Consider the following 288358-nt stretch of genomic DNA (forward strand, 5'->3'; position numbering starts at 1 on the left):
GTAAGCATCTTTTAATTTCATGGCTGCAATCACCATCTGCAGTGATTTTGGAGCCCAGAAAAATAAAGTCCGACACTGTTTCCACTGTTTCCCCATCTATTTGCCATGAAGTGATGGGACCAGATGCCATGATCTTCATTTTCTGAATGTTGAGCTTTAAGCCAACTTTTCACTCTCCACTTTCACTTTCATCAAGAGGCTTTTGAGTTCTCTTCACTTTCTGCTATAAGGGTGGTGTCATCTGCATATCTGAGGTTATTGATATTTCTCCCAGCAATCTTGATTCCAGCTTGTGCTTCTTCCAGCCTAGCATTTCTCATGATATACTCTGCATATAAGTTAAATAAGTAGGGTGACAATATACAGCCTTGACGTACTCCTTTTCCTATTTGGAACCAGTCTGTTGTTCCATGTCCAGTTCTAACTGTTGCTTCCTGACTTGCATACAGATTTCTCAAGAGGCAGGTCAAGTGGTTTGTTATTCCCGTCTCTTTCAGAATTTTCCACAGTTTTTTTGTGATCCATACAGTCAAAGGCTTTGACATAGTCAATAACTGTTTCCCCCAATCCTGTGGAATTCCTATAATCAAATCTCACAGGCCTTCAAGGTCAGATTCCCTGAGGATTCCCAGTCCCTTTGTCTAATCCCCAGGCTGGGAAGCTTGACATGTAGTTCAGAACCTTCACAACAGTGGGAGAACTTCTTTGATATTATTGTTCTCTAGTTTGTGCGTCACCTACCTGACAGGTATGGGATTTGATTTTATCATGGTTACACTCCTCCTGCAGTCTCGTTGTGGCTTGGGATATCTTTGGGCGTGGGATATCTTTTTTTGGTGGGTTCCAGTGTCCTCCTGTTGATGGTTGTTCAACAGTTAGTTGCAATTTTGGTGCTCTTGAAGGAAGAGATGAGCACACATCATTCTACTCCTCCATCTTGAACTAGAAGCTCCAGTGTATGTTCTGCCTCCTTTGTCATAGACTAATTAGCCATAAGTGCATGAATGTATTGCTGGGCTGGGCTCTCTATTCAGTTCCACTGGCCTATGTGTCTGTTTTTGTACTGGTTCCATACTGTTTGGATGACTGTAGCTTTGTAGTATCAACTGAAGTCAGGGAGCTTGACTCTGTTCTTATTCCTCAAGATTTTTTGGCTCTCTGAGGTCTTTAATGTTTCCATACAAGGTATTATAATTTAATTATCTAATTAAATAATAGTATGGTTTTCACTCCTCTAATGAAAAAAAAATGATTTTTGTTCTTTTATCCCATAAACTGGAGCTTCCCTGGTGGCTCAGATGGTAAATAATCTGCCTGTGATGTGGGAGACCTGGGTTCAATCCCTGGGTCAGGAAGATCCCCTGGAGTAAGAAATGGCAACCCACTCCAGTATTCTTGCCTGGAGAATTCCACGGACAGAGAAGCCTGGCAGTCTATAGTCCATGGGGTTGCAAAGAGTCAGACACAACTAAGAGATTTTCACTTCACTTCCTTCACCCCATAAATTTATGGAGAAGTGTATTTTTCTGTTTTACTTATACACTCCTTGGCAGATTTTGTCTTAAAAACATTCAATAGCATTTTATAGATTTTATGGGGAAAAGTTCAGTGTGCCACAGATCACAATGAAATTTGTTAAAGGAAGATCTAGCTAACGTTGTTTCATAACTGTTTATTATACTTAAGTTACTTTGTGAGGCACAAGAAATATTAGAAAAATAAGATACCATCAGGTCCTCCAAATGCTCATAGTCCATTAGGAAAGACAGGGAAGTAGTTTAAAATAACAAATTAAAATGAGTGCTACTGATGATAAATATAAGAAGAAATGATAAATTCACAGAACATTTAGTTAGGCTTCATTTCACTCTTGCAGTCATGTCCAACTCTTTGCAACCCCTTGGACTGCAGCACGCCAGGCTTCCCTGTCCATCACCAACTCCCAGAGCTTGCTCAAACTCATGTCCATCAAGTTGGTGATGCCATCCAACCATCTCATCCTCTGTCGTCCCCTTCCCTTCCTACTTTCAATCCTTCCCAGCATCAGGATCTTTTCAAATAAGTCAGTTCTTCACATCAGGTGGCCAAAGTATTGGAGTTTCAGCTTCAGCATCAGTCCTTCCAATGAATATTCAGGACTGATTTCCTTTAGGATGGACTGGTTACATCTCCTTGCAGTCCAAAGGACTCTCAAGAGTCTTCTCCAACACCTGTTCAAAAGCATCAATTCTTTGGCACTCAGCCTTCTTTATGGCACAACTCTCACATCCTACATGACTGCTGGAAAAACCAGAGTTTGACTAGATGGACCTTTGTTAGCAAAATAATGTCTCTGCTTTTTAATATGCTGTCTAGGTTGGTCATAGCTTTTCTTCCAAGGAGCGAGCGTCTTTTAATTTCATGGCTGCAGTCACCATCTGCAGTGATTTTGGAGCCCCAAAAATTAAGTCTGTCACTGTTTCCATTGTTTGCCACCTATTTGCCATGACATGATGGGACCAGATGCCATGGTCTTAGTTTTCTGAATGTTGATTTTTAAGCCAAACTTTTTTCACTCTCCTCTTTCACTTTCATCAAGAGACTCTTTAATTCTTCTTCACTTTCTGCCATAAGGGTGGTGTCATCTGCATATCTGAGGTTATTGATGTTTCTCCCAGCAATCTTGACTCCAGCTTGTGCTTCATCCAGCCCAACATTTCTCATATTGTACTCTGCATATAAGTTAAATAAGCAGGGTAACAATATACAGCCTTGATGTACTCCTTTCCCTATTTGGAATCAGTCTGTTCCATGTCCAGTTTTATCTGTTGCTTCTTGACCTGCATACAGATTTCTCAGGAGGCAAGTAAGGTAGTCTGGTATTCCCATTTCTTTCATAATTTTCCAGAGTTTTTTGTGATCCACACAGTCAAAGGCTTTGGCATAATCAATAAAGCAGAAGTAGATGTTTTTCTGGAACTCTCCTGCTTTTTCAACGATCTAATGGATGTTGGCAATTAGATCTCTGCTTCCTCTGCCTTTTCTAAATCCAGCTTGAACATCTGGAAGTTCATGGTTCACATACTGTTGAAGCCTGACTTGGAGAATTTTGAGCATTACTTTGCTAGTGTGTGAGATGACTACAATTGTTCAGTAGTTTGAAGATTCTTTGGCATTGCCTTTCTTTGAGATTGAAATGAAAACTGACCTTTTCCAGTCCTGTGGCCCCTGCTGAGTTTTCCAAATTTGCTGGCATATTGAGTGCAGCGCTTAACAGCATCATCTTTTAGGATTCGAAATAGCTCTCTGGAATTCCATCACCTCCACTAGCTTTGTCCATAGTGATGCTTTCTAAGGCCTACTTGACTTCGCATTCCAGGATGTCTGGCTCTAGGTGAGTGACCACACCATTGTGGTAGTCTGGGTCATGATCTTTTTTGTATATTCTTGTCACCTTTTCTTAATATCTTTTGCTTCTGTTAGGTCCATACCATTTCTTTCCTTTATTGTGCCCATCTTTGCATGAAATCTTCCCTTGGTGTCTCTAATTTTCTTGAAGAGATCTCTAGTCTTTCCCATTCTATTGTTTTCCTCTATTTCTTTACATTAATCACTGAGGAAAGCTTTCTTATCTCTTCTTACTATTCTTTGGAACTCTGCATTCAAATGGGTATATCTTTCCTCTTCTCCTTTGCTTTTCACTGCTCTTCTTTTCTCAACTATTTGTAAGGCCTCCTCAGACAACCATTTCGCCTTTTTGCATTTCTTTTTCTTGGGGATGGTCTTGATCTCTGCCTCCTATACAGTGTAATGAACCTCTGTCCATAGTTCTTCAGGCACTCTATCAAATCTAATCCCTTGAATCTATTTGTCATTTCCACTGTATAATCATAAGGGATTAGATTTAGGTCGTACCTGAATGGTCTAGTGGTTTTCCACTAGAGACCTTGGAGTGATCTGGAAAGTCTACTTAAGAATCAACAATTGTACATAGGTTTGAAAGATGACTAAATTTGCCAGAGAAAAATAACTTAAGAAAAAACATCACAAATCCAGGGCATTGCAAGTACTTTTTCATAACAGAATACAGTAAGGAAGCGGAGAAGTAACAGAAAAATAAGACTAGAAAAGTAGACAGACAAGGAAAAAAGAATGGCCTTATGAATTATACTTGGTATACAAGTATCTGGATTTTATTCTGTGGATTATAGGAAGTTAGTGCAAGGTTTTAAGCAAGAGTGATGATCATATTTGAGTTTTTTAACTGTCATTCTGGCTTCAGATTGGAGAGGGATTATATCAGAAGTCGGCAAACGTTATCTATAGAGAGCCAGATATTAAATATTTTGAGCTTTGTGGGCCATGCAGTCTCTGTCACAACTACTCAGCTGTGCTGCTGTAGCACAAAAACAACAAAGACAACAGGTATCTGATGTGGCTGTGTTCCAATGCAACTCTTTTTTAATGATAACAGACTGGATTTGGCACTTGAGCTACATATAGTTTGCCAACTCCTTCATTACATGATATGTCCCAAGGCAACAAGATCAGCTAGGAAGTGGTTGCCATAAACCACAGAGTGATAATGAAAGCTTGAATTGGATCAGTGGACATGAAATTACAGAAAAGTACACAATTCCAAAAACATTTGGAAGGTAGAACTGTCAGGACTTGATAGCCAACTGGATGTTGTAGCTGAGCGGGCAGAGGTTGGGGTGGACTCTAAAGTTTATTGCTTTACTGATTGGAAAGATCATTTTGCCACCAATAAAAATGGAAAAAAGAAAAATGAAGAGTTGGGAAATTCACTGATGCAAGGATTTCACCAGGTTATGAATTATAGCTTTTGTGAATTGTTGCAATATAATAAGTATTTTAAATCACAAAATGTGAAACAATCATGTTTAATATAAAATTGTATTTTTCCACTTAATCTGTAGACCATGTTTGGTCTTAGAAATTGCTCACTTACGCTGCAAATGAACTAACTCACCAGTCCTGTACTACTTAGGTTCCCTTGATATACGAAAAATTTTAGACTCTCTTAACAGCTAAACAACAGTCAGACATGACTTAGCAACTAAACAACCACCACCCACATGTTACTGGTGAAAGCTCTTGACCTAGCTTTTTCTTTTCATGATGTTTGAGATAAGGAATAGTTCTAGCAGTTTCAAATCTACTAAACACAATGTGAAAACACTTCCTTCTACACCTTGGAGACCCTGTTTAAACAAAAGTCTGAGCTGATGGACCGTAAATCTCAGCCAATGTGCGATTCTGAGTTCCTGTAAAACACACTTGATGTCAATTGCTTTACTATGCATGAGTATCAGATCATGTGAGAGGAGAGTGGGAGTGCATATGGTGTAAAAACACAGAGGGTAAAACTCAGAAAGAAATAAAGCTCTGGAAAATAAATCATTACTCTATATATCCTGTTTATCATGATTGTAATTTACGGAAGTCAGTTGTTAGTTAACTGTAAAGCCAGTTGGTATTATCTCCATCCTCAGTTTTTCTCATGCCTTTCTTTTTTCTGTTCTCTGTTAGTTCCTTTCTTATCTCTCTCTTGCCATATCTTTCTTCACCTTTTCAAATTTTGCTATCTCTCTTTTCATCTTCTCATCATCTTCCTTATTTCTATTCCAATTTTTAGCTCCCCTTCTTCACCCAATCAAATATGTGCTTTTGTGAGTAACTATCACAACTCTTTTGAAGTTAACCTTCATTAACTAAGTATTCCTTTTAAACTGGAGAGACATACAGACACAGAGAGAGTTGTTTTCTGACTTTTTTAACCTAAAGCATGCTAGACCAATATAATGAGAATATACAAAAAAATATTGCTTTTATTTTATAACCAATAAATAAGGGATAGATCCAGGTTTAGTGATGCTGAAAGCTAAATAGTACAAAATTAACATAGTACATAAATCAATTTATGAAAATAACTATTTGTAACCAAAGCAATCAGAACGGATTGAAAGCTGTTTTAAAGATTACAAATGCTATATATATATCTTAAATACCAAAAAATAATATAATATTTTTTGTGAATTAACTACGTGATACATCTCTATGATAACTTTCCCCCATATCCTTTGACTTCATATTCTTTGAATCCTTCTTCATATGGCAATGATTTATACATTATTCAAGTTTGTACCCTGCAAGCAAGAGTATGAAATAAGTCCTATCTTACATAGTTCTTATTAAAAAAGAACAAAATCAGTAGTACATTTGCAACTGCCTCTGCTCCATTATCAAACATATTCCTGACAAGAAAAAAAATCCATTTTAATTGGAGTCAGTGAGAGACAAATCCCATAACTTTTCACATATGATGATTGGAAGAATTTTCTGAAGATTAGTTTTAATCAATACATTTCCAGTGATTTGTCCTCCAGGGGTTTCCCTGGTGACTCAGTGGTAAAGAATCCATCTGCAGTGCAGGAGACACAGGTTCAATTCCTAGGTCAGAAAGATCCCCTGGAGAAGGAAATTACAACCCATTTCAGTATTCTTGCCTGGAGAATTCCATGGGCAGAGGAGACTGCAGGATATAGTCCATGGGGTTGCAGAGAGTCAGACATGACTTAGCAACCAAACAACAACCACCCACATATTATTGGTGGAAGGATTCCATGATAATTCTAAGCAGAGGAATTATTCCAAGCTGGCTTAAAGAGAATGTGCATTGAAGGACTCTGAACAGTGCTTACTCATCTAATTTATATTTCAAAGAAAGTTGATAGCAATAAATCATACTGTCCTGATGATTTACTGAAAATAGTTTACCAGGGAGCAACACACTACTGAGAATCTAATAAATTTTTCAAAAAGCAAACCATTTTCATTCTGAGGAAGGTTTTGTTTTTTTTAATGGTGTCTGGATGTCAGCAAAATTATGGTTAAACAGTCTCCAGTAATTCCAGGCAGTAAGCTTTGCCTATTTCCCACCTTTCCTTTCCCAAAATCCTGCTGACAGGTAACAATTGTCAATTCAGTTCAGTTCAGTTCAGTTCAGCCGCTCAGTCATGTCCAACTCTTTGCGACCCCATGAATCGCAGCACGCCAGGCCTCCCTGTCCATCACCAACTCCTGGAGTTCACCCAAACTCATGTGCATCGAGTCGGTGATGCCATCCAGCCATCTCATCCTCTGTTGTTCCCTTCTCCTCCTGCCCCCAATCCCTCCCAGCATCAGGGTCTTTTCCAATGACTCAACTCTTCGCATGTGGTGGCCAAAGTATTGGAATTTCAGCCTCAGCATCGGTCCTTCCAATGAACACCCAGGACTGGTCTGCAGTCCAAGAGACTCGTAAGAGTCTTCTCCAGCACCACAGTTCAAAAGCATCAATTCTTCGGCACTCAGCTTTCTTCACAGTCCAACTCTCACATCCATATAGTACACACCAAATTCTGAGAAAAGCATTTCTCAGTCAGTTTTCCTTGGAACACTAGTTCCCTGCAGTGTCGGTTGTGTTATATGAAATACTTCATGCTCTCTCCTCTTTGAGTGTCAAAAGGTATATTTGTATGTTAAAGACTGTGAATTTTGCATAAATAAATGTATTCAACATTATCTAACGAAGTATTTCCCATATTTGTATGACCATGGAATCACGGACACACACAGAGTTGTAGGGTGCTGGTGGTGGTGGTGAGTTTTCGCTGAAGCAGTGTTCTGTTATTTGGAAAATGACCTCTCCCGAAGAAATCAAAGCCAAAGCTAAAAGAATATTTCAGAACTAGAATTTTAGGCAAATGAAGACAGTAGACATTTTCATAACTCCTAAAACCACATCAGTTAGCAGTCATTTGTCATTATTCAGTATAAAGACCCTGACCAAGCCTTTTGCTATGTCAATAACTGTAAAAGAATATGTCCAATAATTCAGTCCATCTGATTTCCCAGGCCTTGTGAATATCTGCTTCAATGCGGTACTCAGAAAAGCTATAGCAGATTGGGCATATTTTGAGCCACAGGCAAAATATTCTAAGTTCAAGCATTTATTGAATTTTACTTGCCAGTTTTCATGGCATGTGTGATATTTTTAGCTGACTAGTGATAGTCACTCAATCCAACAGTAGTACACATTTTACATGAGAAATGGATTAGTATATTGACAAAGACCCTCTGCTTGACCAAACCTTAATCAAGTTCCCCTGAACTCTCTTCTTATATTGGTCTAGACCTTTGTTCCTGTCTATATTCATGTCACTCAGTTTTTATCGAAAACCCTGTTTGGTCAGTTTTGGTAGGAATCTCCACCCTCACTATCTGATCAAATTCCTTATTCCCCTGTCTCCCCCCAGGGGGTATCTGATCACCCTGGCCTACTTTCAGCAAGAATCCTATCAAGTCATTTTAGCCCAAATTCTTACCCTTGATGTTTCCTCCAAGTAATTTTCCATCTACTGACCCCTGCTTCTTGGTTATGAATCCCTACATTCCCCCATTGTTTTTAGAATTGAGCCCAGTTCTATATTGAGATCTCTTTCCATATTGCAGTGGCTCCTGAATAAAGTCTGTTTCTACTACTATAAGTACTCTCCATCTCTGGTTTTTGCTTAACAATATGCAAGATTATAATCATTAATTTGCAGCAAAAAGTAAAGGACACTTGCATCAACTTGGAAAGACCTTATTAAAAGTACTTGAGTATATTGAAAAATTAGACTGACAGCTTCGAGACACAAAGCCCTCTGTTTATCCATAAAACATCTATATGCTTGCCACCAGCAATTCAAAGCTTCCTTTATGAGTGAACCTCTGTCTGCCCCTCCAGGGAGTGAGAAAAGTGTTCAGACTCCAGGCCCGTTCAGTTTTTGGCTCCTCTGCTAAGACTGCCAATTAGAGCATTTTGTGATATGGACATCTGTCCACTGGACTGGGACCAGCTCATTTCACAAAGCAGTTGTCAAATAGTACCAACTTTTCTGTGACAACCTGTGTTGGATTCAAACCCATGCCCTGGGAGGTTACCTGCTTCCTGTCCCATCACTAAATCCTTCAAATGCCCAGAACCTAGGCACACTAATTTTCAGAGCTAACTAATTATAAAACCAAAGCCATCCTCATTTCCCTTAATTCATGGAAATTTTACTGATGCTTGCATTTGTGTTGTAGAAAAATGATCTCCTAAGAAAATTTTTATTCTTGAAAATCTTGGCATCTTGGGAGGTTATTTTGAAAGACATGTATACGTTTAACATTGTTTCAGTGAGTGTTTTTTGAGCACCTACCACCTGTTAGACAATGTGAAAATGCCACCAGTCTCCCCTTTTTTCCTGAATATATCTACTGAATAGCTGAGAAATTCATTTTATCTATCTCCTCACTACAACTATTTTTTTTTAGTTTAGTAACTGCAGAATAAGAGAAGCAAAAAGTTTTATAAGGGGAAAGGTAATGTTTGAAATAACATTAGTTTGAATATAGTTTAGTTTCTCAACTGTATATAATTACTTTGAAGAGGAAAAGTCATAAGAATAGCTTTATTGTTATATTTTTGCCAGTGGGTGTAAGAAGTGATTTAACTTACAGGTAATGATTATGTAATTGTATTGATACAGGGCATACAGCCTACCAAGCTTAGTGAGTCACCCAAACTGACAAGAGGAGGCATAAAAATTCTGCCTGCTTCTTTTCTGTTTCATATCCCTGTCTTTACAAAGGAGAGAAGTCTTTCTCACAGGTGGGGGAGGGCGATGGTGAGTGAGGCTTCAAAGCGTCAAGATCACAGATACAAATGCATCAAGACAATGTGTCAATCCCTTGTGGCATAATTTAAAAATTAATTGGGTGGTGGCGAAACTACCCAGCCCAAATGATGGTTGTGCCTTTAAGAGATGTAACGCAAATGGCTGTCAAAAGCTACCTACCGTTCAGAAATGAAGTTCTAAACTTTGCAGAGCTGAACTAAGAGACAAATTAATCTCACTGAACTATTCTGTGTTGTTTGTCCCTGTTTTACCTCTGTAGGACACATTTGTTGCATAAACCCAGCCATTTATTTAGACAGGAAAAAGCAACACAAAATATAAAGGTCTCGTAGTAGCGCTGTATCCAGAGGTAATTAACATTTCTATTTTTGCAGTCAGTGGCCCCTGTAGCCATAGCTGATTAAAAGTACAAAATTTTAGATCTGGAGAATAATCATGCCAAGGACAATGCTTGACCAAATGTAATTAGCTGAATTTAGATAAATTCTTAATCTGGCTTTCTTTAACTTGAATAGAAAAATCACACACTTCATTGAGCATGAATAGATTTGAAAATGAACATTTGGATTATATGTGAGGATATTTTTCCCAGAATAATAGGCCCAAGATTTTTCGATATGCTAAGTGGAACCTATCTGTTGACCCAAAGACTATATCAGCCTTCTGTTTTTACTCTCTAGTTCTATTTGCTGATTTTTGTTAATATTTATCATAACAGAAATAGTAGGTAAGAGAAAGCAGGAGAATAACAGATCCATTTAAGTCCTTACTCTTTGTTTTTTCAGTGCTTCTTGTTCTCTTTCTTAGGGATAATTAGAGATAAATGGTATGGTATTATATTTGCTCAGATAGCAATACAAAAATGCCTATTTCCATCATTTTCAGTAATAGACTTTCAAGCTATATTTTCCTCAAACTTGATCCTCATTATTCCAGTAATATTTAAGCTATTAATTTCTCCAGAGAGTGCTTTTTGAAAATGGTAAATTATAAGACAAATCCCAAAATTACATTTTCTTTAATTTACAGTATTGTTCAAGCTCTACTGTTAGCATAAATGAATAGTCTGAGCTGCAGTCTGAAATAAAGCCTTGCACATTAAACAGTTGGCTTGGAAACAGAAACATTAAGAATATGATTGAAATTTTTTACAGAAGATGAAATAATAGCATTCACAAAAGCTCATTTATGATAATTCTAACATTTCTGCTAGAGTTATATAAAAGTAACAACATTTACCACCCCTCCCCCAAAAAAGGTGAAGGCTTTCACTTTCTAACCAGTTGCAACGATATCAGTTTTGCCCTTAGTGAAAAGTGATTTTCACAGTTATATAGATTTCATTTTTTTCCAAGTTGCAAGTTTACCCTCTTGAAGGAACAAAAACGGCTTTTCAAAACAAAAGTCAATTGAAGCAAAAGTTGTCATGTTTGATGTCTAAAATGCAGTCATATTACAAACAAGCCTACAAGAGCAATAAATACAGTCAAACAGCATGTTACCCTGAAAGACACTGAAGTCTACAAAAGCCTAGAAACATCAGCTCAATTATCTTATTATAAAAATACATTAATTATGCTAATGTGCTGTGGAATCATATAAATTACCCCCAGAATCTAAAGGTATGTTTTAAATCACTTATTTAGGCAATTTCATTTCAACCTAGTCGTTACATCAGTTTGCTTTATTTTTGTTTTTTTCTTTGTTAGAGGTGGGGGTTTGAGAAAGGAAGATAGAAAATACTTGTTATAAAATTGTGAAGAAAGGTAGAGTTCTTAAAGATATTGATAATCTGATGAACTGCCAATGATAACTATCTGAGGTCAGGGTTTTGTAATTCTTCACATGAAAAACTTTAAATTCACTCAGAGACTAAGAAAATCATTTCCTCCATCTAGTGGTAACTGATGGTAATTTCTCCCAAATTCTAAAATACATTTCAGCTTTTTAAAAATGTCATTTTGTTTTTATACCCATGCTTATGTCAGACCGTTGTATTTATGTGGCAAATTAAGCTAAATTTTGTTAGTTTTCTGAAAAACTACTACAGCCTGAAAGAATGTAGCATTACTATCTGCAATAGTTTACTCTTGAGTCAAAATGCATAAAGCCTAGTCCCTGTTTACAATCCAGTCTGGGAGACCTGACATATATGTGAAAGAGGGGGAGGGCTAAAAGAGTTAATTATCAAATGAGTGATAAAGTCAGATACTATAAGAACTCTGAGGAAGATGTGGTTGTTGATGGTTGCCGTTGATTGAAAAAGGCTTCTCATCATGGAATGATGGAGCAAATGGAATTGATATGATCTTTAAAGACATGACAGAATTTACATAACCAGTTAAGGACAAATAGTAAAGGTTTTGAACAGAAAACTGACATATTGAGCTTTGGGAAGATTCTCTGGTATTCGTGTGTAGGATAGTTTGATGTGAGCTGGGAACTTACTATTTATATTTGAGCCCATGTATTCCCTCAGCAGGATTCCCTAGTGACTCAGCAGTAAAGAATCCACCTGCAATGCAGGAGACTCTGGTTCGATCCCTGAGTCAGGAAGATCCATTGGAGAAGGAAATGGCAACCCACTCCAATATTCTTGCCTGGAAAATTCCATGGACAGAAGAGCCTCATGGGCTATAGTCCACAGGGTTGCAAAGAGTCAGACACGACTCAGCAACTAAACAATGACAACAATTCCCCCAGCACAAGCAATAATACCCAGGTTACATGGTACTTTGTTCCCCACCTCTCTGGGCATGTAATACTTTCTTATGAGATGTTATAAGTCTAGAATTTGCTGTATGACAATTTTGATTCATATAAGTGATCCCTTCAAAAAATATCCATGAGCATGTCTAAAATTTAGGTTCAGTAATTATATCTTTCTCAACACTAAAATCCATGCTGACCATATTTATATTTAGGATACAGGCCCTCAAAATGGTAGTAGTAATCATAAAAATTTCCAGTTGTTGAGGATTATATGCCAGGCCCTAAATAAAGGTGCATTTTTTCAGTGAGTACTTACTGAGTGCTTGTCATGTGCCAGATAGGCTGTTAGTCATTCTTAGGATAATCTATGAGTTAGTTATATCCCTCTAATTTTATAGATGAGAAAACTGAAGATTAAGGGGGTAAGTAGTATTTCCATAGTCACCTTGTTGATAGCTAGTACATCGTGAGTTTCAGCCCAGATCTCATTGATTCAGTAAAATGTGTCAGAGGTGAAAGTTAAAAAGTATTTGGCCAGGATGCAAGATTTCTGAATGCCTGTATCTCATATCTTCTACAGCAATATCTTTCCTTTCCCTTCCCTTCCCTCCATCCAGTCTACCCTAGCTTCATTGCAAGGGATACAGGCACAGATCCCAAAGTCAGGCAAATGTGCCTTCTTTATTATTATGGAACTTATGTCCAGAGCCTCAGTGTATGAACTAAGCAGGAGTCAGTAGCCAAGTCCCTTTCCATGGCTTGTTGTTGTTTAGTTATTCAGTCATGACCAACTCTTTTGCAATCCCATGGACTGTAGGCCCGCCAGACTCCTCCATCCATGGGATTTCCCAGGCAAGAATCTTCCTAACCCAGGGATCAAACCCACATCTCCTGCATTGCAGCAGATTGTTTACTTCTGAGCCACCAGGGGAAGTCTTTTCATAGCTTGGTGTTTCTCAAACTCTCTTCCTAAGAAACAGTTTAAAAGATGTTTATTAGAATGCCATATTAAAGTATCCTGTGACCAGAAATATCATGATTACTGCATTGCATATTTTCCTCTTGGTGTTCAAGAATGTACATTAACAGATTAAAAACGGAGAAAAGTCCCACAGGAAAAGAAAGATTGAATAAGTTTGCTAAAGACAGTTTTTCTCAAATTTGTTTAACCAAGAACTGTCTTACCATAAAATTACTAATGCGCTGCGGAATAATGTCCAATGTCCCAGTTGTCACAACGGCAGGCTTAAGCTAAAAATATGCTAAAAATAGACCCCCTCCAATCTTCCATTGGAATTAACATAGCTCCTTCACCATCTACAAAACTGAGTTTCTCTGACCCCAAACATTTTGTTTGCTCACTTTTCCTAAATGCCAGTGGTGCAGCATGGTGCATAAAGAAGATGACTGCAAGCCTCACACTCACAAAATACTACAAAACACAATTAAATTCCAGAATAAATATGACCACTACTTCACCAATTTACAGTGTAAGTATCAATTACTTTTAAATTGCATTCCCCCAACAAAACCAATGCAATCAAATAAAGCAACACTAAAATCTAGAACCACATGATTCTTAGCCAGCTATAAACGACAACAAAGAAAACAGAAGAGAGGAAAAGAGGAAAAGCTTCTTGGTTTCATCTTCAATATGATGCTAGTCAATCCTTGGCAGTTGTCTCAAGTCTCCCATCTGTGAAATTAAATTTCCCTTGGGAGAAAGAGCCCATGAGGTTAACTGTGACCCTAGAATTCCATGTCCCGAGGGGAAGGGGGAGCAGATGGGAAGTCCATCATTTGCACACACTGCTACATTGCCTCTCTCAGAGAGTACTTGAAACACTTCGATTTTCTTTGAAATTTTAGAAATTAGCCTTGGAGCACCTCCACTCATGAGTCTTTTCTGAAGCCCCATTCTCCACCCACCATCTATCCTGTATATCTCAAACCTCAAATCTTCTCTTTCTACCTGTCTTTGGTCCCTGAATTCCTAGCACCCAAGTCTAAGTTGACAGGGATCTCCCTCTTGGAAACAGCTTTCGTGCCTTCCTATGAACAAACACCCATTTATATCACGCAGTTCACACAGTCCTAATCCCCTATACTTTCCCCTGTGTTTCTTCTCCTGGATGAGATACCACAATATTGATGGCCTAGGGCTACCAAGAGGCTGCTGCCCCCGCCTTCACTGAAATTCCTCAGGCCAGTCTTTCCATCTTCCTAGCAGAGGAAGCCCTTTTTGGCCCTCACATTTGCCCCAGCTGATAAGAATCACTCAACAGTTTTCTGAACTGGACTTGCTGGTGGCGATGCAGCTTAAAGAGTCTAATGATATATAATATCCATATGCTTATATTACAACCTAGACCTGATTGCTGTTTTCACCTGAAGTCCGTAACAGAAGTCATGTGGAGAAAGCAGATAGACCCAACTCAAAATGAGAGAAGGGTAAGAAGAGCTTCATGCTTTCAAGCTTATGAAAATATTTGTCAAGTTGCCTGCAGAAAAACCATCTTTATGGTGAGAAACTCTGGATGTAGTTTATCATGAGAGTATTTTTATTTACCATTATTTGGTAACTTAATGAATAATGCTTCGATTCTTGTCTTGCAGAAAATACAAAAAGAGCTGATGAGATTCTCAGCTTTCATAACTTATTTTTGATACTTATATGTGTCCTACAGTATTTGCTGCTACCACTACATAATGAGTGGCAAGCTCAAAGTTACAATAAATTATGCATAATTTAGTCTTTTGAAAGGTCTATAAATACAGTGTGAAGTGTTCAGCTTTCTACTTGGTACAACATCTGAAATCAGATTGCTCTGATGCAAATGTTTGTCTCAATATTATAATTGTGGCATGAATTCTTCTGAATTTATTTTGTTTGTGAAGAGGATTTTATTAATTAGTTACATTAGTCTCAAGGGTATTAGTTTTCTAAAGACATCAGTGTCAAACCTTGTGCAAATATAAAATAATAACTCATTTTTAAAAGAAGAAAAGTTTTAAGTGATTTATTTATTTACTTACTTTAAATAATAAATGCTGGGTCTTCGTTTCTTTGCCCAGGCTTTTGCTAGTTGCAACAAGCAGAGGCTACTCTCTAGTCATGGTGTGCAGGCATCTCACTGCAGTGGCTTCTCTTGCTGCAGAGCACAGAATCTAGAGCACAGGCTCAGTCATCATGGCGCATGGACTTGGTTGCCATGCAGCATGTGGGATCTTCCTGGACCAGGGATCAAACCTATGTCCTGTGCCTTGGCAGGTGGATTCTTAACCACTGGAACACCAGGCAAGTCCTTACTGAGTGATTTTAAAACTAGCATTTGGAGACTATGAGTACTCCTAAGAAGTATACTTTCCAAACATTTCTAGTCATTGAAAAATGTACTAAGCTTACTGTTTATACCCCATCATGGATCACAGCCTTGTCATGGTGAAGGGGCTTGCATAGCTCAAAAAAACTGTGAGCCAGCCATGCAGGACTACCCAAAACAGATGGGTCATAGTGAACAGTTCTGACAAACTGTGGTCTACTGGAGGAGGAAATGGCAACCCACTCCAGTATTCTTTCCACAAGAACCCCATGAACAGTACAAAAAAGGCAAAAAGATATGACACTGGAAGATGAGCCCCTCAGGTCAGAAGGTGTTATATATGCTACTGGGGAAGAGTGGAGGGCAATTACTAATAGCTCCAGAAGGAATGAAACGGCTGGGCCAAAGCAGAAACAACCCTCACTTCTGGATGTGTCTGATGGTGAAAGTAAAATCCAATGCTGTAAAGAACAATGTGGCAGAGGAACCTGGAATGTTAGGTCCACGAATCAAGGTAAACTGGAAATAGTCAAACAGGAAATGGCAACAGTGAACATTGACAACTTAGGGATCAGTGAACTAAAATGGACCAGAATGGGCAAATTTAATTCAGATGACAATTGTATGTACTACTGTGGGCAAGAACCCTTTAGAAGAAATGGAGTAGCCTCATAGACAACAACACAGTCTGAAATGCAATACTTGGGTGCAACCTCAAAAAGGACGGAATGATCTTGGTTCATTTCCACGGCAAACCATTCCACATCACAGTAATCCAAGTCTATGCTCCAAACCACTAATGCTGAAGAAGCTGAAGTTGACTGGTTCTATAAAGACCTACAAGACCTCCTAGAATGCACACCAAAAAAGATATTCTTTTCATGAAAGGGGATTGGAATACAAAAGTAGGGAGTCAAGAGTAACAGGCAAGTTTGGCCTTGGAGTACAAAATGCAGCAGGGCAAAGGCTAACAGAGTTTTGCCATTGAAACATGTTTTTGCCAAGAGAACATGATGGTCAGAGCAAGCATCCCTTTCCAACAACCCATGAGACAGCTCTACATGTGGACAAAACCGAGGGTCAATACCAAAAGCACATCATGTTCTTTGCAGCCAAAGATGGAAAAACACTGTACAGTCTGCAAAAACAAGACCTGGAGCTGACGTGGCTCAGGTCATGAGTTCCTTATTGCAAAATTCAGGCTTAAATTGAAGAAAGTAGGAGAAAACCACTAGGTCACTGAAGCATGACCTAAATAAAATCCCTTACAATTATACAGTGGAGGTGACTAATAGATTCAAGGGATTAGATCTGATAAACGGAGTGCCTAAACAGAGGTTTATAACATTGTGCAGGAGGCAGTGACCAAACCATCCCAGAGAAAAAGAAATGCAAGAAGACAAAGTGGTTGTCTGAGGAGGCTTTATAAATAGCTGATGAAAGAACAGACGTGAAAGGCAAGGAAGAAAGGGAAATATATACTCAACTGAATGCAGAGTTCCAGAGAATAGCAAGGAGAGATAAAAAGGCTTCCATAAATGAAAACTGCAAAGAAATAGAGGGAAAAACTAGAGATCTCTTCAAGAAAATTGGAGATATCAAGGGAACATTTCAAGCAAGGGTGGGCACAGTAAAGGCCAGAAAATAAAGACCTAATGGAAACAGAAAAGATTAAGAAGAGGTGACAAGAATATACAAGAAATATACAACAAGGTTTTAATGACTTGGATTATCATGATGGTGTGGTCCCTGACCTAGAGCCAGACATCATGGAATAAGAAGTCAAATGGGCCTTTGAAAGCATTACTACCACCAAAGCTAGTGGACATGATAGAATCCCAGCTGAGTTATTTCAAATCCTGAAAGATGATGCTGTTAAAGTGCTGCACTCAATATGCCAGCAAATTTGGAAAATTCAGCAATAGCCACAGGATTGGAAAAGGTTAGTTTTCATTCTAATCTGAAAGCAAGGCAATGCCAAAATTGTTCAGACTACCTTACAATTGGAGTCATTCCACATGTTAGCAAAGTAATGCTCAAAGATTCCAGATATACAAGCTAGGTTTCAAAGTGGTGGAGGAGCCACAGATCAAATTGCCAACATATGTTGGATAATGGAGGAAGCAAGGGAATTCCAGAAAAATATCTACTTCTGCTTCACTGACTGTGCTAAAGTCTTTGACTGTGTGGATCACAACAAACTGTGGAAAATTCTGAAAGAGATGGGATTAACAGACCACCTTACCTGTCTCCTGATAAACCTATATGTGGATCAAGAAACAACAATTAGAACAAGACATGGCACAAATGAGTGGTTCAAAATTGGGAAAGGAGCAAAATAAGGCCTGCATATTTAACTTATATGTAGAGTACATCATGGAAATGCTGGGCTGGATGAATCCTAAGCTGGAATCAAGATTACTCAGAGAAATATCAACAACTTCAGTTATGCAGATGATATCACTCTAATGGCAGAAAGTGAAGAGGAACTAAAGAGCCTCTTGATGAGGGTGAAAGAGGAGAGTGAAAAAGCTGGCTTGAAACTCACATTGAAAAAAAAAAAACCTAAGATCATGGCATCTAGTCCCATCACTTCATGGCAAATAGATGGGAAAAACGTGGAAGTAGTGACATATTATTGTTCCTTGGGCTCCAAAATCACTGCGGAGAGACTGCAGCCATGAAATTCAAGGACACTTGCTCCTTAGAAGGAAAGTTATGACCAAGTGAGACAGCATATTGAAAACCAGAGACATAACTTGGCTGACAAAGGTCCGTATAGTCAAAGCTATGGTTTTTCCAGTAGTCATGTATGGATCTGAGAGTTGAACTGTAAAGAAAGCTGAGTACCAAAGAATTGATGCTTTTGAATTGTGGTGCTGGAGAAGACTCTTGAGAGCCCTTGGACAGCAAGGAGATCAAACTAGTCAATCCTAAAGGAAATCAACCCTGAATATTCATTGGAAGGACTGATGCTGAAGCTGAAGCTCCAATACTTTGGCCACCTGATACGAAGAGCTAACTCACTGAAAACACCTGATGCTGGGAAAGAATAAGGGCAGAAGGAGAGTTCAGTTCAGTTGCTTGCCGTGTCCAAATCTTTGCAATCCCATGGACTGCAGCATGCCAAGCTTCCCCGTCTATCACCGACACCCGGAGCTTGCTCAAACTCATGTCCATCCAGTTGGTAATCCCATCCAACTATCTCAACCTCTGTCATCTCCTTCTCCTCCTGCCTTCAATCTTTCCCGGCATCAGGATCTTTTTTAATGAGTCAGTTCTTTGCATCAGGTGGCCAAAGTATTGGAGCTTCAGCTTCAGCATCAGTTCTTCCAGTGAATATTCAGGGCTGATTTCCTTTAGGATTAACTAGTTTGATCTCCTTGCTGTCCAAGGGACTCCCGAGTCTTCTCCAGCACCACAATTCAAAAGCATCAATTCTTTGGCACTCAGCTTTCTTTACAGTCCAACTCTCGTACCCATACATAACTACTGGAAAAACAATAGCTTTGACTAGATGGACCTTTGTTGGCAAAGTCATGTCTCTGCTTTTTAATATGCTGTCTAGGTTGGTCATAGCTTTTCTTCCAAGGAGCAAGTGTCTTCAATTTCATGGCTGCAGTCACTGTCCACAGTGATTTTGGACCCAACAAAGTAAAATCTGTCACTGTTTCCACTTTTTATCCATCTATTTGCCATGAAGTGATGGGACCAGATGCTATGATTTTCGTTTTTTAAATGTTGAGTTTTAAACCAGCTTTTTCACTTTCCTCTTTCACCTTCATCAAGAGGCTCTTTAGTTCTTTTTCACTTTCTTCCATTAGTGTGGTGTCATCTGCATCTCTCAGGTTATTGATGTTTCTCCCAGCAATCTTGATTCCAGCTTGTGTTTCATCCAGCCTGACATTTCATATGATGTATTCTGCATATAACTTAAATAAACAAGATGACAACATATAGCCTTGGCATACTCGTTTCCCAATTTGGAAGCAGTCTGTTGTTCCATGTCCAGTTCTAACTGTTGCTTCTTGACCTGCATGCAGATTTATCGGGAGGCAAGTAAGGTCGTCTGGTATTCCCATCTCTTGAAGAATTTTCCAGAGTTTGTTGTGATCCACACAGTCAAAGGCTTTGGCATAATCGATAAAACAGTAGTAGATGTTTTTCTGGAACTCTCTTGCTTTTGCTATGACCCAGCAGATGTTGGCAATTAGATCTCTGGTTCTTCTGCCTTTTCTAAATCCAGCTTGAACATCAGGAAGTTCATGGTTCATGTACTTGTTGAAGCCTGGCTTGGAGAATTTTGAGCATGACTTTACTAGCATATGAAATGAGTGCAACTGTGCAGTAGTTTGAGCATTCTCTGGCATTGCCTTTCTTTGGGATTGGAGTGAAAACTGACCTTTTCCAGTCCTGTGGCTACTGCTGAGTTTTCCAAACTTGCTGGCATATTGAGTGCAGCATTATCTTTAGGATTTGATATCTTTAGGATTTGAAATAGCTCAACTGGAATTCCATCATCTCCACTAGCTTTATTAGTAGTGCTTTCTAAGGCCCATTTGACTTCGCATTCCAGGATGTCTGCCTGTAGGTGAGTGATCAGACCATGTGTGCCTGTAGGTTATCTGGGTCACTAAGATCTTTTTTGTATAGTTCTTCTGTATATTCTTGCCACCTCTTCTTAATATCTTCTGCTTCTGTTAGGTCCATACCATTTCTGTCCTTCATTGTGCCCATCCTTGCATGACATGTTCCCTTGGTATCTCTAATTTTCTTGAAAATATCTCTAGTCTTTCCCATTCCATTGTTTCCCTCTATTTCTTCACATTGATCACTGAAGAAGGCTTTCTTATCTCTTCTTGCTATTCTTTGGAACTCTGCATTCAGATGGGTATATCTTTCCCTTTCTCCTTTGCCTTGTGCTTCTCTTCTTTTCTCAGCTATTTGTAAGGCCTCCTCAGACAGCCATTTTGTCTTTTTGCATTTCTTTTCTTGGAGATGGTCTTGATCTCTGCTTCCTGTACAATGTCACGAACCACCATCCATGGTTCTTCAGGTACTTTGTCAGATCTAATACCTTGAATCTATTTGTCACCCACACTGTGTAATCATAAGGGATTTGATTTAGGTCATTCCTGAATGGTCTAGTGGTTTTCCCTACTTTCTTCAATTTAAGTCTGAATTTGGCAAAAGGAGTTCATGTTCTGAGCCACAATCAGCTCCCAGTCTTGTTTTTGCTGACTGTGTAGAGCTCCTCCATCTTTGGCCGCAAAGAATATAATCAATCTGATTTTGGTATTGAGCATCTGGTGATGTCCATGTGTAGAGTCATCTCTTGTGTTGTTGGAAGATGGTGTTTCCTATGACAAGTGGATTCTCTTAGCAAAACTCTGTTAGCCTTTGCCCTGTTCATTTTGTATTCCAAGGCCAAACTTGCCTGTTACTCCAGATATCTCTTGACTTCCTATTTGTGCATTCTAGTCCCCTATAATGAAAAGGACATCTTTTTTTTTTAGTGTTACTTCTCGAAAGTCCTGTAGGTCATCATAGAACCATTCAACTTCAGCTTCTTCAGCATTACATTCTATTGGGGCATACACTTGGATTACTCTGATATTGAATGGTTTGCCTTGGAAACGAACAGAGATCATTCTGTCATTTTTGAGGTTGCACCCAAGTATTGCATTTCAGACTGTTTGGTTGATTGTAAGGGCTACTCCATTTCTTCTGAGGGATTCTTGCCCACAGTAGTAGATGTAATGGTCATCTGAATTCAATTAGCCTATTCTGGTACATTTTAGTTCACTGATTCCTAAAATGTCGATCTTCACTTTTGCTGTCTTCTGTTTGACCACTTCCAATTTACCTTGATTCATGGGCCTAGAATTCCAGGTTCCTATGCAGTATTGTTCTTTACAGCATCTGACTTTACTTCCATCACCAGTCACATCTACTACTGGGTGTTATTTTCATTTTGGCTCTGTCTCTTCATTCTTTCTGCAGTTATTTCTCCAGTCTTCTCCAGTAGCATATTGGGCACCGTATCTTTTTGCCTTTTCATACTGTTCATGGGGTTCTCAAGGCAAGAATACTGAAGTGGTTTGCCATTCCCTTCTCCAGTGGGCCACATTTTGTCAGAACTCTCCACCATGATCCATCCATCTTGGGTGGCCCTACACGGCATGGCTCATAGTTTCATTGAGTTAGACAAGGCTGTGGTCCATGTGGTCCAGTTTGGTTAGTTTTCTGTGACTGTGGTTTTCATTCTGTCTGCCCTCTGATGGATAAGGATAAGAGGCGTATGGAAGCTTCCTGAATGGAGAGACTAACTGTGGGGGAAACTGGGTCTTATTCTGATGGGTAGGGCCATGCTCAGTAAATCTTTAATCCAATTTTCTGTTGATGGACAGGGCTGTGTTCTCTACCTGTTGTTTGGCCTGAGGCCAAACTATGGTAGGGGTAATTACAGTAATGGTGAGTTCCTTCAAAATACTTGTGCATCACTGTATTTTATTCAGTGCCCCTGACCCCTCAGCAGGCCACTGTCGACCCACACTTCCGCCTGAGACTCCTGAACACTCACAGGCAAGTCTGCCTCAGTCTTTTGAGGGCAAGAAAGGATGAGATGGTTAGATAGCATCATTGACTCAACAGATGCCTGGCATGCTGCAGTCCATGGGTTCACAAAGAGTCAAACACAACTTACTGAATGACAACATCTATTTATTGCTTCTTGTTATTATCCTGTGTAATTTGTTTTGACAAAATTGGAGTTAAAGCATCTTACCTTTACGTTCACTTGTTTGGACTAAAATGTCCAAGAAATTTTAGTTTATGTTCTGATAAACAATATTTGTAATTCTTGCCTCTCTTCCATTCCTAAAAATTGTCAAACTATTGATTATGATGAATCTTTGTATAGGCAGCATTGCCTCCATTTGTTCTCATTTAGTGTATGACTTTCATTCTTGAAAAGCCTCTGTTTCATTTGTTTTTTGATTTTTTTTGTTGAAAATTCATGTTTATTGAACTTTATGTATGAAATTTTTTTGAAGACTGCATTTAAGTTTAGTTTCTTCCAGAAATTGTGGGCTTGTGTCTAAAAAATGTCTATTGGAACTGAAACCTAGAAGAACTTTTTAAAAAATTTTCACCTTGGAATTTGGAGGAGAGGGTACGTAGATAGTATGAATTCCTGCTCCACAACCCCACTGTCGGTATTATTCATGTCAGTTTGGGTCTTCCAAAAATCAAATGTCCAAACAGGATTGGAAAGAAAAGAAATTTATTTGAAAAACAAAAAGAAACAAAAACACTTTTGTTTTTGATAAATGGGAAGAGCCTTTAGAAGGCAGTGCCAAAAGATTTCAGATTATTGAATCATTCTGAGAAAGCCTTGGCCAAGCCAATAGGGTGTCTCTGAGCAATAGTTACCATTAGAGGAATCCCATGTTGGGCAGAAATAGCTCAGCTCAGGTTCTTCAGCCATGCTCCATCATTGACCAAAAGCAACCCTTAGGAAACATGTGTCTTAGTCACTCAGTCGTGTCCAACTCTTTGTAACCCCATGGACTGTAGCCCACCAGTCTCCTTTGTCCTTGGAATTCTCCAGGCAATAATACCAGAGCGGGTAGCCATTTCCTTCTCCAGGGGATCTTCCCTCACCAGGGATAGAACCTGGGTCTCCTGCATTGCAGGCAGATTCTTTACCATCTGAGCCACCAGGGAAGCCCTAGGAAACACGACCTTGTCATAAATGCCACAGTGGATCCAAAGGTGCCCAGGTGGAGGCTATCAGTCAACTGAGCACCCAAACAACAGATTCTCTGGAAGATCTGAGCCGTACACCTCCATGACCATCTCACAAGTGCTGGGGGAATTGTTTTTCTTATTTCATCATGATGGTGTCTCCTGAATTAGAATGGAAGAACAGCCATGCCACCTTCAGAAATTTTTGAGATGTCATCTTGGCATTGTCAAGGAAATGAAGTCCCAATAATGGATGTGAAAAATGAAACAGAAACAGGAATTGTCTTTAAGAGTCAATGCTCAACCGGTAGACCAATTCATGGTATTGGTGAGAGCAGAGGAAAACAGAGAAAATTGTATAAGGCAGAAGTAGGTGATTACCACTTCATGCTGGGACACATGAAACAGCTTGGAAATGAAAATAGCATTGAACTAGCAAGGAACAATATGAAGCTAGATTTCCACTGGTTAGGTATGATCCAATTTTAAGTTTCTCATTTAAATGTTATTTTATCAGCCAAACTGTGGGCTAGGAAAACGTGAGCTACACACAGTTCTAAATGCAAACCTGTCATTTCTCCTTCAGTGTCCCACTCAAGAACCTAGTATATAATACAGAGAACTAAAGAGATTGTATCACACACCCACACAAAACAAAACATACAAAATATAGCCTGACCCCTATATTTTCTATCTCATTTGATGGCATAATCATTGCAATCATTATTTACTCACCCAGCTAGAAAACTAAGAACTATCTTTTGCTCCTTCACGTTTACTCTACATAATTTAATCAAGTTTAAATAATTTAAATTAAATAATTTAATTTAATCTTATTAAGTGAAGTGAAGTGGCTCAGTCATGTCTGACTTTTTGTGACCCCATGGACTGTAGCCTACCAGGCTCCATCCATGGGATTTTCCAGGCAAGAATACTAGAGTGGGTTGCCATTTCCTTCTCCAGGGGATCTTCTCTACCCAGAGATCCAACCCAGGCCTCCCACATTGCAGGCAGACGCTTTACCATCTGAGCCACCAGGAAAGCCCCAAAACTCTTTTGTCTGTTCTTTCTTCCTCTTACACCTCTAATTACATTTCGCTGTGTAAAAACATCATATAGCTCCATAATACATGTAGGGCAGACTTTAGCATTCTTAATATGGCATAGAAATTCACAACCCAACATAAACTTCACTTTTCTTTGTTGAGCATCCAACACTTTTCCTTCTTTCATCTATTCAGCAAATATTTGAGTGCCTACTCTGTGTCAAGGATATATATTAGCCACAGAGTCATCTGAACTTGCCGTTCTCTTCATTAATCATGGTCTTAAGTCATTATGTCTGTATCTTTGCATGTAATACTTATATGATATTTCCGATGCCCCTAACTTCACACTCTCAATTATCCAGGACCTAATTTAAATACCACATGCTTTGTGAAAACTCTTCTAGGACTTCCTGATGGTATGTTTCTCCCTCCTCTGTGCCCCCTTAAATACTTATATATAACTTAATACAAACTTATTACAATAGAATATTCAACTACCCAATGTTTATTAAGTGTCACATGTAGGAACAGACATTGAGAATATGTGAGTGAGACATGGATCCTTCTATGGAAGATGTCAGGATCCATTTGCATGTTTTTTTATTCATTTGAGGATGAGCTCCACAAGGTTCCTCCATTTCTTGGTTCCTGAAATATGACAAGAATTTGGCCGTTTGATAGGCAAACAAATTATCAGGTTTGGTTCTGACTCTTTTTCCTTTTTTAAATTTTATCTTTCACATCCTTTTTTTTCTGCCAGAATTGCATTCTTTTAAAGACAGGCAAAGCAAGTTTGTCCTTTTAAGGCCTAGAGATATTACTTAGGCCATCCAGTCTGCCAATTCGATTTGCCACAGAATGTAATTTGACATTCTTCCTGTCACAAAGTGACAACAAATTCTCCCCCTCTTGAATATGGGCCAGGCTTGCAAACTTGCTTCTGATTAACAGAAGGCAGCAGAAGGGACCCTGCCTAACTTCCAAGGCTAGGTTAGAAAAGGTTATAATGCTTCCACCTGGCTCACTCTTGGAACCCAACCACCACTGGGATGCTGGCTCTTACAGCCTAAGCCACCATGCTGTGAGGAAGCCAAGGAGATAAATGGAAGGATCACATGTAAGTGTTCTGACCATAACTGCAGCCAAGGACCCCTGCTGACAGACAGCATTAAATGCCAGATGTGAGTGACCCAGCCTTGGATGACTCCAGCCCTCTTAGCTAATGCCAAATGAAGTAGAGGAGATCTGAACTGATGAGCCCTGCCAAAAAGGCAGATTTGTGAGCAAAACAAATGTCATTATTTTAAGCTGCTAAATTGGGCGATATTTTATTAGGTAACAAAAGATAACTGGAATAACAGTGAAATAAATTACAACTTAAATGCCATGAGAAGCTCCTCAGAGAAGCTGCCAAATGGACTTTTACAAAAGCCATTTTGAGAGCTGCAAATGCAGAAAGCTCTGAAGTTGCATGGGTTCAGTCACTCCTTAAATTTGCACTTGAATTATATTACCAACAGAGTATAAGATGCATAGAGTTGATCTAAAGTTTTTCTATGTTATGTTATTTATCTTTATAACAAGCTCCCTGCTTATTTTCTTGACCTCCATGCAATCTATTCTCAACACAGCAGCCAATGTTGTATGTTTAAAACATTAGTCAGATAATGTAACTTTCTTGCTCCTTCCATAGCTTTCCATCTCACAAAATATAAAATTCAAATCATTATTATAGTTAAAAGTCTATATAATCTACCCTCCAGCTACTTTATCTCCTCCAACTCTGTCTCATTTACTCTATTTCAGCCAGTTGACACCCTTCTTGTCCCTACAACACACCAAGCACGTTTCTGGGTCAGGGTCTCATTCCCTCAGTTTATTTGTATCTGCTTCAATGTCACTTTATCAGAAAAGACTTCAGTGATCTCTCAGCTTAAAATAAAACTCCCTTCTCTCTATTAATTTGCTCCATTATATTTTTTTCTTTACTGCACTTACCTCATGTGGCATATTACTGCTATATTGCTTATTTGTTTATTTTGTGTCTCCTTTCACTAGAATATGAGCTCCATGAGGATAGGGACTTTGTTTACTACTCTATCCTCAGGTCTTTGAACAATACCTGGCACTCAGTAATTGTTGATTGTATGAATGAATGAATATTTTTGAAAAGGAGAGCAAAGACATAAATGGCTTTAAATCGTAAATTATTAGATTTTTCTCAGTCAAGATTCCATTTATACTCATTCTGATTGCCACCAGACCGTGAATAAATGATGTTAGTCATAGGACTTATGTTTATAGAAACACAAAGACTTGCAAAGTGATTTCTTAATAGGAAACACTGACTATGAATTACATATATAAGATGCAAAACTACAGATGTGAATTATATATATGAGATGAAATAATTACATATGCAACTTGAAAAAGCTGAGACATAGAACAGTTAATTGACAATATTCCAGAGGAGATAATAAGATTTTTTTTCATTTATTTTATCTATCATTAATTTACTCAAATATACTTAAAATTTTGTACTACAATTAAAGGCTGAGCAGACACAAATAATGGACAGTTCCTGGAAACAACTTATAATGCTGTGGTTAGTGCTGATGTTGCTTTATCCATTTCCAGAACTCTGCATCTCTTTGCATAGATCCAGATTACTATCCGACGTCAGTTTCGTGTTCTTTCTATCTGAAGAAGTTCCTTTAACATTTCTTATAGCTAAAGTCTGAAAAAGTTTGGAAATATCTTTCTTTCTCTTTCATTTTTTTTTTCTCTTTCATTTTTGAAAAAGGTTTTCAGGAGGTATAGAACTCTGGGCTGATAGTTTGTTTTTTTTTTTCTTCTTGCAGTACTTAAAAAATGTTTCTCCATTGACCTCTGGCTTGTGTACATACATAAAGATATGTATCATGCTTACAGTAAGCAAATAAACAAAAAAGCTATAGTGGCTGTATTAATATAGTAATAGCATACAGAGTAAACTTAAGAACAAAGATTACCAGAGAGGGTTCAGAGAGCTTCCTGGTTGGTGAACATGTACAGAGTCCCAGACAGTGGCACCTGGGGAGGCATGGAAGTTCTGAGCCCTTTTCCCCATACCCTGTCCTATGCCCCCATACCCTATCCTAAAGAAGATCAGTCCTGGATGTTCATTGGAAGGACTGATGTTGAAGCTGAAACTCCAGTACTTTGGCCACCTGATGCGAAGAGCTGACTCATTGGAAAAGACTCTGATGCTGGGAAAGATTGAGGGCAGGAGGAGAAGGGGACAACAGAGGATGAGATGGTTGGATGGCATCAGTGACTCAATGGACATGGGTTTGGGTAGACTCCAGGAGTTGGTGATGGACAGGGAGGCCTGGCGTGCTGCGGTTCATGGGGTCGCAAAGAGTCGTACATGACCAAACGACTAAACTGAACTGAACTGAACTATCCTATGCATATCTTTGATCTGGCTGTTCCTGAGATATAACCTTTTATAATAAACAAATATACTAGTGAGTAAACAGGTGCCTGAGTTCTGTGAGCCATGGGAACCTCTGATTTATAGCCAACTGGTCAGAAACACAGGTGATTTCCTGGGCTTGCAACTGGTGTCTGAAGTTGGTAGAAGGGGACAGTTTTAAGGAACTGAGCCCTTAACCTGTGGAAACCAATGCTCCCTCCATGTAGATAACGTCAGCATTTAGTTGAATTGCAGGACACCCAGCTGAACCTGAGAATTGCTTGGCAGCGTGAGAAACCAACACCACCACATACACACACATATTGGAATTGGGTCCAGAACCTCTAGACCACTTTGGACATCCTTTATATCTCCTCTTACGTCTTCCTGGCTCACTCTTTGTTTCCAGAACTCTTGCCACAACAAACTGTAGAAAGGTGTAGCCTGGCAGCATTTTGTCTGGGGATTGCAACCAGACTCTCTTGCTTTCTGCCAGAATTTTCTTGTCACCACACGGGATGCCTTTGGGAACCTTCTCGGCCATTCTGGTGCATCTGAAGGAACCCTTGGTAAATGGGAGGAGAGGAGTTTGAGAATAAATATCTTCCTCTTCTATCTCACCAGCAGGTAATTCTAAGGCACATTGTTTGCAGTTCTTATCGCACCTGCCATGTGGTAGAGAGAGAAAAGTCAGAGAAACTACAGCTCAGGAAAATCTTTGGTAGAGTAAGGAATGAAGATGAGAAAGAGGATAGGAGCTGGCATTCTCACTAGGCTGTGCCTGAGTTTTACACATCTTCATATCTCTCTAACGTTCAGCTGAATGTAGCTGGTTAATAATTGAGTTGAAAAAATGAATATGTGTAGGACATTAGGGGAAAAAGAATATAATATTTTTCTGGCATATATTTAACTAAATTCCTATGGACAATCTAATGTATTAGCTGTCTAGAAAAATCAGCTTTAAATTTTTCATTTAAAATTAGGAGCCTTGAAAAACACCATATGTAGTATTTGGCTTCCAATCAGAATTTTTATTGGAATAGGCCTATTATTTCTTCTACGTGAAAATTTTTATTTACATCTTCTTTCTACAAACAAAATGCTAGCAAGAGTTAGCAAGGGTTGATTGGAGGCAAGAGAAGGAGAGCAGGAGGGTTGAATAAATGCTGGCAAGGACTTCCCTCCTGCTGACTTTACTATTTTCAAAAGGCAAATGAGGAAGTATGGAATTTATTTAATGGAATATTTAATCATTTTTAAAGAGCTTATTTTTCATGTAAAAACATTGACAAGGGCTATTGACATTAATTTACTTGAATAAACGGAAACATACTGAAACTTTTATTCAAGAATGTTATAAACAATAAATTTCATGAATATTTATTGTAAAATCTACCACATTATAATTCTTTACAGTGCATTGTTCACCTAAATTTTCACTGTCATAAGTTCATAGCACAATTAGAGTCTGGAATGCCTGGTATAAATATTTTCTAAATGAATTAGAATCAGGGGTAGTTTCCCAACTGTTCTGATTCCCTCTGATTCCACCAGAGCTTCCCTTTCTATATTTTCACACCCACGGGGACTCTAGGACATAAAGAACCCCATCTTCCAATAGAGGAAGAAGCTTACTGATGCTTTGTTAATAGGAGGAAAGTATTCATACAGTGCATTAAACTGGGTCCTCAACAAAGTCTCAGGGCAGAAGTAGATGTCTTGAGGGAGTTGGCAAGGTGCCTTGGAAGGGATCAAGTATATCTGAATATATTTTAGTCTCTTATCTTTGTTTTGGCACTAATCATGTACTTCCATCCTTTCAGGACCTTAATATTTTATTCTTAAGAGATATAGCTGAAGTCTTAATAAAACTTTCATTGATTTCTACTGTAACAGTTTCATTTTCCCCCAGATAATAAAGATAACACTGTCAACTAGATAGAGAATGAGTTAGGAAATTCAAGAAAGAAAAGCACATCGAAAGAATAGATAGCTCAGACAGTCAAAAAGTCTTAGTGTTGGAAGATGCTACAAAATAGTGGTTCCTAACTACTGGTCAGTGGGCCAGTGTGGAAGAGTGAGTTTTTAGCAACTTCTGGTTATTGAGAGAGAGAAGGAAAAAACTAGAAAAAGGAGAGCATAAAGAAGAGTCACTTTATTTACAAGATTTCTTTTGAGGTAAACACAGCAACCTAAAAAAAAAAAAAAAAAGAATTGTGGTTTTTGAGCAAATCTGTAAATATACTATTACTATACTGTTTACTTAACGTGAGTGAATTTTATAGTATGTGAATTACAGCTCAGTAAAGATGTTTTTTAATATTAAAATAAAAAAGAAGCAAAGAAAGATTAAATTCAAGAGTTTACTGAGCACTTACAAAGTAGAGAAATACATTGTTCTGTTTGGAAAGATGGGTGGATATTGAGGAGTTAATATAGGGTTTTAAAAATATAATGACTAACAAAGAGCCCCCCACTTATACTAACTTTGCTGGAATGCTTTCCCCATTCCTCCACCCATTCCTACTTCCTTATTCATAAGGCTGGCTCCTCTTTACCATTTGGTTTAATATCACCTTTTCATAAAAATCTTCTCTGAATGTTTAATCCAGACTAGCTATCCATTCATTCTCTATCATATACTGTATTTTAATTCTTGCACTGTTGTTTTAACTGTCTAATGCATTTATGATTTTTAAAAGATACCTCAGATGACCATTATATCTACTACTGCAGGCAGGAATCCCTCAGAAGAAATGGAGTAGCCATCATGGTCAACAAAAGAGTCCAAAATGCAGTACTTGGATGCAATCTCAAAAACGACAGAATGATCTCTGTTCATTTCCAAGGCAAACCGTTCAATATCACAGTAATCCAAGTCTATGCCCCAACCAGTAATGCTGAAGAAGCTGAAGTTGAACGGTTCTATGAGGACCCACAAGACCTTTTAGAACTAACACCCAAAAAAGATGTCCTTTTCATTATAGGGGATGGGAATGCAAAAGTAGGAAGTCAAGAAACACCTGGAGTAACAGGCAAATTTGGACGTGGAATACAGAATGAAGCAGGGCAAAGACTAATAGAGTTTTGCTGAGAAAATGCACTGGTCATAACAAACACCTTCTTCCAACAACACAAGAGAAGACTCTATACATGGACATCACCAGGTGGTCAACACCGAAATCAGATTGATTATATTCTTTGCAGCCAAAGATGGAGACACTCTATACAGTCAGCAAAAACAAGACCAGGAGCTGACTGTGGCTCAGACCATGAACTCCTTATTGCCAAATTCAGACTGAAATTGAAGAAAGTAGGGAAAACCACTAGACCATTCAGGTATGACCTAAATCAAATCCCTTGTGGTTATACAGTGGAAGTGAAAAATAGATTTAAGGGCCTAGATCTGATAAGTAGAGTGCCTGAGGAACTATGGAATGATGATCGTGACATTGTACAGGAGACAGGGATCAAGACCATCCCCATGGAAAAGAAATGCAAAAAAGCAAAATGGCTGTCTGGGGAGGCCTTACAAATAGCTGTGAAAAGAAGAGAAGCAAAAAGCAAAGGAGAAAAGGAAAGATATAAACATCTGAATGTAGAGTTCCAAAGAATAGCAAGAGGAGATGAGAAAGCCTTCTTCAGCGATCAATGCAAAGAAATAGAGGGAAACAACAGAATGGGAAACACTAGGGATCTCTTCAAGAAAATCAGAGATACCAAAGGAACATTTCATGCAAAGATGAGCTCAATAAAGGACAGAAATGGTATGGACCTAACAGAAGCAGAAGATATTTAGAAAAGATGGCAAGAACACACAGAAGAACTGTACAAAAAAGATCTTTATGACCCAGATAATCACAATGGTGTGGTCACTGACCTAGAGCCAGATATCCTGGAATGTGAGGTCAAGTGGGCCTTGGAAAGCATCACTACGAACAAAGCTAGTGGAGGTGATAGAATTCCAGTTGAGCTATTCCAAATCCTAAAAGATGATGCTGTGAAAGTGCTGCATTCAATATGCCAGCAAATTTGGAAAACTCAGCAGTGGCCACAGGACTGGAAAAGATCAGTTTTCATTCCAATCCCAAAGAAAGGCAATGCCAAATAATGCTCAAACTACTGCACAATTGCACTCATCTCACACGCTAGTAAGGTAATGCTCAAAATTCTCCAAGCCAGGCTTCAGCAATATGTGAACTGTGAACTTCCTGATGTTCAAGCTGGATTTAGAAAAGGCAGAGGAACCAGAGATCAAATTGCCAACATCCGCTGGATCATGGAAAAAGCAAGAGAGTTCCAGAAAAACATCTATTTCTGTGTTATTGACTCTGCCAAAGCCTTTGACTGTGTGGATCAAAATAAACTGGAAAATTCTGAAAGAGAAGGGAATACCAGACCACCTGATCTGCCTCTTGAGAAATCTGTATGCAGGTCAGGAAGCAACAGTTAGAACTGGACATGGAACAACAGACTGGCTCCAAACAGGAAAAGGAGTATGTCAAGGCTGTATATTGTCACCCTGTTTATTTAACTTATATGCAGAGTACATCATGAGAAACACTGGACTGGAAGAAACACAAGCTGGAATCAAGATTGCTGGGAGAAATATCAATAACCTCAGATATGCAGATGACACCACCCTTATGGCAGAAAGTGAAAGGAACTCAAAAGCCGCTTGATGAAAGTGAAAGTGGAGAGTGAAAAAGTTGGCTTAAAGTCAACATTCAGAAAACGAAGATCATGGCATCCAGTCCCATCACGTCATGGGAAATAGATGGGGAAACAGTGGAAACAGTGTCAGACTTTATTTTTGGGGGCTCCAAAATCACTGCAGATGGTGACTCCAGCCATGAAATTAAGACGTTTACTCCTTGGAAGGAAAGTTATGACCAACCTAGATAGCATATTCAAAAGCAGAGACATTACTTTGCCAACAAAGGTCCGTCTAGTCAAGGCTATGGTTTTTCCTGTCGTCATGTATGGATGTGAGAGTTGGACTGTGAAGAAGGCTGAGCGCTGAAGAATTGATGCTTTTGAACTGTGGTGTTGGAGAAGACTCTTGAGAGTCCCTTGGACTGCAAGGAGATCCAACCAGTCCATTCTGAAGAAGATCAGCCCTGGGATTTCTTTGGAAGGAATGATGCCAAAGCTGAAACCCCAGTACTTTGGCCACCTCATGTGAAGAGTTGACTCATTGGAAAAGACTGATGGTGGGAGGGATTGAGGGCAAGAGGAGAAGGGAATGACAGAGGATGAGATGGCTGGATGGCATCACTGACTCGATGGACGTGAGTCTCAGTGAACTCCAGGAGTTGGTGATGGACAGGGAGGCCTGGTGTGCTGCGATTCATGGGGTCACAAAGAGTCGGACACGACTGATCAACTGATCTGAATTGATTTGATTGGCTTTAAAAATTGAAATCTTATATACCCATAAGTTACTGTCCACATAAACTTGGCTTTACTATTCTGCCGACTTCACTAACAAAACTTTATTCTTCCATCTTCATTGACATGGTTTATTTTTTTAGGAAACTCTTATCCAAAAGATAAAATTACAAGCAATATTTATAAAGTGGCTTTATTGAGATATAACTTACATATCATAAAATTCACCCTTGCTAGATCTATGATGCAGTGGCACTTATATTTATGGATTTATACAAAAATCACCACAATCTAATTTTAGAATATTTTGATGACTCCAGAAAGAAACCTTGTGCCAGTCAGTACCCCTCTCCTGACAGCTTTCAGTTCAGTTCAGTTCAGTCGCTCAGTCGTGTCTGACTCTTTGCTGCTAAGTCGCTTCAGTCGTGTCCAACTCTGTGCGACCCCATGGACGGCAGCCCACTGGGGTTACCCCCATCCCTGGGATTCTCCAGGCAAGAACACTGGAGTGGGTTGCCATTTCCTTCTCCAATGAATGTAAGGGAAAAGTGAAAGTGAAGTTGCTCAGTTGTGTCCGACTCTTAGTGACCCCATGGACTGCAGCCTCCCAGGCTCCTCTGTCCATGGGATTCTCCAGGCAAGAGTACCGGAGTGGGTTGCCATTGCCTTCTAGACGGAGAAGGGAGTCAGATGGGACTCTGCAACCCCATTAATCGCAGCACGCCAGGCCTCCCTGTCCATCACCAACTCCCGGAGTTCACTGAGACTCACGTCCATCGAGTCAGTGATGCCATCCAGCCATCTCATCCTCTGTCGTTCCCTTCTCCTCCTGCCCCCAATCCCTCCCAGCATCAGAGTCTTTTCCAATGAGTCAACTCTTCCCATGAGGTGGCCAAAGTACTGGAGTTTCAGCGTTAGCATCAGTCCTTCCAAAGAACACCCAGGGCTGATCTCCTTTAGGATGGACTGGTTGGATCTCCTTGCAGTCCAAGGGACTCACAAGAGTCTTCTCCAACACCACAGTTCAAAAGCATCAATTCTTCGGCGCTCAGCCTTCTTCACAGTCCAACTCTCACATCCATACATGACGACAGGAAAAACCATAGCCTTGACTAGACGGACCTTTGTTGGCAAAGTAATGTCTCTGCTTTTGAATATGCTATCTAGGTTGGTCATAACTTTCCTTCCAAGGAGTAAGTGTCTTTTAATTTCATGGCTGCAATCACCATCTGCAGTGATTTTGGAGCCCCAAAAAATAAAGTCTGACACTGTTTCCACTGTTTTCCCGTCTATTTCCCATGAAGTGATGGGACCAGATGCCATGATCTTCATCTTCTGAATGTTGAGCTTTAAGCCAACTTTTTCACTCTCCACTTTCACTTTCATCAAGAGGCTTTTGAGTTCCTCTTCACTTTCTGCCATAAGGGTGGTGTCATCTCATATCTGAGGTTGACAGCTGTAGGCAATCACTAATCACTTTCTGTCTCTCTTTGTTGTTGCTGTTCAGTTGCTCAGTTATGTCTGACTCTTTGCTACCCCATGGACTGCAGCATGCCTGGCTTCCCTGTCCTTCATTATCTCTGGGAGTTTGCTCAAATTCATGTTCATTGAGCTGATGACACCCTCCAACCATCTCATCCTCTGTTGCCTTCTTCTCCTGCCCTCAATCTTTCCCAGCATCAGGGTCTTTTCCAATGAGTCAGCTCTTCACATCAGGTGGCCAAAGTATTGGAGCTTCAGCATCAGTCCTTCCAATGAATATTCAGGGTTGATTTCCTTTAGGATTGACTGGTTTGATCTCCTTGCTGTCCAAGGGACTCTCAAGAGTCTTCTCCAGCACCACAGTTTGAAAGTATCAATTATTTGGCAGTCAGCCTTCTTTATAGTGCAACTCTCACATCCATACATGACTACTGGAAAAAGCATAGCTTTGACTAGATGGATCTTTGTTGGCAAAGTGATGTCTCTGCTTTTGAATATGCTACCTAGGTTTGTCATAGATATTTTTCCCTGGAGCAGTCGCCTTTTAATTTCATGGTTGCAGTCACCATGCAGTGGTTTTTTTTGCACATCTGCAGTGATCTTTTTCTGCATCTATAGATTGGCTTCTTCTGGACATTTCATATAAATAGATTCATACAATATGAGATCCTTTGTATCTTCTTTCTTTCATTAAAGATAACATTTTTTGAGTCTTATCCATGTTACAACATGTATCAGTGATTCATTCCTTTTTATTGCCAAATAGTATTGTATGGATATACCAATTTTTTTTAATCCATTCAACAGTTGATGGACATTTTGATTGTTTTTAACTTTCTAGCTATTATGAATAATATCCCTATAAGCATTTGTGTAAATGTCTCTATGTGAGCATATAATCTCATTTCTCAGATTCCTAGAATTCCTAGAATATGAGAATTCTCATATTCTTTCAAATTTCTAGAAGTAGAATTGTTGGTAACTCTATGTTTAACACTGTAGGAAACTGCCAAAGTCTTTTCCAAAAAGGCTGCACCATTTTACACTCCCATCAGCAATGCATGAGTGTTCTTATTTGTCCACATCTTTGCCAACACTTGTTATTTTCTAGTTTTTTTGTTTGAGTATCACTATTCTAGTGGCTTTATTTCTTGTGATATCTTTTGTGGTTTTAATCAGCATTTCCTTACTGCCTAATGATATTGAGCATTCTTTCATGTGCTTATTGACAATTTGTGTATCTTCTTTGGAGAACCGTTTATTCAAATCTTTTGCCCATCTTTTAGTTGGGCTCCTGTCTTCTTGTCTTTTTGTTATAAATTCTATATATATTCTGGATACAAGTCCCTTATCAAGTTATATGATTTATAAATATTTTCTTCTAGTTTGTGGGTTTCTATTTTATCTTTCTTGTGGTGTTCTTTGAAGTGCAAATGTTTCAATAATGAAGTTCAGTTTATCAAATTTTTCTTTTATCACTTGTATTTTGGTGTTGAATATAAGAAATCATTGCCTAACCTAGCTAGTTTTGTAACTTTTAATTTCTAATTATTCATTGCTAGTGTATAAAACTGCTGCTGCTGCTGCTGCTGCTAAGTCGCTTCAGTCGTGTCCGACTCTGTGCGACCCCATAGACGGCAGCCCACCAGGCTCCCCTATCCCTGGGATTCTCCAGGCAAGAACACTGGAGTGGGTTGCCATTTCCTTCTCCAATGCATGAAAGTGAAATGTGAAAGTGAAGTTGCTCAGTCGTGTCCCACTCAGGGATCCCATGGACTGCAACCTACCAGGCTCCTCCATCCCTGGGATTTTCCAGGCAAGACTACTGGAGTGGGTTGCCATTGCCTTCTCCAAGTGTATAAAACTACAACTCACTTTTGTGTACTAATCTTATATGCACAAATCTTATTAAGTTCATGTATTAGCTCTAGTTGCTTGTTTGTAGATGCCTTCAGAATTTTAGGTAATCATGTCAGTCATGTCATCTGCAAATAAAGTTTTACATCCTTATTTTCTATCTAAATGTCTTTTATTTTCCTTTAAAACTCTTATTCTTAATATTATTTTTTGTGCTTTTAGAGTCTAACACATGAACATGTGGTATGATTCTAACACTTGTGGTATGAATCTAACACCTGGCTGCAATTTATTCATGAATTGACTAAAGCGTACAGTCTTCCTGACTCTTCAATTTGTATACATTTTCCTTTGTAAGACACTCAGCTTTCCTTGGCACAAATTTATTGTAATGAATCAGTGGGTTTCCTGGGCAACTGGACTCAATCATTATGTGAATATTTACATGGTAAACAATATAATAAGCCAGACAGCCATGAATCTAAAATCTCCCATCATATCATCCCTATGATAGGAATGGATTTTTATATCTTTGCTGAAACAATAATTAATTACTTTCATAAGAGTTAGCTTTTGTAATCAATGGTTTACAAGAAAAGAACTTCAGAGAGCTCTAAGGAGCAAAGAGCATTTACTTCTCTTTTGCTTTAGATCTATCTCAGCATCTCAGTGCTACAAATAACATTACCTGGTACCAGACCATGGGTGATTCCAAAATGTTACCAAACTATTTGATAACTCCGCTATGTATTTTAAAGCTTTTAAAAAGATGGGAATACCAGACCATCTTACCTGTCTCCTGAGAAACCTGTATGTGGATCAAGAAGCAATAGTTAGAACCCTTTATGGAACAACTGATTGGTTCAGAATTGAGAAGGTACAACAGGGCTGTCTATTGTCACCCTGTTTATTTAGTATATACACTGAGCACATCATGAGAAATGCTGAGCTGGGTGAGTTACAAGCTGGAATCGTAGATAGGCAGGATAAACATCAACAACCTTAGATGTATAGATAATACCACTCTAATGGCAGAAAGTGAAGAGAAGCTAAAGAACCTCTTGATGAGGGTGAAGGAGGAGAGTGAAAAAGCAGCATAAAACTAAATATTAAAAAAACTTAGATCATGGCATCCAGCCCCATCACTTCTGGCAAATAGAAGGGGAAAAGGTGGAAGCTGTGACAGTTTTCTCTTCTTGGGCTCTCAAATCACTGTGAATGGTGACTGCAGAATGAAATGAAAAGATGACTGCTTCTTGGCAGAAAAGCTATGACAAACCTAGACAATGTATTGAAAAGCAGAGACATCACTCTGCTAACAAAGATCTGTATAGTCAAGGCTATGGTCTTCCCAGTTGTCACGTACAGGCTGTAAGGAAGGCAGAACACCAGAGAGTTGATGCCTACAAACCGGTGCTGGAGAAGACTCCTGAGAGTCCCTTGGACAGCAAGGAGATCAAACCAGCCAATCTTAAAAGGAAATCAACCCTGAATACTCATTGGAGGGACTGATGCTGAAGCTGAAGCTCCAGTATTTTGGTCACCTGATGCAAACAGCCAACTCATTGGAAAAGTCCCTGATGCTGGGAAAAATTGAGGGCAGAAGGAGAAGAGGGTGTCAGAGGATGACATGGCTGGATGGCATCACAGATGCAATGGACACGAACTTGATCAAACTTTGGGAGATGATGAGGGACACAGACTTAGTGTGCTGCAGTCCATGGGGTCGCAAAAAGTCAGACACGACTGGGTGACTTAACAACAACAACAGGATATTTTGGCAGAAAACAGATCATCAAATGGCCCTCAATGGCTGGTATAGGGTTTGTGGTTCGGAAGCCTACTGGCTCTTACCTAATAAATGGACAGACACTGTACCTTGGTAAAATGATGTCAGACATCATTTGGGACTCATTTTAGACATCAATACTACCCCTTGGAGAAAGGAGTCTTTAGGTAATTAAATGACCAGAAAAAAATTAGGTTTAATTTGAGATCCAAGCCCTGTCTAATCAAGAGGAATTCTGAACTACTTTCTTTTCTTTTCAGTTCTTTTGAATACATGCTTTACCAAAGGCCCAGAAAGTTGGGAGGATTTTACGTGCTATGATTTGGAGAATAGCAGAAGCCTTAGACAATGCCATCTGGGTTACTGAACTCCTTTCTTGAGAGGTTCATAAAATTGGACAGGCAGTACTTCAGAATAGGGTCCACACAGATACGATATTAGCTTCTCAAGGGAAAACAAGTGCTGTTTTAAAGCAAGAATGTTGTGCTTACATGCATATAGATCTCTCTGGAATCTTAAATGTTATAAAAATAATCAAGGAAGTAAAAAAATCTGGGGCATCTTCACCTTGGGAATGAGATCTATTCTCTTGATTTAATTGTAGTCTTTTGATTCTTGATGAGAAGTGGACATCAAGCACTGATCATGCATTTATCTGTGATGTAGAGTTCGTATGTGTTGTCTGCAGTGTGTTCAATGATGCTGCAAAGCCAGAGTGTTATCAATAAATAATTACACTAAAACAAAACAAAAACAGCAGGGAACTCAGATATTTGTAGCATTTGGAAAGCCAAAAAACACACCAGAAATAAATGGCATAAATATATATGCAGCCAACATAGGAGCACTTAGATGCATAAAGCAAATAGTAACAGACATAAAGGGAGAAATTGATAGTAATACAATAATATTAGGGAAGTTTAACATCCAAGACAATCTACAGATTCAGTGCAATCCCTATCAAGATACCAGTGGAATTTTTCACAGAAGTAGAACACATAATTCTAAAATTTGTATGGAAACACAAAAGAACCTGAATACAGCCAAAGCAATCTTGAGAAAAGAAGACCAGAACTAGAGGTATCTTGATTCCTGACTTCAAACTAGACTACAAGGCTATAGTAATCAAAACAGTATGGTACGGACACCAAAACAGACACATAGATAAGTGCAACAGAATAGAAAGCCTAGAAATAAACCCACATTCTTATGGTCAGTTAATCTACAAGAAAGCAAGTTTATAGAGTGGGAAAATACAGTCTCTTCAGTAAGTTGTGCTAAGGAAACTGGATAGCTAATGTAAAAGAATCAAAAAAGAACATTTTCTCACACCATATACAAATATGAACTCAAAATGGATTCAAGATGTAAATGTAAGACTGGAAACCATACAATCCCTCAAAGAAAATATAGGAAGAACACTCTGATAAATCATAGCAATATTTTTGGGTCTGCCTCTTAAGGCAAACAAAACAAAAATGAAAATAAACAAATGGGACCTAATTAAACTTAAAAACTTTGGAACAGCAAAGGAAGCAAATAAAAAGGCAAACTATGGAATGGGGGAAAATTTTTGCATATTATATGACCGATTAAGGGTTAATGTCCAAAGTATATAAACAGCTCACACAATTCAATAAAAAAAAGAAACAACCCAATTAAAAAATGGTCAGAAGACCTGAATAGACAAAGAAGGCATACAAACGTCCAATAGGCACATGCAAAGATATACATCTCTAATGATCAGGGAAGTGCAAATCAAAACCACAAAGAGCTATCACCTCATATCCATCATGGCTATCATCAAAAAGACCACAAATAATATATGTTGGTGAGGATGTGTAGAAAAGGGAACTCTCATACACTATTGGTGGGAACATAAATTGGTGCAGCCTATATGGAAAACAGTATGGAAGTTCCTCAAAAAAATTAAAATGGAACTATACAAGATGTATGAATTAAAATATTGTGATGGGAAAGAGCAGGCCTTCTATACAAAAGCTATGGGGTTAAAATATCAGTTTCTTACTGTGGCCTTGGGCAAATTACTTAATCAAATTAAATCCTGTTTCATCAACTATTAGTCAAGATTAAGTAAATCAACTTTTGGATAGTTGTAGCACAGCATTTGGAATGTAGAAAGTATTGAACAAATGTTAGTTCCCTTTCACATTTCTAATTTCCTTTCATTAGTTTGTATTTATAGAAAATCCGATTGTCATTTATAAAGAAAGCTGAGTGCCGAAGAATTGATGCTTTTGAACTATGGTGTTGGAGAAGACTCTTAAGAGTCCCTTGGACTGCATGCAGATCCAATTAGTCAATCCTAAAGGAAATCAGTCCTGACTATTCATTGGAAGGACTGATGCTGAAGCTAAAACTCCAATACTTTGGCCAGCTGATGCGAAGAACTGACTCATTTGAAAAGACCCTCATGCTAGGAAAGATTGAAAGTGGGAGGAGAAGGGGACGACAGAGGATGAGATAGTTGGATGGCATCGCAGACTTGATGGACATGAGTTTGAGTAAGCTCTGGGAGTTGGTGACAGACAGGGAAGCCATGGATGGCGTGCTGCAGTCCATGGGGTCACAAAGAGTCAGACACGACTGAGTGACTGAACTGAACTGACTGATGATTACTGTCCACATACTGAAATTTAATATCTATTACTATACAAATACCAAAGAAGATATAAGCCATTTCTGAGATACTAGAGTTGCAAACTGAAATTGGTGAAAAGAGAAGGAGGAAGAGTTAGATATAAAATGTAACATCTGACTCCCCCAAATTCTCACTATCTATTTGAGCTACAGATAGCTTGTTAAAGCTGATCTCTTTTGTGTGTGTGCTCAGTTGTGTCTGACTCTGCAACCTCATAGACTGCAGCCTGCCAGGCTCCTCTGTCTGTGAGATTTTCCAGGGAAGATTACTGGAGTGGGTAGCCATATCCCACTCCAGGGGATCTTCCAAATTCAGACTGAAGCTGTGTTTCCTGCATTGCAGGTAGCTTCCCTACCACTAGCACCACTTGGGAAGTCCTTGTGCTCAGACAGTAAAGAATCCTCCTGGAATGCAGGAGACCTGGGTTCGATTCTTGGGTCAGAAACATCCTATGGATAAGGGAATGGCTAGCCACTCCAGTATTCATGTCTGGAGAATTCCACGGACAGGGGAGCCTGGCTACAGTCCTTGGGGTTGCAAAGAGTAGGAATGACTGCGATGAACACTTTCAATCTCTTTTAGCTCTGTATGCTAACATGAATAAAATGTAGAGGTTAGCTGGTAAGGTGGAAAGTAGAGAGTGAGTCACTGAGGAATTTATTGTAGGCACTGAAGGGAAGAAGAAAGGATACAGGCTAAAATCTACTTAGGAGGAGAGTCCTGAGTGACTCTAAAGTGGACCATCAGCCTAAAGGAAATGGACATGGAATGCCACATATTACCAAGAGAAGAAGGAAGGGGATGTTGACTATAAGTTTTGCCTAATTATAATTACCATTAAAAATATCCTCTGATTTAAAGTTCACAACATTGCTCAGCCATAAAAAAAGAATGAAATAATGCCATTTGCAGCAACATGGTGGACCTACAGTGAAGTAAGTCAGACAGAGAAAGACAAATATCATATGATCTTGCTTATATGTGGAATCTAAAATATGATACAAATAAAATTATTTATAAAACAGAAACCGACTGACAGACATAGAAAACAGGTTACCAAAGGGGAAAGGTAGAGGAGAGATAAATTAGAAGTTTGGGATTAAAATATACACACTATATATAAAATTGATGATCAACAAGGACCTACTGTAAAGCAAAGGGAACTATACTCCATATTTTGTAATAACCTATAAGGAATGTACTGGAGTGGGTAGCTATTCCCTTCTCCAGGGGATCTTCCTGACCCAGGTCTCTAAGCTCAGTCTCCCACATTGCAGGCAGATTCTTCACTGTCTGAGCCACCAGAAAAGCCCCATGTCTATGTATGTGTATATATATATGTATAAGCAAATCACTGTGCTGTACACCTAAAAGTAATACAACATTGTAACTCAACTATATTTCAATAAAAATTTTTAAAAATAAAGTTCACAACAAACCTGTGAGGGAGTGATTATGATTTACCTTTTTTAAAATCAATACTGATGCTCAGAGAATTGAGTTGGGTGCTTCATACTTAGCTTGTAGGTAACAGTGCTAGCATTTAAGTCTCAGCCTGTCTAGATCTAAAGTTCAGGCCTTATTATATTCTTATACTCTTTGGTGCCCTTGAAGAATTTTCCCTAAAGAACAGCCATAAAGGTCTAAGCCAAGCTTTAAGCAATTACCTAAGTGGTAATTCTATGCCCTGGACTTTTGTGAGAGTTTGATCTTCTACCTTCAAGATATACAGGTGAGAATTGGGCTCATTGTAACTAAATTTCTTTATCAATTTACTTGAGAAGTCGCTTTCCTGAAGTATTCTGGAAAGGATTAAAAAAAATCAAAGTACACAAAATAAACTGCAAACAGTTTTGATTGCCTGCAATTGTATTCAAGAATTTTTAAGATCCAGTTCAAACATGTTTTTCATGACTGATTTATTCTGGGTGATTTTACCAATGTGTATGCCTGCATTTGGAGTTACTCTTAACTGGAAAGAGGTTTTCATTTCTATGAATCAGAAGAGGCTGGCAGGCTACAGTCCACGGGGTCACAAAGAGTTGGACACAACTGAAGCAACTTAGCACACACACACTTAACTGGAAAGAGGCTTTGATTTCTGTATAAACACTCTAGGCCAAAAGACAGCAAGTAAGAAAAGCAATCCAGACAATCATTTGTTTGAAACACCAACCTGGAGAGGAGGAAAAATAAGATAAATATAACATGGCGTTCTCAGTCTCTCAGTCATGTCTGACTCTTTGCGACCCTAGGGACTGTAGCCTGCCAGACTCTAATGTCCATGAGATTCTCCAGGCAAGAATACTGGAGAGGGTTGCCATTTCCTCCTCCAGGAAATTTTCCTGACTCAGGGATCGAAGCCGTGTCTCCTGCATTGGCAGGCAGATTCTTTACCACTACCATCTCCTGGGAAGCCCAAATGTAATATTTCTTAGAACTGTATCAGAACACCCTGTTTCATATTTCCTACAAGCAATCTTTGAGCCTTTGTTTCAAAAAATCATGTAGTTACCCATCAGGAACAGTATCATTCCAAATAACTGGTGTTAATAAACCTACCTATTACCCAAACAACCCTGAAACGAGACCTGAAATTGCTATTTTGGGTGGTGCTTCCTGCTGCCACGAGGTGGTGTGTTTGATTTAAAAGACACTCAATCAGGGTTAGATTAAAAATTTAGATCAAAACATTCATGTGAATGAGACACTGAGGAAAAGAATTATGTTTGGTAGCAAACAACAGCTTACTTTTCTTAAAATCTATTTTGATTCAAGTTCAAAATTGATGTAAAAAGTCTGGTCAGGCAAACTAATGTAAGGAACATTTTAGTATACACTGTGAAAACTCTAATCAGAAATGTATTAACATTGCTGATAGCATAGAAGATGCTTGACAAATATTTCCTGATCGTGGAGCCATACACTAATAATGGTCATATGTTTATTTTGTATGGTATTCTCATTATGACCTGTACACAAGAGGTGATCAGTTAAGTGGACTAATTCGTCTTGCAACTGTAGGATGAAAACTGTAGCACTAATGCCATGATAGATGTTAAATATATTAAATATGTTAAATATAATCTATGTTAAATAGATGTTAATATATAGGTGTTGAATATATTCCAAAGTATTCAAATATTGCTGAGATAGATAGAAAAAAAGCTTATGGGATAGACAAGGAGAATGAGAATAGAGAGGGTAAGAAAAAAATTCATTAAAGGAGAAAGTGTAAAAAAAAAAATCTGAGGCATTAAATATGGAAGCAATGATACCATGATAGAGTAGGAACAGTTACGCAAATTTGGAGAAAATATATTTCTACTTCATGCTTTCAAATGTTTGTTAGAAGTTGGTGAAAAAGGATTTTGAGAATAGAGTTCCATGGTAGCCTGTATTCTTAGGAGGAATAACTGTGACATATTTTCAATTGTGCTGGCCAGTATGATAGCCATTAGCTATATGTAACTAATGAACACTTGAAATGTGGCTAGTACAAATTGAGATGTGCTGTAAATGTAAAATATATATCAAAGACAGTACAAAAAATGTAAAATGTCTCAATAATCTATTCCATGAAAGCAATGGAATAGATTATTGAGACATGTTAGATATAGTGGGTTAAATAAAAATGTAATATTTAATAATATTTATTTAATTTAAAATGTATTTAATATATATTAATGGTATGTATTTAATGTTTTATTTAATATAATAAATAGTATCAAATAAATATTTAATATCTTAGATATATTGGGTTAAATAAAATTATTACTTCAATTAACTTCACCTATTTCTTTTATTTTCTAAATTTTATTATTTGTAACTTTTGTCTGTGCCAGGTCTTTGTTGCTGCACATGGACTTTCTCTAGCTGTGGCCATGGGAGCTACTCTCCAGTTGCAGCGATGGGGGGGCTTCTCACTGTGGTGGCTTATTGCATAGCACAGGCTCTTGAGCTCAGGCTCAGTAGTTGCGGCAAATGGGCTTAGTTGCCCTGCAGCTTGTGGAATCTTCCCAGACCAGGGATCAAAACCATGTCCCCTGCATTGGCAAGTGGATTCTTAATCACTGGGCAATCAGGCCATCTTTTGATTTTTTTAAAAATATGACTAAAGTAATGCTTAAAATTCTCCAAGCCAGGCTTCAGCAATATGTGAACCGTGAACTTCCTGATGTTCAAGCTGGTTTTAGAAAAGGCAGAGGAACTGGAGATCAAATTGCCAACATCCGCTGGATCATGGAAAAAAGCAAGAGAGTTCCAGAAAAACATCTATTTCTGCTTTATTGACTATGCCAAAGCCTTTGACTATGTGGATCACAATAAACTGTGGAAAATTCTGAAAGAGATGGGAATACCAGACCACCTGATCTGCCTCTTGAGAAATTTGTATGCAAGTCAGGAAGCAACAGTTAGAACTGGTCATGGAACAACAGACTGGTTGCAAATAGGAAAAGGAGTATGTCAAGGCTGTATATTGTCACCCTGTTTATTTAACTTATATGCAGAGTACATCATGAGAAACGCTGGACTGGAAGAAACACAAACTGGAATCAAGGTTGCCGGGAGAAATATCAATAACTTCAGATATGCAGATGGCACCACCCTTATGGCAGGAAGTGAAGAGGAACTAAAAAGCCGCTTGATGAAAGTGAAAGTGGAGAGTGAAAAAGTTGGCTTAAAGCTCAACATTCAGAAAACGAAGATCATGGCATCTGGTCCCATCACTTCATGGGAAATAGATGGGGAAACAGTGGAAACAGTGTCAGACTTTATTTTTCTGGGCTCCAAAATCACTGCAGATGGTGACTGCAGCCATGAAATTAAAAGACGCTTACTCCTTGGAAGGAAAGTTATGACCAACCTAGATAGCATATTCAAAAGCAGAGACATTACTTTGCCAACAAAGGTTCATCTAGTCAAGACTGGTTTTTCAGATGTGAGATTTGGACTGTGAAGAAAGCTGAGCACTGAAGAATTGATGCTTTTGAACTGTGGTGTTGGAGAAGACTCTTGTGAGTCCCTTGGACTGCAAGGAGATCCAACCAGTCCATCCTAAAGGAGATCAGCCCTGGGTGTTCTTTGGAAGGACTGATGCTAATGCTGAAACTCCAGTACTTTGGCCACCTCATGGGAAGAGTTGACTCATTGGAAAAGACTCTGATGCTGGGAGGGATTGGGGGCAGGAGGAGAAGGGGACGACAGAGGATGAGATGGCTGGATGGCATCACTGACTCGATGGACGTGAGTCTGAGTGAACTCTGGGAGTTGGTGATGGACAGGAAGGCCTGGCATGCTGTGATTCATGGCGTCACAAAAAGCTGGACAAGACTGAGCGACTGATCTGATCTATGTGGCTAACATTTGTACTGGGCAGTGGTTGTCTAAAGAATTGCTGAAGAGGGACTAAACAGACTCTATACTAGAGTTCCTGAAAGGAGAAACAGACATTTGGCCTAGCTATTATTTTTTTCCCTGTCTTTTGTTTTAACATCATTGCCCATAGTAGGCTAATCAGTGGAAGACAGAAAACGTGGCATGTAAGGGATACAAGTTGAGTGGAAGTAGGGAAGCTATTTGTTTCTCCTGTTGCATAATCTCCAGAAGTACTTTTCTCTAAGGCAATGTGCTGACATTAGAATCAAGTCTATAATGATAAATAAATGATGTTGAAGAAAGAAGTGTGAAAGCAAAATTGGGAAACATAAAAGTGTTTTTACACATTTTCTCACTTCCCGGACATCTATCAACAGCCTGCTCCCTGGTCCCCTTCCTACTCCTAACACACACCCACACTCCATTTCTAGGTCAAGTATCTTATTATGAGAATATGAATAGGCCTCTATTTAGACTTTTTGAATGGTCCCTTTTAAAAGTGTATTTCTCATTATGTGACTCTGCGAGGGTTCTGAGTAGCAGGAAACTTAATATAAGTTTTGTCCCAAGATATCAGAGATGATCACTAGTTAGGGGAGCAGATAGATGCGGTGACTTTGAGTACTATTGATAGGAATTGATATGGAGTGCTTTAAGGGCAAAAAACTAGAAATTTATCTTTAAGATGAACAGATATGCAGGGATCTATCTTGGTATAAGAAGGGGAGACTGGGATCTGCCAAGAATATAATTCAAATATTTGTTTCAAGTGTGGGTAGGAGATAAGGATCAAAAAACCTGCCCCATGTAAAAGACAAAAAGGGTTAGTAGAACTTCACTATGACTAGCCCAGGGGAGGAATGAGCTGCTATAAAGGATACTTTAGTCCAACAACGTGTACTGTTACAGGGAAGTGGTAATTTAAGAATTAGTGAAATGATGCAGGGCCAAGTCTATCAGCATTATTATATAACCAAATATTGCTGCTTTTATAACTAAATAATACCATTCTATTTGTTTGTGTCTTTGGGAGTTCGACAGTCCTAACTTTGGACGCAGCAGTTTAGGGGGCAAAGCAACAGAGCTTTGTTGCTTAATAGTAGTAGAAGTCTGCTTTATGATAGTAGAAGTCTACTTAATAGCAGGGACGTATTTGTGGCTCAGCTGGTAAAGAATCCTCCTGCAATGTGGGAGACCCGAGTTCTATCCCTGGGTTAGGAAAATCCCCTGGAGAAGGGAAAAGCTACCCACTCCAGTATTCTGGCCTGGAGAATCCCATAAACTGTATATCCATTTGAATGCAGAGTTCTAAAGAATAGAAAGGAGAGAAAAAAAAGCCTTCCTCAGTGAAAAATGCAAAGAAAGAGAGCAAAACAATAGAATGGGAAAGACTAGAGATCTCTTCAAGAAAATTAGAGATACCAAGGGAACATTTCATGCAAAGATGAGCATAATAAAGGACAAAAATGGTATGGACCTAACAGAAGCAGAAGATATTAAGAAGAGGTGGCAAGAACACACAGAAGAACTATACAAAAAAGATCTTCACGACCCAGATAATCACGATGGTGTGATCACTCACCTAGAGCCAGACATCCTGGAATGTAAAGTCAAGAGAGCCTTAGGAAGCATCAGTACGAACAAAGCTAGTGGAGGTGATGGAATTCCAGTTGAGCTATTTCAAATACTAAAAGATGATGCTGTGTAAGTGCTGCACTCAATACGCCAACAAATTTGGAAAACTCAGCAGGGGCCACAGGACTGGAAAAGAACAGTTTTCATTCCAATCCCAAAGAAAGGCAATGCCAAAGAATGTTCAAACTACCGCACAATTGCACTCATCTCACATGCTAGCAAAGTAATGCTGAAAATTCTCCAAACCAGGCTTCAACAGTACATGAAAAAAAAAAAACAGTACATGAACTGTGATCTTCCAGATGTTCAAGCTGGATTTAGAAAAGGCAGAGGAACCAGAGATCAAATTGCCAACATCCATAGGCTCATCAAAAAAGCAAGAGCGTTCCAGAAAAACATCTACTTCTGCTTTATTGACTATGCCAAAGCCGTTGATTGTGTGGATCACAATAAACTGTGGAAAATTCTTCAAGAGATGGAAATACCACACCACTGGACCTGCCTCCTGAGAAATCTGTATGCAGGTCAGGACGCAACAGTTAGAACTGGACATGGAACAACAGACTGGCTCCAAACAGGAAAAGAAGTTTGTCAAGGCTGTATATTGTCACCCTGCTTATTTAACTTATATGCAGAGTGCATCATGAGAAATGCTGGGCTGGATGAAGCACAAGCTGGAATCAAGATTGCTGGGAGAAATATTAACCTCAGATATGCAGATGACACCACCCTTATGGCAGAAAGTGAAGAAGAACTAAAGAGCCTCTTGATGAAAGTTAAAGAGAAAAGTGAAAAAGTTGGCTTAAAACTCAACATTCAGAAAATGAAGATCATGGCATCTGGTCCCATCACTTCATGGCAAATAGATGGGGAAACAGTGGAAACAGTGACAGACTTTATTTTGGGGGCTCCAAAATCACTGCAGTTGGTGACTGCAGCCATGAAATTAAAAGACACTTGCTCCTTGGAAGAAATGTTATGACCAACCTAGGGCATATTAAAAAACAGAGACATTCCTTTGCTAACAGAAGTCCATCTAGTCAAAGCTATGGTTTTTCCAGTGGTCATGTATGGATGTGAGAGAAAGCTGAGCACTGAAGTATTGATGCTTTTGAACTGTGGTGTTGGAGAAGACTCTTGAGAGTCCATTGGACTGCAAGGAAATCTAACCAGTCCATCCTAAAGGATATCAGTCCTGGGTATTCATTGGAAGGACTGATGCTGAAGCTGAAACTCCAATACTTTGGCCACCTGATACGAAAAACTGACTCATTAGAAAAGACCCTGATTCTGGGAAAGATTGACAGCAGGAGGAGAAGGGGATGACAGAGGATGAGACGGTTGGATGGCATCTCTAACTCAATGGACTTGAGTTTGGGTAGACTCTGAGAGTTGGTGATGGACAGGGAGGCCTCGCGTGCTACAGTCCATGGGGTTGCAAAGAGTCAGACATGTCTGAGCGACTGAACTGAACTGTATACTCCATGGGGTCGCAAAGAGTTAGACACGACTGAGTGACTTCCACTATATCCTACCTATTCAATCATGTACCTCCTGATGGTTGTTTTTAATTTGAAGTGCTTCAAAAGCACTAGCATGTATTTTTCTATTGTTGTTGTTTATCAGTCGCTAAGTCATATTCGACTGTTTGCGACTACATGGACTGCAGCATGCCAGGCTTCCCTGTCCTCCATTATTTCCTGGATTTGCTCACATCCATGTCCGGTAAGTCAGCTCTTCACATCAGGTGGCCAAAGCATTGGAGCTTCAGTATATTTCTACAGGAGAACCCCAATGTTGAGAAGTGTTGGTCAAAGAGTTATTTTCCAAGAGTTGTATCAGTGTAGCTCCCAGTAGATCCGTATGTACATTTTACTACTACACCCTCCTAGTACTGGATGTTGTAAATCATTTTAATTTTTGCTAATCCAAGAACAGAACATTAGTTTTGGGGTTGTGTGGCAGCACAATATTCACATCAATATATTTCAGTTAATTTAAAAAATTTATTAGCACCAGCATATCTAGTACAGTGACTGGTTTTGTTAGATTAAAATATGTCCTGTAGTGAATATTTTCTTTAAAAAGTTCTTAAGTCTGGATCTACTCAGGCTCCCTGAAATAGTCAGTGGGTACATACTGCAGATCTTCTTTGTTCATGAAATGCTATAGCATTACTTGAATAGTGTTTGTATTCAAATTCACCTAATTCACTCTGGGGAGAAAAAGGGAATAACAGTTTAAACATGCAAATAACTTGATATTCCATTCAGTAAACGCTAGCCCTAGGTAATTATACATTAAGCCTTACTAGTCTTATGAAAAAAATGTCAGTGACTTTAACGGACTCTCCACTGCTGATGAGAAATTAATCTCATTGGACTGATGGCAGGGTTGCTGGTGATAACTGTCAACATTTTGGTGGAAGAAATTGAAGTACTCATTAAGCATCCTAAAGAAGGAGTGGTTAACAAAAACTCAAGGGACAAACATTAAAACAAAACAAAACCTGACTATATAGTCTTATTTTAAAAATCGTATATGTATTCTCTCTCTCCCTCTGATTGGCTTTTTGTCTTCCTCAAACAGAGTGTGGAAAGAGGTCCTGACGGTGCCGAGGCAAGTCTCAAGAGACCTAGAGAAATTCCGTATTAAGGACCTGGAGGGTTTGTTTTTTCACTTCTGGTTACAGCTGGTGCGTACGCGAGGCGAGGAGTAAACATCCGGGCTCGCTTGGTCAGTTCTTTACTTGAAACGAAAGGAGAAATTAGGCACATTTCCCGGTGACTCAGACGATAAAGAGTCTGCCTACAATGCGGGAGACCCGGGTTCAATCCCTGGGTCGGGAAGATACCCTGGAGAAGGAAACGGCAACCCACTCCAGTATTCTTGTCTGGAGAATCCCGTGGATGGAAGAGCCAGTCCATAGGGTCGCAAAGAGTCGGACATGACTGAGTCACTTCACTTCCTTGAAGGGAAGAAAATTCAGCACGTCTCAATCCATTTCAGAAACGAGAGAACACTCACGAGCCACCGGGCAGAAATACCAATCCCGCTCCGTCACTTCTCTTCAGACCTAAGCAGGGAGATTCAAAAGAAACTGAAGCGAGGAGAACAGACGAGGAAAGCCAACGCGAGGTATTAGAACAGGGACGTGCCTCTTCTTCCGCGACTTCCGCGTCACCGCGGGCCCCGCCCTTCATGGGGCGGGGCTGAGCGTTCCTTCCGGGTTGCGGGCGGAAGTGGGAGAATTTGAATCGTGTGGGCCGTTTGGTGTAGCAGCTAGAGGATGGCGTGTGGCGCAGCGCGGGAAGGGAAAAGTGACACGGCCTCTCTGGAACTTCTGCCCAGCGCGCCTCGGTGAGTGGATGTGGAACAGCAAGATATGGAATATTCCAAGGAGAGAAGCAGGACCGTCGGATGGGTCAGGGGGTCGGGGAGACCGGACAGTACAGCGGGGGCCTCGGAGAGCCTTTGAGGTGTCTTGTAGTGGGGCCGGACGTGAGGACTTTGGAAGTTGGCGCAGGGGGAGCCTCTCCCGGGTTAGCGCTCCAAACAGATGGCGTACACACCCCAGCTCTAGAATATTGGGGATTCGGAGGCCCGACCGCCCCCGAAACTTTAAACTGTCGACTTTCTGGTAATTGCAATTCAGTATTTGCGCCAAATAGGCTCGAGTACTGCAGCTTCAGCAGTAGTTATTGCTAAAGTATTACCATACCCAAAAGAATCTTCCTTTATTAAAGGTGGAAGGTTGGGAGCAGGTTTAGAATGAAGAAATGTTCTACGTTCCTTCTAAAAGGAGAAGTCTTTCTTACAGTGGACCGCAGGAAATTGGCAGTCTTTGAAATACCTGGTGGGGATTTAAATTGAAATCTGAGTATCCTTTGTATGCAAAACCCGGATATTTTTCGTGTACCGCAAAAATCCGAGACTCTTGCTTATTTAAATTGGCTGTATGGTAACAGCGGTGAGTCACAAGGGTGTTAGTTTGCTAACAATAGGGATAAGGTTTAGTTCCACAGACCTGCCTTTTCATCCCCTTCATTCATTGGCCGATTGGGTTGTTGTGGAGTCATTTCGAAAGTACTAAATTTTCTGACGTCAGGTTTTGTTTTGGGTTTTTATTTTACTTATTTTTAATGACCGACTGCCTCAAAAATCAATTCTATCTAACCTCCCAACAAAGTCATGCCTTCTGGAATAGTTTAAATGTGTACCCTACTTGTAATCTATAAGTAAGCATTTAAATGTGTAGAAATTTTATATCTTGGCTTGTTGAAAACTGTCAGACTAATTTTGTGTTGCTTTATAGGATCAGATATTTTATGCTTCTTCTAAGATTTTAACATCAAAGTATCATACCATATAAACGTATAAGTTTCTTTTAAAAAGTAGGACTTTTTCAGAATAAATATCCCTTTGTCCAGTGCTGGCTACTCCTACTCCTCCGTCCCTGCTAATGAACTTTTGTTTCATTATTAGCCAGGAAAAATAAATGTAAATATTCAGTAGTTATGGTCATTAAAATTTAAACATTAATGTAAGACTGCAGCAAGACATTAGCTGTACTTTGTTAAGGTTTGCTTAATTCAGATCTTATGATTCTACTTATTATAAGCCACCAGCAAATAGTAATTTCCCCTGTAGAATTCGTCTCTACATTTTCTGTTTCTTTTCCTTACCTGGACTCTTTGGTTTTTTTTGCTGTGTCTACCAGAATCAGTGAATTTCAATTTTTATTGTGTACACATTACCTTGAAGGATTTGTGAAGTGCTGATTCCTGTATTTCAAATCTCAGAAATTATAATCCCATAAATCTGGAGGATAGTGTTCTGTAAATTTAATTTGAAGGTTAGTAATTTTGATGAATATTTTAAAAACACTGACTTGGTCTCTCTTAGAGAAGCATTGTAATATGTTGGTTAAGGTCATGAAAGTGGACAGATTGCTTGCATTTGAATTCTGTTCTTGTGACTTTGTAGCTGTCTGACCCTAAGGCTGTTAGTTCCTTAACCTTTCAGTGCTTAAATTCCCTCAATTATAGTGGAGAAAATAGCAATATCTATCTGGTAGGACTATTGTGAGGATCAAATGAATTAAACACATTAAAATCTTAGAATAGTGTGTGGTACATAGTGAATGATACATGCATCTGCTATGATATCGAGTTACTCTAAGCATTATACGTACATTATATCATTAATCTTCAAAATAGCATTGTAATATTTACTATTATTTTCAGATAAGAAAACTGAGCCTATGAGGGTTTTAGCAGTTTGTTCTCACACAACTAGTAAAATGTTCAAACTAGGACAAAAACTAGATTTTGTTAGAAATTTTATACTTCTTATTGATTGATTTATTGTAATGCTTCCTGCCTCTGTCCTCAATCTCTCCTTCCAAATGTTGCTCTTTAAAAAATTTCTGATGGCCTCTCATCATCTACCACATATATTTCAAATTTCTTTGCCTTTATTTTTTTTTCAAAAACCTTCTCAATCTGGTTCCAACCTCGTTTTAAGAATTATCCTCATAATTTTCTGCCATTCTTTTCCATCCTGTGATGTTCTGTGGTATTACCACGATACTCCAGATCTCTTCTATCATATTTGTGCAGTTAGTCATTGACCTTTTATATTTCTCCTTAAAATTTGACCTAGTAGGTTTCAGGTTCCTCTCTAGACTTAGCCAGTGAAGTGGTTCTTCCTCAGTGCAGTTTGTATGTGTGCTAGTGTGCTCAATTGTGTCTAACTCTTTGTGATCCCATGGAGCCCACCAGGCTCCTCTGTCCTTGGGATTTTCCAGGCAAGAATACTGGAGTAGGTTACCATTTCTTATTCCAGGCATCTTCCCAGCCCCGGGATCAAACTCAAGACTCTTGCATCTCCTGCACTGGCAGTCAGATTCTTTATCAGTGGGAAGCCCTCAGTGCATGGTTTAGTTGTAAACAAAATAGCTCTTGTCTTCTTTTGTCTTTGCAGTTCTAGGTTCAGAACAGTATCTTTATAGTCTGAAACTGTGTGTTCAGGGGGTGCTTGTTATTTTAAAAATTTTAACACATTATGTCTTATTAAGCTGAAAAAGTTAAAAATTGAAAGATGACAGAATATAATTCTGTGTAGCTGTGGTAGAGATTTTAGTGATATCATATAGTTTGTAAATTATACAACTATGGAAAAACAAGTATTGAAGTTGTAGAATTAGAAGACATTTTATGTGGGAAAAAATTTAAGATTTTTAAAAATTTCTTTAAGAGCAGTATTTGCTAATATTCACAGAACTCTGAATGCTTTATACATATTTCTCATTTAACCTTTAGAGCCATTTTATTATTATCCCTGTATTAAGGTGAAAAAACTGAGGCAACAAAAGATTTAGTAACTTTAAAAAAAAATTTTATTTTGGTTTTTTTTGCATTTCATTTCCTTCCATGCAGGATTTTTTTTTTATTATAAGATATATTTTAAGTGTAATTTAAAAATTAACTTTATAACAGAATTAGCCTCATTTGTACACAGATGATCACTTCTACATTAATTCAGTTCTAAGTTAAGAGAATATTGGGAATTAAAAACAGAAAAGTTTGCCTTTCCTTTTTGATTTAAACAGGTAAGATTGTTACCTGACTTCATTGCTCACAGCCTTTTCTTTAGAAACCTGTCAGTGTTATAGGCACATCATTCTGATGACCAGAGAGTAAAGGTTTGGACTTAGGAGCATATGATCCCACATACCTTCTCCAGCCAAAGTAGTTATTTGAATCAGAGCTCAATGTCTGATGCAGCTAGACCATTCACATCATTTCTTGAATTTTGGAATTGGTATATCCAGAGACTGTTGAGAACCAAGGTGGAAAGGTCGTTACATTCTAAGATGACAATAAAATGATGAAGAAACATGAACAATGGACATTGAGAGCCAGAATATAGAGAGGGAGGGAAGGAAAACCTATTCACGGAGGACTAGCTGTGAAGTAAGTCAATATAAACTTATAACTTAATTGCTTTTCCTTTTAAAGATTGGATTTTTGTAAGAGCAATTTTGTTGTTGTTTAGTTGCTAAAGCATATCTGACTCTTTTGCATGGACTGTAGCCTGCCAGGTTCCCCTGTCCATGAGATTTCCCAGGCAAGAAATCTCTTGCCTCCTGCAGCCGATCTTCCTGACCCAAGGGTCGAACCCGTGTCTCTTGTATTGGCAGGCAGATTCTTTACCACTCAGCCACCTAGGAAAGCCAAAGAGCAGTTTTAGTTCACAGCAAAATTGAGGGGAAAATGATAGAGATTTCCCATGTACCGCCTTCCCCACACATGCATAGTCTCTTCCATTATAAACATTCCCCTTTAGTGTGGTACATTTGTTACAATTGATGAGCTTACATTGACACAAGGTAAAGTCTGTAGTTCACTCCATGTGATGATATGTTTGTATACAAAGGGAAACTTCAACTACCTTCAATTACAACTTTTTACAATAATGCCAGTGTCCACGTTAATTGGTATTTTGTTTGTCAAGTGAAAGTGAAAGTCAGTCATGTCTGTGCCACCCCATGGACTATACAGTCCATAGAATTCTCTAGCCAAAATCCTGGAGTGGGTAGCCTTTCCCTTCTCCAGGGGATCTTCCCAGCCCAGGGATCGAACCCAGGTCTCCTGCATTGCAGGTGGATTCTTTACTAGCTGAGCCACAAAAGAATATTAAAATTACTGAGGGAAGCACTGGTGGGTGTCTCTCTTAGTATGTAAGCTTATGTTAACTCTTAAGAGAGTTAAACCCAAACTAAATGCTAAGTCTTGGCTGGGTTTTGTATTTTTTATGCCTCTCTTTTTCTGTAGTGCTTCCAGTAGCCTAACATCAAACAACTTTTTTTGGTCTCAGATTTTCTAATTTATCTATTTTTCTGGAATGCTGCTATTGAAATTTCTCTTACAAATGAATGGTATTTGTAGTAGTAGTAGGCTTTGTAGTTTTGAAATATTTGGGGCTTATTCACTGTGGAATTGGTTTAGAACTGGTGTGGAGTTTTTCATTGAAGAATATCTCACGATCAGTTTTATTGATCCATTTTTCCTATAACTTCCTTTGCAATGATTCTAAAGTAAAATACTTTTATTCATACGCTTTACCATCTGAGCCACCAGGGAAATCCTTTATTCATTTAGTAAATATTTACTGATCATTATGCTGGGCATGGTTGGATGTTTTTGTTTTTCAAGTCTCCCATAATCTTAGTCATCATAAGGATACTTCAGGATTATATAGTGCTTTACAGTTTATATAGCTTAACAGATTCTTTAGGATGTTATGACCCTGCAAGGTAATAAATTTCCCATAAGGAAATTGAGTCCTGCTCTAAATCACACATAATTCCACAGTTCTCACTAGGGCAAGAACCCGGTTATGAATTTTTTTCCTTCCATGGTGCCTCAGTGATAAAGAATCCACCTGCCAGTGCAGTAGGTGTGGGCTCCATCCCTGTGTTGGGAAGATCCCCTGGAGGAGGAAATGGAAACCCACTCCAGTATTCTTGCCTGGGAAATCCCATGGACAGAGGAGTCTGGAGGGCTACAGTCAATGGGGTCACACAGAGGTCAATACAACTTAGTGACTATACAACATCCGCAGATGATGTTATACATCCTGTGCCTGCTTACTCAGTCGTATCTGCCTCTTCACAACCCCATGGACTGTAGCCCACCAGGCTCCTCTGTCCATGGAATTTCTCAGGCAAGAATACTGGAGTGGGCTGCCATTTCCTACTCTGGGGATCTTCCCAACCTGTGGATCAAACTCATGTCTCTTGTGTCTCCTACATTGGCAAGTGGATTCTTTATCAACTATTTCACCTTTGTTGTTGTTCAGTTGCTAAGTCATGTCCAATTCTTTGAGACCCTATGGACTGCAGCACTCCAGGCTTCCCTGTCCTTCATTATGTCCCAGCATTTGCTCACGTTCATGTCCAGTGAGGTGGTAATCCTATCTAATCATCTCAACCTCTGCCGCCTCCTTCTCCTCTTGCCCTCAGTTTTTCCCAACATCAGGGTCTTTTCCGATGAGTCAGCTCTGCATCACGTGACCAAAGTATTGGAACTTCAGATTTAGCATCAGTCCTTCCAGTGAGTATTCAGGGTTGATGTCCTTTAGGATTGACTAGTTTGATCTCCTTGCAGTCCAAGGGACTATCAAGAGTCTTCTCCAGGACCGCAGTTTAAAAGCATCAATTCTTCAGCACTCAGTCTTCTTTATAGTCCAACTCTCAGGTCTGTACATGACTACTGAAAATGCCATAGCTTTGATTCTATGGGCCTTTGTCAGCAAAGTGATGTCTTTGCTTTTTAATACACTGTCTAGGTTTGTCATAGCTTTCCTTCCAAGGATCCAAGGGTCTTTTAATTTCATGACTGCAGTCACCATCTGCAGTGATTTTCGGGCCCAAGAAAAGAAAATCTGACACTGCTTCCACTTATTCCCCTTCTGTTTGCCATGATGTGATGGGACCAGAAGTCATGTTCTTCATTTTTGAATGTTGACTTTTAAGCCACCTTTTTACTCTCCTTTTTCACCTTCATCAAGAGGCTCTTTAGTTCCTCTTCACTTTCTGCCATTAGACTGGTATCATCTGTGTATTTGAGGTTGTTGATATTTCTCCCAGCAATTAGCATTAAGTAATATTCCGTTGTCTAGGTGTACCATAGTTTATCTGTTCATCTACTGAAGGACATTTTAACTGTTTCCAAGCTGTAAGCATCTCTGTGAAAGTTTTGTTGTGAACATAAATTTTTATCTCTTTTGGTTAAATACCAAGATGCATGACTGCATAACTGAGGTAAATCCTGCTTGGCTGTGGTATATAATTCTTTTTATACATTGTTTGATTTGATTAGCTAATATTTTATTGTGGCATCTGTATTCATGAGTTTGTGTTTTTTTCTTTTGTGATGTCATTGTCGTTTTTGGGGGTTTTTTTTGGTATTAGGTACATGCTGGCTTAATGGAGTAAATTGGAAGTAGTCCCACTCCTTCTGTCTTCTAAAGATATTGTAGAGAATTGGTATAATTTCTCCTTAAATGCTTGATAGAATTTTACAGTGACCCATCTGGGCCTGGTGCTTTCTGTTTTGAACGGTTACTAATTATTGATTCAGTTTCTTTAATACAGTTATATTCAGATTGTTTATTTTTTATTGTGTTTCAGCAAAAGTTGTGTTTTTCAAAGAATTGGTTTGTTTTATGGGGCTTCCCTGATAGCTCAGTTGATAAAGAATTTGCCTGCAATGCAGGAGACCACTGTTTGACTCCTGGGTTGGGATGATCCTCCGGAGAAGGGATAGGCTACCCACTCCAGTATTCTTGGGCTTCCCTTGTGGCTCAGCTGGTAAAAGAATCCACATGCAGTGCAGGAGACCTAGGTTCAATCCCTGGGTTGGGAAGATCTCCTGGAGAAGGGAAAGACTACCCACTCTAGTTTTCTGGCCTGGAGAATTCCATGGAGTCCATGGGGTCACAAAAAGTCAGATACAACTGAGCAACTTTCACTTTCATCCAGCTTATCAAATTATCAAATTTATGGCCATAGAGTTGTTCATGTATGTGTTAGTCTCTCAGTTGTGTCCAACTCTTTGTGACCCCATGGACACAGGCTCCTCTGTCCATGGAATTCTCCAGGCAAGAATACTGGACTATTGGAGTGGGTTGCCATTCCCTTCACCAGGGAATCTTCTGGACCCAGGGATCGAATCTGCATCTCCTGCATTGGCAGGTGGGTTCTTTACCACTAGTGCCACCTGGGAAGCCCAGAGTTGTTCATAGTATTGCTATATATATATATATATATATTTTTTTTTTTTTTTTCCCAATGCCACATGGTTCTTGAAAGTTTAGTTCCCTGGCCAGAGATCAAACGCATGCTCCACTTGCTCCCTGCAGTGGAAGAGCAGATTCTTAACCACAGAACTTCAGGGAAATCCCTCCATCCATTTGCTTTTAATCTATGTTTAAAGTGGGTATTGAGATAACATATACTTAGGTCTTGGAGAAGGCAATGGCACCCCACTCCAGTACTCTGGCCTAGAAAATCCCATGAATGGGGGAGCCTGGTAGGCTGCAGTCCATGGGGTCGAGAAGAGTCGGACACGACTGAGCAACTTCACTTTCACTTTTCACTTTCATGCATTGGAGAAGGAAATGGCAACCCACTCCAGTGTTCTTGCCTGGAAATCCCAGGGACGGGGGAGCCAGGTGGGCTGCCGTCTCTGAGGTCGCACAGAGTCAGACACGACTGAAGCGACTTAGCAGCAGCAGCAGCATACTTAGGTCTTATTTTTTAATCTACGGTGACAAATCTGTCTTCTAGTTGGTGCATTTAGACCATTGGCATTCAAAATGATTATTAATATGGATGAATTAATAAATATTAATTCATATAAATATTTGTTAATTCTACCATATTTGTTACTGTTTTGTATTTGTTGCCCTTGTTCTTTGTTCGTATATTTAGCTCCACTCTGTGGTTTTAATTGAGCATATAGAAGTTTTCATTTTACGTATTCCTGGAAACTTCTTTATATAGATGTAAATTTCTGACCTTTATCATTTTCCTTCTCTTTCAAGAGCTTCTCATAGCATACCTTGAAAGGCAGGGTCTACTGGCAACATATTCCACCAATTTTTGTTTAAGAAAGTCTCTATTTCTCTTTCATTTCTAAAGATAATTTCACAGGATACAGAATTCTAGGTTTTTTTTCCCTCCCCTCCCTGCCCCCAATACTTGAAATATTTCTCCTTTAAATATTACTCCTCTCTGTTTTTACTTGCGTAGTTTCTGAGGAGAAATTGGATGTAATCCTACTCTTGTTTATCTATTAGGTAAGATTATTTTCCCCTGTAACTTTTTTCAGGAGTTTTATTCTTTATCTTTAATTTTCTGTAGTTTGAAATAATATGTGTAGGTGTAGTTTTTGGCAGTTACCCTGCTTGGAGTTCTGCAACTTCCTGTATCTTTTGTCTGGTGTCTGCATCACTGTTATTGTTTCAAATGTTACTTCTGTTACTTTCTATCTTCTGGTAGTCCAAGAACTTTTGTTAGCTTTCTGTGGTTATCTCACAGTCCTTGGACATTCTCTTTTTATTTTTGTTGTTTTCTCTTGGTTTTTGTCCTCTTTGCTTTTTAGTTTTTAAAGTTTCTGTTCAGATATTTTTAAGCGTTTAGAGGTCTTTCCTCAGCCTTGCCCCATCTGCAATAAGTCGCCTATGTATAAAGTTTAAAGTTGTGAATTTTCAAAGATTGGAATGTGTGTTTGCATGTCCAGTCACATATTATGTGTGTGGCATACGTCGTCACATGTGTGCATCCCCTACAAATGGTTGTGCCTTTGTATAGTTTTGTTGTTGTTGTTCAATTGCTAGGTCGTATCCAACTCTTGAACTCCATGGACTGCAGGTTCCTCTGTTCTACCCTATCTCCTGGAGTTTGCTCTGATTCATGTCCATTGAGTCAGTGATGCTATCTAACCACTCATCCTCTGCCACCGTCTTCTGCTTTCGCCTTCAGTCTTCCCCAGCATCAGGGTCTTTTCCAGTGAGTCGGCTCTTCCCATCAGGTAGGTGGCCAGAGTATTGGAGCTTCAGCTTCAGCATTAGTACTTCCAATGAAAATTCAGGACTGATTTCCTTTAGGATTGACTGATGTGATCTCCTTGCAGTCCAGGGGAGTCTCAAGCATCTTCTCCTGCACCACAGTTGTAACACATCAATTATTCAGCACTCAGCCTTCTTTATGGTCTAACTCTCACATCCATACATGACCAGTGGAAAAACCATAGCTTTGATTATATGGACCTTTGTTGAAAAGGTATAGTGTTTTACTGTACAGTAATGTACTCAACATTCAGAAAACTGAGATCATGACATCTGGTCCCATCACTTCATGGCAATAGATGGGGGAATGGTGGAAACAGTGAGAGATTTTATTTTAGGGGGCTGCAAAATCACTGCAGATGATGACTGCAGCCATGAAATTAAAAGACGCTTGCTCCTTGGAAGAAAAGTTATGACCAACCTAGATGGCGTATTAAAAGGCAGAGACATTACTTTGTCGACAAAGATCTGTCTAGTCAAAGCTATGGTTTTTCCAGTAGTCACGTAAGCAGAGACATTACTTTGCTGACAAAGATCTGTCTAGTCAAAGCTATGGTTTTTCCAGTAGTCAGGTATGGGTGTGAGAGTTGGACTATAAAGAAAGCTGAGTGCTGAAGAATTGATGCTTTTGAACTGTGTGTTGGAGAAGTCTCTTGAGAGACTCTTGGACTGCAAGGAGATCCAACCAGTCCATCCTAAAGGAAATCAGTCCTGAATATTCACTGGAAGGACTGATGCTGCAGCTGAAACTCCAATACTTTGGTCACCTGATGTGAAGAACTGACTCATTAGAAAAGACCCTGATGCTAGGAAAGATTGAAGGCAGGAGGAGAAGGGGACGACAGAGGATGAGATAGTTTGATGGCATCACCAACTGGATGGACCTGAGTTTGCGTAAACTCTGGGAGTTGGTGATGGACAGGGAGACCTGGTGTGCTGCAGTCCATGGGGTTGCAAAGAATTGGACGTGACTGAGCAACTGAACTGAACTGAACTGAATGTATAGAATACAGTATTTTTATTTCAAGCCCAGGATGTCTGGAGTATTAAAGCAGTGGTGATGTAGCTGGTACTACTAAGTACTGCTAAGCTGGTACTATAGCACAAAGCAGTAATGATGGAAACAAAAGTGAAAATAATTGAAAGAGTGGAGCAAGGTGAAAAGATGGCAGATATTGCACATTCTTATAACATGAATTATTTAACCAGGCATGATTCTAAGAAACAAAAACAGGGTCATGGAACAGGTGAAGTCTGCTATGCCAATGACGTTGACAATAATATCAAAGAAGCATGGAAAAGTGATGGAGAAACTTCTCTGTGTGGCTGCAGGATCAGTGTCAGTGTCAAGTCCCTTTCAGCTGAATGCCTTTATGAAGGCAGGAAGCTCAATGCCTTTATGAAGACTTGAAGAAGAAACTGAGTGAAGAATCAGACGGCATCTTTTAATGCCGCCTTGGCTGGATTCATGGGTTCGAGGCTAGGGCCAGCCTTCATAGAGTAAAAGTAAGTGGCGAGGTGGTGAGTGCAGATACACTAGTTGCCCATTAATTTCCTGAAATACTTTAATAAATTATTGATGAAGATGCGTGTTTACCTGAGTAGGTATCTTGTGGATGAGACCAGACTGTACTGGAAGAGGATGCCAAACCGAAAGTATATCAGTAAGGAAGAAGAGTGATGCCAGGCAATAAAGCAGCAAAAAAATAGGCTAACTCTGTTGTTTGGTGTCAGTGCTTCTGGCGATATGAAGCTGAAAATTCTCTTTTCATTCAGCTAATCATTCAGAGAACCTAAGAGCCCTTAAAAACATAGCCAAGGGCTCTCTTCCTGTTATGTGGAATAGTAACCCCAAAGCCTAGGTTACACAGGCCATTTTCCAGGACTGACTCTTCCACCACTTAATCCTGGAGATAGAGAAATATTGCTTGGAGAAGGACATAGCCCATTCAACATTCTTTTGCTACTCAACAGTGCTCCAGGCCACCCTTCATTCATGATTGACTTCATCCTACCGTCAAAGGAGTGCATCTGCCACCAAATATTTTGTCACTCATCCAGCCTGTGGGCCAGGGAGTTATAGCAACTTTCAAGAAATATTTACATCACACTTCTTGTCAGGCAGTAAAGGTGGGTGATGAATCAGGAACAACCTTGTGACAGTTTTGAAAAGACTATAACATCTACAAGGCCATAAAAAACATTGACTTTGCTTGGCATGAAATTACAGCCGTCACCATGAATGGGGTTTGGAGGAACCTTTGCCTGTAGTTTGTTCATGATTTTCATGTATTTGAGAAGGTGAATAAGGAGTCCAAAGAAGTCTTCTGCAGCATATTCACCCTTAGCAAGATGTTAGAGCTAAATCTGTAAGAGGATGATTGCACTGAACTGCAGCTTACTAATGAAGGCATGATGAAATAAATAGAGGCCGAGAGAAAGGACCGAGAGAGACCAGAGGAAGAAGTAATTGAAGAATTCATAACACAGGAAATGGCAAGAGAATTTTCTTGATTTGAGGAAGCACTGTTAGTTTTTGAGGCATAGATCCCAAGTGTAGAACAGTACATGAAGGTTGTAGCCGCCGTTCAGAATGTAGCCCAGTGCTGAAACCATGTCATCTATGATGAGAAAAGAAGAGCTACTACCCAGACATCACTGAATAATTTTTTCAAGAGGGTAGATAGAATTGAATCCACCAAGGAACCAGAACCTGTGCCATCAACGTCAGGCATGAGTGAAATTGCAGCTTGCCCTACGTCTCCTACTGCTGGTGATCCTTCAGCTCTACCACCTACCACTTTCTCTTCCTCCTCTAGTCAGTAACTCATCTTGCCAGCTCACTTGATGCCATCTCCTGTGTGCCAGTTGTTGTACTGTACTGTAAGATTCAAAATTTTTATTTTTCATGTTTATTTTTTATGTGTTATTTGTGTGAAATATTTTAAACCTTCTGCAGTACAGTACTATATTACTGATTGTGTTAGTTGGTTACCTGGGCTAACTTTATTGGACTTAGGAACACACTCTCAGAATGGAACTTGTTCATATGTGGGGACTTATTGAACTAGTTAGTTATTCTACCAAAGACATTCTTCATTTCCATTAGCGTTTTTGATCTCTAGCATTTCTTTCTGGTTCTTTTTTAGGATTTCTGTTTCTCTGTTTACATTGCCTATCTGATCTTGTATATTGCCTACTGTATCCGTTAGAGTCCTTAGCATATCACTCATAGTTTTTTCAAATTCTTTGTTCTAACAGGAGTGGATAAAGATGATGTGGTACATAAGTACACTAGAATATTACCCAGCCATTAAAAAGAATGAAATAATGCCATTTGCAGCAACATGGATGGATCTAGAGATTGTCATACTGAGTGAAGTAAGTCAGAGAAGGAGAAGTAATATATGACATCCCTTATATTGGAATCTAAAAAGAAATAATAAAAATGACCTTACAAAACAGAAAGAGACTCATAGACTAGAAAACTAACTTTTGGTTCTGGGGTGGAACTTTTGGTTCGGGGGTGGGGTGGAAGAGGGTGGGCAATGGGAAGGGATAGTTGGGGAGTTTGGGATGGACATGTACACACTGCTGTATTTAAAATGGATAACCAATAAGGACTTAGTGTATAACACATGGAACTCTGCTCAATGTTATGTGGCAGCCCTAATGGGAGGGGAGTTTGGGGGAGAATGGATATGTGTATATGTATGGCTCAGTCCTTTTGCTGTTCACCTAAAACTATCACAACATTGTTAATTGGCTATACCCCAATACAAAATGAAGAGTTTTAAAAAATCTTGTTTTGATAAATCTATCAACATGCCTGCCTTGTCTGGTTCTGATGTTTGCTCTGCCTTTTCAAAATGTGCATTTAGCTCTTTGATATGTCTTGTAATTTTTTTCTTGATAGCCAGATATGAGGTACTGAATAAAAGGAATTACTGTAAATAAGCCATTAGTAACAAGGTGGTAAGATGTAGAAGGGAAGTGTTTTCTAGTTCTGTGATTAAGTCTCATTCTTTTTAAGGCTATGCCTCTGGACTGTGAAGTTTACAATATCTTAGTTTTCTTCTCCCCTTTTCCATGGGACAGGATGGCTAGAGTATGGTGGAGTTTGGTATTAATATTTTTCTTTTCCTGGGTCATTTAGGCTCTGATAATACACTAGCAGGTTAGGCTCTGGCTAATTAGTTTCTCCTGAGGGAAGGCCTTATTAAGAAGAACAGACTGCTTTGGTGTATTTTAAAATGGGCTTCTCCGGTGGCTCAGCATTAAAAGAATCCTGCATTGCAAGTGCCCCAGGATACATGGGTCCGATCCCTGGGTCAAGAAGATCCTCTGGAGGAGGGCATGGCAACCCACTCCATGGGGAATCCCATGGACAGTGGAACCTGGTGGGCCACCGTCCATGGGGTTGCAAAGAGTTGGACACGACTGAAGCAACTTAGCATGCACTAGTTTCCCCTGAGGGAAGAAAGAACAGAGTGCTTTAATATATTTTAAAATGGTAGTTTACCCTCGCCTTGCCAGTCATAAGGGAATTTTTCTCTGATATTTACTGTGGACTTCTGGTTGCATTCCTGGTGATAATGGTGAGGGGCCCTCTGATTGTATGCCCCTTGAGTTTTTAACTCTCAAAGTTGTCCACACTGAGCCCCCAGCAATTAGTCAGTTATAGTGTAGGTTTTCCTGCCTGGATACTGGATCCCACAGCAGTTTCAGCCGGTAACTCTTTGCTCAGGTAAGCTGTGATTCCCTGTGTTCACCTCTTTCCAGTCTCAGAGGGCAGTGGTTTGTCGTTACCTCTCTTACAGAGACAAGAAATATTGATTTGTCTTTTCAACTCTTGTTAGGATGGAGAGGTGGCTTAAAAGCATCTTTCGTAGTGCTTTTCCTTTAATTTAAATAAATATCTTTATTTTTTTTAAATGGTGGTTAACTTTTAAACATCCGTCTGATAGTATAATTGTATAAAATAAAATTCACCCATTTTAAGAATATAGTTCAATGAGTTTTAGTACATGTATTTCATTATATTAATATTCCAAAATTTGTTTTATCAGTTGTCTGTTGATGGAGATTTAGGTTGTTTATAGTTTTTGGCTATTACAGATAAGGCAGCTGTGAACATTTGTGTACAGTGAACATATACCTTCATTTCTCTTTGTTGCCCATCTACCTATCATATGGTAGGTGTCCATTTAACTTTTTTTATCAAAGTGAAATTCACATTCATAAAAATAACCATTTTGTTGATTAAAGCTCTAAATGTAAGATCTGAAACTATAAAACTCCTAGAGAAAAACATAGGCAAAACACTCTCTGACATAAATCACAGCAGGATCCTCTATGACCCACCCCCAGAGTAATGGAAATAAAAGCAAAAATGAGAAATGGGACCTAGTTAAACTTAAAAGCTTTTGCACAACAAAGGAAACTATAAGCAAGGTGAAAAGACAGCCTTCAGAATGGGAGAAAATAATAGCAAATGAAGCAACTGACAAAGAATTAATCTCAAAAGCAGCTCCTGCAGCTCAGTTTGAGAAAAATAAATGACCCAATCGAAAAATGAGCCAAAGAACCAAACAGATATTTCTCCAGAGAAGACGTACAGATGGCTAACAAACACATGAAAAGATGCTCAACATCACTCATTATCAGAAATGCAAATCAAAACCACAATGAGGTACCATCTCACACCGGTCAGAATGGCTGCTATCAAAAAAGTCTACAAATGATAAATTCTGGAGAGGGTGTGGAGGAAAGGGAACCCTCTTACACTGTTGGTGGGAGTGCAAACTAGTACAGCCACTATGGAGAACAGTGTGGAGATTCCTTAGAAAACTGGAAATAGAACTGCCACATGACCCAGGATTCCCACTGCTGGGCATACACACCGAGGAAACCAGAATTGAAAGAGACACTGGTACCCCAGTGTTCTTCAGAGCACTGTTTACAATAGCTAGGTCATTGAAGCAACCTAGATGTCTGTTGGCAGATGAATGGATAAGAAAGCTGTGGTACATATACACAATGAAATATTACTCATCTATTAAAAAGAATGCATTTGAATCAGGTCTAATGAGGTGAATGAAACTGGAGCCTATTATACAGAGTGAAGTAAGTCAAAGAAAAACACCAGTACAGTATATTAACACATATATATGGAATTTAGAAAGATGGTAATGATGACCCTATATGTGAGACAGCAAAAGAGACACAAAGGTAAAGAACAGACTTTTGGACTCTGGAGAGAAGGTGAGGCTGGGGTGATTTGAGAGAATAGCATTGAAACATGTATATTATCATATGTGAAACAGATTGCCAGCCCAGGCTCCATGAATGAGACAGGGTGCTCAGGGCTGGTGCACTGGGATGACCCTGAGGGATAGGATGGGGAGGGAGATGGGAGGGGTATTTAGGATGGGGAGCACATGTACACCCATGGCTGATTCATGTGAATGTATGGCAGAAACCACTACAATATTGTAAAGTAATTAGCCTCCAATTAAATAAATTTTTTTAAAAAGTAACAATTTTGAAGTGTATAGCTCAGTGCCATGTATTCACACATGCACAGTGTTGTGCAACCATTACCTCTATCTAGTTCTAAAACATTGTCATCACTCCAAAAGGAAAAGTCATACCATTAGACAGTCACTTCACATTTCCTATTTTGCCATCCCTGGAAACCCCAAATCTGCTCTGTCTCTATAGATTTACCTGTTCTAGAGACTTCATATAAGTGAGATTATACAGTCAATCTTAAAGGAAATCAACCCTGAATACTCATTGGAAGGACTTAATGCTGAAGCTGAAGCTCCATCCAATACATTGGCCACCTGATGCAAAGAGCCAACTCATTGGAAAAGATTGGGAAAGATTGAAGGCAGGAGGAGAAAGGGGGCGACAGAGAATGAGATGGTTGGATGGCATCATCGACTCAATGAATATGAATTTGAGCAAACTCTGGGAGATAGTGAAGGACAGGGAAGCCTAGCGTGCTGCAGTCCATGGGGTCATAGAGTTGGACACTACTTAATGACCAGACAACAACAGTACATAAATGACTTTTCATTTCTAGTTTCTTAGTATATTTTTAGGATTCATGTATGTTGTCACATAAACCAGTACTGTATTTTCTAAAATAGCTGAATAAAATTCTGTTGTATGGATATACCACATTTTGTATACCTGTTATTGATTGACAGAGAAATGAGTTTCTGTTTTTTAGCTATTGTCTGTATTGCTGTTAGGAACATTTTTGAGCAAGTATTTGTTTGACTGTGCATGCCAAATCACTTTAATCATGTCCAACTCTGTGACCCCACGGACTGTAGCCTGCCAGGCTCCTCAGTCCATGGAATTTTCCTGGCAAGAGTACTGGAGTGGGTAGCCATTCCTTTCTCCAGGGGATCTTCCTGACCCAGGGAACAAGACCCTACATCTCCTACAGCTCCTGTGTTTCAGGCGGATTCTTTATTGGTGAGCCACCAGGAAGCCCTTTTTTTTTGAATATCTGTTTTCAGATCTTTTCAGTAAGTACAGGCTTCCCCAGCCATCTGAAAGTATAGCATTCATATGACATCTTTTGTAAGCTGAAATGGGATAGAATAAAGAACTATCTTTTTTTGTAAATGAAGATCCTTTTTGGATTTCTTTTTGGTTAACAAAAACACATATTAATGTGGGTCTTTTGTAAAAGTAAAGTGGCATAAAGGAAACTTTCCAAAACTGTACCCAGTGTGATTGTTGGGTAATGTGACAATTCTGTGATGCCTTGAGCAACTGCTGAACTACTGGTCCACAGTAGCTGTACCATTTTACATTCTCATTAGCAATGTATGAGGGTTGCAGTTTCTCCATATCCTTGCCTTTGCTTGTTTTCCTTTTATTTTCAATTATGGTAACCTTAGCACAGATCTCAAGTGTGGTATCTCATTATGGTTTTCATTTGCATATCCAAAGGTCCGTCTAGTCAAGGCTATGGTTTTTCCTGTGGTCATGTATGGATGTGAGAGTTGGACTGTGAAGAAGGCTGAGCGCCGAAGAATTGATGCTTTTGAACTGTGGTGTTGGAGAAGACTCTTGAGAGTCCCTTGGACTGCAAGGAGATCCAGCCAGTCCATTCTGAAGGAGATCAGCCCTGGGATTTCTTTGGAAGGAATGATGCTAAAGCTGAAACTCCAGTACTTTGGCCACCTCATGCAAAGAGTTGACTCATTGGAAAAGACTCTGATGCTGGGAGGGATTGGGGGCAGGAGGAGAAGGGGATGACAGAGGATGAGATGGCTGGATGGCATCCCTGACTCGATGGATGTGAGTCTGAGTGAACTCCAGGAGTTGGTGATGGACAGGGAGGCCTGGCGTGCTGTGATTCATGGGGTCGCAAAGAGTCGGACACAACTGAGCGACTGAACTGAACTGAAGGAATATGATGTTGAACATTTCTTCATGTACTTGTTGCCCATTTAATTATTTTCTTGGAAGAAATGTCTGTTCAGATCCTTTCTGTTTTTCAGTTGGTTTGGTTTTTTTTGTTGAGTTGTAAGTTTCTTATATATTCTGGATACTAGATCCTTATCAAGTCAATTAGTAAGTTCAGTCGTTTAGTCGTGTCCAACTCTTTGCAACCCCATGAACTGCAGCACGCTAGTCTTCCCTGTCCATTACCAACTCCCGGAGCATGGTCAAACTCATGTCCATTGAGTCAGTGATGCCATCCAACCATCTTATCCTCTTTTATTCCCTTCTCCTCCTGCCTTCAATCTTTCCCAGCATCAGGGTCTTATCAAGTAGTGATTTTCAGGTATCTTCTCTTTCCAATCTGCTCTTTCTTTCTTTCTGCTTCTTGTAATTTTGGTGTCATGCATAAGAAACCATTGCCAAATCCAAGGTCATGTTTTTTTCTGAGATTTTTATAGTTTTGGCTCTTACATACTAAATCTTGAAACCATTTTGAGTTAATTTTTGTGTGTAGTGTGAGATAGAGATCCAACTTCATTCATTTGCCTGTGGCTACCCAACTGGCCCAACACCATTTGGTGAAGAGACTGTTCTTTCTTCACTGAATGGTTTTGACATTTTTGTTGAAAATTAATTTATCATAGATGTATGGATTTATTTCTTGGCTCTTAACTTTTTCTCTATGTTTTTCCTATGCCAGTCTCAGCATTTTTTTATTATGATCGTGTTGTAGCAAGTTTTCAAATTGGGAGGTATGTTCATTCAACTTTTTACATTGCTTTAATTATTCAGGCTCTCATAATTTCTTATGAATTTTAGGATCAGATTTTCCATTTCTATAGAAATGATCATTGGACTTTTATACAGATTGCCTTGAATATAGATTGCTTTGGGGAGAATGGCCATCTTAAAAATATGAAGTCTTCCAATCATGAACATAGTTCTTTCCATTTATTTGGGTTATTTCATTTCTTTTTGCAGTGGTTAGTGGCTTTCCATATATAAATCTTGTACCTCTTTGTTATATTTATTAAGTAGTTCAGTCCTTTTGATGGTATTAAAATGTTGTGGATTGTTCTTTGCTGTTGTATAGAAATTTGACTGATTTTTGTGTGTGTGTTGACCTTGCATCCTACCACTTATTTTGGATTTGTGAACTCTCAGAGTGTTTTATGAATTCATTAGGATTTCTTACATATGAGATCATGTCTTCTACAAGTAGAGCTACTTCTTGCTTTCAGTTTGAAAATGAAAGTGTTAGTTGCTCAATTGTGTCGGACTCTTTGCAGTCCCATAGACTATAGCCTGCCAGGCTCCTCTGTCCATGGAATTCTACAGGCAAGAACACTGGAGTGGGTTGCCATTTCCTTCTCCTAGGGATCTTCCTGACACAGGAATCAAACCCATGTCTCCTGCATTGCAGGTGAATTCTTTACCATCTGAGCCACTAGGGAAGTATAGGTGTCTTTTATTTATTTTCTTGCCTAGTTATTTTGTCTAGAACTTCTAATACAATGTTGAATAGATACAGTGAGAGTGGACATCACTGTTTTGCTCTGGATCTTATGTGGAAATTTTCAGTTTTTCACCATTGAGTTTGATGTTAGCTGTGGGTTTTTCATAGATGCTCTTTATCATGCTGAGGAAATTCCCTTCTGTTCCTAAATTGATCAATGTTTTTTGTCATGAAAGAGTGTTGGATTTTGTCAAATGACTAGCTAAAGGTTTGTCAATTTAGTTGATCTTTTTTAAGAACTAATTTTTTATTTTATTCTCTGTTGTTTTTCTGTTTTTTTTTACATTTATATAAACTCTCATCTTTATGAATTCCTTCCTTCTACTAGGTTTGGTGTCACTTCTAGCTCCTTGAGGTATAAAGTTACTCTTTGGGGATCTTCTTTTTCAATGTCTGCATTTCCAGTTATAAATTTTCCTCTGATCACTCTTTGCTGTATACTGTAGGTGTTTTTTTTGTTTCAGTTCAGTTCAGTCGCTCAGTCGTGTCCAACTCTCTGCACCCCATGAATCACAGCACACCAGGCCTCCCTGTCCATCACCAACTCCCGGAGTTCACTCAGACTCACGTCCATCGAGTCAGTGATGCCATCCAGCCATCTCATCCTCTGTCGTCCCCTTCTCCTCCTGCCCCCAGTCCCTCCCAGCATCAGAGTCTTTTCCAATGAGTCAACTCTTCACATGAGGTGGCCAAAGTACTGGAGTTTCAGCTTTAGCGTCATTCCTTCCAAAGAAATCCCAGGGCTGATCTCCTTCACAATGGACTGGTTGGATCTCCTTGCAGTCCAAGGGACTCTCAAGAGTCTTCTCCAACACCACAGTTCAGAAGCATCAATTCTTCGGCGCTCAGCCTTCTTCACAGTCCAACTCTCACATCCATACATGCCCACAGGTTTTGGTTGTGCTGGGTCTCTGTTGCTGCGCAGGCTTTTCTCTAGTTGCAGAGAGGGAGGGCTGCTCTCTAGTTGGAGTGTGCAGGCTTCTCATTGCAGTGGCTTCTCTTGTTGTGGAGCACAGGTTCTAGGATGTGTGAGCTTCCGTAGTTGCAACTCCCAGGCTCCTAGAGCTCAATAGCTGTGGCACATGGGTTTAGTTGCTCTGTGGCACATGGGATATTCCTGGATCAGGGATCAGACCTGTGTCTCCTACATTGGAAGACAGATTCCCTACCACTGAGCCACCAGGGAAGCCCTATCATAAGTTTTAGTATGTTATGTTTTTATTTTCATTGGTCTCTAAGTATTTTCTAATTTCCCTTTTGGTTTCTTCCCTCTTTTGCTCATTTAAGATTGTGTTGTTTAATGTCTGTATTTTTGAGAATTTTTCAGCATTCCTTCTTTCCTTTGCTTGTTGGCCATATTGTTGTTTCTTTCCTGGAGTGTGTGTTCCACTCCCAAGTTCGTTTTTTGACATCAATATCACCCTGTTACCAAAGCCAGATAAAGACACTATAGGAAAAGAAAACTACAGGGCAATATCCCTGATGAATATAGATGCAAAAATTCTCAGCAAAACACTCGGAAACCAAATTCAGCAGTACATTAAAAGGATCATACATCATGATCAATCAGGATTCATCTTTGTGTGTAAGAATGGATCAATATATACAAATATATAAATGTGAAACATAATACAAGTGAGTTTTTCCAGATGGTGGTAGAGGTAAAGAACCCGCCTGCCAGTGTAGGAGATGAAAGTGATGCAGGTTCGATCCCTGGGTCGGAAAGATCCCCTGAAGTAGGAAATGGCAGCCCACTCCAGTATTCTTGTCTTGCGAATCCCATGGATCAAGGAACCTGGCTGGCTACTGTCCAAAGGGTCGTAAGGAGTCAGACACAACTGAAGCAACTTAGGACAACACAAATGGAAGGAGAAATAAAAAAGTCATCTCAAAAAATACAAGAAAAACTTTTAAGAAAATCCAGCATCCTTTCCACCTATCAGAACAAGATCCAGTTTCCCCCACAGTTGCTCACATCAGAAAGCTATAAGCCTCTTATCCTCATCCCTCAGAAGGCAGACAGAATGAAAACCACAGTCACAGAAAACTAATCAAACTTACCACATGGATCACAGCCTTGTCTCGCTCAATGAAACTATGAGCCATGCTGTGTAGGGCCACCCGGGACGGATGGGTCGTGATGGAGAGTTCTGAAAAAACGTGGTCCACTGGAGAAGGGAATGCCAAACCACTTCATTATTCTTGCCTTGAGAACCCCATGAACAGTATGAAAAGGCAAAAAGATAAGATGCTGAAAGATGAACTCCCCAGGTCGGTAGGTGCCCAATATGCTACTGGAGAAGACTGGAGAAATAACTTTAGCAGAAAGAATGAAGAGACAGAGCCAAAGCAAAACAGCACCCAGTTGTAGATCTGACTGATGATGGAAGTAAAGTCCGATGCTGTAAAGAGCACTATTGCATAAGAACCTGAATTGTTAGGCCCATGACTCAAGGTAAATTGAAAGTGGTCAAACAGGAGATGGCAAGAGTGAACATTGACATTTTAAGACTCAGTGAACTAAAATGGACTGGAATGGGTGAATTTAACTCAGATGACCATTATATCTACTACTGTGGGCAAGAATGCCTTAGAAGAAATGGAGTAACCCTCATAGTCAACAAGAGTCCGAAATGCAGTACTTGGGTGCAATCTCAAAAACGAAAGAATGATCTCCAAGGCAAACCATTCAGTATCACAGTAATCCAAGTCTATGCCCCAATCAGTAATGCTGAAGAAGCTGAAGTTGAGCCATTCTATGAAGACCTACAGGACCTCCTAGAACTAACACCCAAAAAATATGTCCTTTTCATTATAGGGGACTGGAATGAAAAAGTAGGAAGTCAAGAGATACCTGGAGTAACAGGCAAGTTTGGCCTTGGAGTACAAAATGGAGCAGGGCAAAGGCTAACAGTTTTGCCACGAGAATGCACTGGTCATAGCAAACACCCTTTTCCAGCAACACAAGAGACAGCTGTACACATGGATATCACCAGATGGTCAACACTGAAATCAGATTGCTTATATTCTTTGCAGCCAAAGATGGAGAAGCTCTATACAGTCAGCAAAAACAAGACCAGGAGCTGACTGTGGCTGAGATCATGAATTCCTTATTGCCAAATTCAGACTTAATTGAAGAAAGTAGGGAAAACCACTAAACCATTCAGGTATGACCTAAATCAAATAGCTGACGATGATACAGTGGAAGTGACAAATAGATTCAAGGGATTAGATCTGATAGACAGGGTGCCTGAAGAACTATGGACCGAGGTTTGTGACACTGTACAGGAGGTGTTGATCAAGACCATCCCCAAGAAAAGAGAAATGCAAGAAGGCAAAATGGTTGTCTAAGGAGGCCTTACAAATAGCTGAGAAAAGAGGAGGAGCAAAAGGCAAAGGAGAAAAGGAAAGATATAACCATTTGAATGCAGAGTTCCAAAGAATAGAGAGGAAAGATATGAAAACCTTCCTCAGTAATCAATGCAAAGAAATAGAGGAAAACAATAGAATGGGAAAGACTAGAGATCTCTTCAAGAAAATTAGAGATATCAAGGGAACATTTCATGTAAAGATGGGCACAATAAAGGAAAGAAATGATATGGACCTAACAGAGACAAAAGATACTAAGAGGTGGCAAGAATTCACAGAAGAACTATACAGAAAACATCTTCGTGACCCAGACAACCACGATGGTGTGGTCACTCACCTATAGCCAGACATCCTGGAATGTGAAGTCAGATGGGCCTTAGGAAGCATCACTATGAACAAAGCTAGTGGAGGTGATGGAATTCCAGCTGAGCTATTTCAAATCCTAAAGTATAATGCTGTTAAAGTGCTGCACTCAATATGTGGCAAATTTGGAAAACTCAACAGTAGCCACAGGATTGGAAAAGGTCAGTTTTCATTCCAGAGAAAGGCAATGCCAAAGAATGCTCAAACTACCGCACAATTGCAGTCATCTCACACGCTAGCAAAGTAATGCTTAAAATTCTCCAAGCCAGACTTCAACATGAACTGAGAACTTCAGATGTTCAAGCTGTATTTAGAAAAGACAGAGGAATGAGAGATCCAATTGCCAACATCCACTGGATCATTGAAAAAGCAAGAGAATTCCAGAAAAACATCTACTACTGCTTTTATTGACTATGCCAAAGCCTTTGACTGTGTGGATCATAGCAAACTGTGGGAAATTCTGCAAGAGATGGGAATACCAGACCACCTGACCTGGCTCCTGAGAAATCTGTATGCAGGTCAGGAAGCAACAGTTAGAACTGGACATGGAACAACAGGTTCCAAATAGAAAAAGGTGTACGTACGTCAAGGCTGTCTGTATATTGTCACCCTGCTCATTTAACTTCTATGCAGAGTACATCATGAGAAATGCTGGGCTGGAAGAAGCACAAGCTGGAATCAAGATTGCCAGGAGAAATATCAGGAGAGATGTGCAGATGACACCACCCTTACGGCAGAAAGCGAAGAAAAACTGAAGAGCTTCTTGATGAAAGTGAAAGAGGAGAGTGAAATTGTAGGCTAAAAGCCAACATTCAGAAAACTAAGATCATGACATCTTTTCCCATCAATTCATGGCAAATAGATAGGGAAACAATGTAAACAGTGAGAGATTTTATTTTGGGGGGCTCCAAAATCACTGCAGATGGTGACTGCAGCCATGAAATTAAAAGACACTTGCTCCTTGGAAGAAAAGCAATGACCAACCTAGACAGCATACTAAAAAGCAGAGGTATTACTTTGCCAACAAAGATCGTTCTAGTCAAAGCTATGGTTTCCCAGTAGTCAGTCCTGTATGGATGTGACTGTTGGACTGTAAAGAAAGCTGAGTGCCGAAGAATTGATGCTTTTGAATTGTAATGTTCTTGAGAGTCCCTTGGACTGCAAGGAGATGTAACCAGTTACTCCTAAATGAAATCAGTCCTGAATATTCATCGGAAGGACTCATGCTAAAGCTGAAAATCCAATACTTTGGCCACCCAAGGTGAAGAACGGACTCCTTGGAAAAGATTGTGATGCTGGGAAAGATTGAAGGCAAGAGGAGAAGGGGACGACAGAGGATGAGATGGTTGGATGGCATCACCGACTGGATGGACATGAGTTTGAGTAAGCTCCAGGAGTTGGTGATGGACATGGAAGCCTGGCGTGATGCAGTCCCTGGGGTCTCAAAGAGTTGGACATGACTGAGTGAATGAAATGAACTGATCATCCTTTCATGATAAAAATTCTCAACATAATGGGTATAGAAGGGGGAAGTACCTCAACATTTTAAAGGTCATAGATGACAGGCTCACAGTTTTCATTTTACTCAATGGTAGAAGGTTGAAAACTTCTCCTGTAGGATCAGAAACAGGACAGGGGTGCCCATTCTCACCTCTCCTGTTCAGCGAGTACTAGAAGTCCTAGCCAGAGCAATCAGGCCAGAAATAGAAATGAAAGCATCTATGTCAGAAAACAGGAAGTAAAAATATGTTTGCAAATAGCAGGATCTTATTTATTGAAAACCCTAAGAATTCCACCAAAAAAACTGTTAATACAGCCACTCAGAGTGAGTGGGAGTCTGGCTTACTTGATTATATTTGTTATCTATTGCTGTGTAGCAGATCACTGCAAAACTTGGTGCCTTATAAGAACAGACATTTATTATTTGTCAGTTTCTGTGAGTCAGAAATTTGGGAACAGCTTAGCTGTGTGATTCTGGCTTTGGGTCTTCCATGAAGTTGCTCTTAGGCTGTCAACCACACTGCAGTCTTATAAAGGCTTGAATGGGGCTGGATGATTTATTTCTAAAATAGTTCACATATATATGATTGTGGGTAAATGCCTCAGTTCTTTGCCAAGTGGAGCTCTCCTAGGAGCATCGTGAGTCTTTAGGACATGGCAGTAAGCTTCCTCTAGTGCAAGGGATCCGTGATAGAGAGAAGGAGGAAGTCATAATGCCTTTTATGACCTAATTACGCTTTGTCACTTCTGCCAGACTATTTGGTGGAAGTTACTAAGCACAGCCACAGTCAAGAAAAAAAAAAGATTAGGCTCCAACTTTTGAAGGGAGGAGATTCAGACTGAATGTCAGTGACTGACCAAGTGGAGGTAAGCAATACAGGAGACTCAGAATATGTCTAGATAGTGGCCTTCTGGAGTTCTTCATTAAATTGTTAATGGTTTCTCAGGGAAGGGAGGAATACTTTAGTAGTATTTCTAAGACCAAGACTTGGGCTGTTACTGAGATATTTTTGTACCTAGCATTATTCTCCTCTTTTCACTTAGGAAGACTTAAGATTCATGTACTGGAAACAAAATGATAAAATCTAGTTAAAATCATGTGAGGTGTTTTTTTTTTTGAAGTTTTGTTTTAGAGACTCCTGACTGAAGTAAATCATCATTGGGATGCTGTGGATTAGGAAGAAAGCTGATGCGAACTAGTCCAAAATATGAGTCTTGTAGTACCTTTGGAACATTATCCTGTTTGGGAGTAACTTTTAATTTTTATATAATCTTAAGCTTAGAAAGGACTTCCCACATGTCTTGGATGGTAAAGAATCCACCTGCAATACAGAGACCTGGGTTCGATCTCTGGGTCAGGAAGTTTCCCTGGAGAAAGGAATGGCAACCAACTCCAGTGTTCTTGCCTGGAGAATTCCATGGACAGAGGAGCCTGGTAGGCTATATAGTCCATGAGGTCATAAAGAGTCAGACACGACTGAGAAGCTAATACAAGTACACAAGTACAAGTAAGCTTAGAAAATAGCTGTAAGAATAGTGAAAGGAACTCCTATATACCCTTTAAACAGACTCCCCAGTGTATGTTTGTGACATTTGCCTTTCACCTGTTCTAGGCCAGCTGGCCTAAAACCACCAGGGATAAACCTGTAGTGTGATTAAGTTAGGTTTGTTGACAGTGCAGTGAGAGAGATCACAGACCAGGGGAACCACAAGACTTTGCCCCAAAGAGTAAAATAGATTTCTTACAGGATTTTGTAGAAGGGTGGCACTGAAGAAAAATTTAAATGAAGTAGTGTTTTGATAGAGTCAAAGCAAAACCAAGGTTATGTGTAAAAGAATCCACATTAGGTCTGAGCTGTAAAGTGGGCTTAAGGTGGTGTTTGCTTGAAAATTACAGAATTAAGAGCTTTTTGAACATTTCTTCTCCTAAAATTGCTTACTTAGATTATCCTAGGAAGAGAAGGGTATTTCAGAAAGTTTACTTAAGTTACTTCCCATCATCTTCCCAGTTGAGAGACAAGTACTGTTCTGATATTTTTTCCCTGATAAGTTACTTTTTTAAAAAAGGTAAAGAACTTCATGTAATTGGAATAATGTAGATAATAATAGTGTGCGGTTTCTTTGACGCAACATGTTTGTAGATTCATCTGTTTTATTGCATCCTCAGCACTTGTTACCTTTTCACTGCTAAGTAGTATTACATTTTATTAATACACTGAAATTTGCATGTCAGTTTTCTTGTTGATGGACTTGTAGGCTTCCAGTTCGGGAGTATCATGAAGACAGCTGCTATGAGCATTTTTATATAAAGTTTTTAGTCTATATGTTTGTTTATTTCTCTTGGATGTATACCTGGCTGTGAAACTCCTACATCAAAGGCTAGGTGCTTGGGTATATATGTTTAACTTTTAAGAAACAGCTAAAACTTTGCAAAATGATTATTCCATTTTACATTCCCATCAATAATTTGTGAGAATTCCTAGTTGCTTCATATCCTTTCCAATGTTTGGTATTATAGGCTTTCTAATCTTAGACATTTTTACAGGTATAAAGTAGTCTTCATAGTGGTTTTAGTTTTTAATCATCCTAATTAGCAATGATGTTGAGCATTTTTTACGTGTTTATTGGCCATTTGTATATCTTGCTTCATGAAGTGTCTGTTAATGTCTTTTGCCCATTTCTTAGTTGTTGGCTTTGTATTGTTTTAGGAGTTCTTTATGTATTCTGGGTACAAGTCTTTGCCTGACACACTTTTATAAATATTTTCTCCTAGTATGTGGCGTGCAGAATTTACCTTCTTAATGATATCTTATGATGGGTAGAATCTTTTAAATTTGATGAAGTTATTTTAAAACTTAAATAGTTTTAGCTATCACAGTAAAGTCTGTGATCCACTTGAAACTAATTTTTATTTATGGTGTAAAGGGTGAATCTCAAGTTTCCCAATTTTCCATCCAGAGATCCATTTTTTCCAGCATCATTTGTTGATAAAAGACTTCTTTTTCTCATTGTTACCTTTGTTAAAAATCAAGTGACCCGAAAAGTCTGAATCTGTTTCTGGGCTCTTTATTTTTATTCCATTGGTCTGTGTGGAATACTGTGTATTAATACATTTTGAAAAGCTGTATAGAGTACCTATTAGATTGTTGAAAACAGGAAAAACCTTTCTTGTTCATGGTTTGATAGCTCTGGAGATCTTTCTTATGACCATCATCTTGCTGCCAGTGATATTTGGAGACTTTTCAGCATGAAGCACTATATATTCCTATATATATATATATATATATTTTTTTTTTTTTGGTGATATGTGACATTGATACTCACTTTTATTCTTTTCTATTTGTAAAGATGCAGAAACACTTGTTTAGGTCAGAGTTCTGAGGCTAGTGATTAAGAAACCTCAGGTACCTTTTTTTAAGTCTTACAGTTGTCTGAACATATATTATAAAAATCTAGACAGAACTTCATTGCAGTGTTGAACCAAGAGAGATGCCCAGGTCCTTATAGTTTGAAGGGAAAGAGGAGGACAAGACATAGCCACATAGAAATTGTGATTTCTTATAAAGAAACATTAGTTTATAATCTTGCAAGTTAACCTGTATTGTGGACCTCAATCATTCTGAATTATCAATCCAATAAACTTAAGTAAGCAGTAGTTGGAATTCATCTGCAGAGGGGAAGGGTAAGAAATTATAAGCTGGAGAAATTGAATCTCAAATATAAATCTGTTGTTGGGATACTGACTAAATATTGTTTATAAGTTAAAATTTTTATATTTATTTTAGGTGAGGTGCTGTAATCATGTGTTTATGGAATTTTCTACAGTAGATTTGTGAAACTGCTAGAAAGTTGAAAATCTTAAGTCTGTGTTCCTGGTATGTCCTGAGTTGGGTCTCCTTTTCAGTGAATACCAGTAGTCATCTTAATCTTTTTGATAACTAAAAAACATTTCTTCCAATTTCTACACTGTCCCCAGAATTTACCACCTTTGTTGAAAATTACTGGTCTTAGATGTGGAAAGGTAAGGAAATAAAGTACTGGAGTAAGAAATGATCATGCAGCTTGTTCGTTATCATACACTGACTAAATCTAAATAAAATGGGTAATTTGAGAATTTTGAAATTAAGATGTCTGATTGTATATTCTTATTTTTTCTAGTAAAATGAATGAAAGTAAACCTGGAGGCTCACAGAATTCTAGTAAGTAATCATATTTAAAATATTTTCAAATTTAACTTAAAATATTACGATACATCATTCTTGCTTTTTTTTTAATTACAATTAATCTTTTAGACTGCTACTCAAACACTAGGAATGAATTTCCTGATCCATGCTTAGATCATGTTTCTATATACTGAAGTATAATGTTTTATGTATTAATTTCAACAAAAATCTGCTAGAAAAGGATAATTTGCCAAATTTTATTTGTATATTCTGTATTTATCAAATGTGGTTTGTATTTGAACAAAACAGTATTATTTCTTTAATAAATACGATTTTTTTTTTACCTTTTTGTGTGATTTTTCTTCTTACAAAAGATAAAATGCAAATGAGAACAGTTAATGTACAAAAGTTTAACATGAAAAGGAAAACTTGCCTGTTAGTGCTCACAACCATCTCCTCAAACAGATGTAGACTTTACTTTTAGTTGTTTTCTTCATTTATTAGTTATAAATAGTATGTATTGATTTGCTACTATGGAAGATGAAACTTTTAAATTGTTACTTTATACTCAGTTGCCACTACTTCACCTGATCTACCCTTTTTAAAATTTATTGTTTGATTGCCTCTAAAAGTATTACACTTAAAACTGAATCTTTACTCTCACTTATAGAGTATCTATTGGAGAAGGCAGTGGCACCCCACTCCAGTACTCTTGCCTGGAAAATCCCATGCATGGAGGAACCTGGAAGGCTAGAGTACATGGGGTCGCTGAGGGTCGGACACGATTGAGTGACTTCCCTTTCACTTTTCACTTTCATGCATTGGAGAAGGAAATGGCAACCCACTCCAGTGTTCTTGCCTGGAGAATCCCAGGGATGGGGGAGCCTGGTGGGCTGCTGTCTATGGGGTCACACAGAGTCGGGCACTACTGAAGTGACTTAGCAGCAGCAGCAGCATAGAGTATCTATTAACTGCCTATCATATTGGGTAAGGAAATTTATGCCCTTAAACCTCCCTCTACTTTGCTTTCCTACTTTTACCTATATACTTCTATCAGTTATGCTAATAGTTCTGAAACTTAGTAGTTCATGGGCTACCGTCTTATATTTGTCAAATGTAAATATCACCTGTTACTGTTATTTGGTTAGTATTTTTCTTAAGTTTGTCTCAGCTTTTTACTTGAATGAACGTGTTCATTTTATTACTGTAACATAACCACTATCGTTTGCTGAAGGGTTATGTGAAAGGTGTAGAATCGTTTGTAGAAGGTGGTATTAATAAATGTAATAAAGTTGGAACAATTTTACAGAATTTTAAATGTTAAAATTAATATGCAAAGTACAAATAAAATCAAAAGTAACCTACTTACAAAAATGCATGCCTGAAACCTGGTCTGTTCTGTGCCCAGGGCCTTGGTACCAGGCAAAGAGAGGAGGGAAACAGATGGAAAGCACAAGTCCATAGCATATAGCAGATGCAGCTCCATCAAGCTGTAGTGAGGGAGAGCAAATACAGGATGGATGTTTCACAATATTAAGTATTGGTTTCTTTCCAGTCCTGAAATCTATTTTGTGAGTAACCTGTTGACAGATACAGTACATTTTCAACATATAACATCCATTCTTGATTACATATTAAATAAGGTAAATAAGATTAGCTGCTGTAGTAGGTAAACCCTGAGGTTTTAATGGTTTAACATAATAAACATTTTATTACTTGGTCATGTTACACTCCAGTGTAGATTGGTTAGGGGAGATTGAAAGAGGCTTTATGTTCCATACATTTAGAGTTCATTTAGAGTTCACGTTCATTCCATCTTATATTGATTAACTGCCGTGAGATACTCAGTCTTTTCAACTAGTGATTTTTTTCCTTGTTTTGTTAGTATGGTATTAGAAATACGATGTACAAATAAATATCATAAGATAAAAAGGATTGGTAATTATATTAATAACATTCAGGTCTACCTTTGTGCATACCTTTTTAATTATGTTGCTATATATTATCTCATTTAATGCTCATTAAGTCATAGTCTGAGGTAAGTGCTATTGTTGTCCTTATTTTTATAAGACGAGGAACCAGAACCATAAAGTGTTTATGTGACCTGTTCAGGGTTACACAGCAAGAGTGTAGAACTAGGTCTTCACTCAGATCTCCCTGACTCCGCGATTTGCCTTTAAAGTTTTATTATTGTGATAAAGAACATAGAATTTATCATATTAACTATTTTGAAGGGTGGCACTTCATTCAGAGTTGTGTAGCTGTTAACACTGTCTAGTTCCAAAGCATTATCCCTCCAGAAAGAAACTATCCACTAGGTAGTTACTTCTCATTTCTTCTGTCCTCAGCTTGTGAAGACAACCAGCCTACTTTTTGTCTGTCTCTATGGATTTACCTGTTTTGGATAATGTAATCTATTATATAAATGGAATCATGTAATTTGTGACCTTTTGTGCTTGGATTCTTTGACTTACCATAGTGTTTCTATGGTAACACTCATAGAAAGACTCATCTGTTGTTGTAGCATATATCAGTATTTCATTCCTTTTTATAGCTGAAAGATACTCCGTTATATGGTCATTGTATATTTGGTTAACCCATTCATCATTCATCCATCTATTTGATGGATGAATGGAAATTTGATTTGTTTTCCCTTTTTGGCTACTGTGAACAGTGCTGCTATGAAGATTAATATACAAATATTTGTTTGAACATCTGTTTTTAATTCTTTGGTATTATATATAACCAGTAGTGAAATTGTTATATAGTAACTATGTTTAACTTTTTGAAGAACTGCTCACTATTTTCCAAAGTGATTGTACTATTATTACATTTCACCTAGCAGTATATGAGGGTTTTGATTTCACTATCTCCTTGACAGCATTTGTTATTTGAGATTTTTTGTTTTAGCCATATCTTCTTCGGAGAAATGTTTATTCAGATGCTTTGTCCCATTTTAAGATTGAGTTGTGTTTTTCTTGTTGGGTTGTAAAGCTTACGAACACTAGACTCTTAAAAGGTGTATGATTTCCAAATGTATTTAACCATTCTGTAGATTGACTTTTCCCTGTGTTGATAGTTGTCTTTGATGCACAGAAGTTTTAAATTTTGATGAAGTCCAGTTTATCTTTTTTTTTCTTTTATTGCTTTTGTTTTTGGTGTCATGTGGTATCTGAAAAACTATTGCCAAACCAAGGTTTTGAAGATTTTCCCCCCCTGTGTTTTCTTCTAAGTGGTTTATAGTTTTGGCTCTTACGTTTAAGTCTTTGATCTATTTTGAGTTAATTTTTGTATAGTTTATGGAGAAGGATTCAGTTTTACTATCTTGCATGTGACTTTCCAGTTGTCGCAGCCCCCTTTGTTAAAGAGACTGTTTTTCCCCATTGAATGATCTTGGAATCCTTGTTCAAAATTTAATTGACCATTGATACCTGAGTTTATTTCTGGACTCTTTTCCATTGATCTGTATGTCTGTCCTTATGTCAGTACCACACTCTTGATTTCTGTAGTTTCATTATAAGTTTTGAGTCTTCTCTTTTTCTCTGGCTAAAGGTTTGCCAGTTTTGTTGACCTTTTCAAAGAACCAGCTTTGTTTGCATTTATTCTCTCTATTCTGTATGTCATTTATTTCTGTTCTTATCTCTATTATTGCCTTTCTTATGCTAGTTTTGGGTTTAATATGTTCTTTTTCTAGTTCTTTATTGTTAAAATAAAGTTACTGATTGGGATCATTCCTTTTTCATATAGGCTTGCTCTATGGGTCTACAAGCCTAAAGATCAGCCAGAGGTGAAAGCTTAGAGTTCTTAGGGTCATTTCTGAGCGTGCATCCAGCCCTGGGCATGTGATGTCCTTCTAGATTCCCTCGTATATATGGGAGCTTTTCAGAGCCCTTATCTTCCCATGTATCTTCCTTTACCTAGTCTCTTCTTTCCTAGCCTTTTTGGTCTTTGCCTACTTGCCCTGTTATCCTTTGCTTCAAGCTGCTGCCTCTAGTATATTTGTCTTAAATGCTTTTGACAGTCACACTCCAGCCCTGAGAAAGTTCTTACACAGATGAAAGAAGGGCAGGCATCTGAGCCCATCCCCTGGGGAGCCACCATACATGTCAGAACACACACAATCACATTTCTCTAACAAGGTCCATATTCCCTCCTCTTAAGACAGTCCACACCGGGAGCATGGCCTAAGGAACAGTACACATTGATCCTGGGCTTAAGGCCATTGCCTGGTTGGAGAGTGAGGGATAGTAGGCAGGTAAGTTAAAATGCCACAGATCTGTCATCAAATTTTGGCAGCTTGTTTATTAAGCATTTTTCTCATTATTTCAAGTTTTTAAATCAGATTTCAGACTTTCTGAAAAGTTGATTCTGATGGGTTTGGCAGCATTATCATTGCTTTAGTGGAGAGATGAAGTTTTAGAGTTTACTAATTGGTTGTTTTCAATGAGTTGCCAATTTTGTTAAAGATTAATTTAAAAATGTAAAGTCACATTGTTTTAGCAGTAGGTATTGAAAGTCTTAGTTTACTGAAAACAATATAATGTAATTTGTTCTCAAAAAGAACTGAACACATCGTTGAGAGAAACACCAATTCCATAGGGTTTGTTTTTGTTTTTTTTTTTTTTTTTTTGGTTTTTGTTTAAATTTTTTTATATCTATTACTTTTTTCACTGTTAGCTTGTGTTTTCTGTCGAAAAAATGATGACTGTCCTATTAAATATGGAGAAAAGAAAACTAATGAGAAATGGAATCTCACTGTACATTACTATTGTTTGGTGAGTATAATTTTTAATTAAATCCTAAAAATTTGGTATTCTTCTAAAGAAGAGAATTTGATCCTGATGGCTGGTTTCTGAGAAATGGATAAGTCATTTAACTTTCCTGGATCTCTTTTGCTATGTAAAAATAAGATTTTTCATTTATCATATTCTAAGATTCTGAAATGACTTGATACATAGTAATACTTGTCATCATTACCTACTTATTTTTGTCTAACCCTTTGGGGCCTCAGTGGAAAAATAAAATGGTTAGGTCTGTAAGGGAGTTGTTCATTTTGCAACTTTGTTGTTTACATGGCTGCTAGTGATAATTATCAGAAAGGACCTGTTTGAAGGCTCAGGAAGTAAAATAAAAGTATTTTATTTCACGGAGAACCTGAAAAGAGAAATTTTGACTGCAGGTAATAAATATTTGTGGAAAAGGAAATAGGTTAATTTATGGATCACTCAGTTGCAAGAAAAAATGATGATATATTGAGAATTGTCTCTCATTTTTCCCCCATTCCCTCTACCAACTTCTCATCTCATTGAATCTGCTTTAAGATACTAGTGGTACCGTCACTGCCTTAGCATGATGCCAAGGTTACATGAGTATATACAGTATTCCTTGGCACTTGCAATAGATATATATTGCTGCTTCACTGATTGTCCAGCTTATAAGTGAAATTTAGCAGCTTATAAGTGAATCAATTTTATATACACACACACACACACACACACACACACACACACACACACACACACATCCACTCTTTTTTAGATTCTTTTCCCATATAGGGTACAGAGTATTGAGTAGAGTTCCCTGTGCTATACGGTAGGTTCTTATTAGTTATCTATTTTTAATATAATAGTGTGTATATGTCAATCCCAGTCTCCCAGTTTATCCTTCTCCCCACTCCCTGACTGTTCCCCTTTGGTACCCATAAGTTTGTTTTCTACATCTGTGACTCTGTTTCTGTTCTTAAGTGGTTTATGGGGCACAGAAATGTGGTATTGGCTGAGATGGGTGGTTCTGGCTTAGGGCCTCTTCTACATGAGGCTACAGTTGACATGTCAGCATGGTTTGGTCATCTGAAAGCTTGACAGGCTGGAGTATCCACCTCCAGTGGCTCACTTATGTGGCTTTTGGCCTCAGTTCTCTTGCCTCTTGGCAGGAGGCCTCAGTTCCTTACTTCCTGGGCACCTCTGTAGGGCTGCCCACAGCATGACATCAGGCTTCTCCCAGAGCAAGTAATAAAAGAAAGGGATAGATATACACCAAGATGGAACTATATGACCTAGTTTTTATAATCATATACCACTATTACTTTTCCTTTATTCTGTTAGAGGTGAGTCATGATTCTAGCTCACACTTAAGGAGAAGGAAATTAGTTCCCACCACTTTTAAGGGAGGAGTATCAACAAATTTAGGGGCGTATTTTTATTCTTACAACAGCATCCATGTTAAAACTTAGATGCTTCCTTGAGTAATACTTTAACATAAATTCTTGGTGTTTCTCTAAGGTTTGTAAACTGATCTAGGAACCTAATTACTTTGTACCAAGACTTAGGGGAACATGAAGTTGATATTCCAGATTATTTGTCTTAGAGTCATATAGGGCTTAGAGTCTTACAGGGCTTCCCAAGTGGCTCAGTGGTAAAGAATCTGCCTGCCAATGCAGGAGATGTCGATTCAGTTCTTGGGTCAGGAAGATCCCCTGGAGAAGGAAATGGCAACCCACTCCAGTACTCTTGCTTGGGAAATCCCATGGACAAAGGAGCCTGGTAGGTTACAGTCCGTGGGGTCACAAAAGAGTCAGACAGGACTTAGTGAATAAACAACAACAACACTACCGACAACACAAAGTCTTAAAGTTTGTATCACAAAAGAAAACCTTTTTATATTTCTAAACAGTTCATTTTACTTTTTATGTAATATAATTAGAAGAGACCTATTTTATTATTAGTCAGTGTGTTGGTTTTTTTTTTTCCCCCCTGTAATTTTTAAGTAATCTATGGCCCTTTTGGGATTTTTTAAGATACACTGATTAAAATCTCTAATCACAAGTCTGAAGTATTACTGAGTTATTTAATATATTTAACTTGGTCATATCAAAATTTCCCTTATGTTCTTCCTTATTTTATTAATGAGTGTAGTAATCCCAAAACACGTTGACCCTAGTTCAACACTTACAGGACTGGTGTTTCATTGTGAACGGGAAGGTATAGTAATATTATAAATGATAATGGAATATTAGAGCTGAGACTTGGAAACAACCTAGTCTGTTGTTTTTATTTTTGTGTTTAATATTAGAAACACTGAATTACTTGCTTAGGGCTCCAGAAAGTTGGGCTCAGATCCTGGTTTGCAAGCCAGTACTTATTCACAGCCTCATGCTTTTTCTTGATTCATGTTCCCTTAATATATTTAAACTGAGGTTAAAACCTATTTTAAAAAATTTATTTTCATTAACTATAATTCAATAGATTATCTATAATTACGTCTTTTATGATTCAGAATCCAGCTAGACTTATAGTTAACCTGAAATATCACTGATAATTATCTCCATAGTATTTATTACTATTACATATACATCTTTCAGTATATGCCGCTTTTTCCCGCCTAAAACTTGATCGTAAGTGTTTATTGTTTGTCTTCCTTCCCTTTCCCTGTTATTTTCTATGATACTTTTTAGAAACCAGTTTGGTTATATAACATGTTAATATATAGTGTCTTTGAAATCAAACAATATGAGTAGCCTCTTACTTTGACTATGAAAAATAACTATTATAGGTAAGAGATACTTGAAATTAGAGTGTTTTATATCCATTTTTATTGGAATATTATAGATATATATTTTTTATTCCAAACAAGTTTCTTAGAGTTTATTTTCTAATTGAGAATATATTCATAGTTGATGTCAAGTGGAATTTGGCAGAGGGGTAAAGAAGAAGAAGGAGTTTATGGTTTTCTAATAGAAGATATCAGGAAAGAAGTGACTAGGGCTTCTAAACTGGTAAGTAAATTACTTTACTCATTGCACCATAAATATTGTCAGTATTAAGGAAGTCTTTTGCATCACATTCTGTACTAGAAATTGATAAGACATTGATTTTATGTTATTTTTGTCACAGTAAATTTTAGAACATTTTGTATTTTTTCAAATGAAAGAGCTAAACCAACCTTGGATAACATGTGTGGCAATACTGATTTCACTGCTTGTCTTCCAACCTACCCATCGTTTCATCCACTCTTACCATCAGAATTATGATCCTACTTCCACTGAATTGTTCTTCATATCTTCTATCCTGAGGCAATCCAGTTATTTACTTTTCATTCTTATGCCTCAGTTGCTGGGTTGGAGAGATAGCTTGAGATGGAAACTACACAGCTCTACAGACCAATCATTTATGGTCTCCTTCTGTCTTGTGGCTCTTCTGTGACACAGTTTGCTTATGTTCAGTGCCTTCGCCTGCTCTCCGAGATAAGTATTCTGAACTTTAACTCCTTATTCATTCAGTTACAATTTGTGAATCTTCTCTGTGATGGCTGTTACTACATGAGGGAATGGACTGTAGGTCTCCATGTGTTCTGAGTAGAAACCATGAGAGTTACAGAACGAGAAGATTGGAAGTACAGGGGCTTCTGTTCAGAGAATGGGGCACTGGAATTAACGACTTCCATGGTGGAGCAGTTTTGGCTGATGAGAGGACTCTTCATTACACTGAAGTGGAGATGAAGTGCATTGACACATTTTAATTGAGGAAGTAAAAACAAAAAGATTGTCCTATCAGTGCAGAAGTCATTTAGAATGATAACAGGAATTAAAATACAGAGGAGGGTGCCAAAGTCTGGAGGAAGTTAGGTAGGTGACATTAGGTTCTAGGACCAGATCTTTTTAAGTCTGAAGGTAGAGTAGTGGCCTACAGTCTGCAGCACAGAACTTAAAACAATGTTCTGTTTGTCCTTCTCCCTACCTCTATCTATATTTATGTCCATTCCTTGTCAAGTCTGGAAATGGAGGAGGATGAAAAAATAAGCAGCTTCATACAAGAAGTTCTATAAGGGAAGCATTCAGAGAATTTTATTTTGGTTGAGACAAAGATATGAAAGTGGTTATTTTTAAGGATATTCAAGATTCAGGGGTGTGTGTGTTAGTTGCTCAGACATGTCCAACTCTTTGCGATCCCATGGACTGTAGCCCACCAGGCTCCTCTGTCCATGGAATTCACCAGGCAAGAATACTGGAGTGGGTTGCCATTTCCTTCTCCAGGATCTTCCTGACCCAGGGATCGAACCCAGGTCTCCTGTATTGCAGGCAGATGCTTTACCATCTGACCTACTATGGAAGCCCAAGATACAGAGGAGGTAATGATAAACTAGAGGTTCTAAGGCACAAGGGGAAACCTTGGAGAAAAGGTTAAAGTGACATTTACCTATGGGCCTTGTGGGAGTATTAGTACCAAAATTTTTCAATCTTCTGGTGATAGTGAACTTGTCATGAAAGATGGCCTCTGCAGGTACTGTTTGGAAATCCTTTCTTAAGACATCATATCCTCTCTGAGTATATTGTGAACCTGTGAGAATTTCTTGATCCTGAAGAGGTGTCTCGATTTACGACCTTAAAATAGAATTCCATATGTCAGTTTACAGGGAGAGACTTAGGTTAGCAAGGTATCATTCTACAACCTGGCAGTGCTTGACAGGTGGACAGTATAATCCCTTCATCAGTGGCCAATATGATGCTCATCTCAAAGGTTCCAAGATATATGAAGTACTCTTCTGTATTTTAGTAATGATTGATTCATCTAATTATTTTTCTGTTTATATACTGTAGTGATATTTAAGTTAGAGGCAGTGGTATTTGTTTCCTAGGGCTACTATAATAGATTACCCCAAACTGGGTCGCTTAAAACAGAAATGTATTCTCTCAGAATTCTGGAGACCGGAAGTTCCAAATCAAGCTGTCAGAGGGATTGACTTCTGGAAGCTCTGAGGGAGAATTTTCTCATGCTTCTCTTCTGATGGCTGCTTCTCTTCTGATGGCCTTTGGCATTCCTTGCTTTGTGGCAGCATACCTCAATCTCTGCCTCCATCTTTATGTGGCCTTCCCCTGTGTGTCTTAAATCTCTCTCTCTTTTTACTTATAAGGACTTATAGGGACCACCTTAAATCCAGGATGAACTCATCTTGAGATCTTTAACATATCTACAAAGACCATGTTTCCAAGTAAGGTCACATTCAAAGGTACCAGGAATTAGGCCTTGAATATAACTTTTGGGGAATCACTACTTAACCTACTTACTATAGGTATCTTAACACTATTTCATTTGCTTAAGATAGAGTGATCCTTGCCAGTTTTTTACAAATTGTTTTTTAGAATTGTTTTGCTGTTGTCCTATATATAATATTTCCTAACTGTGTTTTCTGTTGCAATTTGAATGAGACTTTCATGTATAATCTTTATGTATACAAACCCTTCAGTTTAAAATATTTTAGCAGGTAGGAAGGAAAAGAAGCTTCGCTGTCTCACCCACATTAGATTAAAGATGTTTGCTTTATCAGAAATTGTTATTTGAGTGACTCTTTAGATTGGGTTGTTTCTGAGTAAAACAATTTTTTTCAGGAAATGTCTTTAATATACTATAATCACAGCTATTGTATGGGGAAAGTAATTGTCAGACTCTCCACAAAGAATATTCATTTATACCTTGGTCTTACCTATAGTACTCAAATTTTCTACATTATAATCCCTATTTTTATATTTTCTTCTAGAAATGCTCTGTTTGCAAGAAAACGGGTGCTTCAATTGGGTGTGTCGCACCCCGATGTAAACGAAGTTATCATTTCCCATGTGGACTTCAGAGAGAATGTATTTTCCAGTTCACTGGCAATTTTGCGTGAGTTAATTAACTGTCAAATATGAAAGAAGATGTAAAGGAAAAGTGGAAAATGGATATGGATCTCCCTAATTATATAATTCCTTTGTAAAATTTCTTTTCAAAGTTACACTGGGGTTATATGGGTACTTTAGAGAATTATAATATCTGTAATGGCCTTAATGATTAATATTCACCTCTAGCTTTCAGCCCTAGAATATAATATGGAAGTGTTAATTTATTCACATTCAATAGAAATTTCCATCTTATATAATTCTAGATTTTATGTTACTTTTTAGAGTTAATACTTTTCTTTCACAGGGTTATCTGTGTTCTTATTGAGTAAATTGAAGACATGTAAATTTAATGCAGTCAGAAAAATAACTACCCTGGCATGACCCTAAAAATGTTTGTTTCTTGAGTTCAGCTCTAAACATCAAGATTTTATGAATTTTGGTGTTTGTTATCATGAGTGATTTATTTCTTTTAGTCTTTGTGCCCTTGACCTATTTAATGAATTGTTCTGTATGAAAACTGCAGTGTAGAAAATGCAAATGGAAATAAATTTAGTGGGTTAAGAATAATTATTGTTTGTACTTTAGTTATTAAAATAATATTTTTAAGTATGAGTTCCTTCCTTTGATTGTGTGCAGGTTTGAGTACAAATGTTGTGTATACTAACAGTATTTCATAATTCTCAATATAGTATTAGTTATTGAAATTCTTTGAGGTGAATCTCACCACCAAAAGGTTCACATTTGAAAAATCTAGCTCTCCTTGGTTATAGATGATGAGACTGATTACAGTGGCATTTCCCCAGCCTGTTGTAAGTTAATTGTGAGAGAGACAAATGAATTTTCTCTAACAGATATGAATTGTAATGCTAGCTTAGTTGTGCTTTATAATTTATTAGATGATGTTTTTAATTAATTTACATTTTTAGGTCATTTTGTTGGAAACATCGACCTGTTCAAATAATTACATCTAATAATTGTAGAGACTCCTTACTGTGCACCATTTGCTTGGAATTTATAGAGCCTATTCCAACTTACAGCGTGTTACGAAGTCCTTGTTGTAAGAATGCTTGGTTTCATAGAGACTGTTTGCAGGTAAGATAGTTTGTAAACATTTTCTGATATAAAGTCTGTTGCTTGCTGATTTGAATTAGAATAGACATGTGTTTTAGCTCGTACTAGTAACTTTTTAAAATGGCTTTATTGAATAAAATTTTACATGTAAAATTACTCTGTTGAAGTGTACAATTAATGTTTTGGTTAAATACTTTAGATACTACCTTTTAATGTATGTTTAAACTTAAAAAATTTTGTTTTTACCCAAGGATTTTGCTTGTATATCACAAATAATAATACAGTCTTTAATTCCCAAGTTTGTTTATATGCTTAAAGTTAGAAAAACCAAGATATGTGAAATAATAAATTGTAAGCTAGGATAATTTAATGTTAAGAGGTCTATTTTTTTTAGTTTAGTAAACATTTTGTCATGCACTTCTGAGGTGGCACAGTGGTAAAGAATCTGCCTGCCAGTGCAGGAGACACAAGAGAGGCAAGTTTGATCCCTGGGTTGGGAAGATTCCCTGTAGAAAGAAATGGCAATCTGCTCCAGTATTCTTGCCTGGAAAATTCCGTGTAGAGAGGTATCTGGCATGCTGCAGTACATGGTGTTGCAGAGTCAGATACGACTGAGCCTGTGCACAAGCGCGCGCGCACACACACACACACAGAGAAACACATTATCATAACATTTGAAATTAAACTGATTACTGTCTAATGAATTGAAAATACATTATAGTTCTTTGAGAGCCACCTTGTATGTCAAACCTGATGACAAATTTTCAGGTAAATTGAATATCATAAAACTATTAAATAATCTACAGTTTCTTCAATTCAGAAGGTAGTTTAATAATCTGCAGTTTCTTCAATTCAGAAGGTAGTTTAAAATTTTAAAAAGATCCCAATTATTAATAACATCAAATATATGTAATATACATGTGTAAAGGTGTCAACTGATAGGCAATTATTGTTGATAATGCCAATGATCAAAGGATTCACTTTAATTTATACTGTTTTTAAAGTTTGGCTTTTATTATTATTTAGTAAAATGAACTGTTAAATTGATTACAAATTATCCACAGAAGTTTTTTTTTTTTTTAAGTTAGAAGATGTTGTAAATCCTCTTATATTTCAACAAAATCTTAATAGTACTAACAGTAGTCCAAGTAGTAAAGCTTTTGATTATTTTCTGTTTTTTTTTTTTTTTTTGTATGAGCCTTCAACTCTTCTTTTTAGTATTATTCAGTTAAAAGTGGCAGGATGCAGCCTGTTTTGTTGGGTAAATAGTAGAGATTCTATTAATTCTCATGAAATAGTGTTTGTAAAAGGATCCAGAGAGTGCAATTCTAAACATCATGAAGTACTATCTTTATCTATTGAAGAAGAAGTTCACATTATGTGAGAATCTCTAAAAAGTTATTATCTTAATTAAGGGGTTATATTTGAATGACTTGAAAGTAATTGCTGTCAAATGTATCATCTTGTTAACTTTGTATAGTAGTGTGTTATTTTTCAGGACAAATAAGATTTGCCTCATTTTGTGTTAATAATGAAACAGAGGTTTTCCAATTTGACCTAGTATTCATAGGACTTTTTGTGAACTCTGAAAGTACTAAGTTTCTAAGTCTGTCATTAAAAACTAGAAATAGTACTACTAACAAAAATGTAGGTCTACTTTACGCAGGTGTAATATAATATCATGGCCACGTGGACACCTGTATGTGATATAAATATTAACAATCATTTATTACATGTTTAGAGCATACAAGGACAGAACTTGTTCTTGAGTCATGTTTCTTGAAGAAGCTTCAGTGGCTTTACCACTCTGGTACAACTGTTAACTGAAATAGTAAATGGAGTTTACCCAGTTTAGGTAGCAATAATCATACCTAAAGAAAAAGTTTTTTTTAATCTCTGAACTCCATTAATACAAAGAGTTGAAGGAGGAACATACCTATGCAGTAGGATGAGAATTATATGTGGTTAAGCAAATTTTAAGCAAATACCAGACACTTTACCTGCCTCCTGTGAAACCTGTATGCAGGTCAAGAAGCAACAGTTAAAACTGAACATAGAACAATGGACTGGTTCAAAATTGGCAGAGGAGTACATGAAGGCTGTATATTGGCACCCTGCTTCTTTAACACATATGCAGAATATATCATCCAAAATGCTGGGCAAAATGCTGAAGCGCAAGCTGGAATCAAGATTGCTGGGATAAATATCAACAACCTCAGATATGCAGATGACACCACCCTTAGGGCAGAAAGCAAAGAGGAATTAGAGAGCCTCTTGATAAAAGTGAAAGAGGAGAGTAAAAAGGCTGGCTTACAACTTGTCATTCCAAAAACTAAGATCATGGATCCAATCCAACTGGATTGGATCCAGTTACTTCATGGCAAACAGATGGGGAAACAATGGAAAGAGAGAGATTTTATTTTCTTGAGCTCCAAAATCACTGCAGATGGTGACTGCAGCCATGAAATTAGAAGATACTTGCTCCTTGGATGAAAAACCATGACAAACCTAGACAGCATATTAAAAAGCAGAGACATTACTTTGCCTACAAAGGTCCATATTGTCAAAGCTATGGTTTTTCCAGTAGTCATGTATGGATGTGAGAGCTGGACAATAAAAAAGGCTGAGCACCGAACTGTGGTGTTGGAGAAGACTCTTGAGAGTGCCTTGTACTGCCAGGAGATTAAACCAGTCAATCCTAAAGGAGATCAACCCTGAATATTCATTGGAAGGACTGATGCTGAAGCTGAAACTCCACTACTTTGGCCACCTGATGCAAAGAGCCATCTTACTGGAAAAGACCTTGATGCTGGGAAAAACTGAAGGCAGGAGGAGAGGGGGATGACAGAGGATGAGATGGTTGGATGGCATTACTGACTCAATGGACATGATTTAGAGCAAATTCCAAGAGATGGTAAAGGACAAGAAAGCCTGGTGTGCTGCAGTCCATGGGGTTGCAAAGAGTCAGACATGGCTGAGTGAACAACAAAAGCAAATTTTATTTGTGACTTCTACAAATGCTGTTATATTAGGATTTTGTGAGGAGAGACTATAGATTAGTATCGAATAAATTGATAGAGCTTTTCCATTCTGTATATGGAAAGAATTGTCACTATTCTTGTTCATTTTGGATTTCTCCATCATTGCTGTGGTCTTGGTATCTTTTATGTCTGCTATTTTTCTTTCTGTTTCCACTGATCAAAGATCCTTTAGGTTCAGCAGAAATTTCATTAATTTGTTATTTTCCTCTCACATGTTGTGTGTGTGTGCTACATTGTAGTTGTTTGAATCTGGATTCTTCTTTGTTCACTTCTTCCTTCACCATCCACAAATTATTCCCCAAGTCTTTTAGGTCTGCTTAATATTTTTTGTGTATCCTTTTTTGCTACCTTCTATCTTAAGCCCTTTGTGATTTCACTTCAGACAGTTTTTTTTTTTTTTTTATTAACTAGGCTTTTGCTGGAGCCTGCTGGCTCCTGCATGCCTTATTCCCTATCAGTTCTTCATGCTACTGACTTTGACTTATCTTTATGTTTTTATTACTTAGTTCAGTATGGTCAGCATGTAATCTTTAAGGATATTGTGATTAAGTTCCCCAATCACATGTACTCTTTTTGCCCCTGAGAGTTAATATGTGCTATCCCCTTTCCTTGATTATCTTTTATCCTATTTTCATGGCAGATCCCTATTTTTTCCAAACACAACTTTGACCTTACCATTGCTGTGACATTTTTGCCAGGCTCTTACATAAACTTCAGTACTTCTTCCTTTCTCTTACTGTATGTACTTTTCTAAAAGTACTTTTATACTGTATGCCTACTCACAAGAATTCCTTGAAACAGAATCTAAGTCATTTTATGTTTGTTTTTGGTACTGGCATAGTGTTTGGTACCTAGATAGTGGGGATTAAATATTTATTAAATAAATGTATACTTCTAGTTTTTTAAATTGAGAATTGGCTACTCTTTCTCTTGAATATCTTCTGCCTGCTGCTTCTGTATTTGTATTTGTTGATGCAGTGAGAATGGGTTTTATGCTCTTCCCTCTTGGAAAGAAAACTAATAGAGATTGAGGTAAAAACAGAACCAAGGATGCTTTATATGTATCATTTATATTTAAACATCCTTCCTAGATTAAGTAACCAAAGATTTTTACTGTTTTATTCACAGAGAGTGATGGACAACACAATTTTTGGGAACAGAAATGACATTAGATACAAAAGGTTGAGAAACACATGGGTGAGAGATGTAAAGAACAGTCAATTCATTGGCTTAATATTTTTTTCCCATTGGGAGAAATATCTCCAAATTTTAGCAGTGGGATAACTTAGTTTAACAAAGTTTATGAACCACTAACATAAATAAAAATTCATATTATGTTAAAAGTAGCACATGTTCTGTTAGCTGTATAATTCATAACCTGATAATCTGTTAAATTGTTAACCATGTATTTTCTGTTTTCCACTATAGGTGCAAGCAATAAATGCAGGAGTGTTTTTCTTTAGGTGCACTTTATGCAATAATAGTGATATATTTCAGAAAGAGATGTTGAGAATGGGAATTCATATTCCTGAAAAGTGAGTTACATTTAGCCTTTTGATGAAAAGATGTTTTAAATGTAGAATTTAAAAAAAATGGAAATAGTCATTTATATTGATTAAGTACTCATAGATAAGTAGACATTTCAAAAAGGGAAATCTAAAGCCTGTCCCACCACCACTTCCTCCTCCTCCTCAGATTGCCAGTTCTTTTGACCAGGCACTGTGACTTAACTGTCTCAGTAGTTGTTAATAGTCTCTTAATAATTGTACACCTCACTTGTGTACCGTATTCATGGACTTATACACAAGTATAATAGGCTTCAGAATGGTATGTATAAATTATATGAGAATCAAGATGTGGTTTAAAGTATATGAGAAGAATTTTGTTAATATTTAAAGGTGAGAAATCCAGAAATAGTGCTACTAAACTTGAAATTTTAAAAATTGGAAGTGAAATATTAAGAGAAATAAAAGTTTCAGAAAATTTCTACTTAATTTTTCATTTAATATTTGAAATTCATTGAGACTAATGAACTATAGGATAAGATAACATTAATGGATTTACATTTTGAATTGAATGATTCTAAAAAAGAACAAATTTTATTCTTGTTCCTAAGTTTTTAACGAGTTTTTTAGATTGATATCCTTTTATGTAACATTTAAAGCCAAAGTCCATTTTATATATTGCTTCATTTACAGAGATGCATCTTGGGAATTAGAGGAAAATGCTTATCAAGAGCTTCTGCAGCACTATGAGCATTGTGACGTCCGAAGATGTCGTTGCAAAGAAGGGCGAGACTATAATGTGCCTGATAGGTAAATGGGAAAGTTCACTTGTACTCATTGTCCGTTTTTAAACGTTCAGGTTGAGAAAGTAGGTTTCCTAGTTAGTGAAGCATTTTGCTCTTAGGGGGTTTGAAGTTTTAATCTGAGATGAGGTATGTTTATTAAATATTTATTTGCATATGTTTACAGAGAAATTATTGCAGCTGGCATAATTGTAACTTTTATGGTATGTTTTCATGAGGCTCTGTTTTCTAGAGCTCTACTGTGGTAGCCACTAGCCACAGTTGACCAGTGACCCCTTGAAATGTGGCTGTTCCAAATTGAGAGGTACTGTAAGTGTAAAATACACAGTGAACACTTAACATGTATCTTAGTTTGCTAGGACTGCCATAACAAAATACCGCAAACTGGGTGACTTAAACAACAGAAATATGTCTTCTCACAATCCTGGAGGCTCGAAGTCCAAGGTACAGGTACTGGCAGGTTTGATTTCTGTTGAAGCCTCTGTCCTTAGCTTGCACGTGGCTTCCTCCTAGTTGTGTCCCCCTCTGTGTCTTAACCTTTTCTTCTTATTAGGACACCAGTCATTGTATTCGAACCCCACCCATATGACCTCATTTTATGTGCCAGATCTTAGCTGTGTAATCTTCTATAGTTAGTTGTGGCATGCGAACTCTTAGTTGTATGTAGCATGTGGTATTCAGTTCCCTGACCAGGGCCAACCAGGGCCCCCTGCATTGGGAGCACAGCAGAGTCTTAGCCACTGGAGCAGCAGGGAAGTCTCCATAATTTTCTATTTGATAGTCCTATCTCCAAGTATAGTCACATTGTGAAGTACTGGGTGTTAGGTCTTCAAAATATGAATTCTGGGAGTAATGTAATTCTGCTTTTTTAAGAAAAAAAAAAAGACCTTAAAATATCTTGTCAATAATTTTTTAAGTTGACTACATCAGACAAAATGATTATATTTCAGAAATATTCAAATCAATTCACTTGTTTCTTTTACCTTTTTAAATCTGATTACTGGGAAAGTTTAACATATATATGATTTACATTATATTTCTGTTGTATGACACTGTTCTAGAAGTTAAGAAACTAGATTAATCTATCAGTATTTGTTTTAGATCACTGTAAAAAAAAAAGAAGGCTTGGTATTTGTAATTTATTGATTATTGTTTTGTAGTATCAGTGGACATTGGCTGTAATCTTGACAATCATTTTGTGCCTTCCGTGTACATACTGAGTTGTTGTTCAGTAGCTAAGTCATGTCCGACCTTTGTCACCCCATGGACTGTAGCCCACCAGGTTCCTCTGTCTGGGATTTCCCAGGCAAGAATATTGGAGTAGGTTGCCATTTCCTTCTCCAAGGGATCTTCCTGACTGAGGGATCAAACCCGTGTCTCTTGCATTGGCAGGTGGATTCTTTACCTCTGAGCCACCAGGGAAACCCACACACTGTGTATAGGGTATTGGAAATCAAGAGTATTTTTATTTTTTATGAAAAAGTAACAAATTAATTTTGTTGACATTTATAAAGGAAATTTTGATACATTTTAACATGACAAACTGAAACTGTAGGTGCAGAGCACAATATTAGGAGCCTTATTTCTTATGGAAAGTGATTTTGCTAGGTGAGTTGCTACTTACTTTGCTGAAGTCTTAGCAGCTTTGGCAGGTTTCTCCTAAGAAGCTACTACTGATTCCCCATTCTGGGCTCAATTTTTGCTTCATTGTGCTTGTTACAATATAGTTGATGATATCATTTAAATCTGTCTTTGCCACTAGACTGAAGATTCACTAAGGGTTGAGATCTCATTGAAGATGTCGAGTAATGTGTATTGTTGACTAAGTTACTTGATCTGGTGACCCTGATTATTCATTTGTAAGCACTAATAATATCCCACTCAAGAGTTGTGCTGAGGCAGAGATGAGACTGTTTGTAAATGTGCTTTGTAGACAGTAACATGCTTTAGAGTTCTAAGAAGCAGTATGTTCATTAATATTGACATTTTCTAAATCCATTGTAGGTTATTTTGATTATAATTAAATTTATTTATTTTTCTTGTATACCATTGGTCACCTAATCCTTAGCTACCAAAGTCAATTTTCTTTCTGGCAGCTACTTTGCTTTTTCTCCTAGGACACAGATTCTTGCTGTCTGAATGCTTCCTTTACAACCTCACTCTCATTCTAGTGATTGGAAGGTAATTTTGCTGAAAGCCAGCATGGTGTAGTGGTTAGGAGCATGGTCTGAAGCCAGGTAAACTGGATTGGAAGCCTCACTCTGAGACTAGCAGTGTCTGTTTGTTTGGGCATGTAATTTACATCTCTGCTTTGGTTTCTTCTTCTTTAAAAGGTGGTAACTTTTTTCCAGCCTTCTAAAATTGTGAGGATTAAACTTTACATGTAAAGGATGAGAACTGGGCCTGGTGTATAAGCACTTATGTTAGCTGTCATCTTTCTTTCTCTTCATCCTTTGTTGGCAGGACTATCTGGGGAAGAGGGGAGACATAGAGATGACACAACCCTATACAGCCATTTCCAGAGATTTGTCCACACGCTAAAAGTCAGACATGACTGAGCGACTTCACTTTCACTTTTCACTTTCATGCATTGGAGAAGGAAACAGCAACCCACTCCAGTGTTCTTGCCTGGAGAATCCCAGGGACGGGGGAGCCTGGTGGGCTGCCGTCTATGGGGTCGCACAGAGTCGGACACGACTGAAGTGACTTAGCAGCAGCAGCAGCAGAGGAAAAGTTCTGCAGCTACCTTTCTGATCACCCATGTGTCCACACATTCAGGGAGTACATCCATCCCCATATAGACAGATGTACTCATAACCAAACAGAGAGGAGTCTGCACAGCATAACCCACAGCCATATAGAATATGTGGATGCAGACTGGCACACGTCACAATGCAGTGGGGAAAACACTGGGAGTGGGGGCTGGCAGGGAACAAATAGAGAATATGAATGTAGGTCAGGTACTAAGTCTGGATCTTAGTGAGCTACAAAGTATCTGAGGTATCTGAGCAAGCTTATTATAGGAAATAATTCCTTACCTTGAATAGGAAAGATAGTATTTTAGGTAAGACAGTGTATTTACTGAATGCTTCTTCCTTATCAGACACATTGACATAGCAGTCTCCCTATATAGCATAATCATCTCCAAGTATAAAAGAAAATTTTTTTCTTCTCAGTCATATTCTTTACAGTGCTTATATTCTTGGATATATGTGCATGTTCACATTGTTATTTAGCTTACCTATTTTTAGATAGAGAATATTGGACTTTCTTGGTGGTCCAATAGTTCAGAATCCGCTTTGCAATGCAGGGGACACTGGTTCTATCCCTGGTCCAGGAAGATCCCACATGCCTTAGGGACAACTAAGCCTGTGTGCCACAACTACTAAGCTCATGTGTAGCAACTACTGAAGCCCGTGAGCCCTAGAGCCCATGCTCTGCAACAAGAGAAGCCTCCTGAATGATTAGCCCATGCACCACAACTGAAGAGTAGCCCCCACTCTTCACAACTAGAGAAAACCTGTGCACAGCAATGAAAACCCAATGCAGCCAATAATAAATAAACAAAAATAAATATTTTTAAAAAGAGACTATTCAAAGAGGGAGATTACAAATGTAATAAATGAAATAGGAAAAAAAGCACTAGGAAAAAGTAATACAGTATCAAATCAGATAATTTTCCTTTCTTTGGTTGTGTGTGAGAGATGGACAGTGAGGCATGTGGTGGCGCTGGTTGTTGAAATTAGACAAAGTTAATACTAAATGTAAATATCTGCTTCTCTTTATGTCCTCAGCAAATGGGAAATAAAGCGCTGTCAGTGTTGTGGTTCTAGCGGAACACATTTAGCCTGTTCCTCACTACAGTCATGGGAACAAAATTGGGAATGTTGCGAATGTAGAAGTATTCTCTACAGTGCAGGTAATATTTTGTAATTTTGAACGAAGATGTCTTCATTTAAATGAATATTAAAAAATTTCCACCTGTATTCCTGTTACGCTGCATGCATGTTTACTGTGTCGCTTCAGTCGCGTCCAACTCTGTGCAACCCTATGGACTTCAGGCTCCTGCCAGGCTCCTCTGTCCATGGGATTCTCCAGGCCAAGAATGCTGGAGTAGGTTGCCGTGCCCTCCGCCAGGGTCGAACGTGCGTCTCTTACGTCTACCTGCATTGGCAGGTGTGTTCTTTACCACTAGCATCACCTAGGAAGCCGTCTGTTATGCTAACATTGGGTTTTAACTCTGTAGGTGAATTCCAGAAAGCCAAAAAACATGCATTACCCAACACTAATGTGGGAATAAATGATTGTTTGTTGGAGGAGTCTTCACCTAAATTACCCAGACAGTCACCTGGAGACCAGTGTAAAGATCTGCTGAGGTATGTATTTGGAATTGGAAAAAAAGTAAAACTTTATTTTGAGAAAATTTTAACCGGGTATGGCTCTGTATACATTTAGAGTTTTAGCTGATATTACTGTAGTTTGAAAGAGTGCTTTTCAAACTATAGTCCCCAACTTGATGTAGAAAGATGATCCATGGACATTGGCTCTAACAGGATTATTTTGAGTTCATTAATTCCAATTACAGATGGAGAAACTGAGGCAGGGAACAATTGAGGTAGTCCGTATAATTGTCTGCAAGTCTTGTTAAGACTCATTGCTCGGCCTCATGCTCAGAGGTTCCAATTCTGTTTATCTGCTGTGGGACCCAAGAATTTGCATTTCTAACAAGTTTCCAGATGCTGTACTTGTCTGGGACCACATTTTGAGAATTAATAGTATAGACTAAAAAGTACTATTTAGAGGGTTTACGAATGCTAATTAAAATATGTAATCTCTTAAAATTATAGGTCTATTAGGTAGTAAGCAGAGATTACTGTGCTCTACTTTTAAAGGAGCTAGTGAACATGAAGTAAGGTGCAGTTAAGCAAGTATGACCAGGGAAGTAAGAGTTTGAACTCTTGGCTCTTATACCTGAATGTGCTGAATTGATCAAATTTGGGATAATCATCTGTCATCATTCTTATAAATCATTTATAACATTATATGCTTTTAATTTGGTAGAAGATTGGGTAGAGGGAATCAAGAGTTTAGAACTAAGGTTATTGGTTTTTGGTTCCTATAGCAACCATTGCCTGCTTTTGGGTGGGAATTGGGGAGTTTGAAAAGACCCTGATGCTGGGAAAGATTGAGGGCAGGAGGAGAAGGGGACGACAGAGAATGAGATAGTTGGATGGCATCACCGACTCAATGGACATGGGTTTGGGTGGACTCTGGGAGTTGGTGATGGACAGGGAGGCCTGGCGTGCTGCGATTCATGGGTCAAAAAGAGTCTGACATGACTGAGCGACTGAACTGAACTGGGGAAGAACTTCCTTTTAATCTTTTCTCTATTATTTTTTTATTGGCTGTATAAGTACTGTGTCATGTAAAGTACTTTAGAGTACTTACCTCTATATCTAAATTCATGTTTTATAGGCAAGGCAGCAAATTTAGAAGAGATATCTCGACTCTAATTATAGAGTTAGGATTCCAAGTTAAGAAAAGGCCTAAAAAAGTATTTATCAACAAAGCCAATTTCTGGAATAGTGCCTTAGATGGATTCAGAAATCAAAACTTTAATCCTTCATATACAATTGAAATAGTGTATGTTAATGAAAATGATCATTTTGGAAGAGAGCAGCCTGGATCAAAGCAAGAATTCCTAAGTCTCTTAATGCAGCAACTTGAGAACTCATCATTGTTTGAAGGGTCCTTGTCAAAGAACTTGTCTTTAAATTCTCAAGGTAATTATTTTCTTTATTATTGTATATACTGAATATGGCATGTGTTAAGAAAGATAGCAGGTTAAAATTGATACTCAGTACCTGTAGTCAAAATGTATAATCACTGTTAATAAAATAATGATAAATCACAGAGAAGGGGAAAAGTGATACTTCTAAAGATAATTTTTATAGTGAACATTTTTTATTTAAGAATATCCTATAGCAGTGTCCTCCAGTGATTCCATAATTAAATGTAATTTCTTTAAAATATACTTTATATTAATTTAAATTGATTTGAATAGAATGACCAAATGCGATGAATAATTTTTTGAGCTCTTTTTGTTTATATATTTGAAATTTGCAGTTCGCATGTTTCTTCACAACCTAGAATTTGTATAACATAATTTGGGGGTCGACATATAACAGATTTTTAACATACTTTTGCTTTCAAGAATTTTTTTTTTCAGAGTTACGTATATGATACTTTTCTATCTTTACTTCTGGTGGAGAAATAATGTAATTAAAACAGGCATCTTGAAACACTGGTTAATTCTAGTGTTCTCTTTTTAGGAACTTTTATAACCACTTTTGCTGTAATAGGAATTGGAGAGAGAGTGAGAAGACATTTCATTCAGTTGACTTCCTTCTATATTTTCTTTAGAATTTCCTCACCATTGCCTGAAATAATTGAGAAACTACCAAGGATCATTAGTACTATGAACAGTACACACAGTTTAATTCTACACTCCCTTTATTTAAAAAAAAAAAAAAAAAAACGTTCAAGTAATCAGTGTGTTAACGCTAAGGCAGTTTTGTTATAGTGGAGAGAGTACATGGAATTGAAGTCACAAAATCTGAATTTAGTTTGTACACATCTACTTCATAGCTTCATATTCTTAGATTAATTGCTTAGCCTCTCTGTATCTCAGTTGCTTCACCTGTAATATGTGACTACTAATATGTAGTATATAAGATTATTGTTAAGGGAATTTTATTACCATTTCAGGTATTGTTGATGTTACTTATTAATAAATTACTTTGAACAAGTAGTTGAACAATTAATAAAAAACTTTTTAGAAAAAAATAAAGGAAAATTTACATGATATCTTTTTGACTTATGAAAGTAGCTAAAACATTTTAAATGAGACATTAAAAAATATTGAGAGCTATGATGATACCTTACAGTTAAGGTAGCATATACTATTGAGTTGGACACGACTGAGTGACTGAACTGAACTGAATACTGTTGAGAGTAAATTTGTACTATTTTGTATATCAGCAACCTTAAAATTGCTTATATCCTTTGAACCACTAATATCATAGGTAGGAATCTCTCCTGATAATCAGAGATATATAAATAAGAATGTGTAACACATGTTGACTATAACATTGTGTCTCATGTAGTTGAAAAGGTCCTCAACTGGGGTAACAAGTAATAAATACATGGTTTACATTGTAGCACATCAGTAAATCATTTTTAATGCATTTGTTAACTATAGATGTGAATAATTTCAAATAATATTTTAAAAATTTGCAGTACAGTAAAGTGGAAAAACAGAAGTCAAATTATTTATGTATATATTTATATATACATGAGACATAAATATACCACAGTGTGTGCACTGTTTATTACAGAGTGGTAGGATTATAAGTGATTTTATAAAAAGATTTTTCTGTATTTACATCCTTTTCTACAACAGGGTGTTACTTTGTATTCAGAAAAAAAATTTATAGAATTGAAAATTGTATATTTTAGTTGAAATCTATATAGTATACATTATTATAGTGTCTGAATTAGGTTATTTTATGTTTGTCTAATGCTTAGATTTTTAAAATTTCTGATTTATTATGTATTACTTATATATGATGGTTATCATTTATTAATAAAAGAAGTGTATTTGATATCTTTTATCTGTATTTACAGCTCTGAAAGAGAACCTTTACTATGAAGCTGGCAAAATGGTTGCCATTTCTTTGGTTCATGGTGGTCCTTCACCTGGTTTCTTTTCTCAGACCTTATTTAACTGCCTTGCTTATGGACCAGAAAATACCCAACCAATTGTAGACGATGTTTCAGACTTTGATGTGGCACAGATTATGATCAGGGTAAGAAATGTACCTGTTTGTTCAAATATAGACTGTGTTCTAGTTATATGATAGTTGCTTCATCATATCTGACTCTTTGTGACCCATGGACTGTAGCCCTCCAGGTTCCTCTGTCCCTGGAACTCTCCAGGCAAGAATACTGGAGTGAATAGCCATTCCCTTCTCCATGCGATCTTCCTGACCCAGGGATCGAACCCAGGTGTCCTGCATTGTAGGCAGATTCTTTACAGTCTGAGCCACCAGGGAAGCCCATGTTCTAGATATATTTGAATATAAATGCTGGATCTGCAATAGAATAATAAATATTCTTTGTGGAGTGGTTAAGGGGTGTAGATATTTTTGTTTACCAGCAAAGTTAACAATCACTTAACAGATAGATATAAAGAACAAATAGCTAGAGATCAAAGTGCCATGCTTAATGTTGATAAAACCAGTTGGATAATGTGGCTTAGATCTGTGGTCAGAACGGCTTGTTAACACTACTCAGAACTAGATGGATTTATCTGCTCTGCCAGAGATGACGTAAGTCAGGTTCCTTATTGCACAGTAAAGAGCAGGTGAAAGTGCTCCTTCTTGTAGGCAGGTGGATCTGAAGAGAGGATGGTTACCAGCAGAAAACTTACTTTTCCTCCTCAGCAGGGAGATATGAGTGATAGGTGGAGTGAAAGACCAGGCTGACTTTCTTCTCTGTGAAAATAGTTGGGGAGACTCTATGTTCCTTCCTAAAAAGTGTTGCCATTTATTAAGCCCTGTACTGCACGTGTTACCTGTGCAAACTCAGTTTACTTACTGTAATACCCTGTGAGATAAGCATCTTTGCCCATGTGTTATTGGTTTAGAAACTGAGACAATGAAATCCATTCAACTTTTCTTCCCTTAACCTGTCCCCTACTAAAAATAGGCAGGGATCTAAATCTCCACATACAAAGGCCTTTCTTTCCTAATTCCGTATCTCCTCTGATATCTGCAATCACCACTGTATTTGAATTCCTTTCTGCTGTTTTCTCTAATATTCTGTTCCCTGGTACTTTTAACTACTATTGTCTTTTTAAATACTTCTTCCTACCCCTGAAACTTAGGTAATTTTAGGTAGTGTTGTCTTAACAGTCCTCCTTCTATATAATGAGAAGAAAGCATCTTCTCATTCATAACTTTTCCGATGATTTCCAGTCCTGTGTTTTTGAGCCCCCAGATTTTTAGATCCAGATAAGATCTGGCTCTTCCTACCAAATTGAGCCCAACATGTTTAAGACAGAACTTTTCCCCAGAATTTGGGTTTTTTGCCTGATTCTCGTGTTCTTTTCAAGAGATTTTTTATTTCCAAGTTATTCTGGAGACAGGGTTGTTATCACTCTTCCATACTCTGTTCATCAGTTTGTGTCAAGGCATCTGTCTCTTAAGAGTGACCTTTCCTTCTTATTTCTAGTATGCTTAGTATATGAAATTTATATCTATGTTTAAACAGTTAAGATATTATTCTAATCTTCTTACTCAGGATGATTCTTTTATAAGTACAGGTTTGACCACATTGCTTTCTTCCTCAAGAATCCTAATGGATTCTCATTGCCTACTGAATGGAGTTTAAACTCTTCATTAGGGCCCTTAAGACTTCTAGTTCTCCTCATGGCTTTATTTACTCTGGTTCCTTGCCAGTGTTTCTTCATTGATTTCAGTCAACAAATGCTGTGTATTCCATACTTGTTTTAACACTGAGGATAAAGTAGTGAACTAAACAAACCCCCTGCCTCCTTAGAATTTACCTATGAGAAGAAAGACAAAATAATCAAATATGTAATAAACTGTCATGGAGTAAAATATATCATAATATAGAACAGAATAAGAAGAAGGATATCTCTTCCAAGATAATGCTTGGGGTATATAATAAGATTAGGCTAGGCTTTTGTAACAAAGAGACCCAAAAGACAAAAGCTCAAAAAAAGGCAGATATTTAATTTTTTTCTAAAATCTAGATTTTAAGTAGGAGTTGGTAAATTACAGCTGTAGGCCAAGTGTTGCCTGCTGCCTTTTTAAAGTTTTATAGGAACACAACCACACCCATTTATTATGTGTCTGTGACTGATTTTACACTGCAGTGGTGGGGTTGAATAGTTTGGGACAAGCACCATAGGCCCACAAAGTATAAAATGCTCTCTGGCCTGTACAAAAATGGCTCCTGTTTTAAAGGTACAATTGTGATACACTAGGTCACCCAGAGAATTGAATTCCTTCCTCTCGTTGTATTGGGTACAATAAAGGACAGAAACGGAATAGACCTAACAAAACATAGAAGAGGTGAAGAGTACATAGGAGACCTATACAAAAAAGATCTTAATGACCCAGATAACCATGATGGTGTGGTCACTCACCTAGAGCCAGACATCCTGGAGTACAGAGTCAAGTGGACCTTAGGAAAGATCACTCTGAACAAAGCTAGTGGATGTGATGGAATTCCACTTGAGCTATTTCAAATTCTAAAAGGTGATGCTTTGAAAGTGCTGCATTCAATATGCCAGCAAATATGGAAAACTCAACAGTGGCCACAGGACTGGGAAAGGTCAGTTTTCATTCCAATCCTAGAGAAAGGCAATGCCAAAGAATGTTCAAACTCTGAACAATTGCACTCATTTCACATGCTAGCAAAGTAATGCTCAAAATTCCCAAGATAGGCTTCAACAGTTCATGAACGAAGAACTTCCAGATGTTCAAGCTGGATTTAGAAAAGGCAGAGGAACGAGACATCCAATTGCCAATATCCATTGGATCATCGAAAAGGCAAGAGAATTCCAGAAAAATATCTATTTCTGATTTATTGACTATGCTAAAGCTTTTGACTATTTGGATCACAACAAACTGGAAAATTCTTAAAGCAATGGGAAAACCAGACCACCTTACTTGCCTCCTGAGAAATCTGTATGCAGGTCAAGAAGCAATAGTTAACACCAGATATAGAACAACAGCCTTGTTCCAAATTGGGAAAGGAGTATGTCAAGGCTGTATATTGTCATCCTACTTATTTAACTTATGTGCAGAGTACATCATGCAAAATGCTGGCTGGATGAAGCACAAGCTGGAATCAAGATTGCTGGGGGAATATCAATAACCTCAGATATGCAGATGACACCACCTTTGTGGCAGAAAGTGAAGAAGAACTAAAGAGCCTATTGAAGGTGAAAGAGGAGAGTCAAAAAGTTGGCTTAAAACTCAGCATTGTAAAAACAAAAATCATGGCATCCTGTCCCATCGTTTTGTAGCAAGTAGATGGGAAAACAGTGGATACAGTGACAGCCTTTATGTTTCTTGGGCTCCAAAATCACTGCAGATGGTGATTGCAGCTATGAAATTAAAAGATGTTTGCTCCTTGGAAGAAAAGCTATGACCAGCATATGCTAGACAGTATATTAAAAAGCAAGGACGTTACTTTGCCAACAAAAGTCTGTCTAGTCAAAGCCATGGATTTTCCAATAGTTATGTATAGATGTGAGAGTTGTGCCATAAAGAAGGCTGAGTGCCAAAGAATTGATGCTTTTGAACTGTGGTGTTGGAGAAGACTCTTAAGAGTCCCTTGAACTACACCAAGATCAAACCAATCAATCTTAAAGGAAGTCAACCCTGAATATTCATTGGAAGGACTGATGCTGAAGCTGAAGCTCCAGTATTTTGACCACCTAATGCAAAGAGCTAACTCATTAGAAAAGACCTGATGCTGGCAAAGATTGAAGCCAGGAGAAGGGGACGACAGAGAATGAGATAGTTGGATGGCATCACCGACTCAATGGACATGAGTTTGAGCAAGGTTCAGGAGATGGTGAAAGACAGGGAAGTCTGGCTGTGACATGGAGTCACAAAGAGTCTGACACAACTGAGCACCTGAACAACTCTCATTGTATAATCATTTAGGATATTGTCTTCATAGCTGAAATATGCTCTTAGGGGAGAAGGTGAAAGTAGAGTTCAGGGAAATTTAACACATTTTCACTCATGTTCTATTGGACAGCTCTTAGTCACATAAGGCCACATCTGGCTGTAAGGAAAGTTTTGTCATATGCCCAGCTAAAACTCAGGGTGGTGGGTTAGGAGGATGAGATAACACATACCCAACTAGTAGAGTGTGAAAGTTGCTTAGTCTTGTCTGACTGTTTGCGACCCTATGGACTGTACAGTCCATGGAATTCTCCAGGCCAGAATACTGGAGTGCGTAGCCTTTCCCTTCTCCAGGGGATCTTCCCAACCCGGGATCGAACCCAGGTCTCCCACATTGCAGGTGCATTCTTTCCCAGCTAAGCCACAAGGGAAGCCCATTACAGCATGAAGATAGTTTGAAAAGGGTACTTGGGAAAAGCTTCTGAGATCACAGTAGAGATCTGAAATAAATGAGGGAATACCTGGGAGAAGAGTTTTTTGGGAAAAAAATACCAAGGAGATTTTCCATTCATCTTTCTCCCTCTGTAACTTTGTTCAAGAGCTAACTATATGAAAGTGTCTGGCTCATAAATGGTCAAGTATTTCTTGTTATACTATTCATTTTTATTCAAATGAAATATTTGAAATATATAAAAGTATATTCAAACTATACTTTCTCGTTCATGAAATCTCTGCAGATCATCTTTCTTGCCTCTCTAGTCTATGTACCTGTTCTATGTCAATTACTACCTTTATGTAAATAGCTTCCTATATTAAAGTGGAATTTCAACTCAAGGAACTCGAACTGGGGCTCTTTAATAACCTAGAGGGGTGGGGATGGGCTGGAGGTGGGATGAAGAAGATTCAAGAGGGAGGGCACATATATACACCCATGGTTAATTCATGTTGATGCATGACAGAAATCAAACCAATATTGTAAACCAATCATCAACCAATTATAAATAAATATATATTTTTTGAATGTGGAATTACAGACTAGCTTTCTTGAGGCAGATATATACTGTATTAAAGTGGATTATCAGCTATATATGACAAACCCACAGCAAACATTATCCTCAATGGTGAAAAATTGAAAGCATTTCCTCTAAAGTCAGGAACAAGACAAGGGTGCCCACTTTCACCATTACTATTCAACATAGTTTTGGAAGTTTTGGCCACAGCAGTCAGAGCAGAAAAAGATATAAAAGGAATCCAAATTGGAAAAGAAGAAGTAAAACTCTCACTATTTGCAGATGACATGATCCTCTACATAGAAAACCCTAAAGACTCCACCAGAAAATTACTAGAACTAATCAGTGACTATAGTAAAGTTGCAGGATATAAAATCAACACACAGAAATCCCTTGCATTCCTATACACTAATAATGAGAAAACAGAGAGAGAAATTAAGGAAACAATTCCATTCACCATTGCAACGGAAAGAATAAAATACTTAGGAATATATCTACCTAAAGAAACTAAAAACCTATATATAGAAAACTATAAAACACTGGTGAAAGAAATCAAAGAGGACACTAATAGATGGAGAAATATACCATGTTCATGGATTGGAAGAATCAATATAGTGAAAATGAGTATACTACCCAAAGCAATCTATAGATTCAATGCAATCCCTATCAAGCTACCAACAGTATTCTTCACAGAGCTAGAACAAATAATTTCACAGTTTATATGGAAATACAAAAAACCTCGAATAGCCAAAGCTATCTTGAGAAAGAAGAATGGAACTGGAGGAATCAACCTACCTGACTTCAGGCTCTACTACAAAGCCACAGTTATCAAGACAGTATGGTACTGGCACAAAGACAGAAATATAGATCAATGGAACAAAATAGAAAGCCCAGAGATAAATCCACGCACATATGGACACCTTATCTTTGACAAAGGAGGCAAGAATATCCAATGGATTAAAGACAATCTCTTTAACAAGTGGTGCTGGGAAATCTGGTCAACCACTTGTAAAAGAATGAAACTAGACCACTTTCTAACACCATACACAAAAATAAACTCAAAATGGATTAAAGATCTAAACGTAAGACCAGAAACTATAAAACTCCTAGAGGAGAACATAGGCAAAACACTCTCTGACATACATCACAGCAGGATCCTCTATGACCCACCTCCCAGAATATTGGAAATAAAAATAAACAAATGGGACCTAATTAACCTTAAAAGCTTCTGCACATCAAAGGAAACTATTAGCAAGGTGAAAAGACAGCCTTCAGAATGGGAGAAAATAATAGCAAATGAAGCAACTGACAAACAACTAATCTCAAAAATATACAAGCAACTCCTATAGCTCAACTCCGGAAAAATAAATGACCCAATCAAAAAATGGGCCAAAGAACTAAATAGACATTTCTCCAAAGAAGACATACAGATGGCTAACAAACACATGAAAAGATGCTCAACATCACTCATTATCAGAGAAATGCAAATCAAAACCACTATGAGGTACCATTTCACACCAGTCAGAATGGCTGCGATCCAAAAGTCTACAAGTAATAAATGCTGGAGAGGGTGTGGAGAAAAGGGAACCCTGTTACACTGTTGGTGGGAATGCAAACTAGTACAGCCACTATGGAGAACAGTGTGGAGATTCCTTAAAAAACTGGAAATAGAACTGCCTTATGATCCAGCAATCCCACTGCTGGGCATACATACTGAGGAAACCAGAAGGGAAAGAGACAAGTGTACCCCAATGTTCATCGCAGCACTGTTTATAATAGCTAGGACATGGAAGCAACCTAGATGTCCATCAGCAGACGAATGGATAAGAAAGCTGTGGTACATATACACAATGGAGTATTACTCAGCCATTAAAAAGAATACATTTGAATCAGTTCTAATGAGGTGGATGAAACTGGAGCCTTTTATACAGAGTGAAGTAAGCCAGAAGGAAAAACACCAATACAGTATACTAATGCATATATATGGAATTTAGAAAGATGGTAACAATAACCCTGTGTACGAGACAGCAAAAGAGACACTGATGTATAGAACAGTCTTATGGACTCTGTGGGAGAGGGAGAGGATGGGAAGATTTGGGAGAATGGCATTGAAACATGTAAAATATCATGTATGAAACGAGATGCCAGTCCAGGTTCGATGCATGATACTGGATGCTTGGGGCTAGTGCACTGGGACGACCCAGAGGGATGGTATGGGGAGGGAGGAGGGAGGAGGGCTCAGGATGGGGAACACATGTATACCTGTGGCGGATTCATTTTTATATTTGGCAAAACTAATACAATTATGTAAAGTTTAAAAATAAAATTTTAAAAAGTGGATTATCAGACATTTATTCAAGAAAAATTACTATTGGTGTACTTTCACTTCACTCAGGTGTACTCATGTATGAAGTGTGAGTATGAAGTAATATGTCATTTGAAATATGAAATATGTAAATTTCTTTCACAAGTAAATGCGTAAACTGGGTGTATTTTCTTCATTACAGATAAATACTGCAGCAACTGTGGATGACTTAAACTCTTTAATACATGACTATTATAAGTACCTAGAGTTTATTGGATGTCTAAGACTTATAACATCAATAAGTGATAAATATATGTTGGCAAAAGACGTACTTGTTTATCATGTAATTAAAAGAGTCCAAGCACCTTTTGAGAGGTAAGTTGTTCATGTGCTAAAGATTCTCTCAAATTATATGTTTAAAGTGGTTAATTGTCTTATAATGTGAGACTTATTTGATAAAATTTAAGTGCTGTTTTAAAATAATGCTTTAAAACTAACCTCTTAAGGATGAATACTGTTCTTACCATTCTATGCAGAATTGCTTAAGTGTATCCTACTTAGGTAGGGTAAGTAATTATATCTCACTTATAATTTTTCTAAATCAAAATTATTTTATATCCTCACACTCTGTTATTTAATAGCAGGAAATCTAAAATATATATGAGAGTAGACAGAGTGGTACACCATGTAATCACCATTCAGATCTAACAGTTATCAACCAACTTGTGGCCAGTCTCATTTATCTAACCTTCCTTTGTTATTGATTCTGGTTTTGTTTTCAAGGAGTTTTTTAAATTTCAGTATCATTAATCTGTATACTTAATGTTTTAAGAATTGTTGCTATTCTTAGCAAATTTCAGATTGTCTCATCTTTAACCAGTATAAACCTAGTTGTGTTGTCTCTGTTTTGGTGTTGACCTTTAATGGTCTTCCTGCTATGCGGGAAGTGTCAGTTTCATTGAAACAAGGTGTTTCGGGCTCCTTTTGTACATTCTGGCCAAACAGTCTTTGTTGCTTTGAATGGGAAATGGTATTTCAAATTCACAGTCTGGATGCTTGGGGATGCTTATTTTTGTCAGGTTGGTCATTGTTTCTAGGCCTTTTCAGTTGGCTGAAAAAGAAATATAAGTTTTTTTGTTTTTATTTTAATTTTTTAATATAAAATACATCATGAGTTTATACTAATACTTCAGATTCACCACTGCAAGACTTTTAACTTTTTCTTTGTCCTGTGTTGATAATCTTAGTTCTCAAAGACACTGGTGAATTAGAGTATGAAATAATTGCTTGATTTATTCCACATTTCATAAATAATAGTTGTCACAGAATAATAATACCGACATCATCATCAGTAACATATATTACTGAAATAAGGTTAAGGTTATTTTTGTTTTGGTCTAAGACTTTGAACAAAGCTAGTGGAGGTGGTGGAATTCCAGTTGAGCTATTCCAAATCCTGAAAGATGATGCTGTGAAAGTGCTGCACTCAATATGCCAGCAAATTTGGAAAACTCAGCAGTGGCCACAGGACTGGAAAAGATCAGTTTTCATTCCATCCCAAAGAAAGGCAATGCCAAAGAATGCTCAAACTACCGTACAATTGCACTCATCTCACATGCTAGTAAAGTAATGCTCAAAATTCTCCAAGCCAGGCTTCAGCAATATGTGAACCGTGAACTTCCTGATGTTCAAGCTGGTTTTAGAAAAGGCAGAGGAACCAGAGATCAAATTGCCAACATCTGCTGGATCATGGAAAAAGCAAGAGAGTTCCAGAAAAACATCTATTTCTGTGTTATTGACTCTGCCAAAGCCTTTGACTGTGTGGATCACAATAAACTGGAAAATTCTGAAAGAGATGGGAATATCAGACCACCTGATCTGCCTCTTGAGAAATTTGTATGCAGGAAGCAACGGTTAGAACTGGACATGGAACAACAGACTGGTTCCAAATAGGAAAAGGAGTTCGTCAATGCTGTATATTGTCACCCTGTTTATTTAACTTATATGCAGAGTACATCATGAGAAACGCTGAACTGGAAGAAACACAAGCTGGAATCAAGATTGCTGGGAGAAATATTAATAACCTCAGATATGCAGATGACACCACCCTTGTGGCAGAAAGTGAAGAGGAACTCAAAAGCCTCTTGATGAAAGTGAAAGTGGAGAGTGAAAAAGTTGGCTTAAAGCTCAACATTCAGAAAATGAAGATCATGGCATCAGGTCCCATCACTTCATGGGAAATAGATGGGGAAACAGTGGAAACAGTGTCAGACTTTATTTTTCTGGGCTCAAAAATCACTGCAGATGGTGACTGCAGCCATGAAATTAAAAGACGCTTACTCCTTGGAAGGAAAGTTATGACCAACCTAGATAGCATATTCAAAAGCAGAGACATTACTTTGCCAACAAAGGTCCGTCTAGTCAGGGCTATGGTTTTTCCAGTAGTCATGTATGGATGTGAGAGTTGGACTGTGAGGAAGGCTGAGCGCTGAAGAATTGATGCTTTTGAACTGTGGTGTTGGAGAAGACTCTTGAGAGTCCCTTGGACTGCAAGGACATCCAACCAGTCCATTCTGAAGAAGATCAGCCCTGGGTTTTCTTTGGAAGGAATGATGCTAAAGCTGAAACTCCAGTACTTTGGCCACCTCATGCGAAGAGTTGATTCATTGGAAAAGAGTCTGATGCTGGGAGGGATTGGGGGCAAGAGGAGAAGGGGATGACAGAGGATGAGATGGCTGGATGGCATCACTGACTCGATGGATGTGAGTCTGAGTGAACTCCGGGAGTTGGTGATGGACAGGGAGGCCTGGTGTGCTGCTATTCATGGGGTCGCAAAGACTCGGACACGACTGAGCGACTGATCTGATCTGAAGACTTTGAATTCAAATTACTGTGTTTAAAGTCATTTGACATATTTATTCTCTTTGTTGTTATACTACTAACTATGCATTTTATTTTCATTTTATTTTAAAGTTATGTAAAATCAAGTCTGTAATGAAAGTATATTGAAAGATCTCAGCTCTTATACAAAATATATTCAGATAAGTTTAACTTTCATCTTAATCACATCTACCTTCCATCCTCATATGAAGTAATTATTACAGTGGCCTTTATTGTTTAGGCTTCCATCATTGTTTTTTAATGATAGCAGATAAATATATGAATATGTGTTATGTATCCTCATTTCTTTCATTAAATAAATAGTAACATACCATCCACCGTTTCTCCTGTTCATTATCGCTTGACCATTTATAGTCCTCATACTTTTTTTAGAGCCCTTTAGAACATCAGCAGTCTTCCAAATTCAAGTATGACATCATAAGCTTAAACAATTACAAAGGATATAATTTCTAATATATTTTTAATACTGTAATTTAAAATAACTTTTACATAACTTTAAAATGCATCCAAGTGTCTTCTGACTATGACTCATCTCAAAATTTTCTTATTTAGAAATACTATTCATAATTATAATTAATACAATAATCCAAATATACATTTTGATAATTACTTTAAAACTTATTTGAAAGATATCTCTTAATGACATAGAAGTACAAAGGATTCTTTTACTAATAAGTAGTTCATGTACCTATGGATGGATTTTTTTCTTCGTTGCTAAGTCAGAATTCATAGCTGTTTCTTTGAGTCTTTTGTTTATTTTTATAGGGATGAGTAGTCTAGACGTCAGGAAGAGCTTTACTATCTATGTAAGTGGTGTTTAAATTAAAACCTAATTTATAAACAGGAATTAGGCAGATCTAGATAAAGAGGGCGGAGAAGGCGATGGCACCCCACTCCAGTACTCTTGCCTGGAAAATCCCATGGACGGAGGAGCCTGGTAGGCTGCAGTTCATCGGGTCACGAAGAGTCGGACACAACTGAGTGACTTCAGTTTCACTTTTCACTTTCGTGCATTGGAGGAGGAAATGGCAACCCACTCCAGTGTTCTTGCCTGGAGAATCCCAGAGACGGGGGCGGCTGTTGGGCTGCCGTCTATGGGGTTGCACAGAGTCGGACACGACTGAAGCAACTTGGCAGCAGCAGATTGGATCTTGCAACATCAGGAAGGAAGAAAGAATATTGAAAAAAATGAAAGCATGTGTTTGCTAAATTATGTTTGATGGTTGAGGTAAAAATTATGACATTTGCTAATGTGGTTCACAGTGTATTTAAAATAAATATTTAGGAAATTATAAACAGCAAAAGACAAAGGGACATGAAGAGAAGTAATGTTTCTATACTTACTGGCATCAATAAATTATTACATTATAAAAATAGATACACTCAAAATGCTATAGATAAAAATGGAGTGCAAAAAAATATTCAAGTAACCGACAAGGAAAAGGAAACAAAAATGATGGTACAAGTGAAAAGTTGCTGACTGTTAAATGTTAGGCCATTTAAGACAAAACTGGTGATCCGGAAGAAAAGGATTTTCTCATTAAAGATAGAAGAGAATTGAAACATGGAGGCAGGGCAATATTATAGAAAATGCTGCTTAAGAAGTTCCACAGTTCACAGGGCTTAATATGCTGAAGTGCAGTGTACTTTGTGATGAAACTGAGCAAAAGCTGGCAGTTTTCTGAGCAAAAAGACATTGTAAAAAGGAGTGTCAGTTATACTGGAAACCTTTTTTTCAATGAAATCAACACTGAAAACAGATAACCCGAGATAATAACTTCACAGAGCTAGTTACATTATTATTCAAGAGAAAGAAGGAAATAAAGACATTTTGAGACATCTTTCTTTCTTTCCTAAAGAGATTAATAAAATACGTACTTAAGGAAGAAAGAAATTGAACCCAGAAAGAAAAAGTAAGATACAAGCAACATCAGTAAGCAAAAAAAAGAAAAAAACCTGAATAAAGACAGGCATTAGCCATTAAAAAGGAAAAAAAAAACAACAACTAAATTTTGGTAAGAAATGGTTAAAATGAAATACTAGTAAAAAGTTGATCTATAAGAAGAGAAGGGTCACTGTATTGTTTTAAGGAACTTGTATTCTTGAGGTAGTAGTGGAGAAGCATTAATTACCTTTAGATTGTTAAGCCAACTATGTATCTTTAAAGGGAAAATTCTAAAATAATAGGAAGAGTATGTGACTTCCAGACCAGTTTGATGGCGGTGGGGATAGCAATAAAACATATTTAATCATAGAGCGAGCAGAAAAAGAGGGATAAAAAGAAGCAAGGAAAAACAATGTTCAAAGAAATCATAAGATAGAAGAATAATTTAAATATATAGGAGATTATAATACATGTAAATAAATTAGACTCTTGTATTAAAAGACAGAGGATCCTAAATTGCATTCTAAATAGATGGCTTCAAAGCAAAAGAAAGAAAAATTCTAATTATTTTTTCATAAAGCCTTGTCTTTAAATGACCCTAATAGTGTTAAAAACAAATTATCTTGAATTCAGCAGTCTTGAATCTATTTGTACCTAGCAACATAGCCTCAAAATTAACTAACAATTCTGAGGAGGGTTTATAAAAGGAAGCAAGGCAGGTCTAGTATCAAAAATCAAATGTTGCTTTAGTCCATTCCACTAATAGGTTAAAGGAGAAAAAACAATCATCATATAATTATAGATGCAAAAAAAGCAATTGATACATTTGTACATAATTCTAAACTGACAGTTTGAGGTATCCTTATACAGATTATCTGGTAAACATTCAGTGAACATTATCCTTAATAGTGTGACAGGCATTCCTCTTAAGGCCATGACAAGCCTGGGATATATATAATTACCTCCTTCATTTCTACAATATGCTGGAAGACGTAGTAGAGCTACAGGACTAAAGCAATAAGTGAATGTTATTAAAGATTCAGAGAATTAAAATTATCATTTATAGTCTACCTGATGTTCCAGCTAAAATCGTAGAACTTCTATAAAGAGTGTAGCAAGGTTACTGTATACAAGAGGTAAAGGATTCTAAAAGGGAGATGTGCAGGTGACAAGGAATGGTAAAGAAAGAAATTGGTTGATATTAGAGTAAATATTAACTGTACAAAAAGTTAATGTTTCATTTGGGGATTTATGATACAAGGTGAAATAAAATGTTTGAGTAACAGAGAGAGCCACTGGAGTTGCAAATGTCCTAGGGCCTTTGTGTTGTTCAGCAAGCAGGTAAATACTTGATTTGCTTTCGATTTTAAATATGCCAATTAAAAATTTAAATAGAAGCTAAATTGGAATTAAAAAATGAACACAAAAATTTGCAGTACATAATAAAAAAGCTTTTTGAAATTCAATACAGTTTCCCAAAAGTGCTAGACCTAGTTACCTAATGTAGTAATCACTATGATTATATAATAACTAGAAAAAAAAATTACTCTCAAAGAAGCAAAATTCTGAAAAATAATTATACATTCTGGTGCCATTTATGGAAACTTTTAAAACAAAGCAATACTAGTTATTTTTTAGAGATACATGTATATTGAAACTAAAATGAAATTTAGGCTATAGTAAAAATTCAGAATAGTTAAATAGCAGTTTCAAGTAGTTTTCTTTGTAGGAGAGAAGGGAAGGTTGTGTGAATGGACAGATTTAATTGAGTGAATAGAGTATTTTACTTAATAATCTGAGCAAACAAACACAAAATGTCAATATCTTTTAAATTCAAGTGACAGTTCATGGTTTTCTCTTATTTCCTGGCTTTTGTATAAGCTTCAAATACTTAATTTTAATTAAAAGTAAAATTTTAAATATTGGACTGAAATTTGCTTCAAAGGTTAAATGTAAGGTAAAAGTTAAAACCAAGATAGGCAGGCAAGGATTGTATTGTGGAGAACCTTAAAAGTCATGTTAAGGAGTTTTGACTTCATAGACATTGTGTATATTATTAGTTTCCTGTGGCTATTGTAAAAAATTATCACAAACTGATGGCTTTAAACAACAGAAATTTATTCTCCCATAGTTTTGGAGGCTAGAAGTCCTCGTCCTCATGTTGACAGGGCTTCATTCTGGGAATTTTGAAAGATAATTCAATCTTTGCTTCTTTTAACTTCTGGTGGTTTGTGGTTGCATAGCTCTAAGCTTCTGTGTTACATGGCCTTTTCCTCTCTGTGTTTCTTTTATAAAGACAGTTATCACTGGACTTAGGATAAGCCCAGATAATCTTGGTAAAATGATCTCAGGATCCTTACCATAATTACATCTGCCTGGACTCTTTTTCCAAATAAGATCACATTCACAGGTTCTGGGGAATAGGATGTGGATATCTTTTTTGGTGTTCACATGGAAAATCAACTTAGAGACTTAAACACTTGGTAGAAACAGTTCCTTTGCAGGTGGTTTGCAATAAGGTGGTAACTGATGTGTGGAGAAATGAACAGACAAAAAGCATTTCAGAAAAGGACATTCACAGAACTTGATAGTTGGGCGTGGAACAAGGAAGAGTTAAGAATGACATTCAGATTTATCTATACTAATAGTAATGGAGGCATTAATTGTCATTTATGGTTCTGATTTTGATAGTTGGGTAATTAGCTTTCTTTTGGACTTAATAAGTTTGGGTACTTAGAATATATGGTGCCCAGCAGTCTGTTGGATATATATTTTGGGCTGAAAATAATAGATTTTATAATAATGCACATAAACCTGCTTAAACAAATCATGGGATATGCTAAGAGGAAAGAGAAATTTGTCTTGTTACAGAACCATGAGGAACAAACAGTAACATTTAAGGGAAAGCAAAGACAGAAGAAGCTTTGTAAGAGACTCAGAAGGTCTGGACAGAGAAATAAAGGGAAACCAGGAGACTGGTGCCATACATCATTCATGAACTTGGGGCAGTTACTCTGTAGAAAGGAGTGGAGGGAAGGTGAATGTGAAAAGATAAGTCTTTTACATAGATCGTCTCAAAGGAAAATAGGATTAATTTTTTTTCCTTCATTCAAAAATGGCAAAGATAAGCACTTGAGAAAGAGCTGTGCTGTTGAGGAAGAGCTTATAGAATGGAAGATGAATCTGTGTATCAGGGTTCCTGAGGAGGTGGCTAGGGAAATCAGAGACACAATAAAGGCTTCGTCAGTCTGATGGGCAAAAATGGTTATCTCCATTCTTTGCTTATTAGTGAGAATGTACATTTTTAAAAATTCATTTGTTACTTGTATTTTCTTAATAATGCATTTATATTTTGTGTATTTGGATTGTTGTTCTAGAAAACTGATTTGTATTTTTAGTACAACTAGAGAAATTAGTGTTTTATCATGTATATTAAAAATATTTTGTTTGTTTTCTCTTTGTTAATTTCTTTTTAGCAATACAAAAGTTGCATTTTTGTGTGGCTAAAATTTAGTTTCTTTGCAGTCTTTCATTTTATACTAACTAGCTTTGAAGTATAAAATTTTAGATGTCTTTTTTCTCTTAATGGAAAATTATTAGCTCAATTTTAAAATTACTCTATAAATACTATAGGCATGTAATATATTCATTTTATATTAATACATTGGCTTGTTATTGATTGAAAGTATCATGTAGTATGTCCATATTTTTTTTCTCACATCTAATTATGTAATTGTAAATGAGCTAGAAATATGTGTTCCAAACATATGTTTATGAATGTTGGCTCATTATTTTTCTTCTCTTTAAGTTTTAAACAGGGTCTGAAAACTCTTGGTGTTTTGGAGAAAATTCAGACTTACCCAGAAGCATTTTTTCACATCTTCTGTCATAAACCTGAGAATCTTTCTGCAAAAATACTTAGTGATCTTTTTACAGTACACACATTGTCTGATGTACAGACTTTGGGGTTTTGGAATAGTTACTTACAGGCTGTTGAGGGTATGTAGATGTTTTATTTTCATTTAACTTAAAAATTTTGTTTTGGGATATTTATTTCTTTGAGTTTTGCTTTTCATAGTAAGACTTTCATCTGATAACTACAATACTTATTTACAAAACTTGTTTAAAACCAAGTTATGACAGTTTAAAGTGATAAGGAAAGATTATAAAGTTTATTTTTCACTTGTTTCTGTCTCATTAATTTGAGATGAGAGTCATTCTTCTTAGAAAACTTTAAATATATGGGTGATTGCCACAGCATAGGAGAGTCATCTGCTTCAAAGCTAGTCATCTACTTCATCTTTTCAAATTTTTAAGTCAAATTGAATTATTCCAAAAATGAATTGGTCAGAATATGGTAATGATATTTATCGGTGAGCATTAGCAGTGTAAATTCATTCTGTTTAATATGGTGTAAAAAAAGCTTAACTTTTAGTTGAGAATTTTTTAACTAGCTTGTTGGGATGTTTTATACTATCTAAGTTTTCCTCTTTGCCTTTTTGAAATAGTTTATCAAATAACAAACATCTAGGAGTGGTTTAAAATTGTATATATCCCCCAAAGATTATGTTTTAAAACCTACTGAACCTCTTGGACTGTATAATTTTATTTTAAGGAAGTCATTCAAATATATGATGAGTAAGGATGGAGGAGCCTGGTAGGCTGCGGTCCATGGGGTTGCTAAGAGTCGGACACGACTGATCAACTTCACTTTGACTTTGCACTTTCATGCATTGGAGAAGGAAATGGCGACCCACTCCAGTGTTCTTGCCTGGAGAATCCCAGGGATGGGGGAGCCTGGTGGGCTGCTGTCTATGGGGTCGCACAGAGTCGGACACAACTGAAGCGACGCAGCAGCAGCAGCAGCAGCAGGTCAACCAAATGATTTTATGAGTCCTACTTTGTTTGAGATTCAAATAAACATGTATTTAATATACCATTTTCCTATTACTAGACTTGACTTAGTACTTTCAGTTCAGTTCAGTTCAGTTGCTCAGTCGTGTCCGACTCTTTGCGACCCCATGAATCACAGCACGCCAGGCCTCCCTGTCCATCACCAACTCCCGGAGTTCACTCAGACTCACATCCATCGAGTCAGTGATGCCATCCAGCCATCTCATCCTCTGTCGTCCCCTTCTCCTCCTGCCCCCAATCCCTCCCAGCATCAGAGTCTTTTCCAATGAGTCAACTCTTCGCATGAGGTGGCCAAAGTACTGGAGTTTCAGCTTTAGCATCATTCCTTCCAAAGAAATCCCAGGGCTGATCTCCTTCAGAATGGACTGGTTGGATGTCCTTGCAGTCCAAGGGACTCTCAAGAGACTTAGTACTTTAGTTTGCGTCTTATGCATTTACTGTTAATGTGGGAGTCTCTGCCTTTCAACATGTCTAGTTGGGGAAGAGTCTATGATGGTAGCAATATATAATGTGGATTTATTTGTATTTTATTTTTCTCTCTTTGTGGTATTCTTTTCAGATGGTAAATCTACAGTAACAATGGAAGACATTCTTATTTTTGCTACTGGTTGCAAGTCCATTCCACCTGCTGGATTTAAACCCAATCCTTCAATTGAGTGCCTTCATATGGATTTTCCTGTAGGAAACAAGTGTGATAACTGTTTAGCTCTTCCTATCACCAGTACATATAAAGAATTTCAAGAAAGTATGGACTTCGCCATAAAAAACACTCTAAGATTAGAAAAAGAAGAAAATTCTCACTTCATTTGACATCACCTGTTTTGAACAAAGGGATGCTTCTTTAAAAGCTGCTGTTGGTACTTTTGTTTCAGAAATCTTTCCGTCATCACTTGTGCAAACTTGGCCCAGTAAAATTTATAATATGAACATAAAGGATTGTTTTGGCCACCTAAGCTAAAAAGGATTTTTTGTTAAGGTGTACCAGTGAAAATTAATATTTTTCTATTTTTCTTGATATACATGCTTTCTAAACCTCAATATAAATACTTTTAGAATGGCTGTACAGTCTTTCTTCAAGTATAATATATGCTGTATATAAGCAGAAAACTTGTGCTCACTTTATGTAAATTAGGATTAGCTATAGGATGCCACAATGATTTTTCTGGTTTAATTATGCAATTTTCAAATTATTACTTATTTTAAAGCATTAAGTAGGAAATGAGTGATTTTTTTTTTTTTTTTTATAAATCAAAGGCATATATTTTGGAGTATGTGTTATATGTATCCTCTTCTAGGATGGCACTAAATTAGTTGTTAAAAAATGTTTTTAGATCATTGAGTTATATTAAAATAGATCCACACTGCTGTTAGATTATGCCTTAAGAGATTTATTATATAAGAAAGCAGAATTGCACAAATGCTCAAATATCTATGGACATTCCATAGTCTTAAAACACTTCTGAGGTGAGTTAAAGTATAGTTGAAAATCTCTCAAGTGTCTTCTTTAAAGCCTTGGCTTTAATCATAAGATTTTGTTTTTCTTTGTATCCCATGTGTGGTATTAAACCACAGTGTATATGATCCACAGTTTAAGTTATCTGAATAGAATGATCTCTGTGGATTGCCTTTTGGTAGGTTTGGCTATTTAACAGTTATTTATTATCAGTATGGTTGTTTGATAGGTAAGCTGGAACCATTACATTATACAGCTATTTTCTTTACTTTTGAAAGATACCTGTATATATAAACAGTGTAGAAATATGTAAAAAGAACTACAAAGAATGAAAAACCCATGCTAATCTCACCATGCAGAAATAACTGTCCCTGTATATCCTTTTATTAATATAAACTCTTACATTTCCTTTCTTTTTTAACTTTATTTTCTTCTAAAAGCCAAATACCTAGAAATAAAAAGATTATGCAATAACAATTTGAAGATACATAATCTGACAATTTTACCACCATATCTGTACTTTTACAAAAGAAGAAATTGGAGAAATCTAATGTTCCTAATCTGTTATATAATATAAATGGGTTTTTCACCAAAGTAAATCGTATGAGAGATAAATTGCTTGTTTTTAAGCACATTTTTTTCTAGCTATGCAAAGCAGGTATCAGTCATCATTTTCTCATCCTCTCTGAGACACGTCTGTAAATTACTGATATTTTTAAAGACAAATGACAGGATTGGTGTGATACTGGTAATATAAAACATAGTCCTAGTATAATTTGTTTTGTTACATTTACTAAAAGTGAAACTTTAACTTGAAGGTTTTAAAACATTAAGGCATTTTTTGTCTTGTATTGAATTCTATTAAATTATCAAAAGTAATTAAAGGATCAGTTATCCAAAAAGAAGTTTAAACTCACCATACAGGTTTTATTCCAAATGTGTTGATAAACTGGACATTTTATTTGTTAACCTACCTAGTTTTTATAAAATTTTAAAAGCCGTTAAATCAATACAAACCAGAAAACCTAATTCAAGCTATTTTCTGGTTATTTGTAGTTTGAATTCATTTAATTACAGTCATAATTAAAGCTGTTAAACGCTCACATGCTTTTGAGGTGGGGGCTGCTGATAGGGGGCAGTGTGCTTGTGTTGGCTATGATTAAAAACAGTATTTCAGTTCCTTTTATGTGTAGACAGGGCCTTAGGGATAAGGTGTTTAAATAATAATTTGGGATATTCATGTTTTAAAGGGAGGTATAAATATTCATATTAGAAAATATTTTCTGGTTTTAAGGATGTTCATCAGTATGGTTTTAGATTAATCTTTGAAAATATGTCAGAGAAACCTGTTGGTTATTTATTTTCTGCAGTGTTACTGTGTCACATGGTTGGTATTGTTTTTTTTCTATTGTTATAGCCAATACAGTTTTTATTGCATTTGATTTTTCTAAAGTAATTATGCTATAAACCTTTATAAATGTGAATATGTATTTCTTAAGTATTTCAATTGTCTAAATGCCATGTATGTTCAAGCTTGTTCTCTGTTACTCTCAATATCAAGAAAAACCATAAATTCTCCTCTTACCTATCTGCTGTTAATGGTCTTAGTTTAGTTTTCTATTCATTTTTTTTTTAAACAATTAAAAATTTTTTGGTGTGGGAACTTCATCTGAAGGCATTTTATACAGTTCTCTACTATTCTTGTACATAGTCATTTTACTATTATTTAGGGTATTTAGGGTAAAGATACCTTAAAATATCTCTTCAGAAATTAGCTCCTTTCTTTATACTCTGTAATATTTAATTTCCATATTATAAATTAGACATTATTTGTTTGGGTCAAGTAGAAAGCTTACGTTTGATTACTAACCTGAGAATTCACTTTGGCTTCTACATCATTTCAGGCTTGTAATTTTTTTCTCCTAATTATATGGAAGCTGTTGAAACTTTTTTACTCAATACTGAATGCACAGTAGAGTGTCATAGGTAAGGTTTTTTTAAGATAAGCCTTTTAAAACTGTAAAAGGCAAGTGACTTGGGCTTTTACATTCAGTCATTATAAGAAAATTATTAGAACAAGATCCTTTTTATAAATTTGTCTTATATATATATATATATAGTGATTATCACATGCTTTGTTGTCACTTTTACAATAAGCTGTTGATCTAGGTTTTATGCTCTAAGTGATCCAGTGTAAAACATAAAAATGTATTGATGGATTTCTTGAATATGTATTACTCACAGTTTACGAAAATTTGAATTGCCTTGAAGAGATCCCATTTTCAAGTTCTCATGTTGACTTTTACCTTCAAATTGCCAAACATACTCCAGTATCTACTGTATGCCAGGTATTATGTTATGTGCTAGTTTATGTCAGCCTAATTTCCCTTTTTTTTTAAGGCTTCAGAACAACCAAAAACATGACACATATAATGAAGTTTTGTAAATAAATATGTTTATGCTACTAAATGTGAAGCTCTTACATAAAGTAAATTAAGTAACTTGTTAGGATTTAACAAGGTTAAGATTCTGACAGTACTGGGTAAATAACAAGATCCTTTCCTCTCCACATTTGGTAGATCCTGCTAGCAGCTGTTGGCTAACATTTAGGAACCTCTTGAATGAGATGGTGTGAGATATTCTGTGTTAAAATTATCTATTCCTTAATGTAAAATAATAGTTTGCAGAATAAATGTATTATTTAAGTAAAAAATCTGGATAGGCAGAGTCAGTTAAAAGACTAAAACATATTAGGTTAATTAGCACTCGTAACAGCCCATAGTTTAATTCTTTTTTTCCAGTAACAGAATACCTTACTCAGTCTTAGCCTTATACGAAGTATTTGTTTATTGCCACTCTTCTGTGGGATTTTTTTAAGTGTTTATTGACTGTGTTACAGAATTGCTTCTGTTTTATGTTTTGATTTTTTGGCCATGAGGCATGTGGGATCTTAGCTCCCTGACCAGGGATGGAGCCCTGTATTGGAAGGTGAAGTCTTAACCACTGGACCATTGGGCAGGTTCTGGGACATACTTTTCTATACATGCTCCACACTCTGTGCACTCCTTGGTTTTGTGTGTTACTCACTCGTGTCCAACTCTTTGCAACCCCAGGGTCTGTAGCCCGCCAAGCTCCTCTGTCCATGGAGTTTCCCAGACAAGAATACTGAAGTTGGTTGCCATTTCCTTCTCCAGGGGATCTTCCTGACCCAGGAATCGAACCTGAGTCTCTTAATATCCTGCTTTGGCAGGCAGATTCCTTACCACTAGTGCCACCTGGCCAACATGGGGACATGCTCCTTCACTAAGGCATGAAATCCTTCCATTCACTGTAACATCTTGTGCTGAAAAATGTGTCCCAAGGTGTCTCAGGACTATTTCCTTGGTTAGGACAGTTTTTATAATTTCAAATGTATATACTGTACATAAATGTTAAACAGGTCTGAGTGTTTTATATCAATATGACTCTATTTGGGGAGGTATATGCTGGAGCTGAAGTAGTTAGATGATAGATTTGCATTGAAAGTAGAAGTGCCCAATTGATCAAGATTGGGCTCTCATATTGAAGGGAAAGCCTGTTTATTTTATATTCCATAAAGACAAAAAATTAAGTAGAACTTTCCCATAGGGCAGTAACTGTCGTTTCTGTTAAATTACAACATACCTTCTTCACTGGTGATCCTAATTAGTGGTAACACTGAATAGAGAGTAAATATCACAGTTAATTTCGTAGTGAAAACCATAATGCGGTTCTTAAACAATGTAGGTTCATAATCTTTAACCAGTCTCCTTTACCAACCTGGTACACACTTTTTTTTTTAATTTACTTTAGTTGGAGTATAATTACTGTACAATATTGTGATAGGTTTTGCTATATATCGACATGAATCAGCCACGGGTGTACATGTGTCCCCCCATCCTGAATCCCCCTCCCACCTCCCTACCCACCCTATCCCTCTGGGTAGTCCCAGAGCACTGACTTTGAGTGCCCTGCTTGATGCATCGAACTTGCACTGGTCATCTGTTTTACATATGATAATATACATGTTTCAATGCTATTCTCAAATCGTCCCACCCTTGCCTGCACCCACAGAGTCCAAAAGTATCTGTGTTTCTTTTGCTGTCTTGCATGTAGGGTCATCATTACCATCTTTCTAAATTCCACATATATGCGTTAATATACAGTATTGGTGTTTCTTTTCCTGACTTCACTCTCTATAATAGGCTCCAGTTTCATCCACCTCATTAGAACTGACTCAAGTATGTTACTTTTTATAGCTAAGTAGTATTCCATTGTGTATATATACTACAACTTCCTTATCCGTCTGCCAATGGACATATGGGTTGCTTCCATGTCCTAGCTATTGTAAACAATGCTGCAGTGAACACTGGGGTACATGTGTCTCTTTCAATTCTGGTTTCCTGCGTGTGTATATGCCCCGTAGTGGGATTGCTGGGTCGGATGGCAGTTCTATTTCCAGTTTTTTGAGGAATCTCCACACTGTTCTCCATAGTGGCTTGTCATTTATAACAAGGTGGCTATAGTGGATAACTGAATTGTATAATTGGAATTTGCTAAAAGAGAACTCAAAAGGTTTCACCGAAAAATAAAAATATATGAGGTGATAGATGTGGTAATTAACTAGATGAGAGGAATTCTTTCACAGTGTATACATATTTATATCACATCGTCTCAATGTACATTTCAGTGATCTTGCCAATTCTGTCCTTAATTAAGCTGAAAAAAAAACTATGCAAGGAAAAAGAATGTAAGGTTTGAATCTAGGGCATTCCCTAATGGCATTAAGAATGAGATCACTTGAGTTTAATAAAAATTGTTGTGAAATAGGATGGTTTTTTGTGTTTTTTAAAGCATTTTTTAAAATGCTCTTTATATAATTGTTGGGGTAGCTTAATTTCTCAAATTCAGGAAGTTTTCAAACCAGTTTTTGAGGCACAGGGTCTGTAATTTCATATCAGAATTTGGCACAGCTTCAGAATAAACATTCAATAACTAATGCAATATCAAAAGTGAACGCTGTTGACGGTATGAGAAATGGGTTGTGTCCATTTTTAACATCCAGTTAAAAAATATGGATTGTTAGAAAGCAATATTGGATGTATTTTGTCATCACATGGTTTTAAGTGTATGTCAAGACACCTGCATTATCCACTAACGCCCCCCCACCACCACACCAAAGAACTTTTTTGTGATTTTGCATTTACAAAAAGGAGGAAAATACAAATTTCCAATTTGCACCTTCCTGACTCCTGTGTCTATGATGGCAAAACAACCCCACTCAGCTAGACTACTTTTCCTAACATGAGATTAAGAAATCTGCCTGATTAGAGCAATGCTTCAAAGCCACCTGTCTCCCAGATAAAAGCAAATGGGACACCTCTCCAGCTGCACTGGGTAAAGGTAAGGCAGCTAGCATGTGAGTGCCAGTTTTGTTCCATGAACTTCATTTACTTGAGTCCTGTGATTCTTAAGCCCCTAGATTATTACCTCAAGAGATCTGAAGGGGCTTCCCAGATGGCTCAACTGTAAAGAAACCGCATGTAAAGCAGAAGATTCGGAGACGCGGGTTCGATCCTGGTTGGGGAATGGAGGAAGAAATTCCTTCCCCTGGAGGAAGAAATGACAACCCAGTCCAGTAATCTCCGGAGAATCCCATGAAGAGGAGCCTAGCGGACGCAAAAGAGTCGGACACGACTGAGCCAAACAACATAAGATATCTGTAGACGACCAAACTAACAGTCCTGCATTTAATTAGGTTTTTAGCGCTACAACACGCTATATCAGCGCAATTTAAAGCAGCTACACTTTCAGAAGTTGGGCCTTGATAGGTTAAAAATCCCTCCTGTCTGGCCGCTGTAAACAGTATCAGGTATTCAAAAGCGTCATTCTCCTATTGGGTCTCCAAGTTCAGTGGAGAGAGTTGAGGGCATGCGGCGGGCCGGCGGACCGGGGTTGGGGCGGGGGGCGGGGGGCGGGGGGCGGGGGGCGGGGGGCGGGGGGGGGCAGCACTTTGGAGGAGGCGGGGCCGGCCCTTTGTGGTCCCTCCCATTTGGTCTTTGCTTCCGGGGCGGTCGTACCGGCCACGTCATCGTCAGGCTAGGCTCGCCAGCCAGGCAGTGGATGGTGGGAGCCAAGATGGCGGGCGCCGCAGCAGCTAGTATCCGAGAGAGACAAACAGGTACCAACTTACTCCCTTCTCTGCGCTTTTGTGCTTGCCATGAGGACATCTTCCTCTGCTTATCGGCCTCGGTCGCGTGGCGTGCAGCTCGAAAACGGACCTCAGAGTTTAATCCAGTTCTCAGGGCATCGAAAGCCCCTCCCCTTTTGAGTTTTTAGGGAAGAGATTCCATTAGCTTGATAAGTCGGCCCTCTGATGTGGTGCTGGAGAAAGTGCTTTAGGGGTGAGTGGGTTGCTACGGTCCTGCTCTTGTGTCTTTCCTGCTGGGTCTCAGAAAGCCGTGGCGACAAGATCTGGCAGCTGGCATTTCCCGCCCTGTGTTGCCATCTATGAGGTCTTCGTGTTTGTTTCTGTGCGTGGTTCGGTTCTCTCTCATTTAAATGTTGAGAGTTTACTCTTTCGGCACTTCCACTACAATTACAAAATTTAGATATTCTTTCCAGAGCAGATTCCATTCTGCCATTTCTCTCCTATGAACTAATCTGAAGAGAGATGCCTAGTGATAATGATTTCCGCCCTTAGCACGCTGGAATGGGATGTAAGAATGGCAAAAAGAATGAATACCTTTCCTATTACTTGGTAGACCAGTGTTTTTAAACAATGCGTTATCAATTTCATGTTTAATAGAACATGCTTATATATTTATACCGTGAAAGTATGAGTAAAAAAAATACATACTGCTTCTGCACTTTTTTTTCCACCTTAGATACTGTTAGTTTTGTCATTTTTTTTGAAACTTTGTTGACAACTTGGTTTACACCTGCTAGATACAAACTAATAGTTTATACCTGTTCGCTAATTGTCTTGATAGTTGGCAAACTATCAATTCTGAGGAGCTAACAAATAAGCCATCAAGAATTTTCAAGTTGAAAGTTGTGTCTCTCGTAGTTAAGTTCTTCTGCATATAAATCTGAGTAGGAATACAACTGGTTACAATTAATATGGTCTACAGAAAGGATTTTGGCTGTACTTGATTCCTTCCTTTGAAATTCAAAGAAACAGTAATAGATTTCAATCTGCTACTGACACTGCATAATGAGCTCTTAGATTCCTGTTCACCTTCATTTTTTTCCCCACATTACCAGGAGTGATCATGTCACATACTTGCTCAAAATCCTCTTGCAGCCTGGGGCTTCCCAGGTGGCTCAGAGGTGAAGAATCCACCTGCCCAGTTCAATCCCTGGGTGGGCAAGATCCCCTGCAGAAAGAAATAACAACCCACTCCAGTATTCTTGCCTGGGAAGCCCCATGGACAGAGGAGCCTGGCAGGCTACAGTCCATAGGGTCGCAAGAGAGTCAAACATGACTTGGTGATTAAACAGCAGCAACAACTCTAGCAGCTTCTCATTTCCATCATGGTAAAAGCCAAAGGTGGTCTACAAAGCTCTATATGATCTGCTTTCCACTCAACTTTCTGACTCACTTGCTATTACTCTCTCCTTTCCTTGAGCACACCAGAATGCACTTCAGAGCCTTTCCTTTTTCTGGAATATTACCTTCAGAGAGATCTGCATGGCTCACTTCCTCACCTCCTTTGGGATTTTCCTCAGATGTTGCTTCTCAGGAGGCCTCTTCTGACTAAACTACACCACAACCATCTCTTCTACCTGTGGTCTCTGTTTTTCTCCATAGCATTTATTGTAATCTCACGTTTTACTTGCTTTCTCCCCCCAACTAGAATGAAAGCTGCTTAATGAGAAGTAATTTTGACTGAATGTTTTGTTTAGTGCCAACAGCTGGTGCAATGTCTGGCAGATGGTAAACACTCACTAAACATTTGTTGAGTGAATAGTAAGTGTAGTTGAATGTATAGTGAATGAAGAATGCGTTCCAGGTAAGGATGAAACTGTATTAGTGAAGTCTAGGACTGCAGATAGTATGTTTGGTCATTTCAGTTAAAAGCAATGAATTTAAGCCTTTAGACTCTAATGAAAGTAAAATTGTTATTGTTATAGTCGCTAAGGTGTGTCTGACTCTTCTGTGACCCCCACGTACTGTAGCCCACCAGGCTCCTCTGTCCACGGGATTTCCCAGGCAAGAATACTGGAATGGGTTGCCATTTCCTCCTTCAGGGAATCTTCCCAACTCAGGGATCAAACCCACATTTCCTGCATTGGTAGGCAGATTCTTTGCCACCAGGGAAGCCCAAAATACATTCTTATATGTTCTTGAGCATAGACCGTTTACTTTATTAACAAATCCATGGTGTCAGAATCCCTGTTAACAAGTTAGCCAAGGCTTACAATTGGGGAAATTCACGAAGATGGAGGTAAGAAGGCAAGTGTGGGAATATCTGCTGACTAGGGCTTCTTTGCATTAGTGGAGGCCTTCTTCTGGAGAACACCATGCACCTGAAACTCATATGTAACCCAGGCTGTGAATCTTCCTAGTGGTCCTCTGTTACGAAGGTGAAATATAACACCTGTGAGCTTCTGAAGTAGGTCCAAATTATTGGCAATGTGTATTATTGTCTGGATATTAGGTACAAGCATTTTACCAAAAAATCATGTCTGTATCTCTGTACATATAAATATATTTATCACTGAAGTGCAGTCTCCTCTATTATTTTACCTGCCTCCAGAAATAAGCATTTAGTAGAAGTTTTTCTAGTGGGTGAAGATGGTGTAAATTGCTACTCAGGTGATTTGAGTATTATAAATTCCTCTGGTAGGTGTTTATGTTGTAGATTATTCTCTTTTATTAAAACCTGATTCAAATGCTTTTTAAAAATCAACCAGGTAGATTTTAGGGTTCCCAGTCGTTTAAAAATTTAATAAGCTACCCTCCCTTGAATATTTGGCAATCTCAGTTTCATATGAAAGTATTGTTGTTCAGTTGCTAAGCCATGTCCGACTCTTTGCAACCCTGTGGTTGCAAACCAGTTGGAACCAGACTTCCCTGGCCTTCACTATCCCCGGAGTTTGCTCAAGCTCATGTCCATTGAGTTGGTGGTGCTGTCCAACCACCTCAATCTTTCCCAGCATCAGGGTCTTTTCCAGTTAGTTGGTTCTTCGCATCAGGTGGCCAGAGTATTGGAGCTTCAGCTTCAGCATCAGTCTTTCCAGTGAATATTCAGCGTGGATTTCCTTTAGGATTGACTGGTTTCGTCTCCTTGCTGTCCAAGGGACTCTGAAGAGTCTTCTCCAGCACCACAATTCAAAAGCATCAGTTCTTCATCACTCAGCCTTCTTTATGGTACAGCTCTCATATCTGTACATGACTAATGGAAAAACCATAGCTTTGACTAGATGGATCTTTGTCAGCAAAGAGGTATCTCTGCTTTTTAATACAGTATCTGCTGCTGCTGCTCCTGCTGCTAAGTCACTTCAGTCGTGTCCGACTCTGTGCGACCCAAGAGACGGCAGCCCACCAGGCTCCTCTGTCCCTGGGATTCTCCAGGCAAGAACACTGGAGTGGGTTGCCATTTCCTTCTCCAGTGCATGAAGGTGAAAAGTGAAAGTGAAGTCGCTCAGTCGTGTCCGACCCTCAGCGACCCTATGGACTGCAGCCCACCAGTCTCCTCCATCCATGCAATTTTCCAGGCAGGAGTACTGGAGTGGGGTGCCTTTGCCTTCTCCGAATAAGCTATCTAGATTTGTCATATCTTTCCTTCCAAGGAGCAAGCATCTTTGAATTTCATGGCTGCAGTCACCATCCTTAGTGATTTTGGAGCCCAAGAAAAGAAAATCTGTCACTGCTTCCACTTTTTCCCCTTTTGTTTGCCATGAAGTGGGACTGGATACCATGATCTTAGTTTTTTGAATGTTGAGTTTTAAGCCGGCTTTTCCACTCTCCTCTATCACCATCATCAAGAGGCTCTTTAGTTCCTCTTCGCTTTCTACCATTAGTGTGGTGTCATCTGCTTATCTGAGGTTATTGATATTTCTCCTGACAACCTTGATTCCAGCTTGAGCTTCATCTAGCCCAGCATTTCGCATGATGTACTCTGCATATAAGTTAAATAAGCAGGGTAACAATATACAGCCTTGATGTAGTCCTTTCGCAGTTGGAACCAGTCCATTGTTCCATGTCCCTTTTTAGCTGTTGCTTTTTGACCTGCGTACAGGTTTTCAGGGCACTCCCATCTCTCTAAGAATTTTCTACAGTATGTTGTGATCCACACAGTCAAAGGCTTTAGCATAGTCCATGAAGCAGAAGTAAATGTTTTTCTGGAATTCTGCATTTTCTGTGATCCAATGGATGTTGGCAATTTGATCTGTGGTTCCTCTGCCTTTTCTAAATCCAGCTTGTACATCTGAAAGTTCTCATTTCACATGCTGTTGAAACCTAGCTTGAAGGATTTGGAGCATGACCTTGCTAGCATGTGAAATGAGTGCAGTTGTGCAGTAGTTTGAACATTCTTTGGCATTGGCATTCTTTGGGATTAGAATGAAAACTGACCTTTTCCAGTCCTGTGGCCACTGCTGAGTTTTCCAAATTTGCTGACATATTGAGTGCAGCACTTTGATACCATCTTTTAGGATTTGAAATAGCTCAGTTGGAATTCCATCACCTCCACTAGCTTTGTTCATAGTAATCCTTCCTAAGTCCCACTTGACTTCACATTTCAGGATGTCTGGCTCTCAGTGAGTGACCACACTATCGTGGCTATCTGGGTCATAAAGATCTTTTTTGTATAGTTCTTCTGTGTGTTCTTGCCATCTCTTCTGCTTCTTTAGGCCCTTACAGTTTCTGTCCTTTATTATGCCCATCTTTGCATGAAATGTTCGCTGATATCTTCAGTTCTCTTGAAGAGATCTTAAGTTTTTCCCATTTTGTTGTTTTCCTCTACTTCTTTGCACTGTTCTTTTAAGAAGGCCTTCTTAATCTCCTTGCTCTTCTCTGAAACTCTGCATTCAGTTGAGTGCATCTTTTTCTTTCTCCCCTGCCTTTTGCCTTCTTCTTTCTAGACTATTTCTAAGGCCTCCACAGACAACCACTTTGACTTCTTGCATTTCATTTTCTTGGGTATGGTTTTGGTCATTGTTTTCTGTACAGTGTTACAAACCTCATTCCATAGTTCTTCAGGCTCTCTATCTGATCAAATCCTTTAAATCTATTTGTCACCTCACTCTGTAATCATAAAGGATTTGATTTAGATCATACCTGAATGGCCTACTGGTTTTCCTTACATTCTTCAGTTTAAGCCTGAATTTTGCGTTAAGGTGCTCCTAATCTGAGCTACAGACAGCTCCAGGTCTTGTTTTTGCTTACAGTATAGAGCTTCTCCTCTTTGGCTGCAAAGAATATAATTCAGTCTGGTTTTGGTATTGACATCTTGTGATGTCCGTATGTAGAGTCGTCTCTTGGGTTGTTGGAAGAGGGTGTTTCCTGTGACCAATGTGTTCTCTTGACAAAACTTTTTGCCTTTGTCCTGCTTCATTTTGTACTCCAAGGCCAAACTTGCCTGTTACTCCAGATATCTCTTGACTTCCTACTTTTGCATTCCAAACCCCTGTGATGAAAAGGACATCTCTTTTTGATGGTATTTTTAGAAGATCTTGTAGGTCTTCATAGAATCATTCTACTTCAGCTTCTTTGACCTTAGTGGTTAGGGCATAAACCTGGATTACTCTGATGTTGAATGGTTTGCCTTGGAAACAAACTGAGATCATTCTGTCGTTTTTTAGATTGCACCCAAGTACTGCATTTCGAACTCTTTTTTGAGGGCTGCTTAATGTCTTAGGGATTCTTGGCTTCAGTAGTAGATAAAATGGTCATCTGAATTAAATTTGCCCATTCCCATCCATTTTAGTTCACTGATTCCTAAGATGTCAGAGTTCACTGTTGCCATCTCCTGTTTGACCACATCCAATTACCTTGATTCATGGACCTAATATTCCAGGTTCCTACGCAATCTTGTTGTTTACAGCATCAGACTTTACTTTCACCATCAGACACATCCACAACTGAGTGTCATTTCTGCTTTGGCCCAGCCTCTTCACTCTTTTGGAGCTATTTCTCAGCTCTTCCCCAGTAGCATATTGGACACCTACCAACCTTGGGGACTCATCTTCTGGCATCGTATCTTTTTGCCTTTTCATACTGTTCATGGGGTTTTCACGGCAAGAATACTGGAGTGGTTTGCCATTCTCTCCTCCGGTGGACCACAATTTGGCAGAACTCTCCACATTAATTCATCTCTCTTGGGTAGCCCTGCATGGCATGGCTTATAGCTTCACTGAATTATGCAAGCCCCTTCACCACAACAAGGCTGTGATCCATGAAGGGGACATAAAAGTATAAAAAGATTTTTATTTTTCTTAGAAAACATTTCTGCTGCTGCTGCTAAGTCGCATCAGTCGTGACCAACTCTGTATGACCCCATAGACGCCAGCCCAACAGGCTCCCCCATCCCTGGGATTCTCCAGGCAAGAACACTGGAGTGGGTTGCCATTTCCTTCTCCAATACATGAAAGTGAGAAGTGAAAGTGAAGTCACTCAGTTGTGTCTGACTCTTCGCAACTCCATGGACTGTAGCCTACCAGGCTCCTCCTTCCATGGGATTTTCCAGAAAGAGTACTGAGTCTGCTATAAATCATGAACAGAAGAGTGATAAAAACCACAAAATGCTATAACATGTAGAGCGTAACTTCTGTGATTATAGAATTGTATATTTTTTAATCAGGGTTTATTGTTTACCTACCACATCTATAGGAAAGTCTCACTAGTGGATCTGACAGGATAAACTTGCCATAGAATGACTCCAGGACAGCTAAAAAATAGAACTACTGTGTGAAGGTTTTGAACCAATTAAATATAGATGATTTTTATTTCTAGCAATACTGATCTTTTTAAAAATAATGTATATATGTATTTTTGATTGCTGCATGGACTTTTCTCTAGTTGCAGAGATTGAGAGTTGCTCTTCATTGCAGTGTGTGGCTTCTCATTGTGGTGGCTTTTCTTGTTACAGAGCACGGACTCCTAGGGTGCACAAGCTTTAATACTTGGTGCACATGAGCTCAATAGTTGGCAGTTCCCCAGGTCTCAAAGCACAGGCTCAGTAGTTACAGTGCATGAGCTTATTTGCTCTGTGGTATACGGCATCTTCCTGGACCAAAGTTCAGACCCATGTCTCCTACATTGGCAGGCAGATTCTTTACTGCTGAGCTACTAGGGAAGCCCATCAATACTGATCTTAATCTATTCATTTGCTGCTGCTAAGTCGCTTCAGTCATGCCCAACTCTGTGCGACCCCATAGACAGCAGCCCACCAGGCTCCCCTGTCCCTGGAATTCTCCAGGCAAGAACACTGGAGTGGGTTGCCATTTTCTTCTCCAATGCATGAAAGTGAAAAGTGAAAGTGAAGTCGCTCGTGTCCGACTCTTAGCGACCCCATGGACTGCAGCCCACCAGGCTCCTCCATCCATGGGATTTGCCAGGCGAGAGTACTGGAGTGGGGTGCTGTAGCCTTAGCTATACAATAAACAGACAACAGCACCAGTTTATCTGTTGAGGCCACTGCAAGTTTGTGATTGACATGATTTTTTTTTTTTTTTACATCTATATAAAATGCAGTGTGGTATCATCAGGAGACATGGAAAAGGCTTCTTCCTGAACATTTTTCACATGTTCATATGGAAACAGATGCTTACCGCATGTTAGAAAATCTAGACACATGCCTTTTAGCTGTTGATCAAACTGTCTTACAAAGTCATTTGATTAATCAGTTTTTCCAGAGTGATTTGTGCATTTTGTTTTGAGGTAATAAGTAATAAATGTGGGAGGAAAGTGAAATCACAGACATTGGTAATATTTAATAAGACTGTTTTCATTTCCAGTGGCTTTGAAGCGTATGTTGAATTTTAATGTGCCTCATGTTAAAAATAGCACTGGAGAACCAGTTTGGAAGGTAAGAGACTTTTATTTTAATGGAGATTCTTTCTCTCAGCCCTTATACCAATAAAGTGATGGAGGGGATTCTTATAATACAAAGAGTAATACATTTTAGTTGTAATGTGTGAATATTTTGCTTTTATTTAACATGGCTTAATGTGAATCTTTTTTTTTTTTTTTAATTGAAGCATAGTTGATTTGCAATATTGTGTTAATCTCAGGGGTACAAGAAAGTGATTCTGTTATATACAGAGATTTCTTTGAAATTTTCCATTATAGGTTATTACAAGATATTGAATGTAGGTCCCTGTGTTATATGGTAAATGCTTGTTGTGTATCTGTTTTATGTATACTATTAATAGTTTGTATCTGTTAATTCCATCTTGTTCTTCAAAGAGATTATAATGCAATTGATTTGGTTTAAACTTTATTCGATTATAGCCACTTTATATTTCTCTCTTTCTACGAATTAAGAGCAAATCAACTTGGTTAGTTGAATCCCAGGGAATCCCAGGGACGGGGGAGCCTGGTGGGCTGCCGTCTATGGGGTCGCACAGAGTTGGACACGAGTGAAGCAGTTTAGCAGCACCTTGGTTAGTTTGGAGTATTTTGAAAACTTTTATGAGCCCCTGTAAGTCCTTTGGGTTAATGCTAATAAAGGTGATTAAAATCATCTATATTGAATTTACAGTTTAAGCTTTAGCAGGGTCCCTCGTTTTCCTCTTCCTTCCTGTTTATTTGCGGTCACCTTCCTATTGCCCTTTGCAATACTTATTATTTCTAGTGCCTATACTGCTGCTGCTACTGCTGCTGCTAAGTCGCTTCAGTTGTGTCTGACTCTGTGCGACCCCATAGACGGCAGCCACCAGGCTCCCCTGTCCCTGGGATTCTCCAGGCAAGAACACTGGAGTGGGTTGTCATTGCCTTCTCCAATGCGTGAAAGTGAAAGTGAAGTCACTCAGTCCTGTCCGACTCTTCGCGACCCCATGGTCTGCAGCCTACCAGGCTCCTCCGTCCATGGGATTTTCCAGGCAAGAGTACTGGAGTGGGTTGCCATTGCCTTCTCTGAGTGCCTATATTGAGCATATGAATTAAATAACTTGAGAATTTATGGGGTTCATTCAGATTCGTGTCAAATTCCCTACCCATCACTTCTCTTATCACAAGATTAATAATATGGTATTGAGATGTAAAGAAGAATTTGAATTCTGCAACATCCAACCTTTTGTAACTAGAGCAGGAGGATTTTTATAAATAGTCTTTGAACTTATTAAGCATTAGTTTTGAGAGTGACTACTGTTTGAAGGTGAGAGTCACTCAGTTGTGTCCGACTCTTTGCGACCCCATGGACAATACAGTCCATGGAATTCTCCAGACCAGAATACTGGAATGGGTAGCCTTTCTCTTCTCCAGGGGATCTTCCCAACCCAGGGATCGAACCCAGGTCTCCCGCGTTGCATGCCGATTCTTTACCAGCTGAGCCACAAGGGAAGACTGATTTTTACTTCTGTCTTTAGAAAGGATATGTGTGAACTGGATAGGGGAGTGTATCTGAGTTTACTGTATGTTCAAAGTCCTTTATTATAGCTTAAGATATAATAAGCTATATCTTATTATAGTCTCTAGTATCTTATAGTCTTCAGTGTGTTTTTTAACCTAGAAAAAAGTATTTTATAAGAAGAATTTACATAATAATTTACCTTAACCAGAGTAATAACACTTCTAAAGAATGAATTACTAGGTAAGTGGACATTTTGGTAAATAATTGTGAAAAATACTAAATTGAGGTAAGTATAAGAATTCAGTATGTTAAAATAAAATGTACTCAGACTTCCCTGGTGGTCCAGTGGTTAAGACTCTGTGCTCCCACTGCAGGGGTCTCAGATTCAATCCCTGGTTGGGGAACTGACAGTCCAGTGTGGCAAAAATAAAACAAAATAAAATGTACTTCAACAGTATCTTAATATTGGGTTCTCTATTGACTGTTTATTGATAATTATATTTTAGAAACATGTGACTCTCTTTCTTTTAACTAGGTGCTCATTTATGACAGATTTGGCCAAGATATCATCTCCCCTTTGCTATCTGTGAAGGAGCTGAGAGACATGGGAATCACTCTGCATCTGTGAGTTTTAACATATTTCTAGAAATGGCATTTGTTTTCAAATATATTGTTAAAAAATATTAGCCACCCTGAAATCAAATTACTAGGGGTGTTTATTAAGAAAATAATGTTAGCTTATAGTACTTGTATATAGAAAACAGCATTTTTCCCTCTTATGTTCTCTTATTAAACCTTTTATTTCCAAAGGAAAAAATAATCCTCAGTCTGAGAATTTAAATTTTCTCTTTTTCGTCTTTTCCTACAGATTGGTTTGCTCTCTTATGTAAAGGAAAGGAACTGGTTGTCTGAAGGTCTCTTTCAGCTTTGAAATTTTTTTATTCCTTTAATTGAAATACTCTTTTTATAAGGACATTTCAATAATTGTGATTATTAATAGTAGCAGGAATATCAGCCTTGCTTGATGCTTGTATTTTCTCTCTCTAAATGGGTCCCGTATTTATGTCATATATAGGACTTATTTTTAATGTTTGTAATTGTAGTTTTACCTGTTCCTATTCTTGATCTGTATTGTCACATTATTTTAGGTAAAAAGAAATAGAAAACATATTTTTAATTTCAAAGAATCACCCCAAATTCCTAATTGGATTTACTTTCCTCCCTTTCAAAGATGAGCAATGATTCAGTTGTAAAAAATTTTATGATGTCTGATGACAGGTAGAGCTTTCTGTTTATTATTCTTTGTAGTTACACTAATACTTAGCCTCACTATGTTATTTGGCTGTCAAAGTGGTCATATATGAAAATAAAATAAATACAGTTATCAAGTAAAACTATAGTTCATTTATTTCAGTGAGGGATAAGAAAAATACACTTTTTTAAAAGAGGAATATCTAAATTGGTATATCTTTAATTTGAAAAACTTAAGTAACTGGGAAATAATGACAGTCAATCTCCAGAGGGACTTTCTATGTTGTCTTCTTAACCACTGAATTTATTTGATTACATTCCTTATGATATGACTGGTAAAGCAAATAAATTGCGTTATTTTGCATACTTAGCCTACTGGACATTTAGAGACGACTATATTCTTGAATAGCTACTAATACTTTTATGTACTGAAGGAGTCCAATTTTATGGCATTGTAACCTATTTGCTTTTTGTTTTTTTAGGACATTATCAGTTTTCATTCTGTGATATTCTAATATGTTGAATTATAACATGCTCTTATTGGGAATGTGATTTAGATGTCCAGTGAGTAATGTATCAGAATCTGGTTAAAGTCTTAAATTCGCCAGTTTTATATTAAATATTTGTTGTAAATTAATAAGACCATTACATTAATTCTAAAAAATCATTTTAGTTTTTAATATTTATGAAATTAGAGTCTATCTTATTAATGCCATGGCATAGTTTAATGGGCACCATTTTTCTGTCAGTTTAATATATTTTAAAATTGATAGCACCTTAGGTTTGATGAAATATAATATTTGACAGATTTTTCCTTTCATTTTTATGTCAGACTTAAAATACGGATCTATTGTTGGTGATTTGTAATGCCTATGACCTGAACTGAAGTTAAGGTTTATGCCATCCTTGAAAATGATGGTGTGTTTTAAGCATTGGTTATTTTTGCTGCCTTACTGTTTAAGGCAGCAAATGAATTTTTATTTTATTTTATTTTATTTTACAAATGAAAAGACTAAAGTTTGTAGAGTTTGAGTGATTGTCCCATAATTGTATAGGTAATTAATTGCAGAGTTGTGGACAGATTGCTTGACCATTATGCTGGGCTGTTTGTCTGCTGAACCATAGTGGCTCAGAAACAGTGACTAACAAAAACGAAGCCTGAGTACTTTTAAAGAGTAACAAGATACTCTGCCAGTTGAGAGTTGTGTGTTCTTGCTGCATACATGTTGCTACTGACATGAGAATATGAAAAGATTATTAATATATAGCTACTCTGGTAAATTGCTATGCACCCTGTGTCTGACTGTTCTTCCTTTTTTGCTGGAGAATGTTTCATCAGTTACTGTAAATAATCTGCAAGTTGGTTGAAGCTGATTTGTAGAAAACAATACAGGTTTCCAGATCATGAAAAGGTGGTTGTAGCCTTTAGATAGTTAGACAGTCAGTGTAAGGCAACAGCAACCAGTGGCTGCCAGCACATTATAATCCTTTTGATGTTAGCAGCAGCCAGACATATGGAAAGAAGTTACTGACTGTGGACTCACTGGCAGCATGGGCCTCTTTCACTCTCTTCTTCACAGAAGGATGAGTGAAATATTTGTATATATAAAAGGATATATGTAGAAGATTGTATATGGGATATTGCTTACAGAAGCATGACTGGAATATTGTAGAAATAGAATATTTCTCTTTTTTCCTGGTAAAAACATGGTAAAATCTTATAGCAGTGAATAAAGACATTTTGTCATTCATTTGCTATTGGGATATTTGAATGACTATACTCCCTGAATTGTAAAAGAAAAAGCTATCAAGATGTACAGTCTATGAGATGCTTAGCTGATCTCTTATGTATTTTCATGAAGCAATAAATAGAATGATATATATTGTCTTAAAGATTTAAGGAAGCGTTCATATATCTTCCATTTAAAAAATATATTTGATTTTATTTATAGCTAAATTTTTCATCGCTTCTAAAGATTCTAAAGACAGTTCCAGCTTTCTGTTTTCCCTTTCTTAGAGAATAGCAGTTTCCTCCCACTTACCTCCTCCCACCATATTTCTATGAAAAATGGGAATAAAATTGATTTTGAATGTGCATTAGTTCTCATTCAGAGGGAATATTGGTTGAAGAGACTCTGACCATAAGAGGTATTAGAAGTAAAGTGATTGGAGTAGAAGAAATTAAAACTGAGATTAGGATCTTACTAATAAATAATATTAACATTGATACGAGAAGAAAGCTGGGTTAAATGATTAATTGCAGTAAGAGCTTTTAGAGTACGGGTCACTGTCCTTGAACTGGTAAACTTCTAGTTTGAGAAGTAGTGTTTTTAACTATCTTTTTAGATAAGTGACTAAGAAAAAAGTAAATTTTATATTCTTTACGTCTTATAGGCTTTTGCACTCTGATCGAGATCCTATTCCAGATGTTCCTGCAGTGTACTTCGTAATGCCAACTGAAGAAAATATTGACAGAATATGTCAGGTAATATGAGTTCTTATTTTCTTGATTCTTGAAGGTGGAAACTTTTTTTTTTTTTTTCAAAAAAATTTTTTAGATGTCCATTGTGAAAAATCAGAAATTTCCTTACCCAATTTCTCACTTTGATTTCTGAGATTATCTTTGAATATTCTGTAGACTGAAAGATTTAAAAATTTTTGACTGATTAAGCATTATATTTATTGAGAATAACTCTTGCCTTAAAAAACAGAATACCTAACTATATTAGCTTTAGTTTAAGAATAGGAATGTAATTCTAAGAATAGGAGGTCCAAGTTGGTACGGCAGCTCTGTTAGACAAAGGTTCAGGCCTCTGGTATCTTTTTGACCTACCGTCTTTAGTTTGTCATTTTCCATTGTCTTGGTTGTCGCTTCACATATACAAGGTGGTAGCTGCAATTTTAGATATGACATCTATGGGATATAGGCAAGAAGGAGGGAGAAATGGACTATGATAGCCCTGACTGTTGATTTTAATCAAGAAAACTAAGCTTTCCCAGAAACTCCCAGAAGACTTCGGTTTATGTCTCATTGCATAGAATTAACATCAGGGGAGGTCACAAAAGTTAAGCTTTAGATTAGTGTATTGTTACCCCCAGTTCAACTATCCAGTTGAGCTATTCCAAATCCTAAAAGATGATGCTGTTAAAGTGCTGCACTCAATATGCTAGTAAATTTGGAAAACTCAGCAGTGGCCACAGGACTGGAAAGGTCAGTTTTCATTCCAATCCCAAAGAAAGGCAATGCCAAAGAATGCTCAAACTACCGTACAATTGCACTCATCTCACACGCTAGTAAAGTAATGCTCAAAATTCTGCAAGCCAGGCTTCAGCAATGTGTGAACTGTGAACTTCCTGATGTTCAAGCTGGTTTTAGAAAAGGCAGAGGAACCAGAGATCAAATTGCCAACATCCTCTGGATCATGGAAAAAGCAAGAGAGTTCCAGAAAAACATCTATTTCTGCTTTATTGACTCTGCCAAAGCCTTTGACTGTGTGGATCACAGTAAACTGTGGAAAATTCTGAAAGAGATGGGAATACCAGACCACCTGATCTGCCTCTTGAGAAATTTGTATGCAGGTCAGGAAGCAACAGTTAGAACTGGACATGGAACAACAGACTGGTTCCAAATAGGAAAAGGAGTTCGTCAAGGCTGTATATTGTCACCCTGTTTATTTAACTTATATACATCATGAGAAACGCTGGACTGGAAGAAACACAAACTGGAATCAAGATTGCCCAGAGAAATATCAATAACCTCAGATATGCAGATGACACCACCCTTATGGCAGAAAGTGAAGAGGAACTCAAAAGCCTCTTGATGAAAGTGAAAGTGGAGAGTGAAGAAGTTGGCTTAAAGCTCAACATTCAGAAAACGAAGATCATGGCATCCGGTCCTACCACTTCATGGGAAATAGATGGGGAAACAGTGGAAACAGGTCAGACTTTATTTTTCTGGGCTCCAAAATCACTGCAGATGGTGACTGCAACCATGAAATTAAAAGACACTTACTCCTTGGAAGGAAAGTTATGACCAACCTAGATAGCATATTCAAAAGCAGAGACATTCCTTTGCCAACAAAGGTTCGTCTAGTCAAGGCTATGGTTTTTCCTGTGGTCATGTATGGATGTGAGCGTTGGACTGTGAGGAAGGCTGAGCGCCGAAGAATTGATGCTTTTAAACTGTGGTGTTGGAGAAGACTCTTGAGAGTCCCTTGGACTGCAAGGAGATCCAACCAGTCCATTCTGAAGGAGATCAGCCCTGGGATTTCTTTGGAAGGAATGATGCTAAAGCTGAAACTCCAGTACTTTGGCCACCTCATGCGAAGAGTTGACTCATTGGAAAAGACTCTGATGCTGGGAGGGATTGGGGGCAGGAGGAGAAGGGGACGACAGAGGATGAGCTGGCTGGATGGCATCACTGACTCGATGGATGTGAGTCTGGGTGAACTCCGGGAGTTGGTGATGGACAGGGAGGCCTGGCGTGCTGTGATTCATGGGGTCGCAAAGACTCGGACACGACTGAGCGACTGATCTGATCTGATTGTCACCCCCAAATAAAATCTTTTTTCTTTTAGCAAGGGAGAAGGGGAAATAGATACTAGATAGGTACCTAATAGTGTCTGCAATAAGTCACAAAGTCTTTACCTTTTGACTGTTGAATCAAGTTTCTGTTTGTTTGTGAAGGTCACATATTTTGTGTCCTATATAGCTAGTAATGCCCAGCTTTCTTTTACCCTGCATAAACTCCGGTTATGCCAATTTTTGAAGAAGTACAGTTTATCAGTCCTTTCCTTTTTTCTTGTTTTTAAACAGCTTTATTGAAATATAATTCACATACCATACAATTAACCCTGTTTTAAAAAAAACAGCAAGACAGATTTTATTTGAGCCTCTGGCATTAGTGCAGAACTGAGCTCAACTCCAAATACAGCCAAGACAATTGGGGATTGATAGCCGATGGGCAGGGTGAGGGGCTCTATGGATGGGAAATTACTAAGGGGAATAATCTATTATTGAACATTTTCATCACCTTAGCTATTACATCCCCAACTCTGAACCCCCAACCCTAAGGTACTGTTTGTTTCTGTACATTTGTCCATTCTACATATTATGAATAGAATCATGTATATTGTTTGTTGTATCTGGCTTCTTCCTCTTGGTGTAATGTTTTCAAGATTCATCTATACTGTAGTTGTATCAGTACCTCTTTCCTTTTTATTGCTGAATAATATTCAGTCATTTGGATATACCGGATTTTAACCATTTATCATCTGGGTTGCTTCCACCTTGTGGCTGTTATAAGTAATGCTTCTGTAAACATTTGTGTACAAGTTTCTGTTTTTATTTCTCCTGTGTCTGTGAACACCTAGGAATGGAACTGCTGCATCAAATGATAACACCACAGTTAACCTTTTGAGGAATTGCCAGAGTATTTTCCAAGGGGGGTTGCATCACTTTTTATTCCATCCAGCAGTGTTTGAGGGTTCCAGTTTTCTCCAGACCCTTGCCATCAATTTTTATTATTTGACATTTGATTATAGTCATTCTAGTGAGTGTAAAATGGTATCTCACTGTGGTTTTGATTTGCATTTCCCTGATGATTTATATTAAACATCTTTACATGTGTTTATTGGCAGTTTATATCTTTAGAAAAGTGTCTATTCATGGTCCTTATCCAGTTTTTAATTGGGTTATTTTTTTATTATTGAGTTGTTAAAGTACTTTATATATTTTGAATACTAGACCTTTATCAAGTATATTATTTGCAGATATTTTCTCCCATCCTGTGGGTTTTCTTTTCACTTTCTTAGTGTCCTGTGGAGCATTAAAAAGTTTTACTTTGGCTTTAAACTTAATTTTAAGTTTATTTGTTCTTAAGTTGTTTGTCAATGGTGTCATATTTAAGAAACAATTGCCGAGGCTCTGTTTGAAGATTTTTATTTTTTTGACTCTTATATTTAAGTCTTTGATACTTCTTGAGTTAGTTTTTATATATACTGTAAGATAGTTGTCCAACTTCATTCTTTTGCCTGTAATTTCCCAGTTTTCCCAGCTTCATATTTGAAGAGATTATTCTTTCCCCAATGAACAGTCTTGGCAGCTTTGTCAGAAATTAATTAAATAAACTGATTTATTTCTGGACTCTTGGTTCTTTTTCATTGATCTCTGTGTCTGTCCTTATGCCAGTACCACACTGTCTTTAGTCAGACTTTGTAACAGGTTTTGAAATTGGGAAGTTAAGTCTTCCAACTTTGTTTTCAAGATTGTTTTGCCTTTTCTGGGTCCTTTGAATTTTCATGGTAATTTTAGGATTAGCTTGTCAATTTCTATAAAGAAACCAGCCTGGATTCTGATAGGGATCTCACTAACTCTGTAGATCATTTGGAGAGTATTGCCATCTTAACAGTATTAAATATTCTGATCCATGAGCATGGATATCTTTCCATTTACTTAGATCTTTTAATAATGCTTAGTAGTGTGCAGAATGTATGTGTTCACTTCTTTCGCTAAATTTATTCCTTTGTATTTTTTAATACTATTGTAAATGGAATTTTCTTTCTTTGGCTGTGTCGGGTCTTAGTTGAGGCATGCAAGATCGTTGCATCATGGGGGTCTTTTGTTGCGATGCACAGACTCTAGTTGTGGCATGTGGGCTGCAGAGAACTCAGGCTTCAGTAATTGTGGCACTCAGGCTTAGTTGCTCTGCAGCATGTGGGATCTTAGTTCCCCAGCCAGGGATCAAACCCACATCCTCTGCATTGCAAGGTGGATTCTTAACTACTGGACCACCAGGAAGTCCTGGAATTACTTTCTTAATTTCATTTTTAGGATTGCTCACTGCAAGTGTATAGATACCCAGTTGACTTTTATGTATTGATCTTGTATGCTGCTTTGTTATTCAGCTTCTTTTGAAATGTCTCCATCATTCTTTGATCATTTCTTTACTTTCTGACATAATAAAATATACCAGTCTCATTTTATACTTCTCTGTCCCAGCCCAAGAATCAACCATTTGTTGGTTGCTTTTTGTGGAAAATGCTATTTAGAAATTGGTGTTTGTCTGGAGAAGGAAATGGCAACCCACTCCAGTATTCTTGCCTGAAAAAGTCCATGGACGGAGAGGAGGCTGGCAGGCTGCAGTCCATGGGGTTACATGACTGAGCACACATGCATGAGGGTGGAGGGAGATGGGTTGATAGCAATAAACCGATAGAACTTTAAAAAAAAAAAAAAGAAACTGGTGTGATGACATCATTGCTGCTAGAATGTCACAGTTCTTAGGCCCTATCAATGGAAAGAGCTAAAAAATATATGTGTATCTATATTTAATGCTTTATATCTTCCTACTTTTCTCTCTAGATAAATAGACAGCCTTCATAATTCAGTTCAGAAGTACAGGATTCATTCTAGCTTTTCCTTTCTCCCTTTATAAATTGATCATTTCTTTCTCTGACAGTAAGAAACATGGCTCCCAATATCCTCAGTATAATTACTTATTTATCCATTCTCTCAATTCTCAGTTTTAAATCAATCTCCAGTCTTCGTTGAAATGCTGCTCTGCTCAGCTACCTCCCACACACAGGCACCAGACTCTTTGCTTTTCATATTTCAGCATTTTCAAAAATCATATGTATCTTAAAATTGATGGTGTGTTTTAGAATTTTATTGGCAGCATTAATTCTTCCTTAGTACTATGGAAAACAGTGGTACCTGTTAAAATTGACACTATATTAGATTGGAAACCATATACATATTTAAATATGAGTTTAAGAAGATAAGTAAATTTGATTTCAGAACTGACATAACTATAAATGATGCTATTTTTGGATGATCACGAAGGAATACTTCTAAAATTGATCATTAGAATGATAACATTTCTGTGTACAATCATCACATGACTAGAACAGTAGAAGGTGGTGTCTGCCACATATAATAAGCATTTAAACTATGTAAGAAGGCAGAAATCCTGGAGTAGGTAGCCATTCCCTTCTCCAAGGAATATTCCCAACCCAGGGATCCCGAACCCAGGTCTCCTGCATTACAGACAGATTCTTTACCATCTGAGCCACCAGGCAAACCCTTTAAGAAGAACATAGGTACTCTATGTGAAAGCAGTTTTGTGCATTATTTTAATGAATAGGATTTTATTGATAATATAACTTTAATTATTAAAATATGTTTCAGTTATATCTGGTAACCAAGTAACCAGCACCTCTTTATAAATTTGTTTTCCTGGGATACTTTTTTTCTATGCTTTGTGTAACCTGTCTTTTGAACATGTATATTATCCTCAGAAACCTTGCTCTTATTGCAGCTAAAAGATTTTTAATTTGTCATCATCCTTTATACTATCCTGTAAGAATGAAGTATTCATTGTATTCATAGGATCTTCGAAATCAACTCTATGAATCATATTATTTAAATTTTATTTCTGCTATTTCAAGAAGTAAACTGGAAGATATTGCAAATGCGGCATTAGCGGCTAGTGCAGTAACACAAGTAGCCAAGGTAAGATTTTGGTTGGCTGACATTTTGTTAATGTAAATTTAAGTAATAATCTGAAACCTATAGATCAGCATAGGCGTCTCATTTCAAAAGATCAGAGCAACCTAAGAAATAGACTCAAAATACTTCTCGAAAGAGTTTTGATAATGTAAATTATCTTCAACTTGGACTAGGCAAAATAAACCAAACTAAAGGAACTTATTGATTGATTAATTTGAAAGACAAAAAGCTGAATCATTTTTTGTTTTAGGCTGGGATTTGTATAATCCTTTTAGCTCAGCTTAGAAACAGTTTGACAGTTGTGTTGTCATAAGTTATACTCAGACTGTTTTGACACTGTTTTATATATAATCACTGTGTTGCTGTTGTTGTATAGTCACTGTTATGTCTAACTCTTTGCAATGCCGTGGACTGTTGTCCGTGAGGCTCCTCAGTCTGCGGGATTTCCCAGGCAAGAATACTGGAGTGGGTTACCATTTTCTTCTAGGAGATCTTCCCGACCCAGGGAATGAACCTGTGTCTCCTGCATTGGCAGGCAGATTTTTTACCACTGAGCCACACTAGAGTCACCATACTATCTTCACATATTTTTTTAGTTAGGAGAGAGTATCCAAGGAGGCTGAATTGCATGTTATAAGAAAGAATTCACAACAGGCCAGCAATTCTATATCATAGTGATTTTTTGTCATGTTCAGCTCAATTGTAAATAAATCTATATATTCTTGGTTGTACCCCTGGTTTGGTTTTGTTTTGTTTTTTGGTTGTAGCCCTGTTTTGCCCTTTTGTTTCTTGAATTTGGACAAGGTATAGCTGAAAATTCTGCAAAATGATGTAGGGCAAATAAAAGACTAAAGAACCATGCTTTTAATTCCCATTCTTTAACAGATTTTTCATTCTTAGTCCACTACTACTTCTGATTAGTTCTTGAGGCTTATGTCTTATTATTCTTTCTGTTCTAAAATTTACCGTTAGTGTCACATGAAATGATAGGTACAGTCTTTTATTTAACTATATTTAACATATCTCAAATAGTTTTCTTAGTTTTTCTCCTGATTTGTACTTCTGTAAAAACAGATCACAATGTAAAACCAGTTACTATGACTTTCTTAGGAAAGTGTGATTAAAATGAATATAAAAGTTAAAATTGTTTCTCTTCAAATTGATATCTATTCCTATTCCCACCACAATTTTTTAAAAAGTTTTATATATTAAATTCTACTTTCTGAAAATGCTACTGTCCTTGAAAATTTATTGCCTAGTCTTGTTTTCTTAATTGTTTTTTAATGTTAACTTCTCATTTTTGCCCAGTTAGGCAATCTGCAAATGGTATAATTTTTAGTTATTGAATATAATTAAAATTTTTTTAATTTTACCATTGGTAGGTTAAATCAAATTAAATGTGTATTCAATACTATAAAATTGATTTGAAAACCTTTTCTTTTGTTTCTAGGTTTTTGATCAGTATCTCAATTTTATTACTTTGGAAGATGACATGTTTGTATTATGTAATCAGAATAAGGAGCTTGTTTCATATCGTGGTATGTAAAAATAAGAATATTGTAATTCATTGTTAACAAAATGAACAGTGTACTGTAAAAGAAAAAAACAGTGAACATGTTTAGCGCACTCCAAAACCAGCTTTGTTTACAGCACGTAAAGAAAACAAGTCTCAGACTGAATTCTGTCACATATAAACAACATTTACTAAATCTGTTTAGTAAAGCTCAGTGAAGCACAAATTATCTGACATTTTAGGTACCCCACAGCAAATTGCATGAATATTTCACTCATGGCAAGTAAGATAGTATTTTAGCAGTAGGATTCAGTTAATCTTTTAGTACTTTGATCTCTGAAAAAGAACAAGTTTACTTTGCTTCTCTGTGCAATAGTTTCCAAGTCTGTAAAACAGGAATAATACTATCTACCTCAGAGTTTTTGTGGGAGTTAAATGCATTCTTGTATGTTAAATGCCTGGAAAAGTTACTGACATTATTGTAAGTGCTCAGCAAAGGTTGATTATATTGTCAAGGTCAGACAACAGAGAGTCAGCAGCTACTAAAGTCCTATTATGGAATGATGTATAAGTACCGTTTTCAAGTAGAGGTTGTTGTGCTATGCTGTGCATAGTTGCTCAGTCATGTCTGACTCTTTGCGACCCCATGGACTGAAGCCCGCCAGGCTCCTCTATCCATGGGAATTCTCTAGGCAAGAATTCTGGAGTGAGTTGCCTCCTCCTGGAGGAGGAAGATCTCCTCCAGGGGATCTTCCCAACCCAGGGATCGAATCCAGGTGTCGCCCGCATTACAGGCAAATTCTTTACCATCTGAGCCACCAGGGAAGCCCTGTTCATGCAGTAGTAGGATTGAGTACTGGTATTTGATCAAATGCTATCTAATCCTCTCTGAAGTTTGTATTCCCAATTTTGATAAACTGACCATTTCTTGGATGTAGATTAAAATTAACACATGCACACACATACACACACAACATCCATACCACATTTTATTGTGTGTTGATTTTTTTTCTTTGTAAAAACACTTACTGTGAGATCTACCTTCTTAACATTTGTTAAGTATACAATACAGTATTGTTGACTTCGGTACAGTGTTGTATGGCAACTCTCTAGAACTTACTCATCTTGCTTTGTGCCTGTTGATTAGTTGTGTCAGACATTTTAAGGACAATTACAGCATATAGAGGATGTGATTAGCCAATTCATTGAAATCATTAATTTGGTACTTAAGGATTGAGATGTTTGGGGATGACTAGCGTTTGAGGGGTACTAACACAGGGAGTATGTCCTTCCCATGGTGGCATTTGGAAATGTGTAAGGACAGTTTTGATTGTCACAATTACTACTAGCATTTAGTGAGCAGGGACTTGCGATGCTAGGTGTTCTGCAGTGTTTCAGCCATACTCACACAGAAAATTGTTCTGCTCAACATGCCAGTTGTATCCTGTCGTATAACAGGGAACCAGGTGGTAAACTCCAAAGAGAAGAGAACATGAATCTTTTGGTTTTACCTCGCTCCATAGCATACCTTCTTGTTGAAATTAAGCAACATCTCCAAATGGATGTAAATATTTGCTGAATTGTCCATGTAAGAGATTTTTGACAGTACTGTAGTTATTTATAGACATCTATTTACGTTTTACTGACCTTTAACTTAATTAACTACTGAAGTTGCTAAGTTTAAAACTAGTTTCCCTTCAACCTTTAAGCTAAAATTGTAAATATTGTTACAAAATTTACAAATATGGCTTTGTGAAAACAAGGACCTTTTCTTAATTCTTTGATCAATTGGCTCAGGTTGAACCAACTAAATTCTAGTTTCATTTAACAGACTTAGTCAGCAAATTTAATTTGTTACATTCCTTTAAACACTTTAAATTGCACTTGTAAATTCAGCATATTAAATTTTAAATATTTTTTAATTGATGTATAGTCGATTTACAATATTATATGTTACAGGTGTATAATGCCTCACAATTTTTAAAGATTATATTCCATTTATAGTTTGTATAAAATATTGGCTATATTCCCTGTATTGTATAGTATATCCTCGTAGCTTATTTTATCTTGACTTATAATAATTTGTACCTATTAATCCCTAACCCTAGGTTCCCCCCTTCCCTCTCCCCGCTGGTAACCATTTGTTTGCTATCTGTAGCTGTGAGTCTGCTTCTTTTTTGTTATATAACTAGTTTGTTGTGTTTTTTAGATTTCACATGTCAGTGATGTCATGCAGTATTTGTCTTTCTGTCTGACTTATTTCATTTAGCATAGTACCCTCCAGGTCCATCTGTGTTGCTGCAAATAGCAAAATTTCATGATTTTTTTTTTTATGGATGAGTAGTTTTAAGTTCTTCAGGTACCAGACCAGGCAACTTTATAAATCTAACAAACAAAATCTGCCCAAATATTTAAATAATTATTTAAAATAGTTAAATTTATAGTGAGTCTAAATTCATTAAACATTCACGCTTATAAATGTATTCTTATATCTGTCAACTTAAAAAATCACGTATGAAAGTATTACTGAATTTAAAGTATAAATTTATTAATTTTAAAGTATAATCACATGGTTAATTGTTCAGATTTCAGTAGTATAATTATAATGGTAGTGATAGATCATTCTCTACGCTCTCTACAATATAAGCTCATGTACTCCTCAGAATAACTTAATGAAGTTGTATATTAATATTATTTCTATTTTCTAGATGAAAAAAACTGAGGCATAGATATGAAGAAGCTTAATAAGGAAATGGCAAAACCAGGTTACTACACCCAGGCAATCACTCAGAGTTAGTGCTCTTTCTTAATCATTATTTAGTTTTGTGCCAAATCCTCTGAAACATTACAGGTGCTTTAAGTAGTTATTTTAAACAGATTGTTCCTAACATAAATCAAGTATATTGATACCATGGATTGAGTCTGTATCACCTGTTTTTTGTGGATTAGGAATTTATTCAACAAAGGATGCAGTGTTACCACCTCAGTTAGACTTAGGCTAATGTCTCAGACAAACCAAGTAGCTGTTGACAGTGAGTTGAACTTAGTGATGGACAGTGCTTTGACTGTTGAGGTCAGTTGTTTCAGAGGTGTGGGACTAGGGTATAAGACCTGAAGACTGGAGGTTTCCTACCAATTTTTACCTGAACCAGTGATTAATTTTAAGAGTTTAGTAAAAATAAGGGATAAAATCCTGGTCACTTTTTTCTCCTTTCCCTGTGTTGTTTTAGCCATTAACAGACCAGGTGTCAGAAATAGAAACTGTTGTGGCCACTATAGTTGCCAGCCTTTTTTGCTTTTTTGTTTACACTGGGTTGGTGTGCCTTGAATTTATATAATTCACATTATGCCATTTCTGTCATCTGATTTGAATGGATGGCAGCCTGCAGTACTCAATAGCAGTATGTTTCCTCATCTGAATTATAAAGTCTTTTTAAATTTTTATGTTCTCTGCATGTACCATACTTTCTTTGAATGCTTTGATATGTCCAATTGGATTAATGTTTCCTCTCATGCTGATCACAGGTCATACTAAATTTTATATTTGTTTCCACATTCAGGTTGCTCGGAACCTAAAAATAGTATATAAATAATATTTTAGTCCAGTCAGTCATTTGACGAATAATTACTGAGCATCTACTTGTCAGACATTGGGCCTGCAAACTCAGAGAGTGGGGAAGATATATAAGGCAAGGTCTTTGACTGTCAAGGAAAGTCTTCACAGTGATGTTTCATAAAGTGTAGCCACGGCAAACTGTTTTTCAGATGTGGAAACCATGACGTAGTAAAGTAGTAAGGACAGCAAAGTCTCTGGTTGTCTGTCTAGTGAGTAGACTTGCCATCTCTTTCTTTATTCTTCCCCCTTTATTCCTCCCCCCCTTAGTCTCTTCAGTCATGTCCGACTCTGTGCGACCCCATAGATGTCAGCCCACCAGGCTCTCCCGTCCCTGGGATTCTCCAGGCAAGAACACTGGAGTCGGTTGCCATTTCCTTCTCCATCCCTCCTGGCTAGGGACCGTTATTCTATCCTTTTAAAAACATTTGAAATGTTGGCTGTTAAAGTTCCAAGACAGAAATGGGACAAAAAAAGAAAAAATGTGTAGTCCCAGGAATCCTGAGGTGTTTGTCAAAATTGCAGATTTCCTAGAATTATCCCAAATCTATTCAATTGAATCCCTGAAGGTGAGGACTTAAGAATCTTTAATAACTTCCAAAGAAACTTCTTTCTCTTCTCTCATATTCTTAGAGTGATTCTTATACTCACTAAAGTTTGAGAACCACTTAAGTACAGTAGTACATCAGAAAAGAAATTCATACAATTTGTTACAAGACAAAGAAAATATATGTGATGTTGATCTTGCCATAATTGATTTGCATTGGCCTTTTCTAACAGTATTAGATAATAAAATCTGTAGTTTCTTGAGGTCATCTAACATTTGTGAATAAAATTAAGGAATACAATATTTATTTTCCTCTTTGCTCTGGCAAAAATTTTGTGTAATATATGTGGTACTTTTTTCTTTTTTCTTATTAGTACTCTAATACGATACTATTAGAATACTAATTAGATACTATTAGATACTAATGAGATATTTGTTAGATACTTATTAGTATTAGATATTAGTATTAGATACTATTAGATACTAATAAAAAAATACAATACCACTTATTACTACTACCGATATTGAGGGTTTTTTTTGAGGTATTATAATTTTTAGTGGATATTTGTTCACTTAAAATTTAAAACAAAAAAGGTTTTACTTGTTTGAAGATTGTAAAGATTGTAAAACTGCCTACTGATATGTGCTTAGTAATAATCTTAAGAGTTTAGTAAAAATAAGGGATAAATTCCAACTTTTTTCTCTTTTACCTTTGTCGTTTTAGCCATTAACAGACCAGATATCACAGACACGGAAATGGAAACTGTTATGGACACTATTGTCGACAGCCTCTTTTGTTTTTTTGTTACACTGGGTAAGTTTTCAAATCTTTCTTTCTCCAAAGTAAACAAATTATTTAACAACTCATTTTAACCTGTTTCACTGTAATGTGATCCCTTATGATCTGTTTGGATCTGTATAGGCCCTCTCCAGAGTTGGGATAAAACATACATTCCATACTTTATTAAAACCACAATTATTTTAATAATTTGATGTCGATCAAATTATTAAAAGAACTTAGCAGCTCTCTTGAGTTGTTGCCTTAAGACATCTTTGGTAATTGTGACTTTCTGATACATTGGTTTGCTGGTGGCTTCACCTGTGTGCCTGTTAAGTTTTCTTTTAATATATCATTTTGAAAAATTTCAGATACTCTTCTGATTAGAGAGATACATGCCTTTTAACCATTAAAGCAAATTCCTAAGGCTCCAGAAAACACTGAATTTGTATAACCTACTAATCTTATGTATTCTTGACTTTAAACATTTCTTTGGAATATCTCAAGTTACTTATAGCTACACTGTGTTTGATATCTACTATATGACTTTATTCTTCACTAATAATGGATCTGAATATTGCTTACATGTGAAATCTAGAAAAATGGTACAGACTAACTTATTTGCAAAGCAGAAATAAGAGTCACAGATGTAGAGAATAAGTTTATGGTTACCAAGATAGGAGAAAGGGGGTGAGTTGGGAGATTGGGATTGACATATATAAATATACACACACATACACATACACACACTATGTATAAAATACATAACTAATGAGAACCTACTGTATAGCACAGTGAACTCTACTTAATGACCTGTGGTGACCTAAATGGGAAAGAAATCTAAAAAAAGAGTAGCTATATGTGCATATATCTGATGCACTTTGCTGTACAGCAGAAACTAACACAACATTGTAAAGCAACTATACTCCAACAAAAAAAAAAAACCAGAATGGATCTTTATAGAAACCTTCTAATTGCAATTTTAATTCTAATTTTGCAGACACTGAAAACCTTTCAGTTAAAATGATTCTTGCACTAGGTTAATAAAATTTGTCTCCATTTCAGAAATGAGAAAATTGAGAGATAGATGCATAACATACAGACAAAAGTTTGATAAGAATTTGCATACAGATTTTGGGGCTTCTCCTTTCTGTGATTTTTTTACCTTTAATTTCCAGCCCTAAACTCCAGGCTTTGGTTCCCCAGCTCAGTGAGTTTTCCGTTTTCTGCTTGAGCTCTTTCTCCTGTGTGCCATGTAAACTGAAAAGTACCCTCAGGAGGAAAGCTGGTTAAAAGTCTCTCTTGGTTTTTAAGCATTTTTCTTTACAGAGTTTTACCCTCCTTCACTTTCTACTTGCTGTCGATTGTTCTCAGTACCTTCAAATGGGATTGTTGTTGGGTTTTGTTTTTTAAAGAACACACATGCATACCACTTTTTGTCATTAAACAGACATAGTTAATCTTTCTGTTTTTGCTGTCACACATATTTTCCAGAATTTCACTGATTGCTAGAGTTTGTGGACATATCTAATTCTTAATGGAGAGTATTTTGGAATGCTGGAATCAAGAGGATTAACTTTATCTATTTCTAATATTGAATTTTCTTAGGACAGACATAAAAATAGCTTGCCATCAGAAGAAAGCAAAGTTTTAAAAAAATGTACTAATATCTCATGTTTTTACTTTCACAATTGGCTGAGCATTCTTTGTATAGAATCTAAAATGCAAAAAATTTCAGCATATAAATATTACAGTGTTCTTAGTTTGTTTTATGAGATTTTGCAATTTGATTTTTTTGGTCATTTTAGGATTTCAGCCTTCTGTAAAACTTGGAATAATAGAAATTAAGAAGTCTAAAATGAGTTGGTTTGATAATAAATTGAGGCCAACTTTTAGGAGCATTGTATTAATACATTATGCAAAGTGTGTTTTCTACCATCTTTTTAATTAGTATTTTTTAAAAAGACTAATTTGTAATACAAAAAAATAACAACCAAACTATTAAACTCTTTTCAGTCAAGTATTAAAGTGAACCCAGTGGGTAGAGAATAAATTTTTTTGAAACTGCCTATAGGGTATCAAAGTGCTGATTTAGTTAGTCCATTGAAAAGATAGGGTCACACTGATTGGCCCCTACAATATAAAGATCATCTTTTTCTGACTCTCTGATGTTGTCTTCATTATGAGAAAGTCCATTTCCTCTCAAAATTATAAATCCTTACATGTGTATAGCCTTTTACACATCTTTTATATATTATTTGATGCCAGTGTATTTTATAAGTATTATAATTCAGAGCTGAAATCGTTGCTAACGTCTGTTATTCAAATAGGTGCTGTCCCTATAATCAGATGTTCAAGAGGAACAGCAGCAGAAATGGTAGCAGTGGTGAGTTCATGCAAATACCCATTGGAGATAAATAATACTGTGTCAGTTGTGTTCCTTACGTCCTCAAGTGTTTTTGTTAATATTAAGTATGTATACTAGTTATGGGTTCTGTATTAAGTGCCAAAGGCAAATGTTGTTTTGTTTTGTTTTTTCAATAACATTGGGATTCCACCAAAAACAGAAAGTAATCATTGTGATCTTATGATGGAGTAAAATTATTTACTCCAATGTGAATTTGCTCTACCAGCCCTGTTTCTTTTTTACTGAAATATATATTTCTCATTTACATTTGTCTAAGTAGTATTTTATACTTACTTGATTGCCCTAATCATTTACTATATACTTAATGTCATTTAACAAACATTTGTTAGCAATTATAGTCATTTTTTAAATGATGAAGTATATTTTGTTTTCTCTTAATACTTTCATTCAGTGTAAAATGAGCATTCAAAAATTGCTTTAAGGATTAAAAAATAAATAAGAGATTAGAGAAATTGTAGAAGTACTGAAAAGAAGGTAAATGGTATGGAAAGATGGAAGAAGATACACAAACATTTTTGGGTTTTATTAGTCCAGATGAATCGTTGACAACTAGAGAGCTGGTTTCTTTCACATATTCCATTTCTATTCTGGAGCCTCTTGTAGCCACACTGTTTAGACAGCTTCCTTGGTACAGCAGAGTTATGCTTTGGGAGAGAGGGTGAGTCATTACCTAAAGTAAAAATCATCAACCAAAAGTGATTGTTAGTGAGATCTGGTCTGAATCACAGTAGAAATAGCATTGGTCTTTTCAAGTCCAAGTTAGGATGATATTGTATAATAAATAAGCTAAAATGTTAGAATTACTGTTTTATAAAAGAATTCTAAATTTCTTAGTTTAAAATTAAGAGTACATTGTGTACTACCCTATATAAAGTTCTCTGAATTATTCTTTAAGAGTTAATGTAAAATTTCGTTTTTCAGAAACTGGATAAGAAACTTCGGGAAAATCTGAGAGATGCAAGAAACAGTCTTTTTACAGGTGACACTCTTGGAGCTGGCCAATTCAGGTATTATGTTAGTTAATACACTCATGAAAATGAGGGGTTTTTGGTTGTTTTCCTTGTCTGATAGAATATCCTTATACTGGAAAGTCAAGATCAGGGTTTTGACTCAAATTGTTCTTAAAAATACAAATGTAATATTGTATTTAATTTACCTTCTTTTGTTGGAATTTTCTATTTTGCATTTTTATCATCTTTTATAGGATAAATTTTTCTGTTTAACAGTACCTGTGCCTGGTAGATGTTCAGTAAACATTTACTGAATGAATGAATATAGATTTCCCAGTAAGTTAATATTATACTGTGTGTAGAAACATAAAAATCAACCACAATGTAAATATATAATATTAAAGATAAAAGTTTTGCTTTGTTAAAAAAAATGCATATTTTTCTGTTTATATGGCTCTGACCAAAGCCACTTTCTTTTAATTATCATTTAGCGTTTTAGTAATAGAAAAAAGTAAGTGGAAAACTTGTAATGCCTATGTCAGTTTCTACCTGGAAACCAGTTAGTAGACAGGTAGAAACTGACATAGGCAAAAATGGTAAAAATGGAAACCAGTTAGTAGACATTTTTACATTAAAATATCAACAAAGTATTTTTGTCTTTGTTACCATGTCTAGCATAAGTAGATAATACCAAAGTTATTGATGGCTCTATTATTATGGAATAGAAATACTCTTTTAAAGACTACCCATTATAGTGCATGTAACTTTTGATTATTAAAAATAATGGACAATAGTGGGGTGAAGAAATAAACCCATGCCATTGGCCAGAAATTATTTCAAGGGGAATAGACAGTATTTGGGAAAATTGTTACCCCTCATCTTAGGTGAATTAATAAATAAAGCCTGTGAAAACTGCCTTCCAGGAATTACCATTTTATGGTAACCTTGCATAGACTTCAAATCAATTTGATGGCTCCTGCAGTCTTATATACTATTCCTATAGTTTGGAGTTAACACCAACATTGTGTTTCAATTGTTTGTTCAGCTATTTCACTTCCTGTGTTAAACTGTTCTTCAGTTTTACTACTCTTTCTAAATATTCTTCTAAATATTTTTTATTAAGTAGAGCAGAGATATCAAATTCTCATCTAATTTTTTTTTTCAACAGAAGCAACCACTGTAGCATACCTTATTGAATAGTTCCTTTTTTATTGTGCTCTGGTATAGGCCTTAGAAACTAATATAAAGGCTCTGTTTTATTTAGATAAATTTTTTTTAGTGTATTCACAAAATCATAATATAATTGTCTTATTTTTAGTTTGTTATATGCATTTCTAAATTATTTGAATTGGGGTCAGTAGCCTTGTTGGGGAGAAGGGCATGGTAACCCACTCCAGTATTCTGCCTGGAGAGTCCCATGGACAGAAGAACCTGGCGGGGTATAGTCATGGGGTCGAAAAAGTCGGACATGACTGAAGCAACTTAGCAGGCAGGCAGGCAGGCAGCTTTGTTGGATTATTGTTAAATGTATTTAAATCCAGTTGTAGCTAATGATTCTCACCAAGAATTTGGTAATGTCTAGAGACATGTCAGTTGTCACAACTGGGTAGATGCTACTGGAATCCAGGGGTGCATTGTGGGATGCTGCTGTACATTTGACACTACAGAAGACAACTCCCCATGATAAGGAATTATTTAGCCCCAGATGTCAATAGTGCTGAGTTAAGAAACCCTGCCGTATAGGCTGTGTTCCCTGCCCCCCACCTAGCTGGGGAATAATAAAGAATAGTAGGTGGTGGTAAGGGTGCTACTCCTGCCTTTTTATCAACAAGTCTTATAATTAGTGCAGTTGGGAATTCACTGTCTTATACCCAGTAGGGAATAATGGGTTACTGAAATGATCAGAGGTCTCTTGCAGGAGAAAATATATATGGTAAATATAATCAGGCAGCTATGCTTATTGAAAATTGATGTGTACTCTTGATACAGTAGTGTCTCTAAAGCAAAAACTCTGACTTTTGGAGACACATGATAACCAGATGACTTTGTGCCTCAATTTGCTTTGAAGGTCATTTATTTTGCATCTAGATGATAATGATAGAGTTAAATAATACTTGAAGTGTATGGTAAGTGAATAATTATATAATTAGTTACTGTTGTTGCATGGTTTTAGTTTCATTGTAGTGGGATAGGGTTTTTGTGAGGCTCTTCTCTTGAGTCTGCTTTTTTGAATTTGTGTTTACAGGAAAAAAAAATGGAATTTGTAATTTATGAAACTGTTGAACATTTGTATAAATTTGTAAGATCCTACTGTCTGTAATTGTTTTTCCTGAAGTTGACAAAGGGTTTTCATTTTTTTTCTCCAAAAATGTAAAATACAAATCTGAGTAGAAGCAACTTATTCTTTCTTTAATAACTATAAAATTATTCTGTAGAAGCATTTGTATAGATTTTTTTCCTTTAAGAAAGTTGACTAAGACATAACCTGTATCATTACATGGGCTCTAGGATAGCCCAAAGCACTACTTGTTTGTACTTGAAAACTTTTTAGAAAGAAAAGTATTATGGAATATCAATATTAACATACTTATTGTTTATATCAAAATGACAGTACACTGAAAGTATTAGAAGAATTTAGATGTATACACTGGTATCAATAGTTACATAATTTTTTTAATATATTTACAGCTTCCAAAGGCCCTTATTAGTCCTTATTGACAGAAACATAGATTTGGCAACTCCTTTACACCATACTTGGACATATCAAGCGTTGGTGCATGATGTACTGGTAAGAGACTAAATATACCATTTTCTGCTAACATGTAGTAACATTCAGTGGTCTCCTTAACTTAAAATTAACATCTGCTGCTGCTGCTAAGTCGCTTCAGTCATGTCCGACTCTGTGCACCCCATAGACGGCAGCCTACCAGGCTCCCCCGTCCCTGGGATTCTCCAGGCGAGAACACTGGAGTGGGTTGCCATTTCCTTCTCCAATGCATGAAAGTGAAAAGTGAAAGTGAAGTCGCTCAGTCGTGTCCGACTCTTCGAGACCCCATGGACTGCAGCCTACCAGGCCGCTCCGTCCATGGGATTTTCCAGGCAAGAGTACTGGAGTGGGGTGCCATTGCCTTCTCCAAAATTAACATCACAACTACAGAAAACACAGATGAGAATGATGCAGCCAAGAAATAGAAACAAAAAAAGGAATGGAATTTGGAATCGCTGGATGTAGAGGCTGGAGAATACTGAAACCTTGAGGTTTAAAGTTCCAAATTTATAGTCTTTATATTACAAGATAAGTCAGTGGTATTGTTGAAATGATGGGGGAAGAAAGAATGGAGGAAGATGAGTGGCTGGACTTTTTTTTAATTTTTCATAATGAGTAAGTAAATAAATTTGTTCTCCCTGGGGAGAAAACCTGTTTGTTTATTTTTTTTTTTTTTCCTTTTTCCCTGGGAATCTGTTAAGCCTCATTTTATGATAAAAATAAATAGTATTTTTTATATTACATTGTATGTTTTCTGAAGTAATTCCACATAGGTAATTTCATGCTTGAAACTAAAATCTTTATTTATACACGCATATATTCATCTACTAAATATTATAAACAGCATGTGATATACACAAATAAGTAAAAACAGCCCTAGTCTCAAAGGCAATGTAAAGAAAAGATGTACACAAGTAATTTCTGTATAACACACTATATAAAAGGGCCAGAATTGTCCCCGTTTGTAAGATAGAAAAATTGAGACACAGAAGTTAAAGAGTTTGAACCCAAATTATTGACTCTGCCAAGATCAGCACTCTGTAATTTACTAAATCCTAGCCCAGGCTTCTAGGGAATACGGTATTAAATTGCGTCATTATTGCAAATGTTGCCTGAAAGGTCATATAGAAAGGAAATGAAAGACATGGAAGATATGGTTTTGGTTTAATGGTTTATTTCTTTAAAACACAGACTCCAGCTGTAAGAGATGTTAAGATTACTGATGGAAATTGGCAGTTCTGTGCACTTCTGTATCCTAGAGTCCTTTGCCACTCTGGACTCTAGGATAAGTGTTAATGATAGTGGTCAGCTCTGATTCAGTAGAGAAAATGGGAAGAATCAAAGGGATGCTGAATTCAACTCTGAGTAGCAGAACACGGAAACTAATTCTCATGAATCAATAAGAGGCTGAAGAACTACTATTGCAGTACCTACTCTTTGACAGAACATTCTAGACCCTTGTTTTAGCAGTAAAGCAAGTGAAAATATTCCTTTCTTCTTGTAGCATTCTTCCTTGTAGGAGAGACAAGCAATAAATAAAATATGTAATATTTCATAAGGTGAAAAGTAATCTGCAGAAAGTAAAGTAGGTAATGGTGAACAGGTGTGCAGTTTTAAAATAGGGAAGACTTCACTGAAAAAGAGACATTTGAGGGACGATCTAAAGGAGAGAAGATATTAACTTTATGTAACTGTATGGGATGGTTACTTGCATTCTAGGCAGGATGCCTGATATCTTTAAAATACGGCAAGGCAGCCAAAGTGGCCAGAGCAAGAGAGGCAGGGGAAAGTAGCAGGAGATGGAATAAAACGGAACACAGGATGCAGTGTAGCATAAAGGCCACTGTAAGGATATTGATTTTTTTTTTTTTTTTTATATTGTCCATCTTCCTTCACTGGGTCTGTGTTGCCGCGTGTGAGCTTTCTCCAGTTGTGGCGAGTGGGGAGCCAGCGGTGTGCAGGCTTCTCATTGCGGTGGCTTCTCTTGTTGCAGAGCATGGGCTCTAGGGCACGCGCGCTTCAGTTGTTGCAGCACCTGGACTCAGTAGTTCTGGCACATGGGACCTAGTCGGCCAGTGGCATGTGGGATCTTCCTTGACAACCTATGTCCCCTACATTGGCAGGTGGATTCTTAAGCACTGGAACACCAGGGAAGTCCAGGATATTGATTTGAGGAAGTGGAGAGCCAGGTACAGTTTTGAGTAAAGGAGTGACATCTGATACACATTTTGAGAGTATCATCCTATCCTAACTACTATTTTCCATACAGTGTAGTGGGAAGACCAGAAGAGACTTTTTGGCCAACCTAATATATTGAAAGACTCCTTGGGGCCATAGAAAGGGTCAAGAAGATCAGTTCAGAGTTGCAGTTATCTTAAGAGATGGTAGATAATATAAAGCATCAAGACAAAAAACAATCTGGAGAGGTTGCATATCTCTCTCCCTTTGAATAGAAAATGGATTAATAAGTAAGTATGCATGTCTACCAAAAAAAAGAGAGAGATGGTAGAGGTATACAGCAGGATGGAAGTGGTGATGGTTGTGATAGTCTATTCAGTTCAGTCCAGTTGCTCAGTCGTGTCCGACTCTGTGACCCCATGGTCTGCAACATGCCAGGCTTCCCTGTCCATTGCCAACTCCTGGAGTTTACTCAAACTCATGTCCAGTGAGTTGGTGATGCCATCCAACCATTTCATCCTCAGTCATCCCCTTCTCCTCCTGCCTTCAATCTTTCCCCGCATCAGGGTCTTTTCAAATGAGTCAGTTCTTCACATCAGGTGGCCAAAGTATTGAAGTTTCAACTTCAGCATCAGTTCTTCCAATGAATATTCAGGACTCATTTCCTTTAGGATGGACTGGTTGGATCTCCTTGCAGTCCAGGAGACTCTCCAAGAGTCTTCTCCAACACAACAATTCAAAAGCATCAATTCTTCAGTGCTCAGCTTTCTTTATAGTCCAACTCTCACAACCATACATGAGTACTGGAGAAACCACAGCTTTGAGTAGATGGACCTTTGTTGGCAAAATAATGTTTCTGCTTTTTAATATGCTGTCTAGGTTGGTTATAACTTTTCTTCCAAAGAGCAAGTGTCTTCTAATTTCATGGCTGCAATCACCATCTGCGGTGATTTTGGAGCTCAAAAAGATAAAGTCTGACACTGTTTCCTCATCTATTTGCTATGAAGTGATGGGACCGGATGCCATGATCTTAGTTTTCTGAATGTTGAGTTTCAAGCCAACTTTTTCAGTCTCCTCTTTCACTTTGATTAAGAGGCTCTTTAGTTCTTCTTTGCTTTCTGCCATGAGAGTGGTGTCATCTGCATATCTGAGGTTATTGATATTTCTCCCAGCAATCTTGGTTCCAGCTTGTGCTTCTTTCAGCCCAGTGTCTCTCATGATGTACTCTGCATAGAAGTTCAATAAGCAGGGTGACAATATACAGCCTTGACATACTCCTTTTCCTATTTGGAACCAGTCTGTTGTTCCATGTCCAGTTCTGACTGTTGCTTCCTGACCTGCATATAAATTTCTCAAGAGGCAGGTCAGGTGGTCTGGTATTCCCATCTCTTTCAGAATTTTCCACAGTTTATTGTGATCTACACAGTCAAAAACTTCGGCATACTCAGTAAAGCAGAAGTAGATATTTTACTGGAACTCTCGTGCTTTTTCGATGATCCAGTGAATGTTGGCAATTTGATCTCTGGTTCCTCTGCCTTTTCTAAATCCAGCTTGAACATCTGGAAGTTCTCGGTTCATGTACTTGTTGAAGCCTGGCTTGGAGAATTTTGAGCATTACTTTGCTAGTGTGTGAGATGAGTGCAGTTGTGCGATAGTTTGAGCATTCTTTGGCCTTGCCTTTCTTTGGGATTGGAATGAAAACTGCCCTTTTCCAGTCCTGTGGCCACTGCTGAGTTTTCCAAATTTGCTGGCGTATTAAGTGCAGCACTTTCACAGCATCATCTTTTAGGATTTGAAAGAGCTCAACTGGAATTCCATTCCATCATCTCCACTAGCTTTGTTCATAGTGATGCCTCCTAAGGCCCACTTGGCTTCTCTTTCCAGGATGTCTGGCTTTAGGTTGGTGATCACACCATTGTGATTATCTGGGTCATGAAGATCTTTTTTGTATAGTTCTTCTGTGTATTCTTGCCACCTCTTCTTAATATCTTCTGCTTCTGTTAGGTCCATACATTTCTGTCCTTTATTGTGCCCATCTTTCCATAAAATGTTACCCCTTGGTATCTCTAATTTTCTTGAAGTGATCTCTAGTCTTTCCCATTCTGTTGTTTTCCTCTATTTCTTTTCATTGATCACTATTAAATGTAGAGTAATAGAATTGATTGATGAATTGTGTGTGAGGTGTAAGAGAGAAGAGCCAAAGATGATGCCAAAGTTTTGGTCATTGTGATTGAACACTATTGAGACGGGAAGGATGTGGAAGAAGCAGTTTTGGGGGGAAGATCAGAGGTTGAGTTTTGGACATATTAAATGTGAGGTGCTTATTAAAATACTGAAGTATAGCTAATATCATTAAGTAGTTAGGTAGTTGATATTGGCTATACTTCAGTATAGGAGTCTGAAGTTAAGGAGAAACGTCTAGAGAAATAAATTTAGAAGTAGTTCATATACAAGTGGCATTTAAAACTAGGAGGTAAGATGGGATCACCAAGGGAATGACTATAGATAGACGAGAGAAGAGGTCTAAGAACTGATCTCTGAGGGTTTTCAAACATCTTAGAGATGGGAGTGGTGAATAGGATTTTAATGGTGTTATTCATTTATGTATTTTGGCTGTGCTAGGTCTTCATTGCTGCATGTTTTCTTTAGTTTTGACAAGTAGGGGCTACTCTCTAGTTGTGGTGCATGGGCCTCTTGTTGCTGGGCATGGGCTCTGAGGCATGCGGGCATCAGGAGTTGTGGCTCAAGGGCTCAGTAGTTGCTGTTGCTCCTCCAGAGCAGAGGCTCAGCAGTTGTGGTGCACCGGCATAGTTGATCCATGGCATTTGGGGTCTTCCCAGACCCGAGATTGAACTTGTGTTTCCTGCATTAGCAGGAGTATTCTTTACCAATGAGTCATCAGGAGAGCCCCCCAGAAAGATTTTTAAATGAGAAGTACATCATGTTTATGTATTCCCCATTGGTGAATGATAGAAAAGTTGATTGTAGAGATAAGAGTGTCCTGTAGGTCTGAAGGAGGCATTAATGACCAGAAGAACTACAGACCAGGATTTCCCAGCGTTGACATTTATTGACATTTGGGGCCTGATAATTCTTTGTTGTAGGGGGCTTTCGTATGCTTTGTAGGATGGTTAGCAGCATCCCTGACCTCTATCCTCTAGATACCAATAGCAGCCCTTAGTTCTGACAACCATTGTCACATATACCCAGAGGCCAAAGAAGGGCAGAATTGTTTCTTAAGAACTATTGTTACAGGCTGATGATGGGAGCTTCAGAGCTGGAGTTGTTTTAGGGAAGAGGACTCGTGAAGAGTCTGGGAGTAACAAGGAAGACACCCAGCCCGATCCTGAGTCCAGTAGTATGAGACGTGTGACAAGTAAAAAAGAAGGTGATTGCTATCTGAGAAGGCTACAGGGGATTGCCAGTTACAGTTCAACTAGAGCAAGAAAGTACAATGGAGGTTGAGAATATATGTTCAGAATAGGAGACTTTGCTGATGACTGAGTACAAGTTCTAGAGGTTAGACAGAATGGTTTCAGGAATCCAGTAAGAATGAGAGATGGAATCTGAAAGGGGATAATATAAAGACCCAAAGGATTGATGGACATGATGAGGTAGTTTTGATAGTCTCAAATTAGCTTTAATTGGTGGGACCCTGACTGTTGGGTGGCAGCAAGGGTCTTAGAGCATATAGTTCAGAGGTCACATATTCACTCCTGCCACTGGTGTGTGGAGGCTGTATAGAGCATCAAACTTGAAGCGTTCCTGAAGGAAATGAAAGTATGTGCTGCTCTGAGTGAAGGAAATAAAATGTGTGTAGAGGTAATTGCAATATAAAGGAATAAGCTGAGTCCCCACTGTCAGTAGCGAACTTCAGAAACACAAGTTACAGCAGACATTCCCGCAAACTAGGCAAGGCTTATACTGGTTTTGAGATTTTTTTGCTGTTCCAGAGTGAAATGCGAATAATAAGGAATATGAAATGAGTTTTTCTGACTGATCTTTATACTAGTTTGTTTTAATGCTTTACATTTTATTACCCTTGTAATCCTTATGAGATAGAATATACTGTTAATAATTTTTATTTTCTACTCTTTGAGGTTAAAATATACTTTAAAAATACAAGATGGTAGAAGTATATGATAGGGACTTGGGGGCTTTGTTCTTATCTTCACAGAATAAAAAGTTGGAATCCATGTATTTCCAAGGAATTCAATTCAACTAATACTATGTGCCTCCTCTGTACCAGACACTGTGCTGGTCACTGCGATTTAAGGAAAACCAAGCGGGCATGATCCCTGCCTACGTGGAGGTTAGAATAGATGGGTTGTAAATAACCTCCATGCAGCCCATTACAATAGAATGTATTCCTGCAGATATTTGAGTTATTGGTATTCTTATTTTGTGTTATAAATAATAGAGAAGTGAACATCTCTAGTTAACTTTCTTTCTGAGGCTAGGTTCTCAGATTCCGTATTACTCTTTAAGGCGTCTTTTCTCAGTAACACAAATGGTCTTATGAAAATACTCTTTGAAAAAAAAAATACTCTTTGAAAAAAATTGTTTATAATAACCTGTACGACTTACATTGACTTAATCCTGTTTGTTAATTTTAACACATTTTGTAGATATGAAAAAACTACAACTGAGATAGCATAGCCAATTGTAACCAAAGCTTTTTGTTATTGTTGCTGTTGATGATTGTTAAAAACCACAGCTTATGAAGTTTCCTCCAAGCTTTTAAACTCCTTAATAGTTATACTCTCTACCTCCACAAGATGGAGCAAGAGTTCTAGATGAGAATTTCAAGTTTAACTTGAAATTGGAACTTGCTTTTTATATTAAATATTTCTGCCTGAAAATCCAGAACATTGGTAATATTTATATATCGGACCCTGGAAACTACTATGAAAATTCATGCAGCTTCTCTGTGTATCAGAGGATAATTGTTGTCATTTAATATGGGAAAGACACTCTTCTGATGAAAAACTTGGCAGCGTGCCTTTCCTTTATCAGGATATAAGAAGCAAAATTAGTAATTAGAAAGTCATGATTCCTTTTTATTATGTCTTGGTTGCAGTGGCTATGGTTTTGATTGTTGAACTGCAGTGAGTAGTTTTAGGCAAATGTAATGGACATTATTTCATCACAGTGTCTTGTCCTTTAGTTGGTCTTTGTTTTTCTTCAAATCTTGGGTGCCCTTTTTTTGAACCTTTGGCCCTCCACTACTGACTCATTAGATCAGAATTTATACTAATATACATAAGGACTTTAATAAAGTTCATTTTGTTCGTACCACTCAAGAAAAGGAAGTCATTTCCAAGTTAATATATGATAAAAGGGTATTAGAAAAACATTTTACAACCACTCATTTTCTTTTTTTTAATATAAATGTATTTATTTTAATCGGATGCTAATTACTTTACAATATTGTAGTGGTTTTGCCATACATTGACATGAATCCGCCATGGGTGTATACATGTTCCCCATCCTGAACCCCCCTCCCACCTCCCTCCCCCTACCATCCCTCTGGGTCATCCCAGTGCACCAGCCCCAAGCACCCTGTCTCATGCGTTAAACCTGGACTGGTGATTCGTTTCACATATAATACATGTTTCGATGCCATTTTCCCAAATCATCCCACCCTCGGCCTCTCCCACAGAGTCCAAAAGACTGTTCTATGCATCTGTGTCTCTTTTGCTGTCTCACATATAGGGTTATCATTACTATCTTTCTAAATTCCATATATATGTGTTAGTATACTGTATTGGTGTTTTTCTTTCTGGCTTACTTCACTCTGTATAATAGGCTCCAGTTTCATCCACCTCATTAGAACTGATTCAAATGTATTCTTTTTAATGGCTGAGTAATATTCCACTGTGTATATGTACCACAGCTTTCTTATCCATTCATCTGCTGATGGGCATCTAGGTTGCTTTCATGTCCTGGCTATTATAAACAGTGCTGCGATGAACATTGGGGTACACGTGTCTCTTTCAGTTCTGGTTTCCTTGGTGAGTATTCCCAGTAGTGGGATTGCTGAGTCATATGGCAGTTCTATTTCCAGTTTTTTAAGGAATCTCCGCACTGTTCTGTATAGTGGCTATACTAGTTTGCATTCCCACCAACAGTGTTAAGAGGGTTCCCTTTTCCTTACACCCTCTCCAGCATTTATTGCTTGTAGACTTTTGGATAGCAGCCATTCTGACTGGCGGGAAATGGTACCTCATTGTGGTTTTGATTTGCATTTCTCTGATAATGAGTGATGTTGAGCATCTTTTCATGTGTTTGTTAGCCATCTGTATGTCTTCTTTGGAGAAATGTCTATTTAGTTCTTTGGCCAATTTTTTGATGGGTCCCTTATTTTTCTGGAATTGAGCTGCAGGAGTTGCTTGTATATTTTTGAGATTAGTTGTTTGTCAGTTGCTTCATTTGCTATTATTTTCTCCCATTCTGAAGGCTGTCTTTTCACCTTGCTTTTAGTTTCCTTTGTTGTGCAAAAGCTTTTAAGTTTAATTAGGTCCCATTTGTTTATTTTTGCATTTATTTCCAATACTCTGGGAGTTGGGTCATAGAGGATCTTGCTGTGATTTATGTCAGAGACTGTTTTGCCTATGTTCTCTTCTAGGAGTTTTAGTTTCTGGTCTTACATTTAGATCTTTAATCCATTTTGAGTTTATTTTTGTGTATGGTGTTAGAAAGTGTTCTAGTTTCATTCTTTGACAGGTGGTTGACCAGTTCTCCCAGCACCACTTGTTAAAGAGATTGTCTTTTCTCCACTGTATATCCTTGCCTCCTTTGTCAAAGATAAGGTGTCCGTAGGTCCGTGGATTTATCTCTGGACTTTCTATTTTGTTCCATTGATCTGTATTTCTGTCTTTGTGCCAGTACCAAGGCAGTTTGATTCCTCCAGTTCCATTCTTCTTTCTCAAGATTGCTTTGGCTATTCGAGGTTTTTTGTATTTCCATACAGATTGTGAAATTATTTTTTCTAGTTCTATGAGAAACACCGTTGGTAGCTTGATAGGGATTGCATTCAATCTATAGATTGCTTTGTGTAGTATACTCATTTTCACTATATTGATTCTTCCAACCCATGAACATGGTATATTTCTCCATCTATTTGTGTCCTCTTTGATTTCTTTCACCAGTGTTTTATAGTTTTCTATATATAGGTCTTTAGTTTCTTTAGGTAGATCTATCCTAAGTATTTTATTGTTTTTGTTGCAATGGTGAATGAAATTGTTTCCTTAATTTCTCTTTCTGTTTTCTCATTGTTAGTATATAGGAATGCAAGGGATTTCTGTGTGTTAATTTTATATCCTGCAACTTTACTATATTCATTGATTGGCTTTAGTAATTTTCTGGTGGAGTCTTTAGGGTTTTCTATGTAGAGGATCATGTCATCTGCAAACAGTGAGAGTTTTACTTCTTTTCCAATCTGGATTCCTTTTATTTCTTTTTTTGCTCTGATTGCTGTGGCCAAACTTCCAAAACTATGTTGAGTAGTAGTGGTAAGAGTGGGCACCCTTGTCTTTTTCCTGACTTTAGGGGAAATGCTTTCAGTTTTTCACCATTGAGGATAATGTTTGCTGTGGGTTTGTCACATATAGCTTTTATTATGTTGAGGTATGTTCCTTCTATTCCTGCTTTCTGGAGGGTTTTTATCATAAATGGTTGTTGAATTTTGTCAAAGGCTTTCTCTGCAGCTATTGAGATAATCATATGGTTTTTATCTTTCAATTTGTTAATGTGGTGTATTATGTCGATTGATTTGCAGATATTGAAGAATCCTTGCATACCTGGGATAAAGCCCACTTGGTCATGATGTATGATCTTTTTAATATGTAGGTGGATTCTGTTTGCTAGAATTTTGTTAAGGGTTTTTGCATCTATGTTCATCACTGATATTGGCCTGTAGTTTTCTTTTTTTGTGGCATCTTTGTCTGGTTTTGGTGTTAGGGTGATGGTGGCCTCATAGAATGAGTTTGGAAGTTTACCTTCCTCTGCAGTTTTCTTGAAGAGTTTGAGTAGGATAGGTGTTAACTCTTCTCTAAATTTTTGGTAAAATTCAGCTGTGAAGCCGTCTGGTCCTGGGCCTTTGTTTGCTGGAAGATTTCTGATTACAGTTTTGATTTCTGTGTTTGTGATGGGTCTGTTAAGATTTTCTATTTCTCCCTGGTTCCATTTTGAAAAGTTGTACTTTTCTAAGAATTTGTCCATTTCTTCCAAGTTGTCCATTTTATTGGCATATAGTTGCTGATAGTAGTCTCTTATGATCCTTTGTATTTCTGTGTTGTTTGTTGTGGTCTCTCCATTTTCATTTCTAATTTTGTTGATTTGATTCTTCTCTCTTTTTTTCTTGATGAGTCTGGCTAATGGTTTGTCAGTTTTATTTATCTTCTCAAAGAAACAGCTTTTGGCTTTCTTGATTTTTGCTATGGTCTGTTTTGTTTCTTTTGCATTTATTTCTGCCCTAATTTTTAAGATTTCTTTCCTTCTACTAACCCTGGAGTTCTTCATTTCTTCCTTTTCTAGTTGCTTTAGGTGTAGAGTTAGGTTATTTATTTGACTTTAAGGTAAGACTGTATTGCTATGAACCTTCCCCTCAGCACTGCTTTTACCATGTCCCATAGGTTTTGGGTTGTTGTGTTTTCATTTTCATTCGTTTCTATGCATGTTTTTATTTCTTTTTTGATTTATTCTGTGATTTGTTGGTTATTCAGCAGCGTCTTGTTCAGCCTCCATATGTTGGAATTTTTAATAGTTTTTCTCCTGTAATTGAGATCTAATCTTACTGCACTGTGGTCAGAAAAGATGCTTGGAATGATTTCAATTTTTTTGAATTTACCAAGGCTAGATTTATGGCCCAGGATGTGATCTATCCTGGAGAAGGTACCATGTGCACTTGAGAAAAAGGTGAAATTCATTGTTTTGGGGTGAAATGTCCTATAGATATCAATTAGATCTAACTGGTCTACTGTTATCATTTACAGTTTGTGTTTCCTTATTAATTTTCTGTTTAGTTGATCTATCCATAGGTGTGAGTGGGGTGTTAAAGTCTCCCACTATTATTGTATTATTGTTAATTTCCCCTTTCATACTTGTTAGCATTTGTCTTACATATTGTGGTGCTTCTATGTTGGGTGCATATATATTTATAATTGTTGTATCTTCTTCTTGGATTGATCCTTTGATCATTATGTAGTGGCCTTCTTTGTCTCTTTTCACAGCCTTTATTTTAAAGTCTATTTTATCTGATATGAGTATTAGTACTCCTGCTTTCTTTTGGTCTCTATTTGCTGGAATATCTTTTTCTAGCCCTTCACTTTCAGTCTGTATGCATCCCTTGTTTTGAGGTGGGTCTCTTGTAGACAACATATATAGGGGTCTTGTTTTTGTATCTATTCAGCCAGTCATTGTCTTTTGGTTGGGGCATTCAACCCATTTACATTTAAGGTAATTATTGATAAGTATGATCCTGTTGCCATTTACTTTGTTGTTTTGGGTTCTAGTTTATACACCCTTTCTGTGTTTTCTGTCTAAAGAAGATCCTTTAGCATTTGTTGGAGAGCTGGTTTGGTGGTGCTGAATTCTCTCAGCTTTTGCTTGTCTGTAAAGCTTTTGATTTCTCCTTCATATTTGAATGAGAACCTTGCTGGGTACAATAATCTGGTCTGTAGGTTATTTTCTTTCATCGCTTTAAGTATGTCTTGCCATTCCCTTCTGGCCTGAAGAGTTTCTATTGAAAGATCAGCTGTTATCCTTATGGGAGTCCCCTTGTATGTTATTTGTTGTTTTTCCCTTGCTGCTTTTAATATTTGTTCTTTGTGTTTGATCTTTGCTAATTCGGTTAATATGTGTCTTGGGGTGTTTTGCCTTGGGTTTATCCTGTTTGGGACTCTCTGGGTTTCTTGGACTTGGGTGACAATTTCCTTCCCCATTTTAGGGAAGTTTTCAACTATTATCTCCTCAAGTATTTTCTCATGGTCTTTCTTTTTGTCTTCTTCTTTGGGACTCCTATGATTCGAATATTGGGGTGTTTAACATTGTCCCAGAAGTCTCTGAGGTTGTCCTCATTTCTTTTAATTCTTTTTCTTTTTTCCTTTCTGCTTCATTTATTTCTACCATTCTATCTTCTACCTCACTTATTGTATCTTCTGCCTCCGTTATTCTGCTGTTGGTTCCCTCCAGAGTGTTTTTGATCTCATTTATTGCATTATTCATTATATATTGACTCTTTTTTATTTCTTCTAGGTCCTTGTTAAACCTTTCTTGCATCTTCTCGATCCTTGTCTCCAGGCTATTTATCTGTAACTCCATTTTGTTTTCAAGATTTTGGATCATTTTCACTGTCATTATTTGGAATTCTTTATCAGGTAGATTCCCTATCTCTTCCTCTTTGGTTTGGTTTGGTGGGCATTTATCCTGTTCCTTTTCCTGCTGAGTATTTCTCTGCCTTTTCATTTTGTTTATATTGCTGTGTTTGGGGTAGCCTTTTCATATTCTGGCAGTTTGTGTTTCCTCTTTATTGTGGAGGTTCCTCGCTGTGGGTGGGGTTGGATGGGTGGCTTGTCAAGGTTTCCTGGTTAGGGAAGCTTGGGTCGGTGTTCTGGTGGGTGGAGCTGGATTTCTTCTCTCTGGAGTGCAATGAAGTGTCCACTAGTGAGTTTTGAGATGTCTATGGGTTTGGTGTGACTTTGGGCAGCCTGTATATTGAAGCTCAGGGCTATGTTCCTGTGTTACTGGAGAATTTGCATGGTATGTCTTGCTCTGGAACTGGTTGGTCCTTGGGTGGTGCTTGGTTTCAGTGTAGGTATGGAGGCTTTTGATGAGCTCCTATTGATTAATGTTCCCTGGAGTCAGGAGTTCTCTGGTGTTCATAGGTTTTGCACTTAAGCCTCCTGCCTCTGGTTTTCAGTCTTATTCTTACAGTACCCTCAAGACTTTTCCATCTCCTTTCAAAGACAATGGGCTGACTTTTTTGGTGTCTGATGTCCTCTGCCAGCATTCAGAAGTTGTTTTGTGGAATTTGCTCAGCATTCAAATGTTTTTTTTTGATGAATTTGTGGGGGAGAAAGTGGTCTCCCTGTCCTATTCCTCCACCATCTTAGGGCCGCCCCCCCAACTCATTTTCTTAAGCTTCAATGACATTTCTGCATTTGGCTGATTGTCTCTTTGTGGGGTAAAATTTAACTTTATTTCTCTTTTCTCCAATATTTCCTATAAACTGATAGATCTAGAGACTTAATTCCTTCCAAAATAAAAGTTACTTTTACTTTGCTTGGCTTTTTTTCTCATGTGGATATAATTCTCAGCTCTGCATAAATAGGTGTTACATATATTACCCAAATGTAATTTTTTACTATTGTCTCTATTTCTCTTGGACTGCTTTAGCTTGTGAAAGAAAAAGACCACCAAATACTTATCTGTGTTTTTAGCACTTCCCAGTGGAATTTCTTTGTTTTTTTTTTTTCCCAGTGAGATTTATTTCTGTCTGCTGATTTGGCATACCATTGTCCAGTCTTCTAAGTCAAGAGAATATGAATATCAGTAGAAATAGATTAGACTCTGCCATGTTAAAACTAATTTTGTTGTCTTTTATTTGTGTATAAATGTTTAGTTTCTTTAACATGATTGAATACAGCACAGAATATTCTGATTTCCCAATTTTCAAGGCTAAAATTACTTTTCCTAATTTGCCTGTCTATTATTGCAAACAGTGGGAATGTTCTGCTACTATTATTTCTCAAAACTTTTAACTTCTTTTATTCTTTTAGCATTTTGTGTTTTAAGTATTTCATCAATAGTTTGGTATAATAATATGCTTTCCTATTTTTAGAGCACTAATTTTGCTAACAGATTACTTTGATTTTGAGTGTACTGTATCATCCCCATGGAAATAGTACTTCACTAGAAATTCTAGTTCATAAAGCTTAGCTCTTCAGAAATGTTTCTCTTCTTCATTATCTTTGTTTTGTTACATAACTTTTAAAAACAAAGGATCTTCTCAGATGTAGCTGTTAACATCTATTTATTGTGCTTCTTCCTATATGGATGATTTGTTGTGCAAAGGTGAGGTTAATATATGGATTGAGAAAGGGAATTAAATAGGGTTATATTGTGTTATGTTTATCCTATGATAATTTAAAGAGTCTATAGGAAAGGCATAATACCAACAAGTTGAAATATAGTATACTCTTCTTTGTCAATAGACTTATTACTTTACTAGCAGTTAGATGTTGACATATTTCACACTCTGGTTTTTTATGTAATGGGGAAAATGGCTAGGAAGTAAGCTACTATAACAAATTTATTCATGAAAGTTATAAGGAATGGTCTAAGGCTATAAACACAGTATTAATGACCTTTTTCTATCAAGAGGAAATTAAATTGTATTGACTACATTTAATTTGCTAAGACCTGGAAGCTTAATCATTAAGCACTTATAACTTAGAATTAAGATGATTTTATCACAGTCATGGTAGATAATTTCTCCATATGAATTCTTTTGCTTATCATTCATTTACTCACTTATTGATGTCCATGTTTTCTCTAGTTCACTATTCCTCAGAATAGAGTTGAACCATAAAACATTGCTATTACATGAAGGAACTAAAAAGATAACTTCATTAATTTTGTATGTTTGTTTTTTGAGAAGGGGGGAGAAGAAAATCAAACCTCAAGTAAGTAAAATTATGCCTACACAGAAAAGCTTAGCAACCATTAGTCTGACTGCTCTTAGAATTTATGTGAAAGGGAATGCTGTTATTGTTGGAACTTCTGTTGTAATTTTTTTTTTAATGCAGTTCATCAAGTAACAGATCAGGCTATTAATATCCTGTAAGAATTTAAAAATTACATTTAAGATTATGTTTGTTGTTGGAAACAATTCAGCATCAATAAACCAGGTCAAATAAATAGAGTCAAATATTCAACTACTATGTAGACATGATAAAAATAAGATAGATGTATATATTCAGAGAAGAGCTCTAAATACATTATTAATTGAGAAAAGTGAAATACTAAGTATGTATCATATAATCTCATTCTTTACAACTTAAGGGATATTTGTTTACTGACATATGCAAAAATATTTTACTAGTAGGATACACAAGAACCTTAACAAGGTTTTATGTATTTTTTGAATTGTAATCATATGCATCTACTGCTTAATTAAATACATACACAATTAAAAGTACCTCTATGTAGTAAAACATTGGAAGAAGGTCTTTTAAATTTCAGAATCTGTATTTTGTCCTTGGAAATAGTAGATAAGGCAGCAATAATCTGTGTTATTTTTATTGTTGTAGGAAATGTTCTTAAACTTAGAAAATTGTTACTTAAAACAGGATTACTCTTTCCTAGGATTTCCACTTGAACAGAGTTAACTTGGAAGAGTCTTCAGGAATGGAGAATTCTCCAGCTGGTGCTAGACCAAAGAGAAAAAATAAGAAGTCTTACGATTTAACTCCAGTTGATAAATTTTGGCAGAAACATAAAGGAAGGTAAATAAGAAAAACATTGATAAGTAAGAGATTCAACCTCTAAAAAAATGCAAAAATATCACCTGACTTAATGAATTTGATTAAAAAAAAAATCAAAACCGGTCATAGTGGTTCATCTACACAGTGAATAAGAACTGTAAATTAAATAGTCTGAGGAGCTGTGTCTTTATTGCTTACTTTCCTAGTTCTTAAGTTGTTTTTGTTGTTTTGTGGGGACCACTTCCCTTTAAAATAAGTCCATTCCATATGATTTTATAGATTTTATATTATACATAGTCTTCCTAAATTTCGTTTCTGTCCCCATTGACCCTCTGTAGCACTATTTCTGCCTTTTATTAAGATTGGATTCAGCAATCGGGAAACATCAAGGTGTGATTTACCCTTTTTGTTTCATGCTTGCCTTCGGACAAACCCAATTTTAGCTATCTGTGAAGAAAATACTTAAGCCTGAAAACCAATTTTATTCAAAGTACATTAGGAATAACAGGTGAAAAAATTGTAGCAATTTGCCATTTGATTTATTATAGGCGGGTATACAGATCCCATGTGTTGCTGTGATCCCTTAATTGAGGGTATTTCATGAGCTCAGTAACTGCTGTGTAAGTTATCTAGTGGTATTATGGTTAGAGGAATCTTTCTAAACAAACAGAAAAATCATTCCTCTGAGAGAAAAAGAGGTTGCTCATCAACAATTGTGGAAATACAATGTTACTTATTATAATTTGGACTGTTTCAACTGCTACAGTATATATAGTAGCATCTGTCTGTGCATCTCTATATATCTGTGTCCTTGATATTGCTTTCTTTTTGGTCTATGTTTAAAGAGAAGTAGGATGTAGACTTGGTTCAACATAATTGGGCTTTTTTGTATGTTTTATTTCTTTTTATTTATACCTTTCACTCTTTTTTTAACACTGGAAAATCATACTGCTATAACAAATAGTTTTAGTGTGTCTTCAGTGAAAAGTCACTGTCTTTCCCTCTCTCTGACTAATGCAGTTTTGGGTACTGTTGTAATTTTCCTTATTTTATACGGTTTTCTTCTCTTTGAAATCCCATTGTCTACATTTCCTTTTAGAATAGTAAAGTACAAGAATTTACATTATTTATCAAGGATGCAAGATATTTTAAAGTTAACTTTCCCTAATAGACAAACAAAAGCTTAAATGAAAACAATTTTATTCACATACGGAAATTTTGAATATTTTCCTTAGGCCATATGTTTAGGAACAATCTAAGAGCATGAACTTTGAATAGTATGAACTTTAATTTTTTGTTAGGTAGAAATAGCCCTCACTTTGAATATCATGCAATGATGGTAATATGGGCACAGACACTGGGAGACAGCACAGAGTTAGAAACAAGTGACCTAAATCTCTCTAGTCTTCATTTTCCTCATCAGTAAAATGTGGGATGATAATTCTACCTCTTGTCCTATTTGAGAAGGTTGTTGTGAAGATTGACATAATATAAAGAAGTAACTTGCCCCAAATGACCCAGCTTTCATTGGTAAAAGCAGAATAAAAACCAGTTCTGGCAGATTCCAAAGTCCCTTGTCTTAACTGTCAGTACTATGTATTTACCTTACAAAACTGTGGTCAGAATTAAATGAGACAATAGAGACAGATTCTTAGCATAGTATTTGGCATATAGCAGCAATAGTAGTGGTGGTGGTGGTGGTAGTCGCTCAGTGCTGTCTGATTGTGACCCCTCAGACTGTAGCCCGCCAGGTTCCTCTGTCCATGGGATTTTCCAGGCAAGAAGACTGGAGTGGGTAGCCATTCCCTTCTCCAGAGGATCTTCCCAACCCAGAGGTCTAACTCAGGTCTCCCTGCATTGAAGGCAGATTCTTTACTGTCTGAACTACAGGGAAGTCACTTAACTCCCTTGGCATACAGTGATCTCTCAGTAAATGCAGGCAGTGATCATTGTGTCAGCCCTGAGACCTAAAGGTACTAGAAATTTTAAGGATGAGCCGGAACATTTTACCTGCTCGCTGCTATCTTTTGCCAACAGACTCCTCTGGACCTCAGTTAGGGCCTGCATTTGTCATGTAAAACTGGACTGTGTTCCTCACAATCGTTTCAGATTTTGTCATTTCTTTGCTGATCATTAATGAAGTGTTATCAGAGTGGAGGAATGGGGAAAAGTTTTTGTTTTATTGCTTGATGAGAAGTGACCATTTCTTCCTTAAAAGAGAGAAAGCTTCTGGCCTCCCCTAAGGCTGTAGATGAAAAATACTTACGTTAGGAACTATTTCATGGTCAACACATACTCATCTAGATACATTCAGGATTAACACTGCATGATAGTTTCTACCTGAGTTGGTCAGTGATTGCAGATGAGTTGTATCTGAAGTCTATGGAAATTGCTGCTAAACTGTACATACTGAGGAGATATCAGGGATTGGGCCAACAAAACTGGCCTACATTCTGTTCTTACCAGTGGTGTTCTGCATATCAGGTTTACAGATTTGAAAGGTTTTTTCCACAGCTACCTACATGTAATATTTTGTGATACATGTTTGTAGTTACATGGACCCTTTGGCACTATGGGTTGTAATACTTAGTTGGTCTTTGATGTACCATGGCTTCTCTTCCTTTGTTTCTCAGTCACTTAAATATCTTTTTATTTTTTCTAATAGCTAAAGGTGAAGAAAAATCGATACAGTTAGTGAAAAGAATAGAAATAAAATTTAAATTTGTTTACATATATAAGTATTATGATATACATTTTAAAGTAGTATTTAGAATGTAAATAGATATCACAAGAAAATGTACTTTGATTTATCCTGATGTTTTCTGCCTATGTTGTATATAAAATATATGCAAATATAAATAAGTACACTTAAAATAATCTTCATTGTATATGTTTCAAAATTCACACAAAAGTCAATCTTTTAATCTTATACTCATAATTCCTCTTCTGGAAAACTGTTTTAGTCCATTCCCAGAAGTTGCAGAATCAGTTCAGCAAGAACTAGAATCTTACAGAGCACAGGAAGATGAGGTTAAACGACTTAAAAGCATTATGGTAAGATTCTGTTTGCTTTCTTGGAAATACAAGGGAAGCAGGAGGACATCTGGAAGGAGAAAGAGGTTAACTTTTTTCCTTTATAAAAATTCAAGACCTTTCATTGCTTTAATGACAAAAAAAAATTGTTCTCATAAAAGATTGTTACATAAAAGATTTTTTTTTTTAAAGAAATCTTAAGTTCTGAGGAGTAGAGGGAACATTTTTTAAAAAACTAATACAAATTTATGATTTGAAAAAATATATGTGAGTTTATTTTAGACATGTATGTTCCAGTGCTGCTCATTTTACTATACTTTGATCGCACTTCAAATTTCAGCTCTATTTATTACTATATGTAGTGACCTGTGGCAGGTCTCTGGACCTATTTCTTTATCTGAAAATGCCAGATGCTTCCTTTTTAGTCATCCAACCATTCATTAGATTGGTGGTGACTAGAACTTTTCTATAACTGTCAAAAATGCAGATGCTTGCTCCTTAAGAGGGGAAGAATTTTTATTCTATTATTTTATTCTATTATTCTGGGTGACCTAAATCTTGCTACTGTTTATCAGTGATCCTAGGAATAGATTGATGAAAATCAGTACTTTGGCTTGGGATTTTTGAGTAGTTACTGGGACCTCTTTTTCCTTCCCAGGGACTAGAAGGTGAAGATGAAGGAGCCATAAGTATGCTTTCTGATAATACTGCTAAGCTAACATCAGCTGTTAGGTAAGTAAGCAGTATATCTTCTTTGAAGTCTTTCTGTTGATATGATTTATATTGGACATTAAAAAAATCGATAAATATTTTTCATGATAGGGAATAGAAATAGCATATACTGCTAAGTCCAAAGAACTAAATTGTATTTTTGCTGTATTCAAGCTGACTTGAGTTCCCTCCTTTATTTTTTTAATTTTTTTATTGAAGGATTGCTGCTTTACAGAATTTTGTTTCCTGCCAGTTACCAACATGAATCTTTTATATAGCAGATCATTTGTTTCTTTTACTAGTTAGAATTGTGTAATGGGAGTAATTTTGTCACTGAGATAGTATTGATGATAAGGTAAAATGAGTTATTGTTAATTTTATCATTGCTGCTGTTACTATGTTAGCTAAAGTTTAAGCAGTATCTTTTGGATACTTTAAATACCATCAAGGAGAGAGAGTTTCATGTTTTAGAAATATAGGTAAAATTTTCCCATTAATCTGATTTTATTCTAACCTCCAAGTTTTGGAATTAGAAAGTGAAATGATAGAATGATGATATTTGGGAGGCAGATTATTTTAAAATAAGAAGCATTTCAACTGTATTAAAGTGGTAAATATTGTATATGTTCAAACCTAGAGATTAAGTTCAGTTAATAGTTTAACATGTAATTTTGGCCCTGTTTTACTATTCCAAGTTTCCTCAGAGGAAACACCCAGGTTTGCATTTTATTAAAATTTATGTCATTTCCTTAGAAAATTTAACGGTTAATTTTCAATTTTTTGATACTTGTAGCTCTTTGCCAGAACTCCTTGAAAAAAAAAGACTTATTGATCTCCATACAAATGTTGCCACTGCTGTTTTAGAACATATAAAGGTAAATTTAACTTGTCCCTCCTTACAATATAACTACTAATTTTGTAGGTTTTAGACTTTTTAAGATGCTTATTCAGTGTCTCATTGAGCCCTAACTGTAAGGTTGAGTTATAATTAGTGAAGGCAGCATTATTACCTTCATTTTTGCACATGAGGAAACCAATCCAGGAAGGTTAGTGATTTGCCCAAGGTCACACATTCAGTGAAGGAAACTTAGCACCTTTGATGTTTGTATTATGTTTCACTGCCTTAGTAATGCCTCTACAGATGTACCACTTTGTTAATAATAGATTTGTATCTAAACATCAGTAATTCAGGTTTAGACACCCCTTTACTGTAGTACTATCTGAAATATGTTGATAACATCCCATAATGAAATGCAACTTGGTTCTGAACATTTTAGTTTAAGATTAGTCTGTTAGCCTTATAGCTTCTTACTGTCTCCCACTATACTTTGATTTTGAAACAAATGTATTGGATAATTCTATATGTTGTTTGTCATAATTATTTTTTCTCATTACTTTATTCATAACTCCATATCAGTTTGATTTAATCCATTCATTAGTATTCTATTGTCATTTATTCTCCGGACATGGAACTGAATTCCAGTGACAGACTGGTGATATACCAGAATGTAGTTACTACTGACCCCTGCTTTCCATTTGAGATGATACATTTGAAAAAGTAATGTAAAACTGAATATACTTGCTATCTATCAAACATGTTGATAACAACTTATATTTATGGAAAAGGGGATTAAACATTTTTTAATGATTTTAAAAGTCTTAGAGCACTAGAAAGGAGCTAATATAGATAGATTTCATCATTGTAGATCATAGAATTTAAACCTGCATAATTTCTATTAAGCTGACACCTGATTTTTTTCTTTGTTCCACTTCTTGATTTTGATCTTGCTATTTGCATATACCTACAGGAATAGAAATATAATTGTGCCATCTGTAGATGATATCTGATGATAACTTCCATATGTTGCAGCTCTGTAAAGTGGAAAAAGGCTGCTCATTTTTTTTTGCCTGAGGTCATTGTCTCCAGTGAAGATAATACATATAACTGGTGGAATGTAACAGAGCTATATTCAGTGATTTCCTTCACTCAGAAGAGACAGGCTTTGCTTACAAAGCTAATATAAAAAGTTAAACAAAACTATGTTGTATTAAAACAAAATATAAGTTCTAGTTTACATCGGCTAAACTATAGTTTTGTAATCAAGATCTTCTTATCTATTAAACCAATGCTCTTTGAGTACATGCTGTTTGTTTATGACCGTTGTTAATAGTTTATGTGTTACTTTGAGATTTAAACAGTTTGTGGACTTTTTTTTACTTTAGTTTTTTCAGGGTTTTTGGTTTTTCTTTGGAGGGGGCAGTTCTCACAGCTGTAAAATCAGCAAAGTGCTAAACTCAGCTCCTACTTCAAAACTGAGTTGTGTAACCCAAAGTATTTAAAAACATTATCATACCAATGGAAAGTGCACATTTTCATCTTTTTCATAAAACTTTACAAACACTATCCTGCCACAAATTTACATGAATATACTCTAGATCAAAGACTATGGTTTATGGTTTGAGAAAATTCTGGATAAAGTAGTTTACTCAATTGTGTTTATTAAATGGCTCTGTGGGATTGTGCTGGGCCCTAGAGATTCCATGGTAAACAAGATGGACAAGTTCTTTCTTCTCTTGAAGCTAATCTTATATTGACAAAAAGCAAAGTAAGCGATTAGAAAGCATGGCATTTAGGTGTAAAAACAGCAAAATAGGGTGATAAGAGGTAATAGACAGTGGCTCAGAGGGCTGTTCCAGGGGAAGTGAAATTGCCTTTGATGAGGTGATGATTGAGTTGAGACCTGAATCACACAAAGGAGCCAGTTAGTGAAAATCTCTGGGCCACCCATTTCAGGCAGAGGGAATAAGTGCTGCAAAGGCCTTAAGGCGAGAACAAATTTACTATTTTAGAGGACCTAGAAGATGACTAATGTACTCATAGTGAGGAGGGAAAGAGTTGATAACACCATTGGATCAAGAGAAATAGGGATTTAAGTATGATGGAAGTCATTGGAGGTTACTGCCATGATTTGATTTATGTTTCAGCTAGAGAATGGTCTGAGGAGTGTTGAGGAATGGATGAGTTCTGGAAGATGGCTATTATACCTGTCTAGGTGGAGAACGGTGTTTTTTAAGGAAAAATTTACCTATGAAATTCTTTATGATGCTTATTTACAATTTTATATGAGCTGTGAATCAGTTTGTCCTAATGGATGCCATCTGTCTGATAAATTTTATTATGTCACCATGCCTGACCCAAAATTTCTTCTTTCAGACCTGGTTGCTTGGCTCTCTATAAAAGAACTTGTTCTTCCTGGATTGCTAATAAGCAGATCATCTTATACTAAGAAACTAACTTGTCATTCAGGGTGTTAAGTAGTTATATATAAAAATTACATAGTTTGAAATAATTTTTGTGCTATAACTCAAGGAAGACACCGTTTTCCTAATAGGATCTGATATAAAGAAACTATAAAGGACATTATATAAGGTCATTTACTTGCAGAGGGAAAATTTCATGTATAAGACACCATGTTCCTTGTTGGACCATTCTAGGAAACCCAATTAATACCAGAAGTTTTTTTGTTTTTTAAATCATAGATACAGGAGCATATTTATTTTAAATATTTGTGTATAAATTATAATTGTATTTATTAAGCCACATATTCTGAGTTATCCTGATATTAGAAATTCTGTTAGTATAGAAAAATTGCAGTGTTTTTTGAGAAGAGTCCTGTTTTTTTTTTTTTTTTTTTTAAACTTTGGTTTTGCGATATATCAACATGAATCCGCCTCAGGTATACACGTGTTGCCCCATCCTGAACCCCTCCCTCCCTCCAAATACCATCCCTCTGGGTCATCCCAGTGCACCAGCCCCAAGCATCCAGTATCGTGCATCGAACCTGGACTGGCGAAGAGTCCTGTTTTAATTAAAACGTCTATTCTCCTATGTCAAAGCTAGCAAGTAAATTGTGTTGCTTCCAATTTTTCTCATTACTCATAGTTATAAAATTTTTCTTATAGTTTTTATAATTATTAAATTTCCAACTTTAAAATATTTACTTCAAAATAATACATTAATTTGTGCCATTTTTATGTTACACCATCTGCCTCTGGCTATATAATGTTAACAATAATTTAAAAAATATTTTTCTCCAATATCTCTTACTCTTTACTAGAATTTGTTGACCATCTGGGCTTCAGTTCTTTGTAAACATTCATTCACCTAAGCAGTAAATTTTTATTTACTTATTATTGTTGTTGTTGTTATTAGCAAGAACATTATGACTCTTCATGCAGAGATCTCAGAACACATCTCTTGCTATTTGTCTTTATTGCAGTTTTGCGTGTTTCTTATTTTGGGATGTTTAGTTTATAGCTGCTGCTTATATTTCTTTAGATCATTTTCTAAAGCAGAATACTAGAAGAAATTAATCTCTTTAGAAGTCCTGGCAGTTACCCAGCAGTTGATGTTTGGCAGCACAGCAGTTTGTGACAACTTTGACAGATATTATCACATAAATTTATTGATATTCTAAAGATTTTAGTGGCTTGAGTAGTCAACTTTGGTTTAATAGGTTAAGAGTAAATTGTGAATTGTGAAGGAACTTTCCCTGCAGCAGACAGATTCTCTAGTTGTGGCATGGGAGCCCAGTTGCTCCAAGGCGTGTGGGGTCTTAATTCCCCACCAGAGATCTAACCTGTGTCCCCTGCATTGCAGGGTGGATTCCTAACCACTGGATCACCAGGGAAGTCCCAGCAGTTTTTTCATTTCTAATACAAATAAGATTTTACCCCCACTTGTTGGTTATTAGGGAATGGATTCTGAGATTACTTAAATTTGTAGACAGATTTCAGTATATTTTAATGATTACTGTCTCAGCTGCATAGCCAGCCAGAATTAATTATTCTCTAGCATCAGAAACCTAAGAAAAGGAAAAGTCTCCTACATGTATGTCAGAGAAGAAGAAAGAGAAATGGCATACATGCTCTTTCCCCTAGTGCTCCCACCTGAGAGGAAGAGCTCTCACATCTGAATGCTCCTTACTGAGGTAGCCGGCCAAGAATAAGCGGTTAATAAGCTCTTGTGGATTATTGGTGCTGGATCTTCATTTCTGTTTTGCTGCTTCCTGTGGAGAAAGTTAAGAGGTACTGAGTTAGGTCTAAAGACATCCTCTGATCAAGCAAACATGTACCGACTTAGCTCTGTACACACTGAGCAAGACTTAGCTCTTGCTAGCAATACTAATTTTAACTAGAGCACCTCCTTCAGGGGACTTATTCTTCTCTGGTCCAACTTCTTTATCTTTCTTAGGGGAAAATAAGCTTTCAAAATAAAGTAGAAACTGAGCTGATCAGCACATCAAATTAACCAATGCCCTTTATTCCCTCGGAAACAGTGGTTGCTGACCACATTATTGCCATGCTAACATGTGACATCTAGTGTGTTTGCAAGTTGGATTTTTTGTTTGTATTTGATTCCAGTCTATTTATGTCAATGGTATGAGTAGGAAAAGAGGTTTGTTTCTCTAAAACTAAGTTACCTGCCTTAGACTCAGTGAAGGTGGTGATTTAATTATTACTTAATTTAGTAGCGGTGGCAGGGAGCAGACAACAACTGTAAAACATTGAAAAATCTTGAAAGTACTAGAATTGCTTTATGTTGTAATTGTAAACATTTATAAATTTTTGTATCTCACGTCAAAGAAACTTGAAGTTATAGCTGATACTTAAACATGTGCATTATGCAGGAAAGAAAAAAATTTCAGTCCATGAACCTCAGTGCTCAAGGGAATGGTCTTGGGTCTACCTCAAAATTGACAGACAATTATATGTTTTAGATCTTAAGTTAAATTGTAGTGTTTAAACATGTATATACAGCCAGGTCCTTTTTTATTTTTTCTTTTGGCTGTGCTGGGTCTTCATTGATGCTTGCAGACTTTCTCTAGTTGTGGCATGCGGGGGGAGCTTCTTTCTAGTAGAAGTATATGGGTTTCTCATTGTGGTGGATTCCTTTGTTGCAGAGCATGGGCTCTAGGGCGCACAGCCTTCGGTAATTGTGGCACAAGACGCAGTCATTGCAGCTCACAGGTTGACCCATGGGATGTAGAATATTCCCGGATCAGGGATTGGACCCATGTCCCCTGCTTTGGCAGGCAGATTCTTAAGCACTGGACCACCAGGGAAATCCCCCCCCCCTTTTTTTTTCTTTGCATTAACTGACTTTGATTAACTGATCACTGCTCTCCTGATCACTATAGGGAAGAAATTGTACTGTCCTGTAAATCAGAACATTTCTCTGTCTGGATTTTGACTAATCTGTTTTAAATTATCTTTTATCCAGTACACTACTGAGTGAATGTTTATATGACCTTGCTGTCTTTTCTTCAAGGCAGGAGAAAATATATCCTATAGCAGGAAGTCCCCAATGGACAGACTATCACTATCTTCTACCTCTTTTTATCCCAAATAAGATTAGTCATTATCAGAACTTAAAGAAGTTTTCTTTACTCCAAATATGACCAAGACAACTCTTCAATGTGTGAAATGTCTTTTAGTTTCTCATGCTGAGTTTCTGGAGACTTCTTCCACATCTTCAAAAAACGAAGTGTGGAATTACCTTTCTCTTGCTCTTTGCTCACTTTTCCACCATCAGGTTTCATGAAGATAAAGCTTTGTCATTAGCAAGACTCAATAGATTCATAAAGGTTAAGTTCAAAGAATTAAACACTTCTCACAACTCAGTAGAGAAAATGCACAGCCCAATTTTTAAAAGGGCAAAAAATTTGAACAAAGATTTGACTGAAAAAGATATCCAAGTGATGAATAAGTTCAACATCAACAATCATTAGAAAAATAACAAACTAAAACCATAGTGAGATACCTCTGCATATCTATCAGAATGTCTAAAATTTAAAATATTGATCATGTCAGCTTTTGGTGAGGATGCAGAACTAAAACTCTCATATTTTGCTGGTAGAAATGTAAAATGGTGCACCCACTTTGTGTTTTTTTTGTTGTTTTTTTTTTCTTTTTTTTATGCTGAATTTATTTTTTTTAATTTTATTTTTAAACTTTACATAATTGTATTAGTTTTGCCAAATATCAAAATGAATCCACCACAGGTATACATGTGCTCCCCATCCTGAACCCTCCTCCCTCCCCATACCATCCCTCTGGGTCGTCCCAGTGCACTAGCCCCAAGCATCCAGTATCGTACATTGAACCTGGACTGGCATCTCGTTTCATACATGATATTTTACATGTTTCAGTGCCATTCTCCCAAATCTTCCCACCCTCTCCCTCTCCCACAGAGTCCATAACACTGTTCCATACATCAGCGTCACTTTTGCTGTCTCGTACACAGGGTTATTGTTATCATCTTTCTAAATTCCATATATATGCATTAGTATACTGTATTGGTGTTTTTCCTTCTGGCTTACTTTACTCTGTATAATAGGCTCCAGTTTCATCCACCTCATTAGAACTGATTCAAATGTATTCTTTTTAATGGTGCACCCACTTTGGAAAACAGTATCTCTGTTTCTTAAAATGTTAAACACAAATCCATCATGTGCCCCAGCCATTCTACTCCTAAGTGTTTACTCAAGATAAATGAAAGCAAATATTTTCATTATACATGAATATTCACAGCAGCTCTTTGTCATAGCCCCAAACTGGAAATCAGTCAGATGTCTATCAACAGGCTAATTGAGTAAACAAAGTCCAGTATATCTATACAGTGGACTGCTGCTGCTGCTGCTAAGTCGCTTCAGTCATGTCCGACTCTGTGCGACCCCTGAGACGGCAGCCCACCAGGCTCCCCCATCCCTGGGATTCTCCAGGCAAGAACACTGGAGTGGGTTGCCATTTCCTTCTCCAATGCATGAAAGTGAAAAGTGAAAGTGAAGTTGCTCAGTTGTGTCCGACTCTTAGCGACCCCATGGACTGCAGCCTACCAGCCTCCTCCATCCATGGGATTTTCCAGGCAAGAGTACTGGAGTGGGGTGCCATTGCCTTCTCCAATACAGTGGACTACTATTCAACAATTAAAAAGGCGGTACTATTAATACATACAACAGTATGTACTCAATGAATCTCAGAGTAATTACACTGAGTGAAAGAAGCTACATACAGAAAAAAAGAGCATGTTGCGTTTATAGAAAATTCAGAAAAATGCAGGCTAATCTATAGTCACAGAAAATAGGACGTGAAGAATGGTGTTGGAGAGTGAGAGGAGAGTATTTACAATGAGAGAATTTCCTTAACTGATGTGAATGATATGTTCACTATCTGGATTGTGTATACGGTTTCATGGGTATATACTTATGTTAAAACTTAACCAAATTCTGTGTTTTATATGTTATTTTACTTTGATAAAAGTGAAAAATATAATGCTTAGGGTTCACCTACCTCAGATCATCTATATATAAGAAAACAGATTTTTATTAAGTCATTGAGAAAAACCAAAGACTAATTTTGGTAATGTGAATTTTTGGCTTTACAGCTTAAATGACATATAATAGCAAGAAACAGAGGATATGCTACATAGTTTGTGAGTGGGTAAACCTGGGAGGTTTTTTTTTGTTTTTTTTTTACAGTCTTTTCCCTTATAAGAATATGCTGTAGGTTAAACACAGAGAGTAGAAGCAGACTTGTGATGAACAGTCTCAGATGTTTAAAATAAAAGGAGGACAGATGCATTCCTTAACTTTTTTAAATAGATATCTCACACTTTATTTATTTATACCTTGACTTGTTCTACAGAATTTAAGGTCACTTACAATGACAGCACATAGAATAACAGAATAGAGAATAATTCATAAGCACCAGGGATATACAAATCAGACTAGAAAGTAGAAAATCAAACATTGCCATTATAATTCCTCAGTCCTGTGGACCCCATTTTCCAGAGTCTTTCACAGACCTTCTGAGGAACTTAGGACTAGAAGGAGCCTTGGGACAGAGTTCTTAGCAGAGTCCACAAGATAGTAGTGAGGCTGCTGCTTCTTTGGTCAAATAAAGTTAGAAGGAAAATGTGCTGTGTCTTCCTCTTGGAGATTCATAATGCAGCGTAATATATGCATTTTAAAAGCATTCAAAAAAACCTTAAAACTGTTGACTCTGGAACACTTCTAGGGGTTATTTCTTAACCAACTGTAAGAACTAGCACCGTGCAGAACATATTTTGTGAAATATTCTTCATTTAATCAGTGAAGGAAATATACCTCTTACCTCCAAAAAAGGTAAACTATTCCCTAGTCAATGGCAGAGTTGGAACTCATACCTGAAACTCTTTGTATTTTGTATTTTGTCTTGAAAGTTTTTTTTGCTATGCTATTATCATTGTTACTCTGTTTCAGTCCAGCTCAGTTTATCAAGTAAAGTCAAGAACACTTCATTTAAAGAAATGACTTAAAGAATTTTGCATTCTTTTACTTAACTCCTTCTGATAGTGCCATTTTGGTTTTCTTTCCTCTGTACTTATTGATCACCTATAATGTGCAATTCTGTAGATGGTCCTTATTTTAATCCAGTAAAAACATTCACATCTTGATTGTTATGTGAATTCACCACAAATTCACCACATATATGTAAATTATGTGTATTACCCAAAAAATAAATATATACTAATTGACAAATATACTTTCTTTCATAAAGTGTGTACAAAGGAAGCAATAAACTGTTCTTGAGGAAAATGTAATTTTCCCTACTCTTTTTTTTTTTTTTCCCTACTCTTTATCTATGGTGTATATGGAATCTGACCTGGATTTGAATCTCAACTCTCTACTTCTGCTCTGGTAACCTTGAATAAATTTATGTTTCTTTGTGTCTGTTTCTTCATCTTTAAAATGGGACTAATAATTCCTAGTTTATAGTGTTGTCTGGAGAATTAAGTGAGATAATCTGATTTTGTAGCTTTTAAACCCTGTTCTCTGGTACCCTAGACTCAACAGAGACATTTAATTGGTCACTTGTATCTATTTTATGTTTAGGGTTCTGCAGAAGATTTGGTTTGAGAAAGAGGGTCCTGAGGTTCTGTTTAGAAACATTTGAAAGCCATAGCTGTAAGTAAAGTGCCTAGCACATACTAGGTACTGAACAGATACTAGTTCTCTTATGCAGGTTAGAAGATCTTTACTTCATTCCTTTCCCTCCCTCATGAGGCTCCTTCTCAGTCAGTATATTGAAATGCTACATGATTTTTATTTAACTCCTTTATGGAAATAGAGTTCACATACCATACAATTCACCTTTTTAAAGCATGCAATTTAGTGGTTTTTTACTATATTCAGAGTTACACAACCATAATCACAAGGCAATTTTAGAACATTATCACCTTCAAAAGAATGTCTACCCATTAGCCATCAGATTAACTTGTTTTTTAATTCTGCTTCCATTGTTCATTAGAAGTTAAAATGTGGATAAGTTAATACATCAAGAAGAGCAAAATGAGTCTAAGTGAGCCACCTTTCTTCATTTATGTAGGTACACACGTTAGATTCCATTATAGCATTTAGCATACTGAATTTTATCTATTAAATCACTAAAGCTTGATTCTCTGCATTTTTCACTTCTGGAAGTTCATTTATCTACTTTCATAACTTTTAAAGATGATTACTTGATCTGTATATGTCTTGCTCTTAGCTTAGAAATTTGACATATATTTTGTTGCAAGACAGGTGCTTTGTTAGACTCCTAGGGTTAAACAATTAATTAGAAACATTCTAGGAAGTGTATAGTTCTAAAAGGGTATGTAAACCAAAGAGAGTAATGTGGTGTAATCATTGCTGTTATGGAGAAGTGTATGAAGTGCTGTCAGTACACACTTAAGGGCTTAATTAATTCTCCCAGTGAAGAAGGAGATTGGAAAGGAGCAAGAAAGGGAAGAAACAGAGGTTTAAGAGTTATAGAGAAGCTGCAAAGATGCTGGACCTTGAAAAATTAGTAGAATTCACTGGGCAGGTGATGGAGGAGAAATGCATTCTAAAAAAGCTAAGAGAATAATTCAAGCCCAAGCCTTGAGGATTAAAGGCATTCACTACTTTTAATGAAAAGTCAATGAGTTAATTGATGTGACTAGAGGGAACTGAACCTGGTGAATAGTGGTAAAACAGAAAAGTTGGCTGGAGCAGATTATGAGGCCCTGAAAGTCAGCCTAACACCTTATTTTATCTCCTTCCCCCTTCCATTCTTGGCTTTATTCTACAGATAATTAGGCTTTCCCAGTCCATTTAAGTTAACATAGGGCTTCCCTGGTGGCCTAGATTGGTAAGTAATCCGCCTGCAATTCAGGAGACCTGGGTTCGATCCCTGGGTTGGGAAGATCCCCTGGAGGAGGGCATGGCAACTCACTCCAGTATTTTGCCTGGAAAATCCCCATGGACAGAGGAGCCTGGCGGACTGCAGTCCATGGGGTCACAAAGAGTTGGACGCAACTGAGTGACTAAGCACACACAGTTCCTACTACCGTCATTTTATTTCCCAGGAATCTTTGACTTTTTTCACTATTTTCCTTCCTACGCACATTCTCATGTTAGTTATTAAGTATACGTCTCTTTGTTTCCATTCCCACAGTCACCACCATGGTCACTTTCCTAGGATCTCCTTTCTGTTACTTTTGTTCATTTTTGATACTGCATTTTTCCATTCCTAGTACTTCAGCATGTATCTATATTGTTTATTCAAAGTAGCTTTATACGGTAATTAAAATAATTCCTGTATCAGGGAATCTAAAAAAAATGTGGAGAGCCATTTGTAAAAAAACAAAAACTCTATTACAAAGTTTATTAACTCTTATCTCAACTTCATTCAAGGAAATTCTCCGTGTACTGGTGTAAAATATATTGCTGAGTGAAAACAAGGGACAGCAGAGTATAGTATATTGCCTTTTGTGTCAGAAAGCAGAGGGATATTAGGATATAGATACTATTTGCTTACATTTGCATAGAGAAGCTGAAAAACTATAGGAGAAATAAATAGCCAAAGAAGCAGGTGGAAATGGGGTAGAAAAGGATAGGAGTGAGGACAGGTCTCAGTATATTTACCTTTTCATGTTTTGATTTTCAAGCTGAGCATTTCATCTGTTTAAAGCTCTGGCCTTGTATGCCACTGTGGAGGAGTGGGATTGAGGGGTTGATCACCTGTTGCCTCATGTATGAAATCACTGCTGAATCTGCCATTCAGATCTATCCACTCTGATCGTGCCTGATATGATCCCTTTAACCAGGGCTTTCCTGGTGGCTCAGACAGTAAAGAATCCACCTGTAGTTGAGAGACCTGGGTTTCGATCCCTGGAAAAGGGGATGGCTACCCACTCCAGATTCTTTAGCCTGCAGAATCCCGTGGACAGAGGAGCCTGGAGAGCTATAGTCCATGGGGTTGCAAAGAGTTGGACACAACTGAGCAACTAACACACACACACACACACACGGACAGAGGAGCCTGGTCAGACACAACTGAGCGACTAACACACACACACAGGCATACTCACACACATACACGATTCCTTTAAGTGAAATGAACTCTGTCTATCCATGTCCCCAAATCACTTTCAGAACAGCTCAGAATTCATCACTTCCTTCTCTACAACTGGTTAATATTTATTTCATTCTATCATCTTAATGTTTATTCTGTATTTGTATTTTGATTCTTTATTGATATCTCTGTGTTCTCATTTATTTCATGAATGATTTCTACTTAGATTGGTAACACCTTCAGTAGTAAAGCATGTTCTTGTCTTTCATCTAAAGCATAATCTAATAGATACTTCATGATTTTTATATACCTTGGGTTATGAGAAAACCTGCTGTACAGAAAAGCAAAATTTGACTACTTTTGCATTATCTAAAGTTCAAAGTATTTAGTGGGAAAATTAATGAGGAACAGTTTAAGCAATCGAAAATAATTAGGATAACTTTCTGTCTAGTTAGGATAAAAACATATGGATTTACTCACTAAAAAGTAAACATAACTTGACCCTTGACATTAATTTGCATGAAACAGTGTTATTTATATGGTAGTTACTTATTAATACAATAATTGAGATTTGTGTGATTTTTGTCTTTGTTAACATATGACATGCAGAGTTATTCTAAATTTATAAGTCAAATATAAATGAAATAGTCAATCTCATTTTGTACATTAAGTGTATGGTTAAAAGTAAAATAAAGTAAAAGTAAATTCTACTAGGAAATCAACATTTGTTTTTAAAATTGATCATAGAAAATAGGCACTAGTAAGCAGAGAGGTTTTTAGTATGTTTTTATGGTTTAATGTTCTCTGATACATATTTTGAAACAGGCAAGAAAACTGGATGTGTATTTTGAATATGAAGAAAAAATAATGAGCAAAACTACTCTGGATAAATCTCTTCTAGATATAATATCAGATCCTGATGGTATGTATCATAAATTTGAGGTTAATATAAGTTTTTCATCTGATGAATCCAGCCTTTCAGTTTGAGTAAAATTTGAATAGAATTATTGTTTTTCTTACAATCTTTGCTATTAATGAGATAATTAAATGAGCTATTTCCTGTTGAGAAGTTCGTAGCATGGCAGTTCCTAAATTAGAAAAATTATTTGCATTTTATTGAACTTTTCTTTGAAGGTATGCTTTATCAATGTATTAGTATATAAGCACTTTTAATATTCATTTGTTTAAAGTGATACATTTGAAGCTCAATTTCTGCTGGCTCAGGCAAGATTTGAAGGTAAAATATTCAAACCAAGCATGACACACATTCTACTTTGGTTTAATCCTATAGAGCTTCCTAAAAAGATGTATCAGTATCTAAAACTGAATTCTGTTTTAAATACTTTGGCAGTTCACTTTTAAAGAAACTCTGTAGACAATCCCTTTATCTAAATATGTGTTTGTTAGATTTTCTTTAAACAAGATATAACTATTTGTACTTGGAATATATAATCTAATTATTGTTTTCAATTACAATGATCATAAACATAGAGTTTTAGCCTCTGAAATTCTCTAAACTTTAGAGACTTGTTGATAATTTCAAAAGAGTTTTCAATTCAGATCTCAGCTCTTTTCAAAAATGAATAAAAATCACATAAGCTATTAAGCTTCTATTTTACATACAAGTTCTTCAGCTGATAATGGTTTTTGAGTTATTATTTTGGTTATGACTTTTAGATTTTATATCAAGTTGGAAGGTAATAAACAATTTTTTTGAAATGTTTGTAATTAAAAGGTTCTATTCATAAAAATTTCTGAGAATCCCTATTATTGCTCACACTTATAAAAAGCTAGATTTGTGGGGAGAACATAACATTTTGAAGGTATGTGTACTTTACAGTGAAAAAATATGTAACATATATCTAAGTCCATCACTTCAGAGTTATTTCTTGTTATTTACAGTTTTGAGTAAAGTTTAAGCAAAAAATATGCTGATTAAAAAAACAATCAGAACTTTTTTCATTTCCCTTACTTTCTCAAACCAATTCATTTTAAAGACGTTGAGTAGAGCAGAGCAAGGTAGACGCTCCTGCACTTGGCAGTCTAGTGTCACTCTTGTTCTTTTAGTCACTAAGTCGTGTTCAGGTCTTGTGACACCATGGACTGTAGCCCTCCAGTCCTCTGTCCTTAGGATTTCCTAGGCAAGAATATTAGAGTGGGTTGTTCTTTTCTTCTCCAAGTACCGCTTTAGTCCAGAACAAGATGTCAGAACCCAAGCAGAATGAGAAGGCATCCACAAATCAGGTAGAGGGATGGTTGGTAATCTAACTGGAGGTATCAGAGTCCCAAGTGAGGTGAGCAGGGTGTCCATATGTGGGAGCAGTTTAGTCCTGGAGTCTGAGGGCCCGTATCAGATTAAGGAGGGTGACCCTGCACGGGACAAACCAGGCATGGGCTCAGATGGGGTGAGAAGTATAGCCAAGCATATGTGTGTGTCCATTGTGGGGAATCAGAACCAGATTGGAGTGAGATGACATCTCTGCAGGCAAGCAGACAGTAGCAGAGTTAGGATATTTGTTACATACAGGGGACTGGCTAAATAAGTAAATACATCAGATAATATAATGGGAGTGAGGTTTCAGGAGTGAGGTTTCCCATTGTCAGAGATGAAAGTTACAAATATTAAAAGGAAGAAAACTAGAATGAATCCTGTAATATTGGAATTGGAGGTGCCAACGTGGACTTGGCATTTTCACTAAATACTTGTCAAATAGAGAAGTAACTATAGATTTTATATGTGTGTGTACTCAAATATATGCATTCCCTAGTTCTGCCACTTGAGCAGGATGAGGAGCAACAGTTCTCCAGTAGTAGAACTTTTAGCTTCTGTATTCCACTTTCCACTAGGACTCATTGGTGAAATAAATGGTTGATTCTAGGAAGAGGAAGTACAAAATAAGCCTGAAACATTGTGTTGTATCAGAAAGCAAGGGAAGTACTCAAAACATGATGGAATGTGTCAAAAAGAACCCAAAAGTCAGCTTGAAGAGGCCCCCAATGGCCAGATCATGACAGTACCAAAGTAAATAATGATGATAACAGATTATAACATACTGAATGAAATAGGAAGCCATGAGTCCATGCAGATATAATTAGTGAATAAACAGAAATTTTCCAGATTATGTATACAGTTTCAAAGTACCTCCCTACAAAATACTTATTACTTACAGAGGAAGAAAAATAACTTGATAGAGAAGAAGCCTGATAGATGCCTTATTAGGTAATCCCATTGAACATCACCAGTAATGAGTCATACTGAAATAGTGTACCACCCACAAGATTCAGTATAAAAATACAGTATCACTTTTGTTGTATTCCTGTCAAAGATGTACAGCCTGAATCTAAGCATGAGGAAATTCAGTCAAAAATTAATTGTGGAGTATTCTACCAAAAGGAAGGAAAAAAATAGCCTATAATCTTTATCAAGGCCATGAAGTCAAGAAAGACTTGAGGAACTGTTTCATACAGAAGACAACTGTGTGTAAGAGATGACAGCTCTTTGCAGCAACACATGATTCTTTTTCCCATAAAGGATATTATAGAGACAGTAGGTGAAACTTGGAGTGACATCTAAGGATTAGATAGTAGTAATGGACCAACACTAATTTTCTGATTTTGATATGTTATTATATTCTGTTATTTTGAAGTTACTGTATTTGGAGAATGTCCTTAACATTTGGGAATGGTGGGAAGGCAGTTCAACACCTTACTCAAATTTTCCAGGGAGAAAAAAAGCTCTCTGAATTATACTTAAAACTGTTCTCTGAAGTATCAAATTATTCAGTGAGGAAACTCTGCCTTTAAAATAGCAGTTGTAGTAGAAACTTGGATGTGACTGGAGGATCCAGCCTTTAGCTGCTAGCTCCAGACTCTGGAATACTCACAGTTGTAAAGGATACATTTTTCCAATTTCCATTTAGTTCCTCTGTAACTAATGTCATTATAAGCATTGCATGCCCTCCAATTCTTAGTATCCCATGACTTAAAAACTTTAGCAGAGGCTTTAGGGCATTGACCCTGTTGGAATTATAAATATGTTTCTCCTTGTTGAAGAGTGGGAACTGTTCCTTCTCTGAGCAGAATAAGCACCCACTCTTAGAAAAGAGGGAAATATCAATAATCTCAGATATATGGATGACACCACCCTTATGGCAGAAAGTGAAGAAGAACTAAAAAGCCTCTTGATGAAAGTGAAAGAAGAGAGTGAAAAAGTTGGCTTAAAGCTCAACATTCAGAAAACTAAGATCGTGGCATCTGATTCCATCACTTCATGGCAAATAGATGGGGAAACAGTGGAAACAATGGCTGACTTTATTTTTCTGGGCTCCAAAATCACTGCAGATGGTGATTGCAGCCATGAAATTAAAAGATACTTACTCCTTGGAAGGAAAGTTATGACCAACCTAGACAGCATTATTAAAAAGCAGAGACATTACTTTGCCAACAAAGGTCCGTCTAGTCAAGGCTATGGTTTTTCCAGTGGTCATGTATGGATGTGAGAGTTGGACTATAAAGAAAGCTAAGCACCAAAGAATTGATGCTTTTGAACTATGGTGTTGGAGAAGACTCTTGAGAGTCCCTTGGACTGCAAGGAGATCCAACCAGTCCATCCTAAAGGAGATCAGTCCTGGGTGTTCATTGGAAGGACTGATGTTGAAGCTGAAACTCCAGTACTTTGGCCACCTGATGTGAAGAGCTAACTCATTTGAAAAGACCCTGATGCTGGAAAAGATTGAAGGCAGGAGGAGAAAGAGACAATAGAGGATGAGATGGTTGGATGGCATCACCGACTTGATGGACATGCGTTTGGGTAGACTCCGGGATTTGGTGATGGACAAGGAGGCTTGGTGTGCTGCGGTTCATGGGGTCGCAAAGAGTCGGAGACGACTGAGCAACTGAACTGAACTGAACTGAACTTAGAAAAGGCCGTGCTATATGCTGAGGATATTAAAAGCAACAGCAGGGACCCACACGTCCCTAAAACTCTGAGGGAGGGAAACCTTTCTCTCATATCTTAGGAGCCCTTACCCCAAGAGACTACAGCAGCCCTCATTCATCTTTCTTTGTCCTCTAACTGCTTTGTCATAGTTGCAGGAAATGGAACAGGGTAACTAAAGCCAAAGCTTTCTGGCTGGAGCACCAAAAAGGGAAGGCCAAGGAAACTGGAAAGTACCAGGGAGGTTACAGAAGGAAGGAAGGAGCTCAGGAAAGCAACCCTATAAAGTTGTTAATGAATTCCTGGGCTCGCCTCTGAGTTGTTCATGCCTAAATCTGATCCTACACAGCAATTCCAAGGACTGAAAGGTGAAGGACAAGATGACCTCCAAATTCCTATACTGGCCACTGGGCAGTGGGACAGAGCCGAGTAGCACTGCAGACGTTTTGAAAATAGAGTCCATGATAGAACCACAACTCACGGAGGCTGGTAGGAACTTTGGCCTGAACCCAGACAGGCTAATTACCTGTTAAAACAAAAATACCAGCTTTATCCTAGGATTTAAACAAGACCCTTCATCCTGTAACCTACTTCAGAATGTTTAAAATACTATATCTATTTGTAAACATAAGAACTTAGGACAGCCTGAGTCTTTATTACCAAGAATCATCTTTATTACCAAGTCTTTGTCATATTTAGGGAGTAAGGATAATTTGAAGATAAAAAAAAATCAATGCGTCATCAGTATGTTTTGAAAAAATTATTCTTGTTTTTATTCTGTAGTGAAGTATAACAATTCTGAGTTCTTAGATGTTGGTATACACTTTGAAGTGAGAATGCATATTGGTATTTGTTGAATAGTGAAACTGAGTTACCTATGAGAACTGTCTTATCACTTTGCACCAGAGCACACCCAGTAACTGAGGGGAGAATAAAGATTCTCTGGACAGTCTCAGGCTTTGGATAATAGAAGTAGCTCAGAATACTCACTGCAAGCAAGAAATTTCTCTGAAATCTTCTATTTTGTCCTAAAATTGCAGGCAAATATAATCTGCATAATACAGTGGTATATTATACTATAGACATATGGTTTTTATAAATCTTCATAGACCTTTCAAAAGGAGGAGAAATACATATTTATTTAGTGGCTCCAATCTCAGAAGTATGACCTTGGGCTCAGTTAGATGATTTTAGCCAGCAGGGTTTCATAAACTAGTGCCTGGTGGGGCGAGCATGCAACTGGTTTCCTAGGATAGTCCCATTTTTATACCAAGTTGTCCTTGCTATGCTATGCTAAGTCACTTCAGTCGTGTCCGACTCTGTGTGACCCCATAGACGGCAGCCGACCAGGCTCCCCCGTCCCCGGGATTCTCCAGGCAAGAACACTGGAGTGGGTTGCCATTTCCTTCTCCAGTGCATGAAAGTGAAAAGAGAAAGTGAAGTTGCTCAGTCGTGTCCGACTCCTAGCGACCCCATGGACTGCAGCCTACCAGGCTCCATCCATGGGATTTTCCAGGCAAGAGTACTGGAGTGGGGTGCCATTGCCTTCTCCAAAGTTGTCCTTACATAAGTATTATTTAGCATCCCCCTTTGCATTTCAAAAGGGTTGTGTTTTAGAATTATGTGATTATCCTACCTATACCATTTTTTTCTTTTTGAGTTTATATCTGAAACATTAATCTCAACATTATAGACAGTTTGGAAGATAGACTGCAGATGGTAATCCTGTAGTCCTGTAGTATTTCATCTTTTTCCATATCTGTATTTTACATGATTTTAATTTAGTGCCTGTAACGTTAAATCATTTGAATCAAGCTTATTTTGTCACATTTATGTATGCCTTGAGTTTATAGTCTTGACTATAATACATAACAACTGGAATTATGAAAGTCTTTTTTTTCCCTCATCTGTTTCCCCTTTGTAGCAGGAACTCCAGAAGATAAAATGAGGCTGTTTCTTATCTATTACATAAGTGCCCAGCAAGCACCTTCTGAGGTATGTCCTCTGTATTCAGTTATTGGGAGGAAAGGGGGATACTTACTTGTTTCAAAAATAGAAGTAAAAACCACTATGGCCAAATGATCATTTCATTCCTTCCTTTAAAAGAAAAACAGTTTCTTAAGGCTAGTTCTATTTGCTGCTGAATTTTATAGCAGTATTTGTCACCAAGAGAACGATTTACTTATGAAATATCTCACCACTTTTAAGTTGTTTGAACATGAACAGAATTCAGGTGGCCAAAATTCCTATTTCTGGAAATAACTATTCTAAACTAAGTTAACCAAGTTTTTGCTCTACTTTTTTTCAAAGATTGAGCTTACCATTTCTCATGATGTGATGATCCTAGAAGTTCCATTTCTCTAAGCTGTAGCCACTAATACTTACAAGAAATTAAGCTTTAACTGAAAAGTTTGGTAATATTTTGCGTTGTTTAAGACTAATGTCCTTTATAAAATACAAAGAAGTCACTCGGAGGAAAATAACTTAAATTCCAAAAGTTATATAAATAATTTCGTAAGATTAAACTTCAGATTCATATCTGTCATATGATTCATGTAAAAATAGCATTGAAATTTTGTACTAAAGTAAAAAAAAAAGCTACTTTTATATTAGAATAAATTTCTAAGAATTATTGAAAAATGATTGGTTTTCCTTTCTAGATTTTTTTTTTCCCTCAGTGGAAGAGTAGATTGTGGGATATTTTGTTGTTTTCGTTTTCTTTAATGAGCCATCAACTGCTTTTGAGGGAAAAAATTTTTTAAGTGTGCAGAGGTAATTGACTTACTCTGAAGGAGAGCAGTGATTTTTGTATTGTTGCTGCATCAAAGACCTGTTCACTCTTTCTGATATTAACTTGTATAGTTTTACTAGATGAGCAACTAGCGTAAGGACCTTGGGAAAGACACCTAGAATGATAACAGCTGTTGCAAACTGCTTTCCCTTGCTGATAGCAATTATTTTTCTGATGTCTGGTAGATTGTGAGGCTTCTTTTTGTTTGACATGTTAAAACAGAAAAGTAAACCAGTATTTGCTTTAGGTCAATTCTGCTTTATCCTAGGAATATGTCTCTTGACTTTTAATTTAGTTAGAAAGTTCAGTAGTCCCCCCTTATCCAAGGGAGAGATAATCTAAGACCCCCATTGGATGCCTGAAACCATTAATAGTACCAAATGCCCCCTCACTACCATATATACTGTTTTTTCCTATACATACATACTGATGATAAAAAGTTTAATTTATAAATTAGACACAGAGATGAACAAAAACGGCTAATAAAATAGAATAATTATAACAATATACCATAATAAAAAGTTATGTGAATGTGGACTTTCTCTCAAAATACAGTTATTATACTCATCCTTCTCATGTTGATGATGTCAGCTGATAAAATGCCTGTGTGATGAGATGAAATGAGGTGAATGATGTAGGCATTGAGACGTAGCATTAGACTACTATGGGCCTTCTGACGTGAAGGAGAATCATCTGCTTCAGGTGATCCTGTGTCATCAAGCCATGACGATGTTGATGGTTAGATGTCAGGAGCAGAGGATGTCACTGGTTGGGGCAGGACTGAGCAGGACAGCATAAGATATCATCATGCTTTTCCAAACGGGGCACAATTTAAGACTCATGAATTGTTTGTTTCTGGGAATTTCCATTTAGTATTTTCAGACCTTTGTTGACCACAGGAGCTGGAACCTGGAAGGCAAAACTGCTAATGAGGGGTGACTACAATATAAGTTTCTTTCTAGAAAGATCTCTGTCATTAATAGGTGTGTACCTATAGCTTAAGGGATTCTAAAAATCTATTTATAATATTTTCTTAGGAATATATGAAAGTGCAAATTGCTCAGTTGTGTCCAGCTCTTTGCTACCCCATGGCCTATATAATCCATGGAATTCTCCAGGCCAGAATACAGGAGTAGGTAGCCATTCCTTTCTCCAGAGGATCTTCCCAACCAGGGATTGAACCCAGGTCTCCCACATTGTAGGCAGATTCTTTACCAGTTGAGCCACAAGGGAAGCCCAAGAATACTGGAGTGGGTAGCCTATTCCTTTTCCAGCAGATCTTCCTGACCCAGGAATCAAACCAGGGTCGCCTGCGTTTCAGGCAGATTCTTTACCAACTGGGCTATCAGGGAAGCCCAGGAATTTATGATTTATTTATTTTTGGTAAGAATTATGTCTTTTTGTAAGTAATCATTAAGAGGCTTGGGGCAAATTTTGACTATTGATGTCAGATTGAAAGTGTTAGTTGCTCACTTGTGTCTGACTCTGCAACCTCATGGACTGTAAGCCACCAGGCTCCTCTGTCCATGGAATTCTCTAAGGCAGGAATACTGGAGTGGGTAGCCATTCCCATCTCCAGGGACTCTTCCCAAGCCAGGGATCAAACCTGGGTCTCCTGCATTGCATGCAGATTCTTGACCATCTGAGCCACCAGGGCAGCTCACTGTCAGATTAACAGCTCCCAGAATATGAAGCAGCTCTGATTGATGGTGAGCTTAAAAGTTTCTTTTCTTAGAAAAGTTTTATGATGGAGTTGCTGTGATAGCTCCCGTGACATAAATTCAACTGGACTTTACTCGTTAGGAAATAAAAGACTAAGAAAGAGAACTATTTAACTGTTAAAAAGTGTAGATCACCTGTTGTTCAGTTAATAACTTTGGACATTTACAGTGAATATGAGATGGGACCACCTGATTCTGCAGTGATTCCCCTAAGTCAGCGTCACTGCCTTCATGTTTCCAGTTTTGAAATATTCTTGATCAATCCAGATCTTTCATTTAATGCTTATTCCAAGAACAAACAATCTATGTCAACAGTGGAGGAAAAACTGACTCTGTTGGGCTTGCTGAGGGATGACAAAACACCATACTGCTTAGGTGATTTGGGAGCCTGTTAAAGGTAATTTTCATTGTATGTGATTTTTGTCTTGGTTACTCATTTGGGTGCTCCCTTAAGGTACCACTCCACTTACTTAGGTGCTCATGCCTTTAGTCTAACTTTTTGATTAATCAGATGACAACAAACAAAATGGTCTCTTTCATGAAAGTAAAGGTTTTTGTCATATTCTTATTTCAGGCTGATTTGGAGCAGTACAAAAAAGCTTTAACTGATGCAGGATGCAACCTTAATCCCTTACAGTATATCAAACAGTGGAAGTAAGTTTTGTTTTATTCTTAAGTTCCTGTCATTTAAGAAAGTATAGTGGAAGTCAAGTTCCAAGAAAACTGGAAATGTTACCAAGAAAATTTAATAGTGCCTTATTATTTTTTGTTGTTGTTCAATGGCATAAATATGTATTTCCCCCCCACTTTTTCCACAACTTTATATAAAATAGTGCTGCCTTTTCTTTATTTGCCTTTTCTTTCTTTCTTTTTTTTCCCTATATTTTCTTCACTGGTGTGAGATGAAAAAGTCAAAAACTGAAATGTTTTGGGTCAAATGGCTCTAAAACATTTTTAAGATGTTTTAATTTTCACTAGTAATTAGAGAACTGCAGATTAATATAATGCAAAGATTTAGAAAATGTGCCAAGGATCCAGTAAAATTGATGTGTTTATACTCCACTATTAGAAATATAAATTGTCAAAATTTTGCTCACTGGTATAAAAGGTATTTTTAAAAGGAATAGCTTTGACCTAGCTTTCTCTTAAGAATTAATCCCAAAGAAGAAACTAGAGTTACAAAATCTTAGAAGCAGGTATAATAATCAAATTTTGAAAATCAACCAGATTGTCAAGGAATAGGGTTGAAATTATATCATTTCTACAAGGAATGCCATTGAATCATTACAAATCATGTTGTGGGTTGATTCAGCAGAAGGGGGCGAAGAGGGGTGCTTGGAAGGGGCCCTCGGCTCCCCTGGAGGCAGAGAGGGCTGGGGCCTTGGTGAATGGCTTTCTTGCTGGCCACTTGCGGAATGATTAGACCCACTTCTGGAGGGTCTGGGAGAGGGTCTGGCTCCCATCCCTGAGTTCCCAGGGACTCTGCTACTTGCCCAGGCCTTGGGCATGAGTGTGATTCTCTCCTTGCCTCCATCCCGTCGCCCCCTGGGGGTTTGGATTCAGGATTTGTTCCTAGTGTCCAAAACTTTAATAAGAAACTTACAGAGGCTGATGCTTACCTACAGATCTTGATAGAACAGTTGAAGCTTTTTGATGACAGACTTCAAAACTGCAAACAAAGATGATGAACAGAGAAAGGAAATTGAAACCCTCAAAGAGACAACAAATAGCATGGTAGAATCAATTAAACACTGCATTGTGTTGCTGCAGATTGCTAAAGACCAGTATATTGCAGAGAATCATGCAGATAGAATTATAAGTACTATTAATCCTGTGGATGCAATAGTCCCTTGGAACCTGTGGTCAACACAATGCCTTCCCAGACTGTCTTACCTCCAGAACTACTCAGAGGTTCTGTAAGTCAGAGCAGCATCCATCTTCTCTACCAGTTGGACCTGTATTAGCAACCTTGGGACATTATCAGACTCCAACACCAAATAGTATAGGCAGTGGCCACTCACCACCTAGTAGTAGTCTGACTTATCCAAGCCATGTCAACTTGTCTCCAAACAAAGTCCCAGAGTTCTCTTACTCTAGCAATGAAGATGAATTCTATGATACAGATGAGTTCCATCAAAGTGGCTCATCCCCAAAACACTTAATAGATTCCTCTGGATCTATTGATCCAGTCTTGACACACAGCTGCTCGGGAAATAGTCTAAAGCACCCAGATACCACAGAATCACTTAATTCTTCCATGTCCAATGGAACAAGTGATGCTGACCTTTTCGATTCACATGATGATGGAAATGACGAAGGGGAGGCAAGGTCAGTGGAAGAGCACAAAAGCGTTATCATGCATCTGTTGTCACAGGTTAGACTTGGATCTTACAAAGGTAGTTCTTCCAACAGTTATTCTTGAAAAAAGATCTCTTTTAGAAACATAGGCAGAGTTTTTTACACATCCGGACCTGTTTGTGAGTATTAGTGACCAGAAGGATGCCAGAGACCGAATGATTCAGGTTGTGAAATTGTATTTCTCAACCTTTCATGCAGAAAGAAAAGGATCGATTAACCAAAAAGCCATACAACCTCATTTTGGGAGAAATCTTTCAGCGTCAGTGCACATTACCAAATGATACTGAAGAGAGTGCAGAGCTAGTTTCAGAAGGACCAGTTCCCTGGGTTTCCAAGAATAGTGTAACATCCGTGGCTGAACAGGTTTCTCATCATCCACCCATTTCAGCCTTTTATGCTGAATGTTTTATTAAGAAGATACAATTCTGTGCTCATATCTGGACCAAATCAAAATTCCTCAGGATGTCAGTTGGGGTGCACAACATAGGGCAGGGCTGTGTCTCGTGTCTAGAGCATAATGAACATTGTATTCTCACATTCCCCGGTGGCTGCGGCAGGTCTGTCCTCACGGTGCCCTGGGTGGAACTAGGCGGAGAAAGCAAAATTAATTGTTCCAAAACTGGCTATAGCGCAAATATCGTCTTCCACACTAAACCTTTCTATGGGGCCAAGAAGCACAGAATTACCCCTGAGATTTTTTCTCCAAATGACAAGAAGTCTTTCTGCTCAATTGAAGGGGAATGGAATGGTGTAATGTATGCTAAACACTCGACAGGGGGAAATGCAGTTTTTATAGATACCAAGAAGTTGCCTATAGTGAAGAAGAAAATGAGGAAGCTGGAAGATCAGAATGAATATGAATCCCGCTGCCTTTGGAAAGATGTCACTTTCAACTTAAAAATCAGAGACATTGATGTAGCAGCTGAAGCCAGGTATAGACTTGAAGAAAGACAAAGAGCAGAAGCCCAAAAAAGGAAGGAAAAGGAAATTCAATGGGAGACAAGGTTGTTTCATGAAGATGGAGAATGCTGGGTTTATGATGAACCATTACTGAAACATCTTGGTGTTAATTAGGTTGGGAAACAGAGTTTGCTCCTGGTTCCAGGGCAGGAGGCATAATTAAGTGACAGTCTTCCTTTGGGAGAACCTGTTCACCCCCTTCTTATTGCAGTGGTTCCTATCTCAGAGATAGTAGATTTTCTGATGCAGATGAACAATTAAAGCAAGCAAAGCTTCCCTTTTTCCTGTCTGGGAGTTATAGTGTTGATTTTGGTCTTGAGAAAAACTTCAGGTTTTGAAAACAAAATGTCTGCTCCTTTTCCAAATCTCATGGTGTAAATCCCAATCTTAAACTCTGCATTCTAGTACTGCTATTGAGATGTACAACATTTGTTTCCTAGATCATATAATCTTGGGTTCTATATACACATATATATAATATAGGTGGTGCCAGATTTTTCATAAATACTCCATTTACTGTAAATATCAGTTCCTCTGAGTTTTAGAAAATTTAGCACAGTGTATTAAAATCACGTGTTAGGAAATTTCATGGTCTCACCTAAAATAATTTTTATTTTGGAATTGAACTATTATTAAATTGTATCTAACTCTGCCACAGTTTAATTATACTCAATGCTTTTAAGGCTTCATAAAGTAATTTTCCAACAACCACAAAAAAATCATGTTGTGGAAGACTTGTTCAGTGACCATCGGGAAATGGCCATGTATGTTATAAAGTGAAAATATAGTTTACTATTCAGTGATTTGTTTGATAAATAACTTCCTTTGTCTCAGTGATTAGGGACTCTTCTAAACATTAAGAATATAATAATGAATTAGCTAGGGAAGGCCTCGGCTTTCATTGAATTTACATTTGTGTTGAACAATTTGTCAACAAGCAAATGAATGAGCAGAGTTGTGTTAAACCATATTCACCATATTAAGTGATATAAATAAGTGATAAGATCTTAATTTGTTGTGGGTATTAGCTAAAATTTGTTGAGATCAGGGAAAGCCTGTGGGTAGGCAGCCCTTGAGCCAAACTTGGTTTTTATGGTGTAATCCTCTCTTACCTTTCCGTTTATCTGCCTGCATGTGCACGTGTGTGTGTATAGATATACACATATATACATATAAAGCATAACTAAAATGACATTCACTTAAATGCTAATAGTGGGTAAATCCAAGTAGTAGAATTTTTTTTTACCTTTTGGGTTCTTTATTTTCCAAATTTTCTTCAGTAATACTTTTAAATTATTTCTTAAAATAATTATTTTTTTAAGAGTAGGGGATTGAATATGCTTTTTTACCTCAGCATATCAAAAAATATGCATGGTATGAGACACATACCAAATTGTTAACAGCAGATATCTCTGAATTGTGAGTTTACAAGTGCTTTTTGTTATCTATACTTTTGTTTTTTCAAGTTTTGCTTTTATTTCATTGTGTTCTTATAAGAAAAAAAGTAGACAACAAACCTTAGTTTAACAGAAGGTACTGGAAACCATCTTTTCCGACTTTTATAACATATACACTTAACACATTTGGCTGTGTCGTATGTGTCGTTGTGTTTTACATTATGTGGAACTCCTTAATCAAACATTTGATGTTAAAAGAGTGAAGACAATCTTGGGCATCGTTTTACTTGGTTATAAAATATACAATTTCTGGTTCGTAACATTTTTCTTTCTCATTATAAGGGTTATACCAGTTTATTGAAGAATATTTTAGAAAACTGAGAAAGGTATAAAGAAAATAAAAATGTACCTGTAATCTCCCCATTCAAAGTCTACAAGTAACCTTTAGTGTTTATCCTTTTATGCATATTACATGTTTTTCAATCAGGAAGTCATTGTTACAGATGCAGTTTGTGTTCTAGTTTTCCATTAACTTTCATCATGCCAGTTTTTCATTGTCTTAAATACAGCGGACCCTAGAACAACCTGGGGGTTAGGGATGCCAACCCTCCACACAGTTAAAAATCAGAGTATTACTTAACAATGGGCTGGCCCTCAGTATCCCTGGTTCCTCATTTGAGGATTCAACCAACCACAGATCATGTAGTACTGCAATATGTATTTATTGACAAAAATATAAGTGGACCTGCACAGTTCCAAGCCCATGTGGCTTAAGGATCAGCTACAGTCTCCAATGGTTGTATTTAGTATTTGCTTGATATTCAGCCATATAAATGTAATACTCTTTATTTAACCCCTTTATTGCTTAGATATAACATATTATTTATATTTAGATATTGTTGTTTCTAGTGAAAAGTAAATTTTTGTTAAAGGCAGAAATTCCAGTCTACTGCTGAAAACCATTGATTCACATCCTCCTTTCTGAACAAAATTGTGACTTTTGTGTTTGAAATTTCTCTAATGATATCAGCAAATTTTGTCCCGATTGAAATAGTGTATTTTTAGTGTTTCATCTTCAAATCTTAGTGATTTCCATTCTTTTATTTTTTACTTTCATAAGATGTTCTTGTATTTACATAGATAATTTTTTTTCCATTGACTAAAGCATTGGAAATGATTAGGAATTATAAAAGAATACTGATTTGCATAAAAATGTTTATGGCATGCTGTTAAAACATTAAAGAATAGTGTGTACAATATGATACTGATTTTGTTTTTAAATCATATATATTGTGTATACATATGTCAAAAGATTAAAAGAATATATGCCAAAATCTTAACAGTGTTTACTTCTAAGTGGTAGAGGTCTTCTAGGAGCATTGTGTTTTCTGGATTCTCTGTAGTGAACATATTCCTAGAAGGAAAATATTTTTTTTAATGCAGCTAAGTGCCATATTTTTGCCCAGCCTTCAAGAATTCTATAGCTAAAAACATTCTGTACATTTAGAAAGATCTGAAAATAAATGACTGTATGCAGTTCAATATAAAAGTGTGTATGTAACTAAAAAGGAAAATCACTGAGTAGCAGAATTAGAATAGCAATAATAAAGAAAGTGATTTTGAGCTGAATCTTAAAAGGAAATGTACAGTTTTTATTGGAGAATATACAGTGAATCTGTATCCCCAAAGGACAGGACAGCATGAATCAAGGCATGTGTCTGGGAATGTGGGAGTATGGAATGTGGAGAACAGTAAAGAGATTAATCAGTATATAATTGTTCTTTTAAAACAGAAAGTCTTTATTTCATGTTAATGATCCTTAAGTTTGAGGAACTAATAATGAATTAGTGGTTTTTAAAGAATTTCAGTGTTTTGGTAACAATTGCTCTGTACTTGAACATTATTTTTCATGGTTGCAGATTATGTAATCAGTGTGTATAATTGTGCTCATTGTATTGAAACATTGTATTAGTTGAAAAATTATTTCTTTTCAGAAACTGCATAGTAAATCTTATGATTAGTTAGTAAATTTTTAAATGCCTAGTTAGTAAATGTTTCAGTGCTGTGATACTAAATGTTAGCTCAGCTAATTAACTTTTAAATATAACTTTCTTATTTCATAGGGCTTTTGCCAAGATGGCTTCAGCTCCCACCAGCTATGGCAACACCACCACTAAGCCAATGGGGTACGTATTTTTAATAATTCTGATTGAAGAAGTCTAGTACTCCAGCCATAACTGGACTTTTATGCCTTGAAAACTGTGTGACATTTCGTGTGCAGAAAGTTTTCATTGTGATATAGAGCAAATGTCAGCATGCTTTTTGGCTTCCTTAGGTAGGTTAAATTCTAATTTTAAAATGTAAATTAATGTATTTTACATGGTAGGGCTTCGTATGCTTCCTTGTTAAGACATTATGTTTTTCGTTTTCAGAAGATACATGAATTTCTATCAGTGTTGTTGATAATACAGACATTCAAGACCTAGCTTTTAGATGGAACTAGGCATAGTGCTAAATGATAGAGAGGAAGTACTCAGGGCTGGGTGTGACTTCTGACTCCCAAAAAATCCTGTACAGTATGTGTGATTTTCAAAGGAGCTGAACAAAGTGATTCTAACTGCTCTTTTCATTACCATACTAGCTTCAAATTCCTAGCTTATTTTTTGAAGCTTAGAACAGAAACATGAAACTGGAGGAAAACAGGTTTACCCTGGCCCCACTCTGAGCTGCCGATTTTAATGAAACAATTTCCAGAAAACCAAAGCACTTGGCCTAAGGCAGGAACATGTAAGCACTTGGCAAAATGAATCCAGCTGGCCTCACCTTCAGACAGTGCTGTGCGGGTTACCACTCTTACTCCCTGAGTTACCTGGTACCTGGGAATCACCTCAGAACTAGTCAGTCCAACAGAGATTACGTTTTCTTGTTTCTGTTAAAGAAATGATTTCCATCCTGCCCATCTCCTCATTTCAGAGGGGAAGAGGACAGGATAGGGAAAATGAAAATATATTTGGAAAACTACTTCCATGTATTTAATAAAATAGGCTTTCCAGTTTTCTGTCCTAAAACCTTACTGAATCTTAAAAGCCTATTAGATTTCTTATGGACTTTGTAGTTGAGGATTTTAATAAAATGTGTTATAAGAAAATCTTGGATGATTGAAGGCCTTCCCTAGCCTTCTAATATCAAAATGCAAGATTTCCATTCTGTCCCACAAAATACCCTTTGATTCCACATAAAATACTTTTTGAACCACAAATATAAAACCAATATGATAAGTCATTTGTGTTATTTTTGTTGGTAAAATACAGACACTGGACATTCTTACTGAGTTGAAGTAAAATTCGTCGGGCATTTTGTGCTATCACATTTTTATGTGATAGATTTTGTGTGCGGGACAGAAGAGCAAACAGTGCAGGACTAGGTCTAGCAGCTGTGATACAGAGAAGGTTGTAGCTTCCGACCTGTTCAGAGACTCCCAGACATACGTGTTTTCAGTATGTCAGTGTGTTCTGAACTCCTAAAGTGAGTCGTCTTAATTACTGTCTTTGTTAAATTGAATATAGTTGATTTACAATGTTGTGTTAATTTTTGCTGTACAGCAAAGTGATTCAGTTATACATGTATATACTTTTTTTAATATTCTGGATTACTATCTTTAATACATTGTTTTAACATTAAGACAGTCAGGAAATTCAAAGAACTCTCTTTAGCTAATAATTTACCTAAATATTGATATGTAGCTAAGGCTTAGCAATTAAAATGTTCATTTTGAGGACAGCACTCTAGTTTTACATCTTATCGACTGGTCAGAATGTTTTTTTACTGTTTTATTGTTAAATAAATTTGTGGCAGTGATATCCATGGAAGTTAGACGTTCTCAGGTCACTTCTGTTCAATGAAAGCAAATGTGGTAGGCACAGTGAGCTTCATCAGCGTGTGTTGTGTAATCAGACAAGCATTTTACCTGTAGTTAATCAGACAGAGAACTTGTACTTAGTGCAGTGCTCTTCTTTTGCACCTAGTCTCTTATCACGAGTCATGAATACCGGATCACAATTTGTGATGGAAGGAGTGAAGAACCTGGTATTGAAACAGCAAGTAAGTACAGCTGTTAGAAAATACACTGGTAACTTTTGAATATAAATGTTAACAGGTTGGTTGCTTAGCTAGAGCAGCTTCTAGATGTATTCAAGCACAAAATTAGGAATAAAATGAAATCAAGGGGTCCTTTACTGGTATGTTCAAGAATATGAGAGTATTTTACATATATAATTCAGAACTCTATAATTTTATGCTTTTTTTAAAAATTTGCTCTTCTTACATTAATGACATTTTGATTTCCTTCATCAGGTTTGTGAAAATAAGTTAATTGAAAAACATGAACTTAATCTTAAAATAATGAACTGTTACATAAATGCATATATCATTTAAGTTTTAACATATATTAGAATATTAATAGTCTAAAAGCCTGTGTAAATTACAAGTATTTTAAATAGAACTTGTGTTTGGGAATAATGCAACTATAGCTTGATTTCACATTTCATTTTGGAATAATAGTTTTAAACATAAGACTTTTAATGGTGTTTATATTTCTGTTGTTTTTCTGTTTTTCTAATATATAGATATTTCTGCTTCAGAGGGATCATTAATTGCTTTGGCTTCTTTTCAAACTGAACTTGTTTTTAACTTTTTGTTACGGAATTTTCAAATACACATTAGTATGTCAGGCTCTCCTGAACCCTTCACCAAGCTTCAATACTCAACATGGTGCCATTCTTGTTTCATCTTTCCCACTTACATTTTTTTATTTGTTTTTAGGGATATTTTAAGGCAAATCTGAGACATAGTATTTTACACATAGATACTTCAGTTTGTAGTGAGAAGGATTTTAAAGGCCAATTAAGAAAAGAAATAGAATATCAGTTATTCAGATCTGAATATTGTTTACTTGTTTTCAGAATAAACTAGATCTTTGTTTCTCTGAACTTCTTCCACACTTTTTATCTTTCTTACTATATTTACCTGTGATATTTTGTATTGATGTTGTTTATATTTTCTTTTTTTCCCACTTTTATTGAGATACAGTTGACATATATTGGTTTTTGTTTTGCTTTTTTAATTTGTTTTTGGCTGTGCTGGGTCTTCATTGCTACATGCGGACTTGCTCTAGTTGCAGTACACGGGCTTCCCACTGAGGCGGCTTCTCTTGTCAAGCGTGGGCTCTGAGGCATGTGGACTTCAGTAGTTGAGGCACACAGGCTTATGAGTTGCCCCAGAGCATGTGGGAGCTCAGTTCCAAACCAGGGGAGCGAACCCATGTCCCCTGCATTGGCAGGCAGATTCCTAACCACTGGACCACCAGGGAAGCCCCAACATGTATTGTTTTACTTCTTGACAGCAAGAAATTTTTTTTCCCCATCTTTGAATTTTCCATAGCAGTGTGGAAAAGTATTCAATTTTTGTTTGAATAAGTAAATAACATTGTATTGTAAAAACCTGTAGTGTTAATGAAGAACAGTGAAAAATCTTAATTTCTTAAGATTAAATTAAAAGGCTGATTACTTCCTAACTTTCCTTCAGAGACATTCCAGATTGCATTGCTTTCTAAGTACTTGGGAACACTTTTTAGCTTAATTATCCCTCTTCGGAATTATTTTCAGTCCTTCCCCTCTGTGTCTCTTCTGGTAATAGGCCACTACTGAATACTTAATCCACTTTCTAACTGGTTCTCAGTACTTCTGTGGGTCAGTTTATCTTTATTCTCTCGGACTGCTAAAGGTGAAAAGGCATAAAAACAGGTTGGACACATTAGTGCCCAACATACTGTACTTACAGTTGAACCTAGCACTTGTTAAAAAAAAGAAGTTACTCACGACAGTTGTTAAAGTACAGTAAGGCAGACTTTATTCAGGAGGACCACTGTGAAAGGCCAACGTTGGCGCCACTGCAGTGGGGTTTTGAAGTCTGGGAGAGAGATTGGGCTTAACTCCAAATACATCAGGGAAAAGTGGGAAATTAGAGCTCAGTAGCAGGGTGTAGGTATCGGTGGATGGAAAATTACTAAGAGAAAACATCAGGGCTAAAGGAAGATTCTGGCTAAACCAGCCTAACGGGATTCTTGATGAAGGCAGGCTAATGAAATTGGACATCTCCTGAGAGGTGGTAAAAGGTGAGGAAACTGAAAAGATGTCAAGGATGGGGAGATACCGAGGAGATGTGGGTTCTATCTGTAAACTGACTTAGCAGATTTCTTTCTAAAAGTGGATAATGCAGAGATGGACACAGAAGTCCAAAAGTCAAGGCCCAGTTGAAAAAGAGTTTGAAGAGCCTCAAAAAAGAGTATAGTCTTGTCTAGGAGAGAATCTAGTCATGCCACTCTGCTTATCATCAGCTATGGACAGAATGATTTTATATGTGAGACAGAGGAGGGACCACTAGTTTCTAAGATTCTGTCTGACTTTTGTCAGACACACTGGCTATTGTATGAGTTTGTTGTTGTTCAGTTGCCAGGTTGTGTCCTACTCTGCCTCATGGACTGAGCACACCAGGCTTCCCTGCCCCTCACTGTCTCCCGGAGTTTGCCCAAGTTCATGTCCATTGAATAGGTGATGCCATCCAACCATCTCATCCTCTGTCACCCTCTTCTCTTCTGCCTGCAACCTTTCCCAGCATCAGGGTCTTTTCCAATGAGTCAGCTGTTTCCATCAGGTGGCCGAAGTATTGGAGCTTCAGCTTCACCATCACTTCCAAAGAGTATTCAGGGATGATATCCTTTAAGATTGACTGGTTTGGTCTCCTTGCTTTCAAAGGGACTCTTAATACCTGTGGTGGATTCATTTTGATATTTTGCAAAACTAATACAATTATGTAAAGTTTAAAAATAAAATTAAGTTAGATTAAAAAAAAAAAGAGTCTTTTCCAGCTCCACAGTTCAAAAGGATCAATTCTTCAGTGCTCTGCCTTCTTTATTGTCCAGCTCTCACATCCGTACATGACTACTAGAAAGACCATAGCCTTGACTATACGGACCTTTGTCAAAAAAGTGATGTCTCCACTTTTTAACACACTGTCTAGGTTTGTCATAGCTTGCCTTCCAAAAAGCAATCATAGTCTAATTTCATGGCTGCAGTCACCATCCCTAGTGATTTTAGAGCCTAAGAAGAGGAAATCTGTCACTACTTCCACCTTTTCCCCTTCTGTTTGCTGTGAAGTTTTGGGGCCAGATGCCATGATCTTAGTTTTTGTAATATTTTTTTAAATTTATTTATTCTTAATTGAAGGATAATTGCTTTGCAGTATGGTGTTGGTTTCTACCAAACATCAGTATGAACCAGCCATAGGTATACTCATGTCCCCTCCCACTTGAACATCTCTCCCACCTCCTGCCCCATTCCACCCCTCTAGGTTGTTACCACGTTGGGTTTGAGTTCCCTGAGTCATACAGCAAATTCCCATTGGCTCTCTTATAATATTGAGTTTTAAACATGCTTTTCCACTCTCCTCCTTCACCCTCATCAAGAGGCTCTTTAGTTCCTCTTCACTTTCTGCCTTTAGAGTCGCACATATCTGAGGTTGTTGATATTTCTCCTGCCAATCTTGATTCCAGCTTGTAACTCATCCAGCCTGCCATTGCTCATGATGTGCTCAGCATACAAGTTAAATAAACAGGATGACAATAAACAGCCTTGTCATACTCCTTTTTCAATCCTGAACCAGTCAGTTGTTCTATACAGAGCTGTAACTATTGCTTCTTGAACTGCACACAGATTTCTCAGGAAACAGGTAAGATGGTCTGCTATTCCCCTTTCAGTGGAAACAGTAGCTGACTTTATTTTGGGGGGACTCCAAAATCACTGCAGATGGTGACTGTAGCCATGAAATTAAAGGACGCTTACTCCTTGGAAGGAAAGTTATGACCAACCTAGACAGCATATTAAAAATCAGAGACATTATTTTGCCAACAAAGGTCCGTCTTGTCAAGGTTATGGTTTTTCTAGTAGTCATGTATGGATGTGAGAGTTGGACTATAAAGAAAGCTGAGCGCAGAAGAATTGATGCTTTTGAACTGTGGTGTTGGAGAAGACTCTTGAGAGTCCCTTGGACTGCAAGGAGATCCAACCAGTCCATCCTAAAGGAGATCAGTCCTGAATGTTCATTGGAAGGACTGATGTTGAAGCTGAAACTCCAATACTTTGGCTACCTGATGCGAAGAGCTGACTCATTTGAAAAGACCCTGATGCTGGGAAAGATTGAAGGCAGCAGGAGAAGGGGACGACAGAGGATGAGATGGTTGGATGGCATCACCGCTCAATGGACATGAGTTTGGGTGAGCTCCAGGAGTTGGTGATGGATAGGGAGGCTTGGCGTGCTGCGGTCCATGAGGTCACAAAGAGTCAGACACAACTGAGCAACTGAACTGAAGAGTTTTCTACAGTTTGTTATGATCCACACAGTCCACAGCTTTAGTGTAGTCAATTTCTGGAATTCTCTTGCTTTCTCTGTCATCCAGTGGATGTTTGCTATATGATCTCTAGTTCCTCTGATTTTTCTAAACCCAGCTTGAACATCTGGATGTTCTCAGTTCACTGAGAAGGCTTCACTGCTGAAGCCTAGCTTGAAGGGATTTGAACGTAACCTTACTAGCATGGGAGGTGAGGGCAATTGTCTAGTGGTTTGAGCATTCTTCAGTGCTGCTCTTCTTGGAAATTGGGATGAGGATTGACCTTTTCCAGTTTTGTGGCCACTGCTGGGTTTTCCAAATTTGCTGACATAATGTGTACAGCACTTTAATGGCATCATCTTTTAGGATTTAAATAGCTCTGCTGGAATTCTGTCACTTCCACTGGCTTTATTGGCAGCAGTGCTTCCTAAGGCCCACTTGACTTCACACGCCAGGATGTTTGGCTCTGAGTGAGAGACTACACCGTTGTGGTTATCTGGGTTATTAAGACCTTTTTTTGTATAGTTCTTCTTTCCATCTCTTCTTGATCTCTTCTGCTTCTGTTAGGTCTTGACCATTTCTGTCCTTTATTTGGCCCATCTGTGGATGGAATGTTCCTTTGATACTTCCAGTTTTCTTGAAGAGATCTCTATTCTTCTCCATTCTGTTGTTATCCTCTGTATCTTTTCAGTGTTCACTGAAGAAGGCCTTCTCTTGTTTCTCCTTGCTATTCTCTGAAGCTGCATGTAGTTGGGTGTACCTTTCCCTTTCTCCCTTGCTTTTCACTTCTGTTCTTTCCTCAGCTATTTGTAAAACCTCCTCAGACAACCACTTCGCCTTCTCGTATTTCTTTTTTGGGGGATGATTTTGTTCGCTGCCTCCTGTGCAATATTATGGACCTCTGTCCATAGTTCTTCAGGCGCTCTCTTTACTAGATCTAATCCCTTGAATCTCTTTGTCACTGCCACTGCATATTCATAGGGAATTTGATTTAAGTTGTACCTGACTGGCCTAGTGGTTTTGCCCACTTTCTTTAAGCCTGAATTTTGCTATAAGGAGGTGATGATCTGAGCCACAGTCAGCTCCCAGTCTTGTTTTTGCTGACTGTATAGAGCTTCTCCATCTTTGGCTACAAAGAATGTAATCAGTCTGATTTCAGTATTAACCATTTGGTGATGTCCATATGTAAAGTTGTCTCTTGTGTTGTTGAAAAAGGGTGTTTGCTATGACCAGTGTGTTCTCTCTTGGCAGAATTCTGTTAGCCTTTGCACTGCTTCATTTTGTACTTCAAGGCCAAACTTGCCTGTTACTCCAGGAATCTCTTGACTTCCTACTTGTGCATTCCAATCCCTTATGATGAATAGGACATTTTTTGTGTGCGTGTTCTAGGAGGTCTTCTAGGTCTTCATAGAAATGATTGATTTCAGCCTCTTAGGAATCGGTAGTTGGGGCATAGACTTGGATTACTGTGATTTTGAATGGTTTGCCTTGGAAATGAACTGAGATCATTCTGTCATTTTTAAGGTTGCATCCAAGTACTGCATTTTGGACTCTCTTGTTGATTATGAGGGCTACTCCATTTCTTCTAAGGGCTTCTTGCCCACAGTAGTAGATACAACGGTTATCCTAATTAAATTCCCCCATTTCCATCCATTTTAGTTGACTGATTCCTAAGATGTTGCTGTTTACTCTTATCATCTGCTTGACCATGTCCAATTTACCTTGATGCATGGACCTAACATTCCAGGTTCCTATCCAGTACTTTTCTTTACAGCATCGGATTTTGCTTTCATCACCAGACACATCCACAGTGAGTATTGTTATGATATGACCCAGCCTCTTCTTTCTGGAGCTATTAGTAGTTGTCCTCTGCTCTTCCTCAGTAGCGCACTGGAAACCTTCTGACCTGGGGGCCTCTTCTTTCAGTGTCATAGACTTTTGTCTTTTTACATGGTTTATCCGGTTCTCACAAGTAGCATGCAGGAGTGGTTTGTCATTCCCTTCTCCAGTGGATCACATTTTGTCAAAACTGTCCACTATGACCCATCTACTTTGGATGGCCCTGCATGGCACGGCTCATAGCTTCACTGAGTTATGCAAGCCCCTTTGCCACAACAAGGCAGTGATTCATGATGGGGAGTCTGCGACTATGTGCAGTTGAAGAGGAGAATTCATATCTTGCTGTTGGAAGGAAATCCCAGTAGTAAAATTGCCTAAACAAAGGAATCCTTTCACAAATAACTGATGGCACGGAGAAATTACAGGCTTCAGTCTTTTCAATACCCATATTTACTCTTTGAACTTATTACCTTAGAGTCACATGATGTACATCCCTGAATGATGCCTGTAAGAAGTATCTAAACTGATTCACTTAAAATATTTTCTTGTGCTAACAAAAGATTTGTTTTCTTTGAAGTTTGCAAAATATAAAAACAGATGATCCTCTGTGACCTCAAACCTTCCTGTTCTTAACATTGCATATAACATACTGCTTTGATATAGGCAGTTTTTCATTTACAGAAGTAAAATTTGAAATGATTGGTGGTTACCTGTTTCTACATCACATTTCTGTCACCACTGCTAGGAGAGAGCCAGGCCAGTGTTGTTCTTTTTTAATAGATGTTCAAAAGACTTTTTAGTTTCAGAATTCAAGGAAATATTCACTCATTTGGGGGACATTGGTTATTGATTGGGGGATAGCGGTTCATTGTAAATGTAAAATAAAAGTATTATAAAACAGTAAATTCAGTATGTTTTAACAAAATACAAGATACTCAAGGGTATATAACTAGGTTTTAAATGTTAGTTTTTCTAGGTGAGAGTATTCATCTCTGACTTATTTCAGTATGATAAATTACTAGAATTGAATTATGGAATCAAAAGGGTGAACATTTCTAATTGTCCTTGGTAAATATTACCAAATTGCTGTTCAGAAAAGATGTACCAATATGCAGTGATTTACAGTGCTTGTTTCTCTACATCCCTCCCAGACCTCAACCTGTGTGTATGTGTTGGTGTGTAATCTCTGTAAATTCAGTACTTTTAAAAAGTCTCTTGCTCTAGAAATATTTAAACACATAGCCATTTTTAAAGTTACATTGTCCTAATGTTTTAAAATTTAAAGGAACTGCTACAGGTTTTAAGAGATCTGGGGCAGGTTGGGAACTGAGAAAAGAGACATCAAAGAAGAAGACTTGTAGAGATGAATTCTTTGTTTCACGCTTGTAAAATTCTAATTTATGCCTCACATCTCTAAATACTGGTTTGGATTTTTTTTTTATCTGAATAAACATTTTAAGTTATAAAAAATATAGATAGAAATAATAGGATGTTTTGTCATGTCCAGTTTTCTAGGTCGCTTATAAGAGCTTTTTATACCTTTTTGTTTCTTGGGCAGCATAAGTTTTATGCATCACAAGTATCAGCTATCACCTAAAACCACTGGAATGATCTTTGCAGGTTTGGAATATATTTATTTGAGGACAGTTGTTCAGTTCAGTCGCTCAGTTGTGTCCGACTCTTTGCAACCCCCTGGATTGCAGCACGCCAGGCTTCCCTGTCCATCACCAACTCACGGAGTTTACCCAAACTCATGTCCATTGAGTTGGTGATGCCATCCAACCATCTCATCCTCCGTCTTCCCCTTCTCCTCCTGCCATCAATCTTTCCCAGCATCAGGGTCTTTTCAAATGAGTCAGCTCTTCGCATCAGGTGGCCAAAGTATTGGAATTTCACCTTCAACATCAGTCCTTCCAATGAACATTCAGGACTGATCTCCTTTAGAATGGACTGGTTGGATCTCCTTGCAGTCCAAGGGACTCTCAAGAGTCTTCTCCAACACCACAGTTCAAAAGCATCAATTCTTCAGGACTCAGCTTTCTTTATAATCCGACTCTCACATCCATACATGACCACTGGAAAAACCATAGCCTTGACTAGACAATTGTACAAGAATATAATGGTGAATAGTATAGTGTTGTTGTTGTTCAGTCGCTCAGACATGTCTTACTCTTTGTGACCCCATGGACTGCAGCACTCCAGGCTTCCCTGTCCATCACCACCTCCCAAAACTTGCTCAAACTCATGTCCACTGAGTCAGTATACCATCCAACCATATCATTCTCTGTCGTCCTATTCTTCTGCCTTCAATCTTTCCCAGCATCAGGGTCTTTTCCAATTAGCTGGCTGTTTGCATCAGGTGGCCCAAGTATTGCAGCTTCAGCACCCATCCTTCCAATGCATATTCATGGCTGATTTCCTTTAGGATTGACTGGTTTGATCTCCTTGCAGTCCAAGGGACTCTCAAGAGTCTTCCCCCAACACCACAGTTCACCACAGAAGCATCAGTTCTTTGGTGCTCAGCCATCTATATGGTCCAACTCTCACATCCATACATGACTAATGGAAAAACCATAGCTTTGACTATATGTATCTTTGTCAGCAAAGGGTTGTCTGTGCTTTTTAATACACCGTCTAGGTTTGTCATAGCTTTCCTTCCAAGGAACCAAGCATCTTTTAATTTCATGGCTGCAGTCTCTGTCCACAGTAATATTGGTGCCCGAGAAAAGAAAACCTGTCACTGTTTCCACTTTTCCCCTTCTGTTTGCCATGAAGTGACGGGACAAGATGCCATGATCTTAAGTTTTTGAATGTTGAGTTTCAAGCCAGCTTTTTCACTTTCCACTTTCACTTTCATCAAGAGACTCTTTAGTTCCTCTTCATTTTCCGCCTTTAGAGTGGTATCATCTGCATATCTGAGGTTGTTGATGTTTCTCCTGGCAGTCTTGAATCCAGCTTGTGATTCATCCAGCTCAGCATTTCACATGATGTACTCTGTGTAAGTTAAACAAGCAGGGTGACAGTGTACAGCCTCGTTGAACTCCTTTCCCAATTCTGAATAAATCCATTGTTCCATATCTGGTTCTCACTATTGCTCTTGACCTGCAGACAGGTTTTTCAGAAGACAGATTATTGCCAAAATGATTTTATACTGGGGGCTTGTTTTAAAACAGCCTAGGAACTGGGGAGTGGGTGAGAATACCAATAAAACAAGAGTTTGTCATAAGTTAATAATTGTTGAAACTGAATGATGGAAGATTGGATGTGTTTTATTCAGTCCATGTAATCTTGTTTCTTTATTTTATTGCCATTAATGTCTGTGGCTTGGAAAAAATATACTACTTTATATATTTTATTCTTTGCTATGCTATACTAAGTCACTTCAGTCGTGTCCGACTCTGTGTGACTCCATAGACGGCAGCCCACCAGGCTTCCCCATCCCTGGGATTCTCCAGGCAAGAACACTGGAGTGGGTTGCCATTGCCTTCTCCAGTGCATGAAAGTGAAAAGTGAAAGTGAAGTCGCTCAGTCGTGTCCGACTCTTAGCGACCCCATGGACTGCAGCCTACCAGGCTCCTCCATCCATGGGATTTTCCAGGCAAGAGTACTGGAGTGGGGTGCCATTTTATTCATCTGTAAGAACCCCACTCCAGTACTCTTGCCTGGAAAATCCCATGGACAGAAGAACCTGGTAGGCTGCAGTCCATGGGGTCGCTAAGAGTTGGACACGACTGAGCAACTTCCCTTTCACTTTTCACTTTCATGCATTGGAGAAGGAAATGGCAACCCACTCCAGTGTTCTTGCCTGGAGAATCCCAGGGACAGGGGAGCCTGGTGGGCTGCCGTATATGGAGTCGCACAGAGTTGGACATGACTGAAGCGACTTAGCAGCACCAGCAGCAGCAGCAGCAGCAGCATCTGTAAGATGGGGATGTTGGATTTACTGTGTAGATCCCTTCTGACTTAGAATTTTAAACTTTTCCAGTGACTGAAATCACAAAATATGACTATGATCATAAAAGCATTTAGGATTTTTAGAAATTAATTTTTCACTGTATTTTCTTCTCTAATGTTCATATATTTGAAATTTGAACATAGTAATCCTTAATTTAGGATATTCAGGTGTGCTTTCTACTAATAAAAATTTAGTTAGTAACCTAGATAATTAGTCCTGAATATTCATTGGACTAAAGGAAATCAGTCCTGAATATTCAGTGGAATGACTGATGCTGAAGCTGAAATTCCAATACTTTGGCCACCTGATGCAAAGAACTGACTCACTGGAAAAGACCCTGATGCTGGGAAAGATTGAAGGTGGGGAAGAGAGAAGGACGACAGAGGATAAGATTGGATGGCATCACTGACTCGATGGACATGAGTTTGAGCAAGCTCCAGGAGTTAGTGATGGACAGCGAGGCCTGGTGTGCTTGAGTCCATGGGGTCACAAAGAGTCAGACACAACTGAACTGAACCTAGATAATAACATTTTTCACTCTATTTCTGAAGCAGTTTCCAAAAACAATGAAAAACACACTTGTTGTTCAGTCGCTCAGTCATGTCCGACTCTTTGCGACCCCATAGAGTGCAGCACTCCAGGCTTCCTTGTCCATCACAAACTCCCAGAGTTTACCCAAACTCATGTCCATGGAGTCGGTGATGCCATCCAACCATCTCATCCCCTGTCTCTCCCTTCTCTTCCTGTCCTCAATCTTTCCCAGCATCAGGGTCTTTTCCTATGAGTTGGCTTTTTGCATCAGGTGCCCAGAGAATTGCAGCTTCAGCATCAGTCCTTCCAGTGAATATTCAGGTTTGATTTCCTTCTGGATTGACTGATTTAAAAACATGCTTGGGAATTTTTTAAATAATGGGCTTTCATATGAGTAAATCTCATTTGTATGCCTTTTATTGAGGTACACAATTGTTTTGTGTCTTTAAGATGAGTGAACAGACCATCTGCTGAGTGAAGAAAATTATATGGTTTTGTTATGCTGTTTTCTGTCTGTTAGCTGCCACAGTTCAGTTATTTCAATTAGAATTTTAAGGATGGGGAACCTGATGGGCTACAGTCCATGGGATTGCCAAAGAGTTGAACATGAGTCAATGACTAAACAACAGTAATTATCTTGTATATAAATTATTATCAATATAAGATTGATTCTTTAAATCACTAACTCAAGGCTTCATTTAGGCTAGGTAGAGCAGTAGTTGGTGACAGAGATCTCAGAAGTTGTTTCCTGAAGTGCTCTTTCTTAAGCCTTTAAGGACACTGTGTATTTCTTTTATCATTCTCTACACTGGAAGTTTTCCTTAATATGTGACAATCTGTGAATATTGTATAACGTGGAAGTGGTTGATGACTCTTTCAGTGTTACCTGGTTGTAAAGACCAAACAAAAACATAAAGAATAGTCTCTGGGCTCTTAAACTTTTGAACTGTTCTGCTAGAGAGAAATTTTTCTAGTGTTTTTTAATGACCTGTTCACTGGTAGGCTTATTTTCAGATACACCAGAGCTATTAAATACAAAGTAAAATTTAATTTTTACTTTTATGCTAAGTGAAGTATTCAATTTTCCAGTTATTTTTGCAAATACAGTAAAAGTAATATGAGTCTTATGGCTTTACCAATTATATAAAATCTTTAGTGAATTTTTCTCCATTGCATATACCTAATAGCATAGTACAGTTCAGAGTTAAATGTAAATTAGAGAAATAGATATAATTTTAGTAAAATGCTATAATTTATAATGTTGCCTTGCTCCAGAATTCTTTTATTATTTCTTCCTGTTTTGTCACAGAGTACTTCATCTTTTGTTGGTGTTACTAAGAATAAATATGTAACTAGTTTTCTTAAAGCATTTTTAAGATTTAAATCTGTACCCAGTTATTCTTTAGAGAAGGGTATGATTTAGACTCACATTCTTAAGTGAACAAACTCAAGTTTATTTGAAACAAAACTTAAAAGGTACAATTTTGAGCTACCTTTTTTCAGATTTTAAATAGAATTCAGGAAGTACATTCAGTGAGCTTGAACATTTGGTTCTTGTGTTTATATTAAGGAGTTCCTGGCCAACAAAAATATCTAGAGTATAATGAAATAACTTTAATTTTATTTGCCTAAGATTATCTTAAAAGATTTCTACTTGCAAATCTAGAAAAAGAAAAAAGAAATGCATATTTTCTGTCTGGGCAAAGCACCGTTTTCCTTAGTGATAGTCCATTTTAGTAATAGTAAAATGTTTTATGACCTAAAGAAAGTAAAACTTGTGAAATAGTAATGTGTTATCTACTATTATGTGAATAATGAGATTTAAGGTTGCCTCTGTTCTATGAAATCTCCAAGATACAAGATGATTCTTTCCAGAATATTCTCTACAGTTCACAAAGGAAATATCAGTTCAAAGTGGGCAGAAAACCATTCCAGTAGAAATGAACTTTGAATAGGCATAATAGTCACTTAGAAAATTTTTTGTACCCGATGTGTTATATTCAAAATAATGGTTCAAATGGTTAGATTGAAATAGAACAGTACAATTTCTTATCCCAATGCATGTAAGCATGTCAAGAGGCAATCTTCTGTCAGCACCAGTATTATACATTTCATGTTCAAAGTGGAATTTGTTCGGTAAGAAGACAGTGCAGTATGTCACTGAAAATTTGAAGTCTACCTGAGACAAAATTAAAAGTTGTGTATGTATCCATTTCCCCATTTTTATGAAAGTGCACAAGTATCTTTGTGTTCTTTCATATCTTTTGTGCTCTTTGTGTATCTTTATACATACAATCAAAGATTATACATTAGATACACAAGTATACATAGATACACAAGTATCTAATGTATAATCGAAGATTATACATTAGAAATGAAAAGCTGTTAGGTCATGTAATCTCATATATTAATATTTTTGTGAACTATGTACTGTGTTTTTAAAGAAACTTAAATATACCGAAAGGAAATGAAAAACGGAGGCAGGGTTCTTAAAAACTTCCTAGTATTAAAAAAGCAGATATCCAGCAAAGTAAAAAGCCCAAATATATATTTGTACTAAACCTAGATACACCTACACATTTTTTAAGATTACATTTGGAACCTTGAGTAGTGCCAAAGATATTTACATGTATGACACCATTCATAGAATACTTAATCTTAGAATGTGTTTGAAAGGTAGACATACTGAACTATAGAATGATTAGGTTGTCTTGTTACTAAAGAAGAATTTTGGTGTGTCATTTCTTCTGATATTTAACAAAATACTCAATGATTTCTTCCACAGAATCTACCTGTTACTCGTATTTTAGACAATCTGATGGAGATGAAGTCAAACCCTGTGAGTAGCATATAACGTTGTACTTGTAAATTCCTGAGCGTACCAAACTACCTGTACCAAAGGTGATAAGCTCAGTGTGTTGTGGGCTTCATCTCAGCAGAGTGCGTGAGGGAAAGGAAAGAGTCCACATCCTCAAACAGCAGTTTTTAGCCATTACTGCATCCACTCTGGCCGGCTCTCATGCAAAGTAAATGTAGATCATATCCTATATATATCCTAAGGAGCAAGTTTCTATAAGTAAAAGAGAACTAGTGAGCATCAGTTGGTATAATATGAAAAGTACCAGACCAGTTTAATTTTATGAAATTAAATTAGGATAGGATTGCATAGTAAAAAATTTAAGAGCATGTGTTCAGATGGCACTAAATTCTTTTGGCCTAAAAAGTAAATTGAAATTGTTTGATGAAGAGATAAATGAGTAAATATTGTTAGCATTTACTTAAAAAATGGGTTTTTGAGCTGTTTATAATTCAAGAAAGGAATGTAAAAATCATCACAATCTGTTTCATAAAGCAGCCCACCATGTTACTGTGGCAACTGGAAAGAGAGTGGTTGTCTGGAATAGATCAGAACCCTGGTTTGGGTTGATCTGGGTCACTGTAGACTTGGCATCAAGACTTAGCATACCAGGCTGAGAAGCAGAGTAAGAACAGAATCTGCAGATAAATATGTCATTATTTCATATTTGTTATAACATGATTATAATAACATTAAAGAAAATAACAAAAACAAATTTTAAAATCTGTCCATGTGAAAACAAAGATACAGTGTTACAGAAAAAAAGTCCAGTAAAGGGCAGTTGCAGTTATGAAAGGAAAGAGAAAATTGTCTATAATGATAAGCTAAAAAGGAGTGGATTTTTCTAGAATCAATACAGAGAACATAGTAGACAATGTAATAACAATAGACTTTGTTATTACTGTACCCTAGAGTATATGAATAAATGAAGAGTACAGAATATATGAAGGAATGCTTCTTGAAAAGCCTTAGCGAAGTATGCATTTATGATTAATGCATTTGTGATTGTCTTTAGAGAATACTACTTTATAATAGGCAGTAGGTTTCTGGAAGATGTTATCCCAAACGATTATAAAGATTAAAAATATAAATAAATGCAAAAATTTAGATGCCAAATCCATATTTCTGCCATAAGGATGGCTATTATGGGTCTTATTCACATGTGTCTCCAACTTCTATAAATTCATTTATCAGTTCTAGTGACTTTGACTTTATAACTGAAGGCACATTACCACAGGCAGATATTTTTTAATTAATTAGAAAAAGTAAAATTTTTCTACTTTAGAAGCGTTTTTTCACCCATCTGTTAGGTGGGACAGATGCCTGCACTCTCTCTTATCCCCGTCTTGTTCCCATATTGAAAAATTATTTGGAGGCATTGAAGACATTAACAATGTGTACAAAGTTAGACCTGACTAATAATCTTGAATATATTGTATCTCAAAGGCTTTAAAAATGCTGTAACCTAATTCTAGGTGCATTGTTATCACTCAATTTACTAAGTGATCTGTGATTTGTCTTGATTGAATAAAATAAAAGGGGTTAGGCAAGATACTAGATAGGTTTCATCTACCCTTGTACACCTGGGTAGTAGTGGTTTCCTGGAACAAAGTGTTGAAGGATTATGGCATTGCATTTGGTTTTGGGCTTCCCTGGTGGCTCAGATGGTAAAGCATCTGCCTACAATGCAGGAGACCCGGGTATGATGCCTGGGTTGGGAAGATCCCCTGGAGAAGGAAATGGCAACCCACTCCAGTACTCTTGCCTGGAAAATTCTATGGACGGAGGAGCCTGGTAGGCTACAGTCCATGGGGTCACAAAGAGTCGGACACAACTGAGCGACTTCACTTTTGGTTCAGGGAGAGTTCTGCGATTGTTAGCACTGGCCAGCACTGAGTGCAGGACTAGATAATGATAATGCAGAGTTGGTCACTGATCACCTTTGGGTAGGGTCATCCAGAAAAGAATCAAAAAACATCGCAGAAAAGAGTAAGTTCCTTTGGGTGTTTGTGCTTTGGAGGGAGAAGGAGATAGAGATTAGGAAGTAATGACATTATATGCAGTAAAGCAGTACTTTCTAAATCTTTAATATCAAGAAGCTTGTCGATTATGTAGTATGGAGGCCAGCAACCCCTTATCCACAAGTTCTGAAATCCAAAAAGATTTTGTATAATTCATTTGGCAAAACCTAACCTTAACTCATATTGAGGTTCTTTATAGTTTATCATACTTTATGTTAATATTCATTTGTTTAGCTGCAGAAATATTACCATGTTAGATGATGGGGTGCTGCCCACTGGAAATACTACATTATATAGAGTTGCTATGTATGATATTATCTATCTACAGTTTTTTAAATTCAAAGTTGCAAAATATATCTAACTCCAGAGGTTTCAATTATAAAAGATTTGAACCTGTATTAGGTATTCTGCACAATCAATAAAATCATGGACATATAATAATGTAATAAAATTCTAAAAGCAAAAATACTTAAGTGCATTAGCTTATAATAGGCTTATAGGTATATTTATTTTTCTCAATTATTAAGTATAGTTCCCTGTGCTATACAATAGTTTCTTATTGGTTAATTTATATATAGTAGTGTGTATATGTTAATCCTAAACTACTAATTTATCTGCGCCCCCTCCCCCCACCCCGGTTATAACCATAGTTTGTTTTCTACATAAAAACAGGTATACACTTGAGAAGCAGCATGCATAGTGGTTAAGTGCCGGGGCATTGAAACTAGACTGCCCAGGTTCAGATCTGGAGTTTCCACACTTGTCATAAGACTTAGGAAAGTTAGATAACCTCTCTGTATCCCAGTTTTCCCATCTGAAAAACATGGATAACAACAAGTACCTCAGAGATGACACGGGATTATGTAATTTCATCTGAGACACTTAGAATGATGTTTAATGCACAGTAAGTGTTGATGATGGCTGTTTATTCTACCAGCTTAATATTCATTAGTAGATTCATCAAGTAATCTTAAAATACTCTAAGCAAAACTTGAACTTTCTAAAGAGAAATTCCATAGTTGTGGTAAAGTTCTCTATTTTCTTAAATAGGAAACTGATGACTATAGGTATTTTGATCCCAAAATGCTACGGGGCAATGACAGGTAAGCAGCTCTTGCATAATTTGTTGTATGTTTCCTCATTCCCACCAGATATGGAAATAACGTTTACTGATTTTTTTTGTTATAAATCAGTAATTGCTTATTATTAAAAATTCAAACTGTATAGAAAACTGGTAAGTAAATAACATATAGAATCTCTTTACCCAGAGGTAATCACTGGTAATTATACTTAACCCTTTGATGCTTTTCCTTCCAAGTATATATACAGAAAAAAAGTACATTAGATGCTTGTTGTTTTTAATGAAATGATGAGGGTATTACAATCTTATGTGTAGAAAAGGAGAATTTGGATATTTTGGACCAAATGAAAAAGAGGAAGGCTTTATGTTGGATACCAGTCGGTTTTTTATTGAACTCATCCATACAATCTGTGCCCCTGGGGACCATTGCTGTGAATCCTTCTTTTTGGCAGTGAAACATTCTGCAAATAATTTCTGTATTTTTTGACAAACATGGTGTGGTAAGATACTATCTTTATTATGGGTATATTTTTAGAAATTTAATTCTGGTGGTATGATAGTAGTGTATAAAATACAGAAAAAAGGATAAAATTATAGAACAAACCTTCTTGGAGGAATGGTCTTTAGCAGCAAAACTTGGGTGAAGCTTCTTTATTGCCTATACCTCATGTTTGGGATCTTTCAAACTTTGATTTATCCCAAGCTTTCAAATCTTTGTAGATAGTCAGATCGGATAATCTGGTCACTAAAAAATTGATTATTAGATTACTTTGGAAACATAAAGGTTATTCTCTTTTCTGAACTTACCAGAAATAATACCAGAGTTGCAAAAGAAGCTGCTGCTAGCAGCTGCAGCTGGTAAGAAAGAATTTGACAAAAGAATAAATTATAGAAGGAAGAGGATGAGGAGCGACACTCAGGGGCTATGGGGCTTCTTTGGTGGGTGATTAAAATGTTCTAAAATTAGACAGTGGTAATGGTTGTACAACTCACAATACACTAAAAGACCAACCACTAATTGTACACTTTTAAATGGTGGGTTTACAACACGTTTGATGTCCTCAAGCTTACAATTTTTTCCTTCCTTATATTTCTATCAGTAGATATATTTTGCTTCTTAGAAACTTCTGAGAAATTCTTTCAATTTTCCCTATATCTAGTTTATTCATGATAATAAGAAGGAATATTAGGAGTGTTGATAAGACAGAGAAGCACAGAGTTTCATTTTTAATAGGCTCAGCTTTCTCCTGAGCTGTCTTATCACAAGTAGATCTCGGTTTTTAACAACTGGTAGTGCAGTGCTCTTTGAAGTCTCGCCTCTCCTCATGTCTGCTCTTAGAGGAACTTCAAGCACTCTAGAAGGAAGTTAAACACTGTGAGGCATTAGGCAGCTCCTGGCCCCTTTTCTGGAATTTTCACCCAGGTCACAGAAATGGGGAAAATATGGAACTGTGGAATCAGTCACCGAATCATTGAGCGGTTATAATAGCTCTTTCCCCTTGGTTGAGATTTTCAAAAATGGCTTGTGAGGAAAACCTAAGTTATCTTTGTTCGTATAGCCTATTTTAGCACTCAAAACAAATATATATTTGACTCACAAAAGCTTTGCAAATTGTCTTTATTAAAAAGAGCTCTTAGACACCAAGTATTTTTGAAGTAAATAAATATGTAATTAATATATAAAGAGGTTACAGAAAAATACAGATCCCTTCTTTCATCCCCCTTTTCCTTCCTGAATTGTTATCCTTGCCATACATGTGTTTGCATAGTTTTTCCACAAATGTAGATACCCACAAACTATAATCTGTCCAGTATGGTAAAACTTGCACATAATTTACCACTAAAGTGGGCTTCCTTGGTAGCTCAAAGAGTCTGCCTGCAGTGCAGGAGACCCCAGTTCAATTCCTGGGTCTGAAAGATCTTCTGGAGAAGGGATAGGCTACCCACTCCAGCATAGTCCTTGGGGTCGCAAAGAGTCGGACATAACTGAGCGACTTTCACTCATCACTAAAGCATATATTTTATCAATTTACCTTACACCCAGATCTCCACTCGTTGTGGGAACTAATGCTCCATCTTTCCTATTCCCTCTCAGTCTTGTGGAATTTTAAAGTCAACAGGTTGCCTCATTCCCTTTTAGACACTGAGACATGTACCTCATTTAGCTTGTTCTCTGAATCCCACTTAAGAAGAATTATAAATACACAGATAATAGGGCATGTGTGTGTATATATATATATTTTTTCCATGCCCTTTTATCCTTAAGAAAAGCTTTGGGTGAAATTTTCAGTATGGGTTTTTTATTGTTTGTTCTTACAGCTCAGTTCCAAGAAACAAAAATCCATTCCAAGAGGTAAGTTCATATAAAAATTCTCTGTCCCTAAAATGGAAGGATGAAAAGGTGACCCAGCAGTCTTGAAGGATATCTTTGTCCTATGGCTTTATGATGATTACTGTTTGGCAGTCTTGATCAATCTGATCCTGTGTACTGAAGATTCATTATAAATAACAATAAAGTCAAAGATGACTTTTAGAAAAAGCCCTATGGATTTATTTGGTATTGTTTAATTGAAAGATGAGGTTTATTTTCCTCATAATTGTTTCTGAAAAATCTCCACTTTAATACCCAATTGACATTAGAAATTTATAGACTTTAAAAAATAAATTTCTCTATCATTGAAGGAGCATCAGGCACTTAGGAAGGTTAAAAAAAAAAAAAACTAACTAGCAAAATTTGTTCGGAGAAGGCAATGGCAACCCAGTCCAGTGTTCTTGCCTGGAGAATCCCAGGGACGGGTGGGCTGCCGTCTGTGGGGTCGCACAGAGTCGGACACGACTGAAGCGACTTAGCAGCAGCAGCAAAAGTTGTGGAATAGGCTCCACACTAAAAGCCATGTTGCTTGAGAGCTAAAATACTGTTCCGTTTCTTTTAACTTACCTATTTTCTTCTACTTGCATTTTTAGGCAATTGTTTTTGTGGTGGGAGGAGGCAACTACATTGAATATCAAAATCTGGTTGACTACATAAAGGTACATTTGATGTTCATATTCTTTTATTATTTGAGGTTTCACAGTTGTTCCATGTCTTTAACATATTAGCAGTCTCTGATGGCTTTCCTGATTCTTAAATAATCCCTTTTCTAGAGGTAGTTTAAAAATCTGGCAGATAAGAAAACAATGAATATATGAGCATTTTTCCATGTCACATTCATTTTTGGCCTAAAATTTTACTTGATCTGGAAAATAACATATCTTCTTGATGTAATGTACTATGCAGCTATCTTAATTTGACTTTAAATGTTTAAAGTCTCCCTGGGTGAAATGATGTACTGAACTCCATTTACCTAAATTAAGCACTTTTCTCTCATCTTATTGACCTAAGTCAGCAACATACTTCAAACAAACTTGGAATGTCTGCTTTTTCAGCAAATAGGCACTTCAGAGGTAGCACTTTAGAAGTGGTGTGCTATTCAGAGCTAACAGCAGCAGTGACAGACAACTAAGCAAAAGAATATGAAGGGAAAGGTGTAACTTGGAGAGCAAAAACGCCATTTAAAATGCAGAGGCGACAGAACTAGTGATTGTTAGTGACATTTTATAACCTTCATTTATTCACTTAATGATTATTCCTTGTGGTCCTATATTATGTAAAACATCAATAAATACTGAAATTTTCGTACAGCAGGAGAAAAAAATACATAGGTGGATGTCACAGAGCTTCAGAATCATCAGGCACCTCCAGGGGTCCTACCTCAGTCGCAGAGAACATGCTTCAGAATGTGGACCACCACTCAAATCTGTGTACAATACCTTGGTTTCAGGGAAGCATCCGTCTTACACAGAGATGTCTTTTATACCCTTCTCTGTTCATATAGCCAGAATCGGGCTCCATGACCAGGCTCAAAGGCAAAAAGCAAGGGAACGTAACAGAAACCAGGTGTAAAACCCATGAATCTGTAAAAGTTCTGTGAACAGTGCTGACAAGCTAGTGGTGCCAGTTGTCCCCTGGTCTGTCTGTGACCCTGGGGCAGACTATATTAATCTGTTTCATTTAGATTTGGCCATGGGTCAGCAACATGATTGGTTCCAGGTATGTACCTAAGGGTAAACACAGGGTTGCAACAGACCAGCTGAAATTAATCCTGTACTTAAATCCCATCCTTGGGTAACTTTTCTTAATTACACTTATCAGCATTCCTTCTGCATTTTTTTTTTTTTTTAACACATTACAGACCAGAAAAACAGGGATAAAAACAAAAAATAATAATCATTTGTGTAGTGTAGTGACTGAAATGCAGGTGTAACTTTAAAGAAACTTTGCAGTTTACCAGATAGTCCAGTGTAAACTTGTTTTTAATCATGCGTAAACCTCGTAACTTACCCCTCACTACCACAGAAATTTTAATTTTTGTGAAATGTATTAATAAATTGAATAAATGTGACAATTAATTGTTAACTAAGTTTAGTTCTTTCCCCAATCAGTCACCTCCACCAGAACTTCAGGGTTATCAGTGGTAGATATGTAAGCCCACCAAGTTATCCTTTACTTGGTTTCAGTTTACAAAATGTTTTGTTTTAACTTGTTAATGCCTTTCACTCACCAAAACATGGTGTACAGATAGTAGGGCACATGACACTTGACCCATCAGCCATGTAACAGGTGTTTTATGTCTCTATATCAGGTATATTCTTAACAGATGATCACTTGGGTTCATATTTACACAGTGGTCTTTGGCTCTTGTGTTGAACAGATTCTTCTGTACACATCTGAGCAGCAACAATATCCTAATTTTGCCTCCCAGAAGGGGTCCTCCAGAATATATAAAACCTGTAAAATGAGAATATGTAAAACAAAAGGAAGTATTAGAATTATTCTGGGTAACATCATCGAGATATAGCACATAAGTCTAGATTAAATCTTTCATAAACCTACCAGAATCCATTTTGGGCCTTCAGCTTCAAATAAAGGAGGCTGTTTCTGCAGGTGTTGTGGGCATCTGTAAATATAGCTAAGAGTATCATTCTCTTGCTCCCAACCTTTTGCAGGGTACCATGATAATGTTAGCTTTTTTTATTATTAATACTTACCTATTGGCTCCATTTCTGAGGATCAAAACTTCTCCATCTTTCCATGTGTCCGTAATTCTTACCCAGAATTTGGCCCCTGGTTTAGGAGACCATCAGCTTCAGCATGACTCCGATCCACAGTGGCGGCGGTATGACTGCTGCACTTCCCGTTCTTCATTCCCAGTCACAGGGAGTAGGTGGCTGAGTGAGAGTTTATAAGACTCTGTTATCCACTGGTTAGTACAGATGCAGAAACCATTAATCCCAGTTTACACACAGGTGAAAAGAAGAAACTGTCCAAACAGATTCAGAGGAATTGTCTTGTCTTCATTTCATTTTTGGGTTGTTCATTGCAATTATATAGAAATCTGATTAGTTTTTGTATATTGATCTTATGTCTTGCAACCCTATTAAACTCATTTATTATTTCTGATAGTTTTTTAATGGATTTTTAAGATTTTCTATAAACAATATCATGTTATCTGTGAATAAGCATCTTCCTTATCCTTTCGGGATGTGTTTTCCTTTTTCTTGCCTACCCACCCTGGCTAGAGCCTCCAATAACAATAGAAGAGTCCAGAGCAGACTTTTTTATCTTCTTCCTGATTTTAGGGGGCAAAGCATCCTGCCTTTCACTGTTAAATTTAAGGTTTCCAATGGGTTTTTAATAGAGCCATTAATGTTTAGTAGCTACTAAGCCATATAGTCTAATTATCATGAGAATTTTTGTTTTTTTTAATCCCATTTGGTCTTACTGTTTCCTTTGTTCTGCATAATGTTCATTTTTCTATCATTTCAGCCCCATTTAGGGGAAACTGAGCACTCTAGTAGGTCTGTGACCGCCTGCCTGCCTCATGCCTATGTAATACAGCCTTGTAGTATGAAACAAAACTTATGTCTATGGCTCTGAGAGACTTGTAATTGAGAATTACCTAATATGGCACTTGATTTATACCCATTCACAAAATGAGCAAGTACCATTTTTGTTGGGAAGGCAAAGAAAATACTATAAGAATTCTAGCTGATTTATTTGGTATTAATGTTAGTCTGACTTATAATGTAACTGCTATTTGGTATAACATTGATGTATTCGATAAAATTAATTGGATTGATTTTAACAAGATGTTTGATAATATTGATATCAGTGACCAGTTGTTCTTTTGTTGGAAGGTGATTGGCTAGGGAATAAGCTAGATTTAGTTAATAGTTAATTGTTGCATTGAATCAAGGTATTGGTACATTCAAAAAGTTCAGTTTTTAATGGAAAGAAGAAATATCAAATTTGTACATAGTTTTAATAAGTTTTACACTGACTGCAGTGTTAATTATAACTATACCTCACTAGATGACACAGAAGATTCGAGTTTTGTGTTTATCTTTGTTTTTATATTCTGTAAATGCTATAAAGGATGAAAAATGGTGACAAATAATTACAATTAAGAAAGCTTGATCAAGGATGGAGAGAGAATATACTTACATAAGCACAAGATTAATCTCAGCTAGTTAATGATACCCTGGTGCTGATGTTTGGCCAACCCTGAATGAAATGTTTTAACTAGTGTTTAAAATAGGCATGTGCTAGGGTCCAAGATAGACCAGGGGGCAACTTCTACTAGTTTGTCAGTGTTCTTTAATGGAAAACATAGATTGATGATTTCACTTGGTTGCTATCATGTTTTCTTGTTTCTGCTGTTAAACCTGGTCATGCAGCCTGACTGTAGCTGTGTGACCAGAGAGGAATATAAGATCCCTCCTTGGGCAAGACTGGCGCTCCCCTGAGACCAGGGTATCCTGGTGGTTCACAATTGAAAATGAAATGTGTCTAATGTTTCCTTATGTACTCCTGCCCTCATGTGAGCATAGCCTCAAGAATCCCAGTTATATGGCCCTATTTAATGGCTACACATACCATCTCATTTTGAAGAAAAGGTGAGATGTGACTTTTGCTTTGCTTGTTCTCTCAGCGATGTTTACTCAGTTCAATATATCCCAAAGAAATGTCCTTCTCTTGTATTGCAAAGCCGTAATTCTTTTGGTTCCTTGATTAACCACATTTGGTTTGTACATTACAAAATAAAACTTACAAATTTGCCTTCAAGTTCACAATACATATAAGAATTTCAGCATTAAGAACTTACCAAAATTCTCTAGTCAAAGAGTTTTGACTGCATGTTACCGGGTGCCAACATCCTGTCAAGATTAAGGATGAAATTCATAGTTACAGAATGGAATAGGGTATCAGATCAGAACAGCTCAGCTCAGCTCAGTTCAGTCGTGTCCAACTCTTTGCGACCCCATGAATCGCAGCACGCCAGGCCTCCCTGTCCATCACCAACTCCCAGAGTTCACTCAGACTCACGTCCATCGGGTCAGTGATGCCATCCAGCCATCTCATCCTCTGTCATCCCCTTCTCCTCCTGCCCCCAATCCCTCCCAGCATCAGTCTTTTCCAAGGAGTCAACTCTTCACATGAGGTGGCCAAAGTACTGGACTTTAGCTTTAGCATCATTCCTTCCAAAGAAATCCCAGGGCTGATCTCCTTCAGAATGGACTGGTTGGATCTCCTTGCAGTCCAAGGGACTCTCAAGAGTCTTCTCCAACACCACAGTTCAAAAGCATCAAATCTTTGGCACTCAGCCTTCTTCACAGTCCAACTCTCACATCCATACATGACCACAGGAAAAACCATAGCCTTGACTAGACGAAACTTTGTTGGCAAAGTAATGTCTCTGCTTTTGAATATGCTATCTAGGTTGGTCATAACTTTCCTTCCAAGGAGTAAGCGTCTTTTAATTTCATGGCTGCAGTCACCATCTGTAGTGATTTTGGAGCCCAGAAAGATCAAGTCTGACACTGTTTCCTCATCTGTTTCCCATGAAGTGATGGGACCGGATGCCATGATCTTCGTTTTCTGAATGTTGAGCTTTAAGCCAACTTTTTCACTCTCCACTTTCACTTTCATCAAGAGGCTTTTGAGTTCCTCTTCACTTTCTGCCACAAGGGTGGTGTCATCTGCATATCTGAGATTATTGATATTTCTCCCGGCAATCTTGATTCCAGCCTGTGTTTCTTCCAGTCCAGCATTTCTCATGATGTACTCTGCATAGAAGTTAAATAAACAGGGTGACAATATACAGCCTTAACGAACTCCTTTTCCTATTTGGAACCAGTCTGTTGTTCCATGTCCAGTTCTAACCGTTGCTTCCTGACCTGCATACAAATTTCTCAAGAGGCAGATAGGGTGGTCTGGTATTCGTATGTCTGGTATTCGTATCTCTTTAAGAATTTTCCACAGTTCATTGTGATCCACACAGTCAAAGGCTTTGGCATAGTCAATAAAGCAGAAATAGATGCTTTTCTGGAACTCTCTTGCTTTTTCCATAATCCAGCGGATGTTGGCAATTTGATCTCTGGTTCCTCTGCCTTTTCTAAAACCAGCTTGAACATCAGGAAGTTCACGGTTCACATATTGCTGAAGCCTGGCTTGGAGAATTTTGAGCATTACTTTACTAGCATGTGAGATGAGTGTAATTGTGCGATAGTTTGAGCATTCTTTGGCATTGCCTTTCTTTGGGATTGGAATGAAAACTGCCCTTTTCCAGTCCTGTGGCCACTGCTGAGTTTTCCAAATTTGCTGGCATATTGAGTGTAGCACTTTCACAGCATCATCTTTAGGATTTGGAATAGCTCAACTGGAATTCCATCACCTCCACTAGCTTTGTTCATAGTGATGCTTTCTAAGGCCCACTTGACTTCACATTCCAGGATGTCTGGCTCTAGGTCAGTGATTACACCATCATGATTATCTGGGTCGTGAAGATCTTTTTTGTACAGTTCTTCTATGTATTGTTGCCATCTCTTCTTAATATCTTCTGCTTCTGTTAGGTCCATACCATTTCTGTCCTTTATCGAGCCCATATTTGCATGAAATGTTCCCTTGGTATCTCTGATTTTCTTGAAGAGATCCCTCTTTCCCATTCTGTTGTTTTCCTCTATTTCTTTGCATTGATCGCTGAGGAAGGCTTTCTTATCTCTTCTTGCTATTCTTTGGAACTCTGCATTCAGATGTTTATATCTTTCCTTGTCTCCTTTGCTTTTCGCTTCTCTTCTTTTCACAGCTATTTGTAAGGCCTCCCCAGACAGCCATTTTGCTTTTTTGTGTTTCTTTTCCATGGGGATGGTCTTGATCCCTGTCTCCTGTACAATGTCACGAACCTCATTCCATAGTTCATCAGGCACTCTATCTATCAGATCTAGGCCCTTAAATCTATTTCTCACTTCCACTGTATAATCATAAGGGATTTGATTTAGTTCATACCTCAATGGTCTAGTGGTTTTCCCTACTTTCTTCAATTTAAGTCTGAATTTGGCAATAAGGAGTTCATGGTCTGAGCCACAGTCAGCTCCTGGTCTTGTTTTTGCTGACTGTATAGAGCTTCTCCATCTTTGGCTGCAAAGAATATATAATCAGTCTGATTTCGGTGTTGACCATCTGGTGATGTCCATGTGTAGAGTCTTCTCTTGTGTTGTTGGAAGAGGGTGTTTGTTATGACCAGTGCATTTTCTTGGCAAAACTCTATTAGTCTTTGCCCTGCTTCATTCCATATTCCAAGGCCAAATTTGCCTGTTACTCCAGGTGTTTCTTCACTTCCTACTTTTGCATTCCAGTCCCCTATAATGAAAAGGACATCTTTTTTGGGTGTTAATTCTAAAAGGTCTTGTAGGTCTTCATAGAACCGTTCAACTTCAGCTTCTTCAGCATTACTGGTTGGGGCATAGACTTGGATTACTGTGATATTGAATGGTTTGCCTTGGAAACGGACAGAGATCATTCTGTCGTTTTTGAGATTGCATCCAAATACTGCATTTCGGACTCTCTTGTTGACCATGATGGCCACTCCATTTCTTCTGAGGAATAGGGTATATTAACATATAAATACTGTATGATCACAGATGAGTCTTAAATGACAATCCATGCTGCTCACACCATATTCTACTTTCAATGTAACAAAACTGTAAATGTTTTCTTCAAGTAGTTACAGTCCTACATAGAATGTTGGCTGAAGATTTTATAATTATTGCTCCCATGAAATGGGTCACTCATCATGTTCCTTCTCTTTTCAGTGTAAATGGCTCTAGAAGCATGCCTAACACATTTTGAATGGAAAAAATGTGCCCATTTCACTACTTGACTCCATGTAATTTTAGGATAGATAGGTGTACACTAAAATCCAGTACTCACCCTAAAGGGAAATAAAACCTTTAAGAATAACAAAAAGTCTTGTTATGTTTAACCCCTCTTCTTGGGAATATTGAAAATGTTACTTATTATTTGTATGTGAGTTCTGTGTTTGATTCTTTTACAGGGGAAACAAGGCAAGCATATTTTATATGGTTGCAGTGAACTTTTTAATGCTACACAGTTCATAAAACAGGTAAAGTGTACTTTTTAGTTTGTTTCTTTAATATACCTTAAGTTGCTGTTGATATTTTTCAAAAGAGAGCAAGATAATCCTATTCATCTGAGCCAGCTGAAACAAAAAGCCACAGAACTAGAAGAATGTAAGGTTTTGCCATGAACAACTCTAAAGGAAACTCTTGTATGTAATGTTATTTCCATTATCCCAAATCTATGAAAAGGTAAATTTAATTCTGAAAACTTTTAATTGGAGTAGTGTCCTTGCTTAGGCAAAATTCAGTCCAGCATTTCCTTGACATACTGTCCATATTTCTGACTTTGCCAATCATATCACAAATTGGACTGAGAAATTGTTTCTTGGGGGATTGATACAACAGAATGTCATTCACCTTGAAAGTCAATGATGGCAGTTGCTGAGGCGTAGAAAGTCTTTACATTCTTTTACTATCGTTCCCAATATTAACTTCAGCTTTTTAAAGCTTAAACTGCCTCAGAGGCTTAGTAGGCTGACCAATAATATTTACTCACCTTTGCCTTGGCTATCATAAAAATCATAACTGTACCCTCTGCTCGTTTTTAGCATCTCTTCCTAGCACCTTTTCCCAGCACAACTTTCTTACCCACTATCATATGGTTCTTTTATTCTTAACCTTAATGCGGTAGCCCACTGGTATTATGAGAATTTCAGACAGACAGGAAAACTGGAGAGAATTTACAGTGAATACATTTACATTCCCCACTAACACTTTATAAGCACCTGTCCATCTTTCCATTCTGTTCATTACTCCAGCTTAATTTCAGAGTAAATTACAGATATCAGTACACTTCCCCCTTAATACATCAGTGCCAATATCATTCACTAGATTTCATTATTTGTTTAGTTGTTGTGTTACTCTCTGGAAGTAAAATTTACAGCAGTGAAATACACATATCTTGAGTGTTCATTCCTGCCTCTGTCAGAGGTATTGTTCACCTGAGTAACCCAAACCATAGCAAGGCACAGAAGTTCACACAGAGTTCCTTTATGGCCTTTGCCAGTCAGTCCTTGCTTTTAGTCAAAACTTGCTCCCAAAACATTGTCTTGATGTCTTCCCACCATAAATTAGTCTTAAATATTCTAGAACATCATAAATGGAACTTTTCTTGGTTAACTAGAAGATTCTGAATTTTGTTAATCTTTTCAATGAACTAGATGGTGTTAATGCTAATTTTCTGTATTAGTTTTCTATTCATCGGTTTCTACTTTTTATTTGATTACTTTGGGTTTACCTTGTTCTTCTTTTACTATCTGATATTGGATAATTATTAAATCATTAACTTTAGTTTTTCATTTCTAAAATAAGCTTTGACAGCCATAAAGTTTAAAGTCTTCCCAAACACTGCTTTAGACACATTCCACAAATGTTGATATATTTGTATTATCATTTGAAATATTTTTAATTTACCTGGTGGTTTATTCTTTAGCCCTTGTAGAGAGATCTATTGTTGTTTGAAGTATTTGTGGTTTTTCTAGATAACTTATTCTTACTGATTTCTAATTTAACTCCCTGGTTGTCATAGAACATTTTACATGTAAGGTAATTGTTTGAAAATTTAAATTCCTTTTATAAACCAACATATAGTCTATCTTGCTAGGCACTCCATATGAAGAACTTGAAGGAAGAGCTGTAAATATTAATTTGGTCAAAGTAGTTGATAGCATTAGTTAGATCTTCTATATCGATTTTTTTTCTGTCTAGTTCTATCAGGTATTAAAAATCTCGGTCTGTGATTGTGGAATTGTCTCTTCCTTTAGTTCTGTCAATGTTTGCTTTTAAGTTCTGTTATTAGGTACATACAGAGTTTTGATTGTTGTATATTCTGATGAGTGGGCTCTTATCATTATGCCCATATTCTACATATCTAGTAATGCTCTTTGTCTTGAAATCTACTTTATCTGATAATAAAGCTACTCTAGCCTTCTTATACTTACTGTTTGCATCTTATAACTTATATAACTTATATATAAGCATATATCTTATATATCAAGCATATTATACTTAAAGCCTATATCTTGTGTGTGTGTGTATATATATATCTCTCTCTCTCAAGATCCAACTATATACTATATCTTAGAATATTGTTGGATCTTATGGGTTTTTTTTTAAACCCACAATGAACAGCCAGCCATTCTGACAGTCTCTCTTAATTGGAGTGCATTGGTCTTTAACATCTATGTAATTATTACTGTGATTGGATTTAAGCCTACCATTTTACTGTTTTCTCTGTTTCTCCTTTCTTTGTAAGACTTGAACACTTTTTAGAATTCCACTTTAATTCATTTCTGCATTATTAACTTAGGGTTGCTCTAGAAATCACATTATATATACCTTTAACTGTTAATAAACCAGTTATTATGGCACTTGTATTAAATGTGGAAGCCTTCAACCATAAATATCAACATTTATGCTGCAATTGTCATATTTTACATACATCATTAATTTTACAAAATAGTGGACAGTGTTTTTTGTGCTTTAAACAGTCATGTGTAGAATAAAGACATAAATCATTTGCATTTATATGGATATGAATTCTAGTGCTCTTTATCCCCACTTACAGATTTTAATTTCTGTCTGTTGACTGAAAAACTTTCTAGCAATCATTGTAGCTCGGGTATGCTGGCAATGAGTTCTCTTAATTTCACATATATATATACACACACACACACACAATAATTGGTTTTCAATAATTTAATTACAGTGTATCTGTTTCCATTTTTATGCTGAGATTTCCTTTTTTCTGTCATTGTGAGCCTATTTTTCACTATTTCTTTGAGGATATTGTCCTAGCTGCTTTTAAAATCTGGCTATTAATTACCACACATGGATCAACTCACTATTGATCTCCATTGTCTTCCCCGCTAGAGACTGGGTCCCTGGTTTCCTGTGTCTTTGTATTTACTAATTTTATACTGTATCCTTTACATTGTTATATTTTCAAAACTGAATTGTTTCTCTAGAGTGTTGGTCAGACTCAATGTTCTCTCTTCGGCAACAGCTCAAATCTCAAGTCTCTCTCATTCATCAGTGGTTCAGGGTTTTACCACAGATTTAGGAAGAGTCTATATACAGACTTAGGGCTCCCTCACTTTCCAGTAGCGTTGCCCCCAAACCCTTTCGTCTGATTTTTCAAGCCAGAAAGACTATGGTTTCTATCCATTTTAGCAGCTAGTATAGTACCAACTGTGGCCTGCCTTCAGGCTAAGAGCCAGAGAATTCAGCCTGTGTTATTCCTTCCTTCCAAATGTTGATTCTGTGCCAAAACTCACCTTCTTTCCGTCATTCCCCATTGCCTATAGGAAGTTGGTTTTGTTTAAAATTTATAATTTCTCTCTCTTAGAGACTTGGTCCAATAGGAGTTTACCCAGCCTTCCAGAATTGAAATCCTTTTCCCTTCCTTTTAATGATCTTTAGAAATATGTTAAATATATTTCTAATTTCTTTTACAAACCTTAAAATATATAGAAAAGTGAATTGTCACCATTGAAGTCACACGTTTTTCTTTACATTTTCATGCTGAGTTAATATTTTTTAATTCTGTTTTTGTTTTCTATTACTTGAATTTGCTCCTATATAATGTTGACACATCTTTTCACCATAAGTTTTAAATATCTATAAATCTGAAACATTTAAGTTAGTGAATATTGAGGGAAAAGGTATTATTCTAAAATACAATACAGTGCATGAAACAGCCTAAATTTTACCATGATAGAAGTGTGCATTTAAGGTGACTACAAATATGATTAACACCAAAGTTTTATTTTGTGATTAAAAAAGTAATATTTATGATTTGTCTTTTGTTTTAGCTGTCACAACTTGGACAAAAATAGCACAGAAGAACCGTAACAGGAGAATCTATTTAGAACTTGAATAAATGTAAAAAGTCAAAAGAGCCAGATGTTTCCTTCTCCATATCAATGTCCTAACGGTGAAACTTAGAGGTATTTGTTAATTTTTAAGGAAATTCTATACTTAATATAATGTATACTGATTAAAAAAATAAAGCATTTCAGAAATAAATTTTAACATTGTAAAACATCTGTTATTTTTTACAAATGAGATGAAAGTACTTTGGAAAGAAGGAAAGCTCTGTCTGAATATAATGTTAAAATGCTAATAACCAATGTATTAGGATTGAAGCTAGTGAAAGTTTAAGAATATATGTCTTATTTGATCGGTTCATGAATCTCCTACTTGTATTCATTTTAATTGTAAAATTACCTTTCCATAGTTTGTTTCCTATGTTGCCTCTAGATTTAAATGCCACTTTAATGTCCCTTCTCCCTCTGGCACACCTGTGTACATTTTATCATTTATATCTCCTTTATATAATGGCACAGGCAAACATTAACATCTGGAGCAGATAAATACAGAACTTCTAAATATTATGTAAAAGTAAGTGTTAAATTTAGTACTCACCTTCCTCTCTGTGTGAAATGCAGCACTAAAAATGAACGCTGATTAGTCATGTATCTCAGGACAGCCGTAAGATAAAAGCAAACCTGTCTCTCCAGAGGAAACAATTGTTCCTATTACATAGGCCAGAGAGCTTTTCTTCTTAATGAGCCTCACCAAGAGGAATCTTTAGTGTTACAGACAGTTCTGTAAATCTTGTTTTATTATCAGGATGCTGTTTCTTCCTGCACTCCCACCCACCATGAGTCAGTGCCATCACACCAAAGCAAAGGTCCAGAATAATAATTGTAGATGATTGACATATTCCTGGGGTATAAATTTAAAGTATGTTTGAGCTGGTACAATAAATTACCATAGGCTGGGTAGCTTATACAGCCAACAGGTATTTCTCACAATTCTGAATGCTGGGAATTCTAAAATCAAGTTAGCAACAGATCTAGTGTCTGGTGAGAACATTCTTCCTGATTTGCAGAGAGCCATGTATCCTCATGTGGGGATCAGAGAGCAAACTCTGGTCCTTTCATCCCCCTTTAAAGGCACTAATCCCATCATGGGGCTCTACCCCATAACATCATCCAAACCCAGTTACCTCCCAAAAGCCCTACCTCCAAATACCATAACACTGGGGGAAGGACATTCTCTTCAACAAACTGTGCTGGGAAAATTGGACAGCTATGTGTAAATGAATCAAATTAGAACATTCTTCAACACCATACACAAAAATAAACTCAAAATGGATTCAAGACCTAAATGTAAGACCCAATACTATAAAACTCTTAGAGGAAAACATAGGTAGAACACTTTTTGACGTAAATCATACAATACCTTTTTCATTTCTTCTCCCAGAGCAATGGAAATAAAAAGTAAACAAATGGGACCTAGTTAAACTCAAAAGCTTTTTTATGCGCAGCAAAGCAAGCGATTTTTAAAAAGAAAAGATAACCCACAGAATGGGAGAAAATATTTACAAATGATGTGACTGACAAGGGGTTAATTTCCAAATTTTATAAACAGCTCTTGCGGCTCAACATCAAAGCCCAATCAAAAAGTGGACAGAAGACCTAAATAGATTATTTCTTCAAAGAAGACATGCTCATGAAAAGATGCTCAACATCATTATTGTTAGAGAAATGCAAATCAAAGCTACAATGAGATATCACCTCACACCAGTTAGAATGGCCATCATCAGAAAGTCTACAAATAATAAATGTTGGAGACAGTGTGGAGAAAAATGGAACTCATACAGTGAAGTAAGAGAAAACTATGGTGCAATATCGCCTTATATATATGGAATCTAGAAAAATGGTACAGAAGAACTTATTTACAAAAGAGAAGCAGAATCACAGATACAGACTGCTATGTATAAAACAGATAACTAATGAGAGTCTGCTGTACAGCACAAGGAGCTCTACTCAGTGCTCTGTGGTGACCTAAATGGGAAAGAAAGCTAAAAGGAGTGGACATATGTATACATGTAAACTGATTCACTTCGCTGCACAGCAGAAATTAACATTGTAAAGCAATTATAGTACAATAAACTTTTTTGAAGTTTTGAAAAAGTATATAACAGACAACCAACAAGACCTACTATATATAGCACAGGGGACTCTGCTATAGCAAGCTAAATGGGAAAGGAATTTGAAAACGAATATATCTATATCTATATATAGATATAGATATAATGTATAACTGAGTCATTTTCTGTACACCTGAAACTTAACAGTATTAACTATACTCCAATATAAAATAAAAGTTTTTTTAAAATACCATTACATTGGGGGTTAGGGCTTCAGCATTTGATTTTGTAGGAGACATTCAGTACATAGCACTGTATCTGCCAAAGTGGCTGGCACTCAGGGCTTCAGAAGAGACCTTTATGTAAAGACAAGGCTAATTAAGATGTTAAGATAGGAGAAAAAGCAATGTCCCTGTCTCCTTAGAAATGGAGAAGTCATACTCTAAATAATTAACATTCAGAAATTTTATAACTACATGAAAGACAAAAGGAGGTGGTCTCTTTTTCTAGTTTATATTTAAATTGACTTAGGGTCAGAATGACCATCATTGAAAAGTCTACAAATAAATGCTGGAGAGGGTATGGAGAAAAGGGAACCCTCCTACACTGTTGGTGGGAATGCAAGTTGGTACAGCCACTGTGGAAGACACTATGGAGGGATCTCAGAAAGCTAAAAATTGAATTTCCATGTGATCCGGCAGTCTCACTCCTGGGAATACAAACCTGGACAAAACTATAACTCACAAAGATACGCGCACTCTGTTCATAACAGCACTATTCACAATAGCCAAAACATGGAATAACTAAGGTCCATCAGCAGGTGAATGGATAAAGAAGATGTGGCACATATACATACATAATGAAATACTACTTGGCCATAAAAAAGAATGAAATAATGCCATTTACAACAACATGGATGCAAATGGAGACTATCAGTACTAAATGAAGTCAGTCAGAAAGAGAAAAACAAATACCATATGATAGCACTTATATGCGGAGTCTTAAAATACGACACAAATAAATCTACCTGCAAAACAGAACAGACCTGCACATATTCCATCTCTTCATCCATCCATTCATTCATACAATTCCTGAACACCTGTGGTGTGTCAGGCATTCTGGGAGGAGGGGTCTAGTGGGGAAGCCATGTAATCATGAAAGCGGGTGTAGAGAACAGACTGTGGTTGCCAAGTGTGTTGGCAGATGGGAGGGAAGAACTGGGAGTTTGGGGTTGGTAGATTCAAGCTACTATATTTAAAATAAAATAAGAGTGTTCTAATGTTTAACACAGAGAACTATATTCAATATCCTATGATAATAATGGAAAAGAATACTAAAAAAAGAATGTGTGTATGTATATAACTGAGTCATTTTGCTTAAATTGAAGAAAGTAAGGAAAACCACTAGGGCATTTAGGTATGACCTAAAATCAAATCCCTTATACAGTGGAGGTGACAAATAGATTTCAAGGGATTAGATCTGGTAGACAGAGGGCCTGAAGAACTATGGACAGAGGTTCTTAGTTCCTGTATACCAGTATACAGGAGGCAGTGATCAAAACCATCCCCAATAAAAAGAAATGCAGGAAGGCAAAGTGGTCATGTGAGGAGGCCTTAACCAATAGCTGAGAAAAGAGAAATGAAAGGCAAAGGAGAAAGGGAAAGATAACCCAACTGAATATAGAGTTCCAGAGAATAGCAAGAATAAAAACAAAAAGGATTTTTAAGTGAACAATGCAAAGACTAGACATCTCTTCAAGAAAATTAGAGATTCCAAGGGAACATTTCATGCAAGGATGGGCACAACAAAGGACAGAAACAGTATGGAGCTAACAGAAGCGGAAGAGATTAAGAAGAGGTAGCAAGAATACAAGAAAAACTACAAAAAAAGGTCTTAATGACCCAGATAACTACGATGGTTTGGTCACTCACCTAGAGCCAGACATCCTGGAGTGGAAGTCAAATGGGCCTTACGAAGCATTACTATGAACAAAGCTAGTAGAGGTGACGAAGCATCACTACGAACAAAGCTAATGGAGGTGATGGAATTCCAGTTGAGCTATTTCAAATCCAAAAAGATGAGGCTGTGAAAGTGCTGAACTCAGTATGTCAGCAAATATGGAAAACTCAACAGTGGCCACAGGACTAGAAAAGGTCAGTTTTCATTCCAATCCCAAAGAAGGGCAATGCCAAACAGCGTTCAAACTACGTGACCATTGAGCTCATTTCATATGCTAGCAAGGTAATGCTCAAAAGCCTTCAAGCTAGGCTTCAACAGTATGTGAACCAAGAACTTCAGATAAACAAGCTGGATTTAGAAAAGGCAGAGGAAGCAGAGATCAAATTGCCAACATCTGCTGGATCATAGAAAAAGCAAGACAGTCCAGAAAAACATCTGGTTTATTAAGCCTTTGACTATGTGGATCACAACAAACAAAGAGACGGGAATACCAGACCACCTTACCGGCCTCCTGAGAAACCTGTATGCAGGTCAGGAAACCAGTTAGAACTGTACATGGAACAATGGACTGGTTCAAAATTGAGAAAGCAGTTTGTGTCAAGGCTGTATATTGTCACCCTGCTTATTTAACATATGTAGAGTACATCACACGAAATGCCAGGCTGAATGAATCCCAAGCTGGAATCAAGTTACAGGGAGAAATAACAACCTCAGATAGGTTGATGATACCACTCTAATGGCAGAAAGAGAAGAGGAATTAAAGAGCCTCTTGAGGGTGAAAAAGGAGAGTGAAAATGCTGGCTTAAAACTCAACATTCAAAAAACAGGTCATGGCATCTGGTCCCATCATTTCATGGCAAACAGATGGGGGAACAATGGAAACAGTGACACACTTTATTTTCTTGGACTCCAAAATCACTGCAGATGGTGACTGAAGCCATGAAATTCAAAGACGCTTGCTCCTTGGATGGAAAGCTAAACAAACCTAGACAAGTGTATTAAAAAAGCAGAGGCATCACTTTGCCAACAAAAGTCCATCTAGTCAAAGCTATGGTTTTTCCAATAGTCATGTATGGATGTGACAGTTGGACCATAAAGAAGGCTGAGCACTGAAAAATTGATGCTTTCCAATTGTGATGCTGGCAAAGACTCTTTAGAGTCCCTTGGACAGCAAGGAAATCAAACCAATCAATCCTAAAGGAAATCAGTCCTGAATATTCGTTGGAAGAACTGATGCTGAAGGTCCAATACTTTGGCCACCTGATGCGAAGAGCTGACTCACTGGAAAAGACCCTGATGCTGGGAAGATTGGAGGCAGGAAGAGAAGGGTACAACCGAGAATAAGATAGTTGGATGGCATCATCGACTCAATGGATATTCATTTGAGCAAACTCTGGGAGATAGTGAAGGACAAGGAAGCCTGGTGGGCTGCAGTCCATGGTTTCACAAAGAGTCAGACACAACTTAGCAACTGAACAATGAACAAGGAGGGGGTTGGGCGGGGAGGTTGGATTGGAAGTTTGAGACTAGTGGACGTAAGCTATTGTCTATAGAATGTATAAAAAATGAGGTCCTATTGTATCAGTTCAGTTCAGTTGCTCAGTCATGTCCGACTTTTTGCGACCCCATGAACTGCAGCACACCAGGCTTCCCTGTCCATCACCAACTTCTGGAGCTTAGTCAAACTCATGTCCATCGAGTTGGTGATGCCATCCAACCATCTCATCCTTTGTCGTCCCCTTACCTTCCTGCCTTCAATCTTTCACAGCATCAGGGTCTTTTCCAATGAATCAGTTCTTCGCATCAGGTGGCCCAAGTATTGGAGTTTCAGCTGCAGCATCAGTCCTTCCAATGAATATTCAGGACTGATTTCCTTTAAGATGGACTGGTTGGATCTCCTTGGAGTCCAAGAGACCCTCAAGAGTCTCCTCTAATACCACAGTACAGAAGCATCAATTCTTCAGCACTCAGCTTTCTTTATAGTCCAACTCTCACATCCAAATACATGACCACTGGAAAAACCATAGCCTTGACTAGATGGACTTTGTGTCTCTGCTTTTTAATATGCTGTCTAGGTTGGTCATAGCTTTTCTTCCAAGGAATGATCGTCTTTTAATTTCATGGCTGCACTCACCATCTGCAGTGATTTTAGAGACCCCCAAAATAAAGTCTCTCCCTGTTTACATTGTTTTCCCATCTGTTTCCCATGAAGTGATGGGACCAGATGCCGTGATCTTATTTTTCTGAATGTTGAGTTTTAAGCCAACTTTTTCACTCTCCTCTTTCACTTTCATCAAGAGGCTCTTCAGTTCTTTGTTTTCTCCCATAAGGGGGGTGTCACCTGCATATCTAAGGTTATTGATATTTCTCCTGGCAGTCTTAATTCCAGCTAGAGTTTATCCAGCCCAGCATTTCACATGATGTAGTCTGCATTATAAGTTAAATAAGCAGGGTGACAATATACAGCCTTGATGTACTCTTCTTCCCAATTTGGAACCAATCTCTTGCTCCCTGTCCATTTCTAACTGTTGCTTCTTGACCTGCATATAGGTTTCTCAGGAGGCAGATCAGGCGGTCTGGTGTTCTCATCTCTTGAATTTCCCCTGTTTGTTGTGATCCACAGAGTGAAAGGCTTTGGTGTAGTCAATAAAGCAGAAGTAGATGTTTTTCTGGAACTCTCTTGCTTTTTTCATGATCCAGCGGATGTTGGCAATTTGATCTGTGGTTTCTCTGCCTTTTCTAAATACAGCTTGAACATCTGGAAGTTCACAGTTCACATACTGTTAAAGCCTGGCTTAGAGAATTTTGAGCATTATTTTCCTAGCGTGTGAGATGAGTGCAATTGTGCGGTAGTTTGAACATTGTTTGGCATTGCCTTTCTTTGGGATTGGAATGAAAACTGACCTTTTCTAGTCCTGTGGCCACTGCTGAGTTTTCCAAATTTGCTGGCATATTGAGTGTAGCACTTTCACAGCATCATCATTTAGGATTTGAAAGAGCTCAACTGGAATTCCATCACCTCCACTACTTTTGTTCATAGTGATGCTTCCTAAAGCTCACTTGACTTCACATTCCAGAATGTTCTGCTCTAGGTGAGTGATTACACCATTGCAGTTATCTGTTTCATGAAGATCTTTTTTTGTATAGTTCTTCTGTGTATTGTTGCTACCTCTTCTTAGTATCTTCTGCTTCTGTTAGATATTCTCTGCTTCTGTTAGGTATGTTAGAAATTATATGGACCTAGAAGATATTAAGAATATCTTAATATGTTAACATGTTCTTAATATGTTAATATTCTTAATATCTTCTAGGTCCATATAATTTCTGTCCTTTATTGTGCTCATCTTTCCATTAAATGTTCCCTTGGTATCTCTAATTTTCCTCAAGTCTTTCCCATTCTGTTGTTTTCCTCTATTTCTTTGCATTGATCACTGAGGAATGCTTTCTTATCTCTCCTTGCTATTCTTTGTATAGCACAAGTAACTATATTCAGTATCCTGTACTAAACCATAATGGAAAAGAATATGAAAAATATATATGTATATATAATGAATCACTTTCCTATATATCAGAAGCTAATTATTGTAAATTAACCGTACTTCAATAAGAAAAAAAATTACACTGTCTGAAATCCAATCAAAACTTATCATTAAGGTTATAGGAAAAAAATCAAATTCCTTATGATTATACAGTGGAAGTGAGAAATAGATTTAAGGGACTAGATCTGATAAATAGAGTACCTGATGAACTATGGATGGAGGTTCGTGACATTGTACAAGAGACAGGGATCAAGACCATCCCAATGGAAAAGAAATGCAAAAAAGCAAAATGGCTGTCTGGAGAGGCCTTGCAAATAGCTGTGAAAAGAAGAGAAGTGAAAAGCAAAGGAGAAAAGGAAAGATATAAGCATCTGAATGCAGAGTTCCAAAGAACAGCAAGAAGAGATAAGAAAGCCTTCTTCAGGGATCTATGCAAAGAAATAGAGGAAAACAACAGAATGGGAAAGACTAGAGATCTCTTCAAGATGATGAGAGATACCAAGGGAACATTTCCTGCAAAGATGAACTCAATAAAGGACAGAAATGGTATGGACCTAACAGAAGCAGAAGATATTAAGAAGAGATGGCAAGAATACACAGAAGAACTGTACAAAAAAGATCTTCACGACCCAGATCATCACGATGGTGTGATCACTGACCTAGAGCCAGACATCCTGGAATGTGAAGTCAAGAGGGCCTTAGAAAGCATCACTACGAACAAAGCTAGTGGAGGTGATGGAATTCCAGTTGAGCTATTTCAAATCCTGAAAGATGATGCTGTGAAAGTGCTGCACTCAATATGCCAGCAAATTTGGAAAACTCAGCAGTGGCCACAGGACTGGAAAAGGGCAGTTTTCATTCCAGTCCCAAAGAAAGGCAATGCCAAAAGAATGCTCAAACTACCGCACAATTGCACTCATCTCACATGCTAGTAAAGTAATGCTCAAAATTCTCCAAGCCAGGCTTTAGTAATATGTGAACTATGAACTTCCAGATGTTCAAGCTGGTTTTAGAAAAGGCAGAGGAACCAGAGATCAAATTGCCAACATCCACTGGATCATGGAAAAAGCAAGATAGTTCCAGCAAAACATCTACTTCTGCTTTATTGACTCTGCCAAAGCCTTTGACTGTGTGGATCACAATAAACTGTGGAAAATTCTGAAAGAGATGGGAATACCAGACCACCTGACCTGCCTCTTGAGAAACCTATATTCAGGAAGCAACAGTTAGAACTGGACATGGAACAACAGACTGGTTCCAAATAGGAAAAGGAGTACGTCAAGGCTGTATATTGTCACCCTGCTTATTTAACTTATATGCAGAGTACATCATGAGAAACGCTGGGCTGGAAGAAGCACAAGCTGGAATTGAGATTGCCAGGAGAAATATCAATAGCCTCAGATATGCAGATGACACCATCCTTATGGCAGAAAGTGAAGAGGAACTAAAAAGCCTCTTGATCAAAGTGAAAGTGGAGAGTGAAAAAGCTGGCTCAAAGCTCAACATTCAGAAAACTAAGATCAGGGCATCCGGTCCCATCACTTCATGGGAAACAGATGGGGAAACAGTGGAAACAGTGTCAGACTTTATTTTTCTGGGCTCCAAAATCACTGCAGATGGTGACTGCAGCCACGAAATTAAAAGATGCTTACTCCTTGGAAGGAAAGTTATGACCAACCTAGATCACATATTCAAAAGCAGAGACATTACTTTGCCAACAAAGGTCCATCTAGTCAAGGCTATGGTTTTTCCAGTGGTCATGTGTGGATGTGAGAGTTGGACTGTGAAGAAAGCTGAGCACCGAAGAATTGATGCTTTTGAACTGTGGTGTTGGAGAAGACTCTTGAGAGTCCCTTGGACTGCAAGGAGATCCAACCCGTCCATTCTGAAGGAGATCAGTCCTGGGATTTCTTCGGAAGGAATGATGCTAAAGTTGAAACTCCAATACTTTGGCCATCTCACGCCAAAAGTTGACTCATTGGAAAAGACTCTGATGCTGGGAGGGATTGGGGGCAGCAGGAGAAGCGGACGACAGAGGATGAGATGGCTGGATGGCATCACTGACTTGATGGACGTGAGTCTGAGTGAACTCCCAGAGTCGGTGATGGACAGGGAGGCCTGGCGTGCTGCGATTCATGGGGTTGCAAAGAGTCAGACATGACTGAGCAACTGAACTGAACTGAAGAGGAAAACTCTCAATAGAAAGAGACTCACACTGAGAACTGCCAGGGAAGATAGAATTAATAGACAAAACATTAAAACAATATTATAACTATATTCCATATATTCCAGAAGGTAGTAGAAAGTTTAAGCATTTTAAATTAGAGATGTAGAAGATTTTTAAAAAGGCCCCAAATGAACTTAATAGAAATTAAAAATTCAGTGTTTCAGATCAAAATCTGTTAGATATATTTGTAGGATACTAGTATTTATAAATTGAACTTAAAACTAAGATGACTTGTTTTTGTTTTTTTCAGTTTGGTTTAAACCAAAAGTCAACTTTTTAAACAGAAGTAACTCCCATATATTTTCTGTGACCACAAACTTACAGTGACAACCTTAAATCATACCTGAAGCTCTTTTACTCCAATTACCTGAGTCAATAAATTCACCTTTTTAGCTTAAAACAGTTTGAGAGGACTTTCTCCATTGGCAAAGAAAGAAAGAAAAAAAAATGAAACAAAAAAACAAGTCACGCAATAGTCGCTAAATTACATCAGTCTAACCAATTCTAAGAAAACACATCCTCTTTCACAGAACTGCTAAAACTAACGCTGACACCTACTAGTAACGTGGGTCTAGATTCAGGATTGAGATGTGCCTGCAGAATACACGCCACAGTCCAGGACTCCACAGTCTGCTAGATACAAGAATTCTCACTGATTTTCATGTTTGACCAGTTACCCATACTAGACCTAGAACTGTGATGCTTTGTGAGACTAAAATTTATTAAACTATTTATGGACTACTTTTTGTGTTGCTAAAATATTTTAAGTTTTAATTCTGTGAGTAATTTTTTACATTATGCAGTTTATATACAAATGGATTTCTGATCATATATCCTCTGTTTAAAAAAAAAAAAAAACTTGGATTAGACGATCTTCAAGTGCCCTACCTTCATTAATATTTTAACATTACAACCAAACTTAAGAGAAAAATGATTTATAAACCCATATTCCAGTTTACTGGTAAGTTAAGCTATACTAAAAATCAGCAATGGTCAATTGTATGAGTTATACCTTATGAGAGACGGAAGAGCAAAGAGGAGGAAATTAACAGCTTTAGACTGTTATCAGACAGAACTTTGTTAAGTGTTTTAAATATAAGCTGATTTAACCCTCATAAAACCCCTAAGAAATTAGGTCATTCTATTCCTGCTTTGCAGATGAGGGAGTAAGTTCAGAGTTTAGCCACTGTCCAAGGTAATTCAATGAGTAAGTGTTGGAATTTATACTGGTCACATCTGAGACTAGAAGCTTTTCCTTTCAAGATGAGGAATTAGAGGATATTAGAAATTAGAGGACATAGAGGTTGGAGATATTCAGAGATACTTCTACCAAGTTATTTCAGCCTGATGACCTGTGTAGGTATGGTTGTCTCTTGGTATCCATGAGGGATTGATTCCAGGACCCGCCCCCCCCTCTGCCAGACCCCAAAATTCCATGAATGCTCCAGCTCCTTATATAAATAAAATGGTGTGTTGTTTACATAAAACCTATGCATATCCTCTTCTATACTTTAAATCATCTCCAGAATAGTTACAATACCTAATATAATGTAAGTGCCATATAAATAGTTGCCAGTGTGCAGCAAATTCAAGTTTTGCTTCTTGGAACTTTCTGGAATTTCTTTTTAAATATTTTTGAGCTGCAGTTGGTTGAATTCACAGATGAGGAGCCTGTGTATATGGAGGATTGACTGTGTATGTCTGCTCAATGACCAGGACTGAGTAGCAGAAGCTGGTACTTACAGTAAATGTTTGGTGGAAGATTAGGTGATAGATGGATACAGATTCTAGTCACAAACCCTCATTCACTGACTCTATTTCAAAAACCCAATGTGGCCATGCGCCCTCATTCGTTCACTCAAGTAAACAAACACTTATTAAAAACCTCTTATGTGCAAAACACTCGAGATGCTAGAGTTACAAAGTCAAAAAGACCAAACCATAACTTCCCTCATTTCCCCAAAGTTTGGAGACAGTATCTTGACTTCTTCTAGCCAGTGTTTAAGGAGAGAGAACACCATTTTCAGAAATGAAGTTTCTAAGTCATACTACAGGGTGGTAGGTTGTAAGAAGACCTCTCAGAAGTAAGCTAGTTCTTGTTGGATTCAATAAGACCTACTACAGGGCTTCCCTGCTGGCTCAGACGGTAAAGAATCTGCCTGCAACGCGGGAGACACGGGTTTGATCCCTGGGTCAGGAAGCTCCTCTGGAGAAGGGAATGGCTATCCACTCCAGTATTCTTGCCTGGAGAATCCCATGGACAGAGGAGCCGGGCAGGCTGCAGTCCATGGGACTGCAAAGAGTCAGACATGACTGAGCAACTAACAGACACTCACTTTTCACAGGCACCCCTTAGCACTTGAATGGGCCTCAGCTCTGTCTGCTTCCTTCAGATAGCTGCCTTTCTGTCCTGGAAAGAGAAAACCCTTCCCAATATCTTCCTTAAATATTGCTGCTTTTTCAGGGCCAGCCGAAAACATATCTTCATTAAATAAATTAGAACACATCCATGCTATGGAATCCTGTGTAGCTGCAAAAAACAAACAGGAAAAAAACACCTCTTTGCCAGGTTAAGAATCCACCTGCCAAAGCAGGGGACATGGGTGTGATCCCTGGTCCAGGAAGATTCCACACGATGCAGAGCAACGAAGACTATGCCATAACCACGGAGCCCAAGTGTTGTAACTACCGAAGCTTGAGTACCTAGAGCCCATGTTCTCCACAAGAGAAGCCACTGCAATGAGAAAGCCGCGCACTGCAACCCAGGGTAGCCCCTTACTCGCCACAGCTAGAGAAAACCCACAGCAACAAAGACCCGGCACAACCATAAATAAAGAAGTACTTTTAAACATGCAGAACACTGTATACAGCTTCTCTCTGTGTAAAAGAGAAAGTATGTACACTTACGTATTATATGTGCATACGTAGCTCAGGAAGGCTACACCGTAAATTGGTATGAATAATAGTGTCTGCTTCCTGGAAACGGTTGCTAGGGTGCAGGAATGGGAGGGAGACCGAGAGGGTTTTCACTGTCTACCTTTTATATATTTTGAACTTAGTACCATATGAGTAGTATGTATTTCATTAAAACTGGGGGGAGACCTTCTGTGGTATACCAGGAGACGGTAGATGGATTCAGCTTACACAGTCTCACTGCAAATCACAGGATCTTATAAGTTGTCATTTTATTAATACTTCCTCTGTCCACAGTATTTAACATTGTTGTCTATTCCCTTCTTAAAATTCTCCTTCCAGAGCCCCCTTGACTTGAAAGTACCATCTAATGTGTAGTCTTTTCTGTCACTCCTGAAGTTGAGACACCCTAGATAAGAATCAAGGGAAGAAAGTATTATTGGCTTTGTCATAGAATACTTTGTATAGAAAGGAACAGCTGTTTTTAACCATACTTTGCCACTTGTGAAAAATCAATAACAGCTATTCAACACAACACAGGTTGATCCTAATGTCACATTAAAAATATATTAAATCTATAATTGCATTGGAGCCAGACTTCCTGAATTTAATCCCAGCCTTCTCTCTTCTTACATCTGTGACCCAAGGCAGGCTCCTTAATTTCTGTTAAGCTTCAATCTCCTCCCCGCTACAAAAGGGAAATAATTTTTCAACCTTATCATATTGTTGTGCAGATTAAATGACACAGTCCATGGAAGAGCTAGTGAAGTTCAGTGCATGGCAGTTAAAACTAAGTCCCACGACCTAAGTTTCTCCAGGGCAGGACTCTATGATCCATTCAGGGGGCTGCTAACCAGTCTAGTGGAGAAGGCAATGGCACCCCACTCCAGTACTCTTGCCTGGAGAATCCCATGGACGGAGGAGCCTGGTAGGCTGCAGTCCATGGGGTCGCTAAGAGTCGGACACGACTGCGCAACTTCACTTTCACTTTTCACTTTCATGCATTGGAGAAGGAAATGGCAACCCACTCCAGTGTTCTTGCCTGGTGGGCTGCTGTCTATGGGGTCACACAGAGTCGGACACGACTGAAGCGACTTAGCAACCAGTCTAGCAGAAATCTTCCTGCCACAAGGTGCTATGAACGTCTTGGGAGTGGTTCTCACAGACAAGAACCCAGGAGGCAAGCCCTCAACTCTGCAACCTTTGGGCCCCATGTGGTTACATCAGAGACATGCCTGAGGCCTTGCTAAAGACTCTGGTGTTGCTCTGTTGCTCAAGAAGGCTGCTGTGGCCGAGACACAAGCCCTCGGGTATAGCAACCAGATTCTGTACACAGCAAAGCAAGGTTGTCTTCCCCATTCTGCACCTCTCCCAGCTGCTAAAAGTTAAGTGTCAAAGGTCCAGTTCTCCTCTGTGTGCACAATCCTATTCCTCCAGTGAGGAAGGCAAGACCCTCAGCAGCCTCTCTGTAGGCAGCAGTTCAAATATCTCCTTGAAGAACCACAAAATGTCCCAAAGTTGTCCCCACACTGCAGGAACAGGAAGAGAAGGAAGTAAGGCAACCAATTTTCTTGTTCCTCAGGTGTCATCTGTGATTTGCCCTGCCTCCCTCCTGATACAGTGTCTGACGTGATCCCCCAGCATGGTTTGTGGGTGGCTAACGCATGCCAGCTGTCACCTCTCTCCTGGCTGCCCATGCAGCAAACCTGCCAGTGACTTCACCCCATGAATCTGCCTTGGCATGGGCTCTGAGTCCTAATATGACATCAAGAGGCTGCTCTTGCATCTCAACAAAGACCAGGCTTCAGCCTCACAAGCCTCGGCATTCAGGCGCCCTGAATTCACAGAAAGGTTTGGTGGCCCCAGGTCTGATGCTGACATCAAGATCCAGCCCCGGAAAGTATCCTTTGGCTCCAGAGCGCCTGGTGCTCAGGTTTCAAATAAACCACATGTGTTTAGAAGGAAAGCCATCCAAAAGTGAGAGTGAAAGGGACCACTTTGAATTTGAAGTTGGTAAAAATAAGGATAATAGTTTACAAAATGTAGAAATCAGCTCCCACATCAAGAAGACCTTTGACCTTTGTCCTAGTTATGCAAACGCCTTTCTCGGTTGATGTTTTCTTTCCTTCCTCTACCTCCTCAAAAACCCCACCTTTCATATCAGTAGGAACTCCACAGTTATTAGATTTACCCCCAAATACATCCAGAAAATAGATGCAAAGGTTAAGCAAAGTTAAAGAAGCTTTTTCCAACTGCTTTTAAATATTCCTATCGAATTCAACTTCTAACACCCACGTCCCTAAGGAGCCACAGCGTTTGACCAGCAGACTTCAGGCTATGTCCTCAGCTCTGCCCATCAAGACTGGACATCTGCTTTTCAACAATTACAATGAAACTTTTATTTTAACTGAAAGAAAAAGAGAGGATGCTAATAAGTCAATTGAGAGCATCAGGGTTTGGGAACCGTTGCTTATTAATTCTAATAAAAACTTCTGGAACTTTAACACAGAAGCAGCTCAAGACTGAAGGGGCCCCCAAGTCATCCAGTATAATCCCCTCTATTATGCCTGCACCAACCCACCCCAACCCAGGCCAGCAGTCCTTCAGAGTCAGGAATATACCTTCTTCCTGAGGCAACCAGCCTCATCCTTGGACAGTTGAACCTGACTATAAGAAAGATCAGGAAATTCCACCTTCACAGACGCACGAGCACGGCAAACTTCTGACAGTGTGTTTCATCACCTGACTAGAAAGGTACCACCCTGGCTTGAAGGAACTACTTATCAATTAGTCATCAGAGAGCAAGTAATCCGAGAACTGCTGGGGAACACAGGAGCAGAAGGCTTCTTCAAGAGAGAAGCCTCATTAGTTCTCCATAAGTCCATTTGTGAAGACACCCTGGATCCTGACACAACGTTTATGAGTCACGTGCACTGAAAGCACATCCTCTATAGAGGAGCACGGGTACACACGAAGAGGAGCGTCCACCACGCTCATGTAATAAAGAGGTCTGCTGGCATTCCCCAAGACGAGGCATTCGCCACAAGGGGGCAAACACGAGGAAGGTCTTGTCAGCTCGGGGAGACTCAGGCATCAGACTGCAGCCCGACTGCCTCTTGCCGCCTTTTGTTTCCTCTTATGCCCCAAGTACCTAAATAAATAGGTCCTGTGGTTGTGAACAGTCACAGAGACCACAGTGGGCTCAGCATTTCACTCACTGCAAGTTTCGGTGGAGATATTCAGCTGGATATAGGAGAACAGAAAGAAGAAAATCCAAATGCCCTGGAAAAGTTCTGCCATTGTTAACAGGTCTCTATCAGAAGAAATCATATCAGCCACACACACATACACACACAAAATAAATGATAAAGATCTCTCACTTAACTCTTCCTTAAGAAATGTCTTTTTTCTTAAAAGCTTAATACAGACCACCTAGGAAGCCATGAAATATACCAATCAGGAAACGCCTTAAATGACACATTAGATCAGATGGCACTTATAGAATATTCCATCTGAAAGCAGCAGATACACTTTCTTATCAAGTATACATGAAGCATTCTCTAAGATAGATCACGTCTTGGGGCACAAATCAAGCCTCAAGAAATTTAAGGAAACTGAAATCATATCAAGCATCTTTTCCTACCACAAAGCTATAAGATTAGAAGTAATTTACGGGGTCGGGGTGGGGGGATGTAAGAAAAAAAAAAAACCATAAACATGGAGACTGAAAGACTTCCCACGTGGTCCAGTGGTGAAAATCTACTTGCCAATGCAGGAGACACAAGAGATGTAGGTTTGATCCTTGCACCAGGAAGATCCCCTGGAGAAGGAAAGGGCGATCCACTGCAGTATTCCTGCCTGGAGAACTCCATAGACAGAGGGGCCTGGTGGCCTACCTCCATGGGGTCTCAAAGAGTCAGACACGACTGAGTGGCTGAGCACAACAACACACAGCAGAGACTAAATGATACGTTACTAAACAACCAATGGATCCCTGAAGAAATCAAAGAGAAAAGAAAAACATACTTAGAGACAAATGAAACCGAATGTACGATGATCCAAACCTACTGGAAGCAGCAAAAGCGCTTCTAAGATGGAATTTTACAGCAATACAATCTTACATCTCAACCAAACCTTACACCTAAAGCAACTAGAGAAGAAAGAACAAACAAAATCCAAATTTAGTAGAAGGAAAGAAATCATAAAGATCCGAGCAGAAATAGATGAAATAGAGATGAAAAAAAAAACAATAGAAAAGATCAATGAAACTAAAAGCTGGTTCTTTGAAAATATGAACAAAATTGGCATACGTTTAGCCAGACTCATCAGGAAAAAAAGGCAGAGGGCTCAAATCAATAAAATTAGAAATGAAGATGAAAAAGTTACAACTGACACCACAGAAATACAAAGGATCATAAGATACATCTACAAGCACATATATGCCAATAAAATGAATGACCCAGAAGAGATAGACCGATTCTTAGAGACGTACAACCTTCCCAGACTGAACCAGAAACTGAAAACATCAACAGACCAACCGATTGAAACCGTGATTTAAAAAGCTACAACAAACAAAAGTTCAGGATCAGATGGATTCACAGGCGGATTCTATCAAACATTTAAAGAAGAGATAATATCTATCCTTCTAAAACTCTTCCCAAAAATTGCAGAGGAAGAAACATCCTAAGCTAATTCTATAAGGCCACCATGACTCTGATACCAAAACCAGATGAAGATACCACAAAAAAAGAGAAAGAAAATTACAGGCCAATATCATGGATGAACATAGACGCAAAAATTCTGAACAAAATATTAGCAAACCAAATCCAAGAACACATTAAAAGAATCATACATGATGGTCAAGTGGGATTTCTCCCAGGGGTGCAAGAATTCACTATACACAAGTCAATCATTGTGATATACCACATCAGCAAACTGAAAAGTAATAGCTATCTCACCATCTCAATAGATGCAGAGAATCTTTTGACAAAATTCAACACCTACTTATGATAAAAACTCCCCAGAAAGTGGGCAGAGAGGAACCTACCTCAACAGTAATAAAGGCCATATATGACAAACCCACGTTTAACATCATTCTCAATGGTGAAAAACTGAAAGCATTTCCTCTAAGATCAGGAACAAGACAAGGATGTCTACTCCTGCCATTTTTAGTCAACATAATTTTGGAAGTCCTAGGCACAGCAATCAGAAGAAAAAGAAATAAAAGGATCCCAAATTGGAAGAGAAGAAGTAAAACTGTCAGTGTTTGCAGATGGCTTTATACCATACATAGAAAATCCTAAAGATGCTACCAAAAAACTACTAGATTGATCAGTTAATTTGATAAATTTGCAGAATATAAAATTAATACACAGAAATCTCTTGCATTCCTATATAGTAACAGCAAAACATCAGAAAGATAAATTAAGGGGAAAAAATCCTATTTACCATTGCATCTAAAAGAATAAAATACCTAGGGATAAATACCTACATAAGGAGGTACAGGTCAAGAAGCTGGACATGGAATGATGGACTGGTTCAAAATTGGGAAAGGAGTTCTTCAAGGCTGTATATTGTCACCCTGCTTACTTAATTTATAGGCAGAGGACATCACACTAAATGACAGACTGGATGACTCACAAGCTGGAATCAAGATTGCCCAGAGAAATATCAACAACCTCAGATATGCAGATGATACCTCTCTAATAGGCCGAAAGCAAAGAGGAACTAAAGAGCCTCTTGCTGAGGGTGAAAGAGGACAGTGAAGAAGCTAGCTTAAAACTCAACATTTAAAAAACTAAGATTATGGCATCCAGTCCCATCACTTCATGGCAAATAGATGGGGAAAAAGTGGAAACAGTGACAGACTTTATTCTTGTGGGCTCCACTGTGGACTGGTGACTGCAGCCATAAAATTAAAAGACCCTTGCTCCTTGGAAGAAAAGCTATGACAAACCCAGACAGTGTATTAAAGACCAGAGACATCACTTTGCTGACAAAATTCCATATAGTCAAAACTATAGTTTTTCCAGTAGTCATGTACATATGTGAGAGTTGGACCATAAAGAAGGCTGAGCACCAAACAATTGAAGCTTTTGAACTCTGGTGCTGGAGAAGACTTTTAAGAGGCCTTGAACAGCAAGGAGATCAAAACAGACAATCTTAAAGGAAATCAACCCTGGATATTCACTGAAAGGACTGATGCTGAAGCTGAAGCTCCAATATGTTCACCACCTGATGCGAAGAGCTGACTCATTTGAAAAGACCCTGATGCTGGGAAAGACTGCAGGTGAGAGGAGAAGGGAACGACAGAAGATGAGATGGTTGGATGGCATCACCAACTCAATGGACATGAGTTTGGATACACTCCAGGAGTTGGTGATGGACAGGGAGGCCTGGCGTGCTGCAGTTCATGGGGTAGCAAAGAGTCAAACACAACTGAGCGACTGAACTGATGCAAAGAGCTGACTCATTGGAAAACACCACGATACTAGGAAAGATTGAAGGCAAAAGGAGGAGGCAGCAGAGGATGAGATGGCTGGATGGCATCACTGTGATGACTCAATGGACAGGAGTTTGAACAAACTGTGGGACATAGTGAAGAACAGGAAAGTCTAGCATGCTGCAGTCCATGGAGTCACAAAGAGTCAGACACAAATTAGCAACTGAACAACAACAGAAAACTTTAAGATGCTGATGAAGGAAATCAAAGATGACACAAATAGAGAGATATACCATTTTCTTGGATTGGAAGAATGAATATTGTGGAAATGGCTATACAACAGATATCTATAGATATACTACAGCAATCCACAGATTCAATGCAATCCCTATCTAATTACCAGGGACATTTTTCACAGAACTAGAACAAAACAGTTCTCTGTCCATGGGATTTCCCAGGCAAGAATACTGGAGTGGGTTGCCATCTCCTACTTCAGGGCATCTTTCCAACCCAAAGATTGAACCCACATCTCTTCCATCTCCTGCATTGACAGACAGATTCTTTATCAACTGCTCCACCTAGAAAGCCCTTAGAGGAACTCTTAGAGAAAAACAGGCAGAACACTCCCAAACATAAATTGCAGCAATATCTTTTTTTGACTCACCTTCTAGAATAATGAAAATAACCAAATGGGACCTAATTAAATGTAAAAGCTTTTGCACAGCAAAGGAAACCACTAAAAAAAAAAAAAAAGACAACCCATAGGATGGGAGAAAATATTTGCAAACAATGCAACCAATAAAGGATTAATATCTCAAATATGCAGCCAATAAAGGATTAATATCCCAAATATACAAACAGCTCATGCAGCTTGATATTAAAAAAAAAAATCAAAAAATAAGCAGAAGATATAAACAGACCCTTCTCCAAAGAAGACATACAGGTGGCCAGAAAGCACATGAAAAAAATGCTCAACATCACTAATTATTAGAGAAATGCAAATCACTACAGTGAGGTATCACCTCACACCAGTCATAGCAGCCATCATCAAAAAGCCTACAAATAATAAATGCTGGTGAGGGTGTAAAGAGAACCCTCCTACACTGTCAGTGGAAATGTAAATTGGTACAACCATCATGGAGAGCAGTATGGAAATACCTTAAAAAAACTAAAACTAGAACTACCATATGATCCAGCAATCCCACTCCTGGGCATATACCCAGAGAAAACCATAGTTTGAAACTATCCATGCATTCCAGTGTTCACTGCAGCAATGTTTACAATAGCCAAGACATGGAAACAGCCTCCATGCCCACGGACAGACGAGTGGCTAAAGATGCGGCGCATCACACAGTGCGTATCATTCAGCCGCAACAAAACAATGGCGTTCGCAGCAACATGGGACCTACAGATTATCATACGAAGTGAAATAAGTCAGACAGAGAAAAAGATCACATGATGTCACTTACATGTGGAATCTAACAAAAATGACACAAATGAATTGACTTGCAAAACAGAAACAGATTCACAGACCTCAAAATCAAACTTACGGTTACCAAAGGGGAGACACTGGGGGAGCCAATAAATTAGGAAGCTGGGGTTAACATACACACACTACTCTTGCTCACTGGTGAAGAATCCGCCTGTCAATGAAGGAGATGTGGGTTCAATCCCTGGGTAGGGAAGATCCCCTGAGGTAGGAAATGGCAACCCACTCCAATATTCTTGCCTGGAAAATCCCACGGACAGAGGAGCCTGGAAGGCTACAGTCCATGAGATCGCAAAGAATCGGATATGACTGAGTGAGCATGCACACATATGTAAAATGAATAAATAACAAGGACCTCCTGGATAGCACAGGGAATTCTACTCAATATTCTATAATAACCTATATGGGAAAAGAATCTGAAAGGGAATGGATATATATCCATATCCATCCAAAAGTCTGTACACCAATATATTATTAATCAACTACAGTCCAATAAAATTTTTTGAAATAATTTTAATTAAAGAAAAGCCATGAAAATACCAAGTATCATGAGGAACCAGCAGGAACGCCAGTTATTTCCAAGAAAAACTGATTTCATGTAGATGTACATGCATGTAATTAAATATATATAAAATGTGTGTGTGTATATTCTGGAGATATATATCTGTACACACATATCAGATAGCATTATGGTTAATTTTATGTCAGCCTGACTCTGTCTAGGGTGTCCAGATTAAACGTTATTTCTGGGTGTGTCTCTGAGGGTGTTTCCAGATGAGATTAGCATTTCAATCTGTGGGTTCAGTAAAGCAGATTGTCCTCCCCAGTGTGGGTGGGCAGTGTGAAACAGGAAATGTATGTATCAGATCAGATCAGATCAGATCAGTCGCTCAGTCATGTCCAACTCTTTGCGACCCCATGAATCACAGCACGCCAGGCCTCCCTGTCCATCACCAACTCCCAGAGTTCACTCAGACTCACGTCCATCAAGTCAGTGATGCCATCCAGCCATTTCATCTTCTGTCGTCCCCTTCTCCTCCTGCCCCCAATCCCTCCCAGCATCAGAGTCTTTTCCAATGAGTCAATTCTTCACATGAGTTGGCCAAAGTACTGGAGTTTCAGCTTTAGCATCATTCCTTCCAAAGAAATCCCAGGGCTAATCTCCTTCAGAATGGACTGGTTGGATCTCCTTGCAGTCCAAGGGACTCTCAAGAGTCTTCTCCAACACCACAGTTCAAAAGCATCAATTCTTCGGCGCTCAGCCTTCTTCACAGTCCAACTCTCACATCCATACGTGACCACAGGAAAAACCGTAGCCTTGACTAGACGAACCTTTGTTGGCAAAGTAATGTCTCTGCTTTTGAACATGCTATCTAGGTTGGTCATAACTTTCCTTCCAAGGAGTAAGCGTCTTTTAATTTCATGGCTGCAGTCACCATCTTCAGTGATTTTGGAGCCCAGAAAAATAAAGTCTGACACTGTTTCCACTGGTTCCCCATCTATTTCCCATGAAATGGTGGGACCGGATGCCATGATCTTCGTTTTCTGAATGTTGAGCTTTAAGCCAACTTTTTCACTCTCCACTTTCACTTTCATCAAGACGCTTTTGAGTTCCTCTTCACTTTCTGCCATAAGGGTGGTGTCATCTGCATATCTGAGGTTATTGATATTTCTCCCGGCAATCTTGAATGCAGCTTGTGTTTCTTCCAGTCCAGCGTTTCTCATGATGTACTCTGCATATAAGTCAAATAAACAGGGTGACAATATACAGCCTTGACATACTCCTTTTCCTATTTGGAACCAGTCTGTTGTTCCATGTCCAGTTCTAACTGTTGCTTCCTGACCTGCATACAAATTTCTCAAGAGGCAGATCAGGTGGTCTGGTACTCCCATCTCTTTCAGAATTTTCCACAGTTTATTGTGATCCACACAGTCAAAGGCTTTGGCATAGTCAATAAAGCAGAAATAGATGTTTTTCTGGAACTCTCTTGCTTTTTCCATGATCCAGCGGATGTTGGCAATTTGATCTCTGGTTCCTCTGCCTTTTCTAAAACCAGCTTGAACATCAGGAAGTTCACGGTTCACGTATTGCTGAAGCCTGGCTTGGAGAATTTTGAGCATTACTTTACTAGCATGTGAGATGAGTGCAACTGTGCGGTAGTTTGAGCATTCTTTGGCATTGCCTTTCTTTGGGATTGGAATGAAAACTGACCTTTTCCAGTCCTGTGGCCACTGCTGAGTTTTCCAAATTTGCTGGCATATTGAGTGCAGCACTTTCACAGCATCATCTTTCAGGATTTGGAATAGCTCAACTGGAATTCCATCACCTCCACTAGCTTTGTTTGTAGTGATGCTTTCTAAGGCCCTCTTGACTTCACATTCCAGGATGTCTGGCTCTAGGTCAGTGATTACACCATCATGATTATCTGGGTCGTGAAGATCTTTTTTGTACAGTTCTGTGTATTCTTGCCATCTCTTCTTAATATTTTCTGCTTCTGTTAGGTCCATACCATTTCTGTCCTTTATCGAGCTCATCTTTGCATGAAATGTTCCTTTGGTATCTCTGATTTTCTTGAAGAGATCCCTAGTCTTTCCCATTCTGTTGTTTTCCTCTATTTCTTTGCATTGATCGCTGAAGAAGGCTTTCTTATCTCCTCTTGCTATTCTTTGGAACTCTGCATTCAGATGTTTATATCTTTCCTTTTCTCCTTTGCTTTTTGCTTTTCTTCTTTTCACAGCTATTTATAAGGCCTCCCCAGACAGCCATTTTGCTTTTTTGCATTTCTTTTCTATGGGAATGGTCTTGATCCCTGTCTCCTGTACAGTGTCACGAAACATATGTATATATGATGTGTATTCTGCTTCCTGTTTCCCAGGAGAATTCTAATATAGGTAGATGATAGATGAATGGATGGATGGATGGATGGACAAACAAAGAGAAAAGATAAAAAGATATAACCAGAGGCCAGTAATTTCAAAGCAGGCCTGAGGCATCAATAAAAATAATTTTTGTTAACAACCATTGACTAAGTATTTTTGCAACAGAAATTTATAAAGCATGAATCAGCTGTAAGTATACATATATCCCCTCCCTCTTCCTTCCCCCCACACCACCCTCATCCCCTCTGGGTCACAGAGGCCCAGGCTGAGCTCCGTGTGTTATACAGCAGCTCCCCACTGTCTATTTCACACGGACTGGTGTATACCGTCAACGCTACTCACTCAATTCGTCCCAACCTCTCCTCCCGCTCTGTGTCCACAAGTCTGCTCTCTCTGTCTGTGTCTCTATTTCTGCCCTGCAAGTAGGTTCATCAGTACTGCTTAAGATTCCATATATCTGGCTGGCCAAGCATTTTACATATGTACCCTGGGGCTGCAGCTAGGCAGCAGAGCATTTACAGGTGCTGGCTGTGAAGTTAAAGCATCACCATTCAGTGATGATGGGTGCATCAGCCAACGGCTGGGTGCACAACACCGACAAGGACTCTGCCTGCATGGAGCACCTCCTTGGTTTCCCCCTAGCCACATGAGAGAGAAATCAATCTCTTTCCGTTGCTTGAATTCTGACATGGGTAATGAGGAAGGGTGAGAGCCAAGAGAAGTTACTTGAGGAAGTGAATCACCATTGAGTGAGGAAGAAATATAAGGAAAACAGCCCTCTGGGGATGATCTGGGAGTCCTGGAAAGGAAGGCTCTTGGGGTAAAAATAAACTGCTACTAAAGCCCAAAGTACGCTGTTACAATCACTCCATTCCAAGGAGGTTATGTGGGTGATAAAAGCTGCTACCACTGTGGGTCCTGCTATCTCCCAACTGGAAGTGGACAAAAGGGGGGAAAGTATTTTCCTTCTGGTTGGAGAGAAAGAGTTCAGCGGAAAGATGCTCAGGTGGTTGGAAGAAAGACACTAACTATCGTGTCAGAAGAACTACAGATTCACAGGAAGTAGCCTAGACAGCTGCATGACCACTTCAGGCCACACTGGGGACTCCAAAATGGCACAAGGAGAGGCCAGCAAGGGTCTGCCCAGGTGACATCAGAGGTACTGAGCAGCAGACCAGGTATTTAACACTATGGTGGTGAGCCTGGAACACTCTGAATACATACTTTCTCTCTTCTGGCCTCAGTACAACTTCTTGAGACAGGTATTCATATACCCACTTTACAAGTGACAAAAACTGAGCCATCGAGAGGTTTTCTAGCATCACAGGTATAGAAAGGCAAGTCACAGTACTGAGATTAGAAGCAGAGATTATGATTTCAAAGACTCTGCCCTTCACCTCACTTTGCTGCCCATCCTCTTCTTAGCAGCATTTGGATCATCTGGATGAAGGCTCAGACAGGCGTAGGGAGACAAGGGATGTGTTAGTGTGAATTCTCTGCTATTATGGAGAGAAAGATTCATGTTATTTATGAATAGTAGGGTGTAGCCATCCCTGACCCTTGTATGGGATCTACTTCACCCCACCCTGGGCATGAGACTATGGCCAGCTGCCTTCCAGTTACAGTGAAGTGGCTCCAGCAAGACCTTGAGCACCTACCTCTTGTTTGGCTCTTTCTGAGGGAGACTGACATATTCATAGGCCATGCTACTCTGCACATATTCTACAGCACATGACCTACCACCCTGGCCATCAGTGATGAGATCGGAGTGGCTGCAACCCATAAGCTGGCACGGAGCAATCTCAGCCAAAGAAGGGAATCGTATATTGGGTGATGTGGCTGAATCACGTCTGTCTTGAGAGCTTTGCAAAAAGGAGGAGCAGTTGGTAGCAGGTGAAAAAGCAGAATGACATTTGGAGGCAGTCAGAACAAAGAGCGCTGGAGTGGCTAAGTGTGGACAATGGCAGACAGCTAGAGCTGATCGAGTGAAGTCCTGATGCCGAAGGGAAAGGACAAGATTGTGCCACTAGAGTCACGGGCATTCTGATTAACCTTACAGGGGCTGAACTATTTTCCGGACTCAAGAGACCCAGCTACAGGATGGTTCCTGGGTGTCCACAGCCCTGGCAATGTGACTACAACCTGAGTCTGTGTGACTCCCCGGGGAGGTGCCATCCATTCTGTGAGTTAGTCTGGGCGAGTTTCCAATCATGCAGCTAGCAACCACCAACACAATTATACTGCTAAACCAACAATCAATCAGCATCAGTTTATATTTCAGTAAAAGTACTGGGGGAATGGTCACTTTTTCCAATATAACCTCAAGACCCAGCAGTGACAAAGCTAGAAGCAAACGATAGCTACCGACAGCATGATTTATGGAGAGAGCATCTGGCTTGGCTTTTCCATGCTGTTACTACTGCCTTGGTGGTATTCCTGGTCCTCAACCTAGATTAAACCCCATATCTCCATCAATTTATCTGCACTCATGATCTTATTTTCTATCTGACACTCCTGGGACTTTGGCAGCAAAAGAACATTGAAAAACAAAAACCCTATTACATTAGCTTCTACTGCCATCTGTCTGTGTTGGCTTTTGTCTATTTCCTTGGGCCAGTCAACAACCAAACCAAGGCAACAGTGGTTTGGCCTCCTTTCCAGGCACAAAGAACATGCCACACTAGTCAGAGTTTGCCACCAAAGTGTTTACTTTGTTCTGAATTTTAACAAACATGACTACTGTCCCACCTCCAAAGCACTCTGCTGGCTTCAACCAAGAATCACATTGTGCTTTTCTCAGGCCTCAGACTTTGGATGGCCGTGGGGCTAGGAAAAATCTCAGTGACCCCTTGGCCTGGACTCTGATTTATTGCCATTATTAGAAAGGCCCCAAAATATTTAAAACTGTATTTGAAGAAAATGTTTCAACTGTGAAACTGTTAATGTACTAATCCTAAGTTTCTGTCCGCTGTACCAGATCTTGACAACGCTGTTGCAGAATCTAAGTGGTAGAAGTTTACAATATGTGAACTTACCTACTATCACAGTTAGGCGTTGCTACGCTGTGAGTCCCTCTAGTACAGAGTCAGAGTTCCATTCACCTCAGTCCTCCCAGCCTGACCTGTCTCCCCTCCCCTCACCCTCAGCACAGTGCCTGACACACGAGAAAGGCTCCGAGATGATGGAATGATGGAGGGAGAGAGAAAGGGAAGAAGAGAGGGGGATGAATGACTAAATGAACTTTGGAGCCATACATCGAAACTGTAAATTTCATACTATAAAATCTCCTGAACACATCCATCACTAGGTAAAAAGCTGATGAAGCACAAACGGCTTATCTCAGTCCAGACTTTTCCTGATCCCCATAGTCTTCTTTCAGGTCAAATTATCCTTTGAAATATGTAAATTCTGGAGTGAAAAAATATACTAAATCATCGAAGTCCTCAGCCTTCCAGCAGGACCAGAATTGACCCGTGTGCGCCTGTAACAATGGAGCTATTCTCTTCACGGTTTTAAGGAAATGTTTGGAAACGTCACTGGGCTGTGAAGCCTTACTGGGTATCCTCCTAAATGCACCCCCCACCCCAAGAGTTATTCTAGAACAGAGCTATGCTAACTATAATAAGCACATGAATTACTTTTAAGCTAAAATTTAAATGTTAAATTATGTAGCTGAAACTTCAGAAAAGAGTGACTCTTACTAGCCAAACAAGCTCTATTTTAAGAATTGGCAACATCTTTATCTAGTTTTTCCAATGTGGTTGAAAATTTGTACATACTGTACTTCCAACTATTTCTCTGAAGTTCAAAATCAACATTATTAACATGCAAAAGAAAAGCTAATTTTTATTGAGAATATTTCCACAGAAGTCAGATGTCTCTGAACTGGGTTTCCAACAGGACTGACCTTGGTGAGATGAACAATGAGAATGGTATCCCTTACAGCTCATATAGCAGGATGACGTTATACAGGTAAAGTCATCTCTAAGTTGGCAAAAGGTCAGTATAATTTACACCAAGAAAGATACCAACTCCTCATAAGCAAAGGATCACCATCATGGAATTGATATGCTAGAGAGGGGACACAAAATAAATAACAAATTAGATAAATTACCTATTGTGTTAAAAGATTATAAATTCTACTGGAAAAATAAAAAGTGCTGCAAGGTTGGGGATGAGAAGTTTGTTGGAGAGAGTAGTATTAAGTAGTCTAGGGTTGGCTTTGTTAAAAAGGTCAGAGTCAAACAAAAACTTGAAGGAGATGAAGCTCTGAAGCAATGCCATGAGATTTCCTCATAAAACGAGTCTCACCATCACGGCCCAGACATCCAGGATAAACCGGCCCTCAGGATTCTAATGGAGACATCGGGAGTGATAACAGGGAGACCGGTGAACAAGGCCAGCATTTCTCTGCTCTTCATCAGGGTGAGATGCTGGCCCTGGATTCCCAGTCACGCACACCAGAGTTGTGAGTGAGCTGGAATGCAAGCAGCTGTTCTCTGACAAAGCCCCTTGTCCTCCCTCTGCTCCTGGCTGCTTCTGTAGGAATTCTGGGGTGGTCCATTCTTATTCAATAAATTTGGATATCCATACTCTCGAGATACAGCAGCGGTGATGAAGACTGGTATCAGGTCATATTTACATATTCACAAAACTGAGTTTTGACCTGAAAATTTCACCACGGAGCAGACTGAAACCATACCCAAATTGATAATGCTTAGTAGACAAAGTGATCATCACTCAACTCTGTGTCTTGTCTGTTGGGCTGCTGTATAACAAATTATCACAGACTGGGTGGCTAAAACGATAAAACACTTATTTCTCACAGTTACAGAAACCTAAGATCAAAGTGCCAGATTAAGGGCCAGAATTAAGAAGACTGAACTGCTTCTTAATCGGCAGATGGCCACTTCTCACTGTGTCCTCATACTAGAAAGAACACAGGGAAGAAGCAAGCTCTCTTAAGTCTTTCCTTGAAAGTGAAAGTGAAAGTAGCTCAGTCATGTCTGACTCTTTGCGGCCCCATGGACTATACAGTCCATGGAATTCTCCAGGCCAGAACACTGGAGTGGACAGCTGTTCCCTTCTCCAGGGGATCTTCCCAACCCAGAAATCGAACTCAGGTCTCCTACATTGCAGGTGGATTCTTTACCAGCCGAGCCACCAGGGAAGCCCAAGAATACTGGAGCAGGTAGCCTATCCCTTCTCCAGTAGATCTTCCTGACCCAGGAACTTAATCAGTGTCTCCTGCATCATAGGCAGATTCTTTACCAGGTGAGCTACCAGGGAAGCCCCAAGTTTCTTCTTCAGTTCAGTTCAGTCGCTCAGTCGTGTTCGACTCTTTGCGACCCCATTAATTGCAGCATGCCAGGCCTCCCTGTCCATCATCAACTCCCGGAGTTTACCCAAACTCATGTCCATCGAGTCGGTGATGCCATCCAGCCATCTCATCCTCTGTCATCCCCTTCTCCTCCTGCCCCCAATCCCTCCCAGCATCAGGATCTTTTCCAATGAGTCAACTCTTCCCATGAGGTGGCCAAAGTACTGGAGTTTCAGCTTCAGCATCATTCCTTCCAATGAACATCCAGGACTGATCTCCTTTAGGATGGACTGGTTGGATCTCCTTGTGGTCCAAGGGACTCTCAAGAGTCTTCTCCAACACCACAGTTCAAAAGCATCAATTTTTTGGCACTCAGCCATCTTCATAGTCCAACTCTCACATCCATACATGACCACAGGAAAAACCATAGCCTTGACTAGATGGACCTTTGTTGGCAAGGTAATGTCTCTGCTTTTGAATATGCTATCTAGGTTGGTCATAACTTTCCTTCAAAGGAGTAAGCGTCTTTTAATTTCATGGCTGAAGTTACCATCTGCAGTAGTTTTGGAGCCCAAAAAAACAAAGTCTGACACTGTTTCCACTGTTTCCCCATCCATTTCCCATGAAGTGATGGGACCAGATGTTTTCTGCATGTTGAGCTTTAAGCCAACTTTTTCACTCTCCACTTTCACTTTCATCAAGAGGCTTTTGAGTTCCTCTTCACTTTCTGCCATAAGGGTGGTGTCATCTGCATATCTGAGGTTATTGATATTTCTCCCGGCAATCTCGATTCCAGCTTGTGCTTCTTCCAGCCCAGCGTTTCTCATGATTAAGTTTCTTCTTAAAAGGGCATTAATCCCCTCCATGAAGGGTCCACCCTCACAACCTAATTATCACTCTAAGGCCCCACATTTTAATACCATTAAATAGGGGATTAGTATTTCAACATATAAATTCTGAGGAAACATGAACATTTAGTTCATAACACTTAAAAATTATATTTTAACAATACTGTAAACTTAGATTAACAGCATATCTATAAATGTCTATACAGTTTGGATTTTACTACACTGCATAGATTGAGATGTTGTTTGTACTTTCAAATTTTAAAATCCTTCAGTAATGTTTACCATTCTCTTTGGGTCTCCATCAGAGGTGCCAGAGATCTGGTTAACTTTGACCCAAACCCCAGTGCTTTAGGCTAAAATAGTAAAAAAAAAAAAAAAAAAAAAAAACAACCTTCTACATCTCTCTGGGTGTTCTTATAATTCACTTTCTCACTGGTTCCACATTCCCTTGTCTGCCTAAGCACCTTCTCCAACCTGTGTGTGTTCAGAGCTTAGCCCCTGCACTGGGTGTGCGTGCTGAAATACAAAACGAAATTTACCATTTTAAAGTGTTCAACTGAGTGACAGTAAGCCCATTCTCAATGCTGCACAACTTTCACCACTATCTAATTCCAGCATTTTTCATCACCCCAAACAGAAACTCCCTACCCATGAAGCAGTCAATCTACATTATACATTAACTAGGAACCAACAGTAATCTGATTTCTATCTCCATGAACTTGCCTTTCTGGTAACCTCATACAAATGGGATGAAACAATGATACCTGTGGCCTCTTGTGTCTGGCTTCTTTCACTTAGCATAGTGTTTTCATGGTTCATCCATGTTGTAGCATGTAACAGCCCTCCACTCCTCGCAGCTCCTGGGCAGTGGATTGGCCCCAGGGTGACCAGCAGCAACAGAGAGGCTGAGGAGCCATCTGCTCCTGGGCATCCTCCAACGTCGATCAGCTCCAGCCAACAACTCCACCAGGCCCCCGAGAGGCATGCTGACCACACCCTCTTTACACACACTCAGAAAATGGACAACCAGGCGCCAGGCATGTCCTCCAGCTACATGGAAGAGCTGAAGGGCATGTCCCTGCTAGTCAGAGCCTGAAAAATGTGGTCCACTGGAGGAGGGATTGGCACACCACTTCAGTGTTCTTGCCTTGAGAACCCCATGAACAGTATGAAAAGGCAAAAAGACATGACACTGAAAGATGAGCCTTGCAGGTTGGTAGGTGTCCAATATGCTACCCGGGAACAGTGGAGAAATAGATCCAGGAAGAATGAAGAGGCTGAGCCAGAGCAGAAAGGATGCCCAGTTATCGATGTGTCTGGTGGTGAAAGTAAAGTCTGATGCTGTAAAGAAAAATATTACATAGGAACCTTCATGAATCAAGGTAAATTGGAAGTGGTCAAACAGGAGATGGCAAGAGTGAACACTGACATTTTAGAAATCAGTAAACTAAAATGGACGAAAATGAGCGAATTTAATTCAGATGATCATTATATCTACTACTGTGGGCAAGAATCCCTTAGAAGGAATGGGGTAGCCCTCACAGTCAACAAGAGTCCTAAATACAACATTTGGGTGCAATCTCAAAAATGACAGTATGATCTTGGCTTGTTTCCAAGGCAAACCATTCAACATCACAGTAATGTAAGTCTATACCCCAACCACTAATGCCAAAGCTGAAACCGAATGATTCCAGGAAGACCTCCAAGACCTTCTAGAACTAACACCAAAAAAAGATGCCCTTGTCATCATAGTGGACTGGAATGCAAAAGTCAGAAGTCAAGAGATACCTGGAGTAACAGACAAGCTTGGCCTTGGAGTATAGAATGAAGCAGGGCAAAGTTTTGCCAAGAAAACACACTAGTCATAGCAAATACCCTCTTCCAACAACACAAGAGACAACTCTACAATGGACATCACCAGATGGTCATTACTGAAATCAGATTGATTATATTTTTTGCAACTGAAGATGGAGAGGCTCTATACAATCAGAAAAACAGACCTGGAGCAGCCTGTGGCTCAGATCATCACCTCCGTATTGCAAAATTCAGGCTCAAATTGAAGAAAGTAGGAAAAACCACTAGACCATTCAGATATGACCGAAATCAAATCCCTTATGATTATATAGTGGAGGTGATGATTAGATTCAAGGGATTAGATCTGGTAGACAGAATGCCTGAAGAACTACAGACAGAGGTTCTTAACATTATATAGGAGGTGGTGACCAAAACCATCCTCAAGAAAAAGAAAAGCAAGAAGGCAAAGTGGTTGTCTGAGGAGGCCTTACAAAAATAGCTGAGAAAAGAAGAGAAATGAAAGTCAAAGTAGAAAGGGAAAGATATCCCAACTGAATGCAGAATTCCAGAGAAAAGCACAGAGAGAGAAGAAAGCCTTCTTAAGTGACAAGGCAAAGAAATAGAGAAAAACAATAGACTGGGAAAGACTAGAGATCTCTTCAAGAAAATTAGAGATACCAGGGAACATTTCATGCAAAGATGGGCACAATAAAGGACAGAAATGGTATGGACCTAACAGAAGCATTAGAGATTAAGAAGAGGTGGCAAGAATACACAAAAGAACTGTACAAAAAAGTTCTTAATGACCCAGATAACCACGATGGTGTCATCACTCACCTAGAGCCAGACATCCTGGAATACGAACTCAAGTGGGCCTTAGGAAGCATTACTAAGAACAAAGCTCATGAAGGTGATGGAATTTCAGCTGAACTATTTCAAATCCTAAAAGATAATGCTGTGAAAGTGCTGCACTCAATATGCCAGCAAATCTGGAAAACTCAGTAATGGCCACAGGACTGGAAAAGGTCAGTTTTCATTCCAATCCCAGAGAAAGGCAATGCTAAAGAATGTTCAGACTATTGAACAATTGTTCTTGTTTCACATGCTAGCAAGATTATGCTCAAAAATCCTTCAAGCTAGGCTTCAGCAGTATGTGAACTGAGAACTTCCAGATGTTCAGGCTAAATTTTAAAAAGGCAGAGGAACCAAAGATCAAATTGCCAACATCCAATGGATCATAGAAAAAGCAAGGGAATAAAAAAAAACATCTACCTCTGCTTCACTGACTACACTAAAGCCTTTGACTGTGTGATAATAGCAGACAATGCAAAATTCTTGAAGAGATGGGAATACTCAACAACCTTACCTTCCTCCTGAGAAACCTTATGCAGGACATGGAACAACAGACTGGTTCCAAATTGGGAAAGCAGTGTGTCAAGGCTATATATTGTCACCCTGATTATTTAACTTATATGCAGAGTAGTGGTAGTAGTAGTTAGTCGCTCAGTTGTGTCGACTCTTTTTGATCCCACAGACTGTAGCTCATCAGGCTCCTCTGCCCATGGGATTCTCCAGGCAAGAATACTGGAGTGGACTGTCATTCCCTTCTCCAGAGGATCTTCCTGACCCAGGGATTGAACCCGGGTCTCCTGAATTACAGGCAGATTCTTTACCGTTTGAGCTACAGGGAAGTCCTCTCTATGCAGAGTACATCATGCGAAATGCTGGGCTGGGTGACTCACAAGCTGGAATCAAGATTGCGGGGAGAAATATCAACAACCTCAGATATGCAGATGATACCACTTTAATGGCAAAAAACAAAGAGGAACTAAAGAACCTCTTGAAGAAGGTGAAAGAAGAGAGTGAAAAAGTTGGCTTAAACTCAATATTCAAAAAACTAAGATCATGGCACCCAATCCCATCACTTAATGGCAAATCGATATGGAAAAAGTGGAAATAGTGACAGATTTTAGTTTCTTGGGCTCCAAAATCACTGTGGACAGTGACTGCAGCCATGAAATTAAAAGACGCTCCTTGGAAGAAAAGCTATGACAAACCTAACAGCATATTAAAAAGCAGAGACATCACTTTACCTACAAAGGTCTGGATAGTCAAAAATATGGTTTTTCCAGTAGTCATGTATGGATGTGAGTGTTGGACCGTAAAGAAGGCTGAGCACCGAAGAATTGATGTTTTTGAACTGTGTTGCTGGAGAAGACTCTTGAGAGTCCCTTGGACAGCAAGGAGATCAAATCAATCCTAAAAGATATCAACACTGAATATTCATTGGAAGGACTGATGCTGAAGCTCCAAAACTTTGGCCACCTGACACGAAGAGCCAATTCACTGGAAAAGACTCGGAGGGCAAGATGAAAGGGGCAACAGAGGGCAAGGTGGTTGGATGGCATCACTGACTCAATGGACATGAGTTTGAGCAAAGTACAGGAGATAGTGAAGGCCAGGAAAGCCTGGTGTGTTGGTTCATGGGGTCACAGAGAGTCGGACACGACCTGGTGACTCAACAACAGTACCTCATGCCTTTTATTTTTAATATTTATTTTTATTTCTTTATTTATTTGGTTGTGCTGGATCTTAGTTGCAGCATGCAGGATCTTTGATCTTCACTGTGGCATTCGGAATCTATAGTTTAGGCATGCAGGATCTTTCATTGCGGTATGTGATCTAGTTCCCCAACCAGGGATTGAACCTGGGCCCCCTGCATTGGGAGAATGGAGTCTTAGACTCTGAACCACTGTGGAAGTCCCAGTACTTCATTCCTTTTAATGGCTTAATAGTCTCATTGTATGGATGTACCACATTTTATGGTTTTTTTCAACATTCATATTTGTCTGAACACCTGTTTTAAATTCTTTCCTATATACATTTTTGTCTCTCTCTCTCTTTTTTGTTTAAGCTTTGTTTACTTCACTGTGGTCCAGTGATTAAGAATCCACCTTGCAGTGTGGGGGATGTGGGTTCCATGCCCTGTCAGGGAACTAAGATCCCACTAGCTGTGGGCAATTAAACCTGCTTGCTGCCAACTACTGAGCCCATGCACCACATCTAGAGTTCAGGTGCCACAACAAAAGATCCTACATGATACAATGAAGGTCTAGCATGCTGCAACAAAGTCCCAATGCAGCCAAATAAATACATTAAAAAAAAAAAAACCTTCTCATTCCAAGCATGATATGAAATTGTTAACTTTGCTGATGATGTGGGAGACCATGAGGAGTCGTCATGAGGTATCACATTACAAACAAGCTGCTTCCCACCATCTCTCTGGCTCCAGATCCTTGGTCTCCTGCAGGGGCCACAGACAAACCTTCCATCTTTTCACTCAGATTTGTTCTCTTCTCAATGAGGTTCCATGAGGTGAGGTCTTTTTTTTTTTTTTTTTTACCCCCAAGAAACTTTGTCAAGGAAGTTCTAAACAAAACATCCCTCTTGCTAAAAGGAATTCTGCTGAATATTGTTTCTTTCTCTTGTTACATAAGGACCTTTGTAGAACTGGCATAAGGTAATAAACTGATAAACTCAAGAAGCCAGAAATCATACAACTCTCATGGATTTCCTATGATGGGGCAGCACACTCATTGGCAGCACTAATTTCTCCCCCTCAGGTAACCCATTAGTTGTGTACTAAGAGTCAATAAAATTGGGGCTTAAATCAAGAAAAGTATCTTTGGGGAATATGACATAACTGACTATAAAGCTCCCCAAGAAAGCAGTGGGACAGTCTGGCGGTTTGATCCGGGCCTAGATCCCTAACACACTTCACAGTTAGCCTCTGTCCACTCCTTGTCTTTCCCTACATAACACTCATTGGAAAAGACTCTGATGCTGGGAGGGATTGGGGGCAGGAGGAGAAGGGGACGACAGAGGATGAGATGGCTGGATGGCATCACTGACTGGATGGACGTGAGTCTGAGTGAACTCCAGGAGATGGTGATGGACAGGGAGGCCTGGCATGCTGCGATTCATGGGGTCACAAAGAGTCGGACACAACGGAGCGACTGAACTGAACTGAACCAGAATATCTAGGATCTGGCTAGAAGTAAAATGGAAGAGTTATGCAGCTTGACACAGCTGCTGGGATGGAAATGTTCCAACAATTATACATTCAACTACAAACAATCTGAACAGCGGCTGTAGTATCAAGAAATAGAACAGGGACTTCCCTGGTGGCACAGTGGGTAAGAATCCACTTGCCAATGCTGGGGACATGGGTTCAATCCCTGGTCCAGGCAGATTCTACATGCCTTGACCCAACTAAGCCCGTGCAACTACTGAGCCCATGTGCTGTAACTACTGAAGCCCGTGTGCCTAGAGCCTGTGCTTTGCAACAAGAGAAACCACCACAATGAGATGCCCGCACACTGTAATGAAGAATAGCCCCCGCTCACTGTGCAAAGCAATCAAGACCCACTGCGGCCAAAAATAAACATAAGAAAGAAACAGAACAACTTTCTAATTGAGTTTAATGAAACAAACTTGTTAACGCTGTTATATGCCAGACACTGTATGAAGCACTAGGAATATACTAAAGAATCAAACTTGGCCCATCCCTTTAAGGAGTCCCATTAGTAGACAGAGGAAGATACCCAAACAATTAAAGGATTATATGATACTGAACAGAGTTCATCAAAAGGTAGAAAAATAGAGGGAAGATGGAAGAACAAACACATGACAACAGGTGAGAGGACTGCTGATCACTGAGCTCATCTCTTCGATTTCCTTTGTTGTAGCCCTATTTCCACCCCCGCCCCCCATGACTCTCATCTGATCCTCTGGATTTGTTTGCTAACTGGCCTTCCAGCTGCTTAGGCTCTCCTCCCTGCAGACTACTTTCTACTTTGTTACCAGGTTAACATATACAATTCAAATGTGATAATAACAACCACTCACAGAGCACTTTCTAGGGATCAGGAGTTGTGTTAAGCGTTCTACATGCATTGTTTTATTCCATCCTTGCCTTACTAAATGACAATTTGCTCACCTAGCAAGGAAAGTTAGTGATAAGGAAAGTGGGAGAGATAGGATTCAAAACCAGTTGTGTCTGAACTCTGTGTTGTTCGACCTCAACTACCACCATATATTGGGCTTCCCAGGTGGCACAGTGGTAAAAGAATCTGACTGCCAACGCAGGAGATGCAGGAGACGCGAGTTCGATCTCTGGGTCAGGAAGATCCCCTGGCATAGAAAATGGCAACTTGTTCCAATACTCTTGCCTGGAAACGTGCATGGACAGAGGAGCCGGGTGGGCTACAGTCCATGTGGTCGCAAAGAGTCAGACATGACTGAGCAACTAAGCACTCACACACTACCACACACTGCCTCGTCTATCAGCCAAAATTCTTCGTTACATAGAACTGATTTAAACAGAAAACAGGTTTATTAAATACAAATTAAGTGTAGTTCTGCTTCCACTGAAGATGTAGAAAATCACAAGACACCCTAACAATATAAAGAACTATAATGCAGTGTGTAAAATTTTTACTTCTGGTGACCCTATCAGATCAAAAAGGTCTGCTAAAAGCTGCAGGTAAGGAGACATACACTAAGAAAAGCCCTCCAGCATTCTGGGCCACTTACAAAGCATAAGGCAACAGCAGCCCACAAGAGGAATCTGAAGTATGTGATATACTGAATGTAATCATAGAAACAACAAAACACGAGCCCATCTAAACTACTGACTAGACTGACTCAACCCTCCACGGCAACGGCCTAACAGAATAAAAATCATACCTGATTCTGATTTACCTCACTCCCTACCATTCTATACACAGTGTCCAGCACCCGGGGAAAATGACAAGTATTACAAAAAGCCAGAAAACATAGGCTGTTTTCAGGATACACAGCAATAAACAGAACCAGAACCCTAAGCCAGATACATGCAGTACAGCAGATATTGAAACTACTGGAAACAAATTTTAAAGTAGGTATAAGTAGTTTGTTAAAAGATCCAGTGGAAAAGGTAAACAATATGCATAAACAGATGTAGAAGTGGAAATTCTACACCTGTTTATGCAGAGAGATGGAAGTTACTTTTTTAAAGTCAAATGAAAATCCTGGGAGTGGGGAATTCTTTAATGGGTTTTCAGTTCAGTTCAGTCACTCAGTCGTGTCCGACTCTTCGTGACCCCATGAATCGCAGCACGCCAGGCCTCCCTGTCCATCACCATCTCCCGGACTTCACTCAAACTCACATTCATCGAGTCAGTGATGCCATCCAGCCATCTCATCCTCTGTCATCCCCTTTTCCTCCTGCCTCCAATCCCTCCCAGCATCAGAGTCTTTTCTAATGAGTCAACTCTTCGCATGAGGTGGCCAAAGTACTGGAGTTTCAGCTTTAACATCATTCCTTCCAAAGAAATCCCAGGGCTGATCTCCTTCAGAATGGACTGGTTGGATCTCCTTGCAGTCCAAGGGACTCTCAAGAGTCTTCTCCAACACCACAGTTCAAAAGCATCAATTCTGCGGCGCTCAGCTTTCTTCACAGTCCAACTCTCACATCCATACATGACCACTGGAAAAACCATAGCCTTGACTAGATGGACCTTTGTTGGCAAAGTAATGTCTCTGCTTTTCAATATGCTGTCTAGGTTGGTCATAACTTTTCTTCCAAGGAGTAAGCGTCTTTAAATTTCATGGCTGCAGTCACCATCTGCAGTGATTTTGGAGCCCAAAAAAATAGTCTGACACTGTTTCCACTGTTTCCCCATCTATTTCCCATGAAGTGATGGGACCAGATGCCTTATCAGTAGACTAAACACAACAGAGAAAAGAATTACTGAACTTGAAAATAGGTACATGGGGACTTCCCTGGCGGCACAGTCGATAGGAATCCACCTGCCAATTCAGGGGATACCACTTCAATCCCTGAAATGAGAAGATTCCACATGCTACGGAGCAATTAAAGCCCAAGAGACACAATGACTGAGCTCTCACTCTAGAGCCTGTGAGCCACAACTACTGAAGCCTGCACACCCTGGAGCCCACAGGCTGCATCTACTGAACACACGTGCTGCACCCCTGAAGCCCCCACTCTGCAACAAGAGAAACCACCACAATGAGAAGCCTGTGCACTGCAACAAAGAGTAGCCTTTAATCACTGCAACCAGACAAAGCCCAAGTTCAGTAACACAGACCCAGTGCAACCAAAAACACATGAAAAAATAAATACAATTATTTTTAAAAGAAAATAGGAATTATGCAACCTGAAGCACAGGAGAAAAAAGAGTGAAGGGGGAAAAGGTATCTAAGGTATTGTGGAATAATTATCAAATAAGAGTACTTGAAGATGCACAAATAAAAGACAAAGAATGGGGAAGAAGAAATTATGGTCATATATTTTCCAAAATTAATAAGCCACAGAACCAAGGAACTCAGAGAACTCCAAACAGAATGAATTTAAAACACACACATACACAAGCACAAACACACACCTGGACACATCAGAATTAAACTGCTGGGAAGACCTTGCTGCAATTTATGTCAAAGAGTGTTCTGCCTATGTTTTCCTCTAAAAGTTTTATAATGTCTGGCCTTACATTCCCTTTTTTCATCCATTTTGAGTTTATTTTTGTGTGTGGTGTTAGGGAGTGTTCTAATTTCATCCTCTTACATGTAGCTGTCCAGTTTTCTCAATACCATTTATTGAAGAGACTGTCATTTCTCAGTGTATATTCTTGCCTCCTCTGCCATAGACTAGGTGACCACAGATGCATGGGTTTATCTCCAGATTTTCTATCCTGTGAATTAAACACTTAAAAGTAAGGCCAAACACTATAAAACTCTTAGAGAAAAACATAGGCAGAATACTCTTTGACATAAATCAAAGCAAGATCTTTTTTGACCCACCTCCTAGATAAATGAAAATAAAAACAAAAATAAACAAATGAGACCTAATGAAACTTAAAAGTTTTTGCACAGCAAAGGAAACCTTAAACAAAAGGAAAAAACCCACAGAGAAAATATTTGCAAATGAAGTGGCCAACAACAGATTAATCTCCAAAACATACAAGCAGTTCATGCAGCTCAATATCAAAAAAACAAACAACCCAATCAAAAAAAATGGACAGAAATCTAAATAGACATTTCTCCAAAGAAGACATACAGAGAGCCAACAAACACATGACAAGATGCTCAACATCACTAATTATTAGAGTAATGCAAATCAAAACTACAATGAGTTATCAACTCACAGCAGTCAGAGCGGCCAATATCAAAAAACCTACAAATAATAAATGCTGGAGAGGGTGTGGAGAAATAGGAACCCTTATGCACTATTAGTGGGAGTGTAAATTGATATGGCTACTATGGAAAACAGTATGAAAGTTTCTTAAAAAACTAAAAATAAAACTACCATATGACCCAGCAGTCCCACTACTGGGCATATATCTGAAGAAAGCCATAATTCAAAAAGATACACACACCCCAATCTTCATAACAGTACTATTTACAAAAGCCAGGACATGGAAGCCACCTAACTGTCCATCGGCAGAGGAATGGATAAAGAAGCTGTGGTACATATACTCAATGGAATATTAGTCATAAAAAGGAATGAAATTGGGCCATTTGCAGAGACACAGATGGCCCTAGAGTGTGTCATACAGAGTGAAGTAAGTCAGAAAGAGAAAAACAAGTACTGTATATTAACACATATGTGGAATCTAGAAAAATGGTATAAATGTTCTTATTTCCAAAGCAGAAATAGACACACAGATGCAGAGAACAAATGTATGGATACCAAGAGGGGTGAGGGTGGTGAGAGGAACTGGGAGATTGGGACTGACACATATACACTCTTAATACTATACATAAGGTAGATAACAAATGAGAACATTATGTATAGCACAGGGAACTCTGCTTAATGCACAGTGGTGACCTGAATGAGGAGGAAGTTCAAAAGCCCACCGCAGGGCTTCCCTTGTGAGGTTCACAGTAGAAACCAACACAACACTGTAAAGCAACTATCTTCCAATAACAGTTAATTTAAAAAAAGAATCACACGGCTAGAAATCAATGGTAAAGAGAAAACCTAGATAGTAGCCAGAAAAATAAGAAAGATTATAAAATAAGGAAGAAGGATAAGATACACAGCAAACTCTAGTCAGAAAGTATGAAAGCCAGAAGACAACAGAAATGAGTGTGTGTGTTTGTACTAAAAAAAAAAAAAAAAAAGTTAACTGAGATTTTTATATCCAGCAAAAGTCTTTCAAAAGTAATAACTAAAGACTTTTTTCAGACAGACAAAAACAATTCTTTGCTAGCACTGATGTACTACAATTATGTTAAAGTATGTTCTTCAGGCAAAAAACCTGAAACTAGATGAAAAATTGCATTTATACAAATTGAAGAGTCCTGAAGTAAAAAAAAGGAGGTAATTTTTTTTTAAGTTTCTTCCAATCCCAAAGAAAGCCAATGCCAAAGAATGTTCAAACTACTGCACAACTGCACTCATTTCACATGCTAGCAAAGAAATGCTCAAAATCCTCCAAACCAGTCTTCAACAGTATGTAAATCATGAACTCCCAGATGTTCAAGCTGGATTTAGAAAAGGCAAAGGAAGCAGAGATCAAATTGCCAACATCTGTTGGATCATCAAAAAAGCAAGAGAGTTCCAGAAAAACATCTACTTCTGCTTTATTGACTATGCCAAAGCCTTTGACTATGTGGATCACAACTAACAGTGGAAACTTCTTCAAGAGATGAGAACACCAGACCACCTTACCTGTTTCCTGAGAAATCTGCATGCAGGTCAAGAAGCAACCATTAGAACTGGACATGGAACAACAGACTGGTTCCAAATTGGGAAAGGAGTACATCAGAACTGTATATTGTCACCCTACTTACGTAACTTATATGCAGAGTACATCATGCAAAGTGCCAGGCTGGATGAAGCACAAACTGGAATTAAGATTGCTGGGAGAAATATCAATAACCTCAGATATGCAGATGACACCACCCTTAATATGGCAGAAAGCAAAGAAGAACTAAAGAGCCTCTTGATGAAAGTGAAAGAGGAGAGTGAAAAAGTAGGCTTAAAATTCAATATTCAGAAAACTAAGATCATGGCATCCGGTCCAATCACTTCATGGCAAAAAGCTGGGGAAACAATGGAGACAGTGAGAGACTATTTTTGGGGGGCTCCAAAAATCACTCCAAAATCACTGCAGGTGGTGACTGCAGCCATGAAATTTAAAGACGCTTATTCCTTGGAAGAAAAGCTATGACCAACCTAGATAGCACATTAAAAAGCAGAGACAGTACTTTGCGAACAAAGTTCCATCTATGTCAAAACTATGGTTTTTCCAGTAGTCACGTATGGATGTGAGAGTTGAACTATAAAGAAAGCTGAGCATGGAAGAATTGATGCTTTTGAACTGTGGTGTTGGAGAAGACTCTTGAGAGTCCCTTGGACTGCAAGGAGATCCAACCAGTCTATCTTAAAGGAAATCAGTCCTGAATATTCATTGGAATGACTGATGCTGAAACTCCAATACTTTTGGCCACCTGATACGAAGAGCTGACTCACTAGAAAAGACCCTGATGCTGGGAAAGATTGAGGCGGGAGGAGAAGGGGACAACAGAGGATGAGGTTGGATGGCATCTCCAACTCGATGGACATGAGTTTGAGCAAGCTCTGGGAGTGGGTGATGGACAGGGAACCCTAGCATGCTGCAGTCCATGGGGTTACAAAGAGTCGGACACAACTGAGCGACTGAACTGAACTGAAATTACTTTAAAAACTTTTTAAAGGATTTGTTATTGTTCTTGCTGTTTAGTTGCTCAGTCATAGCCCAACACTTTTGCAACCCCATGAACTACATAGCCTGTCCACTAGGCTCCTCTGTCCATGAGACTTCCCAGGCAAGAATACTGGAGTAGGTTGCCATTTCCTCCTCCAGGGGATCTTCCGAACCCAGGGGATCAAATCCTAGTCTTCTGCATTGCAGACGGATGCTTTACCTCTGAGCCACCTGGGAAGCCCTTTTAAAAGATTATGACTGTCTAAAGCATAAATATAAACTATATATTTGGGAGTTAATAACATATATAGAAGTAAAAAGTGAAATAGTACTAACACATGTAAATAGACAGCCTATGGGAATTTGCTGTATGACTCAGGGAACTCAAACTGGGACTCTGTAATAAACTAGAAGGGGTGGGAAGGAGTGGGAGGTGGGAGGGAGATTCAAAAGGGAGGGAGATTCAGACCTATGTATGCCTATGGTTAATTCATGTTGATGTATGACAGAAATCAAACCAATACTGTAAACCAAATTAAAAATAAATAATTTCTAAAAAGCAAACAGTGAAATAGTAACAGAAAAGATGGAAGAAAAGAATGAAAGTGTACATTATATTATTTGAAAGGCAAGTGTGGAAAGTTAAATACTATGATCCCAAGAGTAAATCTTTTTACAAATACAGGAAACTAATGAGTCATTGGGCTTCCCAGGTGGCGCAGTGGTAAAAAATCCGCCTGCGAATGCAAAAGGTGCAAGAGACACAGGTTCAATCCCTGGGCTGGGAAGATCTCCTGGAGGAGGAAATGGCAACCTAGGTGCTCCAGAATCCTTGCCTGTAAAATTCCATGAACAGAGGAGCCTGGTGGGCTATAGTCCATGGGCAACTGAGCAAAGTGAGTCAATAGTAGAAACAAATGAAATTATTTAAAATATCCAGTAACATTGAAAGAACACAGGAAAAGAGAAAAAAATCAAAGATGGGACAAATGGAAAATAACTAGCAGGATAGTAGATGTAAATACAACCATATCAATGATTACATACAATGTACATGTATGCGTGCTAAGTCTCTTCAGTCATGACTCTTTGAGACTCTATGGACTGTAGCCCACCAGGCTACTCCGTCCATGGAATCCTCCAGGCAAGAATACTGGAGTGGACTGCCATGCCCTCCTCCAGGGGATCGTCCTGACCCAGGGACTGAACCTGAGTTTCTTACATCTCCTGCATTGGTAGGAGGGTTCCTTATCACTAGCACCACCTGGGAAGCCCATCTATAGATCACCTGCAGATAATGGGGTCAATTAATCAAGACACAACAATCTTAAATGTCACTGTACCTATTAACGCAGCCTTCAAAATACATGAGGGACAACTGATTATTGCTAAAAGGAAAAACAGACAAATTCTCAACAATATTTAAAGACTTTACAAAACATTCTTCTCTTAGTATTTGATAGAAGTAACCACCCCCCCAAAAAAAGTCAGCAATGCTGAAGACTTGCACAGCAGCATCAACTAATTTGACCTAATTGCTATTAACAGAATATTGCACCCAGAAGCTGCAGAATAAACATTTTTCAAGTGAATAGGAAGCATTCATCAAAATAGATATTTTGGGCCATAAAACAACTTTCAACAAATATATAAACAATGTTGAAAAACAACTTTCAACAAATATAAAAATATGAAATCACATGAATGTTCTCTGAATATATTGGGATTAGATGAGAAATCAATAATAGAAAGATTCCTGAAGATTTAGAAACTAAACAACTCACTCCTAGATAACCCGTGAGCCAAAGAAGAAATCATAAGATAAATTAGTAAATATTTTGAATGGAATAAAAATGAAAATACAGTGTATCAAAATTGGTTGAATGCAGCTAAAGCATTATCTGGAGAGGAATTTGTTGCATTAAGTGCTTATATTAGGAAAAAAGAGGAGTCTTAAATCAATAATCTAAATTTGTATATTAAAAAAAACTAAGGAAAGAAGCCTTCATTATATCAAAATAAGTCAAAGGAGCAAATGATAAAGAACAGAAACCAAAGAAATAAGAGAAAATTCATACAGGAAATTCATAAAGGTAGTTCTTTGAAAAATTCCATACATTGTATAAATCTTTAGCCAGACTAAATCAAGAAAAACAAAGGAAGATACAAATTATCAATATGAAAATTAAAGAAGAAACATCACTACAGATCTTACAGATATTGAAAGGATAATTAGGAAAAATCTTAATCAACTTAAGGCAAAAAATTTTGATAATTTAGATAAAATGGATGATTTAAATAACATTTGAAAGTTCACTTTTTAAAAAGATAACATGAATATTTATTAAAGAGATCGGGGCCTTAGTTTTAAAATTTCTCACAAAGAAAAATTCATGCCCAGATGAGTTCACTGATGAACTATACCAAACATTTAAGGAAGAAATCATATTAACTATACACAGTCCCTTGCTAATCCATTCTATAAGGTCAGCATTGCCTTGACACCAAAACCAAAGACATTACAAGAAAACTATGAAAATTCCCCATAAAATATTGGCAAATTGAATCCAGCACAAAAAAATAAATAATATTACATCATGACCAAGTAGGGTCAATGCAAAGTTTGTTAAACATTTAAACCAACTTTTAAAAAAAAAATCAGTTGTCATAATTCACCATATTAACAGAAACAGAAAAATTCCATGATGATCTCAAAAAATGCTAAAAAATATTTGACAACATTCAACATTCATTCATGATAAAAGCTATCAGCAAGCTAGTATAGCTGGCATGTCTGAAACAGGCAAAGAACACACGTATAAAAACCTACAGTTAGCATCATCCTTAGTGGTGAGAAACCAAATGCTTTTCTTTCAAAATTAAGTCTGCTCCATAAAATAGACTGTATAGCACAAGGACTATATTAATTTTATCTTCTAATAACCTACAGTGGAAAAGAACCTGCAACTACACATACACACACACACACACACACATGTATATATACATACACATGCATGAGTGCTAAGTCGCTTCAGTCGTGTCTGACTCTTTACCATCCTATGGACTGTAGCCAGCCAGGCTCCCCTGACCATGGGGATTCTCCAGGCAAGAATACTGAAGTGGATTGCCATTCCCTTCGCCAGGGTATCTTTCCTACCCAGGGATCAAACCCGTGTCTCTTATGTCTCCTGAATGGGCAGGCAGGTTCTTTACCACTAGTGCCCCCTGGGAAGCCCATACACACACACTTACATAAGACAATCATTTTGCTGTACATCTGAAACTGACACAGTATTGCAAATCAACTGTATTTCACACACACACACAAAGTAGGTCTGCTCCCATCAGCAGCTCCCGTAAGTCGCATGTGTACTGTTCTCTACTCAAAGGAGGGGCACTGAGTCCACATTCTGGGGGGAAACAAATCAGGCTAGATGGCACTGGAACATCCTCTTGTCAGAAAGCTATATGGCTTTAAAGAACACCAGCCATGCGAACAGGACAACCAACCTCACTCTGAAGCATCAATAATAACATGATATTTTATTATTGTCAGAATCTGGGAAAGACCGTGAGATGATGACAATCCAAAAAGGAAAGTTCCAAACAGCAGAAGTACAAAAAAGGTAGTTG

The 288358-nt window shown here is 37.8% G+C and overlaps 2 protein-coding genes and 1 pseudogene across 17 annotated transcripts; all 3 read left to right on the forward strand.

Moving 5' to 3' along the window:
* The first annotated feature begins 51446 nt into the window (after nt 1–51446).
* G2E3 (G2/M-phase specific E3 ubiquitin protein ligase) lies at nt 51447–128341 on the forward strand. Of its 15 annotated transcripts, XM_059878992.1 has the most exons (18): nt 51570–52078; nt 52919–53053; nt 64099–64218; nt 80216–80256; nt 84898–84995; nt 87893–87994; nt 90754–90878; nt 91801–91966; nt 96415–96521; nt 97185–97301; nt 101089–101213; nt 101321–101470; nt 101541–101670; nt 102770–103077; nt 104981–105162; nt 112541–112713; nt 120933–121123; nt 122598–128341. In XM_059878992.1, the coding sequence occupies exons 4-18, from the start codon at nt 80220–80222 to the stop codon at nt 122846–122848; spliced, it is 2262 nt and encodes a 753-aa protein (XP_059734975.1). In that variant the 5' UTR covers nt 51570–52078; nt 52919–53053; nt 64099–64218; nt 80216–80219; the 3' UTR covers nt 122849–128341. The 15 variants fall into 15 exon arrangements, with proteins under 15 accessions (XP_059734974.1, XP_059734970.1, XP_059734971.1 ...); XM_059878991.1 differs by lacking the exons at nt 51570–52078; nt 52919–53053 and adding an exon at nt 51447–51558; XM_059878987.1 differs by lacking the exons at nt 51570–52078; nt 52919–53053; nt 64099–64218 and adding an exon at nt 51447–51558.
* Nucleotides 128342–129611: 1270 nt separating this feature from the next.
* Nucleotides 129612–242660, forward strand: SCFD1 (sec1 family domain containing 1). 2 transcript variants are annotated; one of them, NM_001191365.1, is made up of 25 exons: nt 129612–129690; nt 137475–137545; nt 139566–139654; nt 142676–142766; nt 148670–148792; nt 150240–150327; nt 155187–155276; nt 157571–157626; nt 158590–158675; nt 161307–161406; nt 176932–177071; nt 180014–180104; nt 180742–180815; nt 181588–181669; nt 194037–194133; nt 200072–200142; nt 203234–203313; nt 209498–209560; nt 211400–211475; nt 224928–224981; nt 228071–228123; nt 230421–230454; nt 231066–231131; nt 238535–238603; nt 242432–242660. In NM_001191365.1, the coding sequence occupies exons 1-25, from the start codon at nt 129633–129635 to the stop codon at nt 242453–242455; spliced, it is 1926 nt and encodes a 641-aa protein (NP_001178294.1). In that variant the 5' UTR covers nt 129612–129632; the 3' UTR covers nt 242456–242660. The 2 variants fall into 2 exon arrangements, with proteins under 2 accessions (NP_001178294.1, XP_024837350.1); XM_024981582.2 differs by lacking the exon at nt 137475–137545 and having other exon boundaries at nt 129624–129690; nt 242432–242651.
* Nucleotides 203320–209491, forward strand: LOC107131619 (oxysterol-binding protein-related protein 9-like; annotated as a pseudogene).
* Nucleotides 242661–288358: the final 45698 nt, after the last annotated feature.

This window comes from Bos taurus, chromosome 21 (genome assembly GCF_002263795.3).
Source record: "Bos taurus isolate L1 Dominette 01449 registration number 42190680 breed Hereford chromosome 21, ARS-UCD2.0, whole genome shotgun sequence".
Classification (NCBI taxonomy): Eukaryota; Metazoa; Chordata; class Mammalia; order Artiodactyla; family Bovidae; genus Bos; species Bos taurus.

What these genes read in the sequence shown, in the direction of transcription:
- G2E3 (XM_059878987.1), top strand. Translation starts at nt 51,488, where the DNA reads ATGGCGTGTGGCGCAGCGCGGGAAGGGAAAAGTGACACGGCCTCTCTG. An exon ending in CTGTACATTACTATTGTTTG is followed by an intron (nt 84,996 to 87,892) that starts GTGAGTATAATT and finishes ATATATTCATAG; the next exon opens with TTGATGTCAAGTGGAATTTG. An exon ending in GGAATTCATATTCCTGAAAA is followed by an intron (nt 96,522 to 97,184) that starts GTGAGTTACATT and finishes CTTCATTTACAG; the next exon opens with AGATGCATCTTGGGAATTAG.
- SCFD1 (NM_001191365.1), top strand. Translation starts at nt 129,633, where the DNA reads ATGGTGGGAGCCAAGATGGCGGGCGCCGCAGCAGCTAGTATCCGAGAG. An exon ending in ATATTGACAGAATATGTCAG is followed by an intron (nt 142,767 to 148,669) that starts GTAATATGAGTT and finishes TTGTATTCATAG; the next exon opens with GATCTTCGAAATCAACTCTA. An exon ending in CAGTAACACAAGTAGCCAAG is followed by an intron (nt 148,793 to 150,239) that starts GTAAGATTTTGG and finishes TTTTGTTTCTAG; the next exon opens with GTTTTTGATCAGTATCTCAA.